This window comes from Thermobia domestica, chromosome 2, assembly GCF_964235325.1.
Source record: "Thermobia domestica chromosome 2, izTheDome1.hap1.1, whole genome shotgun sequence".
NCBI classification, from domain to species: Eukaryota; Metazoa; Arthropoda; class Insecta; order Zygentoma; family Lepismatidae; genus Thermobia; species Thermobia domestica.
The window spans coordinates 312,101,324-312,389,681 of record NC_137455.1 but is presented as its reverse complement, the minus strand read 5'-3'; the positions used below and the strand labels follow the sequence as shown (position 1 = coordinate 312,389,681).

Below are 288,358 nucleotides of genomic sequence, written 5' to 3'. Positions count from 1 at the left end.
TAGGATTTTTATGTATTTCAGAATATTTTTGTGAACTTTGAAATTTCTGATTAAGGTTCGGATTTTTATGTAATGTTCAATTTGTACTTAGAATTCATGATGCAATGTCAATCACAAAGTTTCTCTTAGGATGGAGATCTGCTGCAACTAAGTTGCATCATCTGCTCCATCTTAGGAGGGGGATAACTGTGACAGTTGCATCATTAACATTTTTATTTAATTTTTAAATAAATCTTTTAAAACCAATTTTGCGTTTAATTATGAACATTAGTGCATATAATTTTCATTTTCATTTTTGTTTGTTTAAAGAGCCAAAGAACATTTTCTATTTTTCCCTACTATCCGAGAAGTAACATGTTTTATTTTTTTTGTATACCTGTCCGTGCGGCGAGGACAGTTGAAAGACCCTTCTATTGTCTCTCAATACCACTGCCTAAGCCACATACGTAGACCACACACAGCAGATTGCCCGGCGTGAAACCAAGAAAGAAGAATAAAACAGCTTTTAGCATCTTTTTGTGAAATTGAGAAAAATAATAAACTCTGAACACGTTGAATAGAATCCAAGTGGAAATATAATCTCTGCAAATTTGTCAAAATCACAGCACAGACCATACGTCGCCACGCAGAAGCAAGATAAAATTTTAACATAGAACTGTGAAATGGTCCAAAACCACGCACGAGACAACTAGGTGCCAAATCAACTCTCATAAAAAATTTTTCGATATAACATGTGAAATTTGAAGAAAGCACGTATGTTGAAGAAGGGACGCCCGAACACCGTAAATAGGCGGAGACCAAGAGAATCAAAATTTAGGACACCAAATTAACATAACGAATAAGAGAAGAGAGACGAAATCCAAGACACCGTTAGAGGCGTATCCAAAAGATCGGAGGTTAAAAATTCAAAACTCCAAGTCAGTCGTAGAATAATTCTTCACCGGGAAACATCGTAACACCGCAACACAAAAACATACCCGGAACTTACACACACACTACATTCATAATCAAAAGTTAAGTTCACAAGAACAATCCTTATCGAGTCACAAACCATGTTAGTTCGGGGAACGGAGACTTTAACGGTGGTGCACAGGGAATAAATAGTGACAAACGGAATATGAACCCAAAACCCGCCATCTCATTTTTTTCTTTTTATATATTACAAAACCTGGCGCTACAAGCGACCACCACCGGGATCCTTCTCTTTTCATTTTTCAAATTTTACAAGCTTCTACTTGCGCTCGTATCTCTCTAGTTAAACCGGAAGTGGTAGAAACCCACTGTAACCTCCAGTTTCCATATTTATTTTTATACAGCAGAAACGGTAAGAGAGAACGAAAAATAGCTTCCTAATACGGATTTAGCGTTACTAGAACAGCTTCCATCTCCAACTTTACTCCTACTTACTACTATTGGATGTACTACTTACAGTTGTTTGGAAGTTATTAAAAATGTCCTGTCCTTATCTGGTTACAAGGAAAAAATAGTATTATGAATAATTAAATTCATTATTTGCTAAATAAATACAAAAATTGATAATGAAAGTTCCAACTGTTCCACATTACGTGCGAATTAAATGCAAACAAGACATTTCAAAAAGTGATATTTTCTGATTTTAACAATGTTTACTAAATAGGATGATACGTAGCAGCGACTTAATGGCTAATCATTCGTCTTTCATAAAGATTACCTTCCCTAAATTTAAAAACAAATTGTGCACAAATGTTGATTTCTCTTTGATAAGCTTCTTCTATCTAAGGTAACAAGATGAGTTTTCCAACTCGTTAGCTGGGCTCATATACACTGGCGCAAATTCCAGGGGGGATGAGGGGGACATGTCCCCCCAATCCTGGAACTGGGGTTCTGTCCCCACCCCCCAATAATCCGGTTTGAAATGTGCTTTTTGCGGAGAAATGTGATGTGTGTGCGACTGCCACTTCATCTACATCGCCTGATATATAATATACAACAGGTTCAACTCAGAAATGAGATACACCTACTGTAATACGATTCTTATCCCCCTCTTCCCCAGAATAAGCCTCAAATCTGCCCACCTCCCAATGTTGAAGACAACTTTACTCGCCAGATTCTCCATAACATTACTCTTTCAACTTCACAAATATTTTGAACAGCGCTTTAAAATAAAAAGTTATAAGAACGGTCTTACCCGTCCCCCCCCCTAATGTTCAAGACAGATTTGCACCGCTGCTCATATACCAGCACATGACCAATTATGTTTCAAAAACACATGATCATTTCCACCATACAAAAAAAAAGGAAAATATACTTTCGGAGCATAGGAAGAAACAGCAAAAAGAAAGTATTCTTGTTGATAACATAGCTATTCAACTTATTTCTCATTGGAAGTTTTGGACACCATGCTAAGAAATATTCAACTTATTAAGAATCAAACTTCTATTTAAACTACAGGTCTGCACGGGCTCAGGCCGAGCCCGCGGGCCGGACGTGGGGCTACAAAGCATATATCACTAAGTTTTTAAATGTATACACGACTCCAAAAGTGCATTACCACCTGCAATTCTCCTTTTCCTGCAATAGCAGGCAACCCAAAAAGCTCGGCGGTTCTGTTGGTTACGAATTCGAAAGGCGTTGGACTAAACCTCAATTTTGTCACAAATATATCAGTGCGGCAAACTGCAATTAAGGGAATAAAACAAATTGTTAAGAATGACAATTTTATTATTGTGACGGGGTTGGATGACATCAAAAGTTACAAAATGACTTACTTAAGCAGTTCAACAAGATGAATGGTAAGAAACACATATCAGAAGGAAGCATTTCTCTCTTTCCCCCCACCCCACCCCAAAAAAAGAAACTCATAAAAAGAAAAAGTTACATAATATAAAAGTTTCATATAAAAGCCTAACAGCACAAAAACAAACATCTACGCGAAACGAAAAAGAGACAAACACAGAACAGGGGACACCAGTGGCGTAGCAGACTTGCGGCCCTCCCATGCAAGATAAAGAGACGGGACCCTAGTTGTAAACCCCATTGTTATAATAATAATAATAATAATAATAATTTATTATTATTATTATTATTATTATTATTATTATTATTATTATTATTATTATTATTATTAAAAAGCCGTTTCCTTTTCTAAATCTCTGACTCTGCCTCAGAGCATGAATGCATATAGCGATCATATGTGCTCCTTTTGTCAATTAGCAGTCCCAAAGGCCAAAAGGGATGGAAATCTCCAAGAGAGAGAAACAAAAATCTTTCTTATGGTAAATTCTAGTTCAAAGTTCGAAGTACTTGCTTTCGCACGTGATTTTTTGTTTCTTTTTTCAGGGAACAAAAAAGTTCTGGCGCCTAAGAAATTACATCATATAATATTGCAAATTTGCAAGTGGATGTATTTACATTGCAATGTTTGTTAATAAAGATATTATGATTAGTAAACAATCTTGGAAAAATTAAGTTTAATTTCTTCATCCATCGCAAGTCTTAGGGGACCTCGCCTCCCCACTCCTCGAATATCGGTATCGAAAATTTAGAATGATATATTCATGTCCATATATCTGCGATATCGAATGTTGATATATGATAATATAGATATCGATGATAGCGATATATCGACATATCACAGGCCCAGATTCCGAGAAGTGATGCTAGAAATATACTGGAATCAACAATCAAATTCTAAATAAGTTTTCCATTTCCGTATCCAATGTTGAGGGGGAAGGGTTGGAGTCTACTTAGCTCCACAGGCCATATCAATTGTGTTCTTAAATCAGCCATTACACCCGCTATTATCAAAGTGTTAAGTCAGTCACTGTCTGCGAGTTACCCCAGTTTCATTTGAAGTTTGAATTGAAGACATGAATTGCAAAACATCCAAAGTGCACTCTTTTTCTTCTTATTTTTCGTTTTCTGTTTTTTATGTTAGCATCTATGTTTCAGGGCTTTTCACTTGCATAATACGTAAGTCCAAATCAAAACTTTTAAAAAAAATTCAAAAAAATTTCAGCTAAACAGAATGGCATTCCAAGTATAATCTTCTTGTTTTTCTTGTAAAAACAAAAAAAAAGTACTCCGGTGGACTTCGCATGTTCTGCAATTCAGATCTTCAATTTTATTTACGGTCTTTAACCATCTTTAACTCGCAGGCTCCTTGCTTTCATAAAAAGCATTTGTTATGTAGATTAAAATAAAAAATGAATTAATCTATATCCTTGGGAACTTACTGTTGCACCACACACATATATACAGAGTGTAACAAATAGGTACGGCGAAATTTCAGGGGTGGATTCCTTATGGGTAGACAAGCAAAATCTTTCATATGACCATATGTCGGGAAATGCATCATTACAGAGTTACGGCCATTGAGCCGCCTAATGGTGGAAATAGTCATATTCTTGTCGCTCCTTAATGTGACTCAATTTAAACCTCTATAACTCAGACCCTAATTAACCTAGGAAGATATTTTTGGTATCTGTGTATTTCTAAAGAACGATGCTTTCCGCCTATATATATAGGGTGAGTCAAAATTTTTCCACACCTGCATAAGTTTTAAAATCGACGGAAAAAGTAAAAAGTGATGATGGGAAAAGAGGTTTGATGAGATGCTGCAACTTTTGGAGTGTATGTCATTCATGACCGCCATCTCGAAATCCGCCATTTTGGATCCAAGTCACTTTTTTAAATGGGAAGAGGGTGAATGTCACATCAAATAACACTAGATTAAGCTCAGAAATTTAGTGGTGTAATTTGTTTTTTTCTATCTTGTACACTTTAGAAGTTATTAATGTTCAAAGGTGGGAAATTTCATTGATACTGACTCAGTTCTCTCTGTTCCAGGTGATCTAAAATAGATCTGACACGTGAACAGAAGATCGAAATCATCCTTATATCAGTGGAACGCAGCTACCGAACAATAGCAGCTGACTACAACAGACGGCACCAAACAGAGAACCGGTATCGCACAGCACGGTGGCTCACGTGATCACCAAATTCCAAGAGATGGGCTCTGTTCGAGATAGGGCACGTAGTGGGCGACTAAAGACTGCCACCAATGAGGAAACTGCAACGGCGGTTGTTGCGTCGTTTGTGAAAAGTCCTAAACGAAGTACCCATCGTGTTTCCCTAGCATGTGCAATAAACCAATCCTCCGTTGTCCGGATATTGCACGCCAATCAGTGGCATCCTTACAAGCTGCACATGCAACATAAACTGAACGAGGATGACCCTGATCGCCGGTTGGAGTTCTGCATGTGGGATACTGAACAACATGAACTGGATCCTGTGTTTGCCAAGGGCATACTGTTGAGCGACGAGTCGTATATCACTTTGAACGGGGAGGTTAATCGACATAATTGTCGATACTGGTGTGACGCAAATCCGAACTGGGTTGATCCGAGTCGAGAACATAGTCCAGCGAAGGTGATGGTGTGGTGTGGCACATGGGACACCCGCATCATTGGGCCATTTTTCATTTACAACACCTTAACTGCACCACAGTATCTGATGCTGTTGCAGGACTTTGTGTTCCCTGCCACACTGAAAGGTGACGGCATTTTCCCATCTTATTTTCAGCACGATGGAACACCTCCACACTATAGACTTGGTGTCCGTCAATGGTTCGATGAACAACTTCCATGGAAATGAATTGGTCGCCGTGGTCCCGTGGAGTGGCCGCCCAGATCCCCTGACTTAACGCCCCTTGATTTTTATCTATGGGGACATCTTAAGCAGATAGTGTATGCCGAGACAATCCATGATTTGAGACACCTGGAGGAACGCATCCAACAAGCCTGTGACCAAATTTCAGGATACATCTCCTCCGTGTGCAGTCAGAGTGGTTGCGGCGACTACAGTTGTGCATTGCACATGATGGACAACACGTAGAACATGTGTTGTAGCATTCAGTATCAACGTAATTTCCCACATTTGAACATTAATAACTTCTAAACTGTATTAGATAGGAAAAACAAATTACACCACTAAATTTCTGAGCTCAAGCTAGTGTTATTTGATGTGTGATACACCTCTTTCCCATTTAAAAAAATGACTTGAATCCAAAATGGTGGATTTCAAGATGGCAGCCATAAATGACATACACTTCAAAAGTTGCGGCCTCTCATCAAACCTCTGTTCCCATCATCACTTTTTACTTTTCCCGTCGATTTTCAAACCTATGCAGGTGTCCAAGGACTTTTGACTCACCCTGTATATTTTATGTATGTGTGTTTGAGTACCACGGTGGACATGGGAGAGTAATTACTTGTTTTTTGTTTGTTTTTTGCATCAGCATTTTTGAGATGGCACTCCTTAGGGATACACTCATAAAATGCATATCAGCGGAAAGTTCAATTTTTGCAGAACAAATTGCTACTAAAATTATCTTCTTATCTTAATAAGAGTTTGATATATTGAGGTTTGAATTGAGACACATTAAGGAGCGTCCAGAATGTGACTATTTCACACCATTTGTCGGCTCAAAGGTCGTAACTCTGGAACGATGCATTTCCCGACATATGGTCATCTGAACTTTTTTGCTTGTTTACCCATAAGGAATCCACCCATGAAGTTTTGCCGTACCTTTTAGTTATATCCTCTATATACAAGATCCGTTTTGTAGATTTACGAAACCACTCTTTTTTCCTCAATCAATTTACAAAACGGGTCTTGAATGAGGTGGTCGCACTAGTAATGACATCCCGTAGCGTCGTTACGTAACACACACAGTATAAATAAAGCTTCGAAACCACAAATTGCAAGTTCTGCCGCAGATAATTCGGTAAGGTGTCTGCTTGTTGAGTGGGCAACCCAGATTCATATCACGACTGGTACGGTTGTTTTTTTTTTCTTTCAAAATACATTTCTATATGTTTATATTTCTTCTTAATAATTACTTTCTTGTAATCTTAAATTAGTCGGGGTTAAGTAGTCAGAAGATTGAAACACATGTATGACTACTTTATCAGTGTATGTGTACTCATATATGTATCTTTACATATTTGTTTCTTTCTTGGGGCTGCGGTGGCTCAGTGGTAGAGCGTTCAACTGTGGTTCTTGGGGTTTCGGGTTCAATCCCAGTCCCCGACAAGTGAACTTTGTGGTGGACAATCACCGTGTGCGTGGGTTTTCTCGGAGTTCTCCCACTTTGTTCATTCCACCATTTCATTCATTACTCATCATCACCGTCTCCTTTAGCGTAACCGGCATAATCGTGGGACGTAAAACTCAAAGATTTCATTTGTTTCTTTCTTTCAACTAGTTTCTTTCTTTCAACAACCAGAGGTTTCGAAAAAATGATTTCAGAATAAGTGGGGAACGCTTGCATTTCGACTGTACCGACGATATTGACAAATATTCCTGTCGTAATAATTCATTACTGGAAACCATTGGCGCCCAAAGAAATTTTTCAGGGGGTCATCTCCTTGATTGCTATATTACGCCTAGTATTTAATATACGTGGTTTGCTATATTACGCATACATTTTCGTGAGCAAGGGGGGCCGGGACCCTTCCCCCTCCCTTCGGGCGCCCGTGGTCGAAACTAAGTAGTCGTTGTTTTAAGCAGTGTTTCTTCCAGACATGTTTTTGGGGTGCTGCCCCCTGGAACTCTGAGAGTGCCCCCCACGTGGAGACAAAAATAATACATCTATAAGAGAATAATACCATCAGTACCCCCGGAATTCTAAATATACCCCGCATGAACATTTTTTCTGAAAGAAACACTGATTGGAAGATTGTAGTCGTGTTGTGTGTGCTGTGCTGATAACCAAACGAAAGTGGTTAAAACTGTAATTTTAACCACTTTGTATAACAGCTCCTTTTTGTGGGCCTCATCCGCTCTAGTGTTGCTACGAGACGAGACATTTCTCGTGTCTTGTCTCACGAGAACAGATATGTGACGAGACGAGACAGCTTGAAGTCTTCTCTCGTCTCATCTCGTGGCAACACTACTTTCGACCATGTGGGTTACTGCCCCGATCTTGGAAATGTCCTCGAAGGGATTGTGCTACGAATAACAGATTTTATTCGAACTAATTGACTGACTCCGATGCAACATTGTTCCAACTTCGCCTATTCGCAATGTAATGAAACAGACAAACATACGTTTATATGGTTACGTGAAGGCGGTCCCGTGTTCGATTCCTGGTGGGGGCACTCGGTCGAAAAATTTAAGTTTTTCAGGCTAGTTACCCTGAATGAGATTTTCCTTGGTTTTCCATATTCACACCAGGGGGATGCCAGGGTGATACCTTAGGTTTCAGATCACTTCCTTTCTTCCCCAATCCTTTCTTCCTTCCTTTTCCCCGGAAAGTGTGTTCGCCTAGAGACGTCATCCCTCGGACGTGATGGGATAAATGGTCTCAGATGCCGAAAGCCCAGAAATCTAAATCCTAAATTTACAAGGTTACCTCTGGGGAACACTGTTCTTTCAAAATATATTTCTATATGTTTATATTTATTTTTATTAATTGCTTTCTTGCATCATTCCTACATTATTCTAGATTAGTTACCATCCGTTAGTTTAGTCAGGTTATGTATAGTTAAATATGGTTATGTATGTTTACCGTTTCTTTTCTTTTTTTCAAAATACATTCCTGTCTGATCACATGTATTGTTAATAATTTATTTGTTGTATTTTTTAATAATTTATTTCATACACACAACAGATAAAACAACTCATACATTTTAATCACACAGCACATAGTTCTTTGACATAGAGGGAAATCTCCTTTGGTTATAGGAAAATATAGTATTACCATTGGGGATTTCCCTTATCCCACTTGTAATTCGCACACCGTCAACAGATATAGAACATTGTTGAACATTTCTCGAACCACTTCATCACACTCCTGGCCTTGTGACATGGTGCATTATTTTGTCGAAAAATGCCACTACCGTTGGGAAACATGGTCGTCATCAAGGGGTGTACGTAGTCTGCAAGCAGTGTGCGATACGCGTCGGCCGTTATTGTGCCTTGCTCGAGATATACTAGATACATGCTCACGTGTATGTACCCCAGAGAATTATTATTATTATTATTATTATTATTATTATTATTATTATTATTATTATTATTATTAGACTATTATTATTATTATATTTGAAGTACAATCAAATATCACGACATTAATTATTAGTTTTAATTAACTGAATTGACCTGAAAATTAAATCTTGATTTCGAAAGATTAACCATTAAGTTTAAGCGTTCGGTACCTTTCTAAAGTAATAAATGCTGGAAGTGGTTTCAAGGCTGTTTCTGACTGAATACTTTATTCAAAATAATATTAAAAATTATAGAAAGATTTTCGAGACATTCGAGTCGAGTCGGGATTTTTACGAAAAGTCTCGACTCAATTCGTGTCTCGGCTCGAAAATTAGAGTCGAGAAATAAGTTACTCCTCTCGAATTTTACAAAGTGTGTCTGAACTCGAATTCCAGTCCAGATTCGAGACATGTCTCGACTCGTGCGCATCCCTAAATATTCATATTTTAAATGTGCAATACTACCTCGCGAAAAATGACCCCGAAGTTAATTTACCAAAGTCTAGTTTTTTCTTGTTAGATTAGTGATCGTGATTTACGATAGATTATGTAAAGTCAGACATGGTTATGTATGTTTACACTTTCGTTTCTTTCTTTCAAAATGCATTCCTATCTTTTCCCATTTATTATTAATAATTTATTTCTTGCATTTATTAATAATTATCAGAAAAACTCATTATTCGCATGGTGGCTGTATTTGTAAGTCAACGTCTGTATTAGTAGTATCAACGTTGATATCAGCGAGTGCGAAAACTATGGATTTGACATTAATATCGGCCATTTTGGATTTTTTATATGTTACGTATCTCCTCCGGTACCCCGACCCGCAACTAAGTGGGGTTAATTTGGAAGTTAATGCAATCAGAGTTTCACCATTGATCTCAGCGACCGCCAAAACTTTGAATTCGACACTAATATCGGTTATCTTCTACTACTTTTACATGTCCCTGTAAACGTCTGCTGAGACACCCCTGGTTCGATTAAAAAAACGCTTCGTCTTGATCTGGAACCTGGGCCAAGATACCCAAGATCAAAATTTGGTAACTCTCGGTTCTGTCGTCTGGTCTCCAGGCAGCACACAGATACATACGTACATACAGACAGACACACAAACAAACTTTTTATTTTATTTATATTAGATTAGGTGTATTTCAAACAGTGTTTCTTCCAGAAGTGTTTTTAGGGGGTACTGCCCGCCCGGAGCTCTGAGAGTGCCCCCGAAAGAGACCAAAATAATACATCTATAATATAATAAAAAATAGAAAGTTATCAATAGTGCCCCCGGAATACGAAGTGTGCCCCTCCGGAACATAGTTTCTGAAACAAACACTGATTTCAAACTCAACAGATAGAACCAACGGCGCCGACTTTCCAAAATGTATGTGGGTGCATATAAATGGCGGGACGTGTTATATGTTTTCAAGGGAGTCTCGATTTTTTTTAAAGTTTCTTTTTAGTTAAAATCTTTTATGAACACTGTCATAAAGGGCTGTGCTGTGATAAAGTAAAATATACAGGTAATATAAGGATAAGTTGGGACTGTCCTAGCTTAGTCGGTAACACGGCTGACTTAAACGTAAAGAAACAGGTTTAAACGCGGGTTCAAGTTTAATTACTGTAATGCATATTCTCAACATATATAATCGTGGTATTTAGTGTATATTTTCAACAACTTACATGATTCACAATGAGTGCAAGAGGCAGTGATATCAAACGTTAATAAAAGAAAATACTACATTCATACAAATTAAAATGAAAACATCATAAAAGAAAATAATTTTAATGGTATTGCATAAAGGACTTGCAAGGATTTTGTTGTGGACATAAAGTATAAAGTGACTAACTTAGTGTGTTCCTTGGTTGCCTTTGCACAAACACATTTGAAACAAACAATTATGTTCTAGAGGTGTTTGTTATGTTTTGAAACTAAAAATCTTGCCTGCAGCGCCCTGACAAGATTATTTGTGTGAGTGCTGGAACCAGGGAACACCAAGGAGGCGGCGCGCATGGACAGAACAACCCCTAGCATTTCTTACACAGTACAACGTTGTTTGGCATATAACGTTGCTGCTGTACTAGCGAGTTCCAGATAGTTAAGCCTTTTATTAACAGCCGGAGGCAGCATTCTGTTATATCGTTGTAGTGAGTGGCGTGTTAAAATACTCCTAGTATCAGTTTTTTCATTGTTCGATTGACCTTGAAGGACAACAAATGCCTTTCGAGGAATACAAGTTCCCTTTAATACATGAAGTTAATATAGAAATGACCTTCAAACCTATGCTGTGCATAAATGCTGGAAGTCTTATAGAACGGTTTTATCCGTGTGTCTGTAGACCAGAGCCCTGTAAAGCTAGGCCCGAAGACAGCCCGGATGGATCTGTATTCTGTGTCCGGCTCGACCCGATCCGGCCCGAATCTCGAGCCGGGCAGAGAATGAGCCGGGCTCTAACCGGGCCGGGCACAAACGGGCCGGACCCTAAACTGGCCAGGCACAAATGAGCCGGGCTCTAAACGGGCCGGGCGTAACCGGCGCGAGAACAACCAAGTTGATAAGTCAAGTCAATCCTTCAATATGCAATAGAAAATGAGAAATGTGTCGTCACAATATTGCAATGTCTATTTGTCCTTCTCAAATGGAAAATCGTTTAAAAGTTACCCAAGAAGTATTTTCTATATACCTATACTGTCTGTCTATTTGTTATTTGTGCTTGCTCTGTCCAGCCATGTTTATTATACAATAATACAGCTCATGGACGTAAAAGTCTTATAGTACACTCATTAATGCATTACGAGTAACAGAGAAGATATGTAAAACTTCTACACCGTATGTGATACTAATACTACAACAACTATTACTAATACTATTATTACGATTAGGAATGCTAGTGCTAATTCCACTATTGCTGCCACTGCTACTACTGTTACTATTACCACTACTGCTACTACTTATTACTGTACTAATATGACAGCGAATACCACTTCTGCTATTACTAGTAATACGGAAACAAAACAATGCAAATGAAATCTTTGAGTTTTACTTCCCACAGTTATGCCGGCTAGGCTAAAGGAGACGGTGATGATGAGAAATAAATGAAATGGTGGAATTATAAAGTGGGAGGAAACGGAAGAACCCACACACACGGTGTTTGTTCACCACAAATTTCATTTGGCGAGACCTGGGGTCGAACCAGGGACCCCATCCACCACAGGTGAACGCTCTATCACTGAGCCACCGTTCCGGGAACACCTAATCGACCCTGGCGTCTTGGTGATTTATTTCATCATAATATTTTGTTATATTTGTAGTATCATACTATGATATAAAGAATACAGGAACATGTAACATCATTTGGTATTTGGCTTGCTAGTTGAACATAACTACAAATTGCACTGATCTTATGAGCACGCCAGTTCACGGCTTTGGCCCCCTGGTCTAAAGGTAGCGTACCAAATTCTACTTAGTAGGTCAAGTACTTGACTTTGTCATACGTTCTTGAGGTAACTACGGCTCAGGCCATATGGATGATGATGGGATGAATTGGTGGAATGAAAACAGTGGGGGGAGGAAGCGGGACCACCCCGGAAACCCCCACGCACACGGTATTTGTCCACCACAAAGCTCACATAACATCTGGGTGGTAGTTCTGTACGGATCCAATGAACTACGGAATAACGTAGCAGAAACTCCCTACTCTGTAAATATATACTGCTAATATTCGTAAGTTTCAAGCTTGTAAAAGAACGTAGCTGTTTTGTCTTTCTATTAAGGTTTACAATATTTCTATCGTATCTTGTCTGAGCTGCAAAACGAGAGGTAATACATTTATCGATTTATGGTTAGGGATTGGTCCTTTAAAACATTTAATTAAATCGAGAGGTGATAGAAAGATACTATCCCGCGAAAAACGTGCATTTTCTTTTGTGACAGATGATAACACTACTTCAAGTTTCACTATTGAATTCATATAGTTTGGAAATCTTCGTTTCACACTGTGAAACGATACTCACTTCCTTTATTTTGGTATTGGTTCTGGTAACTCGTCTAATATATGCAACAAGTTGACACTCTTAGTCATAGATTAGAAACTTGTAGCAATACACGTTGAAACCGAACTTGGCTAACTTCAGCTACTTCTGGTTTGAATAGGGATTGGTGGAAAATATTCTTGGTATGCTGAATTCTTGGAGGAACATTTCCTTACGACCCTGAGTTGATTTTAAAAAACGTATCTTGATATCTCCTATTGTTTTGATTCCTGGAAACAAGAATTGAAATAGGAAGTGATAGTTAATTTGAACCACTTCCTGTTGATCGTAAAAAAAGCCGTATCCTGATATCTCCTATTGGTTTGATCTATGGAAAAAAGAATTGCAATAGGAAGTAATAGTTAATTTGAACCACTTTCTGTTCCGGCAGGGTGTTGACAATAATTATGGTATGTTGCCTAGAGACGGTAAATTGTTTGGACAAAAATGTTCTATCTGTTACTGTTTTTGGTCTATGGCGAGGAACGTTCAAACAGAATATGGCTAATTTAACAAATTCTGCTTTGATCAAAGCTGCCACGGAGATGGAGGAGGCTGTTCTTGAGACGATGAATCGATTGCAAAAAGCCACTTTTTAATATCTTTTACCATTTTTGCTCTACGGAAATCAGTATTGGAACAGGAAATACTAGTAAATTTGAACAATTTCCAGTTTTAGTAGAGTTATATGGATAGTAACGAGATGTTTGTTGAAGGTTGAATCGTTTGCTTAAAACTGTTTCTAGCTATCTGCTGCCGTTTTTATTCTATAGCGATAAACGTTGAAACCGTTATTGAAACCAGAAGTTATAATAAATTCTAACTACAGCCGAATTTAGTATTGTAGATATTTGTCTTTAGACTCTAAATCGTTTGTAGAAACCACTTCTCACTATCCGTTATCATTTTCTTTATATGTCGACAAACGTTGAAATCGGAAATGGCTAATTTGAAGCAATTCCGGTTTGAGTAGAAGGTTAACGGAGGAAATAAAATATATTCTTTGGATACTGAATTAATTGCAAAAGACCACATCTTGAAGCATTTACTATTTCTATTAGGCGGAAATTGGAAATTGAAACCGGAAGTAATAGTAAATTTCAACCATTTATAATTTCGGTAGAAAATTTTGTGTACTCATGTTGTTGTCTCTAGATGGTAATTCGTTTTCAAAAATCAGTTCTCGCTATGTTACCGTTTTATGCTATGACGATAAAAGTTGAAACTGTTGTTGAAACCGGAAGTAATAATAAATTTAAACCATTTTCAATTTTATTAGAGATGGTGAATTACCATGATATGTTGCCTATACACGCGCAATCGTTTACAAAAAAAAAGTTTTCATGTATGTTACCGTTTTCATCTATGGGTTAAATGTTAGAACCGGAAATTGCTAATTTGAACCACTTCTGGGTTCAATATAGAGTTAACGGATGAGATGGAACCTATTCTATTCATTGGATGAAGAATCAATAGCAGAAAACCATTTCTCTATATCGCTTTCTGTTTTTGCTCTGGTATCTGTCAACAGACACACGGATGAAACCACTCTATAAGATTTCCGACTTTTATGCACAGCACATTTTGGAAGTTTAAAACCTGTCTTAGGTTCCGTAAATATTATTAACACTAACATATCAATGATACTCTTGTGTATGATTCAAAAAGTTAGCCGTAAATTTAATCTTGATTGGAAAATAGTTGTGGAAAGGCCTCTTGCTATAACAGATTTGTGGGTGTTCAGATAAAACCAACATAAACTTGCTATTTCACAACGGGTGAGTAATGCATAGGTCATTTCTACTGTATGTCAACTTCACGGACCAAAGCGACTTGTGACTTCATGAGAAACCATTTGTTAGTTCTTCAAGGTCAATAACAACAAAATTGCTAATACTAGGACTACACGCGACCCATTACTTCGATAGAAGATTCAACAGACGTGTTTACGTATAAAAGAAGCCCTCCGGCACTTAGGCTGGGTGGAAGCAACAACATTCTATGCGAAAGAACGCTGTTTGTTCTATCTGTTCGAGTTTGATTGTGTGTCTGTCTGTGTGCGGCCTGGGGATCAGACGAGTTGACAAAAAGTTACTAAATTTTAATAACGGATACTTTTGTCCAAGTCCCAGACCAGGACCAAGTGTTTTTTATTTTAAAAAAAAATCGAACCAGGGGTCTCAGGGAAGGGGGACATTTACCGAGACATGTAATAATATTAGAAAATGGCCGATATTTGTGTCGAATTTTTAGTTTTCACGGTCACTGAGATCAATGGTGACACTTCAATTAGCGATGACTTTCAAAATCAGCTATCATTGCGTGCGGGTCGCGGTCACCGGGGGGAGGGGGGAGATGTACAGAAACACGTAAAAATAATCCAAAATGACCTATATTAGTGTCAAATCCTTAGTTTTCACGGTCGCTGAGATGAATGGTGATTCTTCTAGAGGCTTTGACTTCTAAATACAGCTTCCATCGCTTGGGAGGCAGAGGTGTTCTTTTTAAATTTTGAACCAGGGGGTCTCAAGGGGCGTTTCCCGCGATATGTAAAAGTAGTAAAAAATTACCGATATATTTTCGTTTCGTTGTTCAGTTTGTTTACATAGATATTTTATCTGACCCATGCAAAAAGTGGTTATTTTCAGCTAGTTATTATTAAATACAAGAAATAAATTATTAATAATATACAGGGTGGCCCAAAAGTACGTATACAGTACCGTGCTGATCAGCTCATTGCATTTTATATAATTTCTTATTTTTATCTATCAGGTAGACTTAGTTTCTTTATTATTTGTTCTTAATATGTTTTTACTTACCTCTTAAGCTCAGAAGAGCCGAAGCAAATAACCTCATAAACTAGAATGTTATAGTTGATCAATACAGAGGTGTATGCCTACGTTTGGACTACGTGAACGGATAGGAGTGCATTTTGAAAGAAAGAAACGAAAGTGTAAACATACATAACCGTATTTGACTTTACATAATCTATCCTAGACCGCGGTCACTAATCTAAGATAATGTAGGAAAAAATGCAAGAAAGAATTTAATAATAATAATAAATATGAACATATAAAAATATATTTTGAAAGAAAAAAGTTCCCCTGGCAGAACTTGTTTACTCCAGACGCCGAAGCGTTAACCAGAGTTGGAGTGGGTCAGTGGGTCGGTGGGTCAAGTGGGTCGAGTTTTCTGAGTGGGACGTGGGTCAACAGCATGTGACCCACTGCGACCCATCACCCACCATGACCCGCTCTGCTCACTGCATTGTAAACAACATCTTCTGAACAGCGTATTTTTTTTCACCCTCGACTCTAGAAACTGAAAACTAAAAAGAAGAACATTGAAGATGCAGTTGAAGTTAAATTTATATCATGGCAGTCAAGGTGGTTCATATCAAGGACTGAATAATATCAATATTAGGTAGTCGACTAATATCAATCGTTTTCGATTACTTTTAGAAATCAATCCTATATATAGAAAATGCCCCCCCCCAACAAAAGGGAGTTTTTAAAAAAATGATATTGAGATTAGGGCCTAACTATGTATATGCCAAATGTCATTTCAGTTGACTTTGCAATTTGATCATGATGATCACACATACATAGTTATATTCAATTTTTATATAATAATTCATACATTATATGTGATTCAAAAAAAATCCAGTAGTTAGCTCCTCTAAAAGCTCTTAGGCTGTGTCCGAAAAGTCAAGAAATAAGTCCTATTGCTATTATTACAATTGCAAATATGATCAATTTCCTGAAGTTCTGCAAGAGTGCCTGAAGTACTTTCTTCAATAGAAACAAATGAAAAAAGAAGAAAAAAGAAGGCCTTGAAAGTAAAACGTAGACAAATTCACCAGTGCCCAGAAGAAGCTGTCTACAATGTACTGAGCAGAATGGGTTGGTGAGTCAGAATGGTTCGGTGGGTCAGCGTGGGTCAGAATGGATTGTTGGGTCAGAGTGGATCACGGTGGGTTGTGTGTCGCAGTGAGTCATATCCTGTTGACCCACAACCCACTTAAAAATCTTAATCCAATTGACCCACTGACTCACTCCATCATTTCAGTCATTTTTACCGAAATCCAGAACATCAACATTTTCGATTACCTTCCAAAATTGGCCCTGTAGTGCCGAAACGGTCAGTGATTAGTGGTTGTGCCTATTAAATCCTTTTCTCAGAATCACAATATCGACAACATATCACAGTTTCAGTCATTTTTAACGAAATCCAGAATATCACTATCTTTGGTTACTATCAAGTGGCTGGTTGTGGCCAAACGGTCAGTAATTATTGGTTGTACCCATTAGGACATTTTCTCAGAATCACAATATCTACAACATCTCACAGTTTCAGTCATTTTTATCGAAATCCAGAACATCACCATTTTGGCCTACATTCAAAAAAGTGGTCTCCTACTGTCCAAACGGCCAGTCACTATTGGCTGTGCCCATTAAGACTTTCTCTCAGAATCACAATATCTACAACATATCACAGCTTCAGTCATTTTTACCGAAATCCAGGACATCAACATTTTCGGTTACTTTCAAGAAAGTGGCCTGTAATGACCAAACGGAAAGTGATTATTGTGTGTGCCCATTAAGACCTTTTCTCGGAATCACAGGATCTACATATCACAGTTTCAGTCATTTTTACTGAAATCCAAAACATGAACATTTTCGACTACTTTCCAAAAAGTGGCCTGGTTGTGGCCAACGGTCAGTGATTAGTGGGTGTGCCTATTAAATCCTTTTCTCAGAATCACAATTCTATAACTAATCACAGTTTCAGTCATTTTTGCCGAAATCCAGAACAACAGAATTTTCCATTACTTTTCAAAAGTGGCCAGGTAGTGGCAAAACAGTCAGTGATTAGTGGTTGTGCCTATTAAGTCCTTTCTCATAATCACAAGATCTAGAACGTATCACAGTTTCAGTCATTTTTACCGAAATCTAGAATATAACCATCTTTGGTTACTATCAAGTGGCCTGGTTGTGGCCAAAAGTCAGTAATTATTGGTTGTGCCCATTAGGACATTTTCTCAGAATTACAATATCTACAACATCTCACAATTTCAGTCATTTTTACCTAAATCCAGAACATTACTATTGTACTTAATTTCAAAAAAGCAGTCTTGTAGTGTCCAAACGGCCAGTGATTATTGGCTGTGCCCATTAAGACTTTTTATCAGAATCACAATATCTACAACATATCACATTTTGAGTCATTTTTACCGAAATCCAGGCCATCAATATTTTCGGTTTTTTTCAAGAAAGTGGCCTGGTTGTGGCCAATGGTCAGCGATTAGTAGTTGTGCCTATTAAGACCTTCCCTCAGAATCAGCAACCTACAACATATCACAGTTTCAGTCATTTTTACCGAAATCCAGGACATCAACATTTTTGGTTACTTTCAAGAAAGTGGCCTGTAATGACCAAACGGAAAGTGATTATTGTGTGTGCCCATTAAGACCTTTTCTCGGAATCACAGGATCTACAACATATCACAGTTTCAGTCATTTCTATCGAAATCGAGAACATCACCATGTTCCGTTACTTTCAAGAAAGTGGCCCGGTAGTGGCCAAACGGTCAGTAATTATTGGTTGTGCCCATTAGGACATTTTCTCAGAATCACAATATCTACAACATATCACAGTTTCAGTCATTTTTACCGAAATCCGGAACATCAACATTTTCGATTAATTTCCAAAAAGTGGCCCTGTAGTGGCCAAACGGTCAGTAATTAGTTGTTGTGCCTTTTCTCAGAATCACAAGATCTACAACATATCACAGTTTCGTTTTCTCGAAATCCAGAACATCACCATCTTCGGTTACTTTCAAGAAAATGGCCTGGTTGTGGCCTAAGGTCAGTGATTAGTTTGTGTGCCCATGGAGACCTTGCAAGATCTACAACATATCACAGTTTCAGTCATTTTTACCTAAATCCAGAACATCACCATGTACCGTTACTTTAAAAAAAGTGGCCCTGTAATGGCCAAACGGTCAGTGATTAATAGGTGTGCCCATTCAGACCTTTTCTCGGAATGACAAGATCTACAACATACCACAGTTTCAGTCATTTCTATCGAAATCCAGAACATTACTATGTTACGTTATTTTCAAGAAAGTGGCCCGGTAGTGGCCAAAGGGGCAGTAATTATTGGTTGTGCCCATTAGGACATTTTCTCAGAATCACAATATCTACAACATATCACAGTTTCAGTAATTTTTCCGAAATCCAGAACATCAACATTTTTGATTACTTTCCAAATAGTGGCCTGGTTGTGGCCAAACGGTTAGTGGTTAGTGGGTGTGGCTATTAAATCCTTTTCTCAGAATCACAATTCTACAACATATCACAGTTTCAGTCATTTTTGCCGAAATCCAGAACAACAGAATTTTCGATTACTTTTCAAAAGTGGCCAGGTAGTGGCCAAACAGTCAGTGGTTAGTGGTTGTGCCTATTAAGTCCTTTCTCATAATCACAAGATCTAGAACATATCACAGTTTCAGTCATTTTTACCGAAATCTAGAATATAACCATCTTTGGTTACTATCAAGTGGCCTGGTTGTGGCCAAAGGTCAGTAATTAGTGGTTGTGCCTATTAGGACATTTTCTCAGAATCACAATATCTACAACATCTCACAGTTTCAGTTATTTTTACCGAAATCCAGAAAATCAACATTTTCGATTACTTTCTAAAAAGTGGCCCTGTAGTGTCCAAATGGTCATTAATTAGTGGTTGTGCCCTTTTCTCAGAATCACAAGATCTACAACATATCAGTTTCATTTCTTTCGAAATCCAGAACATCACCATCTTCGCTTACTTTCAAGAAAATGACCTGGTTGTGACCAAAGGTCAGTGATTAGTTTGTGTGCCCATTCAGACTTTTTCTCGGAATCACAAGATCTACAACATATCACAGTGTCAGTCATTTCTATCGAAATCCAGAACATCACCATGTTCCGTTACTTTCAAGAAAGTGGCAGGTAGTGGGCAAAAGCTCAGTAATTATTGGTTGTGCCCATTAGGACATTTTCTCAGAATCACAATATCTACAACATATCACAGTTTCAGTCATTTCTACCGAAATCCAGAACATCAACATTTTCGATTACTTTCCAAAAAGTGGCCCTCTGGTGGCCAAACGGTCAGTGTTTAGTAGTTGTGCCCTTTTCTTAGAATCACAAGATCTACAACATATACTTTCAGTCATTTTACCGAAATCCAGAACCTCACCATCTTCGATTACTTTCGAGAAAGTGGCCTGGTTGTTGCCAAACGGTCAGATATTAGTGGGTGTGCCCATTCAGACCTTTTCTCGGAATCACAATATCTACAACATATCACAGTTTCAGTCATTTTTACCGAAATCCAGAACATCACCATTTTCCGTTACTTTCAAAAAAGTGCCCTCGTAGTGTGCAAACGGCCAGTGATTATTGTCTGTGTCCATTAAGACTTTTTCTCAGAATCACAATGGATACAAAATATCGCAGTTTCAGTCAATTTTACCGAAATTCAGGCCATCAATATTTTCGGTTACTTTCAAGAAAGTGGCCTGGCTGTGGCCAAAGCTCAGTGTTTAGTAGTTGTGCCATTTTCTCAGAATCACAAGATCTACAACATATCACAGTTTCACTCATTTTTACCTAAATCCAGATCATCACCATTATTATTATTATTATTATTATTATTATTATTATTATTATTATTATTATAAAAATTTGGTTTACAACTAGGGTCCCATCTCTTTATCTTGTATGAGAGGCCCGCTAGTCAGCTAAGCCATTGGTGTTCCTTATTCTGTGTTTCTTTCTCTTTCTGTATCGTGTGGATGTTTGTTTTGGGGTTATTAGGCTTTTATATTAAACCTTTACATTATATAATCTTTTTCTTTTTTACGAGACTTTCTTTTGGAAAAAGGAAAGAAACTGCTTTCCTCTTATGTCTGTTTCTTACCATTCACCTTGTTTGAACTGCTTAGGTAAGATGATTTTGTAACTTTTATGTCATCCATTGCTATCACGATAATAAAATGGTAAGTCTTAACAATTTATTTTATTCTCTTATTTGCAGTTTGCCACACTGATATATTTGTAACAAAATTGAGGTTTGGTCCAACGCCTTTAGAATTCGCAACCAACCCAACCGCTGAGCTTTTTGGGTTGCCTGCTATTGCAGGAAAGGGAGAATTGCAGGTGGTAATGCACTTTTGGAGTCGTGTATACAACCATATTTCTCGGGCCTTTTCGAGCCTAACTTTGTAAATATATTGTACAACGATATTTATTGGACCGTTCTTTCTGGAGAATTTTTAAAGCATAACTTCAAAATTAAACCTCTAATTGCTGTAAATAAAAAAATTTTGCGTTAATTATTAAGTTTCTGTATTTCGGGCTTATTTCGGGCTCATTTGATTATCACACGAGCTCTTACCGGGCTCGAGTCTAAATTCTAAAGCATATTTCGGACTCTAGTCGAGTCTTACATTCTAAATTCACGGGCTAGGCCGGGCCGGGCCCAGTGTAAGAATTCCGGCCCGTGCAGATCTCTAGTTTAAACCAGCATCTAAATTGAAGCATCGTTATTGTATTTATTTATTTAATATCACAGTACTATACACAGTAAAGCACGAATAAACATGTAGTACTAGTATTTTATTCTAAAAAAAACAAATTCATTTTATTTTCAATTTTAGCGTTGGAATTACTTCATTCATGATATAGCTGACCCACGTATGAAATAAAAATATTGAGCAAAGATTTCCGAGTTATTGATATGTAAATTGGAAGCTGACATTTTTTTCATACTACAGTTTGCCGTCAAACATACGTATATCTTTTTCATAAAGTTTATGATATAAAATTATTGTTCAAAGTCTTTGTATTTTAATAAGCCTTCTCTAAAATCAATACATGTGAATTGTGCTTCCATCTTCCGAGTTCTTTTAAACTATATGTTGCGGACGTTTATGTTTGTGGCCAATCCTTTCGATAATGAAATCTCGGAAACTACAGGCTCTAGAAAGATGACGTTTTCACTGATCGATTGGAAATTTTGCGTAGATTGTCCAGTTCTAATTGAATATTTAAAGAAAAAAAAACATGCCCATTATTTCTCTATTACATTCTTTTAGGGTACACTGGAAGCGTTGAAATTAAAAAAAACAAACAAAACTAAAGCATCATATCCTCTGCGTTATACATTCCAACACCACATTGTTGTATATTGGGGTTGTATATGTCTCAGGCGTTTGTTTCATGGCCAAATAATAATGAAAAAGGAAGGATAACCATTTCTTGAATCTAAGATAAATATTTTTTTTTAGTGTTTTGCTCAATGAACAGGATATATAACTGCCATTATAATTAATTGTATATGTAATGTATTTGCTTATTACATACTGCATGTAAGAAGAAAGAAAACGCTGGTCATACATGAATTAGAAACTCCAAGCGGAAGTAGGCTCAAATCTTGCAAACGGTGCGAGATATTGAGAAAAAAAATAATCGAAAAAATCTCCCCTTTATGATACCCCTTGCCGATTTTTTAAATCAAGACGTCTTTCACTTGTGTCTGTAAAGGGACATGCACATATGTTGTGAGGAATGAGGAGATTTGTGCTCATATGCGAATGATGCGCTGTGTAGGGAGCGCAGGTTCAGTTAGTTTTATATTAAAATTTCTAAAATTGTCCCTAAAATTATGCTAAATTTACACAAAAGTCGAAATTTAGGGAAGTTTCGGACCCCCAGGACCCACCCCCTGTGTACGTCCCTGAAGAAGAAGCTGGAACCAATTTTTGGGGCACTGAATCTATATTTAAAAAAAAAAAACACTTCTTGCTATCTTTTTTGCTGATACATGACGTTAGACGGACATAACCATTCTACATGAAAGACTTCCGATATTTATGTATAGCATAGTCTGTATTGTTGACGTCTAAAATTTACCCATTAGAGCAAAATAGAATATTGTGCAGTTTTGTTCCTGCAACTTTTTTTTTAAAAAAAATTATAGTACGTTGGAAGTGCAATCACGTATGTTTAAAATGTAACGAGATATATATGAGTCAAGTTACTTCACTTCAATGTTTAGTCGTGTAATAAACTTTGTTAAACGTGACTCTGGATATTTTAACACTTTCACACGACTTTCCTTAATGACATATTTTGCTATTCACCATGCTTCCTCCTCCTCCTCCTTTTGTGTGAGGTCACAGCGTATTCACTTTCTTTCTGCGGATTTCGCAAAAGTTCCTCTTCATCTGGCCACTCAATTTTCACCATCTAGTTTGCCGTAAGTGTATGATTTTCTCGGCCTACCATGAATTTTATTAGTGAAATTGTTTAAACAAATAATGCTACCACACACGAAGCTTTCTACTTCTTCTTCTTTTGTATAATTAATTCTCACTACTACCATAAAATGGGTTCAGATGGATTTTTCGAGTGGTCTCATGAATGGCTTGTTACTTTTATTTTTTTCTCTTTTATTTGTTTTTGTCTTCTTTCTTTTTATTTTCTGTGATCTTGTTTCGCACTGTCACGCGAATGCATCTCATTATACTGGGTCAAGAGGGAGTACAAAATCATTGTAGATTCCCTTGTTATGTTTTTTTTTTTTTCTTATTTTTTCTTCTTTATCGGCTCAAGTATGAGAAAGCAATGTGGCTAATGTCTTCATTTAGCATCACCACTTCTTCTGTTCAGTGTTTGCAGACATGCTGTTAGTATACTTGACTTTTTTCGTTTAATCTTAGCTTGTGTTTCCCTTTCTTTTTACTTAATTTTATTTTCAGTTCACAAATGTATGAAACCAAATATCTCACGTTAATTCAGGGCGAGATGCATTTTCTTTTATTTATTTATTTATGTATTTATTTATTTATTCTCATATTTATTTATTTTCCAAATACGAGATAGATGAGACTAATTTTGAGGACCTCATTAGCTAGGCTAAGTAAGCATTCAGCCACATTTTAAAAAATATTGAAAAAAATGTTACACCAATTAAGGTTGTTCTAGCACAGCGTTTCTCCAAACGCACAATGGTTTATAAAAATCTGAGTGTAATTGAAAATATACCGTATTGTATAAAATCGGAGAGCATGCACTACCTCATTATTTAGCTACCAATTTCAACTCCAGGCAACTGTGGGTGCTGCGGTGGTAAAGCGTCCACCTCTGGTGCATGGGGTACTTAGTTTGATCCCAGTTCACACTAAGTGAGCATCGTGGTGGACAAACACCGTGTGCTTGACTTTTCTCGGGGTTCTTCCGTTTCCTCCTATTTTCTTAATTCCATCATTTCATTTATTTCTCATAATCACCGTCTCCTTTAGCCTAGCCAGCATAACCGTGGGACATAAAACAAAGATTTTATTTCATTTTCCAAGTTATTGAAACTACCAGAAATTCTAAGAAAAGAACAGAAAACCGTCACATTCAAGTGAAAACGATTCTTGTTGTGCGAAATTATCATAGAACTTCATTTTAAATCACGGGAGGGGGGGGGGTAAGTGAGTCCTTATGTATGACTAATTTCAATTCCAAGCAGTAGGGATTATTGAAAACCGCACTAAATACATAAACCGTATTGTGTCAGGATTGAACATTTTTTACGAAAGTTATCAGAGAACACACTTGTTTTTTAACCCGGGGGAGAGGGAGAAGAAGATAAAATCACTCTTTCGTTTTCGATTGATTTTAAGTCAAACAGTGGGAATGAGAGGCAAGCCTCAAAAACTATGCGCCATACTGCGTGAAAATTTAATTCTATTAAAAAATATACGGTAGCGTAGATCATATTTTAAATCAAGGGGAGAAGGTGGTAATCCATCCTATATTGGGGGGTACTAAATTCACCACACATTTTAATTATCATAGATTCATTTTAATACTGAGGTCAGGGGATTACGGAAAGAAATCAACTAGAACACACGTAATAAAGTTTCAAACTTGAATGAGTTTTACGATAGTTATCTTAGAACTCTAAAAGAGAACGGGGAAAGGGGGAATACATTCACTATTTTACTTTATACTATTAGTATACATATTAAATCAAAATCGAATATTTTTTTAACCTCCAGCTCCGGGGATAATCATAATCCTCTATGAAGAACTATATACGATATTTTGTCATAATCGAATATTTTTTACATGGTTAATATTGGAAAATTGTCTTGTATGTATACGTTCAAATTTACAACATGAAGGAGATACATTTTATCCCTTATTGTTGATAGATTGAAGCCCTAGGAAGGCACATACCAAGTTTTATTAAAATCGAATAATTTTTACGAAAGGTATCACGGAACAGACGGAAGGACAGATCGACACTATTACAAATGCAGATCGAGTCGAATGGCAGAAGCTTCGCGATAAATGAAACGAAAGAAGAAAACTCGAAGAATTCGTTCTCATCAACTAAAAGATTTTACTTCGTAATGACATTTTGATGGTTTCATAGACCAAACAACTAATAACACTGCGCATTCTGTGCATTCTGTGGGCGGATCTAGAAAGTAAAAACTGGAGGGGCCAGCCAAAAGCCAGACTGTGTGATAGGTATATCGAGTTTACTATAAACTTTCAAAAATACCTTGTATATAATAATAGGTTAAATTAGTTTTGTCACTCAGAAACTGGGGGGCCTTGGCCCCCGGCTAGATCCGTCTGCGTGGTGCATTGTAGAAGCAAACGATCTCCCTGTTTCCCCTTTTACTAATTCAATCATGAAGTGTATGAGTAAGTCTCTAATCTCGAACAAAACGTATATTATGTTTTATATTTTTTTTAAAAATGCGTATTTTTACAAAAAAAAAATCACGATAATATTTTGTTTAAAATCGAGAGTTTTGAGTCATTTCCTCATTATTGACCTATTTCAAATCCAACCGGTAAAGACGATTGGAAATCGTAAGAAATATTTACGCCAATTGCTACCAAAATTGAATGATTTTATTTTACAAAAGCTATTCGAACATATTTTTTATAAATCAGTGTGTCGGAGAGAGAAAGGGAAAGTAATTCCTCATTTTTGAACAACTTCAGCTCCAAGCATTGGAGGTTGCGGTTGTGAGAGAGCCTCAATAAACATATACATCGTATTGTATACAACGATACTTCTATTCTAACATCTTTATTATATCTTTATTTGTATTTGTGGGCAAAATGTACTTTAAAATTATGCACAAGCTGTTCAAGAAAGGAAGAAGAAGAATACGAAAAGATATATAGATATAATTTCTTTTCTGGTTGTTATGCTATTATATTTTTTGTTATAACAGTGATTCGACGATGTGAGTTTAATTGCCATAGCAACGAAAAATAAATAATGCATAACTAAGGATCCATCTCGTTAAACTTACATGTACCTTTTTCAAAGAGTGTACTTGTTTAACATGTTGTATACTACAATAAAAGGTAATATCTTGATGCAGTGTGTAAAATGGATTTTGATATATCAGTAGCCTTAGTCATATAAATATACAAACTGAGGACCTTTGAGTTATATAAATATATATATGAACTGTGATTTTGTCTTATGTGTTGTTCGCCGTATCTTATATTATACGTAATTAATAGTATGTTTTACTCCCGAGGAAAAGGGAATTAACTGTCTCATTCCCAATTGATTTTAAATCCAAGTAGTGGGGGTGATATATAAATCTCATAAAATAAGCGCTATTTTCCATGAAAATCGAATAATTGTTTAAAACTAAAATTATCTTGAAACATTTTTTTTTAATCGGGGAAGAAGGTATTCACCTTATATTATGGGCTAAATTCATCGTTCTTTATTAAAGGTTTTTAAACCCAAGCACTGAGGACAATGGATAAACCTCAGTAAAAATATACAGAAAATTGTATAAAAATAAAACAAAATTTTGTGAAAGTTTTGCTCAATCCAGAGATGATTCGGAAACTGAAAGAAAATATACGCCATTGTGCATCAAAATCAAACATATAAAAGTTATCCTTAAACATATTTTTAAATGGGAGAAAGGAGCAAATTCACCCTTACATCTTATCAGATTTTAACTTCAAGGTTTTTTACAGAATCATCGGAATTCTCTAAAAATTCTATACACTACGTTTAATCAAAATCGAATAATTTTTATGTATTTCATCATGCAAAATTGTTTTTTGTGTATATGTTCAAATAGAATGGGTTTGACTTCCGTTTCAATGCTTATTCTTCATGGATTGTGGCCCCAATTGGGGGGACGTTAAGTTTCAATAAAATTGGATAGGAATAAGTATTACTTGTTATCATGAAACAGAGACAGACATTTACACATACACACACACAAATGCCGATCGAATTGAATGGTGTAAGCTCGTTACGCTCGCTTCAATAAAATAACATCTAATGTCTGTTTTTATGTCCCACGTTTTACGTCCCATGTTTTTATGTCCCACGTGGACTAAATACGACGGATGATTAATGAAAGTGAATGATTGTGAAAGAATTCGTGAAATCAGAATGTGGGAAGAAACGAAAGAACCTCGAGAAAACCCTTGCACACAATGTTGTACACCACAAACTGACATGACCTGGGATCCAAGCACCAGAGGTGACCGCTCTACTATTGAGTCATCCTACGTACCCCTTAGAAATATTGTAATAATAATAATAATAATAATAATAATAATAATAATAATAATAATAATAATAATAATAATAATAATAATAATAATAATCATGTATGAAACCTTAGACTTGTTCAAAAACGAGAACGTCGTGTTCTAACTAGTTCGAAAATGCAGAGAGGGGAAGAGGGATACTGGAAGACCATGTCCTCATAAGTATTTTGCCATTATTGGCAGGCCATTTGCCGCAACTGAGAAGTTTCCATGTTTCACAGACTTCCGTGAAACCCTTGGTCTTCACGTACGATTATTCTGTTTTAATATTGTCCATTAGTTGTAGTCTCCTTCTCCCTCTCTTTCCTGCCACCATACCCTCTAGCACTTTCCTTATGATACAGTTCCTTTTTAGCCAATGTCTCAACCAATTTCTCTCTCTCTTCTTAATAATATCTAAAATTAAGGATGCAATATTTTACCGTTACATATCAAATTATCATTGAAAATTTGAGATTTAGGAAAACATTAGAATCTAAACCCGTCTAAAAAAAAAAAAAAAGCACTTTTCTGACTATCCCTGAAGAATACCGTACCGCGGCTTAAAATCTGTTGAGAAACACTAATTTAGAAGTTATATCTTGGGAAAAAAAATGAAGACTGTGTACATGTGCCTCGAGTTTACCATTAACTGCAAAGTATAACAAAAACTTCGTGTTAGCCAGCCAACTGTAAAAGTCCTATTCTTCCGCTATTAAAGAAACCGCGGAGCTCTCTTTTGGAACAAGGAGTGAATGTCTTCTTTTACTTTTGAATGAAGCGTGACAACCGGTTCAATAACATGACAGTTTTGTTTGAGAAACATCACCTTTTCTGACATTCTCGTTCTGGACGTCAGTCTCAGAAATAGTTCAATAGCTACAGGAAATATATTTAAATCAGAGAACTATCACTTTTCTTTTAATTTAAGGAAGACGATTAAAAAATACATATTGGAGAATAACTGCATTCAGTCAATAGAAAGTTAGTTAAACTTATACTTTTATAACTTTCCAAATGCAGATATTAACTATTTGGTCGCAGCTTATTGCCATATTGATTATTCTTGCATAATATTGATAGAGGTAGATCCTGAAAGAAATTTTGGGAGGAGGAAAGATTATACCCTAATATATTAAACGGGAAAGTGTCAACCAATTTGTGCTCACGCAAATTCTTAATAGTAAACAATCACGCTAATAGATGTCACTACTGTTTACCTGACTGGCGCCAATAGATGTCTTAGCTTGCGCGATTGCTTGCCACTCAATTATTTACATTAACACCAGGTCGTGTATAACCAAGTCCTTGAATAATTGCATAAATACAGCCATATTGATTATTCTTGCATAATATTGATAGAGGTAGATCCTGAAAGAAATTTTGGGAGGAGGAAAGATTATACCCTAATATATTAAACGGGAAAGTGTCAACCAATTTGTGCTCACGCAAATTCTTAATAGTAAACAATCACGCTAATAGATGTCACTACTGTTTACCTGACTGGCGCCAATAGATGTCTTAGCTTGCGCGATTGCTTGCCACTCAATTATTTACATTAACACCAGGTCGTGTATAACCAAGTCCTTGAATAATTGCATAAATACAGTATGAAGGTCATATAGAGGTTTTAATAACGCACGATTTTAACTTATAATGTACAATGAGCTGAAGGTTTGTGGGTATCAACTAGTGTGTATATCATATACACAATGAAACCAACGGACAGCTCTCAGCAGCGATCATCATCATCATCATACGGACAAACTTTTTTGTCCGAGCAAATACGTATAGGGTCTATATATTATGGGACTGGGAGATAACCCTCAGTTTTATTGACATTTTCAGATACGGACACGGATACACTTGTTTTACTCTTAACGTTTTAGCAACCTCTTCGTAACGGACAGGAATTATTTTCAGCTCACACGTAGTCAGCACAGAGAATACTTTCTGCAGTCTGAAAGTGAATCTTCATTTGATCCTTCAATTGATCACGAGTTGAACATAAATTTCCGGTAGAAACTAGTGTACACAGGATTACACAGGATAAAACTATTAGACATTTTTTTTTAACCGATAAACTTATAAACTGCGTGATTGGTTAGTTCTGTCTACATTCTTAATAACTACATTTAATAGTAATGTTGATGTTTTTATTGACTTACTTTTAATATAGCCGGAAGCGAATTAGGGGACTTCTATAGAGGTATGCCTTGTACTTCACATATCATACATGGATTATATATATATTGCAATACACTCCTATATAAATACAGGGTGACCCAAAAATAGGTATACAGCCCTATACTGATCAACTCATTGCTTTTTATATAATTTCTTATTGTTAAACATCAGGTGGACTTAGTTTCTTTATTATTGGTTCTTAATGTCTTTTTACTTATATCTTAAGCTCGGAACAGCCGAAGCAAATAAACCTATAAGCTAAAATGTTATATTTGATCAATGCAGGAGTGTATACCTACTTTTGGGCCACCCTGTGGATCTTCTGTTTCTTTGCAGAGGAGAGTTTCTCCCTCATACCGCCAGTACTTTGATCAACAATTAGTGTTTTTATATTAGCCTATATTAACTTTTATAACTAATATATTTACCATATATTCCATATACCTGGGAACTACCACATGAGTTGTGAGTAATATAAATTTGTGTAACCTCCTGCAAGAGGCATCTCTCATTTACGGACAAATGTCTCATTGGTGTCCGCTATTGAGGGGTTTCACTGTATATAAGCCTTCAGCCAATACTGTCATTTCAGGTTTTACTTGAAGGGGAGGGGATCAAGGTCGTTCATCGATACAAGTTCACTCTTCCATTAGTACTGTACTGTACTTTCGGTATATACTGTACTTCTGCCCCTGGTTCAGATATATTTTAGTTAATAATATGTTTGATTTGATTGTTCACAAATATGATCTTGCTGAAAAGGCTTTCTTCACGTGTTCTCTTAGGTGAAGATGTCAATTACATCACCATAATTATGTTTACTTTTTTTTCTTCAAAATTTCACTTTCATTACAAACGACATAAAAATCCTGATTGAGATATGTCTTGATTCGTCCTAATAATAAAAATAAACACTTTCCTGACTTGTTGGATATATGGGTGGAGAGATCGTTCGTTGCCAATCTGAGGCCATTCATGGCCTTTATTATGTTGAAATTGGAATAGATCATGATGAGAAAACCATGGCCCGTGGGTCACACGCGACCTTCCTGAAAGTTTTATCCGGCCCGAGACATGATTCTTAATCTCACAAATGAAGCCACTCTGGTTGCCGTTGTTTTTAATAAATTATATTGACCCATCTAAAGTATTTTCTTCCCTCTTTGGCTTCCTCTTAAAAATGTGTGCCCATCACTGGAATAAGTTGTTAATTTATTTATGTACTGTATATGAAAAGCAAATTATATATATATATATATATATATATATATATATATATATATATATATATATATATATATATATATATATATATATATACAGTGGCGTAATTAGGGGGGTGGCTTCCGGGCTTAAGCCCCCCCCGAAATCTTACTTAGTATAGTAAAGTAAAGTAAATATCTTGCAGAATTTTCACATTTCCAGGCAAAGCCCCCCCCGAAAGCTAGCAAAGCCCCTCCCGAAAGAAAATCGTAAATACGCCACTGTATATATATATATATACAGTATAACCTCGTTAACACGAACTCGCTTAAGCCGAACACTCGGTTAGGACGAACAAAATTTCGGTCCCGGTATGGCTGTACGTTATCTTATAGGAAGTTTTATCGGTTAACACGAATTTCGGTTAGCACGAATTACGAACTAATTTTTAGTCCCTTGAGTCAATAAAGGTTTTCATTTAGCACGAACTTTCAGTCCTTTGTTGTTGTTTTTTTTTTTTCAGATCATTTTTCTTATTTCAGATTTCACTCCGGATCAGTTTTTTTCATGCACTATTTATACAGACGAAAATTGCCTTGTAAATAAGAGAAAAACCTGAAACAGGTATCTCTCCTCTCTTAAGAGGTGTTGATTCTGTCCTCCGTCAAGCGCTAAACATGGAGGTGCTTGGCAGACGAGCTGGCGACAGCTCCAGATAAAACATCTCTCCCCTTTAACTCCAAATTGGTGACAGCAGTCATAAATACCTTTCGGTTACTAGCGGTCAGTAGCGTAGCCAGGATGTGTGTTTGGGGGGGGCCCAAGTGCTGTTATAGGTACATATAGAAACATTACATACAAAGAAATATATAAACATAAAAATATATAAAAATTTACGAGCGTCAAAGTACCGAAGTACATTGTCGGACCTCTTTGGGGGGGGGGGACGGCCCCTCTGCCCCCCCCCTTCCCTACGCCACTGCTAGCGGTACCCAACCTGCTAGCGGAGTTATCAATTTTATAACTTGACCTGAATTTTCTGCGTGGAAACTTTTTTTTTTTTTAATCTTCGAAGATAGGATAATAAGCTTACTGTAGTGTTTTCACTTTTCAGAGGACGGTATCGAGACCGAAACTAGTCTCGATCTCGATCTTAATTCGAATTTGAGACCGAGCCGTGCTTTTCAAAATCGAGACGAGACGGAAACACTCAGTCTCTTCTCGATACAATTCTGTGGATGGTATCAAGACAGAGAATAGTCTTGGTCTCGTCTCGAATTTGGAACCGAGACGAGACCGAGACTACCCAGTCTCGTCTCGATACCATTTCTAGTGTTTTCTATGACATACATAATATAGTGTAGTGGTATATATAGTCTGTATACTGTAGTGCGTATGTACGAAGAAAATGTATTCGAATAATAAAATGTGGGTCCCCGGTTAACACGAATTTTTTTAACACGAACTCTTGATTTTTCAGTCCCTTGGAATTCGTGTTAACGAAGGTTTACTGTATATATATATATATATATATATATATATATATATATATATATATCGTTGTTTAATTTCTGCTAGTAGTGAAACACATGCTCCTAATAGTGACATACTCCAAACAGTGACAGGCATACTCCTAACAGCGACATATACACCTAACAGTGACGCATATACTCCTAGCAATGACATCTTCGTAACAGTGGCATATATACTCCGAATAGTGACGCATACACTCTTAACAGTGATTCATATACTCTTAACAGTGACACATATACTCCTAACAGTGACAGACTTATTCGTAACAGTAATATATGTACTCCTAACAGTGACATATTCTTATCAGCGGCATATATACTCCGAATAGTGACGCATACATTCTTAAGAGTGACCCATATAGTCTTAACAGTGACACATAAAGTGCTAACAGTGACACATCTACTCCCAACGGAGATACATATACTCCTAAGAGTGATACATATTCTCCTAACAGTGACACAAAACTCCTAACAATGATTCAGATACTCCTAACAGTGACACATATTCCTAATAGTGACATACTTCTAACATTAATGCATACAATTCTAACAGCGATGACATACTACGTGTAAGAGGAATGTAGCTATGGAGATTTACATGTGAGCCTAGTCTTCAATTTCCATTGTGACTGCTTTTGTACTACGATTTTCATTCAGAAGAATTCTTTAAAATGTCGTATTGTTTGCGGATAGTGATATAGTCTAAAAATGTGAAATTTAATGAACATCGGATCAGGTTACTTTCTTAAGATTAGAAACGATCATTATCGAAATGAATAGCAGATGCACAATTAATAAGGTAATCATGTCAGATAGAAGTGAGATATATCCAATATGGTTCCCAGAAGGTGAAAGGTCTTATTCAGAAGTGGAGAACTATTAAAGACAAGCAGAGGATTCCATTAAAAACTGTGATTCAGTAGGAAATATTGGGGTCAAATACATTTTAACTATACGTAGCTATTATACGATAAAAGCAGAATGAATGTGCCATTTTTTTTTTTTTTCGTGTTCTGAAGATTATTCATGAAGTCAATTTGGTATTTTTGTTTCCTCTCATACATACGGAGTTCTAGAGATCTCATTCATCTTTTAAACGAGTCTTAAATAGGCATTTCGCTTGCTAAGTATCCTGAGAACTTTTCTGACAGTGAGTTGTTGTGGAGAAAGGTGTAAACATTTTACAATATACGAAAAAAAATAGTTCTAAAGAAAAAAAAAAAAGAGATATACAAAAAAAAAAAAAAAAACTGAAAGCCGGAAATAGTTATTAAGTGATCAGTTGTCTTGTTTTAACCTTGAAGACTCCCGAACTAGACGCTGTGCTGAGAATACCATTAGCATTTGATTAAATTGTCTTTTATTTTTTATTTCTCAATCTTAGTACGCAAAAGTTTATGTGGAATGCTAAAACAGAGAAAACTATTTTGTTTATCGTTACTGTTGACAATTTACTGTATTTTTTTTTTTTTTTTTTTTGCTAACATTCATGCATGTATGTAAATTTTGCTGTAAATATGTGTAATAGAATTGTCGCGGCCACGAACGGTCTCAAGGGGAACACCAGACCTTCGTGGTGGACTGGTAGGATTCTCAGTGTTAGAAAGTTGTAAAACACCGATTCTATCATTTGCATTTAAAGAACAACGAATAGTTTGTTCACGCTCCCAAGTAAGCTCTGGTAGAAGTCAAAATATAGGTTTTATATACACGAGCGCTTAACTAATTTATGGGCGTACTGACAGGGTGTGAAGACACCGATATAGAGAACGATAGCCAAGAACAACAAGTATTTATATACCGCCAGAGGATAATTATATCACAACAAGATTAATTCACATCGGGGCCACCATTTATGTGGACCAGGGTTCGAATCTCAATGTAGCCACCATTTTATGGTTACAGATCCTTACCGCTTGCCACCATTTTATGTCAGCGGTGACATATCCTTCCGATTCAGTTATCAAATTATGTGCGTGACGCGGGGTGTCGCATGTCACAGGCCGACAACAATTATGTCGCGCGTGCACATTCCACCATTTAATGTCGCCAAAGTATGCCTTGGTGGAGGAGGTTGTTATTAGCACAATAATAATGAATAATAGCAAGAGGTAGCCTTGACAAAGGCTGTTTATATAGGGACTTTAAATTAGTCCTTGTCAAAGAGAAGCTATGCAGCTCAGATGATAGATGGTTAAATGACATACAATTTCAATAACAACCAAGTGAGGGCGCAAAGGCGCAGATGTCCATCTCAAGCAAATAGGCTATCGAATGACCACTCGTCAAGGGAGACAGCTTTAGGGTCCCGTAACAAGACAAATAACAAAAGCAAGGCGGTTTTCGTCGGAATGAGGACGAGTGTGGTCAGTACGCAAGAAAACAATGATTACGAGTATTAAGATATTAGCGAGAAGGCGTCGGCGAGTTGGAATACCACTGCTATCAGCCAGTTCAGAATACTTAGCAAATTAGCATATCAGAACATATTACATCATTATAATAAAACACGAGATCACTGCTCGAATTAAAAGAGATCTAGGAAATCAAAAGTAATTAGCCATTCACACGAACGATATTTAAGCAACAAAAGGTTTCAAAGTAATTTTGAAACTACTTGGGAGGTGATCCCCTTTACAGTAAGCGACTTGATGAAAAGATAATGCAAATGACAGTTACATGAAAATATTAAATAAACAGTGATAACCCACCTGAGGTCCGTGGTCCTACCTCCAGGCACTCCAAGTCGAGATGGGAAGACTCCGGGGTTATCTTCGACGTTGCTGTAGCCGTTTCGTACGCACCAGGTAGCACAATCACTTAACAGCACTAAAAACACTATTACGATAAAACTTACTTGTACTTCGAGCGGCTGAAATACAAGAGCAGGATAGACGGACGACGATCAGGACTTCATGTAAGACGATGTCGTCACTGAGCTTCGTACGAGATTAGAAGTCTTCGGAAATTTGAGACTTCGCACAGGCTGGTCTTCTCCTGGATGGATGATGGAATAGAGGTGAGACGAATGGTGAATGCAGTTCCCAGATTCGAACTACGTCCAACAGGATTTCATTCCAAAGGTCATCTGCTATCTCCAGTAGACTACAACATTGGGCACGTCGATACGAGGCGTTAATATAGATATTGAGAAAGATTATGAAACGTTCACCAAAAGGAAGTATTGAGATTGTTTTGGAATGACGTAAACAACGCAAGTTCGAGTTAGGAAGAATTTTATTAGCTGGCTCGAATAAGTCCGTGGACTTGATACATTACAGGGTGACTTTCCTACATGAGGTCTTCGATAGATACGTAACTCAGCGTTAGCACAGATTAACGAGTATTGTTTTAGGAAGCATTTAGGTACACAAAAGTTGAGTTAACGAGAGATCTTGGAAGAGATCCGTGTAGAGCCAGTGCTCAGATTAGGGAAGCAGAATCTGAGTAGTAGTAACTAAGTTTGTAGGTTGATTGTATACTCACAGTGAGAACAGAGGTACTGTCCAGTTGAGCACTTAGGATTGAATTAGTGATAACACACACTGCTCGTCTCCAATGATGAATCTTTATGAATTGACCGTGGTGAAAGGAATACCGTCCTTACGCCGTATGATGGAAGTTAACAGTCACTGCCGACACAATAGCACAAGTCGGAGAATGATGTAACAAAGTTTCTCCCGACCGAAGAACGGGCTATATCAAGAGTGTCAACGTTCCGGCGTAGTTCCAAGTTAGACTGTGGACGATAAGTCCATGTCGTGGAGTTTGATGGAACTTTAACTGAAGGAAGCAACAAGCGGGAGCTTGTGCCACTCCTAAAGGTGATCGGAATTCCCCCGAAGGGGGCAACGGGCGGAGGCCCGCGCCTCTTCGAAAAGCTATCGAATAATCCCCCAATTAACTGCCTAATGACCCACAAAAGAGAGATGTACTCACTTTTTGTTTGTCCTTATCGTTCTCACACGGCACTAGGTTAGGGACGTGTGAAGGCAGGGGTAAGTCAGGGTTTTACCTGATTGGATTTCTAATTATTTATGAAACGAATTTAAGTTTCTGCGACTGCGTAAGCAGGCGGAGGGCGTATCCTAAAAGCTTCCTTTACATGAGAAAATTTCTTGATACCAAAACCCTGATAACCTGAGAAGGTTAACTTTTGACCTCATGTGTACAAAGAGTCACTTTTAGTTACAGATAGTACAATTTACTAAGACAACTTTAATTACACCATGACTCTCCAAACACATTATATTTCTAATAAAATTTCGAGAGTTCAAAAGTTCAAACTTTGCAAGTGTGCTTAAAAATAATAACTTAGGTCTGTGACAATTTATATTACTAAAACGTCCAAAAACAGAGTGAATAATCAAATTTATAATCGAACACTTGTGGTTGTATTACGGGAAGATGAGACTCTGTGTCAGAGTTATTGAATATATTACTGGCTAGCAAAATAACCTTTTTAACCTTTAAGTTAACTAAATGAAAATCGGATTAATGCTGTCGTATCTATTTATTTAAGAGTTGTGATAACCAAAAGTAGGAATCTATTACTTTCCTGTAGGCGGAAATATTATCTTCTCCAGACGAGAAAGGTTATAGTTTAACTGATTCTTGAGCAGGCAGTCAGCTGGCTGGGAGGGATGAAGCAGACAGAATATTTCATCCAAGAAAAAAAAATAAAGACAGCTGGAAAGAGCCGAATGAGCGCGAAGTGAATGACTAACATTTCCCTGTTCTCTCGTTTTTCCTTGTTTTAAGATTTAAGAAAAAATAAACTTGTCTACGCAATTAGAAAAATAATTGTCGATAATTGTTTGAGTAATTGTGGAGTGTGGCAAAAATTTTGGCGCCAATTGAGATGGCGCGTGTGGCACACTACAGAATATAAAAATCGTATTTTAAGCATTTTGCTTTTAAATCAAGGTATGAAGTGTAGGGCAGCAAAATGTATTTCTAGGTCAAAAAAATGTATTTTTGTAGTTGCATAGTGCAAAAAATCTGGCCTCGAAATATAATCATAAAGGGCTTGGACTTATTTATTTATTGTTCGTCTTATATGGATATAGAATTATAACTAGTTATGCGCACGAGACTAGTCGTGGCAGGATTTTCCTGACAAAATTCGAGTCGAGACATCACTTTTACAGCACATTTTCGAGACGAGACAGCCACAAATCTTGTCTCGTGCACATCTCTAATTATAACTTTAATTCTCAAGAGACGAATGCAATGTAGTGTTGTTTGAAATCAGTGTTTTGATAAAAATACCTGAAGTAGAAAGAAGCACACTGATGAGGAGGAAAAGATTATATAATGAGATGTATTTAATTTCTAACGTAAGATGTTACAAAACTTGAGGAAGGGCTGTGAAGAATATAGGATAAAAGTAAATGTGAGAAAAACAAGAAAACCTTGACGATTGAAACGAAGCGGTCTGTGGCAAATATAGAAATAGGAGGGAAGAAAATAGAACAGGTGACTAGTTTTCGATAGCTACCGGTAGGTAATATTATTAGTGATGATATGAAGTATGAGCGCGAAATAAAAGCAAGGATAGGAATAGCGAAAGAAGCCTTTAAAAGGAAGAAAATACTATTTTCTGGGACCTTGAATAAAGAATTGAGAAAAAGACTCATAAGTTACTTTATGTGAAGTATTGTACTGTATGAATAAGAGACATGGACATTACGCAAAAAATGATGAAAAATGACTGGAAGCTCTCGGTGTGAAGAAAAATGGAGAGAATTAGCTGGGCCGAGCGGAAAACGAATGAGAGGGTGTTAATAATGGTGGGGAAGAAAAGAACAATTTTAGATATTATTAAGAAGAGGAAGAGAAACTGGTTGAGACATTGGCTAAGAAGGAACTGTATGATGATGAGGGACGTGCTAGAGGGTATGTGGCAAAATAGGGAGGGAGGGGCGAATGAGACTGCAATTAATGGATGATATCAAAACAGAAAAATCGTACGTGAAGACGAAAAGGTTAGTGGAAGACCGTGGAGCATGGAAGCTTTTCAGTTGCAGCCAACGAACTGTCAATAATGGCAAAATACCAATGATGATGATGATGATGACATTTTTCCGAATATCATGGAGATACTAAAACTGAGGTGTCTGAAATGGGAAAAATAGCTCTTACAAGAAAAGTACGTTATATATAAGGTGGTCTTGAGATAAATAGAAATGGACAGGGATGCACACGAGAGAAGATGATATAGAATTCTTTCAATAGAAACAGATATATTTTTCGAGATAAGACAGCACTTTCAGGACAAGAGGCAGGGCTAAATCTTGAGTCACGCTCAAGCTTATAGATAAAATGATAATATATAGTCTAAATGTGGAATTTTGTGGGTCGATAATAAAAATCTTTATTTTCAACTTAAAAAGTTCGTTACTGAATTTTCTCTCTCTGTCTGTCTGTCTCTCTCTCTCTCGCTTTCTCTTTCTCTCTCTCTCTCTCCTTGTGTGTGTGTGTGTGTGTGTGTGTGTGTGGTTCTGTGTCTGTGTCTGTCTGTTACTTGCGAATTTTTCAATTTTGAGCTCACCATTCGATAGACCATCAGAAACTATCTGAAAGAAGTGATGGAATTTTTTGCGTCACTCTTGACGTTCCCGAAATATCGGCCAAAAAAGTTCAGATTTTGGGAGATTTAAGGAGCCATATCTCGGTAATCGTAAGTCATAAAGATATATTATTTTGCGAAATTTTCAATTTTAAATCCTCCATTTTGAACATTTGTCTTCGTAAAACAAAACATATCGTAGAATGTTTTAACAGAAGTCTTAAACAAAACACACGGAAAAAATTTGGTACTCAAGGAAATTATAAATGAATAGGTATATTACAAGAATTGTTTAATAAGTATAGTAGTAAAGTACATAGAACAATTGGTATAAAGCCTGTAAAAGTTAATAAGAAAAAATAATTCTTTTAAAGTTCGTTCTGGCAATGCTCTTCGAGCATTCTTAGTTGGTTTATTTATTCTGTCCTTTTCAATTAGTATCCAGTGGATTATACAAAATTATGTATGAATGAAAAAATGAATCTATAATAGACTATCCAGAAATTCTCAAAACATGTTGTTAAGCAAAATTTAATCCTACCTAGCTGAATCTTTTTAATCATCCTCACCTTCGAGATAGTCCCGTTGGGTGAGTATAAACCACTCCCAAGGCTTCTGCCACGTATGGAGTGTCCCAAGATTTTTTTTTTTTTTTTCGACCGTGTTAAGCATCACTTGTGATTCTGGTAAAATATTCTCGATTGAATCAAATCTTTGGCCTTTCATTTTTATCTTTAGGAAACAGAAAGAAGTTGTACGGAGTCAAGTTAACGTTAGAGTGACAGAGTATGGTGGGTCGTTATTGAAGTTGTATGGAGACTTCTGTGAGATGTTATATCTGCTCCACATTTACAGTAGTCTCACAATCCTCCAGATGTCGTGCATGGTTCGTCTATGGTTTTCTTCAATCCCTGCCCATACAGCAATATATTTTGATGTTGTATTGGTTAGTGATTGTCCTGAATGATCATTATTACGAATTTATATATACAGCAATATTTAAAACCTATAAACACTCGTAAGTCTATGTCTGGCTTAATTCGTCACACTTCGACATTCCACCAAAAATATTTTTCAGAAGACAATTTCCAAACGAAAGATGCTCCTAGAACCACCATTCAAACACAAACAAATCTAGCCTGTAACATCGTTATCTTTTTTAAAAAATCACAACAAAATGAACAAATTTTAAGACTTGTTGAATTGCGGTATTTCCATAATGGAGGGCAATCTCAACACAAACTACGTACTACGGCACCCAGACACAACCAACAGAAGAACTGGGAACTGAACATCAGAGAATTTAAACTTGAGTTTGATTTTACCCCCTTATTTTTATATGACTGCAACCCTAAGCAGTTTGCTTCCTTAGAGCACACGCCAAATTTCATTAAAAGTCGGATCAATTTTATTTGAGTTATCGTGAAAGAGACAGGCACACATACAAACACCCTATGTGTCAATAAGTGAGCTGAATCCTCCATATGCTGAGTCGCAAGGCAAAAGCATGCTCACGTTCGCATCAGTACGTCGAGAAAGTCTTTATTTGTCAGTTTAAACAGAATGTGTGTAATGTAGTGTGAGTTATATGACTGAGAAAATTAGTCTAAATACACCAACACATTAGCAGAAGTTCTCTACTCAAAATTAAGTCATTCAAAATGAAAGTCAAACCAATTTCGTTGATCACAAAATAAAATATACAAGTTGAAATTGAAAACTGGAGGACATATTCAGTTAAAAGTAACATGAAAGGGACTTCTGATCGCTCTTAATATGTTATTTATGTGTGAGAGACATGTCATAATATTTTAATGACGTCATGACAATGATGTAGTTTCCCAGCTGTATATATAATAACACATTTAAAATCAACACCAGTCTATTTTGTTATCCTTTCTGACAGATAAGTTGTCCAGTCGTCTGATTTTTATTTTCATCTTCTTGTTAAATTTTGTTTTGTGAAATTGGTTCGATTTTATTTTGAATTACTCTTAACGATAATGATTTTGAAATGAATGGCATTAAGAAAAAGCAGAGAGAGAGAGAGAGAGAGAGAGAGAGAGCTTTGCTGGGAAGTTTTAATTCACTGTACAGCCCAGTCCTGGCACAATCAAACTATCATTTGTTTCGGTCACTGCGAAACTGCTTGAATGGTGTTAAGTTAGTTTCAAAAGAGTTTTGTGAAAACCACGTGTCACAATTTTTTGACCAGAAACCAGAGAATTATGTTTTCTGAACAAATGGGCAGAAAGTCATCGAAGAAAATGGTGCGTAAGTGCTGTCAATGTTATTTTAAAATCACAATTAATTTATCCTCAATTTTGACCTACAAAATCTCAATACTTCTTCGAGACCAGAAATGAAAAAATTAAGGAATGACGAAACAAAAATGAGATGAGAAAAAGAAGGATCAGCGTTAAAAATAAACTACAGAAAACTTTTAGTTACTCTTTCTTATGAGGAGATTTGTATTACTTGCAATACATGGTGGCGAGGTGAGCAAGATATCGTGGAAGAATCAGGGAATTTACAATTTCTAGAAAAGTTACGGAATTGTCAGAATTTCTGCTACTAGTCAGGGAGATTTCAAGCTTCCGAAAGCATAGTGCCGTTGTGTAACAGCGTGGACACTTTTTTTATCATAATTTTTTATCGCATCCTTGCAGTATCAAACATGTTATTTCAAAAACAATTTTCTACTGCTCTTTTGACCTGTCATTTGGAACAGACAGTAGTTGACGAAATAATAAAAACAAAAATTTATGTGGAAAGGAATTCTGTTAACATTTGATTCAACAGAGAAAGGAACGCAGATGTAAAATATTTTACAAGACATTATCGAGTATGTACTGTTTATAATAGTGAATATGTACTTTTTTATAATAGTTGAGGTCATAATGAAAGGGAAAATTGTTATATTTGAATAAACAGAGGAAGGACGTAATTAGTTTATAATCTTTTTCAATACTTTTTTTATTTTTCTCAAGATTTCCTCATAGTTTGTTATTAAAATACTTAGCAACATATCCTCATTTTATTGTCCTAACAAACCAATATATGTTGATAGTAAAGTAGTTTAGATTGATCGAGCTCCTGGGCCTTCAGAATTTCATTTACGCCCCCCCCCCCCCGTTATGAAATCCTTGGTAAACAAACCAATATATATATTCCAGTAAAAAGTTTAGAATGACTGGTGTGATGACCACAATATTCCATGTCACGGACCCCTCCCTTCACGAAATCCTGGCTACGTGCCTGCTTGTATGAAATACATGATCACCATAGATGAAAATGTGTTAGAAGAGCTCTGTCTCGTCTTGTAAGCAACCCTATACTTATGTTCCTCTGAAATATCCTCGTACACTCATGTCCAAAATGATTGTTGTATATCTACAACTGTCTTCTTATAAGAAAAAAAATTGATAATGATTTTGCAGGGTACTTTTAATACTGATACTATGTGTATGATCGGGAAATGTATATTTGTGGTAAATTTCATAGGAAAAGAATTATAAATACGAAAATTAGAGTGAGTAAAACAAAATGTTGCTAAATGGACAAGAAAGTTTTATTTTCGTTTTGTTTTTCTTATTTACTGCTCTTTTGACATGAAATTTGCCACATACATGCCTTTGCCGATTACACACATACTAACATTATAAGAAATACCGGGCGAATTCATTATCAAATTATATTCCTACAACAACATATTTATAGACATGCGATAATAATTTTGGACGTGAGCGTACCTCCATATAGGTAGTTAGAGGCAGGGGCGGATTCAGGGGAGCGATCGAGCCCCCAGAGGAGGAAACTTTCTTATTTTATACATAAATAACCCCCATCCCAGAGTTTGAAGCTCTTAAAAGTAGCTCTAAGTAGTAGTATTACAACCCACAGCCCCCGAAAGTCCGTCCTGGATCCGCCCCTGGCTAGAGCGAAGGTGTAATCTTCAAATTCCGTTCGCCGCCAATGAAGTGTCTTTGACAAACATGTAAATTCTTTCCTGAGGTGCTATGAAGGTGGATAACGCTATGAAGGGTGTAGTTGTTGTCAAAGTTTGTAATGTTCATTTTTCATAAAGTTCCTGGAATGCCTGGAGGGGGAAAAGGAGCGGGAGATATTTTAAGTTTCTATTCGAATTATTTTCCCTTTCTTTATGAGGGTTAAGCTCTAAAGGTTCATAACAAATTTTATGGCTTTTAATGAATACGACAGGGGTTTTCTAGTACGGCATGGCATTCATGTATTTCGACGGGGAAAGAAAGCATGGCATAATCATGGATGAATGGTTTGAAAATGTTAATACATATTAGGTGCAAAACTTGTTTATTGTCAGGGAGTGCCTTTTGCCTCACTGCAGCCCTGTTATAAGGTATTTAATAAACAGTTATAACCATTATACTGTCACTTGTCTTTTATTTTTTAAAAAACAAATTCGATATTGCTTCGTTGGTCTTGAATTCAACGTTCCTTTCAGCACCTAGAATATTACGTGGATCTCCCCCTAGGAATCGATCTGATCTCCCGTCAGGAGACGCATGCACTAAGATTTTTTCTTAGAATTCGCCACAACCGGAACATTTGTCGTCTTGGTCACCTTATTCCGTTTTCTACGTGATCCATTACGACAGGGACACGAACACAGAAACTTCGAGAGCTCCCTCGTGGCTAAGCGGTTAGCGTACGAGCCTTTGGCGCGGGAGATCCGGGTTCGATTCTCGGAGGGAGCTCACGTGGTTCGGATTCCATGTTAATCAGTATGTTCACGTCTCATATAGCCTCTCTGTTGAAAGGGATGCTAAACTAAAATTAACTCAACAGAAACTTCGAGGACCAGAACTTATCTGCTTTTAAGAGCTTTATTATTATTATTTTCTGTTTTATAGCGCTTTTATTTTCTATATGTTAGTGCTTTTATTGAAGACTGCTATGTTATGGTTTTTAGTGCGTTTCTGAAATCGATTACTTTTTCTTTTAAGCATACTTAATATTTCCACTTTTTTTTTTTTTCGTTACTCCAGTAGTCTAGTTTGATACCTACATTAAAGGTAGAGCACCAACTTCTGAAATCAAATCCTGATATATATATATATATATATAAAAAAAAAAAAAAAAAAAAAAAAAAAGTTGTCGGAACCTGCAAGAAAGTATACTCTGAAATTTAAACAAGAATAATCAACGTTAGTACGTCTTTGTTGAAGTTATGCGTGACCATGTACACAATGAAGTCGGTTAATTACGATATTAACACTCAACTGTTGAAGAGTTTCATAGTTTAACTTTGAAATTGTTGTTAACAATCATACACACGAGTTTAACTTTGAAATTGTTGTTAACAATCATACACACGAGTCGATCATTTAACCACGAGAGAGCTGAGCAGTGTGACCACTGTTAGTACTTTCGTACTGGACCTAGTACCTTTTATAATATTTTAATGTTCTAGTACGTTCATCAACAAATCTAGTACTTTTCTCCTCCTCTTCTTTTCTCATAAATATATTTGGGAGAGAAAAAGGAATCTCATGAAAATTTGGCAATGTACGAAACTTTCACTGTTCCTGGTAACCTTTTCTGCCTTTATTTTTTAGACAGTGGTAGCCTATTTACAAGAGCGGAATTGAGACTCAATTTACTCAGTAAACCCATTTTATGATATTTCTTGTTTTCTCCCGGCATCCTCTATATTTGTCATACTTGTGTTTAGAGATGCAAAAAAGCCGGCTTTTTTGAATCGATGGTTTTTTTCACATAAAAAGCCGGCTTCTTTGGAAAAAAACCGAGAATTTTGGAAATTTTGGCTTTTTTCATTTTCATGATTTTTCTATCCAAATAGCTTTCTTATAGTATATTCTATAGTTAGATAAGATTTCCACGACCTGAATGCCATATTTAGCTCTGTAATTCACCATCAAGATGGATGGAGCACATATTTTACGAATTAAAGCTAACATGAAGAATGTAGTATTTGAGGGCAATTTTACAGGTTATTTAACTTTATTTTAACTTTTGAGTTATCGACATTTTTTTCCTTCTCTAGATCATTTTAGTTTGTCATCCGTGTTTCATTTCTAAGAGCTTAGTACTCCAGCTTCTAGCACGAAAGTTAAACTTACGTTTTTCTATATATCCGTCAAAGCATACGTTTTTCAATATGTCCGTCAAACCGTATTTCCACATTTCTGTTATACTGTAGTTGTGCAATGATTTAGCAATAATTTTCCAGATACAACCTTGAATACCAATTTATACAAATAATCAATAGCGGATTTAGAAAAGTACTTTGGGAGGGGTTTCTCTGATTGTTTCGTTTTCTAAAAAGTCCTAATTTTATTTGGGAGGTGCTTGAAGTTTATGAGTACAGGCATAACTAATATTTCGTTTCGTTTATATGTTTAGCAATAATCTTTCGGATACAACCTTGAAGATCATTTTATACTGAGAATCAGTGGCGAATTTAAAAAAGTGTTTTGGGAGGGGTTTTCTTACTACTAATGTTTAGTTTTTCTAAATATTCGTAATTTTTATTTGACGGGAGCTTAAAGTTTATGAGTAAAAGGCATAACTAATAGATATTTCGTTCGTTTTAGACATTCCACAACTTTGGAGAACAGGCTTCAGTCCGAAAGACCGATCCTCTAACCTTCGCAAAACCGTCACTGCTGGTAATTAGTAATAATAATAAAAACGATTTAAAAACAATAAGAAAGGAAGTCGGCCAACTCCTACACTCCTAGTCGGCCAGTACACGCACTATTTCTACATTCTCAGATGGAATGAAGGAAGGCTTTGTCAGAATGGTCGAATGCTGGGTTGAATCCCGGACTTCCCGATAAAAGCGCAAAAGCCAACCACTCAGTCACGTTTGTTGTGCAGTTGTATTTAGCTTAACTTAAATATATTCCGTAGTCTTTTTTTTTTTCGTAATGATATGTTGAATCCCTCTTGTTAAAAATTCAGAAAACTTGAGGACTGGGTAAACCGTGATGGTGGTCAAGGGCGCCCATGTTGTGGTTTCCAAGGAGGGGAAGTATAAGCGACGTTTCAAAAATAGTTTCAAATTTTGCTGTAACTAATGTAAAAATCCTATTGGATTTTCAATATTCTGAAGTACATTTTCCTCTAGGGGGGGGGCAGCGCCCCCTTAACACCCCTGATGGGCGCCCTTGATGGTGGTTATAAAAAACTTGACTGTAGAATTTCAAGAATATACAGAACCATGTGCAGCCTTTAATTGTATCATACAAATCTAAGTATTTCTCTTATGTTTTATTTTAATTTTATTTTGTTTCAAAAAGAGGGTATGGAATATTTTGAAGTAAAAATACTACATACAATTTTGCTAGTTATTTGTGTATTTTTTGAAAGAAGTTTTTACTCTTAGGGTTGGCTCGTTTACACCAGCTGTTTTTTTTTAAATAACTGGTTTAAACTAAAAAAATTAAAAGAACAAAAATGCGAATCGTGTGAACTTCATAGTGACGTTTCACATGTCAAACCATCTGCATTAGTCTTATTTCCTTTTCACCTTTTAATCAAGGTGTCCCATGTTCAATTCTCGGTCGAACCACAACCCTTCTTTCATGTGTAAACCAAGTACTCTTTCGGATATCACTTTAAGCGAAAGTCTTCTCCTTGATAACCTCGGTATTACGTAAGGATGTTAAGCCTAAACATACAAAACGAAACCAAATTATATATTTCTGCATGCCTGTTGTTTTATAAAGAAGCGAAGGTTGCTTAAATATATTGATTAAAATTGGTAAAATTTATCGATTGCCTACTTAGCTTCCAACATTAGCTTGGATTGGACTTTCAATGATACATACATACTAAATTTGTAATTTAATACCTCAGTTTTAGAAAAATAAACATACTGCTGAACAAGACTGCACTTATTTAATATAAAAACACATTTACACGTGACGTTTCGATCTTCTATCCAAGATCCTCATCAGACGTGAGTGTACGTCTGATGAGGATCTTGGATAGAAGATCGAAACGTCAGGTGTAAATGTGTTTTTATATTAAATAAGTGCAGTCTTGTTCAGCAGTGTGTTTATTTTTCTGATTTTATTCGCAAGACGTTGACTATGATTATGTGTCACTCAGTTTTAGCGTACTGATTATAATACGTTGACCTTTAAATTTTACATGCAAATTAAATTTTACACGATTTTCCCGTTATTGTTTTACATTTAAAAGAATGACGGGATTTTCCCGATGGCTAGGGCGGGAGTTTCTCAATTTAAGAAATTTACTCACCGGACTTCTTTAAGCTTATGGGATCTCTTCCAGCATAACCCCGTTGTTGAATAATAGGCACCAAGGCGAAACAAACTTATTTCTGTGAATATGTAATACAAATACATAAAGCGAAATATCTAAATCAAAAAACCTGGTTTAAACCCCAAAAAAGCCTGGTTTGAACTGCCCCCCCAAAACGGGTTTTTGGCCTTTTCAGAAACAACCATGGTTCTTGCCAACTCTGCTTACTTTTGTATATAGGAGGTTAAAATGTGTTTATTATATACATTGGTTAATCCTTTGGAATTCATAATGTAAAAATGTTGAAGTAAAATTGTATAAAATATCTTTTCGAAATTCATGGTTTACTTTCGAGGTTTTATATTATTATCTGCATCAACCACTAATTAAATGACTTTCTGTGTTATAGAGAAACGAAACAAAGTCTGCTTTATCGATTTAAAGCAGAATTTTGAAAAAAGCCCAAAATTTCCCAAGCAAAAAAGCAAAGCAGAAAAAACCGAGTTTTTTTTTCAAAAAAGCCGTTTTTTTTCCGAGCCCTTGCATCTCTACTTGTGTTACTTTAGTGGTTTTAGTTGAGTTCTAATACGGTAATTAAGCAGATGTTTCGTCAGGATTTTTAGTTTTGGGGGTGTAAAGTCAAAATTGGGAGGGTGTAAGTAATTTGCACGGTTTGTATTGAGTTTTGATTGTAAAAAATTTAAAGCGGGGTTCTTTCAAGAATGTGGGGAGTCACTCCCCCACCCACAAGGGATAGGTGCTGATTGCCACGGGTGCTGACTGCCACAACCAATTATTGGTGCTGATTGCCACGACTGTCGCTGCTTGCAAATATGAAGGTGCTGACTGCCACGACGGCGTGCTGACTGCCACGAGCCTGGGAGAAACTGTATTTGGAAAGAGAGGAATTAATCTCTCATACTAAATTTATGATTATTAATTAATTTAGTAGGGATTAATTTAGTAATTATCACAGCAAATCTATGTGGCATCCTATAAGTTACGAAGTTGCTCACTAAGTGGAACGACATACACTTGGATGTTTATAAAGGGATTGTCTTTTCTGTTATATGTACAATTTGCACATTTTATTTTTTATATTAATTGTTTTATTTTATTATTTAAGGGATATGATGGTCTGAAGCTAGCTGACAAGGGAAGTTCGGGAGAAAGCACTCGCCTGCAGAGAAATAAGCATGTCATTTGAACGACCAATTCATGCTGATTACAACAGGTAATAAAACTCCTGTATGTTGAGAACTGTTCAAGATATTCAGCTTGCAAGTTTATATGAGAAAATGAGTGGATGCACGTTTCAACGCCCATGGCGAAGCCTGATGGTTTGAACTTGCTATTGCTTGATCACTGGGGTCCATTCACAGACCAATTGTCCATTACAAGTTGCATGACGGATGGCAAAGACGTAATGGTTGAGAAGATACCAAAGAATTGCACACGATTTGTGCAACCATTTGATGTGTTCTGATTCCGGTCAATCAAAGATGATGGCAGAAGATTTGTACATAGTATGAAACTTCTTCATCCGGGCGTTATAATGTACCAATGAAACAATCAAATAAAGTTCGTGCCCATACGAATCACTTCCGATCACCGCAATACATTGGATTGTTTCAGTGTGCGTTCTACAAGGCAGGTTACGAACAAATTATAGGCCTATAACTTTTGAATCACTTGTCGAATTTGCTTTCTGCTTTGGTTCTGCGAACTGCTCCCTTGACGGATGCAACGGAATTGCACATATAAAATGTTCATGGTGCAAGGGAGTCTTTTGCCTGCGCCATTTCTTCATAAAACAGAAGAACAACAGTGATCAATTTTCATCTCTAACCTATGATTATTGTGAACAATGTAATGACTAATTGTATCTAACAAACACGTTAGTTGTTGCGAAACACTTTTTTTTTTTTTTTTTTTGTTACTTCCGATAGCTTTCAATTCGTATGTCAATATTCGTTACTAATTATGTTGTACTTAACGCGTATAAATGCGCATATCTTCATTTTCTCATACGAAATTCCAAGTTGAATATCTCGAACCATTCTCAACTGTACAGGAATTTTATTAGCTTGTCGTAATCAGCATGAATTGGGGTTTCAAATGGCATGCTTAGTTTCTGTGCAGGCGAGTGCTTTCTCCTGAACTTCCCTTGTGAGGGACAGCCAGCAGTGCTTTTTTGATGGAACTTTCAAGAGCTGCTCGAAAAAATTATGCGCAGTTTTACACAGTTCATGCTGACATAGGGAGTTCAAGTGAGAACACATAAATCGTACCAATTTTGTACGCACCGCTCCCTGACAAAACTGAAAGTACACCCATGTCCAAAATTATTGTCGTATATCTATAACTGTCTTCTTGTAATAATATAATTTGATAATGATTTTGCAGAGTACTTTTAATACTGATACTGTGTGTATAATCAGGAAATGTATATTTGTGATAAAATTTAAAAGGAAAAGAATTATAAATACGAAAATTATAATGAGTAAAATAAAATGTAACTAAATGGACAAGAAAATTTTATTTCCCTTTCATTGTTCTTATTTACTGATCTTTTGACATGAAATTTACCACATACTTGTATTTGCCGATTATACACATACTAACATTATAAGAAATACCGGGCGAATTCGTTATCAAATTATATTACTAGAACAACATATTTATAGTCATGCGACAATAATTTTGGACATAAGTGTACATGCAGAGACCTGTTTACCTTTGTTAGGAGTTGGTCTGAACAACATGACCCTAAGGTTCATCACGTTTCTTTCATGCTTCTTGGTGTCCGGTAATGTTACGTCTAGCAACTTTCTCTCAGGCTCGTGGCAGTCAGTACGCCATCGTGGCAATCAGCACCTTGATATTGGCAATCAGCGCCAGTCGTGGCAATCAGCACCAATAATTGGCTGTGGCAGTCAGCACCCCACCCCCACAAGGGAGAGGAATTGCCGGAAATCTTCTAATAAGATATTAATATCGTAAAATGTCATAAATAGAGGGAAACGGGAGCAGACAATTTTAGTACTTTTTCCCCAGATTTAATACTTTTTTATGTATAGGTTAGTTTTTTTTTTTTTTTTTTTTTTTTTTTTTTTTTTTGCTGGGTGGTCACACTGGAGCTGAGTAATTTATATGATTTAGTATGATGATATGAAAATTAGCTGTTTGAGCTGCTTTGTGTTACCGAAACTCAAAAAAGCGAATCGTCTCACACAGCATGCTAACATAAACGAAGGAAAAATGATCAGAAAGAGTGCAAAAAAATTTGCGAATGATCTTGAGAGAAGAATGCTTCTTAAGGGCGTAAATAAAAGTTCAGTCACTGCACATACGTAAAGGATTAGAAAGTTCTCAGAAATACAAGTCTCAATATTTGTGTTGATCTCACTTTCAATTAGAGGTTTACTGAATTCGTAAATTTTACTTTCTGTTACGAGGAATTAAAAAGCACAACTTCTCATAAATTACTTCAAAAATCAGTAGCGTTCAGTAGTTGCTTCTACAAACATAATGTTGAGTCTGTTGGATTTCTCATGAACTGGAAATGTTAACTGGTTTTAATTATTTACGACTTAAGTCATTGTCATCTGCTTGTCTCACTTTCACTGACAGTAATTACGAGTGTTTTAAAGTGAGAACATTAGGTATAATTTATTATCCTTTACAACAAGCAATAAAAAGTTCACTGTTTCTCAAACTACTCGACATGTTCATTAAAGGAAAAAAGTTTCTAATTGTTTTCTTCCTTTGCGGTGAATCTACAAAAGAGAACAATTTGAAAGGCCCTCTCTTAGCACACACAAAAAATTAAACGTGTGCCAATTGACAACATGCCAGTCCGTATCGTACACATGCATTTTTTTTTTTTCAGAGACTTATCCGAGTATTCATAATAAGCCATTCGAATTCGAGAGATACTGTTGAAAGTAGGCCTATTAAAATTATTCTAATAATTTTTTCGATGTTATTCGATTATCTGAATTTTTCAACAATTGAATAATTGGTCATTCACTGTTATAAAAAAGAAACGTTGTTCTGACTCATTTAGTGATAAATATGTTACACAACAATCATCGTGCTGGCATCACTGACGAACAAGCGCTGCTACTTGTTTGGTGCTATGTCAACATGAAGATTTTGCTTTGTAAATGTAGGTATTCGTAAAGTTTTAACGTTTGTGTTGGGTTTCTGCCAGTGACGTGTGCATAAAAAGACGACTGTGTCCAATGTATCAGAATGTCCCGTCAGTGTAAGAATAACCGTGATTTATATAGGCGGTGAATTGATATTGGAGGTCAAAGATATATAGCCTTACCCCTGTTTAAAAAAGCATAGGATGAACTGCATTTTGGATGTCGAATAGGGGATCAAGATAAACGATGGTCACCACATATATATTGTAATTCTTGTTTCAAGAACTTTCAAAACTGGATGCAAGGAAAGCGAAGTGGGCTAAAATTTACCGTACCAATGATTTGGAGGGAGCCCAGAGACCATTACTTTTGTTTGACAGATGTAAAGGGTTTCTCTTAAAAATCAAAACATCGCTTCCAATAACCTAATTTGGAGTAGCAAGGCGTCCGGTGTTTCATAGTGATGACCTACCTGTGTCAAAACTCCCGAAAATTGTACATTTGATGTGCAGGTAGATTGAAGTTCAGGCAACGAGAACATTGACTTCGAGCTACCATCCCTTTCATGTGCACCACATCTCATCACACAAGACGAATTAAACGATCCTCTACGAGACTTAAATCTATCGAAAATAGCGAAATTTTGTAAGCTCTCGACTTCAGGAATGGAAAGTATTGGAGAAAAATGGGAAAATCAGTACGTTTCGAACACGACAGAGTAACTTTTAATTTTACTTTTCGGAGACTAGAAGAATTGTTTTGTAACAACGTTAGTGGTTGATTTCAGGAGTTTGGCCATGAAACAATTCAGCAGAATGACAATTGTTCATTAATTCGTGTAAGATAAGCTGAAGGCAATTGTGCCGTTGTTTTCTGTGTGAATGAGACAGCCGGGACAGAATTAGGGCCTAACCATTACGTGCGGGAAGCATGGCCATCACGATAAGAACATGTTCCAGGAATCAAGAACCTATCAAGTCAACAACTAGTGGATCCTGAAGATGTTTTTATTCCTTCGTTACACATCAAACTAGATTTAATAAAAATCTTCGTCAAAGCATTAAAACGAGATGGGTCAGCTTTCAAGCATCTGAAGACAAAATTCCCAAGCCTAAGTGACGCAAAGATAAACGAATGCGTGTTCATTGACACAAATAACGACTGTCATGCAGGATAATGAGTTTCAATATACATTGTCAGATACAGAAAAGGCAGCATGCCAAGCATTCAAGTTAGTACGTTCCAATTTCTTTGGTAATACTAAAGCACTAAATTATGAAATTATTGTTAGTGATAAAGTGTCTGTTCTAAACCTGTGTAAGAAAATGTCATGTGGCTGCACAATATAAATGGTGTATATTATGAGAAAACAGACTTCACATATCGATTTTGCTACTCTAATTTAGTTAAAATCATCTGTTTTCAACTAAGGGACCGAACATGACCTCATATTTGTTGTAGTGTTATTCGTTATCAGAATAATTACTCGAATAATGGAAGTTCAAAGATTTTTTTTTCTAATATTCGAAAAATAAACTTTGTATTTTAACAGCATACCCAAGCATAGATTGAAACAGTGTTCAGAAGTGATTCGTTTACTTCATTGATATCGTGCTCTTTTTAACATATATAGAATTTATATTATTAGAAGCGTGTTATGCTAATTTCTGGAATTTGACTGAATTAATGTGGATATTCTAGTGTTCTAGAAAATGCATCGAATACTTCTTTTCATGTTTCCGTTACTGTATTTCAAAAGAAGATTCATCAGATGCAAACACTATTACTTAGCATTCTATACATTTAATAATCAATCTTCTTGAGTTTGGAACAAAACAGCGGTTCTAAAGGTGTCCTCAAAATCTCGAAAAGTTAATTCTTTTTATATTGGAAGATTTCTTTCTCGTCTCATATCTCATCAAGAAAATCTTATCTTGTCTCGTCTCTTGGGACACTATCTGTTAGTCTTTCTTCTTATTATTATTGGATCATCATGCATTTTACAAATCAACAGTTCCTTTTCTTAAAATAATATTGTAGATTCTTCAAAGCTGAGTTTAAGAATTCTTTCTCTTCTGCTTCTTAGACTGGTTTGTCCAAGTCTTACGTTCGGGCATGTATTTTCTACATCAGTGGATTGGATTAAGATGACGGGGGGGGGGGGGGGCTCTCAAGATACAGGTACTAGTATTCACTCAAGTAGACACTAAGCTTGGAAAATATTAGAACAACTGTTTTACCGCATGTTCTCAGGTAGCATTTAAATAATTCATTGTGCATTTAATTGTATTCCGTTTCCACAGTTAAACAACAACAACAACAACAAAAATCGTTGAATTATTAGAAGTAGTCATGAAGCTATTGCTTACAGTATTTGATCTATGTTTAACCGTTAGCCGTCATCGTGGCAAAATTTGACACATTCACACGAGTAGGAGCACATTTCTCTGTTTTCGCTTTAGGCAGTTCAGTAACGCCCCACGTTAATTCGCAATTAAGCAATAAATCTCGAAAATTACAACTATTAGCTCATATTTGCGACTTTTGCTGTTTGCATTAAAAAGATTCGGTATCCAGCAAATGTGACAATAATGCACAGTAATAATAATAATAATAATAATAATAATAATAATAATAATAATAATAATAATAATAATAATAATAATAATGCAGTTTATTACGAAGTTACACTTAAGCAAATTACAAATTTCACTTACATAAAAGTCAAGTAACGTAATGATTTACGGAACGGATTACTTACGTTAAGTCTGGGATTACCATCGTTTTTACTTAAGCAGTATTTAGCATTCTATTAGTTCTAGTGCTCAGTCAGTTTAAAATAAAATATCTTTCAACGTTTAGTTCAAGATAGACATTTGCGTATATTGATACATTGCTCTGGTGTTGCTGCAATTTACTATATGTAAATACACATACGTAATAAGTACTCATATGTAAGCTATGAAGAAGGTAAGGCTCCCGATGGTTCTGTTAAAAGAATTTTCTATACTATACCGTAAATGTTAATTGATGCATTATTATTATTATTATTATTATTATTATTATTATTATTATTATTATTATTATTATTATTATTATTATTGCAATTATACGTAAATAACAAGTAACAGTGTCACATGTATACCACGCGAAGGAGTTTGGTTTGTACAGCATAATATTTTTTCAACCAATCTTGAAACCGGACTACCACTTCCGGCTTTAGTAGAGAGAGAGAGAAAGAAAGAAAGAAGAATGGAGATGGAACATATACTTGGGATACCTTATTGATTACAGGAAACCGCTTATCACTGTCTATTACTGTTTTTACTCAATAGCGATCAAAGTTTAAACCAGAAGTGGTTGATTGCTACAATTTCCGGTTTGAATAGAGGGTTAGCGAGTGAATGTGGTACCTATTCTTAGAACGCTAAATCGATTTTTTAAAAAAAAGGTTCTCGATATCTCTTATCGTTTCGCTCTATGTAATTTAGCATTGAAATCGGAAGTTGTAGTAGATTTCTATAGTATCCGGTTTAGTAGAAAGTTTAAGAATGGAGATGAAGATACTATTAATCAATTGCAAGAAACAGATTTTCGCTATTTATTTTTCATTTTTGCTCTATAGTGACCAACGTAAAATCTGGAAACAGTTGATTTCTACTACTTCCGGTTTGAAAATCACCTCCACCGACGAACTCGGTTCCCAACTTTTGACCTACATTCTAGCCGAAATTGGTGAGCCATCAAATTGTTTTTGGGATTTATTTGTCTCCCGGACGGACGCACGGACAGACTGGATATATAAAAAAGTTTGATAAGTCAGACTCTTTAAAAAATGCATATGTGTTGTTTCTAGAAGGAATGCAATAGTAAACAGAACACATTGTAATAACCAAACACAAATATATCTGAAAAAAGGATGAGAGGAGAACAATTAAATTACATATCTATACGAAAGTGTTTTGTTCGTAAATGTTCTTCCACAATTGTAGTAGGGTAATTTCAAATTACAACTCGGAAACCTTATTGGTAGTTAAGAATTTAAATGCAAACTCGTATACGATTGTTTTCTGGCATTTATTTCACTTATTGTAACATTCCTTTATAGAAAGGAGGTCGTTACTCGACACGGCCCTCCCACTAGTGGAAACCCGTCACATTTAAGAAGAATTTTGAAGTTATATAGTGCATATAGTTGGTAATAATATTTCTAATGGATACACTTTATTTCTATATTAAACATAAACAGAACTAAGAACTCCTGGAAATGATAGCAATACAGAATTTATAAATAGCACTAAAAACAGGTCAAAGGTGGCTATTCTACTTTAGTTCGATAATAAGTTATTTAATTGAAGTAATTATGTCTTTATAACCAATCAATCTGCATGGTCAATATTTAGCAGAAGGGGTCCAGTGGAACTTGCAGCTACTTAAAGACTTAACATTACCTAACCTAATCTAAACTAAACTAACCTGAACTAACCAAATATTAATAGAAATAAGCGAAATTCTATCATTTTTGCGAAAATTATGCTGGGCCTCTACACCAGGAGCGTCATTTCAGATTTTGCTTTGGGGATGGAGGGGGGGGGAAGACCTCTTGATGTAAGTAAAGTTTTTCACTGATTTACTACTAACTGATAAAATCTATATAAATCTCAAACTTAGGGGTGCAATTGGGCAAGGTTCTAGAACACAGGTTCCCCTCCAGGTTCACCACCCAGAGGCCAAATTAGGTGAATTACGACAAAGTAAACTATTTCAAACTATTAACTAACCAAAATACTACTTGTATAAAAAGATTTCTTCCAATAATTTGCATTATAAAATCTCAGTGGAGGGCAGAGCCTCCCATACCCCTTAACTTGTAATATCCTACAATATATATTAGTAGAAGAAATCAATTAATACAAGTGGAATTTACGATCATTAAGAATTTCAAATAATTCATTTTATCGAAATTCACCTAACTTGCCATAAATAACAAAAACACTATATAAATACATTCAAAATAATCACGTCCTCTTATGAAAATCTTCAGCCAATCAATAAATCTCTAACCTCTCAAAGCCCTAATTGTCAAATATAAATACGGGACCAGAGCTGGATTTAGGTTTGGTGGGGCCCTAAGCTACAGAAGATAATGGAGCTCCGTTGCTATATCACACTATTCATGGACCAATAGTGACGCAAAACGGTTGTGATAACTTCCAGTTGAAATTAAGAAAAACAATTAGGGCATGTTTTTTTTTTTTTTTTTTTTTTTTTTTTTTTTACATAAATTAACAAAACGGAAGAAAAAAATTTCGAGACAAGAGCGAAAGAAGCCTTCGAGGATCGAGACAAGACAATACCTATTAAATTTAGTAGACGAGACCAGGAAACCTTATTTCTCGTCCGTTTCATAGAGAACACTATTTGAACGAAATATATATCACTCTTTCTTGTAGCGACTACCTGGCAGATGTTGGTACATTTCTTTGCATGAATAATCAGTGTTATGGTATATCAATCTGCAAGCATATAATCAATCTTTGCGCTATCATTGGGGAATAGAAAACTGTAGAATGCATTAGGTTATTTAGAAATGAACTGAAATCTTTGAGTCTTACGTCCCACAGTTATGTCGGCTAGGCTAAAGGACACGGTAATGATCAGAATGAATAAAATGGAGGAATGAAGAAAGTTTGAGCAGACAGAAAATCCCCGAGAAAATCCATACACATGGTGTTTGTCCATCACAAATCCCACTTGGTGCGATCTGGGATCGAACCGGCCACCCCACACACCAGAGGTGAGCTGTCAGAGATATCAAGTAATTTTCGTGAATTCATACAGCGTCTCAAGAACAGGTTTTCTTTCTTCCATTAACCTTGCATTCAAACCAGAAGAAATCAACCGTTTTCGGTTAACATTGATCGCCATAAAACTAAATTGGTAGTAGATAACGACAGTTATCGAAAATCGACTGAGCATCTGAAGAAAAATCTCTCTACTGAAACAGGAAATGGCAAAACAATTTCACTCTTCCGGTTTCAAGCTCCATAGAGACCCTTGGAGCTATGTGGATAGTGTATGCGTCTTGTTGCGGGCAGAGTTGGCGTGGGTCAATGAAAACTTGACCCACGACCCACTGACCCACGACCCACCGTGACCCACCACCCACCACGACCAATTCTGACCCACCACCCACCATGAACCACTCTCATCCACTTTGACCTACTCTGACTCATCAAAATCCATCGTCATCAACTCTGAACACGATCCACGGCCTCTTCTGAACTGACTAAAGAGTTTACACTTGTAATAAAACAAGACTGTGAAATTGTCACTAATCGGAGTTTGAATTTCTAGCCAATCGCTCAAGCACCACTCTGTTACAATAACGGTGGATCTGACCTTTACGATATAAAATGGTAAAGTGTTTGTCAGTGAGGAAATTGAAACAGTTTGAGGTGGGGGGAAATTAGTATGTGCCTAAAATATACTTGTACTAAGAGAGTATTCTTGCAAGTGTTAATTTCTGAACGCATTCCACAAGAAACTTCTATTCGCAGGAAAATACCCCTGTACAATATGGAAAAGGTTATGGTTTCTCAGTTCACAGTATTTTTCTCACAAAAGACTTAAAAAATCAGTTGTTCATAGGGTATAAAGGTGCTCGGGTACCCTATGTGAGAGCATCTCCATAAAGTATGCTCATAATTGTAATTTGTGTAATCACTAAAACACCACGTTAAATTTAAGTTACAAATATGCATAATTACAATTATTATGAATATTTATTCAAAAGTAGTTTACCTAAAGCAAAGAAGAGAGTTACTAAAAAGTAGGTAGAAAGTTGAATAACACAAATAAGTCCTTAGTAATACAAGTATACATTTTCTGTAATTCGTAATATTCCACCTTAAAACAAATCTGAAATCGGATTTATTTCCTGTTGGTAACTTTTTCGTGGTAAATCATCCGCAGTGGAATGATGTCCATCCTTCAGCCAAGAAATAACTAGCTCGTCTACTTTGAGCTTGTCTAGCGGTGGGCCATTAACATTGATGAACAACAAGTTAGACAATGTTTGAGCACTTAGTCTATTTCTAATATCAGTCATCCATCTGTAAATTCATAAGGGGAAATCCCCGTTCGCACTCTGTCGTGGAAATTGATAATACTTCTACCCGATCTCTGCAACTTCTCATCGACAATCTACTTGTTAGACTTAAGTCTGATAACGATTTTTCTCGGTCAGTTTTGAAATACTCAGCAAGAAGTATCATCTCTCTATCACCATACAACATCTTTTCCATATCGACCATGTCAGTTGGCAATGTCGACCCATGTAGAACAGAAACTTCATCTACCACGCCTTTGATAGGGAATCTTGTGAATAAATTATCAATTAAAGCCTAATAAACTGATTATTTCTTATTTGTTTATAAATTTAATTTTTGTAATTACACATGAAGGTTTGATACGATTGCCAAGTTCCCTCCCCCGTCTAGAAAGCGAAAGGGAACGAGGTTTCTGGAAAGTATTCAGAGGTGAATAGGAATTTCCCTCCTTCTTCAACTTCAATTACCACACTGCTGTTTGCCATGTGCCAAATTACGATGAATTTCAATTAAATTATCATAGTATAATTATTTCCTTGTTGAATTATCAATACTTTTCTGTGGAAAAAAGGATGAAATTTCAAAGTTCCAAATCAAAGTAAGTAGACCAACGTAAAGGGAAAAAAAGTGTAAAATTTTCCATACAATTATGCGTACGGTACAATCCAAACTTCAAATTTCCGTGTAATTAAGCTTACAGTACAAATTTTATGCCTATTTTTCTCACAACTTTATGGGTTGATTGCCCTGTGCTGTGAGCGCTCCATATAGTAAACATAAGCTTCAGCAATTATTATAGTAGAAAGCAATGGATATATGAAGCCAAGCACTGTATTTTTTGTTTCTGATTTTTTTTCTGAAATAACATCGATCGTTTTCGATCATTTTTACAAACCAACTCACTACCAATTTTCCATATATAGAAAGTGCCCCCCCCACATAAAGAATTTTAAAAAATGCTAGGGCACATTCTGTTTATTTTCAATAAAGCGTCAATACACTGAATTTCAGCTCCGTAAGTTTAACGGCTTGCGAGATACTCATTATTTTTTCGCAAAAATTCGGATCCTCACTACCTCCTTAGGATATTATGCATTGTAATAAAAGCAATATAACATCCCAATTTGGATTAAGGCCTAACTATATACCAAAAGTAATTTCATTTGACTTTGCAATTTGACCGTGATGATCAGGCACACATAGTTACATTCATTTTTTTATAAATAATTTATATATTACAGTGATTCAAAAATGTATTTTTTTCAGTAGTTAGCTCTAAAAACTCACAGGTCTCGAAAGCCAAATTGTAGTGTAAGTCCTATTGCTATTATTACTATTAAAAATATCAATATCCAAAAGTGCCCGAAGTTATTTTTTCACTTGGTTAGATATACTCACCTCAGGTAAGTAGACAGAAACAAGTGGAAAAGAAAGGGAAATTAAAGTCTTGAAAGTAAAACGGAGACAAATTTACCAGTCTTCAGAAGATACTGTCTACGTACAATGCAGTGAGCAGAGAGGGTCGGTAGATCATACTGAGTTGGTGGGTCGCAGTGAGTCACGGTGGGTAGTGGGTCGCATTGGGTCATGGTGGGTGATGGGTCACAGTGGGTCATGGTGGGTGGTGGGTCGCAGTGGGTCACGGTGGGTGATGGGTCACAGTGAGTCACATGCTGTTGATCCACGACCCACTGACCCACTAAGAAAACTTGGCCCACTTGACCCACTGACCCACCGACCCACTCCATCTCTGGTTGCGGGAGACCCGAGTTGAATTCCCGGCGAGTTGAAGCGAGTTTGCTATTCAGTTCACTATACAGTTCAAAACTATTTTTATAAGATGAACACTTCCCTTACTTGAAAGCAACACAGAGAGCTTTTCTGAAACTTTCGTACGTCGTTAGTTCCAATATGCCTCTACAGGTAACGATTCGCCGAGATGTTTACGCAGATGAATGAAATCTTTATGATCTTTATGAAATCTTTATCTGCTGTCAATCTGCATTCCATTGGTATCTTCGTGTGCGGGGACAATCCAAAGTTCACGCACGTAACCTAGCGGGGGCAGAGAATGAAAGAAACTACCTGCTTAGCCTCCTATCTGCTGTTCTGCGTTATTGCAACACAAAGACTATAAATTAAACAGCTTTTAAGTGGAAGAAAATTAATTTTTAATTAGCGCGTTTTAATATTACCCTAGCAAGAAAAAGTGAACATGCAATATTAATACTAACAAACATTTGGACGAATTTTGAAATGTATAAAATAAATAGTTTTCGTAATATTTTGGAAAGAAATATGCCATGTTATTATATAGGGAAATCCCATCGCATTCCGAGTGTTGGACACAGCCTTAAGAAGAGTGAAGAAGTATATGCGATCAAAGCAAACGCAAGAACGACTTGTATGTACTGATACTGAGTCGGGTATAACTAACAGGCTAAGTTTTGACGAAATAATTAATGACTTTGCCCACAGCCAAGCTCAGTGCAGGACTAAGGGAGGGGCCTAAGGGGCTCCAGGTAGACAGGGACCTCCCCTCTAATCAAAATCTCAACTGGTTATCTAAAAAGAATCATGAAGATATAATTATCACCATGAAATAAAATATGACCAGAAATAAAACATATCCCCTTAACTTTCCTACTGCACTTTCACAGAAATGTATTAGGTGAAATTAGCAGGGATCACATATTTTTTCTCGCCCCGGGCCTCCAGATGCGTTAATCCAGCCCTGATCAAACTAATATCCTTTTTACATATAAAGTTTTATAAAATGCTTTTTACAAAACTCAGTATAATCTTTAATTATGTGATAAGTTCAAAATAAACAATGTTAAAAACAACGTCTAGGTTTTTCTTAAATTCCATATTTTACTGTTACAATAAGAGTAAATATTTAAGAAATTCAATCATAATTTAAGTGAAATTATGAAATATAAAAATGAGATAACGGTTGATTAAAAATTAATAGAATGGATTTTCTTCGGACAGTAAATTAAAACTTACCTGAATAAATTACATGCCAGTATTAAGAAAATGTGTCCTCGATGGATGAGTGGTTAATCTTGTTGCCTTGCAATCAAAGGGTCGCGGTTCGATTCCCAGTGGAGACACAACTGGTTCGGATCCCAAGTTAAGCTGTAGGTCCCGTCCTTAGTACGTTATCATCATCCCATGGAAGGCAATGGCAAACTACCATGGGTTCACCTTGCCTAGAGACCTTCGGGTAAAAAACCTACCTCTGGACAGAATACCACATCATAATCATCATTGAGAGAATTAGGCAATTTAAAATTACATTGAAACTTGAAATACCTAAACTGCTACTCACAAGAATTGCTATATTTGCAAAATCACATCTTTCTTTTTTGTTTGAGACTTAGGTTTGTGCGGTGGGCGGCAAATTATTTAGAGCATAGAGGTGCACAATATATAAATACGGGCCGGTATGTACTGCCGCGAAACGAAAGGAGGACTATGCTTTAAAACAGGGGTAAAAGTGGATCTGAAAAGGTTGGGGGGACGGTAGGTAGCGGCATGACGTCACGCCGTTCCCCCTGCCTATCTTTGCTCATTGTAATTTTTCTGTAGGAACTGGGGGGACGATGTACATATTTTTTCGAGTTGAGAGACGGCATTCCCGGCGTTCCCCCGCACTTTTACCCCTGCTTTAAAGTCCAAAACAAATCTAAGGAAGTGTTGTGGCCGTATATGAAAAAATACTGTAAACCGGGCTCAACAAGGATGTTATAAATAGAGGATCTGCCCATACGTATCTTCATCCTATTAAACCGATGAAGCCAAAAAAACAACTGAGTCTGATTGGCTACTTTCGTTTCCACCATGATTGTTGGCTCAAAACATTACGATCCTATTGGGCGGAGTGGGCAGAGTAGGGGTCGCGAAATTGTGACGTATGGCTTCAAGATTTTGTTGTAAGGGCAATTCCTCTATTTTATAAGATCCTTGAGGCTCAAGAACAATATCAGGCTCAGCTAAACAATACACTAATCGTGATGAAATGGACTTTTAAGAGTCAGTCATAAAAAATATTTTGTGCATCCACAAATTCAACAGATAGGCCCTACACACAAATAGAATACAATCAAGAAACAGACAACTGAAAGAAACCATAAGATCTTCGCAAAATACAAGAGGAATAGAACAATACATAGCCCTCTATACATATTTTGATAGGTTTCTAAACGGCAAAACAGTATCGGAAAAATTAAAACTACTTCTACAAGACATAAAAAAAAAGTTTACCCTGGACCTAAAAAGGAAGGCTTATATAAAAGAGAAATAGTTACCGAAGAACAACTACAACCATCCATCTCCTCCGATGACAACACATGTCGAATCAGAGTCGAACAGTGACTCTGAAGTCGACGAAGAAACTGACTGGAATTATTAATAGAACAAAACGAATGAAACAAATCGAAAAAACAAAAAAAAAAAAAAAAAAAAATCATTAATATATTACTTTATTAATATTCTTCGTTATATTAGTTTTATGTATATAATTCGTAGTTTATATATTACACAATAAACTTTAAAATGACTAGCGTAGTGAGGTAAACAAATATGGATATCGAACTTAAACAGTGAAGTTTTGTGTTATAAGTGTCAAGTGTTATTATGCATTTCTACAATAAAAGAAGTGGAAAAACGGGAAAGAAGAAGACAAACAAGTATAAGGCGAGAAAAGGAAAAAACAAGGTAACTTAATGACATTACTATATTCTTATAAAGGGGACCTGTGTTCTAGAACCTTCCCGGGCAGTTGCCCCTCCCTGCCCCTCTAAATGATGCCGCTGCTCTATCCTAATTTATTAACAAACAAACCTATACTAACCTAATGTGAACAGAAACTACCGAACTTGTACTTTTTTTTTAATAAGAAAAAATAGCTGGACCTCTTCTGCTAAGGTGGGGTGCTGACTGCCACAGCCAATTATTGGTGCTGATTGCCACGACTGGCGCTGATTGCCAATAGCAAGGTGCTGACTGGCACGATGGCGTGCTGACTGCCACCAGCCTGAGAGAAAGTTGCTAGACGTAACATTACCGGACGCCAAGAAGCATGAAAGAAACTAGATGATCCTTAGGATCGTGTTGTTCAGATCAACACCTAACAAAGGTAAACAGGTCTCTGTATGTACACTCATGTCCAAAATTATTGTCACATGACTATAAATATGTTGTTCTAGTAATATAATTTGATAACGAATTCGCCCGATATTTCTTATAATGTTAGTATGTGTATAATCGGTAAAGACAAGTATGTGGTAAATTTCATGTCAAAAGAGCAGTAAATAAGAACAATAAAACGAAAATAAAATTTTCTTGTCCATTTAGTTACATTTTATTTTACTCATTATGATTTTCGTGTTTATAATTCTTTTCCTATGAAATTTATCACAAATATAAATTTCCTGATATAATATAAGTATTAAAAGTACTCTGCAAAATTATCAAATTATATTCTTACAAGAAGACAGTTATAGATATGCGACAATAATTTTGGACATGAGTGTACTTTCAGTTTTGTCAGGGAGCGGTGCGTACAAAATTGGTACGATTTATGTATTCTCACTTGAACTCCCTACGTCAGCATGAACTGTGTACAGCTGTGCAAATTTTTTCGAGCAGCTCTTGAAAGTTCCATCAAAAAAGCACTGCTGGCTGTACCTCACAAGGGAAGTTCAGGAGAAAGCACTCGCCTGCACAGAAACTAAGCATGCCGGACCAATTCATGCTGATTATAACAAGCTAATAAAATTCCTGTACGGTTGAGAACGGTTCGAGATATTCAACTTGGAAGTTTATATGAGAAAATGAGGATATACGCATTTATACACGTTAAGTACAACATAATTAGTAACGAATATTGACATACGAATTGAAAGCTATCGGAAGTAACAGAAAAAAAGTGCTTCGCAATAACTAACGGGTTTGTTAGATACAATTAGTCATTACATTGTTCACAATAATCATAGGTTAGAGATGAAAATTGATCACTGTTGTTCTTCTGTTTTATGAAGAAATGACGCAGGCAAAATACTCCCTTGCACCATGAACATTTTATATGTGCAATTGTGTTGCATCCGTCAAGAGAACAGTTCGCAGAACCAAAGCAAAAAGCAAATTCGACAAGTGATTCAAAAGTTATAGGCCTATAATTTGTTCGTAACCTGCCTTGCAGAACGCAAACTGAAACAATCCAATGTATCGCGGTAATCGGAAGTGATTCGTATGGACACGAACTTTATTTGATTGTTTCGTTGGTACATTATAACGTCTAGATGAAGAAGATTCATACTATGTACAAATCTCCTGTCATAATCTTTGATTGATCGGAATCAAACACATCAAATGGTTGCACAAATCGTGTGCAATTCTTTGGTATCTTCTCAACCATTAGGTCTTTGCCATCCGTCATGCAACTTGTAATGGACAATTGGTCTGTGAATGGATCCCAGTGATCAAGCAATAGCAAGTTCAAACCATCAGGCTTCGCCATGGGTGAGAATACTTAACGTATTGAAACGTGCATCCACTCATTTTCTCTTATAAATTTCCAAGCTGAATATCTCGAACAGTTCTCAACGTACAGGAGTTTTATTACCTGTTGTAATCAGCATGAATTGGTCCTTCAAATGACATGCTTATTTCTCTGCAGGCGAGTGCTTCTTCCAAACTTCCCTTGTCAGCTGGCTTCAGACCATGATATCCATTAAATAATACAATAAAACAATTAATATAAACAATGAAATGTGCAAATCGTAGATATAACAGAAAAGACAATCCCTTTATAAACATCCAAGTGTATGTCGTTCCACTTAGTGAGCAACTTCGTAACTTATAGGATGCCACATAGATTTGCTGTGATGATTACTAAATTAATCCCTAATAAATTAGTTAATAATCATAAATTTAGTATGAGGGATTAATTCCTCTCTTTCCAAATACAGTTTCTCCCAGGCTCGTGGCAGTCAGCACGCCGTCGTGGCAGTCAGCACCTTCATATTTGCAATCAGCGACAGTCGTGGCAGTCAGCACCAATAATTGGCTGTGGCAGTCAGCACCCATGGCAATCAGCACCTATCCTCTGCTAAACATTGCCCATCTCCGTCTACAAAGAATTACAAACGAATACCTACATTAACCTCACAACCACTGGCGCAAATCCCGGAGGATGACGGGCACATGTTCCCTCCAATCTTGGAACTGGGGGAAATGTCCCTCCAATAATCCAATTTGAAATGTGTTTTTACGTGATGATTTGTGTCAGATTGCCACAAAGGAAAGTGAGATGAAATAGATGTGCCCCAGAATAAGCCTCAAATCTGCGCGCCTCACAATGTTGAAGGCAACTCTGCTCCCTTGATCCTCCACAGCAATCGCCCCGGGCGCCGCGAATAGGGGGCGCCGAGACGACAAATTAACAAAATTCAAGGAATTCAGATTATGTAGATAAATGAAATTAAAAAAAAATAATAATGTTAAATCAGATATTCTAATAAGATCAGGCCACGGCTAACTAAAATTTATTTATTTCATAAGGTCAATACAACAGGCTTAATGCCCAGTTAGTATCGTGTACATAATTATCTAACGTACACTATTATACATACATTATTATACATACACAAATATACTTGAATTATGCAGAAGTTATTACCTGACAATTGTTTTGAACTTGTTTTCAGACATACTAAATACATCTCTGCATGAAATGTAATAATTTTGTTGTATGAAGCGCACACGCTCTACGAAGGAGACTTACGTAACATGTTAGTTCTTGGTTTTCTACAATAGAATGTCCCAGTGCTTGCTGTCCTCGTTTTACTTATTGGGACACGTAATTCTACTTCTGAAATTAATTCTGGTCAATCAATCTTAGTGTTTAATAATTCATGTAAGAACAACAGATCAAACATCCATGTTATTTTTTCTAATGTTTGAAAACTAAAATTCGTTACTGTCTTCATAGGGGACATACTTTGCATAGAAACCAGAATTTATGCAAGCATTTTAAAAATTTAAACTGTATATTTTCTATTGCATCAGGGTATTTAGTGACATTTGGTGTCCAAACAGTACAATAGTATTCTAATTTTGACCTCACATACGAAAAATATAACCTTATAAATGTTGATTCTTTGTATAAATCCTGCCCCATCCTGTAAATTAAAAATAGGTTTCTATATGGACTACTCGTTATTGCGTCAATGTGTTGAGCAAAGATTAATTTGCTATCAAGTATAACTCCTAGATCTTTGATAGTATTTGGGGTAGACAAGGAAGTGCCACTGATTGTATAGGATAATTGGATTTTCTTTCCTCGTGAAAGATACAGATTTACATTTGGACACATTCAAGACTAATTTATTATCACTCCATATTTGAACTCTTTGTAGATCCTATTGAAGCTTCACGCAGTCGTCAATTGAATTTACTTTGGACTATACTTTGAGGTTGTCGCCAAAATGAAAAACTTGAAGTTTTAATGCACAGAGAAATATCATTAATAACAAGAAGAAACAACAGGGGACCTGGATTAGATCCTTGAGGGACTCCCGATCGAGTATTGAACTTGAAAATTACCGGTAATGTAAAACATCGTCTAGGGCTATGATTATTCAACTGGAACACTCTCTAGCTCTCTGTGAGAAGAGTTTATATATATATATATATATATATATATATATAATCTTGGAATTACTATACTTCTATCTTATACTTATACTTGGAATTACTATATATATGTAATTTTGGAATTACTATATATTGGAAAATATACTTCTTTGCTACTACTGTGCTGATCTGTATCAAGTTCAAAACAAACAAGAATAGCACTCGATTTCAATAATTCAATACCTGTTTTCATTAACTTTTATGTTTTAACTACAAAAGCCATTCACTTTTTAAGAAATGACATAATACCAACTTATTTTGTCTTACATTATGATCTTACATTGCATATTCAAATCTAGGAGTACAGAATAATGTCTGGTTGTTTTTCATAACATACTGAAGGGGGGCGCCTTGGAATTCTCGCCCCGGGCGCTTACATTCCACGCGACGGCCCTGATGACAAAACAAAATGTAGCTTACACCCTATATACCCTATCTCATTCAGACTCCATTAGAACATGTAGAGACTTGTTAAAGTAATGAAAGAAAATTTTACAACTCACCAATATAATGACTTTATAACGCATGTACATCTTATAATTTAAACTCATTAGTTATTCTCACAAAATAGAACAATTTTATAATTTATCTCAATTATTATTTCGTAGGTCATATAGAAACACCATATTATGATACAAGTTCGTCGAGTACGATTTCAAGCACACATCTAACAGGTTAGCTGAACTAATATCGCAGAAAGTCGCCATCAGAGGGGCTATAATAACAATAATAATAATAATAATAATAATAATAATAATAATAATAATGACAATCAAAATATTTAATCAAAAACCCTATATAAAATCAATTGCGACGTAATCGAAAGCTATTACATTTTTTTTTTTTTTTTTGAAGTAACTGACATAGTGACATACATTACGTATGATTGATCTCATGCTCTTACTCAGGGTCTTCTTTTGCAAGGGAAGAAAACAATAACATTATTTTTCTTTGGAGAAAAGCCAGGAAATTAGCGAACTTCGGAATGGGGGAAATGTCATGAAAAGCAAAAAATCACAAAGTTTTCAGGTCCACTGGCGGCTCCTGGAGTGAAGTCACTTAGGTAAAAAAAAAAAAAACTTTTTGTCGTTTCGAACTAAGAGAAGAATACTTATCTATTATTTCTTATTTAGGACAATTAATAAATGTTCTTTCTTTAACTTGGAGAATAGAAGTTTAATTTTTACCCTCACGAGTTGCCAATGTTCACGTTAATAGAAAGATTTCTGAAAATTGTCATTATTCTGAGTTTCCAAGGAACATATCGGTTAAAGTTAAATGAAATCAATTCGGTAGTTTAGATTTAAATACATTTAAGACAAAAGCCATGGTGACTGGAACGAAGGAGTCGGTATCAAATATAGGAGAGAAAATAGGACAGATGACTAGTTTCCGAAACCTGGGTAGTATTATTAGTGATAATATGAAGTGTGAAGTGAAATAGAAGCAAGGATAGGAATGGCGAAAGAAGCCTTTATGACGAAGAAAACACTATTTTGTGGGATTTTGAACAAAGAATTGCGAAAAAGACTGATGAAGTGCTATGTGTGGAGTATTGTTCTATATGTGTCAGAAACATGGACATTACTCAAAAATTATCAAAAACGACTGGAAGCTTTTGAAATGTGGGTGTGGAGAAGAATGAAGAGAATCAGCTGGGTCGATCGAGAAACGAATAAGAGGGTGTTAGAAATAGTGTGGGAGAAATGAACCATTTTAGATATTATAGAGAAGAGAAAGAGAAACTGGTTGGGACATTAGCTAAGAAGGAACTGTATCATGAGGGACGTTTTAGAGGGTATGGTGGCAGGAAAGAGAGTAAGGGGAAGAAGGAGACTACAACTAATTCACAATATTAAAAACAGAGAAATAATATGTGAAGACGAAGAGGTTAGCGGAAGACGTGGAGCATGGATGCTTCTCAGTTCCAGCAAATAACTTGCCAATAATGGCAAAATACCTATGATGATGGTGATGATGATGAGATACCAACATACTGTATATAACTTGCTCCCGTAACCATATATCTTAGAGGCGAGGCAGTGTGATGGGAAGTGGCCTGTGCCGTGAGAATTGATCTTGCATGATAGTCTGTGCATCCACCAACTGCACCGAATTCAAGCTCTGGTGGCAATTCGGAGCTCACATTGACACCAGGTCTCGTTTCTTCATAACCTCGGTGTTACATAAGGATTAGGATTGGGAATTAGATTTCTGGGCTTTCGGCATCTATGGCCATGTTAGCCCGTCACATATGAGGGATGGCGTCCCTCGGCGATTACACTATTCAAGGAAGGAAGGAAGCGGCCTGGAAACTGTATGTTAGGTCGATCCCAGCATTTGCCTGGTGTGAATGAGGAAAACCCAAGAAAACCTTGCTCAAGATGGCTGGCCTGAAAGAGCTTTTACCTCTTTCCGACTGAGTATCCCCACCGGGAATAGAACCCAGGACAACTCGTACCAAAGACGAGACCGTTAGCAACTACGCTACTCAGGGCCACTAAATTTAAAAAGCAATTATCCTTTGTTCTGCTTCGGACAGGTCCAGTATTTTCGTCTAATACAAAAAATAAATTATTTTTCATTTCAGTTGTTTTAATCTAATTCACAAACGCGTTAAAATTATAAAGAGAAGTGCAAAGGAGAGAATTATTTAAAATCCCTCAATTGTCTGTAATAGATTGTCATGTTTTATGCATTATTTTCTGAATATAAATTATCACTTTTTTTAAAAAAGCGCATTGATGTCATTGTACTTACAAAACATCTTTTGATTAGAAGTGCAGCTAGCCGGTGCGGTGGAATGAAATTTAATTTCCCTAGTTTTCACCACCACAAGGAGTGGTCCTCCAGCTTGGGGATTTGGGTGAGGCTAACAACCTCTTTTTTTTTTTTTTTTTTTTTTTTTTTTTTTTTTTTTTTTTTTTTTTTTTTTTTAAGCACTTGTTCAGAAACATTCACAGAAGCTTCGGACCAGCACTGATAACTTGGCACAACCTCAGCAAAAGAAAATGGTCATGGGATTTGGAACATGGAGTATTAGAAGTATTTATAGAGCAGGCGCGTTAAAATCTGTAACGAATGAGAGAGAAATACAGTATGGACCTAGGAGGAGTTCAAGAAGTTAGGTGGGAAGGAAATGGGACTGTGAATTCCGGAAATTTTACGTTCTTTTACGGAGAAGGAAATAAAAACCACCAATTAGGAATAGGGTTTTTCGTTCACAAACGAATAATATCAGCAATTAAGCGGGTTGAATTTGTTAATGATAGACCTTTTTATTACTTTTAAGGGTCAGTGGTGTGATATTATTGATTTTAAATGTACATTCCCCAACAGAAGATAAGGATGACGATATAAAAGACAGTTTTTACGAAGAAGTGAAACGGATATTTGACCAAAACCCGCGATACCATATGAAAAGTCTATTAGGGGATTTCAGTGCAAACGTAGGATGAGAGGATATTTTCAAACCGATTATAGGGAACGAAAGTCTGCATAACGAAAGTAATGACAACGGTATTAGACTCGTGAACTTTGGAACATCCAAAAATCTTATCGTGAAGAGTACAAAATTTCCACATCGCGACGTTCATAAATATACTTGGATTTCATCAGATGGAAAAACACATAATCACATTGAACACGTTTTAGTAGATAGAAGAAGACAATCTAGCATAGTTGAAGTCCGATCATTTAGAGGAGCTGATTGTGACACTGATCGCTACCTGGTAGCAGCAATAATAAGAGAGATTACCGTTGAATAAAGGAAATACTGTCTGAAAAAGGGTAAATTAGAAGACAGCCATGTAAGAGAGGAATACCAAATTGAAGTCTCGAATAGATTCTCGGTCCACATTAGTGTTGAGGATACTTGGATTGAAATTAGAGATAGCATTAAAATTTCAGGAAAAGAAAAATTGGGACACGCGGAAAAACGTAGGAACAAACCATGATTCGACCAGGAATGCATTCAACTAGCGGAAAAGAGAAAACACGCAAAATTACGTTGGCTACAAAATCCGAATGAAATAACTACACAAAATTTCGTAGACATCAGGCGGGAAACTTCCAAAACCTTTAGAACAAAGAAACGCGAAAGCTAAAATTAAGGAACTTGAAGATAATAGTAAAAATAAAAACATTCGGGGGATGTATAAGGGGATCAACGAATTTAAGAAAGGCTATCAATCTCGTGCTTATATAGCCTACTAAAGAAAGCTGACGGAACAGTTCTCACTGACACAGATCTCACTGACATCTTAAATAGATGGAAGGATTTCTCTGACAAATTGCTTAACAGGCAGCCAAAAACTAATGTGTGTGGAGAAAGGGAAATACACACCGCAGAACCGTATATCCCAGAAACTAACAGAATAGAAGTAGAAATCGATATAAAGAAACTAAAGAAACACAAGTCTCTCGGTATGGACGAAATTCCAGCTGAGCTAATTCTAGCTGGTGGCAAACAGTTGTGGAACAAGATACACAAACTCATTCTGCTTATCTGGAACAAGGAAGAATTGCCACATAAGTGGAAAGAATCAGTCATTGTTCCCATTTACAAGAAATGCTACAGAACTGTAATAATTATCGAGACATTTCTCTTCTGTCAACGTCCTATAAAATCCTTTCAAACATTCTATTAGCAAGATTGAACCCATACGCAAATGAAATTATTGGAGATAATCAGTGCGGATTTCGACCAAATATTCACCATTCGACAAATACTCGAAAAGAAGTGGTAATACAATACCCCGATACATCAACTATTTATTCGTTTTCGAAAGGCTTGAGACTCGGTTAGGAGGGAAATATCGTACAACATTCTTACAGAATTTGGAATATTAAAAAAGCTAATTACAGCAATTAAGATATCTTTAAATGAATCCCAAAGTAAAGTCCGGGTAGGAAAAATTTTGTCCACGAGCTTTCACGTCGAGAATGGCCTAAAACAAGGAGATGCGTTGTCGCCATTATTATTCAACTTTGTCCTCGAATACTTATAAGAAAAAACAAATATAGTAACCAGGGCCTAGAGTTGAACGGTGATCAACAGGTTATGGCGTATGCTGATTATGTAAATTTAATAAGGGATGCTATGAGAATAATAGAAAGAAATGTAGAGGTCTTATTAAACGCTTGCAGGGACATGGGTTTAGAAGTAAATGCAAATAAAACTAAACACATGAAAGTTCGTCGAAATCATAATACGGCAAATTATGGATGCGTTAAAATATTAAATAATACTTTTGATAAAGTGGATACTTTTAAATATCTAGAATCAATATTAACATACGAAAACTACATTCACGAAGAAATTAAATATCGACTAAAAGCAGGGAATTCGTGTTATTATTCAGTTCAAAATCTCTTGTCACGAATTCTGTCGAGGAATTTGAAGCTTAAAATATATAAAACGATAATCATGCCTGTTGTTCTGTATGGTTGCAAAACATGGTCGCTTACTTTGAGGGAAGAACATAGACTGAAAGTATTTGAGAACAAGATCCTAAGACGAATATTCGGATCCAAGAGAAACTGGAATGGGGAATGGCGTAAACTTCATAACGAGGAACTACATAATTTATACGGTTTACCCAACATTGTTAGGGTCATCAAGTCTAGGAGGCTCAGGTGGGCAGGTCATGTATCCAGGATGTAAGAATAAAGTAGGGTAGAGATGCAAGGGCTCGGAAAAAAACCGGCTTTTTTGGAAAAAAACTCGGTTTTTTCTGCTTCGCTTTTTTGCTTCGGAAATTTTGGGCTTTTTTTCAAAATTCTGCTTTAAATCGATAAAGCAGACTTTGTTTCGCTTCTCTATAACACAGAAAGTCATTTAATTAGTGGTTGATGCCAATAATAATATAAAACCTCGAAAATAAACCATGAATTTCGAAAAGATATTTTAAACAATTTTACTTCAATATTTTTACATTATGAATTCCAAAGGATTAACCAATGTATATAATAAACACATTTTAACCTCCTATATACAAAAGTAAGCAGAGTTGGCAAGAACCATGGTTGTTTCTGAAAATGCCAAAAACCCGTTTTTGGGGGGCAGTTTAAACCAGGCTTTTTTGGGGTTTAAACCAGATTTTTTGATTTAGATATTTTGCTTTACGTATTTATATTACATATTCACAGAAATAAGTTTGTTTCGCCTTGGTGTTATTATTCAACAACGGGGTTATGCTGGAAGAGGTCCCATAAGCTTAAAGAAGTCCGGTGAGTAAATTTCTTAAATTGAGAAACTCCCGCCCTAGCCATCGGGAAAATCCCGTCATTCTTTTAAATGTAAAACAATAACGGGAAAATCCTGTAAAATTTAATTTGCATGTAAAATTTAAAGGTCAACGTATTATAATCAGTACGCTAAAACTGAGGTATTAAATTACAAATTTAGTATGTAGGTATCATTGAAAGTCCAATCCAAGCTAATGTTGGAAGCTAAGTAGGCAATCGATAAATTTTACCAATTTTAATCAATATACTTAAGCAACCTTCGCTTCTTTATAAAACAACAGGCATGCAGAAATATATATAATTTGGTTTCGTTTCGTATGTTTAGGCTTAACATCCTTACGTAATACCGAGGTTATCAAGGAGAAGACTTTCGCTTAAAGTGACATCCGAAAGAGTATTTGGTTTACACATGAAAGAAGGGTTGTGGTTCGACCGAGAATTGAACATGGGACACCTTGATTAAAAGGTGAAAAGGAAATAAGACTAATGCAAATGGTTTGACATGTGAAACGTCACCATGAAGTTCACACGATTCGCATTTTTGTTCTTTTAATTTTTTTAGTTTAAACCAGTTATTAAAAAAAAAACAGCTGGTGTAAACGAGCCAACCCTAAGAGTAAAAACTTCTTCTAAAAAATACACAAATAACTAGCAAAATTCTATGTAGTATTTTTACTTCAAAATATTCCATACCCTCTTATTGAAACAAAATAAAATTAAAATAAATCATAAGAGAAATACTTAGATTTATATGATACAATTAAAGGCTGCATATCTGGAACTTTTGGTTCTGTATATTCTTGAAATTCTACAGTCAAGTTTTTTATAACCACCATCAAGGGCGCCCATCAGGGGGGTTAAGAGGGCGCTTTCCCCCCATAGACGAAAATGTACTTCAGAATATTGAAAATCCAATAGGATTTTTACATTAGTTACAGCAAAATTTGAAACTATTTTTGAAACGTCGCTTATACTTGCCCCTCCTTGGAAACCACAACATGGGCGCCCTTGACCACCATCACGGTTTACCCAGTCCTCGAGTTTTCTGAATTTTTAACAAGAGGTATTCAACATATCATTACGGAACTTCCAAAAAAAAAAAAAAAAAAGACTACGGAATATATTTAAGTTAAGCTAAATACAACTGCACAACAAACGTGACTGAGTGGTTGGCTTTTGCGCTTCTATCGGGAAGTCCGGGATTCAACCCATCATTCGACCATTCTGACAAAGCCTTCCTTCATTCCATCTGAGAATGTAGAAATAGTGCGTGTACTGGCCGACTAGGAGTGTAGGAGTTGGCTGACTTCCTTTCTTATTGTTTTTAAATTGTTATTATTACTAATTACCAGCAGTGACGGTTTTGCGAAGGTTAGAGGATCGGTCTTTCGGACTGAAGCCTGTTCTCCAAAGTTGTGGAATGTCTAAAACGAACGAAATATCTATTATTTATGCCTTTACTCATAAACTTTAAGCTCCCGTCAAATAAAAATTACGAATGTTTAGAAAAACTAAACATTAGTAGTAAGAAAACCCCTCCCAAAACACTTTTTTAAATTCGCCACTGATTCTCAGTATAAAATGATCTTCAAGGTTGTATCCGGAAGATTATTGCTAAACATATAAACGAAACGAAATATTTGTTATGCCTGTACTCATAAACTTCAAGCACCTCCCAAATAAAATCAGGACTTTTTAGAAAACGAAACAATCAGAGAAACGCCTCCCAAAGTACTTTTCTAAATCCGCTATTGATTATTTGTATCAATTGGTATTCAAGTTTGTATCTGGAAAATTATTGCTAAATCATTGCACAACTACAGTATAACAGAAATGTGGAAATACGGTTTGACGGAAATATTGAAAAACGTATGCTTTGACGGATATACCAAAAAACGTAGGTTTAACTTTCGTGCTAGAAGCTGGAGTACTAGGCTCTTAAAAATGAAACACGGATGACAAACTAAAATGATCTAGAGAAGGAAAAAAAATGTCGAAAACTCAAAAGTTAAAATAAAGTTAAATAGCCTGTAAAATTGCCCTCAAATACTACATTCTTCATGTTAGCTTTAATTCGTAAAATATGTGCTCCATCCATCTTGATGGTGAATTACAGAGCTAAATATGGCATTCAGGTCGTGGAAATCTTATCTAACTATAGAATATACTATAAGAAAGCTATTTGGATAGAAAAATCATGAAAATGAAAAAAGCCAAAATTTCCAAAATTCTCGGTTTTTTTTTTTTCAAAAAAGCCGGCTTTTTATGTGAAAAAAACCATCGATTCAAAAAAGCCGGCTTTTTTGCATCTCTAAAGTAGGGTGAATGATTTGTCCAGCCAAGACTTTCAAACTAGTTTATTTCCTCTAGTTGTAACACTGTCTTATCAGACCCACAGCAGCACTGGTGAAGAATGCTGCTATGAGCAGAAGGCAAGGAAAGTCAAAATGCACTCTTGACAAAAAAAAGTCCGTAAGTATTCCTTGCTCTTGCTGCTTGCTCTATCAATGATACTCAGTCATGTTTATCCTTGTTTTAACTGTCAACACATGCAGGAGAATGTTGTCCTTTCTTTTGATCTACATTCTCAAGTCAGTGAACACTTACTCGCTGTAAACATTGACAAATTTCCAGTAGATTTTATGAACAAAACACCTCCTAGAGTATGACGTCATTACTTAGTACTTTGTCCCCCTTCTGCTCAAAAACACAAAATGCGCTTTGTTGTGTGTTATGGTATACTAAAGGACTAACTACTCCCAAAATATCAGATTTTTTTATCCAGGCCCATTGGAGATATTGGACAGTGAAATATGCTAAATTGGCATAATTCCCTAACTTTACGATTTTTTTCAGGCCTTTGGGAGCAGCTACAGGTCTGTAAATTTTTCTGTATTAACTTATGTCCATGTACTACATACACACACAAATTCAGACCTCCATGTCAGTTGTTTCCTCTTCCCAAAGATATTTTCAATTTCCAAAAATGTTGCTACTGCAGACCCTGATTTCATCCCTTTCAAGTGGTTTTAGGTAAAAATGTTAGAGAGATCAAAGTTTTAGCTCTGCACAAGTTGGAGACGTCCAACAATTTTCAATTTGTTAGGACAAATACATGTTGAGATATTCAAAACAACGTGAACGCCTAAAATCGAAAAAACGCAAAATGGCGGCAGCCGTTGCGTCGGAATGGGATGTTGTAAAAAATAATTAATTGTGGTTTTGAAGTTCCCTGAAGTTCCCTGATATAGGATAAACATTCATGAAAAAAATAGATTTTTTTTTTTTTTTTTTTTTTTTTTTTTTTTTTTTTTGAGATGGTCGAGCGGCACATGCTTGATCACTTAGAATGGATTGACTCTTCTGTGAATGCGGCATTGAACCTCCGGGTTCCGTAAGCCATATAGTTAGTGAGTTAGTTTTCACCATTATGTGTTACGAAATAAATACAATAACCTGTTTTCAAAGCATTTGTATTAATTAAATTACGTATATTTAGTTATTCTAATCATATCAAGATAGGAGAAAGATAATAGAAATATAATGTGAGATGCTGATCAATAACATAGAAAAAAAGTTTAGTCATTCAAGTTTCTAATAGTGCATTACGTTAAGGGTGCTCACTACAGCGAAATTAAATTACCGCTAATTTTTGAGTTTTTCTGTAATATCTTCAAAACAAATATAAATATTCGAAAAACAGAAACGTAGTGAACTAGACAATACGATTTTGCATGTGGTACCTTTAGCACAATTCACCTATCTGCTTTTGGTATGCCGCTATTTACAGAACCCACAAAAAATGCTAGATCTATCTACAGTTGCAAATCGAAAGCAGATGGATGACTTGTGATAACCGTATCACGTGCAAAATCGTATTCACTAGTTTACTATGTTTCTGTTTCTCGAATATTTTTATTTGTTTTGAAGATATTACAGAAAAGCTTTAAAATTAGCGGTAGTTTAATTTCGCTGTAGTGAACACCCTTAATGGTATTATGCTACATAAATAATTCTTTATTCTTAGAACGCTACTCAAATTGGGACATTACCGCTACTTTTGGAACGAGGGATTCCCAGTTCGTTCCCAGGCCATGTGAGTTTCCAATTAGACAATGTTGTGTCCGTGAGTTCTATCAAGATTCTTTTGTTTCCTTTTACATTCTCATTCCACCAATTCTGACATAATTGTTCACTTCCATTAATCATTATCCCTTTCCTTTAGTCTACAGCAGTGCAGTTCAACCAGGGGTACGCAAAGATGTTTGTGGGGGTAATGCTGCTTCTGGGAGTCTGCTGGAAGTGTCTGGTGACAGTTCACTGTAAATGAAATTCGATAACTTCTCAACGACTTTCGTATTTATGCCCGAAAAGAATACAATGAAGTTAGTGATCATGCTATTTCACATCTTCTTCCATTTCCATTAACATATTTGTATGGACATGGTTTCTCTTCCGTTATTGTTGAAGTGAATGAACATTTTAATTGTCTGAATTTGTTGCGTCACATAGTTTGCACAATTACTGGAAAATTGCAGTTAGCTGATATCTCCCAATACATCGACTGACGTGGAACAAAAACGTAACCACTATACAACAAAATTCCTAAAAATTGCTTGATGTCATTTCCACATACGGAAAAATCTGTATTATGTTGAGCAGCATATCGGTTTGTCTCAGTGACGGTGTGTGCAATAATATTTTCAATGAAAAGTTCGAATATCTGAATTGGCGTTCGGTTTGTTAATTCTGTTTTCAAATTTTCCGTAAATAAATGGCAAATCCGTTTCAAAGTTATGTGTACATAGAGTTTCGTTTCTATATTACCCGGAAATTGAAATTCCATGAAACCAGTAGGCTAAATGGCCGATGTCCTATATATAGGACACTAAAGAAACAAGGTATTTTTATCACATTATTTTATTTTCTGAGTTTAAAGAACTAATGTATCAAAAAGAATTATATTTGAACAATATAAAACAAATGCTTACATTCGATTTCTCGGCCTTTTGTATTTTCTGTATCGAAGATCAGAGAAACGTTCATCAACAATCCGAATTCCAGATACTTAACGATACCAGATTTCCCTCCAAAATGTACCAATCATCCACACACGACGAACAAAGAAAGCATGTACTTGTCTGAGCATGCGCAGAACCGAACAACATTCGGTTGATTAATCAGTGTTGCAGACCGACATATTTTGTCACTGTCCTATATATAGGACATTGGCGCCAAATGGTTAACATCAACGAAAGCGAAGTACAGAAATTGCTTGAATCCAGAATCAGCTCTGATTCTCGCTCTCGAAGATTCGACCAAGAATCGAGGAATTGGCGTCTCGGAAACAAGCTCAGTCATCTCATTAACAGGTTAGTTCTAAAGTTACTTTTAGTTTTTGAGTTTTTAACATTATCCTCAGTGTACGACTTATCAGGGAGGATGACAGGAAAATCCTCCTCAGTAGAACTGAATGTCTCCCATATGTTTTGAAATTTCCCATGTTAATTTTTTGGATATATACTTTATCCCCTTGTAAATAGTCTTTTGATTGGCAAACTGATTGTCTTTTGTTGGGTCTCTATTTGCCCCCTTTTAAATCAACAGAACATGTGTATTAAGTTTAGTAAGTTCAATTTAATTTCTTTCAAACAGCTTCAGGAATAGCACGATTGGATAGTGAACTGTGTCTAGTGGTACGCGAGGAAAAAAAGGTTGAATAGCACTGGTCTACAGAGAACAATCGTTAAAAGTTTTTTAAAAAGTTACTTAAATTCTCTCAACATGTACTGTACAACAATTAACAACAAAATAGTTGTCTCTGCCAACACCTCAATTTTAACATTTTTCCAGTGGCATCTTTTGAGGGAAATCAAATCGATAAAAATAAAATATTCATTTCAACCGTTGTTATAGGTTGTGTTGGAATTTTGCGTGCCTTTCAGCACCTATGTAAAACATAGAACTACAGCCTAAGGTGGGATCCGAACATGAGCTTTTATTAGGAATGGAGTAGAAGCTGAATTTCCGGTCCCAAAGGGACTTACTCTAACCATATACCTACGAGGGATTTCACGTTACAAACTAAGGTAAGAAGCCTTTCCTAATATAATAATTCTTGTCGATGTTAGAAGTTTTCTTTACTTAAATTGTACAGATGAAATTTTTACTGATGTGACTTCCTTCAAGAACGCCACTGACTTTCACATTACCTGCTAGACAACAATGCCTTCCTGGTTTCACCTCTCATAAACAATAATATGAATTATTTATAAGTAGAGAACAAATACTTCATTATTATTTCTTCCTAAAACTTCGTCGTGGCTAAGCTGTTAGCGTACGCGCCTTTGGCATGGAAGACCCGGATTCGATTCCCGGTGGGAGCTCATGTGGTTCGATTCTACGTTAAGCTGTAGGTCCACGTTTCATATAGCCTCACTGCTGAAAGGGACGCTAAACTCAAATCAAATCAAATGAACTATTTCTTCATTATTCTCATCAACAAACTATCAGTTCTACCGAACTCTGGAACCAAATGTAAAAGTAATTATTAGCAAACTCTACTGATTTTTGCTTCACTAAAATTTTATCCTACATATAGACCCGTAACCATCCCGATTTTCTAGTCGGACCGAAATGTATACCCCGGTCTCCCATATATATAATATAAAGTATTCACAAACACTTAAGCATTGATTATAAATAATTCTTTTGTTTTTAGAGATAAAATAAAGATTTCTTGTGTGTAGAAAGCTTCGAGTTTTTCCTGTTTACTAAAGTGCAGAGAAAAGTAAAAAATTACATTTTTCAACAAATCAGTGAGATATGTTAAAAATATACCTATGTTCGGGATTGCCCCAGTGGTCGGGGTAATCCGGAAAATACTGTTTACTTTAAAGTTTTCTTTACGAAAGAAGCAAAATTCATCAAAATACCTTAAAAATATACCGTAATTTAGTATGCTGTATACCGTAATTAAAATGAAAATATTATTTGGAATTGTAGAAATCACAAATATACGCATTAATGTTTTGCTACCAAGAACAGTATTCTTTATTAGTTCAATGTTCAAATGTGGTTAATAGGCTGAACAAAATTGGCTATCTGCTAATGGACGCTACTAGGCTAAATAAATTTGTAAAACACTTTGAATCAAACACACACAAAATTGCAACCTATGATGAAGGATCAGATATCTAAAATAGGGTTACTGAGTACATAGTAGTGAACTAGGCTACTAATAGCCTAAAATATAAATTAGAAAACTATTCTAAGTAATAAAGCTAACAACGCTTATTACCAAGATATGATCTATATCCCATACAAATTTCATTAACTTATTACTCACTTTTCAATAAAAAAGTATTTAAAAATTTTTGATAAGTTATTTTACAGCATGGTGCAATCCCGAACATTCCGGGATAATAAGAAACATACTGTCTGCCATTTCCCCATGAGACACCATTTTATTGTTAAAGTTGAAGCTAATTGTTGACTGCATACGGGCTAGTAAGATTACAAAGAACTAATGCTCAAATATAGGGGAATATATAGCCTTATCTGTAATAATATAGATAAGAGCCATCTTACCCTGTACAGATTGTTTAATCAATGTTACACTGAGAAAAAATGTAGGTAGCGTACTTAAAAAGATAGGTTACATGCGTAATTCCTGTAGTTTTTTGACTTAACGTACAGCAGACGTACAGATAACTGAAAACGCACGTTTTATAATATTTTTTGTATAAGTGTTTCATCTATACATACTTTCCGTATGAAACTATGTAGGCGGTCAGGATTTCACAGTTAGATGTCAGACATTCTGCAACGTCATGATGTAACATCTAAGGGCAGTGCCTATGTAGCATACGGATAACTTATTCTCCGTAGTGATTTCTATAGTAAGCAAGAGAATACCGTACATTTGTACAATATACCGCTGTCCGGAGAACGAATTTTTCTGTGTATAAGTGAATTGACAAAAACAACAAAACGTCTTCTTCCTGGGAAACCACTCGACTGACTGTCACCAAATTTATTCTACACTTTTCAAGGTCTCTCCACTAGTATGCAGCAAAATTGTCTGTGTTCTAACAAGGTTCCTTGGGCGTAAACTTGGGTGTTCGGCATTGCCCCAGTGTTCGCGAATACCCCGGTTTCCCCTAATATATATATTTAGTTGAACGAACTATACTATACTAAGATATACACTGAGAAAAAATCCGTTCTCCGGACAGCGGTATATTGTAAAGTACAAATATACGGAATTGTTTTTCTTCCTACAGAAATCATGGAGCATACGTTATCCATATGCTACATACGCACTGCCCTTAGATGTTACATCATGCCGTTGCAGAATGTTCGACATCTAACAGTTTTCCGTATATCACATGCATATACTTATGTTACATTCGTCAGCTATATGTTATATAGGCCTACATCCATTTTTATGTGAGATCCTGACCGCCTATATTATTTCCTACGGAAAGTACGTATAGATGGAACACTTATACAGAAGGTATTACAAAACATGCGCTTGCAGTTATACGTCTGGTGTACGTTAAATACAAAAACTATAGGAATTACGCATGTAACCTACCTTTTTAAGTAAGTCATCTACAATTTTTACTCAGCGCATATATATATATATATATATATATATATATATATATATATATATATATATATATATATATATATATATATATATATATAACATGAAATCTGTAACAAAGCTAGTTGCTCATTTGACAAAAGATACTGTATACTATTTTGACAAATATTGCGGTATACAAACCTAATACTACAAAAAAGTTCGTCATTAACAAACAAATACTGTTTTTCAAAACAGAAAAATCTTCAACTTTTTTCGATCTTTTTGTCTCATACTATGTAGGTTTCATCATAATCATAACCATAAATGATAGTAAGAAAAGACTTATGTACGCAAAACACTTGTATTTATCATTAAAAATAAAGAGACGTACATGAAAGTAATACTAAATGTGTATAATCGAAAAAGTTTTATTTTGTTTCATTTTTTTTTTAATAATTAATAAAAGTTGAATTGAAATGTATTTTGTTTCTTATTAATCATTTAAAATTGCAAAATTCTTTCTTTATAAGTTTGGGGCCGCGGTGGCTCAGTGGTAGAGCTTTTACCTTTGGTGCATGAGGGTCCCGTGTTCAAACCCTTCTCCCGCCAAGTGAACCTTGTGGTGAACAAACACCGTGTGCGTGGGTTTCCTCGGGATTCTCCCGTTTCCTCCCACTTTCATTTCACCATTTCATTCATTTCTCATCATCACCGTCGTCTTTAGCCTAGCCGGCATAAATGTGCGACGTAAAACAAAAATAAATCATTTCATTTCATTTCTTGATAAGTTTGAACATTATTATATTATAAAACCTTCAGGTTATATTAGTACGTAATGAAACTCTAAGCCTTTCGTGCTGGTCTAGTGGCTAGCACGTGCGTCTTTGGTGTATGTGGTTTCGGGTTCGTTTGCCTATGGGAGACCACAAAAAATTCAATATCACAATCATTCGGTTGCACTAGTCATTCGCCTCCTTTAGCCTAAAGGGCCTAACTGTGAGGTATTAAATATCATTTCAATAAAAGTATATTTTAGTCATTGCTTGCACTTAACTTACCACCTCCTAAAATAAAGGAGAGTCTACTCTTTATTTTGGTTCACATTTAAAATTGTGCGTCTGAATGCAACTATTCTTTGCCTTCATAGCCTACTATTTATTTTTTAATAAAGCAAACCACGCAATTGCAGTTGGATGCTTTGAACAGTTTTTTTTTTTTTCAAGTGGTGTTAAAGTTCTTGCGAGAAACTGGAGAAAAAAATACCTCATTAGTTATTTGTCCATTAAGAGTCTTATCATAATGGTGACATTATAACATCCTCCAAATCTTGGCAATAAACGTGTTCTTAAAATGTTTGTTCCTTTATCTTGTTCCCTGAAAACTCATTAGGGTTATCACTGCATGGTGTTCCCAAATGGTAACATACTCTGTTCATTGACCTTGTTTCTCAATATTTAACTGTACATTGACATTCAAAGTTACGCAATCGAGTAGACAATAAGTAGCAGCTAAAACTATAGAACACACAAAAAATGGGACTTCCTGACACAAATGTATTTGAACTACTTGGAGCATTTGATAAACAGTGAAATAACTGACATTTCAAATGCCTTTATAGTTTTACTTATTTTTAAGGTGTTTACCCACTAAGACTCCTTTATGTATTTATCATGTTTGTCCGTACGAATCTTCGTCCGGAATATAATGTCTCTGCATATGTCCGGAGTGACTCGGTGATACAGCTCTTACCTCTGGTGCGTGGGGTCCTGGTTCGGTTCCCGGCCGAGTAAATTTGTGGGAGGACAACATCGTGTCCGTGGATTTACTCGGGGTACACCCATTTCCTCCCACATTCTCATTCCACTAATTATTTCATCATCATTCACTTGGCACAATCATCTTTCTCCCTTAGCCTAACAGGCATAATTTTGGAAACTTAAACTGAAATATTTCAGTTGATTTTTTTTAAATGTATCTGTCCATTCAGGACGAAAAAAAAAAAAAAAAATCTCAGGAATTACTTGATGTATTACCATCAATTTTGACTAGTATGTAGGGGTCAAAAATTAGGAATCAATTTCATTGATGGAGATAGGCCATCCACTGGAAGTAGGCAAGGGCGCCGATCCTGGGGGGCAGGTCGCCCCAAAGCTCATGTGGGCCCCCTATTGTATTTATGAATATACAATATTTGGCATAATTTGAATGCAATTTGTCTTAAAATTCTCAATATATATATATATATATATATATATATATATATATATATATATATATATATATATATATATATATATATATCTTCTGCATCTCAATGACGCCCCCCAAATTTACAGAGAAATCGTCGCCCTTGGCAGTAGGTCTAATAGAAATCATTGATCATTATCGAGAAAACACGGTGACAGCGAGAAGCGATTTTCTGCAATGGATTAAGCGTCCTAAGAATGCATTTCATATCTCTGTTTTTTAACTCTCTACTAAAAACCGAAAATCAAAGAAATCCATTGCTGCAATTTCTTGTTTCAATGTTCATCTACATAGAACAACAATTATTTAAAAAAAGAAAATAAAAGCGAGAAACAGTTTCGTTAGAATCGATTTATCGTTCTAAGAATAGCTACCATAAAACCGAGAATGACAGAAATTAACTATTTCCGGTTTTAGTTTTCATCACTATAGAGTGAAAACGGCAATACATACCGAGAAGTGGTTTCCAGCAATCAATTAAGTGTCCCAAGAATATATTCCATCTTCATTTTAATCTCTCAACTAAAGCCGGAAGTGGTAGAACATATTACCACTTCCGGCTTCAGTATTGAGATAATCACTCCACACAAAATAAACGCGTTCGCATGGTAGTGCTATTTGTTTAGTTTTACAGTTGTGCCCTTTAAGCCAAAGGAGATAATAGAGAGAATGGACAATACAAAATATCCATGCCCTAAGTGGGATTTGAACGCACGATAGTCAGGATTTGCAATTCCCAGCCCAAATGTATTAGACTAGCAATGGCCAATTTATATCGCACTGTGGTTCAGGGGAAAATAAAAACTCCACTCATGGAAGCCATTTTCCTTTTCCTCCTTAGGCGAAGGTTCGCCGATTGTGGGAAGACATACATTTTCTAACTCTCTGTTTCGCTATACGTATTCTATTTCTTATTTTATGGTCTTGGCCAATTAGGGTGTAAGCTAACAGATTTTGAAAGTAAAATCTGTATTTTTTTTCCCCTGAAATATTGTCCCGGTGTCAACTTCTTAATTTTGAGAATGAACTTCGTTGGTTAAATTGCAGTTTAGCGTCTCTTCTCAACAACGAGGACATATATGGACCTACACCTTAACGTGGGATCCTAACCACATGAGCTTCTACCGTGGATCGAACCCGAGTCTCCCACATCGAAGGCATGTACGCTAATCATATACTCACGAAGGAGCTCGAATGAGCTTGATAACCAAGAAGTTAAAGAGAATATTTTGACAGTTAAAAGTCAGGTTTCGATTCAGGCATGGCCGGATGAAATATACTCACAGGTTGCCATTTGATCATCACTGTTTTAGACCATTTGATCATTGCAGCACGACTATGCAAAATAAATGAAACAGAAGTCTAGGACAAATATGGTGTTATAGTAGTTAATGAAAGTGAGAATGAATAGGATTCTGAGAGATCCAATGCCTATAATATTTATCCATGCAAAAATATATATGATGCATTAATCAGAATTTGGAACTCGAAAATTCTCTTGCAGGGGGCAATGATTTGACCAACTACTCGGGCTCTATTCAAGGTAAATACCAGACCCGGGTTCGATTCCCGGCGGGAGCTCATGTGGTTCGGATTCCACGTTAATCAGTAGGTCCACGTCTCATATAGCTTCGCTGCTGAAAGGGACGCTAAACTAGAATCAACTCAACTCAAGGTAAATACTGCACCGGACATCGAGCCCAAGACCACGCATGTTAACCATGTTTTGAAGAAGTAGTCACCCCAACCGGGGCATTTATCTCCATAGTCTTCTACAGAATCTTAGACCCTAATTACTTTCGTACTGACATCAATGCGATAGGGGCACGCACGCAGAAACTCCGAGGACAATTTTAAAATGTCTATACTCTTCTTTAGAGGTACTCGAACTCCCCAATTGGCTTCACCTCATGATCATCACACGCACGCTTCAGACGTCTCGATTACACCACATCGGATGGTGTCACGGCGGCTGAGTGGTAGAGCGCTTACCTGTGCTGCGTGGGGTCCTTGGTTCGATCCCTCGCCAAGTAAGTTTGTGGTGGACAACATCGTGTCTGTGGGTTTTCTCGGGGTACTATCCTTTCCTCCCATTTTTTCATACAACCGATTCTTCCATCATCGTTCACTTGACTTAATCATAGTCTCCTTTAGCGTAAAAGGGCATTAAACTAAAATATTTCATTTCATTTTTATACCACATCGGCACCATTTGGCTACACAGGGACACAAGTCACTCTTTAGTTTCAGATGTCTGTATCCACAAAGCTTATTACAGTTCATCGAATGCTCATCAAAAGAACAATTTGATCTTTTGGCGTTTTGCAATTATCTTTGAAACTAAATACGTACATGGAAGAAGAATAGGAGATTGATTAAGCTTATAATAACGTAATTTCCCCTCTTCCCTCCCAAAGTATGTGGGCCAAATTATAATCAGTGTAATATTAAACTAAACGATTTAATTGCCATCGTGATCAAAAGTATATTTCCTTTTGATTCTAACGATTAAATAGATGTTTTCCTTCATCATATTGCATATTTATTGCTACCCTACTTTTCCTGAAGTTAATATTTTTACAGCGCTGTGCAATATAAAATGTAATTACAAACAAGCTTTTCTTCTGAACAGAATTACTTTTCTTTTAATTTTGGAACTCATATTAATGTTTGAGTTGAGCATGAATCTACAGAACATTTTAATAATAAACAATTTCTATTACCTTTAGTTCACAAGATACTCTCGTACGCGAAAGGCATCATTAAGTACGAATGATGATGATATGTAATTAGTTCTCATGACGATTTCCAAACGTATAATCTCTAAGTCCTCATTTTCCATTTGATCAGCGGTTATTATTATTCAGTGCAATTAAATCTCCGAGTTAATTACCAAATGGCCTTCGCACACTGTTCTTCAGTTGTTTGGTGTTCTATTCATAGAAGGCCCACAATAAGGAGGTACATTTCTGATTTCTTTCTGAGAGACGACTTTTACTTTAGTATTATTTAGAAAGTGGAGTTGTTAACTAGTTATGCTCCAAAATTACTGAAAGTTAGCATTTATGTTGCTTTTCTTCTGAAATTGCCTTTCGTTAAAAAAAAAAAAAAAAATGATCTGCTTATACTGGCCTGAAAGTTCTTAATCAGAAATTAGTTACGTACCATTGACTATTAAAAACGATTTTGCTACAAACTACCAGATAATTTTCTCTGTATCCTGTTGTCTTGTTGGAAGAAATTTTCTTTTAAGGTGTTTTGCAGTCCGAAATTAGAGAAAAAATATAAAACTATCCAAAATGTAGGTGTTATAACTTCGTTTGAGGTTCCCCAAAAGTTATGGAGCATTAACCTTCAACCTATGTATGTTTTGAACTAAATAACGAACGCGTGAATCTTTTATTGACAAGGAACGGACATGAACGTGTCATCCAGACATCCGAATCGAACCTAGTCCATTCGATAAGCATAACAAATATATGTTCATACCCAAAAAAATTATGTGCTATGAACAACGGAGCAAGTCCCTGGGGCCCATTAACCCTGTTATTATAAGGAAAATCGTAGACTCACAGTGAAATATCTATTGCATCAACACTGTTGATTAGAAAGGCATGGTTTATATTTCATTGTTTTCAGCAGTAAACAAACTTTTCAGAGATGCTATGTATTGGGGGCGATAACGTACTTGAACAGGGAAAATTGGGAGAATATCGGGAAAATTGCCTCCAGAAATCCCTCCCATCGACTTTGGGCCCCTCTGGAGTGGCCCCAGCACACAATCCAAATGTATCTCGAAAATACTATAGGGCTAAGGAATTAATGTACCAAGTTTTATATTGATAGATGGAATAGGTATGAGGGGAAAGGTTGTATACCTATTCTGTCCATCAATCCAACACATGGTACACTAATTCAATTTTAATGATTTGTTGAAATGCAACCACAAATCCCATTGAATCTTAAAAAAAAAAAAAAATTACATACGTACACTCATTTGTTTTTACTCATTCTATTTTTGTATTTATAATTCTTTTCCTATGAAATTTACCACAAATAGACATTTCCCGATTATGCACATAGTAGGGGAGACCGGGGCTATTTGAGTACAGTAAAGAAAAACTCAAAATTTCCAAAAAACGACGCACTTTAGAGTTTAAATAATTAGGCCATAATCTACGTACATTATTATAGTACAACAAATTAAAGAATAAAGAACCTGTTAAAGCATGGAAATTCAAAAAACGAATTTAAAATAAAAATGGCAGAATTCGAGACTAGTAAAAATCACGGGGCTATTTGGGTATTTCACTGTATCAACATTGTTTACATTAATTACTTTAGTGTTCATATATATTCTTAAATTATACCCTTTTGTATATAATTTGTAAAAAACATAACTTTATAGTAAAAGAAAATACGTGTAGCAATTCATTAGGAAAGGGTGTTCAGGATAAGCTAAAACTCATTCAGCTTTGTAGTAATGCAAGACTTAATTTTCTTATGTGTTAAATAATACCTTACACATACAGATTCATCTTAGAATGATTTGACTTGTTCTCTTTGAAGTAAACACTTGTAAAAGCAAACGAGAAAAAAGGGAACTCCTGACATTACAATAATTAGCTATCAGATTTTAAGAAGTCCAAAATTTGGAGTTTGAGGCAGGGGTCCCCAATCACATTTCATTAAAAATAACTTTCCACCAATGATCTTAGACTATGTATGAATCATGGCTACGAGTCAACGTGTAAAAAACGTCATTGTATATCAGTCGGTTTTATTAATTGCTTATTAGGTGTCATACCTTATATTTTGATTTTCAATTTATTTGACGTTTAGGTGTTCTCGGTGCTATGCTAAATAGTGCGGTGTTGCCAAATAATGTATTTTTTTAATTAATGTCAGATAATAAAGGAAGTAATCATGGATTTCTGTTGGGATACTTAATCGAGAAATTAATTTTCGACCCTTATCTCAATTCACAGCTAGGGGGGCCGCGGTGGCTCAGTGGTAGAGCGTTCACCTCTGGTGCTTGGGGTCCCGGGATCGATCCCAGCCCCCGCCATATGAACTTTGTGGTGGACAAACACCGTGTGTGTGTGTTTTCTCGAGGTTCTCAAGTTTCCTCCCACTTCCTTCATTCCACCATTTCACTCATTATTCGTCATCACCGTCTCCTTTAGCCTAGCATAACCGTGAGACGTAAAACTCAAAGATTTCATTTTTTCATATGGTTTCAGGTGTTTGTATACATCTTAATATGGAAAATGTTTATTATTTTGGCATATCTTATTCAAGCATAAATAGTAATACAAAGTAGAAATTGAATCTAGTTGGCTAAGGATAGAAATCAGTGGAGAGCTCTTGTGAACGTGGCATTGAACCTCCGGCTTCCATAGTCCATGGAGTGAGTTTATATATATATGATCAAAAGTACCCGGACACACCCAAAAACATACGTTTTTCATATTACATGCATTTGCTGCCAGGTACTCATTATCAGCGACCTCAGTACTCATTAGATATCGTGAGAAAGCAGAATGGGGCGCTCCGCGAAACTCACGGACTTCGAACGTGGTCAAGTGATTGGGTGTCCCTTGTGTCAGAAGTCTGTACGCGAGATTTCCACACTCCTAAACATCCCTAGGTCCACTCTGTTTGATGTGATAGTGAAGTGGAAACGTGAAGGGACACGTACAGCACAAAATCGTACAGGCCGACCTCGTATGTTGACTGACAGAGACCGCCGACAGTTGAAGAGGATCGTAAAGTCTAATAGGCAGACATCTATCCAGACCATCACACAGGAATTCCAAACTGCATCGGGATCCACTCCAAGTACGATGACAGGCGTGAGGTGAGAAAACTTGGATTTCATAGTCGAGCGGCTGCTCATAAGCCACACATCACGCAGGTAAATGCCAAACGACGCCCCGTTTGGTGTAAAGAGCGTAAACATTGGATGATTGAACAGTGGAAAAACGTTGTGTGGAATGACGAATCACGGTACACAAAGTGGCGATCCGATGGCAGGGTGTGGGTATGGCGATTGCCCGGTCATCTGTCAGCGTGTGTAGTGCCAACAGTAAAATTCGGAGGTGGTGGTGTGGTCGTGTTTTTCTTGGAGGGGGTTGCACCCCTTGTTGTTTTGCGTGGCATTCTCACAGCGCAGGCCTGCATTGATGTTTTAAGCACCTTCTTGCTTCCCACTGTTGAAGAGCAATTCGGGGATGGCGATTGCATCTTTCAACACGATCAAGCACCTGTTCATACTCCACGGCCTGTGGCGGAGTGGTTACACGACCATAACATCCCTGTAATGGACTGGCCTCCACAGAGTCCTGACTTGAATCCAATAGAACACCTTTGGGATGTTTTGGAACGCCGACTTCGTGTCAGGCCTCACCGACCTACATCGATACCTCTCCTCAGTTCAGCACTCCGTGAAGAATGTTCTTCCATTCCTCAAGAAACCTTCCAGTACCTGATTGAAAGTATGCCTGCGAAAGTGGAAGCTGTCCTCAAAGCTAAGCGTGGGCCAACACCATATTGAATTCCAGCAGTACCAATGGAGGGCGCCACGAACTTGTAAGTCCGGACAGTTCTGAATCCGGACAGTTCTGATGTTTTTCTTTTTCTACTACCCAAAAAGAAAATATCCCATACTTCGTCATATTATTTAATGATATGTTGGTATGCATGTACAACTGAAATAGTTTTCCTGGAATGGAATGTTAAGAAATAAAAATAATTTACTGAAAGTTGACAAAATCTTTGATTTGCAAATTTGGAAGGGTGAATCCGGACTGTAGGTTGGCGATTCCGGACACTGAACTTTGAAGGAAGATATATACATGATAGGTATATTTTAGCTTACTATCTTGCTACAACAACATTCTAACATGATAAGTACAGAATATAAATACAAATACATGATAAATACATATAAATTACTAACATAGCAATTTCTATACTAATTACAGTTGAAACTGTAAGCTAAATGCACAGTAGTGTAACTACCACTATAGTGTTTAATCATTAAACATAGTAATCACATTTGTTTCCATTAGAACTACGTTGTACTACAATTTTTTGCTAGTAACAACTAGACTATTAGTAAAATGTATAATATTTGTGCAGTAAGACTAGCATTTTTTTGGGTTAATGACGTTAGCCAGTTTCATGAAGCACTAGTCATAATTCAGACACATCGTCCACTGATAAAATACATTTCCTTATCACCTCCCACATATCTTTCATGAAACCAGGTCTTACGCAAAATACAGGACACCCAGGAACCGTACCGTGCATAATAATTCTTCCCACAAAATCCACAGTTGTTTTCATCCATACCTTCGATTGTGTCTGAGGAGACAGTTTGAAACAAACTGCAATTCGTGACACTTAATCTTTTGTGATATGGATTTGGAAGAAGCAACAGCAGGAAAAGATATGAACTGTTTAACTGAGAACTCTGAAGCCGATTTAGACGTGTTTGAAAATGAGTGATGACACAGAAGAGGAATTGCTTCCAGCTTACTGGTGGATCATGTTCATTGGACAAAAGAAATTCATGTTCCTGAATTTGTTGCGGATCAAATGGAAATATACCAGATGATGTAGCCATTCAGTCGTGTAGAATTTTTGAGCACCTTATGATTAGCATTTTGTAATTTAGTTGTGTTTGTAGATCCTAAGATAATTTTATAGCTTTTTCTGGTGATTCCTAGGAGTCCATTTATGCCAAAAATGAATAGACGCTAGATATAAGCAATAGGGTGGGCCGAAAAAAACCTTCTTTTGGAATTTCGATTGGCCGGGTTGCGGAAAAGTTGCCTCGTGTTAGTGGTAGTCAACACACAAAATTTGGATCTTTTTGGTCAAACCCTTCCTTTGCCTCATGAGACTTGAATATTTTATAGCTGCAGCTATGCAACTCGCATGACACTACGAAGAAAATTTGCTGTACAGCTATAACCTTTGGTTTTTTTTCACACTGAAGCATTCTGAGGCTGACTATAAAACGCAAGGTGAAAATGAAATACAATATTGCTCCTAGGTGGTTAAAAATTATAATCAATTAGACGATAAATTGTATTTTTATGTTTCAATTCATGTTCTTCCTATATAGCGTGAAAAATATGTTGTCAAGCTTACATTGCAGCTTTTTTCATGTATATCGTGAACAGTTTCTTTTAGACCTGTTTATATTATAAAGAAGATTTTAAACAAGTAATCTGATATCAAGTAATTTGGAAATCGGCTGTGATATAATAGAAAATATACATTTACCTACAACGTTGTGCATGACTATAATAATAAAACGTAAAGCATTATTTTATAACAAGTCGGAAACATTATAATTCTATTCACAGTCCAGCGGCCTGTGTATTTCGGCGCCGGCCTGACCTGCCAAAATGGTGTTAAAAGATTTAAGTAATGATCATCAATACATTTTGTACATTTGACGAGCCGTTTCAGAAGGTTTGTGTCCGCCAGATCTTCTAAAGGAAAAGCCTGGACTATATCGTGTCCCGATTATTGATTACAGCTTCTCGCATTCTCCGATTATATATTTGCACTGAAAATACCGAAGAAGCATTTCGTTGGCTTGCACAGTATGTCAGCAAAGTATTTACACAAGTTTGGTTTGAAATTAGGTGACATTCTTCTCTCTCTCACCAACGGGACGCGACACTTGTGGCTACTCGCTCGATCTGCATCCTTTCTTCCAGAGGAATTAAGAAGAATCCTGTATATTATGATTAGCTGCAGCGCTTACTTTGCCCATCCGGAAAACTTGTTGGCAATGATCACGAACAGGAACCAAAACATCCAAGTTTTAGGATAGAGAAGAATAAAAAAGTATTGACAAAGAAAAATATCAAGTCTACGTGAATTTGTTCCGAAAGTAAACTTAGACGCAAGTAAATATCATAAGATGATCGATTGTTTCTCAACGGAAATCACCAAGCCACCATTAACAAGAGAATTTTCTTCGAGCCAGATAGAAAAAAAAATATTATAACGATGGCTACAGCTTCTGAGGAAATTAGATGTTTTTCGTGCCATACGCGAGCGGTGGAGAGGATGATAAAACTAGTTACAGAAGCGTCAGCATTAGTGTGTGGAGTGGATCGAAGAGAAGGCTTTATTATGGCAAAATTAGAGTCTCGAAGAGAACATGCAAGTATTGAACTCCCAGCAGGACTATCAAAGGTAAATAAGCCAAAAAACGGAAGCAAGTGGGTTGGCGGCTGGAATTCGATTTTGCAGACACCTCCTCGTAGTGGGTTCTGGGGAGTTTCGAAGTGTATGTGTCAAGACAAACTAAGAGATACAAGGGAAGGTTTATCAACAATTTTTCATGACCTATATTCATGTGTTTTGAAAACATCAATACAATTTCTTCATCTAATTGATTATAATTTTTAACCACATATCACTCACTTTTATCTTGCATTTTATATTCAGTCTCAAAATGCTTCAATATGAAAAAGAACCAAAAGTTATAGCTGTGCAGCAAATTTTCTTCGTAGTGTCGTGCGGGTTGCATAGCTGCAGCTATAAAATATTTAAGTTCCATGAGCAAAGGAAGGGGATGACCAAAAAATCCAAATTTACTGTGTAGACTGCCACTAACACGAGGCAACTTTTCAGCAACCTGGCCAATCGAAATACAAAACAAAAATATTTGTACAGCACAATTTCCTTCGCCGTGTTATGCAGGTTGCATAGCCGCAGCTATAAAAATATTCAAGTCCCATGAGGCAAAGGAAGGGGTTGACCAGAAAAATCCAAATTTTGTGTGTTGAATACCACTAACATGAGGCTACTTTTCCGCAACCTGGCCAATCGAAATTCCGAAGAAAAGTTTTTTTTCGGCCCACCCTAATAAGCAAAAAGACCTCACGTACGACCTCGCGTATTTCACTCATAAACGTGAAAAGCGAGAGAGAAGAGAAAGTTCTGAATCCTCTTAGTTCATTAATCACATTGTCCGGATTCAGCTTAATGTAATAAACGTGTCCGAATTCATCCTTCCCTAAACGTCCGGATTCGCCCGTTTTGAGTACTGTAAACTTGTGCACACATTGAGCAGGCACGCGCAAAGTAATAGAATTCTTCCAATATCCAAAGAGTAAAGTAGAGTCTTCGCTTCGATATATGTCTTGCTTGACCATTTGCTGACAACCTCTTCTGTGTAAAACCTTAACATATTCCACTAAAACGTTACATCAGGTCAAAATACGTGCATGAACATTCCTGTTTCTTCTTCTTTCCCCCACCGTCGAAACTATGCAAAACACTCTTTGCACTTCTTACTAACAGTAAGCACTGAACTGTAGGAAGGTACGGTGTTTCAAATAGGCATCACAACAAGTCTCCATATTACACATGTGAAGAACAGTATTATCGTAAGCTTAGGATGTACGGATTCAGCTACTGTCCGGAATCACCCAAACTTAATATATATATATATATATATATATATATATATATATATATATATATATATAATATGGTACCCATTTCTTTGTACGGGGGATCTTCTTGGGGTCTCTTGCTGCGGCAATAGCTGCTCCTCTTCTTCAAGAGCTACACGAGATATTGTTTGTGTTGAGCAGCTCTTTGTAATATTGCAATTTGTAAACAAATACACTGCTGGAATCGGGAAGAATTCTACATATTTTACTTGTCGATGTTTTGACGGGTAATATTCTGTTGTCGACATTTTTACTTCAGAAAATGTATCATGGAGCTGGCCATGGGTTCTGCAGGATCCCTCGCTCTAAGCCACACAAAGACTAAGGCCACTTCTCACAATAACAAAACACAACGGAGTGTTGGAGGTTCAGAGCGAAAACTGGTTCTTTTTCGTAATCTTATGAAGTCGCCATTCAACTTCGATCGCCTTCTATTAATCGAGTGTTACACCACAATTAAACTTATAATATCTTTTTGTTAAAGTAATATCTTTTCCGAACTTCTAGTACCCGTGAGGAGTGGGGGCCTCCGAGTACGGATCCCTAATAATACTTCCTAACTCAACACAATTTGTACACTTTCTCAATGAAACCAGGTTTAAAAGTGAGGGGGAACGCGGGGTACGTCGTTGCGCCACTTCCAAAAATATATCTATGGCATCCCCCACTTTCTAAAAAAAAAAAAAATACTATCTATAAGCAAAGATAGGCACAGGGGACGGCGTAACATCATATGTCCCCTTATCTTTTCAGATCCACTTTTATCCCTAAATAAAACTGCAGTCATGTTTGTTTAGCAGAGAAATGATTGATGTAGCACGAAAATTTGATGTTAAACTTCATCTGGACTCTTTCTCTTTTAAAACCAGTTCTATCATTTTCTAGTTCTATCATTTTTCTGTAGTTTCCGGTTGCAAAATAATATCCGTTCAATACCATAGACGTAGTGGCTTACTATCTCCAAAGCTTGGACACATCCCAACAAAGATTTCTGGGTGCGCGCTTTTTTCTTTTAACCCCTGTCATACACATTAATGTAATTTTCATAATAACATTCTATTTGTGACATGTAGCATAGTTATTTTTTTTTGGGGGGGGGAGGACAGAAACTTTTATTATTTCTAGTTATTACATTTATTAAACATTTATTACAAGTTAAATTTTTGGGCTCATGTTTGACATATCGGTAATTATAAAATCTTAATAAGCATTCTTATTACTTCTAGTCCCCCTAATTGGTGTTCAGCGAAGTAGGACTTAGATTACATTTGGGCCTATGCCTCACTATAGGAAAATACATTTTATTCAGGTAATGGGGCAGTAGCAATACCTTAAATTATTTTCAGTTCTTTTGAAAATGGTTTGGTGGACCCATTCTTTAAAAGTTAAATTGAAAGGGACTATATTTGACATAGGGTCTAACGTAGGAAATGTATATTATTTCTGGGGGCCCTAATAAGACATTTTACTAAAATAGGTCCATACAACATTTCCGTTTCATTTAAGATTTTTTTTAATGTGGTGAATCTATGTCATGCTTCACTTATACATTCCTGTGTTCTGATAGATGACGCTATAATCAGTGTGTGTTGATTTTCTTCACTTGGAAGTTCTTTGATGAGTTATTATCCTTTATTTGAGATCTTTCTTCAGAACATATTATTTGTAACTTTATTTTTATGATTTCGTATCAAAATGTTTTATTTTGAAAGAGAAATACACATTATATAATTTACTTCCGTAACTGACATTTTGTTAACTTTAGTTTTTTATGGATATGAGATTGCAGTTGCAATTGTTTTCCAATACAGGAGAAAAACTTCATACGTGCATATGATACAAAAAAGCTTCAAATATATATTGTATAATTTTACAATGCTAGTAGTAAGTCCAAGTTATTAATAAAGATTATGCATGTAGCAATGGCGTATTGGTTTCAGTTTTTAGACCATTATTTTTATTATTTTTTTAAGTTTAATGTCTCACGACTATGCACAGAGATTAAGTGAGACAGTGGTGAGATGACTGATAATCAAAATGAAATAACTTAAGTTTTACATCCCACGGTTATGCCGGCTACACTAAAGGAGAGGGTGATGAGAAATGGTGTAATGAAGAAAGTGGGAGGAAACAGGAGAACCCCGAGAAAACTCACGACACGGTGTTCGTCCACCACAAAGTCCACTCAACGCCAGCTGGGATCGAACCAGAGAGCCCACGCACCAGAGGTGAACGGTTTACCACTGAGCCACTGTGGACCCCTAGATGATAATGATGACATGACAAAAATGAAGGGAGACTGTCGAACTCCAACAAAACTCACGCACACGGTGCTTACCCACATCAAATCTCACCTACGAAAAGTTGGGATCGAACTAGACTCCATGCACTAGATGTGAGCACTACTATTGAGGTATTGGGATGTTTATCGTTGTAACTGACGCTCCATCGTACCTCTGTGTAATTAACTTGCTGTGGCTTGCAACGATAAAATGTTAAATTTTTACCAAAATGAATTTGCTCGAGAACTATCCGGTACTTCTCTTGCTAACATTGTTTTGTAATATATTTTTACCGTGCTGAAACAAACAGCAGTTTTGTTTCCTGTTATGTGATGTGTAATATATTTTTTTATAAGCCAAGGTATTTACTTCTAATTATCTTTTCAAATCTATAGTCTATTAATGAATATAAGTTCTTTTTTATAGTCAACCTTTAATTGACTTATACCACTACGCCGTTACTTGTCTAACACCAGGTACGTAGCCAAGGGGGGTCTGGGGGGTCCGGATCCCCCCTTCGAGACCAGAAATGAAAAAAATAAGGAAAATGATACAAAATGAAATAAGAAAAAGAAGAATCATCGTTAAAAATAAACAACAGGAAGCTTTTGGTTACTCTTTCTTATAAGGAGATTTGTATTACTTGCAATACATGGTGGCGATGTGATGCGATATCTGGGAAGAGTCAAGGAATTTAAAATTTCTACAAAAGTTTCTGAATTCTCACAATTTCTGCTACTAGTCAGGGAGATTTCAAGCTTCCGAAAGCATTGTGTCGTTGTGTAACAGCATAGACATTTTTTTAAATCGTAATTTTCAGTATCAAACATGTTATTTCAAAAACATTTTTCTACTGCTTCTTTAACCTGTCATTTGGAACAGACAGTAGTTGACGGAATAATAAAAACAAAAATTTATGTGGCAAGAAAGTTCTGTTAACATTTGATTCAACACAGAAAGGAATACAGATACAGTGAAACCTCTACTAACGGACACCTCTATAAAGGGGACACCTCAGTTAACGGACATATTTTGTAATCTCCAATAGCAAAAAACATATTGGCAAACCTCTCTAAAGCGGACACTCTCTAGTGCGGACACGGACAGTCTTTTCTGTCTTTTATAGATATTATTTACCACCTTATTACGGACACTTTCTGTAGAAACAAGTTGAAAAGTGTAGTAAAAATACATTTTTAGTAATTCATACATGTGTCACCAAGGAAGCATTGTGACAACATTTTGCCCCCTCAACTGTCTGCTCAGCAACCCAGACGAAGCGTCTCTGTTTAACAACACTCCCACCCAAGCTGTTTTATTAACAGTTGCCCGCCGTTTGGAGAAGACAAGTTTAGTATTTTTTGCCCTCAGGTATGTATATTGTCTCAAAAAGGACACTTCTGGACTTCAATTACCCTACAAATTAAACCGCCATACTGAAAACGTAGGAAGTACTAATAAGTGCAAAGTGCAGAGAACTATAAGACGTTATTTCCATGTTGTGCCTCGAACATACAGTATTGGATGACAGAGGATAATGCAGGTAATATTCGTTAATAGTCTAAATATGTGATTCATGCAAAAATATTTTTTCATTGTATATTACCTTGTTCACTAATTTACATAAGAAAATATTGAAACCCCTTTAAGGCGGACACCTCTCTATAGCGGACAAATTTTGATTCCCCACGGCTGTCTGCTTTAGAGAGGTTTCACTGTTTTGTAAAATATTTTACAAGACATTATTGAGTATGTACTTTTTATAATAGTGAATATGTACTTTTTAAAATCATAATCGAGGTCATAATGAAAGGAAAATTGTTATATTTGAATAAACAGAGGAAGGATGTAAATATTGTATAATCTTTTTCAATACTTTTTTTTATTATTTTACTCGAGATTTCTTCATAGTTTTGTTAGTAGATACCGTACTTACCAACATATTCTTATTCTATTGTCTTAACAAACCAATATATGTTGATAGTAAAGTAGTTTAGATTGATCGAGCTCCTGGGCTTTCAGAATTTCATGTTACGCCCCCCCCCCGGCTACGAAATCCTGGCTAAACGAACCAATATATGTTCCAGTAAAATAGTTTAGAATGATCGAGCCTCTGGTGTGATGACCACAGTATTTCATGTCACGGACTCCCCCTTCCCCCTTCACGAAATCCTGGCTACGTGCCTGCTAGCACTCTAGACATCCAATAAGTAATATCTGGCATTATCATATACCTAAAATACTAACATCCATACTTGGATCTTCAACCTAAAATATCATTAGGCACTCTTGGTTCATCAACCTAAATATCCACAGTCAATCTTGGCTCATCCACTTAAAATATAAATTGCCACACTTGGCTTTAACTCCTCTTAAACATACAAATAACTTCAACCACTTATGGCTCCATTTCGACATTTATATTAATAGAAACGCCCTTCATCTGTTCTTACTATTTCCCAACACCTTGTCTGGTTATTCTTCTGAAACACCTTGTCCGATACTTTTAAACAATGCGCAAGGATAACTCATTAAACCTTAACATCCTTCCGGAGATTACCAAAAGAAAATAGATTTAAAAAGTTGTCTTACATAATTATAACAAAAGACAATCACTACGCTCACGAATACTTTCTTTTTATTTTTTACTATCCTTATTTAGCCTTTATTCTTCTTTTTCTTTCCAATCATCCACTTTTCCATCTCCATAATCTTGTCATGCATCTTCTGATCTCCAGACATAGACTTAAGAAACATAAACTATAACAGTTCCTGCTTTTGGTTCAAGATCTGCTTCCTGCCCGCTAGATAACATTCAACATCGTTCAGTAAAGTAAATGGAATTTGTATGAGTAATGATAACCCATTCTTCAATTCATCTTCCAGGTATAACCTAAATGCTTGCTATGCCATTACTCAAATAACTTCAATTTACTTTGTCGTTCGCTTCTACTTCCGAACAGAAGGAAGAAAATTACCTTGATCTACACCCATGTATTCTGACTAGTGCTGTCGAAATCGGTTTTTGAAAAAACCGAAAACCGGTTTTTGAAAAAAGTGAAATTTCATAAAACCGAAATGTCGGTTTTGAAAAACGCTTTTGCGGTTTTCGGTTTTCAGAAAATCGGTTTTCTGAAAAACCGAAAACCGCAAATGTCACACTAATATCAAGTAATGACGAGAAAACAGCGAAGAATCTTTCCCCACTCCGGCTCACAGTTGCCAGATTGAGGGAAATTTCCCTCGGCGTAGGGAAAAAATGATCAAAATTTGCAGAAGGAAAAGAAGGTATTTCTTCCTAAAATGTCTTAAAGTGTAGGAAAATTCTTGGTGAATATACTTTTAGAATTGGCAGAATAAAAAATTAAGTTGCAATTTCTCAAAGAGGCACGGCTATCGTTATTGGGAAGTAAAAATATACAGAATAAAATATGATCGGTGTTTCCTTCACGTATAAACTATTGCAGGTGTCTGGGACTTGCGATAAGAAGCCAGTCAACACATGCAAAACCACAACATTCACATTTATCGGAGTGGCAACAAATCAACAATAAAATTTTGTATTGCGATAAAGATTTTCTTTCTTTCTTTTCTCTTTCTCTTTTATTAAGAAAGGGAAGTGGTGCCTTTTTGTTAACAAAAGAAAGAGTGGCAGTACTATTTTTAAAAACAAGGGGAAAGAGTAATAATAATATAAAAGATGTCATCTAAGTGGATGATATTTCAAATTGAATTTCATGAGTTGCATGTGTAGTGATCTTAAATAGGGATATACCTTATTTCTATTGAGCTTAGTGTTGGCTTATTACCCTATTCTAGCGGGTACCACCCGATTTTCAGGTTCTATATTCGTCTCCCGCTTAAACATATCTTAATCACGAAAAATCACCCGCTTTTTGGGATTGGAGAAAAATCTAAGAGGACTTAGTTGATAAAGTGTTGGTATGGTATATTCAACGTAAACCGCTACATCTCGGACAATCTCAATCGCGATTGAGTTAAATTTGGACTCGCGCTCAGGTTCAGGCTCTGGGCTATCTGAGCAGTGCGCGTGTGCAGAATCATTTGCTAATAAGAGATCTGCTCTAATGCACAATGGTTTTCTTTGTGTAGTTCATGTGTTTTTAATGCAATGTATTGGAGGTTCTATACGAATGAATATTCGTTTGTAGATGTAACAAACATAAGAATTATTCATGCCTTCACAAGCTACAAAGAATGCCGAACGACAATTTCAAGTGTACTTTAAAGACTCTTATAGAAGCGAATTTACGTTTCTTAGCCAGGGCAGAACTCAGTTTGAAGTAGGGATGCACACGAGTCGAGTCGAGACAGAATTTTCCTGAGAAAATTCGAGTCAAGACACAGCTCTTCCAATAGAAAAATATAAGTTTTTCAAGTCGAGACATCACTTTTACAGCACATTTTCGAGACGAGACAGCCTCAAATCTTGTCTCGTGCGCATCCCTAGTTTGAAGCAAAATGTACACTCTGGAAAACTGTTTCGTTTGAAACGTAGGATGCAGGGAAGCAAATTGGACCTCCCCTTATTTTTATATATTTTGTAAATTAGACCACGAGGAACAAGAATCTGAAGGAAATTTGACATTCCGAGTTTCGGAACTCGAGATATTCGAACATAAAGTGACCACGGAAGTAAACCGGACTCCACCTGATTTTTATATATTTTGTAAACTAGATCACGAGGAACACGAAGCTGAAGTAGTTTTGACATTCCGACCTCCGGAACTCGAGATATTAAAACTTAAAGTTTAATATAGACGCTATCTATCTATATGAAAAAACACAATATTCTCTATACGAAACATATTACCCCGTATGTCCTGTGAGATATATAAAGGTAACCAAAAAAGTTCTGTCGCTTTTTGTGGAGGTCTGTGTTCAATTGACCCTCATACCGTGAGTTGAGTGCGTATGGAGATAAGGCGAAGGTCAGTTGTTGGTGTGGGTATATCCAACATTCTACCTGGTTGTGGCAGTTCAGTTACAACGTGAACTTGTGTACGGACGGAGTGAATATGGAACCTCCACAGAGCGTCATAAGGGCGTGTATGCTGTACGAGTTCAAACTTGGATCAAACGCCACTGCAGCGGGGCGGAAGATACCTCAGGCCTTTCGTGAGGGTGCCGAACAGTGGACAGACATGTGAGGAATTGGGGCTAACATTCAATGTTAGTGGAGAAACCATCCGGCAGCACTTCCATTAATTTGGGAAGCACTACAAGTTGGGTCTATGTGTCCCAGATGATTTGTCTCCGGGCCAGAAGGCTACGCGTGCAGACACCTGTGATTCTGTGTTCTCTCGTCTGAGGAAGAAGCCATTTCTGGACAGGATGTTGACATGTGTTGAGAAGTGGGTCCTGTACGAAGCTCCACGGCGTCGTCGTCATTGGTTAAAATCCCACGAACCGGTTCCAAAACAGCTGAAATCAGCAATGCAGCAGAAAGTCCTCCTGTGTGTTCGGTGGACTGCTCACGACATCGTCGGGAACTGCTACCGGGTGGTCAGAGAACATCAATGCAACTGTCTACTGTCAACAGTTGAGCCGTTTTCAAGAAAAACTCAAAACCCTGGAGCCAGCACTTCTCAATCGCTAAAGGGTTCCCTCGTTACGGAACAACGCTATGCCCCACATAGCTAGAATGAGCCGGGACACCATCCTACGCTTTGGATGGGAAACACTATTGCATCCGCCATACTGTCCGGACATTGTACCGTCCGATTATCACCTGTTCCTTTCCTTGGACACTCACTTTAAAGGACTCCAGTTCAACTCCGTAGTAGAGGTGCTAAATGCACTTGATACCTTCTTCGCTTCACGGCAAACCAAGTTCTACCGCGAAGGAATCCATGCCCAACCCGAACGTTGGCAGAAGGTCATTGATACTGATGGGTACTATTTTTGATCTTCCAGGTACGTCTTAGGTGACATATCGATGCTCTAAGTGATAGATCAAAAAGCAACAGAACTTTCTTCGTTACTTTTATACATATTACATAAAACTACTGTATAAGTTCCAGTATCTCGAGTTCGGGAAGTCGGAATGTCAAAATTTCTTCAGATTCGTGTTCCTCGTGGTCTAATTTACAAAATTCATAAAAATCAAATGGGGTTCCTTTTGCTTCCGTGTTCACTTTATGTTCGAATATCTCGAGTTTCGAAATTTGGAATGTCAAAATTCCTTCAGATACGTGTTCCTTGTGGTCTACTTTACAAAATATATAAAAATCAGGTGGGGTCCAGTTTGCTTCCATGGTCAATTTATGTTCGAATATCTCGAGTTCCGACATTCGAAATGTCAAAATTCCTTCAGATTCTTGTTCCTTGTGGTCTAATTTACAACATATATGAAAATCACGTGGGGTCCAGTTTGCTTCCCTGCAGCCGAAAAGTACATTGGAAGTGTCATCAAAGAAATAACCAAAAAAAAAAAAAAAAAAAGTACTAAGGATCGCAGGTCAGTATTTGTAACACAGAAGTTCACATCAATACTTACGGTTTAGAACCCCTCACTTTTCTGATTTTAAAATATGGCAACCCTAATTTAGCTGTGACTTGTACAACCATCGAACTATTCCTTTCGCGCTGTGCTGCACATATTACCATACTAGCCTTGGAGCAAATAAAACAAAGTTAAAACACACATATAAATCAATACATTTGTCTCGATGGATAGATGCTTTCACAATTGTTAAAAGGTGTAATTAAAAACAGCAAACATTGTTTCTGCTTTGAAAAGGACAATCCCTTATAAAACCGCAAGCACAGTTTCGGGCGGCTTTCGCTTTCGAAAAGAGCTTTTGCGGTTTCAGTTTCAAAAACCGCATTTGCGGTTTCGGTTTTGAAAACCGCATTTGCGGTTTCGGCTTTAAACCGCTTTTGCGGTTTCGGTTTAGAAAACCGCATTAGCGGTTTCGGTTTTGAAAACCGCATTAGCGGTTTCGGCTTTGAAAACCGCATCAGCGGTTTCGGCTTTGAAAACCGCATCAGCGGTTTCGGTTTTGAAAACCTCATTTGCGGTTTCGGTTATGCGGTTTTCGGTTTTCAGAAAACCGGTTTTTTCAAAAACCGAAAACCGCAAATGTCACATAATTTCAACAGCACTAATTCTGACCAAGGATGTTACAATATAGAGGATCTTCCCATAGGTTCTTTTTCCCCGTGGAGGGGGGCGCGGTGGCTCAGTGGTAGAGCGTTCACCTCCGGTGCTTGGGGTCCCTGGTTCGATCCCAGCTCGCGCCGTGTGGACTTTGTGGTGGACAAACACCGTGCTCGTGGGTTTTCTCGGGGTTCTCCCGTTTCCTCCCACTTTCTTCATTCCACCATTTCACTCATCTCTCATTATCACCGTCTCCTTTAGCCTAACCGGCATAAGCGTGGGACGTAAAACTTAAAGATTTCATTTTTCTTTTTCCCCGTAGCTCGCTGAAGCTGAAAAACAAGCGAGCATCAATTTAATCTGATTGGCTCCTTTCTCTCCCACCATTAATATTGGTCCAAAACATTAGTTTCTCCGTATGTGAACGTGTAGTATTTATTTCGCTTATTATTTAAATCTGTGCTTTAACGTCCAAAAGGGTTATATAGTTCAGAATGGGCGTGTACTTACTTGGGCTTGGGCTCACTAATCTCATTTAGAGTGTGCTCACTTACACTTGGGCTCACCTTTCTCAGCTTATCTCGGGCTCACTACCATCAATGGGTTGAGTTGAGTTGATTTTGAGTAGTCTATATGAGACGGGACCTACTGATTAACGTGGAATCCAAACCACATTATCTTTCGCCGGGCACAGAACCCTGGGCTCTCAAGCCAAAGGCGCTTACGCTAACCACTTAGCCATGAAGGAGCTCTTACCATCAATGGGACTCCAGCTCACTGTCGTTAATGGGGCATCACTCATTTGAGCTCGGTGCATTACAGTTAGTGGGGCTCGTATTCACTGGCCTCTTAGCAGTTCGCGCTTACTATTCTGTTTAGGCTCGCACTTAACCGGACGCACACTCATCAATGAGGATGATACTTACTAGTTTCTTTTTTTCTTTTCTTTGAGCTCGCTTTCTTTCGGGTACGTGCTCCTTTGTTTCCGGGCGTAGTGCTCTCAGGGGATAAGCTCACTCGGACTCAATAATCTGAATTGTATTTGCGCTCGAACTCACTACCCTCAATGAAGCTTGTGCCCACTCGCGATTGCGCTCACTATTTTAGTTTGTTCTTGTGCTCGCTAACATCAAACGAGATTACGCTTTAGCTCACTTCCCTAAACTGAGCTCGAACTTATTACCCTCAACGGATCTCACACTAATTGCACCCAGTAGTACTCTCCTTCACTCGGGTTTGGAGTCATTAACTTCAATGTAGCTCGGGCTCATTATTTTTAGTGGTGCTCGGGTGTACTCGGAATTACTCTCACTAACTTAATTTGTTCTCGTGCTCACTGAGCCTCGAGCTTGCACTTTGGCTCACTTCCCTTGACTGGGTTTGGACTCACTACCTTCAATGTGGATTACGTTCACTACCGTCAATGGACCTTGTACTCATTTGAACTAGCGCTCAATAACTTCGTTCGGGGTTGAGGTCATTACCATTACTGGAGCTCGGGCTCGTTAACTTAAATTGATTCATCACTGTTGGGCTCACTTCCGATTGTTTGATTAATATTCAAGAAATAGCACTAAGGTATACATAAGCTAAGGTATACCTTAGCATATGTCGAACCAACAAAGATGGCGAAGTGGGCGTGGCAAAGCTGGAACGTATGACTTCATGATTTTGCAGTTTGGGCATATCCTCTATTTTTATAACATTCATGGTTCCGATAAACGCAGAGGCTACTAGACCTGCCTGTCAGCCCGTTATAGACGAGCCAGCAAGAGAAAGTTTCTGACAGCTCACAGTGGCGTTGCTACTATACATTATTCGGCGTAAGCTCTAAACTGCAATAAACAAAGCCACGTGAAACTAAATCTCGCTGATTTGCTGTTGTCCTACCGACGCTTGTACTCCTCCGCAAAATAGTTCATGTGATTGCATTATTACTTTTACTATGAAGCTTCATATAAAACTGCTATATTATTATAAATGACAATAATATAATACGGATTATCTAATAATACTGCAATCGAGTGTGGCTAATGAAACAATAGAAATAAACACTAAGCATGCGCAGTAATTATGGCGCCAACTCAACTGTGGACGGGTGTTCTGCTTTTAAAGTCTGAAAGATGACTGGCATGAATCCCGGTTCCGCGAGTGCTGTGGTGAAACACCAACAAGGCAAACCTTTACTCACTAAGCAACAATTGTTAACGAGCGAAATTCAAATACTTTTTCTTTTAATCTTTCGAGTTTCTTTTCTTTCTTTTCTGCTGCTGCTGTAAGTATCTGGACAACACGAGACAGTATTGTCAAAATGCACGTAGGGCCCCGGTGGCTCAGTGGTAGAGCGTTCACCTCTGGTGCTTGGGGTCCCGGGTTCGATCCCAGCCCCCGCCAAGTGAACATTGTGGTGGACAAACACCGTGTGCGTGGGTTTTCTCGGGGTTCTCCCGTTTCCTCCCACTTTCTTCATTCCCCCATATCACTCATCTCTCATAATCACCGTCTCCTTTAGCCTAACCGGCATAATCGTGGGACGTAAAACTCAAAGATTTCATTTCATTTTCATTTCAAAATGCACGTGTATAATTTGCTCGTCCCCGTGGGGAGTGGGAGTGATACATCACTAGCCAATCGTATTTGGGACAAGCGGAAGGATACGAATATTTTGTTTATCGGAGTTTAGAGCTTACGCTGAATAATGTTTAGTCATGTGTCAACTCTTTTTCAGTGCATCCACAGTGGCAATTTAAGAAATGGTATAAGACAGAGTCACCGTGGTTGGTAAAACTAGCACCAAAGTAGGGGCTGTATTTTCCTCCGCACGTGATACATTTCAGAAACCATTTCTTGATGGATTAGCTATATAGTACACAGCTACGACGGAGCAAAGGTGAATACTGTTATATACCGTACAAATGATACGATTCTTGCTGCGGACATTAACCAGAGATTTCTGCTACGTTGCTACGTAGTGAATCTCGTTAGAAAGCGAGACACACAGCACACGACTGATAACTCTGTATCTTAGTATTAATTGTTTTGAAAGAAAAAGAATATTAAAGGAGCTCCCACCATTAAAAGAAGATAATAAACTACAAAATGGTTAATGTAAATTATTTTATAGGTGTTAAATTAACTATATTTTTATAATGTAGGTCTTCCACCGATAGGCTACAAAATACGCCACTGTTTTGTAACATAAAGTGGGACATGCATTAAGTTTTCAAGATAAGATTATTTTTATGTGAACTTTTCCACATAAACATTTTTAAATTGTTCATTATGGGGAACAATTTGATAACCATTGTTCTAGAGCTGTGGATCTCAATTTCTGGTACCCTTACCCTGTATACATATCTGGAGGTTTCGAGAGAAAAGTGATAAATAAAAGACAGCCGTACGTACTAAAACATGCGGAAAATGTTTCAAAATGCATAAGGAAAGCTTTAATCTTTGCGCAACCAGATAAACTTCTTCATAATTGTAGACTGAATATAAAATCGGTGCTAACTGCCAAAACGAAAAACAGCCCAGATGTTACTTCAGAACTGATGGGATATATAGGCACCCGCATTCTTCTGGGGATTCTTTGAACTACTTCCACAGTAAATACTAATAGCCAGTTTTGCACCGAGTAGTGCTACGCACACAGGCCACAATTTTACATTAGGGAAACCGGGGTATTCGCGAACACTGGGGTAATGCCGAACAACCAAGTTTACACCCAAGAAAGCTTGTTCGAAAACAGACGATTTTGCTGCATGCTAGCAGAGAGATCTGGAAAAGTATAGCATAAATTTGGTGAGAGTCAGTTGAGTGGATTGTCAGGAAGAAGACGTTTTGTTGTTTTTGTCGATTCACTTATAACGTTGATTCAACAATCTGGGCAAGGTAAGTTGGTTCTTATCTATATTGTTACGGATAAGACTATATAGTTCACTATATTTGAACATTAGTTCTTTGTAATCTTACTGCCCTGTAGGGCAGTCAGCAATTAATTTCAACTTTAACAATAAAATGGTGTTTCATGGGGAAATGCCAGACAGAATGTTTACCATTACCCCAAAATATTCGGGATTGTCTCATGATGTGTAATAAATTATCAAAAATTTTTGAATAGTTTTTTTAATTGTAAAGTAAGTAATAAGTTAATGAAATTGGTTTGGGAAATAGATCATGTCTTGGTAATAAACGTCATTAGCTTTAATAATTAGGATAGTTTTGCAATATTTATTATTTGCTATATTTATTAGTTATGTTTGTAATTGTAATTCTTATTAAAGATTTAAATACTAAATTACGGTATATTTTTAATGTATTTTAATGCATTTCGTTTGTTTCGTAAAGGAAAGTTTAAAGTACTGGGGCACGACCGCTGGGGCAATCCCGAACATAGGTACATTTTTAAAACGTGTCACTCATTTGTTGAAAAATGCTACTTTTGTTTGACTTTCCTTTGCACTTTAGTAAACAGGAAAAACTCCAAGTTTTCTATACACAAGAAATTTTAATTGTATCTGTAAAAACGGAAAGAGTTATTTATAATCAAAGTTTAACTGTTCGTGAATACTCTGGTCTCCCCTAAACCGAACTTTTCCATTTTTGACACAACACGGATTTTATATTCAGTCTACAATCGTTGCCATACTAGTTACCTGTCGTTAGAAGGTTTCATGTGATCGTGAATTTTCAAAAAAACGAGAAAGAGTTTTGTTTACGTTAAGTGGTATTTTTCTCGATGGAAGATGATAGCTACAAATATTCCTCTAATTAAGAATAAAATGAATCTATTTCTTCTTATATAGATATAAAACAGAACTGTCATAATCATACTTAAGTGTTCTACTATATTGGGATTCATTGGGATACAGATGCAGACTACCACCTATACCTAGCGGAATCGTAAACACAAATACATTCTTGAGTTGTCTTGCGGCCTTTACACTGCAGCATACCCTTTAGAGGCACGACGATCAAAATGCTCTGGACGATGGTATAAGAATTTTGAATTCAGAGTAAATACAAGTTATATGAGTGATGACATAGGAACCATATCGAGGATACCTGGAAATTATTTCGGACATATTGATTGGCTAATTGTCTATTTAAGCATTCCTCATTGGCCTTTCCATTGGAGAATGAATTGTCATTACTTGTACAGTTTTCATTATAACAGTCCCTATAGATAGATTCGTGGTGCGAATTTCGTTTGAATATGATGATGTGTAAGGAATGTTCTTAAGATCATTTCTACTAGCATGTTAGTAATAACCGGTATTACGGTTTCAGTAACTTATTATTGCTTTTATTAGTTAATGTAATTGATGAAAACAATTATCAATTTCCAAGATTGTAGTAAAATACAATGATACCGGTACCGACAATTGTATATAAATACGCTAATGCTTGATAATTTTAAAATATCAAAGAATACGAGAAATTTAGAAACTGAACCACACTACAAAATTATATCCTATTTATAATACAGAAACATGTCACTCTGTATAACACTAATTTCTAATCGTGCACAGTAAACATCAGTAGTATGGTGGTCGGTTGAGGACATTTTTCTTTCCCTAATTTCCTGGCTCAGGAGCTATGGTTAGGTGTGCATAGGACCAAACCCATACCAATGGGTGCATTGGACCATCTCAGGAAGGGCATATAGAACCATGATATATATATACCTCTAGAAGTTTGAAAGTCTATTTCGTTCCTTTTTATGATATAAAATTGCCAAAAATGTAAACTTCGGAGAATTTTGACTATTTTATACTCTTTGAGGTTTTATTACGTTATGAATTAGTATAGAGGTCAGGTCAGGACAGGAACAGATTAACGCCACTCCTGGAGAGGCATGTATAGGATCACCGTTAAATCTGGAAATTGCCAAGATATGGTAATATAGGGTCATGGTATATATCGTTATCCATCTAGTTCCCTTTGCCAAAATGGAAGATCTTTGATCTCAAGGATCCTTCTCTTAAATGATGGTTTATAATAAGTTATGGATGAGTATAGGGATTCACGACAGGTGTACATTAAAGCCCCGGGAGGGAATGTATCGATTCACTCTTAAATTTTAGAAATTAAAAAAAAAAATGTTATGGTAGTATAAAACTGCAGTACGTAAAGCTTAGCTCACGAATCTCTGCCGCGATTGACGCCAACGAAGAACTAAAATCGCTTCAGAGATTCGTGAGCTATGCTATATCTCATGATTAATCTCGTTTCCTTTATGGGTATAAAATTGCCAATATTGAATGTTTTTGACCTCAACGATCCTCCTCTTGAATGATGGTATATCATGTTATGACTGAATATAGGTGTCCAGAACATGGGATACATTAACACTCCTCATCTAAAATTTTGGGAAGTATGAATCGGTTCTACCCTTAATTTTGGGAAATTCCCAAACTTTAAAATTTGGTATGGTAGTATAGAACTATAGTGTGTACCTTGCAGGGGTGCCCACAAGGGGGGGCTATGACGCAAACTGCGTCATTGAAATATTTGGGGGGGTTAAAAATCTATATAAATATGTTTGAGAGGGTGTAAAAATTAATCGAAAAGATTTTTTTCATGGAAGAACACCTACGGATAGACAATTGAGGGGGGGTGCGTCATGGACATGAGGGGGGGCACCACTGGTACCTTGTGATCCATTTCGCTTCCTTTTATGGGTAAAAATTGCCAAAATGGAAGATTATTGACCTCATGGATTCTCATCTTCTTTAATGAGCGCTTATTAGTGTTATGAATGGGTACAGGGTGCACTTATAGAACATGAATACATTATTGCACCCCTCTAAACTTTTGGGAGGGTATAGTCCCATACCACATTAAAATTTGGAAATTGCCATATGATACCATGAAAAATTTAGTCGATTTATCTTGGTTCCTTGTATGGGTACAAAATTGTGTGAAATTAATTTTGGAAGCGATAAGGTACAGGTCATTTTGCAATGTAACATACGTATAGGACCCTAGATTGGTACTAAAATAGCAAGGTCTCTGGATGTAAACAGGATGATAGGACCTTGGGTTCGATTCCTGGCGGTAGCTTTTGAGAAATCCTAGTTCGATTTTCTATTAGAGCAGTTCTCACAATAGAACCATGTCATATGTAGCCACAGTGTTAGAAAGGAACATAAATCTACAAATTAATCATTTTATAAAATCAGAAAGTTTTAGACAGGTTACGTTGAACCGTTGCGATATGTTACAAATTTCCGTTCGTTTGTTTCTCATATAAGTTTGACTTTGTGAAATAGCAGAATGTGTTGTTACAAAGAGTATAATGTGTAAATTATGTTAGTTCATTCATTGAATCTTACTACATTATAATTCTTCTTATCTGATAGTATTAAAATGCAACGGTGTATTTTTAAAGCTCAGCATTACATTTGAAATTTATGTCATGGGAAAGAAATGTAATGAAAATATATTTTCATAATACATATCGATGAATAGTACATTTTTGAATGGTATTATCACGACATTGCTTCAAAAGAGTTTGTCTGTATGTCTGGAAAAATGAAAATTTTACATTATTTTATTATGAATCACTTTCAATGTCTTATATTTTACATATCGTATTAAATCAACGAAACATATTTTGCTAAAAATGTCGAGTTAACTGTATGCCATGGTTCAATAATCATCTCTACGCGCATAGGAATGTGGTAATAACCAATAAATATTTTTTTATATGTAGTAATTCAATGTAATGATGTCTTTCCAAAATATTGGTGTGTCAGTTATGTAAGAACCATATTCATCATATGTGGATGAAACCAGATCACGATCATGTTTTCATGTGTTGTGACGTTACGACAGCTATCAAACAATCAATGAAATGAAATATTTGAGTTTTACGTCGCACGGTTATGCCAGCTACGCTAAAGGAGACAATAATGATGAGAAATGAATGAAATGGTGAAATGAAAAAAAGTGAGAGGAAACGAGAGAAACCACGAGAAAACCAATGCACAGACCAACCAATCAAATTCCTTGTTATATGTCGTTTAAGTTCGTGATTAATGGGTATACGGACAAAATCTCGCGGCCGAAACATCGCCGCCCAAAACCTCGCCGCCCAAAACCTCGCGGGACAAAATCTCGCCGGGCCAAAACCTCGCGGGACAAAATCTCGCCAGGCCAAAACCTCGCCGCCCAAAACCTCGCGGGCCAAAATCTCGCCGGGCCAAAACCTTGCCGTGCCAAAACCTCGCCGCGAATGAAACTTTTCTTTAAAATTAACCCAATGTGTTTCCTAATATTCAATTCCACATTACAAATAATAATAATGTGGTGAATATATTAATAATTGGTAGGTTAGATAGTATAAGTGTATAAAGAGTATATATACACCACAATAATAATAATAATAATAATAATAATAATAATAATAATAATAATAATAATAATAATAATAATAATAATAATAATAAAATTAATAATAATAATAATAATAATAATAATAATAATAATAATAATAATAATAATAATAATAATATACAAAAAAATCGGGCTTTCTCGGGTTATTCCCGTTTCCTCCCACTTTCTTTATTCGATCATTTCCTTCATCCTTGTCATCTACGTCTCCTTTAACCTATAGGACATAATCAAGGGACGTCGTAAAAACTCATATATTGTTTCATATTTTCATAAATATTATTAGATTTTTGTTAAAATTTTAAGTTTTTGGATGTTCCAAAGTTCACGAAACTAACCTCGTTAGTTGTCATTACTTTCCTTATGCAGACTTTCTTTCCCTATAACCAGTTTAAAAACATGCTGTCGCCCTACCTTCACATTGTAATCCTCTAATACAGAAATAGAATTTTCATATGGTATCGCGGGACTTGGTCAAATACCCGTGATACTTCTTCTGAAACAGCGTCTTTTATACCGTCATCCTTATCATCTGTTGGAACATTTACATTTTGGTCAGGCGAGATTTTGGGTATGGCGATATTTTGGGGCGCGAGGTTTTGGCCCGCGAGGTTTTGGGTGGCGAGGTTTTGGCCAGGCGAGGTTTTGGCCCCGCGAGATTTTGGGCAGCGAGGTTTTGGCCAGGCGAGGTTTCGGCCTGGCGAGATTTTGGACCGCGAGGTTTTGGGAGGAGAGGTTTTGGCCAGGCGAGGTTTTGGTCCGCGAGGTTGTCGCCGCGAGGTTCTGGCCGCGAAGTTTTGGCCAGGCGAGGTTTCGGCCTGGCGAGATTTAGGGGCCGCGAGGTTTTGGGAGGAGAGGTTTTGGCCAGGCGAGGTTTTGGTCCGCGAGGTTGTCGCCGCGAGGTTTTGTACCCAAACCGATTAATGATACCATTATACTTTCGCATTGATCATTTCTCAATGTTGTGCAATATTTATAAGCTTTGTTCTGATTGGTTTTCAGTGACATCATTCACTAGCTTACTCCTTCTGATTGGTCGATGACCGATATAAAAATCAAATATTCAATTTCCAAATTTTACACCAGTAAAAGCTGTTGATCTCACTGTGTGTGCATTTTATCAGCGATTGTTCTTTGCTTTAACAGTGACAATGTTAAGTTTCAACTGAACGAGTTATTTTTGAAATTCAACGGAATGAATTTGAGGTAAGTTCAAATATTACTTTCTATGGTCCTTTATTGAAACGTAGTATATGTATCATTGTGTCGTCATATCGAGTTTTGAGATTTTATCCTCAGACAAGTTTACAATTTTTTTTTTGTTTATTCTCAAAAACTAAGCATGAGAATTTCGACTGTTGTTGTTAAATTTAATTCCGTATCAATTTCGCTTTTATCAGTGGTGTGATTCTTGAACAATATTAATTTTGAGTTTACAAATTTTTTTTCTTAAACTACGTATGAGTATTTCCCTTCTTATTTGTTAGTGTTGCAGTTTCATTTTCATCAATGGTGTGATGCATGTACTAAATTAATTTTGAACTTATAAATCTTTGAAGATAAGAAAATCGTTTTTCTTTGAGGATTTATAATTCAGGCGTCTTTGGGTACTGTTAAATAACTCTCTCTCTCTCTCTCTCTCTCTCTCTCTCTCTCTCTCTCTCTCTCTCTCTCTCTTCGCTCTGTCTTCTCTTTGATTAACGCGCACATGAAGAGGCGGTGAACTCTGATATGAGAACTAAAGTTTTAATTCGTGTTTCTGTGTTTTAATCTCGAGGGACGAATACGGGATATACGAATTAATAGTCCTGTTAATGTCATAGATATTCAGTGAGTTCAGTCATTATTTATATTGGATTTTTATTGGAAAATATCGATAAATCATTCATGGTTGAATTATCAATATTATCACATGATAACAAGCAATTCTATTTATTCTTTAGGAGGGCAAGTAATCTGAGTTTGGAATTTTATGGACATCGTTTGACCGCATGAAACAGAGCAATGATACTTTTCTTATGAACGAATTTTTACTATACATTTTCACCATATGAATGTGCGCAGTGTGTACGTACCACGAGTACGTCACGGTGTTTAGTCGAATGAAGAATTATTGAGGAGCAAGAAAGGCATCTTACGAGTGAAAAATACAGACAAGAAATGTTTGGCTTACTCAATGGTGATCGATATTGGTCTGAAGGAGCACAGGGATACAAATAAAGTCTACGATCAATATCGCTAAAAGGGCAAGTATATTGTTAAACCCGACGTACTGTACATGCACGTTTGTCTAAATCCACAATGGATTTGGACCAATGTGATTTAGTAGAAGTTACGACAATTACAAAGCTATTTGACAGTACAAACTTACAGTGTATACCAGCCTTACCAAAGAGGATATTCTTTACGAAGAGCCTAATCTTGAAGACAAAATTCCAGTCAATATGATGTGTCTCAATTCTGATTACGATATTATGTCACTAACATCCGTTTTCTCTTCTATTTATTGTTGTGTAGTATGGTACAAAAATATAACAGGGATAAACATGTCAAGAACTGTTTGGCAATGTGTGAGAAATGTTTACAAAAACTGCCGACTAATGCAGCTAGACTAATGTTGAGAAGAGGTGTCCAGAATGCAGTTCAGAATTTTATGAGGGGACATCCTCTACACGTCACCTTACAGTCCCATATCATAAGAGACAGTCAGTATGCAAGATGGTGAAACAGTGTTCCAAGTGTCTACGCAGTTATTGATTTGTACGTACAAGTCAAGACAGCATAATTGTACAGACTATATTCGTAATGTGCACCACAAGAACGTTTCGTTGTCACATCAGTGCTACATCATGGTTGATACGACACAATTAAAACCTAGAGTTCCATCACTTTTACATGCAAAGAAGACCATGCTTGTGTTCTATGACATCAATGCGACTCAGTGTACCATATTAGATGATGGCGCGCTGTTTCACAAGCCAAAGTTACTGATGACCTAACAAGTGTATTACAACTGCATTGAAAAAGGAGATATACACCAACCCCGTGTAATTTGTGGAAAGCGAGAACGTATTTTTTAGTAAGACTCAATTAATACCTTTCTTGCATATCGAATATCCAACATCAAGATTACATGTTTGAAATATAATGTCAAAAGTTATGATGGCCATTTTATACTTAAATTCTTCGTGGAACAACAGGAATTAAAACTGACCATCATCTTGAATGGGACAAAGAATTTAAGCATGAAAATCAATCATTTATCATTTGTTGATTCGTTAGATTTCATTCCGATGGCACTGAATAAACTATCCAGGACGTTTCATTTACCAGCAATCAAAGGATATTTTTCGAACATTTTAAATACTACGTAATCAAGCGTATATAGGAAAATTACCCAACACACACTATGTGGTGCTGACGAAATGAAAGTAAATGAAAGAAGTTTATGAAATAGTATATCGAACATCAAGAACAACACTTTATGTTCCAAGAAGAATTGGTGAAATACTGTGTACAGGACGTCAATGTACTTCGATTAGCCTGTTGATCCTTTATGACCACCTTCGAAGCACACATACACATGTAAACCCATTCCTGGAGAGAATGATAATAGCAAGTGCTCGCAATCTAGTTTTCCGTCGAAATTTCTTGAAACCCAATACCATCAGCGTCATTCCTGCAAAGGGATACCGTCATAGAAATAATCAATCCCATATTGCACATCAACGGCTTGCATACCTAGAGAAAATGGGACATGGACTTATACGTGCTTTAAGAAGAGAAATTTGTCTTGCAGGTTTTCATATAGATAGTTACTATAAATACCTTGACACACAAGAAGAACATGTTTATTAATTTCAAGGCTGTAGTTTCCACGGTTGTTGGCAATGTTTCTATACAAACTGTAATCAGTCCATTAAAAAAAAAAAAAAAAATAGAGGATATCATGAATGGTCTCTATGAAAGTACATAGCGTAAAACGAAGCTCTTATGGTCTACAGAGTGCAATGTCGGAAATGTGGGAGTCTGAATTCTGTAAATTGTTAAAATCTAATCCAGCATTGGCATCTTATTTAAACACAAATACCTACACCAATAAGGCACCATTAAGTCCACGAAATAGTTTCTATGGTGGTCGTGTCAATGCCATCAAATTGTGTCATGTAGCAGATGAAAACGAAGAAGAAATTCGATATATGAACATTGTTTCTTTGTATGCATTTATTAATAAGTGCGAACGATATCCAGTAGGTCACCTACGAATCTACCTACAGGGAGTCCAGAAATGCCTGCCATTAAGGGTATCAATAAATGAATCAAATTAAACACCTTGCCGTCAACAAATACCTTTCATCCTGTGCTCTAATTTCACATCAATAAGAAGCTGTTGTTCCCAGTTGTGCTGTATGTGCTACCGAATTAAATCAAGATTCTCCATGAAATCATTTAGACAGCGATTGATGCCTGACAGATACGAGGGTATCCTACGAAATCAAAAAGGCATAGAACTTGGATATCAAGTCATTGTAGTGCACAGATTTTGAGACTACGACGTTACAGTGTATAATCTGAAACGAAAACGGGTGGATAATTCAGTGAGTATATAAATACGTTTCTCAAATCCAAGGTTGAAACTTCTGGATGACCAGCCAACTGTGTCACGGAAGAAGAAAAGTAACAACATATTTACAGGGTACAACAATGTGAAGAAATTACTGTAAATGCATCGAATATGGTGACAATTCAATACCGCTTGAATTCGATGTGGGGCGTATTGCCATGCGGGACAGTTTCACCCAGACCACTATTATTAATGATCCAAAAGAACTATATCAAAAAGTAACAGCTCCAAATACACATGTGAATCAAGTTTTATTAGTAAATGATTCATTATGCCTATTATACCTTCATTGGCAATATGAAGATGTTTCAGTTCAGAACTGCGATTCTAATGTCATTCTCGAATATTTCAATGTCTTCCATAACCATTTAGAAAACCTCCAAGAAAGAGTTTTATATTTTGACACCAAGTGATATTTACACAACGATCTTCTAAACCTACAAATCCACTAAGGGGCATATTTTGCTCCATGTCAAATGAACCAGTTAATTTTGGAAAAAAGGCATACATAAAGGAATTCGTGTCTGGAGGACCTAAACAACATACTTTGGAAATCTATGACCGCTACACAGTCAACAGATTATATTTGCAAAATTCGTGGAGTTTCACTCAATTATAGTGAAAGTCAAAAGTTAAATTTCAGTAACTTGGAATAAATGATTGTAAATCAATCCCTTGAAAAAATATTCATTGATACGCCACATAAATTTTCCAGGACTCGAGACCATAATCGTTTTACGAAACCAAAAGAAAAAATAGTTACAATTATTAAAAACGACTAATACCTGACACTTATGAAACACTTCCATAGGATATAAGAAAGATAAAATTATGTACACTAGCCATATTTCTTTTTACCCCACCTCCCCAACTATACATTATTTCTTAACATCAAGTTGAAAAAAAAAAAAAAAAACAGCCAACAATCTCAACTATGCCAAAGTGCAAGCCACAATGAAAACTCTACTACATTTACAAGAGACCAAAGCGAATGCAAGGACACCATATATCTCTTTTCTCCTTCTGATGTCCTGTAGAAACCAACAAGGAAGCGAATTCAAGTCCGAAAAAAATATGATTTATCTTGAACCATTTTATGTGAGAGTTAACATAAAACACTAAATATTGTTTAATATCTACAATACACATTTTACTTACTTAAGATCCATCCGAGCTTCCAGTTCTCACATTGGCAAAACCAAATCATGAGCTTCGACCAGAAACCGAAAGAATACATCAATGAACAATGGATTGCCTCGACACATTAAGAAGGAATCCAACAACAATAGCCTAATTAGGTTGTAACGTTAACTATGGTGTCTAACGTTAAGTCAAATCAAGTTTTTTAAACTTATCGAGTTTTTAATAATTGCCACGTTACTTTTCAGGTAAACAATCTGCTCTGTTTCATTTCTCTTTCTTTCTCTCTCTCTCCCTCACACACATTCTTCTTATAATGGCCATGCTAGTTTACGTATCTGCTAATAATAGTTGATTTTCATTAAACTTGTAATCTCTGATCATTTGTTATAACTTGATTCATGTACTTGCTAGATGTCAATAATGTGTTCTTTTCTCAGGAAAAAAGAAAATAAGAATTATCACATATATTAGCATGTTTTATTTTTCCTTCCAGAATTTGTTTCCTATATCACCAGAGGAGAAATCACGGACACAACTTTACCACTCCACACTTATGAAGAAATAATCTGAAAATGAATGTACACTAGCATAAACAAAAATATTTTGTTAAAATATATGTTGTTTCAAAAAAGTCCTGTAATTTATTCCACATACTGAAATTTAAATTGTGTTTCTGAAACAAATTTTATCAGTAAAAAAGATGCATGTACTGAAATTCGAATTCAATTTACTTTTTTCTGAATCACAGTTTACCGGGAAAAATGTCCATGTGAACTAAAATTTTAGAAACAGAATATTTTGAACTTCGCTGTTTTACGAAATTTTGAAATTGAAAAACAATGGTTCAGATTTTTAATTCAGAAAATTACAAAACTATTTTTTTTCGTTACGAAAAAATCGGCACTAAAATTTCAAAAACTGAATTTTCTGAAAACTAAAATTTTGTTCAAAAAATCTGTTTCAGAATTTTTAAAGTTTTCATTTGAAAATTTTCAAGAAGAAACTTGTGTAAGAAAAAAGTTTGAAACAAAATTCTGTTTTCAGTCTTTTTTTTTTTTTTTAATCAAAACTAACTTTTCGTCACGATAAACATAACTACTCCCACCCACCAAATGAAATGATTCATCCTGATAAAAAAATATATTTGTGTTGGCAACTGAAACATCGCGCAAACACTGTTAACTACTTCTTAGTGATTCATTGCTCTAGTGTCACTAAGGCGTTGACTTATAGCTTAATGTAAAATCCGAACGATGTGAGCACTGCTAAGTTCGAACTTAATTTTCTAACAACAATAAAATATTTTGAACAAACTAATAGCATTCATTAGGTTCTGGTAAGCACTCCACCTTTAAATACAGAAAAGTAAATAATAATGCCATGTTTGTAATTCTTTTCGCGTTTTAAATCACATTGACTAACAAAACGCCTAGCATTGCAATATAAGTCATGCAGTATCAGCAAACTATATGAATGGTTTCCTTCGTCACACGTTAATAACCAAAAAGAAATGATGATTCATATGTTAGTCGTACAAGCAAAACAGAGATAAATAGTGAAAGATGATGTGTAAATACGTTAATTTAGGTACCAATAGAACAAGACAAATTTTAAAAAAAAGTAATCGTAATGTTATTTTAATTAAATGATTACGCTCCTTTCCAACACCATAGTTATACGAGACAAGAACCCAAGGGCGCCAATTTCTCCGTAAATTTGGGAGGTCCATTTAGATGCAGATTATATATAAGTATGAGGATTTTAAGACAAATTGCATTCAAATTATGTCAAATATTGTATATTCATAAATACAATAAAGGGCCCACATGAGCTTTGGGGGGAGGCTCGGGCCCCTCGGCCCCAGGATCGGCGCCCTTGGAAGAACCTATAGCATAACGTGAGAAGTGCTCTGGCAGGAAATCGAACTAGGACTTTTCAAAAGCTATCATCAGCAATCGAACCTAGGGACCTTCCTTTGTGTCCATATCCAGGAACCTTATTATTTAGTACCAATTAAGTGGCCCCTCGTAGCGTAGTCGCTAACGGTTTCGCCTTCGGTCTCGGGTTCGATTCCCGGTGGGGCACTCGGTCGAAAAAGTGTAAAGCTTTCTCAGGCCAGCCATTCGGAATGAGATTTTCTTGGTTTTTCCTCATTCACACCAGGCAAATGCCGAGATGGCACTTAACATATAGGTCTCAGGCCACTTCCTTCCTTCCCTTTCCTCGGATAGTGTGCTCGCCGAGGGACGTCATCCCTCAAAACGTGACGGGCTAACATGGCTATAGATGACGAAAGAACAGGAATCTACAATCCTAATCCTAATTTAGTATCAATTTAGGGTCCTATATAGATGTTACACTGCCAAATTCCTTGACCTCATCATCTCCCAATATTAATTTTCGATAATATTGTACCTATAAAAGGAAACAAGATGAATCGACCAAATTTTCTGATGGTTCTAAACCATGGCAATTTCCAAATTTTAATGTAGGCCTAGGGATAGGTCTACACACTCCTCCCGAAAATTTAGAGGAATGCATAATGTACTCATGTTCTATGGGTACCCTTATACTGATCCTAACACGTAATAAACTCTCATTAAAGAAAAGATTTCATGAGGTCAATAACCTTTCATTTGGGCAATTTTTACGCATGAAGTGAAACGAAATGGATCACGAGGTACATACTATCTTTTTATGCTAGCATAACAAATTTTAAAATTTGAAGATTTCCAAAATTTAAGTTTAGAACTGATTTATACCTCCCAACATTTTAGAGGGAGGGGGTGTAAATGTATCCCATGTCCTGGACTTTTATATTAAGTGGGGGTCACGGTGGGTCAGTGGTAGAGCGTTCACTTCCGGTACTTGGGGTCCCTGGTTCGATCTCAGCTCGCGCCGTGTGGACTTTGTGGTGGACAAACACGTGCTCGTGGGTTTTTTCGGGGTTCTCCCGTTTCCTCCCGTTTTCTTCATTCCACTATTTCACTCATCTCTCATAATCACCATCTCCTTTAGCCTAACCGGCAGTAAGCGTGCGACGTAAAACAAAGATTTCATTTCATTTTTCTTATATTAATTGATAATGTAATATACCATAATTTGAGAGGAAGATCCTTGATGTCAAAAACCTTTCATATTGGTAATTTTCTACCCATAAAGGGAACGAGATGAATCACTGCAGTATTTTACTACCATAACAAATTTAAAAATTTGGTAATTTCCAAAATTTAAGGGTGAATCGATACATTCCCTCCCAGGCCTTTAAGGCATATCTATCGTGAACCCCTATACTCATCCATAACGTAATAAACCATCCTTTAAGATCCTTAAGGTGAAAAACCTTCCATTTTGGCAATTTTATATCCATGAAAAGGAACTAGATGGATTACGAGGTGCATACCATGGTCCTGTACTATACTACCACCCTTAATTTCCAAATTTAAGGGTGGGCTATACACCCCTCCAGGAAGTGCCTTAATGTACCCCTGTCCTGGAACTCTATACTGATTCATAATGTAATAAGACGCCATCATATGGTATAGAATAGGTAAAAATTTCGGAAATGTACATTTTTCGTAACACCATAGAAGGGAACGAGATGGAATTCCAAACTTCTAGAAGTATATGTCATGGTTCTATACGCCTCTCCTGAGGTGATTCAACATATCCATTACTAAAGAGGTGGTCCTATACATTCCTGGATCATAGCCCATGGGTCAGGGACACAAAACTGTCCTGAACCGACTCTCATATTACTCATGTACTACCTGCAATGTCTGATTCTGATATATACCGCTACTGTGTAGGCAAACTACAAGTGACCATTTAATTGCAAGTGCCGCGGTGGCTCAGTGGTAGAGCGTCCACCTCTGCTGCATGGCGTCCCGGTTTCAGACCCTGCTCCCGCCAAGTGAACTTTGTGGTGGACAAACACCTTGTGCGTGGGTTTCTTCGGGGTTCTCCCGTTTCCTCCCACTTTCTTCATTCCACCATTTCGTTCATTTCTCATCTTCACCGTCTCCTTCAGCCTAGCCGGCATAATCGTGGGACGTAAAACTCAAAAAATTCATTTTTTATTTCATTGCAATTTAGCCTTTGATGCGAGCGGTCCCGGGTTCGATTCCCGTTGGGGCACTCGGTCGAAAAAGTGAAAACGCTTTTTCAGGCCAGCCACCCTGAATGAGGTTTTCCTGGTTTTCCTCATTCACACCAGGCAAATGCCGGGGTGGTACCTAACTTCTAAGTCATCCTTCCTTTCCCAATCCTTTCTTCCTTCCCTTTCCTCGGATTGTGTGCTCGCCGAGGGACGTCATCCCTCAAAAACATGAAGGGCTAAATGACCTTAGATGCCGAAAGCCCAGAAATCTAAATCCTAAATCTCTTAATTGCAATTTAAAAACTTCAGTTTAAATTATTTTCAAATAGGACAAGGTAATCATATTTAGATTTTAGTTATAGCATTTGTGTATACACCTGCGGTAATATATTGCGGCGATATAATTGTAACTTTAACTGTTTCAATTTAATTATTATTTTAAAATGTACAAATGATGATATTGAACAGAACATGAACATGTTTTACTGTTTATTATTAGTGCAAGGAAAGAATTAGAGCTTTTAATTAATTTTAAATTATAGTATAGTTAATGCTTGGAGTCAATAAATAATTTTAAAAAATCAAATAATGGTTTCCAGGTCTTCCATGGTTTCTATGTGAGAAACTTGAGAGCGCATAATCGTTGAGCACAGAAATTTCTGGACTACAAGGAATGTTCAGAAAACATTAGTTTAAAAGTAGCGTTTTGTGAACATACAATGGATCATTTTTCGAAATTGTCACATTTATAATTAGTATGTGTGTCATTCTTAGGAGTATGTGTGTGTATCACTGTTTATTTTTTCACATGCTGTAAGTAAATGCTGATAAATAATTCTATCCTGTAAATAAATAAATAAACAATTTCTTCCAGAACAACAAAAAGCTATATATCAATTGTTATTGGCAACGAATGCCATTTTGGCAGGTTTTAACGTCATAAAAATGGGTTTTTATAGATTTTCTTAAACTATTAATGATACTACACCCGTCAAGTATCTCATTCTGTTCAGCGCGATTTGATCTATCGATTGATGTGGATCTTTTCACAATATTATAGGTTAACAAAAGTTAAAGTTTTAGAGTTAAAGATAAGTTCTAGTTATAAGTTTATTATCCACTCAGTGTAGTGCCGTCTCGCTAATATCATAATGGAAAGTCACCATTAGTTTCATCTCGTGGTTATCGTACAACATCAATTTTGAGGTTTATAAATATATGTTTTTCTCTTTCTCAATAACTACGCTTGAGAATTTACGCTCTCGCATATCATTTTTTTTTTCAGCTAATTGTGATCTATTGATTGACATATACACAGCTACTTATTAACCTAATGGAAACCTGGAGTTGGATATACGCGAGATGTCTGGCAACTGTCAGACACCGACCGCAACGCAGGCCAATTAGAATATTAGAGCAAACACTGTACTATAGTGCTGCCAAAATGTCTTGAGCCGTGGCAAAAATGCGAACTGAAGCTCACTCTCGACACACCCATTCGTTGAACCAATAAGGATTCAGCTGTTGCTAAGCGAGAGAGCCTTAGCGAAAGGCAGTGGAATTCCTTCAGCCGATAGCAGCGCTTGGAACCGAAGACTAGGTGTCAAGTCAATGTGGTATATCTTTAGGTGAAGAGCAGTAGAATGGCAGTGCGCATGTGAACTGAGCACACGGTGCTAGTATAAAATGCGCGATCTTTCTGATTTACAAATTACGTATATTGTTGGCGCACGGTTCTGTGGTTCGAGCGTGACTAAAATAGCAATTATTTTGAATGTGTCCCGAGGGACAATGTTCAGGGTGATGAACCACAAAACTCACGGCAAAACACATTTGTGAAGAGGAACAACGGCCAGAAGAAAACTCTCAATGATAGTTCCTACCGAGCATTAAACCGAATAATCATTCAGAACTCTCATGTGATTGTGGCGCAAGTGATGGAGGAACTCAACCTATACCTCCCACGGCTTGTGTCAACAATCATAGCCCACTGTGCATTTCATAACACCAATGGTGCCGCAGACATGTAACATGTACAGTCAGCAGCAAAAAATTTGCAATATGAGCATGTAAGATAATTGTGAAACGACGAAGTCTTTTGCTCCGAAATAAGTGTGCAAGGGAGGACGACAAGGTTTCTCCTGGCCTGATTCGTGTCACTTAGATTTTATGTTGATTCCCTGCACTGTTAGGCGTAGTTTCACAATAAACTTACATGCTCATGTTGCAGGTTTTTTGCTGCGGACTGTACCACTGATGACTGGAAACGTATGATACGGTCGGACTGGTCATCATTCACCTTATTTCAAACCATGGACCGTGTTTATCTGTGGCGGACGCCCAGAAAAGTGTATGATCCGCAGTGTCTCCGTACAACTGTGAAACATGTTGCGGCTCTGTGATGCTCTGGGCTACAATATCCTGGTTTTCAGTGAGTCATGTGCTTACGCTTACTGGTCATGTCACTGCTCGTGATTACAAGGGCGCCGATTTCTCTGTAAATTTGGGGTGGGGCATTCAGATCCAGAAAGCATATATGAGGATTTTAAAACAAATTGCATTCAAATTATGCCAAATATTGTAAATTTACAAATAGAGTAAAGGGGCCCACATGAGCTCTGGGGTCCCCCGGGTCCCCTCGCTCCCCAGTATCGGCGCCCTTGCGTGATTATGCCGCCATATTGGGGGACCATGTTCAATTATATGATCCAGATGTTGTTTCCAGGCTATGGCGTCATATTCTGGGATGATAATGTGTCCATTTACACTCCTAGAGCTGTTGTGACGTTTTTTGAGGAACATCAAGATGAACACCTCTCTTGGTCCATCCAATCCTCGGATTGAACATAATTGAACATCTATTGGAGACACGAATCCAGTCATTAATCTGGTTAAGTTGTAACTTTTCAGGTGATTCCATTAAATTGATAAGTATCTGTATCTTACATGTGTACAATTTTTTCCCCGTTGAATATTAAAATCGTAGAATTATTTAGTTTTTTTTTTTATTTTTGTAAAAACAAAGTAAAAATGATGGGAATTTCGTTAACTTAGTTATTAATATTGAATGGCATATTAAAAAGACAGAGACACAGCGAGGAGCATGAAGTTTTCTTTCTTTAAATAGTCTGATGTGATCAGTGATGTATTGCTAGAATTTTAGCTAAGTATGTGCTCAACGATTTTCAGAAATATATCGTACATCCACCCTTATACCTTCCATTGCACTCTTGATTTAAACTGAATATGCTCAACTATAAAAATACTGTATTGAATAGATATACACCGTATACTCCCCGTGTGCCCTCCACACTAATACATCTCTAAATATAATCATTAATCATATATAATCATGAAAAGAGAAAAAATATTACTGTGTTTGTTTTCCAATTCTCTTCCAGACTGTGGAGTTAGCAGGTTTTTCAATCATCGCCAACCCCGATGGACAATGAGCAATAGCCGAAGGAGCCACATGCTATTACTTGACACAACGCGAATGCCAGGAAGAGGAAGAGTTGTCAATGGAAAAGAGAGCCCGCGAGGAGCTTGGCCATGGCAGGTAAGAGTATGTATTAAAACAGACAATCCACGTTCTCTTTTTAGGTCTTTTTTGGGGATTTTACAATTATAATTTCCCAATTACAATATAACGTCAATTATCCAAATAGACTGAAATAGTGATGATGTCACTTCCTTTCCGTTACCATGGTGATTGCCATATTTTTACTGTAGAATCGAGTGAAACGAAGTGTATTGTGAAGTCTAGCATAAACAAGAATAATGTATGTAACATTACCCACAATTATAGAGTATTTTGTAAACGAAATGCAGATGATTGGAAAAAGTATAGATTAAGAATATGGGAGAGACTATTTGGAAAATTTGAGTAACATTAGTCACAAAGAAACAGTACCGTCTGAAGAACATAATTTCTACAGGCAGTGGAAATCGCATAATTAATGTAAGCGCTATTACAATGTAATCTACGCAAGAATAAGTAATTATACACATTTCAAACTCAAACATGCGGATTGATAGACTGTTGGCACAAAAGAAAAGTACAAGTATCTAATCTTTAAAAGGAAGAATGATTATCTAGTTTTAGAAATTTACAACTTCCACCTATAGTCCAGAGCAATTACGGCAAAAATTGAACGTGCGTAGTCCTGCCCCCCCCCCACCATCACGCAATTCTTCGAAAACCATTTCAATCGTTTGTACTTCGTTTGACCAAACCTAGACTTTGAAATGAAAAGATGAAACCTGTTAGAATATGTTCTATGTACTGGTCTTATTACCCTGCAAAGAATCCCAAAAAATCCAGTTGCGAGTTTTCCGCCATTTTGAATAAATAATCCGGCATCTTGGATTTCTCACATGCACTTAGTTTATGCCACATGACTTCTAAACTAATTAACGTAGAAGAATTATTCTTTCTTTATTATACTTCTAATATTATAGGCAATGTAACAAGTTATTATCACTTTTCTCCAAGTAACCACTTTTGCATAACTTTAGGATAAAATGAAAAATTGTGATTTGTATTAGGGGACATATTCTTTTCATTGCCTTATATAACTTAACAGAATAGAACTACGAAAAAAGTGCTTGAATAAAAGTTCTTGAGAATTTCATAAGCCTTAAAACGATGTATATATTGTCACTATACATATACATATAATGTCACTATACATATAGCGTAATGAAGCTTCAAACTTCATCGGACTGGGCACAATTTTTGTAGAAACATATAGATGAATCATTTAACATGAAGAAAAAGATATTTAGTGATTTCAGACGGCTTTTCATTGCAATTTCCGGAAAGTATAAACAGATTTGAAAGGCCGGCTAGTTTAATAAATACTTCCTAAAACAGTGGTGTCGCCAGGGGTGCGCAAGAACCATGAAAATAGACTTTTGTATTTTTGTATGTAGGCCTTGTGTCCATTGAAATTAGTGTTTGAGATAAACTTTTAAACAGAAGATGAAATCTATTGAAATATATTTTACTGATGTTGTTATCGCGCAAAAAATCCAGTTGCAGGTTTTCCGCCTTTTTGAATAAATAGTCACAGTCGAGTGCAATTACAACAAAAATCGATCAAATTTAGTTTTTTTTTTTAAATAAACCTGTTAAAATATGTTCTATGTATTGATATTATACTAAAATAGTCGAAAAACTCTGGTTGCTGGTTTTCCGCCATTTGTGCGGCCAATTATGTGAACAATATGTGCGGTATATCACAAAATACTATGGTAAATAATGTGTTGTTTTTTATTATTATGATGGTGGACCCAGCGTAAAGGATATAGAACACTGGGCATGAACAAAGAAACTATGAATACGCGTAATCGTTGATAATAACATTCACATTCGTTTATCTCAACATAAATTTCTTTTTAACTCAAAAAACAAATCCGAATTGCTATCACTTCTGACAAAATATTTCGAGAAATCTTGTTGTACCGTACATTAATCGCCTGTCGATGCAGATACATTAGTTGTGTCAATTCCAACAATTCTTGCAAAATCTATCTCGTCAGTAATAGTGGAAGAAGATTAAGATATTTTGGTTCTGATGATAGCACTGGCAACAGCTGAGACTTGCACTTTATTCCTGTCTCGAAGCCATCACATAAGATATACAGCACAGCAGTACCAAACTTTAGAGAGCATCGGGAGATATGCTGAACTGCATTTTATATCTGTATGCATTCACTGGTTGTGATACAACTTCTGCTCAACAAGGTAAAGGGAAGAAAGTTGTGCACAAAATACTGGGTAAAATGAAGAACTGCGTCGAGAAATGGATGTTTTCAATAACCCAATATCTTCTGCTGATGATAACTCAACATAATCTGCTGATGATGTGGCAGCTGCTGTAGAAAAAATGTCCTTAGCGTTGTATAGATATGTAAAGAAATGAAATCTGGATTGTGCAAGATTCTACATGTACCAAAAGATTGTATCCAAACAATTCATTAGTGACACTTACAACTTAGCAGTACTACCTCCAACTGCAATTGCTGCAAATCCGCATAGTCTCTTTGTGTTCTATCAAGGTCAGCAATGGAAAAATCAAGAGATGACTCCAACTGAATGGGACTGGGGAATTTGTGGTGGTTGCCTTTTTCCTGTAACAACACTTGAACAAACTGCTCCAAAAGATTTGTTAGCATGCAACTGCCAGACGAACTGCGGAAACAATTGTGGGTGCAAAAGAAGAGGGCTAGATTGTGCATCATTTTGTGGTCAGTGTAGTGGACATGGATATGGTAGTAGCACTACTTTAATTGAAGATGCAAATGAAGGAAGTGATGATGAAGCTGTCACCAAAACCAACTTGTTTCAGCTGGAAATTAACGAAAACTGTGGACATTCAACTGCAAAACATCAAAAGAATTAAGTCTCAAAGTATACTAGTATATTTAGAACTTTTGTTTTAGTTCATTTATCATTGCAAGGCTTTTTACGGTGCCATATACACTGATCAGCAGTTGAATTAGAAACAGCAGAACAGTTGCAGAAAAAGCCCTGCAGAGGCTCCACTAGTGCATGTGAATGAAACGCGAAAGAACTGTTGCCGTTTATTCCTCTCTCGGTATCCGTGTCAGTGCAGTGTGTGATGAGCAGACGGAGGACCTGAGTGCACTTAACCGTGGTCAAATGTAGGGGTCAGATGACTGGGTGGCTCGATTTCGAAAGTGGCTGCGACACTCGGATATTAAAAAGCAACTTTGTCAAGGGTGTATCGTGAGTACCTGGCTTCCGGTAAAACCGCACCCACATGGGCAAATTGCCGCGGTCAGGGCCATGTCAATGATAAGTGTAGACGCCAAGTGGTCCGCATCGTAACAGCCGATAGACGGACCACAGTGCGTCAAATCGCGGAGTGGTTCAATGCAAGACAACAACGCCGTGTCAGAAGTCACACAATTCCCAACCATCTGCTCGCCATGGAATACAGAAACCATCGGCCCACGCGATTATCTCTTCTAACAGTACAAACAGGAAACAGCATCTAGCATGGGCAAAGAAACACCACCACTGGACCGTGGAAATGTGGAAAAACATTGACTGAACAGATGAGTCACATTTCATACTGTTACTAGCCGATGGACAGGTAAGAGTGCGTCGCCAAGCGCACGAGGCAATGGATCCATCGTGAACTGTGCAGGCCGGTGGTGGTGGTATTTTCGTCTGGGGCATGTTTCCGTGAACTGAAATGGGTCCTCTAACTCATGTAACAGTCAATCACAGGTAAACGCTACTGCGATCATCTGGACGACCATGTCATGCCATTTGCTAGGCTGTCACATCCAGGTGGTGTCCGCATCTTACAGCAGGACAATGCACCGGACCACCGCTCTAGGATGGCAGAAAAAACTGGTTTGATGAGCACTTCTCTGATCTGGCAACACTTCCTTGGCTATCACGGTCACCGAACTTCAATCTGATCTAGCACATCTACGCGCCATGGAACGACACCTTCGGCTGTGGACCCTCTTCTGACTAACCTGCAGGCTCTGTAGGAGACTTTGCAGTAGATATGGATTGAGATGCCACAACAGCACTTCAGGCGTCTCGTGGAGTTTGTGTTGCGGCGGATACCCGCCGTTATCAGAGCGAAATTTGGTGCTACACGGTATTGGGTAGGTGTTTATAATTCAACTGGTGATCAGTGTATATTGTCTTCCTATTTATAACTAATAATTTTAAATTTAACAGATTAGGAGATGCGCAGAAGACTCTAAGCAAAATTATAAATCTGGTGCTTATGGGGGCTACTTACTTAAATAGTGAAAAGCATGAAACAGGACATGATGGTATTTGCTATAAATCGGATACAAAATGCATCTCAAATAATTCCAGTAAGTGTATTTTCCTTCATTTTTAATAATTAATCCCTTGTTTACATCACCATTTTTATGTTTTCCTAAAGTTATATTTTCAAACATTAATAAATCAAAATTTAAAAGTACACTGAACTATTGGCAACGCGGAGAAAAGTGGTAACTTATTATACTATTAGAAGTATAATAACGAAAGTATGAAACTTTAAGTTAATTGGCTTATTAGCTATAAGGCAAAAACTACGTCCTGGGGAAATTTTCAAAATGTCGTACCGCTTATTAAAAATGGCGGAAAACCAGCAACCAGAGTTTTGAGACTGTTTTAGTATAATATCAATACATAGAACATATTCTAACAGGTTTAATCTTTTTTTTAAAAAAAAAAAAACTGTTTGATCGCACTGTTGTAATTGTACTGGACTAGGACTACTTATTCAAAAAGGCGGAAAACTTGCAACTGGATTTTTTGCGGGATAACAACATCAGTAAAATATATTTCAATAGATTTCATCTTCTGTTTAAAAGTTTATCTCAAATACTAATTTCAAGGGACACATAGGCCTACATACAAAAAGTACAAAAGTCTATTTTCATGGTTCTTGCGCACCCCTGGCGACACCACTGTTTAGGAAGTATTTATTAAACTAGCCGGACTTTCAAATCTGTTTATACTTACCAGAAATTGCAATGAAAAGCCGTCTGAAATCACTAAATATCTTTTTCTTCATGTTAAATGATTCATTTATGTGTTTCTACAGAAATTGTGCGCAGTCCGATGAAGTTTGAAGCTTCATTACGCATCTCTGACATTGTATGTAGTGACAATATATACACATCGTTTTAAAGCTTACGAAATTCTCAACAACTTTTATTCAAACACCTTTTTCATAGTTGTACTTTAAGTTGTATGAGGCAATGCAAAGAATATGTCCCCTAATACAAATCACAATTTTTCATTTTATCTTAAAGTTATGCAAAAATGGTTACTCGGAGAAAAGTGATAATAACTTGTTACATTGCCTATAATATTAGAAGTATAATAAAGAAAGAATGATCCTTCTAATTTAATTAGTTTAGAAGTTATGTGGCATAAACTAAGTGCATGTGAGAAATCCAAGATGGCGAACTATTTATTCAAAATGGCGGAAAACCTGCAACTGGCTTTTTTGGGATTTTTATAGGGTAATAAGGCAGGCTCGTGCTGGGATACTAATGAGGGCGGTGGACAAGTCTACTAAAAGGGCGCCCATACAAACGGGAAATATATAATATATATATAATCTTATGTACAGACTTTGAAAGAAAGTATGGGTGTCATTTTATATCAAAATCACCACCAAATTTGTTTAGTATTAACGTAAATAGCTAATTTGTGAAAACCTCGAATGGAAATCCTCTTCAGTAGAGAAAAACTTTATAGTTCCTGTAACAGCGTTTCTGTCAAATAAGAAGATAAATATATCAACAACTTAAAGTAGCTCCATTGCCTATGGACACTGGAGGTTCAGTGCCACGTTTATAAAAGCTCTCCATTGATTTCTGTCCTTAGCCAACTGGACTCAGTTTCTACTTTATGTTCTAATCTCTGCGAGAACCATTTTAATGTTGTCCTCCCATCTGCGCTTCGGTCTTCCTAATAGTCGTTTTCCTATTTGAACTTCCAGGTAGAACTTTGAAAGCGTTTCTAATTTCTTCCATTCTAGCTATATGAGCTGCCCATTTGAGTCTCCTAGACTTGATGACCTTAACAGTGTTTGGTAAACGCATAAATTATTAATTATGCACTTCCTCGTTATGAAGTTTTCGCCATTCCTCATTCCCTTTCCTCTTGGAGTTCGAATCTTGTTTTCAAATATTTTCAGTCTGCGATTTTCCCTCAGAGTCAGTGACCATGTTTCGCAACCTTGCAGCATAACAGGCATGATTATCGTTTTATATTTTAAGCTGCAAAGTCCTCAACAGAATTCGCGACAACAAAAGATTTTTAACTGAACAATAACACGAAAGCCCTGCTTTCAGTTGACATCAAATTTCTTAGTGATTGTGGTTTTGGTCTGTTAATAATCATACTAGATATTTGAAAGTATCCACTTTGTCGAAAGTAAACATTATCTGGTATTTTAACGGATCCATAAAATGCAGTATCACGATCCCGACAAACTTCCATGTATTTAGTTTTCTCTGTATTTACTTCTAAGCCCATATCCCTGCAAGCGTTAATTAAGATTTCTGCATTTCTTTCTATTGTTCTCCTGTCATCCTCTATTAAATTTACATCATCAGCATACGCCATAACCTAGTAAATACAATTCAGCTCTAGGACCTGATTGCTGTCTTTCATTTTTCTTATAGTGTTCTCCAAAACAAAGTTAAATAATAATGGCGACAACGCATCTCCTTGTTTTAGGCCATTCTCAACGTGAGAGCTCGGAAACGAGAATTTCTCTTTTCGAACTTTACTTTGGGATTCATTAAAACATATCTTAATTAATCTAACTTTTTCGGCATTCCAAATTCTGTAAGCATGTTGTTCAATGTTTCCCTCCTACCCGAGTCTAAAGTCAATAACTGATGGGCCAGGATATTATATTCCCATTTATTTTCAAGTATTAGTTGAATGGTAAATATCTGGTCGATATTTGATCGATTTTACCTAAATCCGCTCTCATAATCTCCAATAATTTCATCCGCGTATAGAGTCAATTTTGCTAATAGAATGTTTAAGAGGATTTATTTAATGTTGACGGAAGAGAAATGCCTCAATAATTATTACAATCAGTTTTGTTGCTTTTCTTCTGAACTGGAACAATAATTGATTCTTTTCACTTTTGTGGTAATTCCTCCTTGTTCCAGATAAGAAGAATGAGTTTGTGTATCTTGCTGTACAATTTTTCCCCTCCAGCTAAAGTTGTTAGCCAGAATTTCGTCTACACCCGGAGAGGTGTGTTTCTTTAGTTTTCTAATAGCGATTTCTATTTCTGTCTGGTTATGTTCTGGAATATACGATTATGCTATGTTCATTTCACTTTCTCCACGAACATTAGTTTTTGGCTATATGCTAAGCAAATCGTCAAAGAAATCTTTCTATCTATTTAAGATGCTATCCTTATCAGTGAGAACTAGTCCGTTGGCTTTTTTTAATATATAAGCACGAGGTTGATATGCTTTCTTAAATTCGTTGCTCCTTTTATACATGTCCCGAATGTTTTTGTTTTTGTTTTTTACTATTATCTTCAAGTTAATTAATTTTAGCTTTCAAAACTCACGTTTCTTTGTTCTAAAAATTTTGGAAGCTTTCCGCCAGATGACAATGAAACTTTATGTAGTTATTTCATTCCAATTTTTTAGCCAACGCTGTTTCTTCTATTTTCTCTTTTCTGCTACATTAGTGCATTCCTGGTTGAACCATGGTTTGTTCCTACGTATCTCTGCGTGCCCCAATTTTTCTTTTGCTGAAATTTTAATGTTACCTCTAATTTCAACCAAGTATCCTGAACACTAGTGCATTCCGAACCTTCTGAAATCGAGGATCTATTTGACACTTTAATCTGGCTCAGATCTCACCTGACTCTCCTCAAATTTCTTTAAATTAAACCGCTCCGTTTTCAGATATTGAATATTTCCTTTATTCAACGATAGTCTCTCTCTCTCTTATTATCGCTGCTACCAGGTGGTAATTAGTATCACAATCAGCTCCTCTGAACGACCGAACATTAGTTGTGCTAGATTGTTTTCTTCTGTCTACTAAAACGTGATCAGTTTGGTTATGTGTGTTTCCATCTGATGAAATCAAAGTATATTTATGAATGTCGCGATGTGGGAATTTTGTAATCTTTACGATACGGTTTCTGGATGTTGTAAAGTTCAAGTCTAATGCCGTTGTCACAACCTTTTTTTATGCAGACATTTATTCCCTATAATCGGTTTGAAAATACCCTCTCGTCGTACCTTCGTATTGAAACGACCTAACAGAATTTTCATATGGTATTGCGGGAGATGGTCAAATACTCGTTTTATTCTTTCGTAAATCTGCCCTTTTTATCGTTATCGTTATTTTATGTTGGAGCATGTGCATTTAAAACAAAATATTACACCACCGACCCTTAAGAGAAGTAAAAGAAAATCTATCATTAACAAATTCAATCCATGTAATTGCTAATATTATTCGTTTGTGAGCAGATAGCCCTGTTCCTAGTTGGTAATTTTTAATTCGTTCCCCTTAAAAGAACGTAAAATTTCCCGACTTGACTCCTCCATTTCCTTCTCATCTAACTTCCTGATATCCCACTAGGTCCATCCTCTATTTCTAAACTCATTCCTTACAAATTTTAACGCCGCTACCCTATAGAGACTTCTTATATTCCATGTTCCAAATTTCATGTCGATTTTACTTTGCTGAGTTCGTGCCAAGTTATCAGTTCTAATCCGAGGATTCTGCGAATATATTTGAACAAGCCTTTTTCTTTTTTATAGAATAAGGTTGTTCAACCTACACCAAATCCCCCAAGCTGGAGGATCACCCCTTGTCATCTGTCCGCGACTGCTTATTCAGTATATTCGCAGCTAACCTCTATATCTAGAGGCCTTCTCCTCGATGTACAACCTGAGGACGCGCCCTGCCGTGGTGACAGGAAGACCACATTTCACAGAAATTAATATAGCTATATTTTAGAAATACAATAGGTACTGATTATCCTAAAACTGCTTTAAAACACACAGGAACAATCAATATGCTTTGATATATGGATGCATATTAAGACTGTGCAAGCTTAGATGCCGTAAAAATCGTAAATTAGAGAATAGTGTCAATGTAGTATTTCATGAATTCATCGTACGTTTGACTATCCGAACTATTCTTAATGTATCACGTTGTTTCGCTGTATAGCTACATAACTTTACAGTTATATTTTTGTGTTTATACTCTTTACCTGATCTCCACCAATAACAACTGTATGAATTTATATAATACAAAACTGGTATCCAGAAGAATATATTTTTTTAAAAAAATATGTCTATGGGATAATACGCAGGGCGCCTTGTACCTTTCACAGATTCTTTATTAACAGCCATTATTTTAATTTATTATACAAACCTGGTATACAGAACAACTAAAAAAACTTATCTATAATGTGATGTTTCGTAGGGCGCCTTATGTAAAGGGCGCACTGTTTCTTTCACGGGTTCTATACCAATAGTAACTGTATGTATGTATTGTACAGGACTGTAGTATCCATTTTGATGTGGTCTCGCAAGGGCGTCTAATGTAAAGGGCGCACTGTGCTTTTTACGGGTTCTTTACCAATATAACTGCCAGCACGGGCCTGTAATAAGGCCGTTACGTAGAACATATTTTAACAGGTTTAATCTTTTCATTTTAAAAGTCTACCTCAAACGCTAATTTCCCTGGACTACTAGGGTATTGATTCATGTGCATTTCTTACGCCCACCCTTTAAAATATGAGTACACCATTATAATAGCTAAAGAGTTAAAGGAAGAAGAAGCAGCAGCAGTAAGAATACATTAGGTTTGTAGTCATTGTGCACTGAGAATTTTCAATCTAGACCATGGAAGACGTGCATCGAATCTTTCCTTATTAAATTAAAGTAATATCCCTACATATAATGACAATACAATACAATAAGAAAATATTCAATTATGACTGATTCAGTACAGATTTTAAACAAATGTTAAAACAATAATTCTGTTCCTTTTTGCAATATTATGTACGATACCGATACAACTGAATCAAAATTTTCCAGAATTCTTTAAATTCGATATCCAACGATAAAGACGCTGAGTACACTTGAAGACTTAATGGAACCTTAAAATGTACCAATACACAAAATGTACAGTGTGGTAGGGATTTTTTTCACAAGACACGTAAACACGTTGATTTTACTTTTTTAATACTTCTCGTAAAAATAATAATATTGAACGTATTATTTGCCTAATTATTTTTCTATCTTTTTTAGGTTTCACTCATTGGAAATCACTTTTTTCTTTTAAAAAAAGTACAAGTATACCTTTTACTTCAATATTGGTAATCCGGAACATAACACACTATTTTCGCTTTGCATTTAGCTCCTTAACTTGTGTTGTTTAGAAATGAAAATGGTGATCACCATGGCAACTAGAAGAATGGACGTCACAGTATTTCCATTCTAAATATAAGGAAAGGATTTCCAATCCGTCCATTGATATAAGGAAACAGAATATGCTGTATAATCAATTCAGTATGAATTCATTATAGTAAGAATAGGCTATATCTCCGCCGTTATCTTTCTAGTAAATCCGGTAGCTGTGGAAATATGCTACAACTTCCAAAAAGTCAACCTGTGTAATTACTGTACTTAAGTTGTTTTTTTTCGTTTAATATATGGAGAAAGAATAAAAACACTCTAAATTTGTAGTCATATGACGAGTGAGTTATCTTAAGTCAGTCACTTCCAATTGGATCTCTGAAACTTTACAGTTTGCTGCTTGTGTTCTCAGCAAACTACACAGAGAGAGCAAGGAGAAGGCAATAAACTTAGCATTTTAGAAGACAGGGGTAGCAAGCAAACAAGGCGTAGTTGACAGTTTTGCAGATATGCTACTTGTGGATTCATATATAATCGGACACTGCCAACATTTGTATTATTCCATTCCACCTATCTCACTCCCTCCTTTTCTATACTCAACCTGTTTCCTACCTCTGGCTCTGAACATAAAAGCCTGCTCCTACATCGTACGCATGTATCGGTGACTTGGGAATGACTGTCTTACACCCTCTTGGAGAAAGGTAAGATTCCACTAGCTAAGAAATCTAGTATAAACAGATGCGAGCAGTTTATTGTAAAACTATTAGCTCACATGGCATACAATACAGCCAAAATTCAACTTCAAATATTAAGGAGATTTTACGAACGAATAAATGAGAAAGTTCAAGTACAGTTTTGGTTAGGAATGGCAAGGAGCTCTACAGATGCAATTTGCTCGCATCAAGTAACATGTAAAAAATTATTATTATTATTATTATTATTATTATTATTATTATTATTATTATTATTATTATTATTATTATTATTATTATTATTATTATTCAAAAAAGAAGTGTCTATTGTGTTCTTTGAAAGGAAGAGCTTATAGCTTTATGCACTGAGTAAGTTTGACGAAGCAAGATTGAGATAAAAAAAAAAATAAAAAATAAACTATACTCTGGGAAGAAACTTCATAAGAGTCAACCATCAGAAGTTGGAATAGGAAAAATGACAGAATATAGTCACCGAAAGAAATTTTGCCTTTGTCAAAAATATCCCCTTTTACCGACATCATTCAATAGTTAGGAAAGTAAAATTAATGAATCAGTGTTTATTAAGTAGGGAAGACAATGTTTCGGTAGGAAATGCAAGAACTGCTCTAATTGTTTTGTAGATAGGCTGGCTATCATTATGAAATTTTAAACTGACTATCATTATGAAATTGGAATTGAAAATTCATATGAGGTTACAAAACACAAGAAAAGGCTGTGAAAAATAATGTACGATGAATGTAAATAGGAAAAAGCAATAGTGACTGGAATGATGAAAGGTGCGGTCACGCTAAAAGTTTGAGAATATGAAAGAACAGGTGTCTGGTTTCGGTACCTAAGTAGTTCTATTATAATATTAAAAATATGAAAGCATATCCGCTGTATTAACCGTAAGAAGTACATTAAACTAACAAAATGTTGAGTATTTTATTAGACAGGGCGAGAAACTGAACATTGCGAGAAAAAAAACACGAAAAAGAGTAGAATCCTTTGTATGCTGAGCAGAATGGAGAAACTTAGAAATAAAAACCAGTAAAGGGCATTGGGAATAATAGTCAAAGGAGATAATTAAACAGAAATTGGAACATTGTTGGGCAAAAAATTGAATTCTAGGTGAGAAGTGTACCATAAAATATGTCAGAAGAAAAAGGAAGGAAGGGGAGAAACTACAATTAATGGATATTAAAACCTGTAATTCCTATATCTAGACGAGGAGATTAGCTTAGAACTATTGTGCATGGAAACCAGTAGTCTACCAGTTAAGGTCAGAAAATTATGATCATGATTCGTGTTTGTAAAAATAGCTGCCGGAAGCTGATAATTCAAGTAGCTCTTTAAATGCTTTATTATTTTGGTTTAAATTTCACTAGGCCTATAAGTTCTTATCATTCCGTTCAATTTTAACATGCTAGAAACGCCTATGTTTCAGATAGTTCGAAATTAACTTTTAAAAGTGAGACTACGTACTGTATATCAACTAGTTACTATTAAAATAAGCATACTCAGTTTCACTTTATTTTTTATCCCTCATTTAAAAAAGTTTTCTCTTTGTTCAATAGGTATCTTTAGAACTGATGCATCCGAAATTTGGATTCATTGGACATTGGTGTGGAGGAGTTTTAATTCATCCGCAATGGATACTAACAGCAGCTCATTGCTTCAGAAAGTAAGTACTTTTTGTAACTCTTTCTTTTTACAAATAGATAATTCCATGGTATTTAATTAAAGATTAACAAACGTTAAACTTCCCATACGTGTTCAGGATCTCAATACAAAAAAGACAATTATCTTTGGTTTTGGTCGAAAAGGCTTAACTTAGGCCAGGCGAGATTTAGGACCTCGAGGTTTCTGCCAGACGAGATTTTGGGACACGAGATTTTGGGATGCTAGGTTTTTGGCGGCGGTATTTTAGTCAGGCGAGATTTTGGGCCGCAAGGTTTTAGCCAGGCGAGGTTTTCGCCTAGCGAGATTTTGTTCGGCGAGGTTTTCGCCCAGGCGAGGTTTTCACCCGGCGAGATTTTGTTCCGCGAGGTTTAGAGTGGCGAGATTCTGGTCAGGCGAGATTTTGGTCCGAGAGGTTCTGGCCGCGGGTTTTTGTACCCAAAGCATTAAAACCGAAGGTGGTAAAAATTTACGAGTACTTCCGCTTTCAACGTTGATCTCGATACAACAAAACACTGGCGCTAATTCCGGGGGGATGAGGGGAACATGTCTCCCTCAATTTTGAAACTGGGGGACTGTCCCCCCAATAATCCGATTTGAAATTGTTTTCTTGGGGAGAAATATGATGATTTATGTCCGACTGCCACTTCATCTACATCGCTTGATATTTAATATACAACAGGTTCACCTCAGAAATCAGATTCATCTACCATGAGTCTCATATCCGCTCTCTCCCCAGAATAAGCCTCAAATCTTAATGTTGAAGACAAATCTGCTCCCCTGATCCTCCACAGCATTGGTTTTCAACTTCATAAATATTTTGAACATCGCTTAAAAAAAAAGTCTTACCCCCCCCCCCCCAATGTTGAAGACAGATTTGCGCCGCTGCAACAAAAACGGTAATAGCGACAGAAGGAGGTTTCTTGGAATCGATTCAGCGCCTCAAGAAAATATGCCATCTCCTCTCGTACCAATCTACTGCAACCGGAAGTGGTAAAAGTTTACTAGTTCCCCCGGTTTCAATGTTGATTTCCATAACGAGCAAAAACTGTATGAGAGTCTTTAAGCGTATTCTTGGAATCGATTTAGCATCACAGTAACAGGTTCCTTTTTGTCCATTAACCCTATGTTCAAACTTCAAACCAGAAATGTTACAGATCAACCATCTCCAGTTTCAACGTTTGATCGCCATAGAACCAAAATGCTAATGCGGTTGTTTGAAATCGATTGTGCCCAGTGTTCGAAGTGGGGAAAAACAGAGGTGATATGTTTTATTACGAAATTAACTCGACTTACCGACTGTCTAAATGTTGAAATACGGTGAGGGTATGTTGCGAAAAAAATCCCATTGCTATTTATATAATGACTGAAAACCGCTGGAGAGCTTCTGTTTAGTTACCGGGGAGAGGAGCATGGAGAGATTTTGATCCCTTGCCAATAACTTTCTAAAAATAAAATAAAATAAAATAAAATAAAATAAAATAAAATAAAATAAAATAAAATAAAATAAAATAAAATAAAAAATAAAAAAAGTAACCCCTCATGTTATAGAGAATTAAATCGAGTTTTTATATTAATAATTTCATTCGGGAAAGCTCCCGGATCCCCCCCCCCCACTCGACTGAATCGCTGTCACAGGAGACAACCCCTAAATCCGCTCATGCTCAAGACAAGACATATGAATTAAGAAATCACACACACACACACATACAAAAGGAACAATTCAACATGACACATCAAAATATAAACTAGATGAACTTCTTTGAAGACACCTCATTTTAAAAACAAAAGATAGGAAAAAAGATGTCGGTGCTGTCCGCTTAGAAATTATTTCTACATAAGAAATAAACTGTTTTTACATGCAAAGCTAATTATTCATCAATTACTGTGTATAAAAATGGATTTATTAAAGCTATTTAGCATCTACTCTCCCGTGACAGTGTGCATTCATTACTGAAAAAAAAAAAAAAAAAAAAAACAGAGGCGGTATGGCATACCACCGCATACCGTCACGCATCTTACAGTACCTATGGGCGAACCTCGATATCATAAGGGAAGTCTGTAACTATTCTTGTACTGACTGATAGTAGACTATCAGTCTTGTAAAGTCTGTAACTATTTCGCCAATAACTTTTCTCCGTGATAATTGTTCCGTCAACGAGAAGTCAAAATTCGTTTACTTCGACAACCAAGCTGTTTTTAATTCAACTCATGTACAGACTGTTCTCCATTTGCAATGGTCATCAAAATTTGCAACGTGAAACATTGTGTCGTAAGCAATAGATTTGAGTTGGGCATTTCCAAATGTAAGTAAGTGTGCGTAGCATGGAGCTCATAAATTGTAAGAGGGGAAAGCCTTTTTGCTACATTAAGGATACCAATATCATTTACAAAGAGCATCGTTTTATTCGGTTTTATATTTTACTAAATGAAAGACGTGTAAAGAATTCTAATAGGAGCTGGTTAGGAGTATGAACCAAATGTGATTGATATTATAATCATGACTTTATTTCATGCTTCTGGGCCCATTATTATTATTATTATTATTATTATTATTATTATTATTATTATTATTATTATTATTATTATTATTATTATTATTATTATTATTATTATTATTAGTATTAGTATTATTAGTATTGATATATTATCTCTACAGAAAGTCTGCTGCGGAATATTAAAAACAAGTTAGAATTAAGAGAAAGGCTATATGAGACCAACTTTGAGCTTTGTACGTTAACATGTGTATTTTTGTTACAATTAACATTTTATAACTTTTCCTATTCTTGCGACTCCCCGAATATTGTATACACACATTTCTTAAGTATATAAGAGCCAGGGCGGCTCAGTGGTGTAGCGTTCAACCTTGGCGCGTGGGGTCTCTGGTTTGATCCCAGCTCACTCCAAATGGGCTTTGCGGTAGGCAAACACCATGTGCGTAGTTTTTCTCGGGGTTCTCCATGTTTCCTCCTATTTTCTTAATTTCATCAATTTTCATTCGTTCTCATCATTACCGTCTCCTTTAGTCTACACGTCATAACGTGTGACGTAAAACTGAAATACCTCATTTTTCTTAACCCAGTTCCTTAGTTGCATATCATAACTTAAAAATTGAACATTATATAACAGGAGGTAAATTAAGAACCGCGTTAAAAGAGAAAAAGTATTTATATCAATTTCTGAAGCTATTGTGGTATAATAATGTTTTGTATTCGTTTGTTTGGATCTTAATATTGGTTTTCAGCAGCAAGAGTAATGAGACCTCTTTCATCTCAAAGGTCGGACAGTTTCGGACGGGGCGGACCCATGAGGAGATCCATCAGATTTCGATCTCCCTCCTGAAACTTCCTAACTCAACATACATTTGTTCACTTTCTAATAAAACTACACTAGTTTAACAGTAAAATTATCGATATAGCATGAAAATTTGATCTTAAAACAATCTAGTTCTATCATTTTTCTTGAAAATATAGATGGAAATATTTTACAATTAGTTATCGTCTTTTCGGATGCAGAGTAATATCCGTTCAATATGACATAGACATAGTGGCTTGTAGTATTGGACACCCCCCCCCCTTAAAGCTTCGACCCCTCTCAACAAAAATTTCTGGGTGTGCGCCTGGTGAGTACACTTACCACTTATTCACAGGGTATCAAAAATATGCCTGGCAATCCTTACCTTTTACGTTAGATGTGTGTGAATCTTCACGATAATAAGATCTGATAAAACCACAATGAAAATACCGGTACTGTAGCAAAATCGTCGCAAACAACGCCAAACTCGAGTTCTGGCAAACGACACTGTGGCAAACAACACACCACTTTCAAACCTTTAAAAAAAAAAAATCCTTTTACAGTTTAACCTTTATCGATATAAAACAAAAACAGCAAAAGATAGCTATAAAAGGTCTTTTGCAATTAATTTAATGTCTTAAAAAGAGGATTTGGACTTCTCTATTTCTCTCCTTTAAGGCTAGAATTGGTAGAAATTTACTACTTAACAAGTTTCACTCTTACTATAATTTTTTTTAAACCGAAAGTTATTGAATAGTTTCTGTATTGAATCCGCATAGTTTGAAAGTCTACTGTGAAACGAAACTCACTTGTTTACATTCTTTTAAAAAAAAAATCTTTGTGTAACATGAACTGAGAATGAATCTTTTTAGCGAGAACTTTCGTTAACAATGAGGGCATTTTCATTAAAAGTGAGAGATCGTACTAATTAGAATGGAAAGGTGAAATATTTCGAACAAAAATATCAAGTGCTCTCTATTTATCGCTAGTTTTCCTTTCATTTTGTGTCCAAAACCATGGATTTTTTCATAAGAAATTTATAAGATGTATATAGAGCTTGTGTGTTCCGTTCGAGATTCAGATCGAAACTGGAAACTACTGTGTAAACTACAGTATCAAAATATTCAAACATGATGCACTGGGTGTTTAAGGTAAAACATCCAGCACTTATATGAAATTGCAGGTGGCTGGGAATAAATGAATAAAACAAAAACATTATAGGAAACTGTCCGAGTTCATGAAAAGAGCGTGATGCTTGCCCCACAGGGATTCACATCGCTAAAAAGGTATATGTTTTCTTTGATCTCTTCAATAATGTATTACTGTAAATCATTTCTATTTATATATTTTCGGATGACTTCAGGCCCTCTTGATAGGATGCCCTCTGGGATAAGCAGAACACTCCAGTTGATGTGTCTCTGATAGTTTCCTATTTCACCTCTTGTTTCATTCTTTTATTTCCAGCCGTTTGTGATTTATGCGAATTGAATATTTTATTTGATGTAAGAACTTACGAATAAATGGTGTCCATTTCGTAAATGGAGCACCTCACGAAAAAAAAAAATACTAGAAAAGTTATTTGTTTTTCCATAATTTTTCAGTTTTAAATGATTTATCAGATGGTATATCTTCCCATATAAAATTTTCGAATGATCCACAAGCAGAACGCTCCAATTCAATGTATGCTTTCAGATTTTGCAATCTCGCTTTTGGCTTCATAGTTTTATTTGCAAGCGCTGGACGTTGTATCCTAGACACACGGTATATACAGAACTATTCAAAATGATCTCCCCGATTACAAATTTTAATATACAGGGCGCGGCACGAAAAACCGGCCCGTAAAGTGAACACATAAAATGAAATGTAATGTATTGAATATGATTAACTACAACACATAAATGAAATGTAATGTATTGAATATGACTACTCACCTTCACAGCAGCCTTCACAGCAGGTGCTGAAAGTGCCCACTTCAAAACACGTGTGAGCACGATTGAGGAGATTCATATATACCCTTGTCAGTTCTTGTGTTGTAATGCTATTGGTGACATCCTGGATCCTGGTCTTGAGTTCTTCAATTGTGTGTGGATTTGTTTCGTATACTCTTCCCTTTAACAGTCCCCATAAGTAAAAGTCACACGTGGACAAGTCTGGTGACCGAGGAGGCCACAAGCCTTTGCTGATTGTCCTCTCTGGTGTAAACATCTCATGCACAAGGGACAGTGATGCAGCTGATGTGTGGCATGTTGCACCGTCCTGCTGAAAGTAACATAACTGACGCTCCTCTTCGGTCAAATGTGTATAAAACTCCTCCAGGATTCCCATATACACGTCACTGTTCACTGTCGTCTCAAAGAATATGGGCCCAATAACGCGTGTGGCGGAAATGGCACACCAAACACCAATCTTCTTATCATGCAAGGGTACCTGGTGGATTGCGTGTGGATTTTCTGTCGACCAATACCGGTTGTTTTGGGAATTTACGTACCCAGACAGGTGGAACCACGCCTCGTCACTCATGATGAGCATTAGTGGATCCAAGAAACCACTGGCAACATTGCTCAACAGCCATGAACAGAAATGCACCCTCTTCTGCAGGTCAGGCTCCTTCAGTCCTTGCACAACACTTATCCGGTACGGTTTTAACTTCAGTCCCTTTAAAACACGTCTGCAACTTCTCTCACTCGCATGAACCTGTTGACTCAATCTCCTGGTTGACTTTCGAGGACTTCTTGTCATTATCTCCTCCACCTGCATCTTTAATTCAGGTGTGCAGACAGATGGTCGTCTGTTCCTGGGAGCATTTTGAACCGATCCTGTACGCCGCCATTTTTCAATCAATTCCTGAATGGTGCTTTTTGCTGGCACAGAACGTTCTGGAAATTTCTCCCGAAACAAATTCTTTGTTTTCACAAAAGATCCAGTGAGAATGAACCCTTCAACAATGGCAACACGCTCGGGTATCGAATACAGCATTATCACACACTGACACTCACCCGGCTTAATACAACGAGGCCTTTTTCTCAACTGGTTTCGACAAGTTTCACTGGCTGTGGCTGCACGTGACTGCTGCAGGTCACGTAAGTCGACCCGACCTCGACACGCCATCTCTTGGTAGGAAGGTAGATTATTTAAGTGTTGCCGAAAACACAATATACCAGAATATTACGACGAGCCGGTTTTACGTGTCGCACCCTGTATAACTCAAATTTATAAACACGTACATAAGATTCATGAAAGTGATATCAAATGAAAGAGAAACTCAAAAAGTTTTGTTATATGGCAAAGTTGATGTATTAGTTGCGTAGTTTGCCGCTAGGGCGACAGTAACACAAGATAGCAGCAAATGAAGAGAAAGCTTTTTGTGTGCTAAATTTTCATAGTAATCAGTCTGTTATTAGTGTCCAAAGAAGTTTTAGAACTAAGTTTCGAGAACACCCTAGTGGGCACAGTATTCGTAAATTGTGCTTCGATTTTAAAGCAAGAGGATGCATCTGCAAGAAGAAATCGGCGGCCGCCCATCGTCAACTGCAGAAACAGTGGAGCGTGTTCAGGGGAGTTTTACGGGAAGTCCACAGAAATCCAAGGTGAAAGTAAGCAGAGAATTGCAAATACCGCAGCATACTGTGTGAAGGATTATCCTAAGCGACTGAAATTTTATCCACACCGGTTGACGTTGTTGCAAGCCTTGAAACCTAGCGAGAAAGACAAGAGACTTAAGTTCTGCATTACGATGCATTACCTAATGGAAACTGATGGTTTTCTGAAATCATTAGTGTTTAGTGATGAAGCCACTTTCCACTATTCGGGCATAGTGGACAAACAAAATGTGCGAATCTGTGGTTCGAAAAACCAAATATGTGTTGCGCGATCGGCCAAGGGAAGGTGTACGGCCCGTTTTACTTTGATGAGGATAATGTGGCAGAACTTTTGTACCTACACATGCTGCAGACATAGATATTCCCACAACTAGAAGAGGAATATAAGGATTTCATCTTTCAACAGGATGGGGCACCACCATATTTTCATAGGAATGTCAGAAATGAGCTGAACAGAAGATTACCACATAAAGGGAATGGACAAGGTCGAAGGGATGAAGAGCTGTTTTCTTGACCTCCATGTTCCCCTGACCTTACGCCGTGTTACTTCTTTCTATGGAGTTTTGTGAAAGAAAAAGTCTACAAGTCATCCTTACCAACCACTATAAATGATTTTCGAGTACGCATTACAGACGCCGTGTTATCCGTCGATCGCGAAATGTTACATCATATGGAGTTATTATTGAATCGAGGTTCAATGTGGTTCGGGAAGTCAATCTGGGCCAGCTGACATGCCCATTCTTGCTTAAATGCCATCTGAGCTTTCACCAATCAGTTTAGCGACCCCGAAAATATGGATACAACACTTATATTGGTCGTTTAGGGCAATTTCTACATGTTAACCCCTCCTAACCCTAGAGATATTCGGGTTGTTTTGCACTCACACTACGGCATCGAAAGTGTCACTATACATCTCAGCGACCCCGAAAATTATGAATTCGACATTCATATAGATTGTTTTTGATTAATTTTGTCGTCTCTTTCCATCCCAAAGGATGCTAGGGATGTCTGTATTGCCCCAAATATCACAATACAATTTTAACTTTTTATCATTTTAATTTGCTGTTTCACATCTTTTCATATCTTTTCAGTTATTTATTAATTAAAATGTATGCATTTTCCTGTGTAAAAATAAAATGTCCATGTACAAATCTAAGTTTAAAATTGAATTGAACTACCATTTAATATCTTTTGACCAAAGATTTAGGTAGAACTTTGAAGTTTAAGTAGGTTATTTTTATCTGCAAAAGAAAAGTATTTTTCAGTGATGTTTGCAACTATGCATGTAACTATGAATTGCAAACAGTTTCTCAGCAACGAAAAAAAAAAAAAAATACACCAACATCTACAGAAAAAGATGGTAATAACATAGTTCTTAGTAATAACATAGTTTTTGCTGCTTATAAATCATTTTCTTACTTGAACACTTTTTTTTATTATTTATTTGCATTTGAAAGAACTGAAAATATGGAAGCTTAAATTTAAAACGAGGCAAAGTTTTCAAACCGTACTAATAACCGAAATTATAAAATATCCAAATGATGTTTTGTGTTTTCAGGAATTGCTTAGAAGTTCATGATAGTAAATTTAGAATTAAATTTCAATTCTGAAGCATTCATTGTCTTTTTTTTTTTTTTTTCAATTGAAAAATAATGATATTATTATATACTTGCCATTGCATAAATATATACAGTATAGATTTGAAAAGAATATCGTAACATTTAGAAATATTTCAACACTACATTTGGGTAATTACACATAGGCTATACAAACGAAAAACAGTTACATTAAAAAGAAAAGAAAATCTTATGATAATTGTAAATGCACAAATCAGTCCCATTATTTGATTTAAAAACAATTAAAATGTCTTATAATGAATATATGCTAATATTAAAAATTAATATCTTATTCACATAATCAATATATTTATGTAGAATGTACAAGTCTCCCATCTGAAATACAATATTTTGTTCTCCTACTTGCTTAATGAGCAAAATATGCAATGTAATTTATAAATGTGGAGACATATCAAATGAATGTCGTAATACTTAATATTATTGATATAATTGACATCTGAAAACATTTTCAAGCTGTTTTACTTTCATGGTTCAGGTTCACTTTCTGTCAACAATATTATAATGATTATTAAATAATTATCTTAATACCTTTAAGTTATCTTTCACCTTTAAATCAGATAATTCAGTAATAGTCAGCATTACATTCAACGATATACGGGAATATGCATATTTAGAGATGAAGTCCAGACGTGAGAATCTGAAAGGTTATAAGAAGGAAAGGCGACCGTTTACATAATTCTGTATAAATTTCACTCAGAGAACAATAGTAATATTAAATGAGATTTGAGAATGCTTCATGTCTAACCCTGAAATGTCTGTTTCCAGATTTAAGTCATGTATGTACAAAGTGTACCAACTTTCGGAAATCTCTCAGGCATTCCAGAGTTACGCTGGTGTTAGCTGGGGACTTCACCCTCAGACCCTCGCACTTCTCATTTCTCTAACACATCTCCAATGGTAAATGATTTCGAAATATGGCCATCTTATTACAACAGTAATTGTGACTCTTGCTTCTTGTTTCTTCTTGTAGGGGGAAATATTTAAAAAAAAAAAATATGCTGAAACACGTCTTTAATTATTTCAAATGAAAAGTGTCAATACTAAAATGCATGTCTAAGTTTAAAGGGTTTCCAGATATTATTATCTCGTTATAACAACTGTAACCCCAACCTTTCTTATCCCGCCTTTTTTGCTTCCCTTCTAAGGGAAATATCAAACAACGGTGAAACACATGTCGAATTATTTTAACCCTTAAAAATGAATCAAACAAATGAACTCCCTAAAAGCTAATGGTTGTGTATTGAGTGATTTATTTAAGAAATTAAAGGTGACTAAGGCTTATAAACCACACTTGTCCTATCTATTCAGATATTGTTTATATATCACACCCGTCATTAACGGATCAATCGGTTGTGTTTATATGCCATGCCCTTCTCTAGAGGGTTAAATGAGAAGTCCATATACCAAATTTCATGTTACTACCCTTTAGAGATTCGAAGATATGAATATTTCGGGTTTACTATAATAATTACCATCCCCAAATTCACCCTTTGCCGTCGATTTTTGAAAAATTCTTATATTAGTGATACCTTACCTAATAAATTCTCTGTTTCTCATGCTGTATCTCCAACATGTCTCTGATCTTAAGGGATTTCAATATATGGCCTATTACAACAACTGCAACCAACAACCCTTTCCTTCAGTTTCTAGGGAAACATCAAAATACACTAAAACACGTCTTTAATTAACATGTCCCTACTCTTAAATGATTTCGAGATATGGCCACTTTATTTTAAAAATTACAACTCCCACCCTTTCTTCTTCATGTCTTTTTTCTTCTCTTCTAAAGGAAACACCAGAAAACACTAAAATGCATGTCTAATAATTTTGAATGAGAAGTCCATATACCAAATTACATGTCCTCTAATATTCAGACATTCCGACATATGGACACTTTAACATAATAATTGCCTTCCCTCTTTCCAGGCAGTCTATTACAGTGGATTAAAATTCTTGAAAATACGTTCATTTTACGGCCATACACCGTTCCCTGCGCTTCTACCACGATTAGTATGCCTCCTAAAAGTTCGTTGGTCAAGATCTCCTTTAGGCAATGTGCAGAAGCTGCTTGTATTATTTTCAACACTTAATAATGGTGTTCTTTCAAACTCTGTTTCATCTAGGAGAAGAGAAAAAAGTCAGATGGGGCCAGATCTGGACTGTAGGAGGGTTCAGGCATTGTTGCCACGTTGTGCCTGGAACTTCCTTAAGCGTAGCGACGTGTGATTTGCCGCATTGCCGAGGTGGAGACTGTATCAGTAATGTCCCTTCGGACATGGTGGACACTTAACTGTTCAATCTTACACTAAACTTGATTGGATATTTCCATTTAATCGTGCGTTGCATCTTGATTCCTGACAACAACACAAAACAACTGGTAACTCCGGGTGCGATCCACACTCTGCAAAGACTCAGAGGCAAGTGAACCGAGTCTTGTCGTATACCTAACATCTCCCACAAATGTCCCTGCCCATAGAGACTACCCTCCAGCCCTTTCTCCTCGGCTATAAGCAAACAGTTCCGATAATTTTTGTACAGACATTGTAGGAGGTATAAAGAAAATCATTTCAGTTTCTAAGTTTACCCGACCGCAGTAACAATCATAGCATTTCAATTAAAAGATTACTTTCTCCAGCAGCTCACTTTCCATAGTTATTCAGTTCACATCACCTTAATTGAAAATACATAACGTTTCCCACAACAAACACTGAAAAATGTCGGGTGATCTTAAAGATTATGGGATTAGTACATCCTAGTCAATTCAAGAGTTTGAAGACATATCGTGAGCTTCACGTACAAAATGTGAGGCTAAATATGCCTAAATATAGCGCTTTTACCTTTGGTGCGGGACTGGTGTTGGTTCCCAGTGAAAATGCATGTGGTTTGTGTTTTACGCTAAACAGTAATAGCATCTCGTACAACTTTCGTGCTGAAATGAAATGGTTTATCAAATCAGTCAGCCGATCAGTAAACAAGATGTGTACATTAAGGATAAGGGGTCAGTGCCAATGGAAATATCGTTATGGACCCCTAAGCAAACAAGTGTGTTAGGATTCTGACTACTAAATTTTACACGCAGTTCTTCTCACATGGCCCCAGAACAAGTGACCCTCGGACCTATGCATTAAGACGGCCCTGTAGAGGCATTGTGTTTGTTGAAGTTTAGTCCCTGTTCAGTACCGAGTCTATAAGGGGTGGACCTACAGTTTACGGTGGAATCTGAATTACCGTAATGCATTTAATGCTCTCCCACCGGGAATTGAACCCGGGACCCTGTGAACCAAAGACGTGCACGCTAGCCACTAGTCCAGTGGGGAGGGCTTTCCGTTACTAATGAAACTAGCTATCTATGTTACTGTATAAACTCTCGTATGTGTAGTAATAAAATACAATGAAGTTAATCATTTAGGGCTAAGGACATCTTGCATATACTTGAATGTATCATGTTCTACAACAAAAGTGAGGTGTTGTATCTTGTTCATATAAATCTATTTGATTATATGTCTTGTGCTCATTGTTGTTGTGGCTAATCTCAAACAATTGCTTTTTTACATGCAGTGACCTCTTCAACTTACCATATGGTCCATTATGGACTGTAGTTTTAGGTGAGTGGGACAGAACCAAAGAAGAAACTTCTGAAATTCGACTTCCAGTACATAAAATATTTCTACATGAAAGGTTTCGGAATTTTCAACACGATATAGGTAAGGACATTTACTCTCTGATATTTAAAATTTCATTCATATTTACTACTTCCAAACTTTTAATTATATTCACATATCATGTATAACTTGCAATGGCAATCTTATTTTGTTATGTAACGTATTCATCCATTACTTAAATAAGGATAATTTTAAGTAATGATCACTATACAAATTTGAAAGTAGTTGGAAACGAGACACAGAACTAATCCAGTTTTATTTTACAGTATAGGCCTATGACTACAGAATATCATTTATTATTTTCTAAATTATCGTCTAGTTACCTTTTCACATTTGTATTAATAGAATATCAGCATCAAATCTATTGATTCCGTTGGTGTAAAACTAGTGTAGGCATAAACTAGTGTAGTCCTCATAAAACATCCGGCTCCAGGCTCCATTGCTTAGATACGCTAAGATCTGATGTAAGTGTGGGATACCATTCCCCAGGCAGACATTCACCATCTTCACAACCGACTATCTGTTCAATAAAGCTGGCTCTGGATAGTTACGCATATTAGTAAGGTAAGTACTATTTCTTGAACTCCCTGTATAACATAATTGAGATGTGCCACGGGATTACTAAAACTTGTTGGGGCAGTTGTGGCTCAGTGGTACAGCATTCATCTCTGGCGCGTGGGATCCCTGGTTCGATTCCAACCTACGCCAACTGACAAACATTGTACGCATGGGTATCTTGGGATTCTCTTTTATCCCATTTTCGTCATTCTATCATTATAATTCATCTTATTGCCGTTTCGATTAACTTCGGTGCATGATCGTGGGGCGTCAAAAAAAAAAAAAACTACTGTCATGTTGCTCTTATCAACTTTAGGTGAGATCCATGAGTTCCTATTGGGTGTTATTAAATTCGCTTCCACCAGTGTAGTTGATTGCTCGTACTAGATCTGTACTTGGATTGTTTGTATGGTTTCTGAATATCACAATATGAAAACAGTTATATAGAACGAATATTTGCTCATGTAGGAGCCAAATGATGTATGTGTTACTGAAATTTAATATTGTGTGTCCTCTATAGATACTCAATATGTGAGTAAATTATAGAGCTACCAATAAAATTTTAGGTACAGTTGTCTGATTTTATTGGATATATAAACTAGGTCTAATAGGTTATTATCCGTGATTTCTTAACCTGCGGGTCAGGACCGCTAAGTGGGTCACGAAGAGAGATGAAAAAGATAAACGTAATTAGGATCTACCTAGGTAGTAGCGGAAAAATATTTTTAAAGATTGTTTTAAATTTCTTGTTTTGATAGACATATTTTATTTCCATAGTCATAATTAAAGACAGGAAATAACATTTAAACAAATAAAGAATCGTTTTCAAAAAATGATTATAAAAGAGGAATAGAAACTTTCATATTGAAATGCAAGAAAACTACAACAAAGAATGAATATTGAAATACAATTCAAAATGAATTATATATAATGTGAGACTTGTCTAGTGTGATTTTACTACATCTCACAAGCGATAAGTAATAATAATAATAATAATAATAATAATAATAATAATAATAATAATAATAATAATAATAATAATAATAATAATAACAGAAGAAGAAGAAGAAGAAACATAGAAAACCGGAAACTACTTATGGTAGTCGCTGACAAGAGGATGTTATAAAAGGGTAGTTGTGATATGATAGGTTGAGAAATCCTATTACGTATGATCTATCATTATTAGCAGTACAGTTGTTGAGTAACGTAACGCGTCATTTGGACTAAATATTTACACATGAATTTGAAGTCAGCTAAAATATACTTAACGACATTTTGTTTAATTGTGTTTCTTTAAAGTCAGGAATGGAATTTAAATTTTGGGCAAGCTTAAGATCTGATATTTTTTTCTTTGTACTAATATAATGTAATGTTGCCAGATTTTTTTCTTAATTTCTTTCTTGAATCCAGGAATTGTCACTGTGAGCAAGAACCATATGACTTTCCGGTGTTGACAAAGTTCGTGTGACAGTATACCTTTCTCAAAAGAAGAAAAAAAAGTTTTAAAAATACTGATCTCAATTTAACCTGCGTTGTTTTCTAGCACTTATGTACAGCCTCTAATCTAATTTTAAACATTTGCGTTCCTCTCGTACACACACTGAAAAGCACAGGACAAACGTTCTTAAAATTTTACTTGTTCAACGCAATTCATTGAATTGAGCGTTATTAACGGATAACAACTTCCAACTATAGAAAAACAATGTAGACAGTAACTTCTGGACACGAGGGAACATCAGAAAGGAAACTGATTTCCAACTAAATAAATATCACCAGGCGTGATCATATTTTTTGAGCATAATAACATAATATGTAATCCACGGCATAAAAAGTTATGGAGAGTCGTTTTTTTTTTTTTTTTTCGGACAGTGCTATATTCAACAAGCTTTCTTATCAACCTACCGCAAGCATTTATCACATAAACAAACCTATGACAAGATCTGAGATATAGGTAATAACAGGGGCAAGATGTGCAAGAAAGAAAATCTGAAAACTATACTACATTAGTGTGTGTGGACTTGAGGGCACCAAGCAGGAAAGTGCTCAAGAAGAAACATGCTCCAGTTATTTACTTTATCATATTAGCATTTAAATTAAAATACCTGTAGTTTTGGTGCATTTATGATTGCATCCCTGGCGGGATAGACACTATGTCCAACAGCGTGAGATGGTAAACCAGTCAACTGCCAACGTTGGTCTACGTTGTAGTTGGCCGCTTTATTGAGCATTTGCCAGCCATTTGCCAATGTTCACCTACGTTATAGTTGCCTGCTTTTTCGAGTATTTCCCAACCACCTGCAGACATTGGTCCTACGTTGTAGTTGGCCGGTTTGTCGAGAAGTTGCCAATCAACTGCCAACGTTGGTCCTACGTGGTAGTTGACCACTTTGTTGAGCATTTGGCAACCAAATGCCTAGTTGGCCCTATGTCGTAGTTGGCCGCTTTATCAAGCATTTACCAAGTAAATGCGAACGTTGACTCTACGTCGTAGTTGGCTGTTTTGTCGAGCATTTACCAATCAACTGCCAACATTGGCCTAACGTTGTAGGTGGCTGCTTTGTCGAGCACTTATCAACTGACTCGATTACCAACGTAACCACTCCGAAAGATAAAATTGCATATAGGAATGCGAGGTAGAAAGTGTTTGATAAATGACGGCAAAGTGGCCAATTATATTGGGTCAACGTATTTTTCAACTAGTGTCTTTGCAAGTACTAATTCCCATGCTTCCATTAGTCTACGTAGGATCTCCCAAGTGTGTTGCTGCTAGGATTAGAACTAGAGATACAAAAAAGACGGCTTTTTAGAATTGAGATTTTTCAATGAAAATCATGCTTTTGGGGAGGAAAACGTAAAATTTATTTCTTAACTTATTACTTTTTTAATTCAAGTATCACTTTTATATTCCCATAATGGCTTCTACAATTAAGCAAATGTGTATGTGCGTGCAAGATTCAGTATTTGTGAGTTCTATGTTCAATCCAGAGCTGGCTGTCTTGATTGAGTTTCAAAGCTGCATTACATTGGCTGCCAGCAAGCGTAAGTTACATAACTCACATAGCATGGAACCATTTTATCAAGTTCCTGAATATTTTACATCTTCATATATATGTTTTATTGGTCTCCTAAAATTGAAATTAGTAGACAAGAGAACAGTGCCATATATCAAGAAGTGGATATAAAGCCATTTTTGTCCTGGTATAAAATTTCGCTTACATCTCCTTTTGCTTTCGGAAAATTCTTTATAGCCTGAGCTTCAGATTTTCTGTAGAACTTAATATGAGTTCAATACACAAAATTAAATCTATAAACTATTTTGTGTATCATATTACTCTAACATGGTAATAAAACCTCATTATTCATAGAAATAGTTTTTTCTTTACTGCTAGGCCTGTCAAAATGTTTCAAATAAGAAACTTGTGGATAGCGTTTTAAATTTTCTTTTTCTGGAATTATAACGGCCTTAGTAAGTATTATACGCATATAGTTATAATGAAGTTTTAGTTTATTCATAAATTTTAAATGACATTTTTATCCTACGAAATCCACTACATTGTTATTGCGTAGTTGTATAGTTATCAACAGTTATTACTAACTCTATTAAACTTTCTACTAAAAGACTTTTATCATTGAACGTTAACCTAATAGCTTTACGAGGGAGGTTCAGGAACTAAAATTACAACGCCGATATTTCTGGAGTTTTATCTGTTAGAGATGAATGACGAGTGTGTGGTAATTTTAATACGGTACGTGGAGTTGGCAACTGTGCAGAGTTTCAGTCATTCTCTACCTACGGCTCTAGTTGTAGGTAAACACAAATAGCGACTTGTTTGCAAAACTTGTCTCGCAAAGAAATCCGCTCAGTTATTCGATTTCTATGGGCGAAACATGTAACAGTGGCTGAAATTCACCGCTAGCTGGTAGAGGTTTACGGAGAGACTGTAATATTTCATCAACGTGTAGCAGAATGGTGCGCACCCACATACAGCCTAGAAGACCACCACGGTGTTGAAGCAGTTTCGCTGAGACATGATCAACCACCCTCACTACGGCCTGAACCTCGCTCCAAGCGACTTTCACCTGTTTCCGCACTTGAAGAAGTACTTAGAAGGCTGTCGCTTCGCTTCAAACGGGGAGATGAAACACTTCATGACAACGTGGCTGAATACGCAAGGGCAGGATTTTTACCAGGAGGGAATCTTCAAACTCATCCCACGATGCGACAAGTACACTCACGTCCAAAATTATTGTCGCATGTCTATAAATATGTTGTTGTAGGGATATAATTTGATAACGAATTTGCCCGGATTTCTTATAATGTTAGTATGTGTATAATCGGCAAAGACATGTATATGGCAAATTTCATGTCAAAAGAGCAGTAAATAAAAACAATAAAACGAAAGTGAAACTTCCTTATCCATTTAGTAACATTTTGTTTTACTCATTCTAATTTTTCGTATTTATAATTCTTTTCCTATGGAATTTACTACAAATATACATTTCCCGATTATACACATAATATCAGTATTAAAAGTATCTTGCAAAATCATTATCATATTATATTCTTACAAGAAGACAGTCATAGATATGCGACAATCATTTTGGACATGAGTGTACCTCAACCGATATGGAGACTGTCGAAAAATAACCTAATGCATGTACTATATGTTGACTGTGTTGGTTGTATGAAATAATATATATACACGTTTCACTGCAGGTTTTGTAATATTACTTTTTGATCACTCTTCCTAGAAACAGTTCGTTAATATTTGATAATCCACTGTGTCCATCAATTTGCACTTTTTTCCTATCAAACGTCAGATTTTCTTTGATTCTTGATTTTTTCAGAATTTTTTCTTCAGGTACCATGTTATAATTGAAAAAAAAAAGGTGGAACATACTGTTATCTCTCCACTAAAATTGTAATATTAAAAAACTAAAGAAAATAAAAATTCTCACGCACAGAAAAAAACTCCGTGTTTCGAGCCGTTGCATCTGTAGTTAAAGTTACTAAGTTTGCTTAAAATCTTTTTCTTTAGTGGAAATTGACTAAAACCGTACTGGATTTCATATTTTATGGTAGCAGAGGAAAAATAAATATAATTTGTTACGCTCGCAAATAAAATGAATATTTCAAACAAATTCACCGATCAGAATACGATTTCCCTCTCGTACAATGATTTACGTTCTCTCTTTGTAAAAATAAACAGATTTAAAACTAGTCAGCTTGCTCGCGGGTTTATCAACAGGTCATGAACGTTATGTATGCTCATTTGTGCATTTGTGTGTGTGCATTCTGTTATTTTACGTCCTAAAGAGGTGGCTCAGTAATTGTCCGCAATGACAGACTGCTTCTTTGTGTATTAAAACTGAATAATCGTATAAAGGAGATTGGCTAGGGACTATGGTTTTTCATGAAAAATAAAATACTTCCAAGTAATTCAAGTGCATTTACTATTGTAATTTAATTAGACCTACTGAGAAAGTTTTTAATTATTTTTTTAATGAACTGAGGAGACTATGAGAGTGGCACAGTTCTGGAAACCTTCAAACAGGTAATGACATTTTTATACATAACGTATATTTTCATACTTTTTCAAGAGTTTCCACCTCGTTATTTTCAAAGCAACTAACAATCGTCAAAAAATTTGAGATCCGTTCATTTTCATATTTAATTAGATCTGCAAAATTGTAAATTTGAACTTTGTAGATTCGCCCTTTTGGGCAGCGCGTTGACCCACAGTAAAATTTTAAAAAGCAATATAGTCAGGTGATAGATAGTTTGAAAGGTTTAATCTATTCTCTTACTAAAACTATTTTGATTTCCTTAAAGTTAATAAAACTGTTATAAATTTCATCAAGTGTGAAATCTTTGGAACAAGTCGAGCGGGGAGGGAGTACATACCGAATATGTATCCGCTATAATAACATAAAAATATTTGTTATCTTGTAAATTATACAGTATTTTTTAAAGTAAATTAATCCTTCACTTGAAACACCTTATGCAAGGACGCGATATTTTGAGTTGCGAGAAGATGGGGACAAGAAAATCTATCTCCGGTACTAATAAAAATCTATATTGGAAGTTGAGATACTAGTCATACAAATAAATATATAGCTGTATATAAGCCAATCTTTTTTTGTTAAAACATTTGCGACATGTTTTTTAACCTTACAAACAAGATCTTTTTTCTTCTGTATTGCGTTTAACATTCACCTCATTAATTTACATAAAATGAAAAGAGTTCTATGCAAATTTTGCATGAATTCATCATAGCCACAGACAAGACAAGACATATATAAACATTCGTGATCCGTAATAATTGCATTTCCAAATATTAACCGAGAAAATTGTATGTAAATGTTTACCAAATGCTAAAGCAATATTTAAGATGCTACCTTACATGAATTAAACAAATATAAATTGCACATGCCATTTTTTGTTACATGAAATAAACACTAAGTTCATCAAGCATCACAGTTAACATTTTTTAAACATCATTGCATGATGTGTTATGAAAATCATGACCATTAAAAAAGTAGGTTGTATAACATCACATAACATCAAACATACAGTTGACGCATGCAACTGGAAGTACATAAAAACTTTTTCTTCAGAAGAGCTAATTGAATTTCCCCGTTCGGAAGCAAACTTTCTCCATTCGTAAGCTATTTATGTTGTTACGAGCATTGAGGTTAAAACATAACAACAACAACACAGATTACACTTACAATGCAATCATTTGTTACATTTTATATTTCGTTGCTTTTTAGATAATACGGTTGCTCTTCAACCGCAAATAAGTTTCTTTTACTGTGTACCACGGTGATAACTTTGTAGAACAGAACTCAAAATAATTCTTGTAGGATAGTTTGCACTCCAGTTTAGTGTAGTTTTCGTAGATACTTCTTTCTTGCGCGTTCATATTGTGAGAAATATCGATTTTTAATATATGCGCGGATCCAAGGGGAGGGCTATAGGAGTTATAGTCCCCCTTGAGGCTCAGGTATACACTGGATAAAGCGGCAAACTATAGTTTAGCCCCTCCCTTGATCATATTCTGGATCCGCTGCTGTATATATATATATATATATATATATATATATATATATATATATATATATATATATATAACAATAGCTTCAGCACGAGCTTTAGAACACTTATAAAGTAGCAATATTAAAATATTTATTTATTCTATTCTGAAACTATTTCTCTCTCATTGTTGATAATATTGTTGCACGTATTTCTGCGGGAGGGGAAAACTCTCAGAGCTTCGGCGATACTGCCCGTCCGAAAACATGCCTCAAACACTGGTTGCATACACTAGAAGTTTCAAAATCGTAATTAGAACAGTGTAGAATGAATTTTGTTCTTGTACATGGATCATAATCGTACTAGATTCTCTCGTTTATACGTGAGATTGGAACAGTTTCTAAGGCTTTTATTCTGAGGTGTTACCTGGTATGTTTTATTGTTATTTCTTAGTTATTTTTTTGTTATAGTTCTATTTTCTTTATTATTTTAGTTTTCTCATGACCTGTTTTATTCTTGATAAATCTTTAAATTTTATTGTATTTTTTTTATTATTTTTATCGAAATTTTTATTCTTCTTATTTTTATTTTGAAATTCTTATTGAGGACTTTGGTTTATCTTCTTTCCTTTATATATTTACCCTCTCACTCCATGTGTCCGTACATTCATCATCCGAGAAACAAACAAATTTTAAAACTATTTGATGCATCACCATCCATTGAATGAAGACGGTTAATGTTAGAAATCGATTTTGCAGATGCAGAAGATATTCAAACCGAAAGTGGAATAAATTAACTACTTTCAGTTTTAACGTTCATCACTATAGAGAAAAGAACGGTAATAGATAGCGAGAAGCTGTTTCCAGCAATCGTTAAGCGTCCCAGGAATACTGTTGATACCCATCCTTAACTCTCTGCTAACACCGGAAGTAATAGAAATGCACTACAACTTCCAGTTTCATTATTGATTTGCGTAGTTCAAAAACGGTAAGAGATGGCGGGAAGTGGTTTATGTGGAATCGATTTAGCATTGTAAAAATAGGTACCTTCTTCTCTCTCTCTCTCTTAGCCTCCTACTCAAACCGGAAGTGAAGCTCTCTCGTGTGCCTACATATTTAGCTATTAAGCCTATTAAGCTATTACTGAACATACTATTCTATCTATATATATATAAAAGAGAACGTACAAATCCTTTGTTAGCTCATCACGCTAATACGGCTGAACCAATTTCTTTCATTTTTGGGGGGTTATTAAGATTTGGACCCTAGATGGTTTTTATCATATCACTTTAATTTTCAATTACCAGTGTCTTGAGATAATTGACCATTCAAGTGTCCATAACGTACAAATCCTTTGTTAGCTCATCATAGCTAAATCTAACCGTATTTATATGCAACCCACATGACCGTGTCACTCGGCGGGTTAACATAAATGACAGGCGATATAATGTTAACATTTACTCCAATCTTCTATGGTTTTTATCATATCACTTGAAAGCGAAAAAGTAAAAATTATCTAAGTAACAAAGTTTATTGCGTTCCAGGGTGACCGCAGCGAAGCGGGGTGAACGCTGCTAGTTAAAGCATAAACGATTTTATTGTAGATTTAGATAGTTCAGAATAATTTATAGTATTTATCTTCTACTATGTTAAAAAAAAATGTGCCTTTTGAGTTGCAGTTCTCTCAAGTTTTCTTTTCTTTTCTTTTTTTTTTCTTTTGGCGATATGTATACCAACCTGATGTGTACATGTAAATGAATTTTGATTAACTTCTTTTGATACTGGTGGTTGGTGTTCATTTTAATAAACAGGCGTTGTTTTATAGTCTGTTTTGGAACTCTTTCTATCTATTTCTCATAATGAATTACAAGAATTATAAATCACTCTAAAAAATATGAATTAACAACATTCAAAATTAAAGCTGCAGGGTGGGAGACCTGGGTTCTATGCCCGGCGGAAGCTCATGTGGTTCGGAAGCCCACGTTAAGCTGTAGGTTCACTTTCCATATAATCTCGCTGCTGAAAGAGACGCTAAAATCAAAGTCAAATAAAACTACAGAGTTAACGATAATTTTAGTGATTTCATTAACTATCATCTTGCTTAGTGAATTCACTTTAATAGGTGACATGTAATTCAGCCTGTGTTGTTGACTATGAACGCCATATTTTTAGTACCACAAAAGCAATTTTCTTCGATATTCTCAGAAGCTACGCATAAGGATCCCTCAGGCCGTCATTGTGTTCAGCTTAGTAAGATTTATTGATTAATGTATGTTCCATCTTTGGACGCTTTTTTTCTTTAAGCCTATATGCTAGTATCGTTGATTTTTAAAAAGTTAGTTTCTAAATATTAGATTTTAATTATACATGTGTAATGCTTAAAATAATCGTAATTCGCGTGAAATGAAGTTCATGAATTCGATGAAATCTTAGTCAGAGCTGTAAATGCACGTTCAATCATATCCAAAATGATTGTCGCATATCTATAACTGTCTTCTTGTAAGAATATAATTTGATAATGATTTTGCAGGGTACTTTTATTACTGATACTAAGTGTGTAATCGGGAAATGTATATTTGTGGTAAATTTCATAGGGAAAGAATTATAAATACGAAAATTAGAATGAGCAAAACAAAATATTGCTATAGAGAAAATGGACAAGAAAGTTTTATTTTCGATTTATTGTTCTTATTTATTGCTCTTTTGACATGAAATTCGCCACATACATGTCTTTGCCGATTATACACATACTACCGTTATAAGAAATTCCGGGCGAATTCGTTATCAAATTATATTCCTACAACAACATATTTATAGACATGCGACAATAATTTTAGACGTGAATGTACATTATCAATGTCTTCGAAGGAACAGAAAAATTCTTACTACAGTGTTCTTTACCCATTCATAGTTTATAAACAATGTTACGATTTGTTCGATTCTATCCTAATTTTATTGAACTACAAATCGAAACAAGTGCATGTATAGATATAGCCTAACGGTAATATAATCACATGAGTAAGATATTGCCATGTACTATAGAGGAGCCATCAGGAGATGGTCCCTGAAGTTTCTTACCACCTGCAGAGTGAAAATGCTGTCCCTACTTTTGTACTAGTCTTACAACTACGGCCACTCTACTTAACACCATTTTTAAGGGAAAAGTTTTGACACGTTGAGTAGTGACAACGCCACTGCAAGCTGTCAAGAGACCTTCTCTTGCTGGCTCCTCTATAATAGTAATAACTAGCGACCCACCCCCCTAAAGAAAAATTAAGAGATTTTAAAATTCATTTGTTCTTCATATTAGTCCTACATGGTAATACATAGTTGTTATACCTGCTGAATATTTGAATATCTTACGTTAATGCTTATAATGATTGTATTTTCCAGCGCTAATGAAATTATTTGAAGAAGTGAATACGACAGGGGACTACATAAGGCAAGTTTGTCTGCCTGACACACCCCTAACGGAAACAGAATCATTCAAGAGACGACCCTGTGTAGCTACTGGATGGGGTCATTCTAAGCTAGATGGTCCTCTCTCGGACAAACTACTTGAAATCCAAGTGCCTGTGCAAGAGAACTCTATCTGTGGGCACAAATATGGCGTCAAAGAATACGGAAATGTGAAAATAAAAGCGAGCCATATCTGTGCGGGTCATTTGGATGGAAGTTCGGGAACTTGTGTGGTAAGTTAACAGTTTATTTCTTTTAGAATCAAGTAATGGATAGAGTTTTTCGCACTAAGAATTTGAAAATTTCGCGTTTAGTTCTTTTTATATTTCGTGTTTTGTCGCATTTTTCAAATAAAGTTTCGCATTTTGTGGCTCTTGTTGAAAATATATTCCCTGACATTTTTACAACTGTTCCTTTTATTCATAGATCACTACAGAAATAAACCATTAATTACCTAAAAACAAAATACACTGAATATTTCACTTGTCATTATAAATTTCACTTATAGAAAATTATATTTTTTAAAAAATAATACTGAAGGGAAATCAGTAACTAACGCGCAACATGTTCTCTATAGCAGTGTCGAATCACCCAAAATGCACCGTTCATGCCACGTTCTATCGTACACTCAGAGGGAAACTGGCCTTTTTAAATTAGTGTAAACGTATTTTTAAAATTTCGCGTTATTTCGCATATTGTTAGAAATTTCGCGCAATACTGCCGATTTCGCGTTTTATCACGCAACGGAAACCAATGAAAATACACACAGCATATAACGAAACGTCAAGAAACTGAAAATCACTTAATTCTGACGAATTTTGGTTTATCGCGCATTGCGACAAACTTGTGCCTCTAGTAATGGATTACTATACTCTGAAAAGTAACTTCCGTGTAGTATGAGTATTAATTTCGAAACGCAAATTAATATGACTAAGTTAAAAAAAAAAAAAAAATCTAGTTCTATTCATCCGTGTATGCTTGATGTGCAGGCTGATGGCGCTGTCCTATAAGTCAGCTCTCTTGAAGGTAAGATAGTTTGGTGGGTATTGGTCTACGCATCTACCAACTGCACTGAATTCAAGGGCCGCGGTGGCTCAGTGGTAGAGCGTTCACCTCTGGTGCTTGGGGTCCCGGGTTCGATCCCAGCTCCCGCCAAGTGAACTTTGTGGTAGGCAAGCACCATGTGCGTGGGTTTTCTCGGGGTTCTCCCGTTTCCTCCCAATTTCTTCATTCCACCATTTCATTCATTTCTCATCTTCACTGTCTCCTTTAGCCTAACCGGCATAACCGTTGGACGTAAAACTCAAAGATTTCATTTCATTTTTGCACTGGATTCAAGTGCTGGTCATGGTTAGGAGCTAGGGTTGCCAACTTTTGAGAAATTAAAATATCGGACATCCTCCTGGAGTACGTATACTCTTAAGGTTGCAACATCATCGCTCGTCAAAACAACTAGTTCACACGTGAACAACCTCAAAATGACTACTAGTTCACATAAAATTGAGCTATTCGAGATTCGAATTTAATAACTTTAGTAACTTTTGAAGCATTTATTAAACTTACTTATTCCAGTATTTGATTGAGTCAGCAGATGTAATTTTTGTAGTCTACCATCAATAATGCATCATATCTGAAACAGAAAAGCAAATATAATTCGCAATATAATTATGGCATGAACAAAATATAGTTCAAAAATAAATCTTAACAGTTTCGCTGGGGCTGGCAATGTCTCATAATGCCTACATTCTTTTACTGGATCTGGAAGTATTATTTAATTTTAAGATGTAGCTGAGGATGAAGCCGTGCTAGCTGCGCTCTTGAAAATGTATTTTTGTTGACTTTCAGCAGTTTTAATAAGTTCAGTATTTCCTGCCTTCAACTCTTCAGCATATTCCACGCACAACAGGTTGGTATCAAAGCGAATTATAAGCTTTGCTGCTCTGCTTTAACTGAACTTTCATCGACAAACGATTCCTTTCCTCACTCCAAAGATTCTTCATAACACTAAATACGCTGAATATGCATTCAACACAACAGTTATTTGGAGGTGACTAGTAAGGGGAAAAATTACTGGATATTTAATGTCCGGTTTTGAGGTTGTACCGGACAAAAAGGTTAAAACCGAACTGTCTGGTAAAATCCCGGACTGTTGGCAACCCTATTAGGAGCCCAAGTTCATATCCTATTAGGAGTCCAACTATTATGTATCGTCCTTCATAACTTCAGTGTTGCATAAGGATTCAGAACTCAAAAGCAATATTGGGGCCGCGGTGGCTCAGTGGTAGAGCGTTCATCTCTGGTGCTTGGGGTCCCGGATTTGATCCCAGCCCCCGCCAAGTGAACTTTGTGGTGGACAAACACCGTGTGCGTGGGTTTTCTCGGGGTTCTCCCGTTTCCTCCCACTTTCTTTATTCCACCATTTAATTCATTACTCATCATCACCGTCTCCTTTAGCCTACCCGGCATAACCGTGGGACGTAAAACTCAAAGATTTCATTTCATTTTTCAAAAGCAATATTAAGTCACATCATTTGCGTGTCTCGAATAGGTCTGTTTACGTTTTTTGGTATCACAAACATTATTATGCTGAGCTAAGACAATTCATGATTTGACATCTAAAATTTTGGTTTAGAATTGTTATCAAAAGGATGGGTTAAAACTGAAAAGTGATGACAGATAGCTTCAATTTTATCATTTACCCATTTTAAAATATATTTCCGTTTAACTTTCCTCAGCAATTTTCTTACTTGTTAATGTAGCTTTCCGAATAGCAACTGCATAAGCAACAAATTTTTTTTAATGAAATCTTTCGAATTTATTATAAGTAATTTGTTAAAAATTTCCTTATTTAAAAGGTATAATCATAGAATATAAAACTGAAAAAAGCACAGAAAAAGTCTCTATCAGTTAATAAGATATCGATATTTATCTAAATCGATATTTATGTAGATCGATATCGATATTTATTTATCTACTAGAAAGTCTATTCATTTAAAAGACATATTTGAAACTTTAATTCTCACTATTGATACAGCCAACTTACACTTGATAAAAAATAGCAGATTCTGAAAGTAGTATGGCATAGTTAAGTCTATGTACTATAAAGCCTTTTAATCATTAGTCTAATAAAATGCTTTCTGTCGACATGGTTCATCAAACAACAAATAGTTGAGCGGTATGTTAGTTGGTAAAAAACCAGGTAAACAAATGAAAAAAGTGTATAGGAGTTACTTACAAATACACAGTACAATCTATGTATACAATATGTATCAATTTTGATTAGCTGACTATATGTAAGAAAAAATCATAGAAGTCAAAATATTCTAAAACTGCATCATCAGGGATTCATCACATAAAAACAACTTGTGCATGAAGATAGTTTTCCGTATGATGGTAAACCATCACCAACATTGGGTTTTTACATTCTCAAATTTTGAAAAGTAGAAGAAAGATACATAAGGGACTTGAAAGACATAGGAATTGGGAAGACACATTATTTTCATGTATTTCTTTCAGAATACTGATCATAAAGGTATGAATTTCAGCGCACCTAGATATAAGGAAGTTTTCTTCAAATAATATATGAGGTAGTATTTAAAAAGTTTCGACACTAGCTCTGTTGGCGAGAAATTATTTTATTTATAGGCGTGTACACACTGCTATTCTCAAGGTAGTCCCTTTGCACAGCAATACAGCATTCTCAGCGCTCTTGCCACTCTTGGAGTATATCCTGGATAGCTACTTCTCGAGGCGTGTTGAGCACCTTCCACAGTTAATCAAAACTGACCTTTAAGCTAGCGTTTCAACCTAGAGAGGAGAGCGAAGGCAGCAGCACCCAAATCTGGAGAGTACGGTGCGTGCAGAAATTAGATCATATGTATTGCGAGAAACTTACGTGTGATGACAGAACGGTGAAATTGTGCATCGTCGTCATGGACCATATAGGTTTTCGTGCGTCATAGCTCAGGTTGCTTTCGTCAAATGCTCAGCCGCGTTAAGACCTGGCAATGGAACTCAGTATTGACGGTGTGACCACTAAGGACGAATTCTGAATGCACAAAGCTGCGAATGTCGAAAAAACGATAAACATGTGCTTGGTTGAATTGCAGACCTATGACACCTTTTTTGATCGTGAAGGGGATAGGCTCTTCTACTGAGAAAACTATTGCTTCGTCTCAGGGCCATCCCAACCTCTGTCACCGGTAATCATGCTCGACATGAAATACGGGTCATCCATGACGTGCTGACGGAATTTTTGGCAGACTTCCTTCTGCTCCTAAGTCAGTAGCCTGGGAACAAATTTGGCAGCCACACAGCCCATATTCAAATCAAATGTGAATATTCATTAGACTGTACCGTAGTACACATTAACAATGGAGGCAATGTTGCGGATTGTTTTCCGGCAATTCTTATGCACAAGTTGCCGAATGTTTTCCACGTTTTCCGATGTTAAGCTCATTGAAAACCTTCCTGATCTCACGTCGTCTTCCAGTAATGTTCTTCCATTCTTGAAACGCACGTGCCACTCGAAACACTTTGCACGACTCATGGTAGCATCACCATAAACTTGCTACATCATGTGCAATGTCTCGGCTGCAAATATGACGAGTTCTCTACAAAATTTCATGCTTTAAATTTTTATTCTAGCTCATATTCTTCCACCGTTTACACATAAAATTTGGATTACGAGAGGATTGGAAATATTTTTCCCTCGTAACTATTGAAGATATTGCAATGTTACTTGCACATGACTTACGAAGGAACAGAAGTACACTTAAAGGTAGGTTGTGTTCGGGTACGTGCAGCCCGGGCCGGTTTAGAGGCCACAAAACTTCCAGAAATGGATTTTATAAAATGGAAAATTTATCGAATTATCTCAAATTTCTCTTTTCGTTGTACGTCATACATTCGTGAATTTGATCTCATTTAAGAGCTTGTGCCATTCAAAAAAGAATGACGTATGAACCATGATGGTGGGATTAATAGTGCTAAATCAGCAGATACTGAACTGAAAATCTACATTTTCCCAGGGGCGGATCCAGGACGAACTTCTAGGGAGTGGCGGTGGGTTGTAATACTGCTACTTAGAGCTACTGTTAAGAGCTCCAAACTCTGGGATGGGCTTTATTTATATAATAAGAAAGCTTACTCTTGTGGGGGGACGATTGTCCCCCCTGGATCAACCCCCGAGTTTTCCCTTGAAACCTCCGCTGTTTTAATGTGTTAAGCTGCAATCAAATCGTAACAATAAATTACTGCAGAAATACGTATATATTAATGCTCAAATCTGAGTATGGTTATGACTCTCGTCCTGCTTTGAAGTAATTGAATTGCAACAATACAGTTTCTTTACAACAATGGTTTCTAAGTCGCAATTAAATCGTTACAATTGTTTTAATTCTGCAAATTGCATGTACATCAGCGCTATCTGTTGGCATCAGGCAGGTAGGCAGTGCACGTAGTGAAGCGGTGTCTCTTAACTATTAGGAATTATTCTTACAAATTGAAACATTTTTCTTTTATATATAAGGATGCAGAATAGTACACAGAAAATGGAGAATTGCTTACTGTGGAGTTTTGATTTGACTTATAAATATGTACAACTGCATGTACTTCAGTCATTAATAAAGTACTATACAGCATGGGCAATAAGTTGCTTGACACTAGCAGTTATTCAATTCTCAATGGACCAGCATAGGAGGAGCTGTTTAACCTAAACAATACTGTATAGTTTTATAGGAATCTAGGTAAGGTAATGTTATGATACAGCTTTATAATTTTGTGGTTTCATAGTTTATAAATAATAATTAATTTCGCATACGTTTTGGTCAAAGTAAATTGTGGCTCACCTTGTATATCATACAAATGTGGTACCGGTATGTTATATGTTTTACGTTCTAAGGATTTCATGTGAAGTGAGACACGATATAATGAATTCAGTCGTCGAAAAAAAGTTTTTCATGAATATTGTAATGGATGAAGTATTTTGTATATGGATAAAAAATATATATGTATATCATTATTTATCCTGTTATTACAAGATTTCTTACCAAGAAATTATGGGGCAAAGGAGAACACTACATGATGCGAAGATCCTGAAACAGACAATATTTTTCACAGTTGTGCTTTGGATGTGAGCTTTAAAAAAAATTAAAATTCAGTGTATGTTTAACCTATTTTATTTTTTCTTTTGTTTTGTTTTTCTCGCTGTAGTGAAAGTGTTGTTTTCTTATTCATTATTTGTGACTTTAACAGAAGACTTGCTGTTCAACACATTTATTAACCATAAACTACATTTTGGTGACTGGTTACAAGCTTTTTGTATATATCAGTGTCTTCTTTTTAAACTACTGTACTACGTTTTGAACTTTTGTATGGTGTACAATTTTTGTCAATATAGGTTCGTATTATGTAGAACGTTTTATTTACGTAATTAGAAATGGAACGAAATAAAATTATTTTAAAGCCCTACCACTATGTTTATAGAAATAAATCTCATTAATATACAGGGTGGCCCAAAAGCAGATATACAATGGCACCTAAATTTTAATTTTAATCACAGGAGGCTCAGTAGTAGAGCGTTCACCTCTGGTGCATGGGGTTCCTGGTTCAATCCCAGCTCGCGCCATGTGAACCTTGTGGTGGACAAACACTGTGCGCGTGGGTTTCCTCGGGGTTTTCCCGTTTCCTTCCACTTTCTTCATTCCACCAGTTCATTCATTTCTCATAATTACTGTCTCCTTTAGTCTAGCTGGCATATCCGCGGGGCGTAAAACTCAAATATTTCATTTCATTTCATTTTAATCACAATTTTCAGTCATACAGACGTTCAAAATGTCCTCCATCAATACTGCAACATTCTTTAAGCCTATCCAGAAGGCTGCGAGAAACAAACCTAAAGTTCAATTTACTAATTAAATGTTGTAACGATATTCTTGTTATGAGAAGCTCCACGGACGCTCGCTGTATTCACTGTGTTGGGCTGTTGACAAATGTCAGGTAACTTTTATTTTATAATCCTCTGTCATTATTGTCTTAGGGCTGCCAGATTTTGATGCATTAACCACTAAACTTGTTTTACTAAATTTGTCCCTTATACGACAGATTGTTAACCGTGTTGGTACAGAAGTGTAACATTCGTTTCTCCATAACGTACGAAAATATGCTCTACATTTTCACTTTTCAGTACGTTTTAAGAACCTACTTTCTTTGCTTTTCATTCAAGTTACCAGCCATCATTCAAGGAATCAAGATATCTGAAAAGAAAACGAGAATAAAGATTAAGCTATGGCAGTACTATGACTGTATACCTACTTTTGGACCATCATGTACAGTATGAAATAAAATAAATAGTGATATAACGTATATGTAAATAGTTGTTTACGTTCTAGCCGAGCCTTCGGTCTGCTGTACGCTATAGATAAAAATCGTGTGTAATCAAAAGCTGTGATCACATTTATTTTCTCACCAAACATTCCAAACTCCAAAACCAAAATTAATTCAAGGAAGCAGCATCTATTAGCGCGATTGTGACGCACAGACTGAGATGTCCGCCGTTTATTATTAGGGATATAATAAAAGGTGCAGTCAAATGAAAAGGTCCATTTCCATGTACAGACTTTATTACTGGCTAGTGCTCTCTATATAATAATCATTGCTGTTGAGGCACTTATCTCACCTTGACACGAGATTATGAATACCCTGGAAGAAGAACCCCTTGGATTGAGTATGGAATCACTCTGTCACAGCTTGGTGCATTTCTTCATTGAATTCAAAGTGGTGCCCCCGGAGGTGTTTCTTGAGTGACCCAAATCATGGAAATCACAGGGACTCAAGTCAGAACTATACGCAACGTGGTCTAGCACTTCCCACTTCCACGACGTCAAAATATCCTGTGTTTGTTTGGCAACATGAGGCCGGGCATTGTCCTGCAATAAAATGATGCCCTTTGTGAGGTTTCCCGGAGTTTATTCTTGATTGCTAGCCACAGCCGAGGAGAATGTTGCAGTATTTGTTAGAGTTTTTTTTTTTTTTTTTTTTTTTTTTTGTTTCTCCTTGGGGAGGAACTCTACTAGCAGAGGTCCCTCCTCGTTGAAGAACACAGTCACCATGACCTTAGCAGCTGATGTTGTGGAACGGATTTTCTTTGGTTTAGGCGACCCTGCATGTTTCACTGCACACTCTCACATTTGGATTCCGGTTGAAAAAGTGGGCATATGGACTCATCTCCGGCAATGATCTTTCCAAGGAAATCGTTGGCCTCGTTCCGGTATCGCGTCAAATGGTTCAGTGATATTCCCATTCTGTTCTGTCGCTGTTCCTCGGAGAAACACTTAGGGACCGTTTGAGCACAAATCTTCCGGTAACGAAGTCTATTGCGCACATCATCATGCATACTGCAATGGGACACCTGTACTTAAGTACTAATGGCATCCAAGGAGACCCGTCTATCAGTTTGAATATAATTGTCGATAGCAGCAACTGTCTCATCAGGGATACGTTTCGTCACCTGCCCGGGTCGCGCATAATCAGTCAGTGTCTCCCTGCCACCACAAAAACGCCGACACCACTTTCGCACTGTTTTGTCTGAAACACACTTCGCATTATACACACCCTGCATTCTTCTGTGTACGTAAACTAGATGGACACTTTCCGCACAAAGAAAGCATACCACACTCAGCTGTTCTTCCTTGGTAACGTTGGTCACTGGTACCTTCATCGGTGTATCATACGGCGACACGTCTTACCTGGGGAAGAGAAAGGAACATTTATAAGTATATCAACCTCTGCTAACGTGCCACACTACGCCCATGCGCTAGAAATGTTACATTTATTATTGCCTACACATATGTGGATATAAACAGCAAACAAGACTAACATCTCCCTTAACACGTTGTCCGGATATTTGCAATTGAACCTTTTCATTTGACTGAACCTTATATATTGTATCTTAACTCAGTGCTTCCCAACCTCTTTTTGACGACAAACAACACACTTTACTGAAAATCTACGACATCGCGACACATTTAAGTTAATTATGTTAGAACTGAGTATTGTTGCTTCCGTTCTGGTGTTAAGTGATACAATGTCTTAAACTTCTAAGTTTTTATTAAAGGCCCTGTGAGTAAAAATATAATTATCGCATAAAGTCTAAATTTATGAACTTTATGAACAGCATAAAATTTATTTGTAAGTTTAAAATTTCGCGACACAGCCCAAAGGGCACGACCAGTTAGGAAAACCTGTCTTAACTGAAGATTTTAAAGAGAACATATGTATGGTTCATAGATTTTGAAGAACACTAGTCGGAGATAAATGATTCTGATAGTGTTGTTATTAGAGCAAAAGTGTTTTGTTTCAAATTCTTCGTGCTAAATAAAATGCATGTTACTTAGTGGCACCATACACTTCTTCCTACTTTTGAGCAGAATTTTCTGAGGCGAGACAGTAGTGAGAAAGTCAGATTTGGAATCTCAACAGATTTAATATTTTATGTTAAGAAGGCTTTTCTTAAGGAGGGATGGAAGCTCCACACCTCCGTTTATGCAAACTTAGGTGTCGGCCACACAATCTGACGAATCGAAATCGAGCTTGGAAAATCTAGATTGATTTCTTTCGATTCTTTGACGTTTTCTAATACTGTACAGTAAATTCCCGATTATTCGCGGAATTGGATGGTGCAGTAACCGCGGATAATCCGCAAATAGTGCGGCCAACAAAACATTAGCCTTTAGCCCAATTTCATCTACCCATGAATTTGCTCGAACTTATGTGCAAGCGATAGCATCGATGCATAGAACACGACTCTGAAGGATCCAGAGTGGTCAGATGCACCGTTCCTGCGTTATCGCGTTCCAAAGTGTAGGATGCCACGAGACGGCGCCAGTATCGAGGCGCAGCTGCGAGATCGCCTCTTAACGTCTCGAGGATATTTGTATAAAGTGTGAAGCTAACACGTTATAGTGTTCACAGATATAACTCCGTATCATATTAAACTCGTTGATCAAGCTCGTTGTTGCGAGTCTGGAGGACGTACAGTAGGATGTTGTTCACACATGGCCACCATTATGTGGTACTTCTCTTACGGCCACAACTCGAGTTTGTTGTGCTCGGTCATCGATAGTCCAATGTTTCTCTTCGCATTGAAAATGCTTCCGATGATGAGCATGTTTCTAATTGAGTTTTAAGAACTAAACTGCCACGTCGATCTCAACCTCGATGCTGGCATCATCTCGTGGCATCCCACACTTTTGGAACGCGATATCACAGGAACAGTGCATCTGACCACTCTGGTTCCTTCACAGTTGTGTTCTACGTATTGGAAGCCATCGATTGGAATCATGTTCGGGCAAATTCATCGGGAGACGAAATTGGAGCTGAACCTGGACGCACTCTTTGTACAAAAAAGACATAAATCAATACAAAAATGCTTATGAATATTTTTTATTTATAGTAGGAGACTTCCACATGTAATGATAACTTAATAAACAGTAGTTTTCTGAACTGACAAGTTTCTTGGTTTACTTTTTCACAAATAGATCAGTGAACTGTTTTTGTGTTTTTCGTATTAAAACCCTTCTTGTTTATTTGTGATTAAAGTTTTTTTTTTTTAAAAAAAAGAAAAACAACGTTTTGTCACAAAGCGAAGGGGGCACGGTGGTAGAGTGTTTTGCTCTGGTACGTGGGGGCCCCTGGTTTGATCCCCTGCCAAGTAAGTTGGTGGTGGACAACATAGTGTCCGTGGGTTTTCTCGGGTACTCCCGTTTCCTCCTACTTTAACATTCCACCAATTCTTCCATCATCATTCAATTGTCTTAATCATCGTTTCCCTTAGCTTAAAATGCATAATCGTGAGACGTTAAATTGAAATATTTAATTTCATTCACGTTGTCATAAAGTGATTTATCGTCGAAAGAAAGAAAAGGTGAAAAAAGGACAGGAAGACCGCGGATAATTGGTAGTTTACTGTATTACATTCCTCTTGATCCGTATGCTTCAAGTTCATATCCTAATTCTTTTGCTTCTTTTCCCTTCTGCTACTCTCCCCATATTCTTTAACTCAACATTCTCTCCAAATACATCTTTTACCATAGATCGCGTTACCTTTAGTACAACAATCTGTAAATATACTATTTTAGAACTACCAAAATACTTATTAGTCAGAATGCTTATACTATCAAAATACTAAATGCAAATAACTGTTAAATAAGTGTTAGTGAAGATAGTGGAAAAAATAGAATAATCTGAATAAAATCCACAATACCGTAAACTAAGTATACTTTGGCCAATTTTTTTATTTTTATTTATTTTATTTTATTTTATTTTTTTTTATTTTCAAAATTGCCATTCTAATATCTCCTAAGATTAAGGAGGTAATTTAATGACATTTCTCCTTGTCAAAATGCAATCCTTTGACTTTCTTTTGAAAGCAGTGAACACTCATTGTGACCAAGAATGATGATTATAGTTCCAATTTTTTTGATGCCATGCAAGACTTTTAATGATTGGGGATTAACTTTAGCCCATTTGTCAAAATGACTAATTAATACACGAACATGTTATTGTAGCACTGTATTTAAGAAGCAGAAGAAAAGAACAGGGTATTATAAACACATTGGTGAAATTATCAATGCTTTTACTTAATTTCAATGGAACGAGAAATATCGTCTCATGAAAATATTTGTATTTTACTTGGGTGAACACGAAACATCTATAAAAGAACGCTACAAATTTCTGAATACTTAACTTAAAATACCGACATTACAAAAATAGGGGTGAAATCACTTTGTTCAATTTAGAAGCAAACAAAAATATCGCTCAATGAAAATCTCTCTAAGTGGATGAATACTTAATATCCGAAAATAAGAGCACCATATTCATTGCGGTACAGTACTTTACCGGTACCATAGTGCTCAGTCTTAGGAAGAAAATTTTGCAAGTCAGCCATTGTATAATATCCTCTCTTAGAAGCTAGTAGGGGGTTAATCTTCCTTATTACATCGCACCATTTGCACACCATTTCATCTTCAATATTGGGTCATTACCAACACAGAAAATATGGGCCAATGTTACCCCACGCAATTAAACGCTTAATAGTTTGTCTGTAATTGAACAAACATTTAAGGCGTTAGCTTAACAATATTCGTTAATGAACATATTTTTATATTCTACTTACTTATGCATTCAGGATATGTCACTTTAATGCAATGAACAAAAGTTGAGGAACTTGAAATATGATAAATGTTTACTTCCTATCAATTGCTGGCATTTTGCTTCCTACGTTCTGGAAGCAAAACACTAACGCCAATATCCATGTGTTCTCAATGTTGTAATACTTTGATCCACAACTTTTCTTACTGATAGAAACCATAATAACCATGTAGAAAGAAATCAAATCTTTCTCTTCCATTGGACCAAAGTTGCCTTTAAAGGGCCAAAGTAGGTATACCCAGTTTACGGTACGTTATTGTCCACTACATGGTCTGATACTGAACAAATGATCATTCGGACTACTTAAAAGTAAGCATTTAACACCGAAACACTAAGTTTCCCCTTTTGTGTGCTTAGCTCCTGAAAATCCGGATGCTAGTAATAATATATTTCAAAATTTGCTGCACAAATCATTCATGAACATGTCTTTTTGCAAATAATTCTTAAATAAATATTTTGATTGCTTAACAAACTTTTTTTTGTTTCCTTTGTACGCGTTATTTAAACTAAACAAATCATTACATGGAAGAGTAAACCTAGAATATTGTGCTTACTAGGTAAACCTACTAAATCTGTAAGTATATGCTGCTTTGTAAATTTACAACGCTTAACTGGGAAATATATAGCATTAGATTATAATCAAATGACAATCAAATATGAAACGAGGAATAGATTGTTATTAAAATGTACAACAACTGATTGTTTTTACTACTAATCATCACGCAAATATCAACCACTATTGTTTTAATATCAATCTTATTAACAATATGGTAGCATATTTGCCAGTTATTCTTGTTATTTTACTGAAGACATAACAAGAAACGGGGGTTCGAGACAAGATAGCGTCTGGATTCGATGGATTGTTTCGAACTTCCATTTCGTGCAGTTAGTTTATTTCTCACAAGTGATATTTTAGATTAAATTTTTGTACTCAATTTTATAGCGAGGACAACCTGGGATCAACATATTTATCTTCAACTTGTTTAATTTGTAGTAATATATCACTTACGGCAGGCGAGTTCGGGGTTATGCCCGTACCATTTTGGTTACGATTTGTACCGTGACTTACGAATATTTAGTATAATATAATTTAATATACCTACAAATTCTCAATTATGGGACAATAGTAGTGTAATAGGTGACTTGGCCAAAGTGCTGCGACTTTAATCTTAATACCCATAAATTTGTTTGCTGAATGAATGAATGATTGACCACGGAGCAATTGTGCTACGCAATTTATTATTAACACTGTTAGCACTGGGCTCTGAACATGGGCGGAGTTAGAAATTGTCTGCTGGGGGGAAAGGTAAACAAAAATCAGAATTGAAGGATCTTATAAGTGTCATTTTTATTTTTTGTCAAAAAGTTGGGGGCCAATACCCCCATGCCCCCCATAACACTGCCCATGGCTCTGAAGTTGAAGGCTTTCCCAAGAATGCTGTTTCTTTTTGCAACCTTTTAAAAAGTTATATCTTAAAATCTAGAAAAGCTAAAATAATACAACATGCACTATTTGAAAGTTTAGAGCTTGCTCTTTATTCTTATATATAATACTAACATCAATTACCCGCTTTGCTAGGTTAAATTAAGACAAAATAGTAATAGGTATATGTTTCGTTAGTCAGTCACTTTTTACTATTGCTAAAGCGCTTCTTGATATTCGTCATTTTCGATCATTTTTATATATCCCCTCTCCTCCCCATGTTGCGGGCCGCGGCATCGGAAGTGTCATTGTTCATCTCAGCAACCCCGAAAAGTATGAATTCGACACTGATATTGATCATATATCCCTCCAATACCAGAATTTTTGTGGGACTGAATTTGGATTTAAATGGCATCAGAAGTGTCACTGTTCATCTCAGCGACCTCGAAAACTCTAGATTCGACACTAATATAGGTTACTTTCGTTCCTTTGTAAATGTCTTTCCATTCCTTTAAGTTACATCGTCAAAGTGATATGACAAAAATCATCTCATGTTCGAACTTCATCTGGGTTGAAAATTTGATCGAGATTGGTCCGGTGGTTCAAGAGTTATTAAGTTTTATTTATTTTTATATATCTTTCCCTCCTACCTTTTCCCATAAGTCCTATCGTCAAAGTGAATAAATAAATAAATACCATCCCAGGCCCGAACCTCATTTATGTTGAAAATTTGATCGAAATTGGTCAGATAGTTCAAGAGTGAAGTCACATAGACAGACACTTTCATTTTTACTTTTTTACATATATCTCCGCCTCCCTCTCCCCGTCCCCTACGTTGCATCGTCAAAGTTAAATAATAAAAATTATCCCAAGCCCGAACGTCATCTATATTGAAAATTTAATCGAGATCGGTTGGATGGTTCAAGAGTTAAGTTTTATTTATTTTTATATATCTGTTCCCTCCCCTCCCCCTCCCTTAAGGTCTACCGTCAAAGTGATATGATAAAACCACCCCAGGTCCGAACTTCATCCATATTGCAAATTTGATTAAGATCGGTCCTGTGGTTAAAGCGTGATGAAGTAAAAAAAAAAAAAAAAAAACGGTCACTTTTATTTTTATTCTCCCTCTCCCCCTCCCCTAGATTGCACCGTAAAAGTGAAATAACGAAAACATCCCAGGCCCGAACCTTATCTATGTTGAAAGTTTGATCAAGATAGGTGGCTCAAGAGTTATTAAGTTTCATTTATTTTTATAGATTTCTCCCCTCCCCTAAGTTCTACCGTTAAAGTGATATGACAAAAAGCACCTCAGGTCCCAGCCTCTATGTTGATTTCTTTTAAAGATCGGTAGGGTAGTTTAAGCGTGATAAATTTACAAAGACAGTCACTTTTATTGTTACTTATTTTAGATACATCTCCCCCCTCCCCTTCGTTGCGTTGTAAAAGTGAAGTGAAGAAAACATCTCAGAACTGAACCTTATCTATGTTGAAAATTTGATTGAGATCGATCGGGTGGTTCAAAAGTAATTAATTCACGAGCATAGTCACTTTTATTTTTATATTTATTGATTTTTGGATATCTCCCAATCCACCCCGTCCCCTACATTGCTCGTCAAATAAAATGATAAAAATCATTCCAGTCCCAAACCTCATCTACATTGAAAATTTGATCAAGATCGGTAGGGTGGTTCAAGAGTTATTAAGTTTTATCAATTTTTCCTACGTTCCCCTCCGCCCCGCCTAAGTTGTACCATCAAAGTAAATAGCTAAAAACACTTCCAGGCCAGAACCGCATCTACGTTGAAAATTTGATCGAGATCAATCGGGCGGTTCAAGAGATTAAGAGTCACAAACATAGTCACTTTCAATTTTATAATATAGATTCTGTATTCCAACCACAAAACCATTACAAATCACAAATAATATTTACACGTAGTGCGAGGAAAATGAATGAATGAGAATTATCTCAAGGTTACTTACCTGACATATCTGATATTTTTGTTGCTACATAGTCTGGATCATTCTTACAATCGTCCAATAACTCTTTTTTAAACAAACACCATCACTGTCGATCAATTCCGCTTCTAAACTGAAGTGTATTGAATCATCCGATAGGCTCTTTCTCGCCATTTTGATATTCAAACAATAAGCACATGGTTTTTGAACCCTGGTGGTAACAAGGTATTAATTAGGAACGCCATCTATTGACGAAATTCGGAGGAGCAAAACCATTGAAATACATTTTAAATCAAATAAGATATACATTAGGAATGGCCAAAATTTTCCGGAATCCGGATTCCGGAAATTTTGTTTTCCGGAATCGGAAAATTTACTTTCCGGTATTCGGAAAAATTCCGGAATTCGGAAAAAATCCGGAATTCGGAAAAAATCCGGATTTCGGAAAAATTCCGGAATTCAGAAAAAATCCGGAATTCGGAAAAATTCCGGAATTCAGAAAAATTCCGGAATTCGGAAAAATTCCGGAATTCAGATAAATTCCGACATTCGGAAAAAATCCGGAATTTAGAAAAAATCCGGAATTTTTCCGATTTTACTTTCCGGATTCCGGAAAGTAAAAATTCTGGAATTGGCCATCCCTAGCTAGTAGCTGTTAAAAGAGAAACACAATAATGAATATACAGGGTGGCGCGTATTGTATCTACCAACTTCAAATGAAAATACAAAGGTGTGTTATGCAAGTTTTAATGCAAAACTGTTATGGAATATAAGTATATGGACTGGCAATTTGTACACTGTACAACACTTGTCGAAGGAGCTCACTAAACTTTAAAAATAACGTCCTGTAAATGTCCGCCTTTTTCCTGGATGCACTGCTGCAGGCGACGTGGGAAGGCATTCATCACACGCATTAACGTATCCTGTGGAATGGAACTTATCACATGACGAATGGCAGTCTTCAGTTCGTCAATTGTCTTCACGCGATTGGCAAAGACCCTTTCCTTAACATATCCCCAGAGGAAGTAATCAGGAGCTGTTAAATCTGGGGAACGGGATGGCCATGAGACATCGCCAAATCGGGATATCACGCGGTTTGGAAATGTTTCTCTGAGTATAGACATACTTTGGCGTGCCGTGTGTGCCGTAGCACCGTCTTGCTGGAAATAAACGTTATTGATCACACCCCTTTCCTGCAATTCCGGAATGAGAAACGTCTGTAACATATGGCAGTAGCGGTCGGAATTTACAGTTGTTGCATGTCCGGCGTCATCCTCAAAAAAATAGGGACCAATAATGCCACACATTCCAACTGCACACCATACCACAACTTTTGGCCTACCTTGAGGCTTTTCATGTAATGAACGAGGATTCTCCTGAGACCAATACCGGAAGTTTTGCTTATTAACATACCCAGTCAGGTGGAAGATTGCTTCATCGGACATCAAAAGTTGTTGGAGGAACAGTGGATCTCGGTTAATCAACTCAAGAATGTTCTGGCAGTTATTGAGTCTGTTTTCCTTATCAATGGCTCTCAACTCTTGTACCACCTGCAGTTTATACGGATGGAACTTCAAATCACCCAGCAAACGACCCAATGAACGTCGTGTCAAATGTAATGTTCGTGCATGTTGCCGTGCTGAACGTTTGGGACTGCGTTCCATCGCTACGCGCACTCGTTCCAAGTTTACATTTGTTCGAACACTTCGTCCACGACCTGGTGATTTCCGGTTCACAACACTACCTGTGGCCCGCCACTGTCTCACCCATCTCAGAATACTGTGTCTCTCGGGTATAGCAACATGGCGATCATCACTGTTTCGTCGCAGTGCCCGCTGAGCCTCACTGACAGAACCGGTTCGGATAAAGGCTTCCACCGCCGCAATTCGCGTCTGCACAGACCACCGCTCCATGGTAAACTAATTGCCAGAGGCCCTGCTATTCAGTGCCGTAAGCATGCGCAGCATTCGTACGCGCATTTGATCAGGGTTGCCAACTGCAACTGGTAGATACAATACGCGCCACCCTGTATATATACTGTATTAGTTTCTTGTAGTTGGATATGTCTTTATCACTCACGTAGACTATTGCTACTGCAGTTATTTACTGCTTTATGAGGAAGGTCTTATTTTCACACACAAAAAAGTCGCCGGTATGTCTCAAACATTATCGCGTTCCCACCTGCAGCTGCTCCAAAGCATTGCAAACTACTCTTTAACCAGGCGAAAGGCAGTGAAGGAAAAGAAATCTCAACAAATATTCTAATAACATTCGCTTATTGTCAACATACCTACAGTGAGCGCAGAAAGTGCTCGTACACCATGCATACTTTATATTGAAAACAGCTAGCATGAGAACGGGAGGTGGAAAAAATATATATAACCAGAATTAAGACTACACATCATACATTTTATTTCTATATACAAGAGAAAGGCCAAATAAAGACAATCACTGTTTTGTTCAGAAGAAAAGACAGAATTCCTTTTTTGTAAACGCAAAAAGTCACCGTACACTTATGATTGAATTAATGCTTATAAACTATATTACGTTATTTAATATTTTGTGGGATTACCCTGTGCGTTAATGATTGTCTGTAGTCTTCGTGGCATTGATTTCACCTGTAGTAGTTCGTAGTTCTGTAGCTTCGGGACTATAGAAGTCAGTGGAGAGCTTTTGTGAACGCGGCATTCAACCTCCGGGTTTCATAGGCCATAGAGTTAGTTAGTTAGTAGCTTCGGGACTGATTATGTCCCATTCTTCTTGAATAGCTTTTCTCAGGCCTTCTTTAGTAGAGAAGCGGTGCCTTCTGATTCTTGTCTCCAGAACAGACCATAGATGTTCTATGGGGTTCATGTCTAGGGATTGGGGAGGTGTGCGAAGCTGTTTCAAGGTATTATAGAGTAGCCACAATCGAGTATTTTCCGCTGTATGTTTGGAGTTGTTGCCTTGCTGAACAATAAATTGTTTTCTGCGCACTAGTATGGAGATTTTCCTTTAATATGTTAATATACACTTTGTGGATCATCACTCCATCGTTAAAGTGGAGACGACCCACTCTTGAGGCACTCATACAACCCCAGACGAGCACGGACCCTCCTCCGTGTCTTACTTTAGGGACGAGATTTTGAGGATTCATCTCTGTATTCACCTTGCGTCATACCATACGCCTCCCATTGGATTCGATAAGATTAAATTTACTTTCGTCCGAAAATATGACCCTATTCCAGAAAGAAGCCTGATCCCTTATCTTTATACTCTTTTTCAAACTTTAGTCTCTTTATACGATTTGTCTTGTTCACCCATAACATTTTCCTGGCTATCCGACCATGATACCCTGCAAATATTCCGCACTGTACTGGCTGATACTTTAACACCGCGTGTTTCCAGATCCGTTGCCAATTGCACAGCACTACTTTTCGGAACCTTTTTTCTTTCCCTAATAATTTAACGTTTATCTTGTTCACTCAACACTCTTGGTCTTCCAGGTTTTTTTTTTTTTCGCACAGTAATAGAAACATTATACATCGCAATTATTGTTTGTACTGTTGAACGAGGTCTGTCTGCAAGGTTTGCTATCTTTCTCAAAGATTTACTTTTCTTATGCAATTTAATAATTACTTTTCTTGTCTCCTCATTTGTTTCGGTTCGGTTGCTTCCCATTTTGACAGCCCACCGTGCAGTTTTTTCACTCCTATTCACAACTAAACTCATTCTGTTATTCGTCATGCTATACAGAGGTGTATAATCAAGTGGATACTAGTGAACCCCAGTTGTGGTATCTTTGTTTCGTATTCGTACGTCAGGTGTACGATCTCTTTTTGCGTCTACTCTATACACTTTCTACGGAATTTATTTACTTTCTGACCATTAAACTTGTCTTCGTGGTTCTTTATTGATATATTCATAAAGCTTAGTTTTCATTATTCATATTGTGTGTTATTACACTTCCTAAATTTTCTGTTTCTTTTTCGCAGGCATTCTCGTTTTAATAGCATAGGTGTACAAACACTTTCTGCGCTCACTGTATGTACAGCAAATACAAATTTATTGAGCTAAGCGAGCGAAGCGAGCGAAGCTCTTATACTTGGGTTAGCCGTTTGGTTGTCCGCGAACTCCTCCTAGACCGTTTAGCCGATCTCAACCAAACTTAGCACGCTGATAGAGTATGTCGTGCTGAGTGACAACATAGGCCGAAATCAAAAATCCGATGTACCATCGAGGAATAATCACCGAAAAACGCTTCCATAGACTTAACATGGGGAAAAAGTTTTCACGTGATTTTTTGTCAACAATTAAAATCTGCGCGTGATTTTCAAAAATTCCGGCGAAGCCCTTTTATTTTTTAGCGTAAAAATTTACAATTTTAATCACAATTTAAAAACAAATTAACGATTTTTAAACTTTTTTTTAGCCGGAACAAAAGGTCAAGACGAAGAATTGTGCGATTGTTATGAAAAATACTGATTGTTTTAAAAACTCACAATAAACTGATTACGTTGCTTAAGCTCGCTCAGCTCATTTCATTGCAATCGAGTATATCCATTGCATTCCTAGTAATTTTTGACTTTACGAAGTATACAATGTAATTGTTCAATAATTAACATAAGCAGGCATTCATTAATTTATATTAATATAATAATTAATAAAACTAATAAGCGGGTGATTGATGACTCAGTGGTAGAGTTTTCATCTATGGTATTCTAACCCAGGACATGTGGGTTTTCGATGGCTAATTTTGTGTTCGAAAATTTTTCCGGTGGTAGGCCTACTCTTGGTTCCCTTTCTTATATTTGTTCCATCATCACTCATTAACGAATTTGGTTTATCAAAACTCTATAGCCACATATTCATTCTGTCCGTCAGTGAAACAAACAGTCTCAAGAACTATCTGATGGATTACCATCAATTTTGGCCACGATGTGCAGAGTCAATAGTTAAGAATCGAGTTCCCTGATGAATGTAATATTCAAACCGGAAGCGGTACAAATCAACCATTTCCGGTTTTAACGGTAATCATTATAGTCTATAGTAAATATGGTAATAGATAGCGAGAAACGGTTTCCAGTAATCGACATATATAACATTCATGTAGATAGAATGTTACCCAATTTGTGCATCTGCTGAAAATAATGAGCTTAGGTATTTAGAGAGCATTTTTCGCTTTAGAAAATGTGTGCTTGGTAAAGAATGTAGAGAATTAGCTGAGTCAGGCACGTAGCTAGAATAGGAAGGGGGGCTTCCAGAGATGGTAATAGGAAGGGGGGTCTGTCACGAAATACTGTGGTTATTTACCAGGGGCTCAATCATTCTAAACTATTTTATTGGCAACATATATTGGTTCGTTTAGCCAAGATTTCTAATGGAGGGATGATATAAAATACTGTGGTTACACACCAGAGGCTCGACCAATCTAAATATTTTACTGACAACATACCCATATTGATTGGTTAGGACAATAAAATGAGGATATATTAGTAAGTATTTTAATAAGAAGCTATGAAGAAATCTCGAGTAAAAAAATATAAAAAAGTATTGAAAAAGATATAGTCTTCCGAGGTCATTCGAACGGTGTCGAGAATTTTGCGTCTGGGAAATTTGCGCCCTACCTCAAGAACAGGGAAAATTGCGCCTGCAATATACCTCCACCGGGAAGTTTGAGCCCTGCGAAATAAAAGAACCTATTGGAGCTTACGCATTTGCTCGGAGGGGCTGACATTACAGCATAAACAATTCTCCCCCCACAACCATGCCATTTGTGATTTATTTTCATTGTGGCTATATAAGGGGACAATAAACTTCAATATAAGCCAAAAGAACACAACGGATCAACGCAATCACTGCTTCTTCCAGAGATGATTTTGGGGGAACACTGGCCTCCCCAGAGCTCTCAAAGTGCCCCCTCGGAGGAGACCAAAATAATAAGTCTATAATATAATAATAAATAGAATAGTACCAGCAGTGACCCTCTCCGGAATACTAAGTGTGCCCCCCCGGAACATTTTTTCTGAAAGAACGACTGAACGCAATTGTGTGTTTGAAGTGTAATTCCAGCAAGTAAACACACTGTACATAGTTTTCTTGATAATATTACTGAACTGATTTTACATTCACTTTACATTTTCTTTTCTATATTTTGTGTCCTAAAAAGCCAAACAACTCGCAAGGATTGTGAACAGAGAAATCTGGGTAGAGCCAAACAGCCTTTTGTAGATTAAATTATACTCTTTGATTATATTAATAAATAATTATAAATCAGTCATTTATAATTTTATTGTAAATTTTGTAGTATAATGAAAAATTGTATTTGTATGGATTGCCCTTTAGTGAACTAAAATTGTATTTTTTTTTTTTTCATTCATTTGTTCGGAATATTATAACGGATGGAGTAACTCACTGAGACGATGAGAGGCAAGCCTAGTTCAAGTGTGAGTGGAAGTTACTTTACACAATACAAAAATAAGTTGAATTGTAGGGCGCTAACATTCCAGTGCAAATATATAGCCGGCGCATTTTCCCCTCTTTTTGCGGTAGGGCGCAAACATCCCAGTGCAAATATATTGCGAGCGCATTTTTTCCTATTTTTGTGGTAGGGCGCAAATTTCCCGGGCGCAAAATTCTCGCATTCAAGGAAAATATAATATCCATGAAGTTGACAAGCCACTTATGTCAGACTCCAATTTCGACTTTAAACGTCGCTAGTGCTATGTTAGTGTTCGATAGTGACGCAAATCGTTAGTACTCCACAGATAACGTGTGCTTTTTAAATAATGAATATGTCTTCTAACTGCATGCCAACACGCCCACTTCTAAGAATCATCTCAAAAATGAGGTTAACCGTTAGAGCAAGTAAGTGCTCATTAGTGCCATTAACATTAGCGTTAATGCCTCCATCGTACGGCCCTTTGAGTAATAATAACACAACGCTCTTTGCTACAGTCTCAATGCGTCCCTATATTCTCGCGAACATTCTGACATGCCCAAGTTAGTTACTTTTCTTTTTGCAACTATTGTTTATCTGTTATTGTTTATTGCTAGTCTGCAGAGTAGTCCTTACATTAATATGCCATTGGCCTTGATAATCATTGCGTATTGGGGGCGCGGTGGCTCAGCGGTAGAGCGTTCACCTCTGGTGCTTGGGGTCCCGGGTTCGATCCCAGCCCCTGCCAAGTGAACTTTGTGGTGGACAAACACCGTGCTCGTGGGTTTTCTCGGGGTTCTCCCGTTTCCTCCCACTTTCTTCATTCCACCATTTCACTCATCTCTCATCATCACCGTCTCCTTTAGCCTAACCGGCATAACCGTGGGACGTAAAACTTAAAGATTTCATTTCATTTCATTGCGTATTTACAAGCAGTTTGTTATTACTGTTAGAAGATATCAAAAAACAACAGATAAAATCTACTACTTAACGGTTCATATTTTTCTTTTACAGTACATAAACGATTAATAATAATAATAATAATAATAATAATAATAATAATAATAATAATAATAATAATAATAATAATAATAATAATAATAAGACTATTCCAGCATAAAAGTTATCAATTGCATCACACTGGCAACAAGCGACGCATATTTTAACTTCATAAAAATTCGTTTCTCACGATTTTCTGGAAAACTACGTATGATATCTTCATTCTGTCAAGTTGTTTATCTCAGTGTGATATATGTATTACCTCTGGACAATATCACAGTAAAACAAAAATCAAATATTAGGAGTGCATCGTACTTTTGGACTACATCTCATTAACCATGGGAAGATTGGGTAGTGTATACTTTAGGATGTAAGTTTCAGCTTAACTTGCATCATACATTCTTAGGATTACAAAAAGGAAAATTGTTCGTTTGCATTTGAACAAAATTCTTAGGATTACAAAAAGAAAAAAATAATTTTTCCGAATTCCGGAATTTTTCCGAAATCCGGATTTTTTTCCGAATTCCGGAATTTTTCTGAAATCCGGAATTTTTCTGAATTCCGGAATTTTCCGAAATCCGGAATTTTTCCGAAAACCGGAATTTTTCCGAAATCCGGAATTTTTCTGAATTCCGGAATTTTCCGATTTTACTTTCCGGATTCCGGAAAGTAAAAATTCCGGAATTGGCCATCCCTAATATAAATACGGAATTCTATTCTATTCTATTCATCTCCCTTGCGGGGGATTTTATATAAAAAAAAAGTCACAACACTAGGGCCCAGTTGACTGTTTCACTATAATTGTTTTAAATCTTTTTGATGATATTATAATTGTAGAAGGTGGCCCGTTCCAAAATGGACGAATTGGCCTGTTTCAAGTAATTCTGTTTCCACACTATTTTGTTAAATAAGAAGGAAAGCAGAAACGTAGAACATACAAAAAATTATGTAAAATACTACAAAAATTGCAATACACTAAATTGTGTCTAAAATTGAAATTATGTTTTAAATTTAAATTGAAATAATTAAAGAGCATGACGCTGTATTGTGTAAAACTTTCCACGCCATCTTGCCAACCTTCTCAAATACGGAATCAGCTACTCTGTAAAAAAACGGTATTTACACTCAAAGTGTTAACAATGTAGCGTTGATATTTGAAAATTACTTAGCAACAACGAAATCAGTTTTTCTATAGTGTCTACAGGATTTTTAGCTATAATCCTCAAAATTTCGAATTTTCATGCGACAGAAATATAGATAACATTCTGATTGCAATTAGTAAGTAATTGAGATTTTTAATATTTCTTCCAGGGAGATTCAGGAGGACCGTTGCAATGTAATTTAAAAGACGGCCGCTGGTACTTGGCAGGAATAACATCATTTGGCTCAGGATGTGCTCGTCCAGGTTTTCCTGATGTGTATACTCGACTTACATATTACATCCCATGGATACGAGGAAAGTTGCGAAAATACCAGTGAGTGAAAAGTGTGGAAATAAGTGGCCAGTGAATAATTATATATGTGTGGATATTGTTTTTGTGATGAGAAAGAGCAGTGCAGATTATACAAAGTTACCGTTTATTTACTACAATGTAGTTAATATTTCAGACCATAAAACTCAAGAAACACGTAATAAGACTACAATCATTGAAAGTAATGCAATTCATAATATAGACAATAGTACTATATTGCACTTGACCAATTAATTGTGAAATAGTGTTCTAGAACAAGACTGAGTGAGAAACCTAATTTGCTAATATGTAATTTAATGAACTTTTTTTTTCATTGAATTTTGAAGAGACGTGAAAGTAGTTTTGTACTTTTCCTAAACACATATAAGTGGATTTAATTTATGAACTGAGAAATAATAGTTATTATTTCAATAAATAAATAGTTACCTAAATATTCAAGAAAATGCAATTATTATTATTATTATTTCATTAGAAGTAAATTAACAATTCGCAACTTGACAATATGAAAAATTTATTAGTAAGGCATATGTAAATTTGTTTGAGGTATTGAACCGAGTATCTGGTCTTAAACAGTAGCGCCATTTCAAGTTTTGCTTCGCGGGAGAAGAGGGGGAGCGGTAAGACTTATGTATAACTAACCTTGAGTACATAATACTAATAGTCGGGTCAATTTAGCGAACAAGAAACGTTAACCTAAAACAAATTGCAACAAAAGGTCTGTAAACGGTTTCTGTCTCTACCAGGTGCACTGATTGACAGAAAAAAAAAAAAAGTTTCCAAAACCTGGCAACCAGAAGTTGCTTTTTTTTTTCAAGACAGCCATCGATAATATCAAAAATCGCATATATATATATATATATATATATATATATATATATATATATATATATATATATATATATATATATATATATATATATATATATATATAAACTTTCGTCTCTACCAAATGCACTGCAAAGACTCGTCCAAAGTTGGGCGTCCGATACTTTTCGAGCAAAATCTTCATAAAAGCTATTAAAATTCATAATTTTTCAATTCCTACGTTCTTAACTGACTTTAGGATTCCTTTCGTTACATCGAGAGGTAGGGGAGAGGCTGGTTTGGTTTCCATATACAACAGAGGTGCCTTGGACGTCAGAACAAAGTTTACTATTTAATTCACACAGTATTGCCGAGCGAGTGTTAACAAGTGAAGGCGGGTTAGAGCCCCGCAGGGCACGTTGTTTTCAGTCTTCATTAAACTCTAATTAATATAGTTTTTTAGTACTTTGGTTTGTACTGAAAACAATAACTTTGTCCAGGTTCTTCGCTGTCACCTCCTTTCCACACTTCCCACAATTTGTTCTTTGGTTCATTAATTCATGCTCTTCACATAGTTTTAGAAGATTTTGCTCGTTATGAACGTATTGCTTCACAAAATTTATCACAGTCAGTTCACATCCTGTGCATCGTTTCGGTATATTTGCCGCCATGTTGATAATATAAATGCTCGTTTGTTTCCCACAATGCAACTATTCTGTTACCTTGCACTTTAAGTAGTTCCCTCCGCTTGTCGAATAGTTCCATGTTTGTAATCTTTTTTTTATATATAACAACTAAAGATATTTTTCGAGATCCTTATCTATCAAGCACACAAACGATCAAATTATCAATATCTTCCCTCTAAATTTTAAAAATTTTATTGGAAACGGACGCCCAACTTTGGAACTTAACCCAAATGCACTAATGGATAGAAAAAAGTCAACCATGATTTGGAAATCGGACGTGTTTTTTTTTTTTTTTTCCAAGATGGTAGCTGCTAATCTAAAAACTCGGAAAAGTTCCTATAACTTTCTTATTTTTAATTGAAAAACATTTATTTGTCCGACAAACTTGCAGTTTTAATAGTCAATAATTTTATTTCCACTAATTTAGTTAATCTCATGTCCGTTTTTTGAATTATATATTTTATAATTTGCTGTTTCAGACCAAGCATTTGATGGTATTTACAATGTTTTTCTTTCATGCATAATGGATGCTAATTCTAGTAGGAACTGTCCTATCTGGGAAACTATTTTGACAAATTATGCCGTAATTCAAGTGCTTGAGAAAGATGATGCTTTAAATGCAGCACATGTTCTGAGACGTTATTGTCACTGCTGGCTGTAAACTACACGTGCGATATCGGGAACGTTATATAAATAAAAGACACATTGAATCGAAGAAACGTTAATCCAGGAAATCCGAATCGAGGAAAAGTCAAAGTATATCTGATGGGTCTTTTGCGAGTACGAGTGATTGTCTTTTCTGTGGAACACGTGTATTCCTGGGAGATTCTGATTATAGCTATGGAAGGACAGATCGTTTGCAGAACCTCAAGGAGTGATGTGAAAGTCGTACAGATGAATGAATGGTCATTGAAAGTAACAGCGAGGATTGAATACTATGGTGGAGACTTACATGCAGCTACATCATCATGGGTGTAGTGTGAATTTTCACACCGAGTATTATCTGCCACATCAATTTCAGGATGTTCGTCTCCTTGTGCGGAAAAGTTTAGGAAATGTCTGAGCCTATATTTAAAATATATAGTTATTTTGAAGAAAATGACGAGGAGCAATTGACCATATTAGATCTTTCGGGGGAAAAATGAAGGAGTACTTGAATAGCGACAATTTATCTCCATATAGCAGAATATATCTTTAAAAAGAGCTGATAGGACATTACGGGGTGCTATGGGTGACGGCTTGAACAGCATTATCACGTTTAAAGAGAATACTTCTCACATACTGCGTCCTTTCTATCAAGATTCACAAGCATAAAGTGATATAGATGTAAAAAAGAGAGCCATAATTGATAGGGCAGCAAGGCTGACCAAGGCCGTTATCAAGAGAAATGTAACGTCTCCTACTGATGATTACTCAAAAGTTGAGGATCTGACACTCGACTCTGCTCTGCTCTCGAATTAATTTCAGAAAACTCACGAAACATAAACAAAACATTTCTGGGGAAACAAATTCAGCAGAAAGTTGCTAGTATAGAAAAAGCCATTGTACAAGCAACAAAATCCAGAGCTGGCATTGCTTATTGTAGATTGGTTTAGCAATACAGATGCACCACCAATACAGATTTAAATTAAAGAAATTAGAAGAGAGCCAGGTAAGAGAGGAATATCAGATTGACGCTTCGAATAGATTCTCGGCTTTAGAAGATTCGGAGTGCACTAGTGTTGAAGATACTTGGATTGAAATTAGAGATAGCATTAAAATTTCAGCAAAAGAAAAACTGGGACACGGTAATATGTAGGAGCAAAGCATGGTTCGACCAGGAATGCTTAAACAAGCAGACAAGAGAAAACAGGCAAAATTACCTTGGCTACAAGATCCGAATGAAATAACTTCATAAAATTTCGTAAACATTAGGCGGGAAACTTCCAAAACTTTTAAAACTAAAAACGTGATTTATTGAAAACAAAAATTAAGGAACTTGAAGATAATAGTAAAAATAAAAGCATTCGGGACATGTATAAGGAAATCACCGAATTTAAGAAAGGCTATCAATCTCGTGTTTATATATTAAAGAAAGCTGATGGAACAGTTCTCACTGATACAAATAGCATCTTAAATAGATGGAAAGATTTCTTTGACGATTTGCTTAACACGCAGCCAAAAACTAATGTGCGTGGAGAAAAGGAGATATACACCTCAGAACTGTATATTCCAGAACCTAACCGAACAGAAGTAGAAATCGCTGTAAAGAAATTAAAGAAACACAAATGTCCGGGTGTAGACGGAATTCCGGCTGAGTTAATTTTAGCTGCAGACGAAAAACTGTGGAACAAGATAGCCTATTTTACACAAACTCATTCTCCTAATTTCGAACAAGTAAGAATTGCCACAAGAGTGGAAAAAATCACTCATTGTTCCAATCCACAAGAAAAGTGACAAAACTGATTGTAATAATTATCAAGGCATTTCTCTTCTGTCAACATCCTATAAAATCCTTTCAAATATTCTATTAGCAAAATTGACCCCATGCGCAGATGAAATTATTGGAGATTATCAGTGCGGATTTAGACGAATTCGGTCAACTATCGACCAAATATTTACCATTCGACAAATACTCGAAAAGAAGTGGGAATATAATACCCCGGTACATCAATTATTTATTGATTTTAGAAAGGCTTACGACTCGGTTAGAACAGAAACATTGTATAACATTCTTACAGAATTTGGAATACCGAAAAAGCTAATTAGATTAATTAAGATAATTTATGTTTAAATGAATCCCAAAGTAAAGTCCGGGTAGGAAAATTTTTGTCCACGAGCTTTCACGTCGAGAATGGCCTGAAACAAGTTGTGTTGTCGCCATTATTATTCAACTTTGTCCTGGAATACGCTATAAGGAAAATCAGACAGCAACCAGAGCCTAGAGTTGAACGGTTTCACCAGGTTATGGCGTATGCTGATGATGTAAATTTAATATGGGATGATAGGAGATTAATAGAAGGAAATACAGAGGTCTTATTAATCGCTTGCAGGGACATGGGTTTAGAACTAAATGCAAAGAAAATTAAATACATGGAAGTGCGTCGGGACCATAATACGGAAAATTATGGATGCGTTAAAATATTAGGTACTTTTGTCGACTAAAAACAGGGAATTCGTGTTATTATCCAGTTGAAAATCTCTTGTCATCGCGAATTCTGTCGAGGAATTTGAAGCTTAAAATACCTAAAACGATAATCATGCCTGTTGTTCTGTATGCTTGCGAAACATGGTCGCTTACTCTGAGGGAAGAACATAGACTAAAAGTATTTGAGAACAAGATCCTGAGACGAATATTCGGACCCAAGAGGAACGGGAATGGGGAATGGCGGAAACTTCATAACGAGGAACTACATAATTTATACAGTTTACCAAACATTGTTAGGGTCATCAAGTCTAGGAGGCTTAGGTGGGCAGGTCATGTAGCTAGGATGGAAGAAAGTAGAAACGCTTTCAGTCTTGACTGGAAGACCAATCGGAAAACGATCATTAGGAAGACCTAGGCGCAGATGGGAGGACAATATTAAGATGGATCTCGCAGAAATAGGAATACAAAGTAGAAACTGGATCCAGTTGGCTAAGGATAGAATTCAGTGGAGAGCTTTTGTGAACGCGGCATTGAACCTTCGGATTCTATAGGCCATAGAGTTAATCAGTTAGTTTAGTTAGATGCACCACCACTATCGATTTAAATTCCTCTTGGATACCCTTAGTAAGATGAAGTACAGTTCATCGTATAGTGATCTACTCAGATTTCAGAAAAATGACGCTGTGTGTGTTACACTGGACTCTCTTTTTGAAGATAATGAGTTATTTCATTCTTCCTGTTTATTGTTTGTGACAATGTAGATTACAATGATATTACAATAGACGGTAAAGAAACATTTCATGTGGTGAGCCCGATGGCTACATTGACACCCGAGTAAAACGAACATATATATTGTGAATAGGAGAAATGTTGAAAATCAATATAAGAGAGATGTCTATACTAGGAAGTGAGTGAATTAAAGAGCAATAACCCCGAGGTCTACAAGATATTTCAAAATTAGTTGTTTGTCATCCGTCGAACAAATCATTTTTGGTCTGGTCTAGGTTCCGATCTCGTCATTGAACAAATGCTTATGAGGTCACTTAAAACCTCTGGCGGTTTAACTCGTGGAAACAAGATGAGGAGATCAGCGAGGGCTGTGGACTATGTCACCTCCTATAAAGGTTTGTTCTCTATAGAGAATAAAGTACGCACGATGTTTAGAAGGATTGAATATACCTAAGTATCTACCTAATGATGATTCAATTTCTAAAACGATACTCGAACCAACCTTTAAGATATAAAAGAACGAATTTCTAAGTTCACGTTGTTTAAATTCTTCCATCTTGCAATCACGCTTTATCAATTTCGAAAATGAAGAATCTACACAGAATCTACACAGTAGAAAATGACTATTGATTTAACACAATGGATCTGCATTACTCGACTTGAGTTAAATTTTGGCACACATCTGGTGCTACTTCAATTCCATCGTATTTTGAATAAGTTGTTAAAGTGGTAGTCGTTTAGCAACTGCTTGACATAAGAAGTCATTTTAGTAAGACCATTGGTGTTGTTTTATTTACAATTGCCAAACGACTACTTTTACAGAAAAGAATCTTTCTAATTAAACGGATACGACTGTTATGAGAGACAATAAAGCGTGGTATAAGTTAGTTATGAGTGGTTACGAGAAACGAAATATAATGAACAACAAACAGGAATAATGAATATAGGAACAACAGATGGCACCACTTCCACTTATGTAAATGTCAGAAAATTTATACGCTCACAATACTTATTTTTATGAAAGATTACAGGAGATATAGTTAGTTATTCATTACTTGTTTTGACATTTATGTTATAACAAGTAACGAATAACTTATTACCGCGTAATGTCAAATATACCGATAAGGTTTTGTTAATATCAAAATATAAACTAAAAACTAATGCAAATTACTAGTTATTTAATTCTTGTAAGGCAATATGCAGCCTTAAAATTACAATATAGGGGTATCTATCTGATACACAGAATTTTGAGACGACTAGATATCTTTGCTAAGCCATTTTTCTTAGCAAATAGCGTAGGTATCCTGATCACCGATGAATAACGCAGTTATAAACGTTAGTATCTCAAACGCCAGTTTCCACAATGCCAGTTGAGGTGTAGCTAACAACACGTGGTGTTTATATAGCCTATATATATATGATCACCTTGGCTTTGTTCCTAGTTCCGCGTTCATTCACCTACTTCTGTAACACCGCTGCGGTTTTATTTCCACACCGCTCAACCATCTCTGTCAAATCGGTAACACTAAACCCGTGTTAACCGTAGTACCGGGCGCTTGGTGTTGAAATAACACTCTAAAGTGGTAGTCGAGCTGGGACCACTGACCTGTGTTAAAATTCAGTTGTTTTACACCACCATGTTTTGCTGTACAATAACGCCTGGTGGTGAGTAGAAAATTGCAATTGTTGAATATTTTAAAATGATGTACTGGATATATACACAATTGGCCTTATGCAGAGACGTTCTGACGCGTGATTAGAACCATTCTAAGGAGTTCGACTAACATATGTTTCCTGCAGTAGTCAGGCCTTTAGTCTGACGCTAATCACACTTCAAAACAACTCTGCATAGGGCCCAATAACTTCAGTTTCCAAGTCTGTCCCTTCATGTTTTTATGCAACATTTACATCAATGTTCACCAGTTCTTTCCTCTGGTCTATTGGCTAACGAGCGCGCCTTGGGTGCACTGATTAAAGCTTCAATTCCCGGTGGGGAATGATTGAACACATTACAATCCAGAACTTAGTATCCACTTCTCATATAGCCTAAACCCAAAAAAAAAAAAAAAAAAAAAAAAAAAAAAAATCTAGCCCGGGGAGCCTAGCCCCCCTCCCTAGTTTTTCAGTGACAAAACTAATTTAAGCTATTATTTATATATTTTTGAAAGTTTATATTAAACTCATGATGGTCTGGCTTCTGGTAGCCCCCCCCCAAGCTTTTACCTTCTAGATCCACCACTGCTGGCGTTGAACCCAGACCACAAGTCTCAGCGATACTTCGAAATTTCCAGAAATCGTTTGGAACAAATACGTCTTTCTTTGCGGATAATTATTATCAACCTTATTTGACTTCAATCATTTTATGGTACCTCATGACCCCTTAATATCAAAATGTTTCTGGCTTCTTAACCTACCAGCAACTCAATCTAGATCTAACAACGTATTGGTAATAAAAGTGAGATTGGACTTAACTCTCGTAAAGATTGTACTCTGTACACGTGTAACTGATATTTCTATTTACCGTATTCGAAGACATCTTAAATTGGTGTTTATAACGTTATTCACAGAAGTAAACACGCACACGGTATTTGGAAGAAGATTCGTGAATTGAAAGTAACAAATGAATCTGTCTATCTGGACATTTTTATTACAGCTATTTAACATGTCTCTCTAGTATCCACTTTCTTCATGGCTGTCAGGTCACGGTCGGTAGAAGTTTGTTGAGGAGCTATAAGGAAGAACAGATTGCTCTTATGTAGCTCAGTGACTTCAACGAGAATCCAAATATTAAAAAAATAAATAAATAAAATAAAAAATTAAAAGTTCAGTATATGTTTAACCTATTTAATTCTTTTGTTTTGCTTTTATTAGTCTACGACAGTGAAAGTGACGAATTTTCACTGTCTGTGACGTTAACATCAGTCTCGCTGTTTTTAACATGTTTATATCTGTAAACTAAACCAAATTTAACGATTTCTACTACTACACGCTTTATATTTAACTAGTTTCTCATTACATTTGCTTTTAGTATGAGAAACGGAATTGATATAGGCTTCGGATCTGACGTTAAACTGTAAATCGACATCTCTTATACCCAGGGGTAGATTTAATGTTTTGTAGCCCCTAGGTCGAAAGGTGTTTGCCGACTCTCACCGAAAATTTTATTATTCTACTTTTGCCCTTTTTTTCTCTCTCCGTTTTGCTTGTTAAATTTTCGTCCAACGTGCGCCCCCTAGTCCTGGGCTTAATGGTAAATCCAGCCCTGCATATAGTCTATACATTCGTACTGGAAGTAAACATAATCTGGGTACAAATAAGGAAGATCTTCTACGTATGCCAAATAGTTGGCTTCTTTACACTGTGAGAAAATAGTTTGATATTAGAAGAATCTTAAGTTGACGATGGAAGTATTTTGTTGGTAATTCGTGCTTCTCTGAAGCAAATGACTGGCACGTGAGCGTTTCGGTGTACTAGTTTGTTGTCCGGATTTTTCTTCTGTACAATTTTCCACTTTGTGGTTTTCCTTCTACTTTTGACTACTCGTTGCTTTTCTACAAATTAGGTGCCAGATTCAAAAAGTGAAGAATTATTGAGCTATATCTAAATTGAAGACAAAACAGAAACATCGAAAAAAAGTTTTTTTTTTTTTTTAAATTGTAATTCTTTCTGTATTCTGTAGGTAACAACTCGTACGGATGAAGTGCGCGTGCATGCTTCACAATCAGATGGTCGAGACCGTGTGTTCAAACCTCACTGATCGCTATCCTGATTGATATTTTGCTTCAGTTTTATCAAGCGAATGGTGGCATACTGCCTTTAAATATAGGCCCAAGCTGTCTTTCTTCTAATTCCTTCCTCGTTTTTGTTTTCATTCTGATTGTTTGCTAATGATTCCAGTGTGAATTTGCGTTATATACTGTTTCTTGGAAATTTCAAAATAAACAAAACCATAATCAACTTCATATTATCTAAATACATATAAGGCCACAAGTAAAATAAAATACATTAAAATCAAGATTCTAAATTTAAAATATATGGCAAATTGACCATTTCTTCCTCTGCAATTGCGAAACAACTACAGTTAAATTTGCATATAATAAATAAATAAAAAGCTAATTAGATACATTTTGTATTTTCCTCATGAAGAGTCATAGTCTATGTTCTAAATCTAAAGAAGAATCACAATTCTTAAACTTTCACCGAATAAACCAGAAAAAAAAAGTGGTAGGAAAAGCAGTATGTGTATTCATTTCGCTGTAACTAGTCACTGTGAACAGAATATTAGAACATGGCTTACATGATAAATATTAGAACATGATAAATATATTCGTTATGAATCTTAACACGTGAAGCAGTTTTGCGGCTTGAACATTTTCCTAGATGCTGTGAGCTGAATTTGTGAAAAGGATGTATTACAATAGTAGGTTGTGTATGCTTGACTATATTATCACGGTAAGTATGCAAGCTGAATATTTATCAAAAATTCTTACTTGGAACTGTTTTCTTGAAGATGGATTTGATTTATTAGTGTTTTCTTTTTATGTAGAAGGAATTTAAGACAGTAAAACACCAGGTAGGTTTCTTGGTTACAGTATGAATAATAAGGTTATTTTGAGGTTAGAACAAGTACAAATTAACTTCTGTATACAAGAAGTAAAGGGTCTTTCCTAGTAAGATAATGAAATCGGCCCTTGATCGAAATTGGGTCGCTATTGTCCCCAAAGGTTAGCCTTGACCCAAAACTACGTCAAAAAATTTTTTGATCCCCTACCCCCTCCCCTTACCAAATTACCGTATCATACATGCTCCGAGTTGAATATTTTTTTAAAATTTTGGTGGGGGTAGTCGAAATATTTTGAAAAGTTTCACAGATTGTAGATACTATCTAGGTGTAAATGTGCTTTTTTTCAAAACCATCGATGCACATTTTCTTTGTTTTTTTGTGTGTTGAAAATTTTTAAAAAAATTGTAGAAAAAATTTGGGGGAGAGACGTCGTTGATTTTTGGGTTAAAAAATTTGTTATACCTTTAGGTACAACATATATTTTTTCGGGGCCTGAAAGTGATGGCAACATTATCAAAAAGAAATAAAACAAAAAAAAAACGTGTTTTTCGCAGTTTTTCCACCAGGAATCGAAGTAACTCCACGTACCTTGTTATTGCAGCGGGACCAACAATTATTTGGATAACTATCGGATAACAAAAGACGCGTTTTGTTGAAATTGTCTGTATACCATATTTACCAATTTACTTTCTTTGTTTTGATTTTTCTTTAGTGATGTAAACTGTATTTCGGTACTGTTTCGTTTCTTCATTTACGAGTATGTATACCTTATTCCAGAAAGGTTAAGCGTATTGATTATGGCTGTTTTGAGGCAAAACTGTTCTAAGTCCAACTTCGGGTATCTTCGTAAACAGTTAACCAAAGATCCGAAGTTCGAGGCCATCCAACTTTCGTAATCGGGAAAAGTGAGCAGATGTTTCTTCTCCTTCTTTTAGGCTTAATACATGTCGAAATGTTATTAAGTGTAGAAAAAGTAACATTGGTTGAAATACTTAATGATATAATATTTCGAAAATATGTATACATGTAAGCATATGCTGGCTTTGTTATTTCTGTTTCTTTTACGAATTTCGGAATGCCATCCAGTGCGATATACCTTTCAATTTGAAAATTTTCCGTTGACCCTTGCTTCCTGGGATCACTCATTTATCACAAGTACCTCCATGGCAGTGTTGGAATGGAGCTATGAGAGCTAGGTGGAGATGGAAACTTAGAGGGGTGCCTCATGATCAAATTTATGTAAACATTCTGGCTTTTAAAATGACTTTTTAATTTGTTCACAGCATTAAGCATACACGATTACACACAAAACGATTAGGACGAACTACCATAAATGTTGCATAGCACAGAATAATATAATTACAGCTAACAAAAGAGTGAACGTAGGATGGATAAATGAGCAGTAGTCTATCTATTCCAATACAAACAGAAGAAAATATACAATTAAATATACAATTGTATGACTATATGAAGCTTCACACCATGAGTAATCGTTTAAAGTCTCTTGAGTTTTTTGCTATTTCGCTTCCAATAACATCGTAATCTACAGGAAAATTCTGGACATATTCAGTATTAAAGAGCATTAAATTTTTCAGTAAACTTTATCCCAAAAGTGATCTCAGTTTTGATTTGGTGATCTTTAGCTTAGAAAATAAGCGTTCACGAGTTTACCTGGTTAGTTGGAAGAGCCATATCATATCTGTACACACAATATAAATTGCTATAAGTGCTTTCATTTAAAGTCAGCTCATACAAGAGCCTAAACACACAGTGTATGCAACCATGTTTACAACGGTCAGGATTCAGCTGATCCTGATCTTCCGTTTTGTTTTCACTCAATTCATCTTCATTTCCAAAATCAGCTGGGCACTGAACCACATCAAAGTCACTAGTAGAAGTATCCTTCAGATTCTTGAAGTAATCTTCGTAATGAATCTGAAGTTGTTTGAGTTTGCTTGACAAGGTTTCTTTATACACGCCTGTATTTTCTGCTAATGTTTTCAGGGCTCCATCTGGTAATTCATTTTCCTTTATTTTTTCAAATCTCTTTGGGTCCAAACAGGCACAATCTTTTATTAAATGTTCACTTGGAATAAACCTCTCCTCAACACTTGTAAAAGCGGTGTCAAATTCTGTAGAAGGTTCTGCTTGGAACTTCTTCCACTTGGCTTCTTCTTTCAAAGACGAATCTTCATCAAAGCAGTTTTCATCAAAAAGCGCTTTTTACATAGAACACTTTTCGATGCAAAGTCAGCATCTACCATAAGATGAAATTGGTTTGCATCCCATTCTCTGTTAAGATTTTCCGAAAACATTTTAATGTTTTCATACAGGTGAGAAAATGTCTCTCTGAGCGACTTTAAAGTGCTAATGTTTGGACCATTTCCCATGCCATTAAGTAACGCATCTTTGAAGACAGTGGGTAATTCGAAGTTAGTGTTGTAATTTCAAATAGCCCTTTTTAAAGAGCTTCTGTCATTAGAGTTTTGGTTTTCAACCATTTGTGTCATCAGCTTCTTGCTCTGGCTGTTCTGCTCTCTTTGCACCACATATGCACTGCATATAATATTTTAAATTAGAACATAAATAAATATTGGGCTTTTGAGCGTTACCTTCAATAAAAAATCCAAATATCCTGTCGCTCTAGTAAGCAAAATTTTAAACGTTAAATTTAGATACTGTTTCCGTTCTTACAGTGCAGACAATACACTGATCTAGTCAGAAGAACGACTGTTAACTTTTAACCAAAATAAACTTAAAATTTCATAACTACTGAAAATTCTGCCAAACAGAATGTGAAGATGTCTTTTATATGTTAAGCACAACTTACGCATAATTTGAATATTAAAATTCTTTAAAAAAAATTATCAAAAAATATTTCCATTTTTACCTACACATCTATGACTACTAAAGTCAGTTACATTAATAAACAACATTAGAAACAATAGCATACAATATTCTTGCCTTAATTAATATCTACTTTCCTACCTGAGAATACACAGGCGCCCTTACAAAAAAATGAAAATGAAATCTTTGAGTTTTACGTCCCACGTTATGCCGGTTAGGCTAAAGGAGACGGTAATGATAAGAAATGAATGAAATGATGGAATGACCAATTTTTTGATACATATTGGGTCGTATCTTTGAAGGGTTGTCATTTTAAGGCTTGTCCGTATTATGGATCAAAAAATTATGGCAACCCTATACATATCACCTAGGATATCTGGCACTGCTGGTACCCGCGAAGAGGAGAGCAGGGCGCCTTGACACCTTATGGCCTTTAAATAATCTATGCAAACCTGGAATAACTCTGCTATATGATATAGATTATAAAGACAATAGTGGAAATTGTAACTAAAATTGCCTATTTTATTATGACAAAGGGGCACCATAAGGTGGGCGCAGGCGGATATCTCCGCCTCGCCACCCTGTCCAGTCCGATACTGCTCCATGGTGCACGTACTACGTGATAGAAATCTTTAACTCCGAACTCTTTCTGAAAAAAATACCTAGAATTAGACTTTACTTCGTCGTAACGAAAGAAATTGAAGTTGTAATTTGACATGTCATCATTCGTGACTCCTTTGGTGTAGCAGTAGAGGATAACCGTTATCATTCATTATTTCTTAGAAGCTTTTGAATGCTTCCCAATTTGTCATGCTTTTTCATTTGAAAGTTTTCGCTCTCTTTTCTTTGGTGGGAATGTTGAAAATGAAGTTGGAAATGTTCTTTTACGTACGGAAACATACATGACAAAGCCAGCACATGTTCACATGTATACATACTTTCGAAATATTGTATCTTTAAGTTTTTCAATCAGTTTTACTTATTTCTACACTTAATAACATTTCAACACGTCTTATTATACTTAAAAGATAAATACATCTGCACAATTTCTCTCGATTGCAATAGCTGACTTCGGAGCTCGAACTTGTCACCTTTTGGTTTACCGTTTCCGAAGATACCCAAAGTTGAACTTACGAGGAACCCTAGGCATCTATCAGAGCCCAATGTTCATGAAACTTTGTATATAGAGAGAGTGCCTCGGGAAACTCGCACTGCCAAAATTGTAGCTGCAGTATCCAAGACGTTGGGACACTAGACCTCGAGAATGGAACGTCAGTACTACATTAAGAAAATGGTGAGAAAATGAACGTTTTTTTTTAAACTGTTCATTGTAACAACACCAAATGAGCATACATGGATACAAGATGGTAGATATGATCTGTTAAAAGTGATAAAAAGAATATCTGCCATCTTGAAAGAGGCCATGTTGAAGCTGGTAAGATTGGTGTAACTGAGAAAAGGGTCATGTTGTGGGATTACATTTTTCCTGCGCTTCTTGCAGAGTGGTTTAGGCACGACGTGAGCAAAGTGTATCTCATGACACTCGAGCAGATGAAGGGTATGGAGCGCTATAAGTGGGATCAGTGTGACTAGAAAAACAGAGCGAAATATAATTGTAGCGTTGTAGCACTACTTGATTTGTGTCAGAGATAACATGTAATTGGTGTGGATGGACTGATATGATGTGTTCAATCTTCATAATAATGCCATGGTTGATATAATGGATGATAGTATGTATTTACAAAATCTGGTATTACCAAACTACATTGTAACTACAGGTGGTTGTGCTTTGCCAACGTGAGATTCTTGCTTTGCTACCCCACCCATTTCATTATATTTCGCTCAGTTTTTCTAGTTACACTGATTTCACTCATAGCACTCCATATCCTCCATCTGCTCGAGTGTCATGAGTAGAGACAGGATCTTTAGGCATTAAAAACCTGGAAAATAGGCAGGCAAATATGTACTTAAACTTTAATAAATAGACACTAAAGTGTAACTCGAAATAATGAAGATAAATACTCAATACAATTAAGGATAAAGTCAAGTCATAGATACTGTTTAAAGGATATAGAAACTTGCCTGTTTGTTAATATTTTGTTAAAAATGAAATTTGAATGTATTCCATGTATATTTGGAAAATACATTCTCTACAGCACTTTATCACTACACATAGCAGTCCAAATTTTGTACACTTTATCAATACAGACAGCAGTCCAAAGTTTTAGCACTTCATCAGTACACATAGTCCAAAGTTGCACTCTTTATATATACAAAGTTTCATGAACATCAGGCTCTGATAGATACTTAGGGTTCCTTGTTAGAAAAGTTTTGCCTCAAAACAACCATAATCAATCGCTTTGGTTGTTTTTCTCGATTTTTGTGATACTGTAGCGTTGGCTTAATAAGTGGGCATTGTGAGTTTTCGTTCAACATGTAGATTTGAAATATATACGAACTTGACGTAGTGACATTTGACAAAATACTATGTTGTGTTGGCAACGCTATTGATCTGGTTGAATTGCGAAGTATGCCAAACAATATCTCTTCTGTTGATATTCGCATGGTACGTTTTGTAACTTTTAATTTAAAAATTACAGCGAAGTATTGAGATAAATGGTCCACCCTGCATTAGTAATATTATGTATTTTTGAAACGAGCGAATCTCCCTGAACTACTTTCAACACCAAAGTAGAAGTAAGTTTCTACGGTTTTTACGTGATTAAAAAAATGCTCAAGCGAAAATAATAAAAGTTTTGTATTCATGAAGCCAGACTTAAACATGAGCTTCAATCTTCCGGAAGGGGTGTCTCCCTACAATTGCTTTCATTCTTTTGCGTGGAAAAATCATTGCTGGAGAAACATGCATCCTTATTGGACCACAGCAATAAACCACGGTTATAAGTTCACCTCTTTCTTCAGAAGAAAGGGCCTATTCAGATGCAATGATGTGAACAGAGTTTGAGGGAGATGGGTGAAATTCAGCTTAAATGTAGAAGAGACTATACAGATTCTATATTCCAACAGCAAATTGTTCTAAAATTGATGGAACATAGTGAAAAGCATTAAACATCAATATTCATGTCAATAGAAAATCAGTGAAAAACAATTGCACCATTTATCTCAGAAACCAAAAGAAGATGGTTGAAATTCAACTTAAATGTAGAAGAGAATATGCAGATTCTATATTCCAACAGCAAATTGTCCTAAAATGGAGAAGCTCCTTGCAGAGCTTCTCCATCTCTTCAGAAAATGGATTCTTGAATGTCATTTAAAGATGTTACAACTTTACCCTGAAACGAAAGAAAAAGCAAACGCAGGTTTTAGTGGTTTTAAAATCATGAAATTAAGACTCTTGAAACATTTGTCACGCACGTAAGTTAATATGCAGAAGTTGTCGCGCGACAAAAAAAAAAAAAAAAAAAAAAAAAAAAAGAAAGAAAGAAAGAAAGAAAGAAATACTCAGCCAGAAGTGTACAATGCAATAGTATCGCACAGTTCAATCGGTAATCAAAATGAAGGGGACAATAGGATTTTTCATTTTTCAGAACACCTCAGAGGCGGACTAAGAAACGGGCAACTGCCCGGGGCGCCAAAACGAACCTCAAAAAGTAAATTTTATAAGGTGTTTTCTACTGACTTTTTTGTTTATATTTTTGTGAAGCAGCGTCAATTACATCATCTTTCTCCATTTCCCCATGGAATAAGAGAGTTTCATAGTTCTAGGGGAGCTGTATCGACGAATGGAGACATAGCATATAGAAGAAAGAGTGGCTACTGTGACTGGAAACATATGTCCGAACTTTTATCTGAACACGAGCAATCTCCAGGATATATGAATTCTTTTCAAGATTGGGTAGAATTTAGATCAAATCTTCGGCTGTGTAAAACCATAGACTGTGCTAAGTTCAACGTTGGAGAGAAGTTTTTCGGCGAATAGTTATATTGAGTTTCTTGCTTCACAAAACTTATCACTTCGTGGGAAGACTGCCAAACTCTACTCTAGAGACAATGGAAATTTCTCGAAATTGACTGAGTTTGTAGCAAAATTTGATTCAATGATGTTAGAACACTTGCGCAGGATCATTTCAAGAGAAACATACGTTACTTATCTAGGAAAAGGAACCCAGAATGAAATCATCGAGCTGCTGGGGTCAAAGACAAAAGAGCAGATTTTGAAAGGAGTGCAACAATGAACACATTACTCAATTATCTTAGATTTCACTCCTGATGTAAGCCACAAAGAGCAGTTGTCATTGGTAATTCGTTACATGAGTTGCGAATCTGAAAAAGAACCCCGTATACATGAACATTTTTTGGGATTCATCCCTATTGACTTCGACAGGAGAAGTATTAACAGACACACTTCTCACAGACTTGAAGAACTGAAGATACCACTAAAAAATATGAGTGGACAATGCCACCAACATGGAGGGAAAACACACTCGAGTCCAAAAAGGATATTGGACATGAATCTCGTGCATTCTTCGTACCATGTACTTCACATTCTCTTAATCTTGTCATAAATGATGCTGCCTTATCTTGCACTGGTGCTGTTCACTTCTTCAGCACTATACAGGAAATTTGTAAATTTTTCTGTACTTCGACACATAAAAGTGATATATACTGACAGAACATGTTAGTTCTCTAACGGTGAAACCTTCCAGTGAAACTCATTGGGAAAGTCATATTGATGCAGTGACTGTTATTTGGTATCAGGCGGGAAAAATATAAGATGTATTTTATGCATTGTCTATTGATTCCAGAAAAGATGCGTTTGGGAAAAGATAAGCTAACAGTCTAGCCTACAAGATTAAGAGTTTCAAGTTCATTTGCTGTTTCGTACTTTGATATACAGTTCTATTGAGAGTCAATCTTGTAAGCAAAATACTTCAAACAGAAGAAATTGACATTTCCAAAAACGTTAAAATGATCACAAAAGTGTAAAAGTAATTTTGAAGCAATGTGAACCGATAGAGGGATTGACGAGCTATTAGTGGACGCAAGAGAAATTGCAGAGACTCTCGAAATCGATCCCCTATTTCCAAGTGAGTTATAATTACGACCACGGAAAACTAAACGTCAGTTTGAATATGAGGCCCCTGATCAGCGCATTGCGGATCCCAAAATTTCCTTCAAAAGTAGTTTTATTTTTATGTTTTGGATCAAGCTATAAACTCACTAGAAGAACGATCTTCTCAACTAAACCACCATCATGACCTATTTGGGATTATACAAGATCAAAAATGAAGAAATGTGCTGACCTTCAGGTGGTTTTGACCGATGAAGAACATTGTGATATTCCAACTTCAACAGGAACTAGGTATATTGGTTTTACTCTCCGTACTACCAGATGAAAATGCTGAGAGCCCCTGTGAAGTATTAAAATACCTGACGAGCAAACAGCTGACTGAAAATTCCCCTAATGTGTCAATTGCACTCAGAATTACCCTCACTTTTTCCCGTCAGCGTGACTTCTGGCAAAAGGAGCCTCTCAAAATTAAAATCAATTAAAAATTATTAGAGATCTTCCATGTGCCAGGAGCGCCTCATGGGACTCGCCATGATGACATACTGATATCATTGTCAGAGATTTTGGGGACAAAAAAAAACTCGAAAGTTTATATTGTAATGGTTGTGAGGTACTAAAACAAATATATTTAAAATTGTTTAATTTGTTGCTAAATTTCAGTAATAGCGGGATTTAACTTTTTATTTGGTCTTCCTTAAGTATTTTATACTATTAAATATCACACCTGAGGCCAAAGGTTGCAAAATTAGGAAAACGATTTGTGTAAATTATTCTAGATTTTAAGGTGCTATTTTTATGGAAGAGAAAAATATGCACGCTTTCTCATAAAGTTCCCTAAATTGACTTTAATATGGTTTAATTACTTACGAAACTTAGAATATTTCTAATACTTGATAAAACCTGTCATAGAGTGTTCAGCTTTAGTACAAATTCATGAGACACATTTTATGAATGCTACAGACTTCAACTATTACGTAAGACTTACATAAAAAGGGTTGTTTATATTGCTGTGCGTAAAACACGTTCAACATATGTGAAATGTATTTATTGGTATTTCATGTTATTAGAATAAATTGTTACATAATCGGATATATGGTAGAATGACTCCTGATGTTATTGATATAACAAAACAATTTAAAATATAGCAGTAATCATATCACCGTTAGTACTATTTAATAAATGTTATTCGATGTTGTTTTTGTTTATACATAACTGTACATAAATAATAATAATAATAATAATAATAATAATAATAATAATAATAATAATAATAATAATAATAATAATAATAATAATAATAATAATAATAATAAACACAATGTAATTGATCCCATATGAAGGGTCTATATTTTTAAGTATTAAATATGCTTATATCATGTATTTGAGTATTCATTTTTCTTTTTGAAAATTTGGTTTAAAATATTAAAATCACTGTAATAAAATGTAAAATATAGGCTAGGATTAGTGGGGAGCCAAAAAGTTAATTTTTCCCGGTAAAAATTTTGCCTTGGTCCGCCCCTGGAACACCTATACTATCCTCTAACTCTTTCCTTGAACATTTAATGCTTCTTCCTCGGAAGTATGCCATATTTTAAAACTTTTTTTTTTTTTGAGTCTACTGTAGAATTCCAGATACGTATCATATACAATTGATCCACGGAATGAAACGTCAATGACTTTTGGGTTAAAGAGTATGAAAATAGAATAAAACCATTTTTGGATTAGATATTTCCTAGTTTACTATCTACAACAGTTTGCAGATTCATGTACTGTAGTTGAGAACAAAATTATGTATGAAGAAAGAATGATTTTCCTTAATATTTTATAGGGCTGATTGTTCAATGTTGGCTTAGGGTTCGACTTGTGAACAATTTTCCGTTGCTCAGTCAGGACGTTGAGTTGTACTTTAAGTCATGAGATAAGCCGACATTGAGTAATTAGCCCATAGATATTTCAAGATCTCATACTGTTTGTTTCATATTAAATCACATCTATAAGAAGATATAATACATTATGAACTTGGACATTAAGGAAGTTAGAGAAGAAATATTTAGAGAAGCTTCGAAATGTGATATTGGAGGAAGGTGGAGAAAATAAAATGGACAGAGAGAGAGTTAGACCTGAGGATGTTTTGAAACGGATAGGAGAGAAGAGGACGCTTCTAGCCAGCATCCTTCGTAGGAAGGCCAATTGGATTGGACACATCTTGCGAGGAAATTGTCTTCTTCCTACCGTCATAGAACGAAAGATGGATGGAAAGTAAGGAATAGGAAGAAGAAGAACACAACTGATTGATGACTTGAAAAATAGAAGAAAAGATTGGAAGTTAAAAAAGGGAGCTGAAGATCGAGAAACGTGGAAGAAATACTTCCAGACCTAAACCTAAAATAAAATAAATAAATAAACCCCGTTAGACCCAGGACCTACCTACCGAAGGGCAGAATACTTAATAATAATAATAATAATAATAATAATAATAATAATAATAATAATAATAATAATAATAATAATAATAATAATTTAAACTTAATTTTCTTCCACAAAAAAGAGAAATGGCAAACCCAATTCAAAACGTGGTATGTCGGCTTGCCATTTCTGCAGAAATGATGAAAGATATTTTGCAGGCCTTTTACCTTTGAACGAATTTTCTTGTTAAAATTTAAAAGTTACTATGTTTTGGTGGTATATGTTAGTACTGAAGTATAACATAAGGATAACCCAACGATGGCAATATCTCGATTTGTAAATATTTGATCATTCTAGGTCTAACTGCATTTGGTCCACTCACATAGAAATGAACATTAATTGTCAGAAAATTTCATTCAGTTATTTAAACTATTCTATGAAACAATAAAACGTACAAACATGAAAGCATTCTATCAACCATGAGCAATTTTCATTTACTACTTATAGCTTTTAATCGTTTCTTCAGAGTGGCTTCATTCATTTTAATAATAACAGGTCTAATAATAATAATAACAATAATACAGTTTATTGCAGAAACATCTGAGAACATCAGATGTATTACAATCGTCAGAAATAGATAGGCCTAGACATGGTGGAAAGACAAGGTGGTTGCATGCGCATGTCGCCTGGAGCGCTGTCGTGGCTGTGACGTCATCTGGTTTGCAAGAGACAACGGGAAAAGGCGCGGCTTTAAGTGATAGGTGGAAATTCTTTGTTACTTTGTTCTTTTAAATGATATCGAAAATGCCTAACTGTGCAGTGTACGGCTGTAGTAATTATTACAGAAAAACCAAGAGAACTAATATAAAAAATTTTAGATTTCCTCAAAAAGAGGGGGAATGTCTCCAGAAATGGATTTTGCTTGCAGGCGACAGGACAAAATAAATCTAAAATATGTTAAGTTATACATAAAAGTAATAAATAAATGCAATGTTAAATGAAATTATAAAAAAGCGATTTCCTTATGTAGTTTCTTTTTAGTATTAATAGTATGTAATAATAGTATATAGGGCTACAGTAGCTTGTGTTAATTCTGCATACAAAAATCCAATAGTACGATTTAAAAAGACGAACTTTGAGGCAAGACCCGGATTCGAAATTATAAGGGAGGGGAACCGACAGAGGTTATCATTTCTATCATCATTTCCTTCTACATAAGATATTGAGACAAAATTTGCCCCACAGAGGCAGGCATGTAACTCGAGAAGGGAGGCACGATGATCTAGGAGGCTTACCTCCCTCGAGTTACGCAAATGGAGAGCATTGAACGCGTTAAAGTAGTTCAGGTCCCATTTCATTCTGGAGGTCTGCATTCCCTGTAGTCTCGGTGCTAAAACGGGACGTTGCACTTCAAATTAACTAACGAATGGAACGTTCGTAATAACGATTAACGGTTACAAAGATATATAACAATTATTAGATGAAGAGAATAAAGTATTCACCTACCATGTCAGGGCGACATTGTCGGGACATTTTTACACTCAGATTTTAAAATTTTTGTTCATTTTAATCATAACTTTGGATAATTACATATATTTAGAGGCCCCCTCCAGAATTACAAAATTAAGAATGCCTGCAGTAAATTTTAAAATATGGTAGATTCTCAACCAATCAAGAAAGCACGGTGGCTCTGTGGCAGAAGGCTCACCTCTGGTGCAAGGGATACTGGTCCGCTTCTCGGTCAAGTGAGTTTGTGGTGGACAACATTGTGTCCGTGAGTTTCTTGGGGTACTCCTGCATTCTCATTCCACCAAATTCCACATAATCATTCACTTCCATTTATCTTTTGTCTTCTTTAGTCCACGGGACAGAAAAGAGAAAACTTATGAAGAAAATCAAGAAAATTATGTAATTTTATGGTTTACATGTTTTCTAGTCTAGCTGTAACACCCCTACATCGTCTTCACCTACGCCTAGTACTTTGTTTCTTGCTTGAAATAGTCAAGTTGCAATTTCTTTGAGGTGCTTTGTATATACATATTTATTTCTATATATTTTTATAACACAATAGTATATGTGACGTTTTATTTCGTACAAATGTTTAATAATACAGTTTGTTATGGCGTAAATTTTGACACTAATATTCAGAGAACTGTCAGTTTCACCAAACCTTTTGTTTAAATACAAATAAATAAGCGATCAGCGACTTCAAATAAGATGATTTTTTTATAAATCAAAAATAAAAACGATGTTTAAAATATTAAATACGTGCGTCCATGCTCAATAAAATTTTTAACCTCCCCTGAGATTCTGACGAAACTTATGTGGGAGCAACCTCTTAAAAAAAAAAAAAAAAAAAAAAAAACTGTCCAAGCATAACGAAAATATACGTACGTGCATTTCTGTTTACGAAAACCATGAATTCTTCCTTGAGATATTCTCAAAATTTATATGGGATCATCAGTAAAGAATTCTCTTTCAAGCAAAATAATAATAATAGTAAATCAAAACCGACCAATGTGTTACGAAAATATACTTGAGCATACAAAAATATATAATAATGAATTTATTATAGATTATTCAGGCCTATACATACTCGAGTGTATTACTTCAGATGTTTAAAAAGGAAAAGAAAGAAAGAAATAAAAGAAAAGAAAGAAAAAGCAGAAAATGTAGTGAGTAATATTGGCTTGTCCAAGCTTCAAAGTTGTTTAATATGAACTGATATTGCTGTTTCTTTTGCTATTGTAAATATCTCCCTTTGAATTAGCTTATCTTAATCATTGATTGCATTACGTTTATATAATTATTGTTTGTACTAAAATTTAAAAGATCACTATAAATAGAAGAGAACTTTGCGTGTAAGATACCAGCAAGCAAGCACTTGTTAAAAGTTCATCTGACTCGCTGGCCACGTCTGCGACCAAAATGACGTCATGCTCCAGAGCGACAAGAATGTAGCACTGCATTGCATCCACCTTGTAGTCTTTCCACCATGGGCCTAGATAGAAGTTGAAAATTTTAGGGTTACATATATAATATACCATAATATAAACAGATCACTGTATAAGAGACGAAAATTTGTTAACTATGAATTTTGAGTTCAAATAATTCTTCAACACTATACAATTATTAATAAGTCAATTCTGTACTTGCTTTTTAAAAGCCAGAAATGAAAGTTCTCTTAAAAATATAGGAAGAAAAATGTAAGATTTAACTGACATATAGTAAAAGATCTTTTGTGTCTTAGTATATTCACATCTAAATAATCCTAAACGGTTCCTGTTTCTATGTTGATAAGTAAAAGAGTACCCTAATTCATTGTAAATATGATTGTTTTCCTTGATGTAAAGTAAACATTGATATATGAAAATTGCAGGTACTGTCATAATTCCTAATTTAACGAAGCTTGACCTACAATGTGCACGACTAGGGAGACCGAGCATTAATCTTACACATATCTTTTGTATTTTCAATAGGCTTTTGATGGAGGATTGATGACCCCAAAGTATTGTGTCATAACTTAAATGCCTGTGAATTTGCGCATAATAAACAGTTTTAAGCGTCTTTAAACTTACGCACAATCTTAATCTACGTATTAGATAAACTCATTTACTAGCTCTAGATTCCGCCTTAAGGATATGGTCGTCCCAGTTCAAATGATTATTAATTAAAACCTCCCAAAAAAGAAGCGGAACATTTTTAAAGTTCTGCATTCGAATTTTTGTTATTGTAGGTAAGTACCAACTCTTTGATCTTATCAGAATTAATACAAAGCAAGTTGGAAGTACACCAGTCTTTAATAATATCTGAGGTGATGTTTAGTATAGACTGAACTGAGTCTTTTTGTCGTGAGTTAACACAAATATTGAGATCATCAGCAAATAAATAACTATTAACGAAGGGTAAAGCGACATTTTATAGGAGGTCATTAATATAAATAATAAAAAGAATCGGACCAAGAATAGATCCCTGAGGCACTCCGTGTCGAACAGGCAACAGGTTAGACTCTTTCCATTCATAAACAACTCTCTGATATCGCCCATTTAAATACGAATGAAGAAGTCAGAGCTGCATTATCAAAACCATAGAATTTAGTTTTTGTAACAAAATATCATGAGACACAGTGTTAAATGCTTTTGAAAGATCACATAGTTTTACGTGAACAAAGTTTTTACTGCCCAACCCAGCAATACAATTTACCGAAAATGGCACAGCAGCCTTAACAGTACCTAGTCCGGATCTATAGCCAAATTGAGAATTACTAAATTATGCAAAATAGTCAACAATCTGTTCATTCAAAACAATCTCAAAAACTTTAGATATAATTGGAACCAGTGAAACTGTCTATAGTTATCAAGAGAAGACTTATTTCCTTTTTTCATTATAGGTACTACTTTTACTAATTTAAAGCATCCAGGAAAATAACAGTTTAATATACAAAAGTTTATAATATGAGTTAAAGGTTCCTTTATGAAATTTTCCCCATATTTTAACACAATAGGACTCAGATTATAAATGTCCTCACATCTACTGCTACTTAATTTAATATTCGGAAACTCCCTTGCAATAGATCTCCTACTTTTACAATTTACAATCCTCCTCTTTGCTTCCTCTAATTTTCCTTCGTCATCAAAGGCACATTTTCTCTCGTTTTTTCTTTTGTATATACCCATATTATCCGATCTGGAAAAAGGGAAAATATGAGACAGCTAAAGTAAGTTATAACGATTATTTTCAACATTTCCGATAAAGAAAAATTAGCCTTACTATAGAAAAGTAAAATTAAAAAGAGTGAATATACAAATAAATGTAATGTAATTTAATTATATGTTTACAGCAATAACAAATGGATAGCAAAAATAAAGAATGATAAAAAGAAGATAACTAATACAGTTTACAGTCAGAGAGGACAATAGTACGTACTGTAGGTCTTACAACATTCGTTCCTATTAACTCCACTAGCTGTCAGCACTGAGCAGACAAGATTCCACCTATCATGCCACCATTTGACCTACGTAACATGCCTCGTTCTCTAGTAAACACAACTAGCATAAGTGAAACTTCAGAAGTGTTATTGCTTATGACCAGTGGCGTATTTAAGGGGGCTTCCGGGCTTAAGTCCCCCCAGAAATTGTGTTTACTATAATAAAGTAAATGAAATATTTGGCAGAATTTTCACATTTCGAGGAATAAAGTTACCCCCGAAACAAAATCGTAAATACGCCACTGCTTGTGGCATGACTCTGAAATCAGGGACGTACGGAAGGGGGGGGACACGGGGGTCCGGACCCCCCCCCCCGAAATTTCGACTTTTTAAAAATTTAGCCTAATTTTAGGGGCAATTTTAGCAATTTTAATATAAAATAGCTTCATATTTAGTTTGAACCCCCCCCCGAAATAAATTCCTGGGTACGCTACTGTCTGAAATATTAATGACATGTTACCTAATTATAAAAATTTACCTCTCTCCTGTAAAATTTCAGTAACAACCTCTCAACTTCAGCAAATGCAGCCGTATAACGTACGAATGAATACACAACTGGTTTCTTTTCTCTCAATGCTGTCAATTGTCAGAAACAGCCACAGTGTACAGTTGCCCGACCGCGTCTCCTTACAGTCCTTTCCCATAACATTAATTTCTTCTGCATATTTCTTTAGTACGCATAAAGTTTTAGCATTGATGCATTTAATCTTCTACACAAGATGAGGAACGCGTCCTTATTCTCAGAGACACCCGTGCCTGAAACCTAAAAATGTTGGCCAACTCTGCCGTAAATTGACATACGGCTTCAATAAACCAACAATCCATTATTAACATTAGTTTGTCTTCAAATGCAAAAAAATAATGTTTACGTTAGCTTTCTTGTGCTCAGTAGATGACAGAAGAATTGCAATATTAAAATTACATCAAATATTTTGAATCAAGATAAGGGTAATAATACTTTTCTCATGAAAACTCAATCAAAATATTTATATTTTCGACAGATGAAAGGTGCATTAATGGTAATGTAAAATACTTTAAATATTTTGTATTATTTACTTCTGTGTTCACGATAAATAACTGAACAAATATGTACATCAGTAAGTTGTAGGAATGTGTAGGGTTAATTCTGAATTATTCTTTATTTTTTTTATTCTTTTTGCAAGGAATTGTTAGTAGTAGTCGCTTCGGTGATTCCTAACTTTTCTTGAGACTCTTCGTTGCCGACAAGAATGATGATTGTCTTTTATATGTTATACACTTCTCCAAAATGTATTTGAATTGTTTTGTCCTTTAAAATAGGAAGTTTGACAACAATGTTTTCAAAAGAGTGACAGTGTGAATAGTGAGGGTAATGCTTCCAACATGCCTCGCTGTAGCTGTTGAAATTATTCACCTCCTATGTTGTTATTCTATGCAATGCTAGTTTCAGAAGAAAGTAGTACCTTAACAAGTTCAGAAAACTTTATTGTACTCATAGAAAACACCGTAAGTTTTTCGATTAAAAACAAAAGGTCGAAAAAGACATGGAGGGTTGCTAAAAAGTTCTTAGCTATCAATGCAAGTGAAAGGTAATGTTAGGCTAGTTTTAGACGGAAAAAATTATAGTATCATATCTCGCAGTAAAAATCGTATCATAGATATTCTACCGTGTAAAGTAGCAAATGCTATAGCATTTCCTATGTCATGACATCTCCTATGGCATTTCTTGTGAATAGAACCTGCTCTATTTCGTAGCATTTTCCCCAGCATTTCTGGTCCGATTGCAGTGCGGTGGTGTGTTAAAAGGAAGCGAAACATTTTTATGCCAAATATTCATGATCTTTGTTTCGTGCGTGCGGGAAATTGAATTGTAGTAAAGAAAAATCAGTTGGCGTAAGGATGCTATTATTATGCTGATTGAAAAATATGAGGAGCATCCTTGTATGTACAAAGTTAAAAGTCCTTTGTATCATAATAAGCATATGCGACAAAGGGCTTTAGAAGAAATAGCTTCTGAAATCTCTGTTTTTAGTTTCGGAGCCATCATTCCGCACTTCTCCAGTGATTTGTTTGCTACGTCACGAGAAGATGCTTATCAAAGTGCTACCGTATAAGAGCACCATATATATTTGATGCATAGAATATTATACGAGATTTTTGGCAGACATCTGCTACGATAAATGCTTCCGTCTAAAACTAGCCTTATAGTTGTTTCGATAGCCGTGCGTGTAGCTAAAGTTCCTTCTTTTTGTTACAATTTTAAAATATTGAACCTGGTTCGAATCCCACTACGTGCTTTTATTTTTTGTTAATTTTCCGCTGTTTTTGACTTGGTGCCACGTCAGAAGGACCCGGACAAAAGGACGAGGACAGAAAGGCCCGACTCAAAAGGTCCCTGCGACAAAAGGGCCTAAGTCAAAAGGGCCTCGCGTCAAAAGGGCTCCGCGACGAAAAGGTTCCACTTCAAAAATCCTGAGAAATAGCCTGAAAAACCTCAGAAAAAATACTTATTAGACGAAAAATATTCTGTGGGCTACCTGATTTATTTGTGTTGAAAAAACATACATGTGGAAAAAAATATAGGGTTAGTAAAAATATTACGACAGACCAGCAATAACGATATGCGTGGACGGAGGAAAAGTAAATGTTGCAGAAGGGTATTGATGCAAAAACTGCATTGAATGGGGTATGGACGTCATGGCAAATACTTTGGATTCCACAATATTTGATATTACACAATATTTTTGAATGGAAACGGATAGATTTGACACATCAATTTAGGTTAGAATCTTCCCACAGATGAGATAAAGAACTCTTTTTTTAAAAATCTATCTTCATTCGTTTGCGTATAGGGTGCTACGTTTGACATTTGTATCTAGTAGACCAAAATATCTGGACAGTCAACGAGACACGTAGACGCAGAAAAGTAAAAGGTTGCAAGTGTGTGTTGATGCGAAATCTGCACTGAGTGAGGGTGTGGACATAATGGCAGCCATCTTGGATTCCGCTATATTGGATATCACACAATATTTTTAACTGGAAAAGAGAATGTTTGACACATCAATTTAGACTTGAATTTTTCCACAAACGAAAATACATGATTCATTTTTTACCAATCCTCATTCTTTTACGATAGGTGTGCTATTTTTGACATTTGTGTGTAGTAGACAAAAGTACCAGAACAAACCAGTACTAATGTGGCAAAGGGAAAGCAAATGTTGCAAGTGTGTGTTGTTGCAAAAACTGCATTGAATGGGAATGTGGACATTGTTGATCACATAACATTTAGATATTATTAAAGAAACAACTGTAAAATGTCCTCTAAAGCTATTTTATCCCTCCAAGTTAATACAGTTAGTATTTAATAGCAAACACACAACGATTTATAACTTCCTTTAAGCATTTCGGCACCGTTGTTACAATTTTCCTTGGTATAGTGTGCGGAAATATTGTTTCATGCTTTACTAATGCTTTTCCCAAACCTTCTTTCACCGTAACTCGTACATATTGACCTTACGTTACAATTCGTTCCAAAGATTTTTAATGGGGTTAAAGCCGGTACTATGGGGTGGGGATTTGCGCACTTTTAGTCAGTTTGAAAACAATTATTTCTTTAAAACATATACTTTGTTTGGGATCAGTATCTTGAAAAAATTAGAAGTCCTCCTAAGAACGTTAAGATATATTTCTTTTATCAGCATCTCATCAATACACACTAATTCTCCAACGTCTGATGAACATATATAACCCAAACCATTACACTTCCTCCTCCGAATTTTACAGTAGACTGGAAGTTCTTGACATTTATCTCTGTATTAACTTGTCGAAAAAATATTATTCTACCATCATATTCATGCAGGTTTAACTTATATCCGTCGATAAACAACACACACACACCATTTTTTGGGTTTATCTTCGAAAGCTCTAGAAAATTTAAGTATCTTATATTTCTTAATTTGGATAATACATGTTTTCTTTCTAGCAATTCTACCATTATATCCTTTCTGCCATTACATGGTACAATACACTGACCAGACAAAACATTGTTACAACCCACTACTATTTGAACAAAGTCGTTGAGTTTTACCGAATATTCGAAATTGCATATTAAAAGCATTCTATCACTTTATAGTCGTAAAGTAACAATTAATCACAAATATACCTAATATTAAAATATGTTATACTTACTATTAACATATGTGGCAACTTCACAATATTTTACAAACGCAAGCAAACGAACAGAAACGTTAAGAACACAATGAAGCTCTCTTTATTAGTTGCCTGTCAAAATACTTTCTTCTACTAGAAACAAATGTCAAACGTAGCACCAGTATCTCGTAAATGAATAGCGGTCGGTCAAAAGTCGATTCAGATTATTGCTTGTAGGAAGATTCTAGTCTAAATTTATGTGAGACAAATACCCGTTTCTACTTGAAAATATTGCATGGTATATAATATGCGGAATTCAAGTTGGCTGACATGATGATTTAGCGCAGTTTTAACAAGAATACCAACCTGTAACATTTCCTTTGTCTACGTGTATCTTTGTTACTGCCCTGTCATGATATTTTTTTCTATTCGATACATATGTCAAACACCATGTCTAAATAACCAGATGACTATGTGTCAAAAATGAGTTCACATTCTCATTTGTGGGAATATAAAGTCTAAATTGAAGTGTAAAGTCACAGCCTTAAAAAATGTACGATTTGCAATATAGCGGAGTCCAAGATGGCTTCCACGATGACCACATTTCAAATCAATGCAGTTTTTTCAATAATACCAATTGCAACATTTGATTTTCCTCCGTCCACGCTTGTCGTTATTATTGTTCTGTCCCAATATTTTTGTCTAACTCTGTATGGAGATCCACATGTATGTTCTTACAGCAAAATTAAAGAAACGTTTTCAAGAGAATATTATTCATATAGTAAGTGTTTTTATATTTTGATTCAGGGACAGAAATGGAATTTTAGCACTAAGGAAACAGTCATTAATAGATAAAGTCTGATTGGACTATGTCTCGAGAATTCAAACTCAGAGAGACGTGAGCGAAAGCAAACTTTCATCGAGAACCGACTTAAGCGATAGCGATTGTTACAGAACGAACAGCAACCAAACAAAATTAAGATCACCATTCAAGTTTCCTTTTTGTTTCTAATAACCACTGATATTCTTCCTTCTGTTGGACAAACACTTCTACTTACAAAGGGGACACTATCCCCTTTTGCATCTTCCATTTCCACTCCTTTTTTGATTTCATTCTTTCTGGCCGTGGGACCATTTCTATCCGGGCCCTTTTCACTCGGCCCCTTTCGTCGTGGAGCCCTTTGGACCCGGCCATTTTGACGCGGACCCTTTTGACTCGGGCCCCTTATGACGGGCCCTTTTGACGTGAGGACGTTTTGACTCGGGCCTTTCTGTCCTCGCCCTTTTGTCCGGGCCCTTCTGACATGCAATCTTTTGGCGTAAATTTTCTGATTTTATGATTAATTTCCTTTTTTTCATTATGCAGAAGTCACAGTTTAGAAGGTCGACAATTAATCGCCGTTTGTATCTGACGATTTCCTGAATACCAAGGAAACGAAAAAAACTAAGTATTTCTCTTTTTCTTTCTTTTTCTTCTTTTAAAGAGAGTATTAAGTTATACTACAATGGTGAAAGTGTCTATTCTTCCCAGTGTGTGAATTGACGGGGGATGCCAGGGTCTCCCCCCGACAAAAATATGTTCTCTTTAACATGAAAATTTTCGTCTTTGGCAGATATAATTTCCCCTTCTAGAATGTTTTGAATGTTCATGAGGACAGATAGGCATTGGCCTGAGAGGAGCCAGCATTTTTTTTTAGCAAAACGTTTTCTTTTTTTTAAATAAATATTGCCTAATTTTGGTTAGGTAGGGTTAGTTTAGGTGAAGTCAAGTCAGGAAGTAGTCCAAGAGCCCAGACACATTTATTTAACCCAACGAGGCCAAAAGGTTTGAAAGTCGATTCTAATGTAAAAAAAGTCTCAGGAATTCGAAAATGTAACTCTTACAACTGTAAACCAGTCATGATACGCGCTACAGGGTGTTTAAGAAGTAAAAGTGTTACAATTGTAAGATTTCACCTCATATAATTAAAAAAAAAAAATTCATTATTGTTCAAGATAGAAACTTCTTTCTTGCTTTATTTCCGAGAATATACTCCAGATCTCAATTTCAATAGTAAAAACTTTTTTATATGGCCGCCATTTGAAAATATGGCGCCTGAAAACGGAAAAAAAGTCATTTCTGAACTACAATTCTTGTGTTTCAGGATTAATAACTAGGAAACAACTATGTTTTCGAAAAAACTTGAAGTAAATGTGATTAAGCATTTTAAGAGCTTGCAAATGACACCTATATCATTGCTATATCTTTAAAAACAATTGAGCTAATTAATTTTATGCAGTGTTATGTGTATTTGTTTTTAACTTAAATGTGAAAAGTTTTAGGAGATTTATAGCAAGAGTCCATACGCATTTATTTAACCTAAGGAGGCCAAAAGGTTTGAAAATCGAATATAATGTGAAAACGTCTTAGGAATTCAAAAATGTTACTCTTACTACTGTAAACCAGCCATAATTCGCGCTACAGGGTGTTTAAAAAGTTAAAATATTTTTTTAAAAATGACGCTCTAAGAACATTTATTTAGCGCAAACTGTTACTTGAAACTGTAAAAGTAATTCCTAATAGAGTCATGTTTCAAAATGCTAATAATATTATTTTTACACAATATTTAATTTTTTGTGTTATACAGGGTGGTCCGAAACTGGCCATTTTAATACAAATTCTGATAAATACCGAAATTAACTGTAGAATCATACAAGAGTATACATATTGAAACTGTTGACAGACATGTGTTAAAGCAATTGACAGACTTGTAATTTTTTCTTAATTTTCATCACTTTCACTTTTAATATCTTCCTCACTGGAAGATCCACTCTGAACTTCTTCGTCTGTATCATAGTCACAATCATCATGTTCTGCTGAAAACTGGTATAGTATGTTTTAAGGAATTTGTTCGCCCTCAAACCACACAAATTCATAATTTCCTTCAATTATACACCAACCATTGTCTTCAGGCCTAAAGAGAACAGGGTTCTGGATGTTGGCATTTTTCCATAAACTTGCAACATAATTTGCTCTTTTTATTTTTTGCATTAAGACTGGTAATGATGGTGGAATAGAACTCTGATCAACTCCTTTTATGTTACCAAGAGGGTTTTTACCTTTGTCAGGACCATACTTTCTTACAAATAAATCGAATCATGCTTTGTTAACAGAAGTACACTCAGGTAATGAATACATGGAGCATACAAAATGTTCTAAATTTCTGATAACGTCATCACAGATGTCCTGCGAATTTCCTAGAGTGGCGAAAGTTTGCTTAAAACAATTTGAAGCTTCCAGTATGCGCATGGGCAGAATTTTACCTTTTCTCATAAAAGATGCAGTATAGTCGCATCCTGTAAAAGCATGGAACGATGGAAGAGCATTACAAAGATCAGGTCCAAGTATGTTGGCAATGGCACTGAAATCTATGTACCTTCTTGTGTTGTTACTGCTGTTTCCCACATCTAACCAAATGTAACCTTCAAGATGTTTTTGATGAAAGAACAGCAGGATACAAACATCTACGTCTGACGAGCGCACAATTATATTGGGTTTCTGTAATTCTTTACATACATACACTGAATGCCAAATAAGCCCTGTATCAGCCTCTTCATGTTGGCACAACAGTGTTGGCTTAATGATGTTAGTTACTACTCCATTGTTGGAAGAAAACTCGTAACTTGTGTCTTGTATTGCTAGATAGAGAATATGGTTTTCAAGGATTGTAGCATACTGATTTTTACTCCACTCCATACATAGAAATGTAAACAGTGATTCCTTAAAATGTGGTGATCTTAAAGCTCGCTGAAAATCTTTTGGTCGTGTTTGCTGTCCACCCGTTACAGAAAATAATGAAGAGCATGAGCCTCTATTTATTCTTTCTACACCCTTAAGGGAAGGACTTTGATGTGTGTCACAAATGAAGTGTACACAAGGTGCTAATTGACACAGACGAATCAACAATACCTTGGCAATCTCAGAATACGTTAATGGTAAAATAATCTGAGAATGAATAAAAAACATTCCATGTACAAGACACACATCAATATTTATGGGAGGCTGGCTTTCGTACTTTTTCTCAAGATAATTAACCAACTTTGATTTGTCTGTTTTGTTCAATGATCCATCACATTGGGCTAATGTAAGAGGCACTGGTGTCAGAGGATATGTAAACATATATTCCAGATCAATATTTGCAGTTGAGGCAAGGAAAAGTAATCTTCCAAGAAGGTCACGAGTGCATTTGAGTTCTAAGATTTTTTTTTTTATCTTTCACTGATAATCTACATTTCACTGAATCAGTTGTAAAATTCTTAATTTTCCTTCTTTTCAGGGATTTTTCAAATCTGGAAGGATCTTCAAAACATTCCGTTGTAAAGCCATCGAACCAGTTTTGTCCTGTTTCCATACATCCAAGAAGGTCTCTCGAGACTTCAGAAGATACAAATTTTCCAGTTGATATATTGCATAAAGTTTTTACATTATCCTCTGAAAAAGGATTCATACTATTGTTTATCACATCAGATAGCTTATCAACATCTTGGTGGTCTCTCTGTATTCTATTCTTTTTGCACTCTTGAGAAACATCTTCCTTGCATTGCAGTCCAATCATATCCATCAACACTGAAACAATAGATGTTCTCATTGCTCTTGTAACCATCCATCTTTTACGTGCAGATATTGACTGTTAAAAGGCTGAGATTCCTGTGAAGCGAGAAGCGGCATCTGTGTTCACTATTTGTTCTAATGCCATATCAACTGGGACACGGGAAACCCCTTTGCTGTTCTCTTAACTGACAAGCCACTATCTTCTAGCATTTTACGGACACCAGGGTATGTTGTGTCCATATTAACCAGATTTAGAAAGTATCTTGTAATCCATCGTGCATAGTTTGGACGGTTAACTGCAAAGAATACATAGCACACCTTGCCTAAACAACAAGTGAACAAGTCCACATCACAAGTTCGATATGCCCTACTGAAATTGAAGTATAGCTGAACTAGAGCAATATACATAAACCAGAACTATGCTGTTTCACCATGTTCACCAGATCTTGTTTTAGCAGTGTGTTCCTCGCACTTGTCAAGGAAACTACTCATTGTCTCAGACTCAAAAATATTGGTAATGGATTCCTCACTTAGATCTGAGGATATCTGGATCAGTTGGTGTCTAACTGAGCTGGCAGGAGCCTCATTGCTTTGTACAAACTGTTTGAAGTGCAGTTTCCACATCGTAAGCATTATGATGGCATGCAAACGTTTACAACGGTTAAAGTGCTTTCCGTTTATGAAACCTTTCAGGGAACCTTGGGCAAGAATATCAACGGAAGTCATCAAAACCGGTAATCCAGATTCATCAATTATATATCCAAGGCATGCAAAGAAAGTCATTGAAATATGGAATGCACCGAAGCATATGAATATGTTGTCGTACAAAGGTTTTTCTTGAGCCTCAATTTGCATTGCTGGTTTAGCAATAGCGAGGTCGTATGTGACAGCAGCATATTCTTGACCACATTCATTGACAACTTTCTGGGCTATCTTCAAAGTTTCTGCAACCACATCTAATCTGGTTGGAGGTTCCGTTATATTTTCCATACATCCAATTATACCCAAGTTGAAACGTAATTGAATCAATCATGCTTTTTGTTGTATAATTGAATGCAGTTATTTTAGGCCTCTTCCTGTAAGGCTCGAGATCTTTTTCTTCTGCTGTATATGTTCTCCTGAGTCGGGTTATCTTTTGTCGGTGCTCTCTACTAGTATGTTCCGATTCTTCAGGTTTGACTGAAATATTTTGATAGCAAATCCCTGTTGTATCATGTAATGTTCCTTTTCCAGAGAGTGTCTCAGAATTCTCATCAAAATTATCCCATGCTAAACAGTTGGATAGATTGTTTTCTGCTTGAAGGCCATCTGGCAGTAGAGAATTTTTTTCAGATATGGCGAACCCCATTTCAGTTTCCAAGGACTCGACGATGTGATAGCTAACACAATGACCAAATCTGTTTAACATATCAATGATCTTTCTACTTCCAGTCATACTTTTAAGACCCAACCCTAGACACAGATGCTTAGATGGCTTAATATGACCTCTGGTAGCTGCAAATAGGGCATTTGCAGAAGATGATTGTACAAATATCTCTACATGTTCATTAGGGCGGAGCGAACTTCAAGAAATGTAAACAGAAGCTTTTGTCTCTAGTTCCAAAAGTTGATACGGGTAAAGATAATTTCGTATGTAAAATTTCAGATTTTTATCTTTTGCTTTAAGGGTCCTAACTTTGAGTTAACAATGAAGCTATTATTGGCATATGATAAAAAGTAGTTTTTTTCTGTTCAGTAGGTTTATTGTTCTAAAACATCATTAAATTTTTAAAGAAGTATTACTTAATTATCTGCTTTCAGAAACGCAGTATCCAAATTTCCAAATTTCCCTCTTGATTCCTCGGATGAAGCAATCATTCCATGTCTGGCTTTATGACCAAAAACTTTTATGGAAACTTCTTTTACGACTCGTTCAACTGCTTGTGAATGACATTGAATCCCTGTAAATTCCAGTGGTCCTATTTCAATCTTTGCCAGCAATTCTTCATCTGACATTGAGTTTACAAGTGGAAGTGGCGTTGTGACGGAAGCATCCCAATCAATCATCTTGTAGTAGTTTTCTGCTTCGCGATGAATCATAATATTTGATTTACAAAATTTTCTCACTCCAGCTTGATTGGTCGTTCTTGCAACAACAATCTTGTTTACTGCATCTTTTCTTACTTCAATGTCTGGATCTGCAAGAGCTGCAAGAAGAATACTTTCACTGTGGGCAAAATAACAATTTAACTTTAGAGACCTTATTGCAACTTCCTTCATCTCAATATCGGGTAAATTTCTAACTTTCTCCAAAATAAAATAGAAGTTACGTGATCCATCAGTGCAGTTGGATTTTTTTTTTTTTTTTTTTTTTTTTTTTTATCTCAGACCAACTTGGAGCATACACTCTAACGATGTAGGTTACAAGCTGCAATAGGTTTTTGGATGGATTTCTTGTGCTCATGAACAAACGAAGGGTTCGATTGGCGAGCGTCAACCACCTGGCGTGATTAAGGGCACCTGGAGAAGCAGTTTGTAAAAATTTTATAACAGCAGCATCAGCGTTGTCCTTTCCCTTTTGTACTGTGATGCAAGCCTTCAGCAAATACTTTTGATCAGCGCTAAAATCTTTTGTGATATTCACACAAAATTCCTTGACATTTCCAATGACGGGCTGGAAATCAACTATTGGAACATCCCGTGGATCAAAACTTAGCATCTTTCCGATATGCCCCGATAATCCCTTTGGACCAGTTGTTTTGCCATCAATATTTTTAAAAATTTCTCTTAGTGGAAGTTCATTCACATGCAATATACAAATGAGCCACTGTAAAGGTCGATTTAAAGCTGTTTCCAGTCGACGTATAATTCCAGAATGTTCGCCGGTGTTTGTATTTGTTCCATCACATACTACAGCACGCAAAGTAGCTGTCGAATCCGTGTCACGTATAACAGAGAGTATTTCATTTGAAATATCTTCTGCTTTGCCACTTTGTGGAGCAATGTGATCCACGTATTGCTCACTAGGATATGCAATAATAACGTAGTGATCCTCCTTCTTTGTTAGTTGTCCTCCATCTAGTTGTGGTCCAAATAGTCTGGTTTCATCTATGCGCCCATCAAAATCAACACAAATTAGCCTGCGCAAGTCAAACGAACGAGATTCTGCTCCCTTGTCTCTCCAATAAATTCGCTGTCTCCGCAACTTTGTTGGTTCTAGTATATTTTCCGGTTTATTCAGTTTCAGGTCTTTCAGGCATGCATTAATTAATTTGGAAGCATCTCTGTTACTAACACCAGTTCTTTCCATCATTTGGCTTAAGTTTGGGTACTGATGCCTATTTTATGCTGGCCGTTTTTCGGAATCTGTGTCTTCAGAGTCAGATGTGTTTGCTTCATAAGGTGATTCATCTTCTAAGGCCACACCACTTGCTTCATTTTCTTCCATAAAGTTCAACTGACAGGCAGTAGTTTTAGTCGTAGTTAGGCTTTGAAAATGTTTTTTTCCTAAACCACTCTTCCTGGTCCTTCCTCTCTACTTTTTTCTGAAGTGAACTCGAAACAATTTTGTCAATCGAACCGATTACCATTTTCCGACCCGAAGTCTAATCTACCCAGAAATTCCACTCAATTTGTGGTACTTTCATGGCGCATTTACACAACTGTCTGTCCATTATTTTGCTTCTAACACACTTGCAAGTACATATATCAAATACTTGTTTGAAATTACTGAAGTCCGCTTTGAATGTAAGTGATGTGCGCTTTGCTGGTGGATATTTTTGGAGCTGTTGGGCAAGTCATATGAGCTTTGAAAGTTTGCCCAAAACGTTGGAATATCCAATGACTGGAATGCTAGCTTTGTTCCAGATACTGACAAGATCATTCGCCACACATTTTAAAATATATCTCGTAGAAAGTGTTTCTTTTCCCTCTTCAGGTAGCATTTTTCTGTAGAATAGGTAGCATTTAACTACTTCTTCCTTCGTCGGGAGTTGTCTTCCAGAAAATACTTCAGACTGACTAAATAAAGAATGGTGAGACTCTGATCGAGTCAGTGGTCCTCTCGAAGATGAAGCCTTTCTCACTGTTAGTTTGCTATACTGAAATACATACAATTTCACAAAATCGTTGTACTCGGTATGGAAAATTTAAAACTAAATTGAATATAATATATTAAGAGATATACTTCACAACCACTAGGGATGAGAAGTCCGTTTTTTCTGAGGCGGTTCACCCTCTTAGATATTTGATGATAGCGTGCTGTATTCCCACTCACAGTGAGAACCCGTTTTTTAATGAGGCGGGTTTCCTCAAATCGAAAGTATATATGATTATTAAATTGTTCTGCTCCCACTAAAAGTGAGAACCCATTTATTAATGAGGCGGGTGTCCTCAAGTCGAATGTATAAAGCTAGCTGTGACTCCCCTGTGCTCTCAATAAGAGAAAAGCAAAGCAAATAACATCAATTACATTTTTTTAACAAGTTGTTAGAGAATCCATAGGAATCCTCAGTTTGAAGGTTTCAGTTTACTAACGACTGATAAAACTGTTTTGGTATTAATTGCAGTCCATGAAAAATTGATTCAATGTTACTTATATTTTGCTGTGCTAATAAACTTCTAAAGTCAAAATTTTGATTTTCGGAGAAACAGTTTCATCTTTTGATTTATCATTTAATTGTTTAGACTATTCCCAAAATATTCATTAAATTCGTTTACGGATCAGTAGGTAATCCTGTAGTGTTTGTAATATTATTAAACATGATTAGTCTATCCCGTTGTGATTAAAGATGTGCCGTATACCTATTAAAAACTGTTTCAGTATAATTACTTCCTTATGGTAGTTTTCTTAACCTTTTTCGGATAGCATACATTTAAATATGTAACCAAGAAATGCATAAAAGCTCAGAAATTTCCTTGGCCCGTGCCGCACAGCTTTTAAAATTATAGATAGAATTGTCTTCTGAGTGTTTTGTGACAATATTTTTATAACAAGTGTCTTTAACCTCACAGATACGTCGAACTTTGTTAACACTAAGTGTGGGAGCAAATTATTTGAATATAAAGATTATTTATATCGGATTAACAAGCGTAATAGTGAGAAAACTTACATGATAGAGTACAGGGGTCAAGAGTACGTGAGGGGTAAGAATACGATTCCCTAAAATCAGGGGAATATATTCACGTATGGCAATAATGCGCCACGTGGAGTTTGATGTTAATAGCGACTAGAATCTAAACAAGTTTGAGTGTGCTGCGGAAAACTACATCCTATCTAGGCAAATATTTATGTTTTTCTAGTAGTTTGATATAATATTGGGAAATAAGTTGTTAAGGAATAACTTACACATTTTTTAACGATTTCAAAGTACTATAGAGCGTTAGTTTCTAACATATCCATTGTTTGACAGGTTGGAGTAAATTGACATTCTTCCAACAGTTGTCTGTGCAACATCACGGGAAAGTCCATTCTGTAGTGAGTGGGCAAGAGTACGCAGATACCGACGGGGCAAGGGTACACGTGCGTACTCTTGCCCCTTCTTTTCTATGGAAAAAGAATTCAATAGATCTAACAATCAAAAACGAATGTAGATACCTTGTAATAGACAGTGACGGCAAACTTTACGAATACTTGTTCCCATATATAGCCTCTAACGTTAAGAATTCTGAAGAATCCTGGTATTTTCTTATGTACGAGGGATAAATCGATCCTAAATACCACTCCTTACAGAACAGTAGTTAAGGTGGTGTTTGAGTTGCCGAAACAGATAATCGTCTGAGTAGTTAAATCTACACTTATTGAATAACAGATTTTGCATTTTATTCAGGTTTCAGAAATGCTACACATTGTCCTCTTTTATCTTAAATGTCAGTGATCTTTAGTAATAAAATTCAATGCGCCTTATGCAGAGTCGTTCTGACGCGTGATTAGTGCCATACTATAAAGTTCGACTAGTATATGTTTCCTGTAGCAGTCAGGCCTTTAGTATGACGCTAATCGTACGTCAAAACGACTCTGCATAAGGCGGTATTAGTCCAAGGTTTGATATGGGATCCTATAAAGATATATGAAGCTGCTCTAACCTAAATTTGATAATATGTAGCTTTATCAAGGGTAGGCCGAGAAGTTTCTAAGTTACCCTAGTAGGTGACAAGCATTCTGTAACTGATGGAATAAGCTGAAGTTGGAAATATATTTTTATAAATTGACTAAATATTATCTGATTTTTAGTATCCTATGTATTCCCATTACTGATATGAGGAGAATTAAGGATTTCTTTTCCTTTTTTTTCCGAGAGAACCTGCAACGTCTTTAAGTGCAATAAAGCCAATAGGCCTATTTACCGCAGAAATGGAGAAAGAATTAGTGGAATATATCACATTGCTGGATCAATCCTTCTATGGTTTAACTTTAAAAGATCTAAGAAGAATGGTATGCAATTTTGCTGAACGTAACCAGTTACCCCACCCCGTTAGCTATGTGAATCGAATAGCAGGAAGAGATTGGACAGAGTCTTTTCCGTTGTAGACATATTACTATTGCTTTGCGACAGCCTTCAAAGACTGGTCTGGGGAAAGCTCGTGGTTTTAGCAAGCAACAAGTTGAATGTTTTTTGTTTTTTTTAATTGTCTACATGATCTTGTAAGAGAAAATAGTTTTCCTCCACGGGATATCTATAACATGTACGAAACTGGTATAAATACGGTTCCTCACAAAGTTCCAAAAGTCGACACTAAAAATCAATTGTAAATAAAACTGTATCTAGTGATTTTGGAGTTAATATCGCAGCTGTTTCCTACGGGAGTGCATATGGTTACTTTAATCCACTTGCGTTGATGTTTCCCAGAAAACGAATGAAACAAGAGTTACTCGATGGATCGCCGTCGGGTACAGGGAGAATGATACAGCTGATTCTGGTTCATCAACTCACCACTTTTCATACGATGTCTGCATTATTTACACCAAAATGTGCGATCAAATCCGGTCACGAAAAAGGTCTTGTTACTTGTTGACAATCAGAACTCTCACATTTCAATCGAGGCGATTGATTTCTGCAGGTAAAATGGGATAGTGATGTTGAGTTTACCACCCCATACCAGCCATAATTTGAAACCTTTAGATTGCTCCTTTTTTAACCCGCTGAAATCCTGATATTCAGCAGTGTGTGATAAACGGATAAGAAATCATCCATCCCGCCCAATTACACAATTCCAAGTTGCGAGTTTGTTTACTGAGGCTTACTACAAAGCTGCAACCATTGGTAGTGCAGTATCCAGCCTTCAAGAATCTGGAACTGTCCCACTGAATCCAGATGTGTTCATTGAAGATTTTCTTCCTTCTACTGTGGATGTCGTAGACTTAAATGTAGAAGCCAGCTCTGAAGATGAAAGCATTTCTGAAGCAACGAATCAAACAGCAGACATAAATAGAGCCCAAAATCTTTCATTGGATGATTCACTTGAAGTAAAAGTGAGCTCATGCGGAGCATCTAGATCAAACATTTCTTTGCCAGTTGCTCGTCCTCCTACATGTGTTACCAAACCTTCAACATGTAACGCTAGATCCTCACTAGAAGCAAGCAAGAGCTCACGCGAACTGTCCACTTCGAACACTCATTTGCCGATTGCTCGTTCTCATTCATCTATTACCAAACCTTCAACCAGTAATGCTAGATCCTCACTAGAAGCAAGCAAGAGCTCATGCGAACTGTCCATTTCAAACACTCATCTGCCAGTTGCTCGTTCTCATTCAATTATTACCAAACCTTCAACCAGTAACGCTAGATCCTTACTAGAAGCAAGCAGGAGCTTATGCGGACTGTCCACTTCAAATGCTCCTTTGCCAGTTGCACGTTCTCCTCTATCTGTTACCAAATCTTCAACCAGTAACGCTGGATTCTTACTAGAAGCAAGCAGGAGTTCATGCGGATTGTCCACATCAAACACTCCCCTGCCGGTTGCTCGCTCATCGGTTACCAAAGATTCAACCAGTAAGCTGGATATTCACTGGAGGTAAGCAGGAGCCCATGCAGACCGTCCACATATCGAACTCCTTTGGTGGTTGTCAGTCCTCCTCCGACTGCCACCAATCCTTCAACCAGTAAATCTTGATCTTCTCGAGGTTAATGAGAGATTCTAATATCCTCTCCTTTCAAGCAGAACTTACTTCTAAAACGGCGCTCTCCAAAGAGCAAAGGCAAACATCAACTTGCACCAAGAAAGCTACAACCAAAGGCAACTCCTCAGGTCAGTGAGAAAGTAGTGTACGAGTGTCCATTATGCAATATCATCTACAGTGATCCCCCAATAGAAGACTGGATCAAATGCGCAAGATGCAATGAATGTGGCATGAACAATGTACATCATATGAAGGAGTAGGCACCTTCATCTGTGATAATTGTTAATCCACGTTTGGGTGCGTACTCTTGCCCCTTTGATTTCGTACTCTTGCCCCACATACAGGGGAAAGAGTACGAATTTGAATGTTTTCATTTTATGAATTATAGTTCCTCCAAGGACAGAGGTATATAAAAGTCGAGTTCACATTTCGTAAAGCAGAGTTCAAGTTTTGTGTTCCATGTAAAAGTTTTCTGTTGTAACTATTTTTTTTTACCAAAATATATAATTTTAATTGAAATTTACATACTCTTGCCCCCCCCCCTTTCCTCTATGTACGCTCGGATGCAAAGCCACTGTTGTTCTTCTTGGAGATGAGCCCATAAAATCGTCAGCTAGGCCTATAGATTCGCACAAGCCGCAAGGAAAGTCAGAACTTTTGTGGATAAAATGACGAACAGGGTAATCGAGGATCCAATTCAACCACTTCCAAAGATTTACAGGTACGTTCATTTCTTTGTTCTAAGGCTCAGCACAGTGACATTTAGTTATTATTATTATTATTATTTCGGGGGGGGGGGTATTGCTATCATAGTGCAAGTCAAAGACTTTCGTAGTATAGTGAGCACAGAGTTGGTTTGTCAAATTTCACCAATGAACAATAGAATAGCCAAGTGGAAGAGTGAAGAAAATTTAATCGTCACCCTAGTTCTCATTTACTTTTATTGGATTATATGAAATATTAAAAAAGGTAACAAATGGACAAGAAGAACTAACAGTGTTGAGGAATGGCAGTCAAAACTGAAGAGAAAATTGTCTCATGAGCATTCCAATATATTTATATACATTGTTGGAGTTATTGAAGCAAGAACAGGAGGAGAATGAAAATCTAATGTTGTTACTGGAGGTAGAGAACCGGTCAAAAGAGCAAAAATTGAAGCACAAACGCTTAGATCAGCGAATTAATACTTTGAAGGAGAGATTAAAATCTAAAAGTATAGATTTAATGGATTACATTGATACTGTATCCTATTGCGTATGTTTGTAAAACTGGGTATGAGTGTACTTCAGAAAAAAAGAAGTACAGATAAATGAACAAGTACAATAACATAGCTCTTCTCTATTTTTCTTTTCTTTTCAACTTCATCACTTACTTTTATTTCCTGCTAAAACGTTTTTCCTTCCTTTTGATGACTAGCATTAAAGCAATATCCCGGATTCATATAAAGCTGAAATCTCCAACTCAAAAATTTTCCTTTGTCTTTACAGTAGGCGGAACAGGAATAGGCAAAACAGGAATTCCTGTTTCGCCTACAAACTTGATAACTTAGAAATGTTGATAAATATTGCTGGGAGGCTAGTAGGCGAAACAGGAATAGGCAAAACAGGAATGAATCGCTCGGAAGGCAGTAGCAAGAGTCTCTTGGCGGAAACAAAAGGAAATCGTTTAACTACAGTATAATGATAAGGGTTGAGGAAACGGGAGAACATCTGTGATTTTTTCCAACTCTTCAACTTTCATTCCAAAATAGGTTCTTATGATTCCGGGACCCGCGCCACTTTGATTTTTCTTTCTCGGTAATTAAAACGTATTTTACAGTATATATAGTTGCAAGTAAGAAGATACATAATATGAATTTTGTAATTTAAAATTTAAAAATACAGTATGATAATTAATTATAAAGTACTAATTTTATTTCATCACTTTCAGCCAAACAAATGAAATTCAAACAATTCGCACCCTGGGTCTTGGTCATCAATACTGTGCCTTATTCTTTGTTTTGCACAGTCAAGTCTTCGTCCTGCATTTCATAGTCTTGATGGTCTTTCATACTACACAAGAGCCAAGAATGCTAGCCTCATCGGTACAAATGAAGACCAAGTGTGATTTTGATTATGGTCTTTCATACTATACGGAAACCAAGAAAATATGCTCATCGCTACTTGGTGATCACCAAAACAAGGCCAAGAGCAAGATTACTATGCACTTCGTCTTGAATATCCAATCTTTTATCAATCAATCAATGTTGTTCTTGTATCGATGTTCTTGGGCTTGGTGAAATGAAATGATATATTCAGTTTAAGGTCCCTCGATTCTGCACCGAGGCTAAGGGATACAGTGACCATGAGAAATGAATGAAATGGTGGAATGAAGTAAGTGGGAGGAAACAGGAGAACCCCGGGAAAACCCACTACACGGCGTTTCTCCATCACAAAGCCCACTTAGCACAAGCTGGGATCGAACCATGGACACCATGCACCAGAGATGAATTCTCTACCACTGAGCCACCCGGCTCCGCTTGAGCTTGGTCGTCTATATCCAATCTTTCTTTTGGCCTTGCTTAAACAACTTCTAGTTTTGTTCTAAATCCAGATTCCATATTGGCGTAGATATTAATATTACAGTCGATTGGTAGAATCAATCTTCCACATTTAAAAATTAAAGTACACACAAGTACAAAAGTAAACATTTACCATAAAAACACTAGCTGCAAGTGTTCAAAATAGATTTATGCTTTCTATAAATTCAATTGAAAATTGCTATTTTTAATTAGGCAGCTGGTGAAAAACAGCAGCTTTCGACTCCAGCCGAGTTTAAGCTCAACCTAAACTCAGTTGACCAAAGTGAACTGACCCGAGTCACTCGACCCGAGGTGACCCGACAACCCGACCAGAGCTGACCCGATTGTCCCGACCCGACAACCCGACCCGAGCTGACCCGACAACCCCGACCCGTTTGAGAGCACTACTAAGCATTGATCTTACGTGATGGACTGGATTCAATCCCAAGTCGTAGTTCTGAGTTCATGGTAATAGTGGATCCTGTCCTTCATAATCCCGGTGTTGCATAACGATGTTTACACAGAAACTCGAACGAGATGAATAATCATTCCAGTTTTGCATTCCACGTTTATGCTCTTTAGGCTAAAGGAGATAGGTGAATGAGGGGAGTGAATGAAGGTATAATTGTTGAAATGGTAATGTAGAAGGAAACGGGAGAACCCAGAGTACTCATGTCTCCAAGGATTGAACCAGGGACCCCTTGCATTAGAGGTGAACCCTCTACCACTGTGCCAACATGCCTCCCTCTCTCCACAAGTAAGAATTTAAAAGAAAAAATCATTGTTTCTCAGTTTCTAAATACATGGTATCCCTGATTCTAATTTCTAAGCTATCCCTTGATTACTAACTTCTACTTTCTCACAGAATGAAATTACTGAGAAACAAACAGGCCATATTTAGCCATTCTGAAAAAAAAATGAAATCTTTGTGTTTTACGTTCCACAGTTATGCCATATGGGCTAGAGGAGACGGTGATGATGAGAGATGAATGAAATGATGGAATGATAAAAGTGGGAGGAAACGGGAGAACCCGAGAAAACCCAAGTACGTGGTGTTTGTCCACCACAAAGCCCAATTAGCGCGAGGTGGAATCGAACCTGCGACCCCACGCACCACAGGTGAACGTTCTACCACTAAGCCACCGTGGCCCTAACAATTCTGTAATGGCTAGCCAGATCTCGCTCGGCAAATGTTATAAAATTTTCCCTCGAGCAGAACACTCATACACAAACACAGGATGCGAATTACCGGGGGGATGAGGGGGATTTCCCCCCTCAATCACATTTTGTTTCCCCCCAAAGTAATCAACTGAAGTATCCCCACCGGGATGCTCGCTTTCCCCCCCAAACCATGCTTAGTACAACGCCAAATTTCACAGATTTTTGTCGTTTCTTGTAAGTTTAATCTGATAGGCGTATTTCGAAATGAGCGTTGTAAACCATTCAGTTTCGGTCATTTCTAATTTCCCCATTATTTTCGTCGTTGCTTAGTTGAATTACATTATTATGACTACAGTTGTTAGACCCCCTACTTGCAACCGTATCCTCGTATCGTTCAATTCGTCGTTGTTCGTGAATCTGAATGTACTAATTGAGCATAATGAAATCACATATGGATCATAAATGCTTTTAGCGGTTGGCCAAGAAGAATTAAACAAATAGCCTCTTGCACCATACTTTGCGAAAGTCGGACGTGCCATATTCATCCTGTACATTTGTATCGATTATAATCTTGTTTTAATTTTTGTTATATTTCATTTTAGTTTGCAAGTTTGCATAATATTCATAATATTCAATAAATACAACAAGCAGACTTAATAGAAGCCTTTTAAAGTTTACAGAAATGAACTTTGGAAACTGTACTCAAAATCTGAGTTACGGTATATATTCTCTCTTGGCTAATGTGAACGTATATGCTGGGAATGCGTCCATAGTGAGCAGATACGTTTGTGAAGGTAAGCGCATAATTGAAGATTTGTTTCAGCATTTACTAGTACGACTTATTCTCCGTATCACTGTCCGTGTCTGTATAAACACGTCAAGTAGAGCGGGCTTTTTAAAGTTAACCCTTCAGTTTTCCATCTTTCTTTTCGCTGTACAGTTTGCTGTCCACGCCAATAATGCTATCTGGAGAACTTCAATGTAATGTTTATACTCTGTTTGATAACGTAGCACATAGTGAATCAACACAGCTATAACCTAACAGTAAAGTAATTGTAAGTGTTGACTTCCTTAGCTCTGTCACAGAATCGATATTTGAAAACAAAAATCCACTGTCATCTGCCACTATTGGTTAATAAGTTATTGCGTCACAAAGGGTGAAAATTTGGCACTACAGCTTGTTTTCTTTGTTCCAGGTAATGTAAGATGTCACTAACAATCCCAGAACTAATCGAGATCGTGGAGAAGAATGGTGGGCGATCTACCAGGGTGATTGCGGCTGAGTTTAATGCATTCCACCCAGAGAGAGAGAACATCTCACACGTTAAATGTTCGAGTTGTTGAAGAAGTTCCATGAGAAAGGGCTCGGCGCAGGACGATTGATCTGGATGCCCACGGACCGCTAATGCCGACGACAAGGTGACAGAAGTGATGTCTGCTGTTGTGAAAAGTCCAAAATGAAGTTCTCGTCTTGTGGCATCCATAACAGGAATCAGTCAGCTATCAGTGGTACGGGTGCTGCATGTGAATAAATGGTACAAATACAAGCTGCAACTCCGTCAGCGGATAACAGAGGATGATCCAGACAGGAGAGTGCCGTTTGATGAATGGGCCACAGAAAAGTGTGACAAGCACTCCATGTTCCCACAACGTGTTCTTTTCAGTAATAAGGCATTATTTTTCCACGGAGAGGTCAATAAACAAAATCACATATACTGGAGTGACACAAACCCAAGTTGGCGCCAAAACAGCAAAGAGGTGGGTTGGGAGAAGGTGATAGTGTGGTGTCTGATCTGGGGGACGTGCATTATTGGAACGTACTTCATGCACGGCACCCTGACTGGTGAGAAATATCTGATCTGCTCGAGGATGATGTGTTCCCTACTCTTTTGAATGAGGACGGTGATTCCCCATCCTTTTTCCAGCAAGACGGGGCTCCACCTCATATGCGTTATGCTCACGCCAATAGCTCGATAGACAATTTCCGGGACATTGGGAAGGGCGATGGGGACCGACAGAGTGGCCACCACAATCCCCAGATCTTTCGCCGCTCGACTTCTTCCTCTGGGGCCATTTGAAGAACCTGTTTTATCAAGTACCCATCTGTGGTATCCACCATCTGACGCAACGAATTCTGCAACATTGAGAAACCATGGACCCTGCCATGCTGTTGCGAGTCCATGCGGATTGGTAGAGGTGCCGTGCAGTGTGTCTTCCTCAAGAAGGACAGAACATAGCTACGTGAGATCGAGCTCGTGTTAAATGATACCCCACATGCCCCCTTCAAATTTAAAAATCTAAAGTTGGATCCAAGATGGCGGCTTCCAAGATGGCCGCCATGGTAACCATGTCGTGCAATATGTTCCAAATACCCACCAGGGCAACATATACCATGAACCAAGGTGAACGCCAAGCCGTTGGTGTGCTGCAGGGGTGTTAACCGACTTATGCCTCAGTCTATAGGTTTTCTTCCGCAAGGCTGTGTGTAATAACGCAAAGTGGAAGATTTCAATATGAGCGGAAAAATTAACATATGCTTGTGACCATGGCTATCACTTGGGCCGAATTATTAACTAAATAAACCTTAGAGAGTTACGAGCACACATTCAGAAAGTGAGTACACATTCAGAAAAGTTAGGTGTGGTGTGTGCACGTCAAAAAATATGCGTAGGCTATACATAGTTACTGTCGGTAGATTTATTGAATTAATAAATACCTTATTTAGTACCGATGTCATATCATATTTATGTGTTTGGGGTAAGGCATTATAGTCTCATTTTGAATTATTGTACCTTCAGACTCTACGTCCTTTTGGCCTAATTTTATTTCACCCACCCCACCACCCCACCAATATAAATTATCTAATTCGCACACTGCACAAACATATACATTCACAATGTTCTATTGATCTGTCTTCAATATGTAAATATTGTTAGTTTATTCTTTATGTTATGTCTAATATAGAATATTGTAAATCATTGTTGATAGAATTAGAGTTTCTATTCTTGTGCTCATTGTTAGCGTTACTAAGAGCCTGAAAATTTAGTGCAGCGCCCGTTGATCTTTGAATAACACGTATACAGACACAGTTCTAAAAAGAAAATATGACAGACTGGAAGAAAACTTCTTTCCTTGCAAAATTTGAGCAATCATTTCCTTATATTGACGACGCACCCTTGACAATTAGCTGCGAGCGAAGATGTAGAGAATACCAAAGCTATGACAGCAACGGCAACTTAATATATACATATCGTTTCGATGAGGAAGTTGTAAGACCATCCTTCATATATACTGTAACAGGTTTTGCTGTTTTCTGGTTCTCACTTGAAGACATGAAGTTTAAGGGAATCCTTCCGTACGTTAGTGTGAGAACCGATCTTCGCACATTTCGTGAGCTACACAAGGACCCTTCAATGCAGAGGATAGAATCTGATATGTCTTCCACCTCCTTGAGCGACACACTGAGTGGCTCCAGTTGGAATTTGAAGATAGAAAATAATGAAGGAGAAGAACAGAGATTTGACATTTTCGAGTTTTGTAAGCTTGTCTTTGCAGGGATTCATACACACAATTCCCTTACTACTATTGGTTCAGATGATCATATTAACGAACTGTCAGAAGACGAATTGTTGAGCGACATTCCAGAATCTGAATTTGATGGAATAATCTTCAACTCCAGTACAGAGAGTTTAAGTTCACGCCAGAAAAGAAGACCATGGTGGAAAAGACTGTTTTGTTGCTGTCGTGGCGGTTGTCGTTAAGGAAACGCTTGCTATGCGATGAGAGCCGTCCAGGAGAACTAGAGACGCCTCCAATAGGGGAGACTTTTGGCAAATTTTAACTACGCTGACAACAATAATAATAGAAACCCCTACATCAAAGATCAGATTGCACTGTTAATAGTTTTGGAAGATGAAAAAACAAGAAAATTATGAATATAGCTGCCGTGCCTTGGCTCATACAAAGGACTTTAGGTGAAATGGAAAATATTTGCAAAACTTTTCGACTCCTTGTACAATACTAATAACAGCTCAGTATGCACATGAACTTGACTAGGAAGTTAACTTGATGAGACAGGATTCAACAGTTCTCTTTGAAATTATTGAATCAACAGAATATCCGATGCTGAATGAAATACAACTTTCTTTACGAATGAGGCTACCACATGTGGAACATATGTATTTTGTTAAGTTTTAATTGTATATCAGCTTTTCTGTGTAATATTGTTGTGTGAAGAAGTATTACGACTTCTATCATTGTTCGATGTATTTAAGGGAGACTTTGTAAATCCGTAAACAGATGGTTCAGATGAGATGTAAACACATGTGGATGCCCTTGCAATGAAGGAAGTTATTAATTTTGGAAAAGAAACCGGAATTTCGAAGAAGTATCTGAAAGAGAGCGAATACGACGAGAACTGGTTGAAAATACGGGAATCATTACAGGGTTGACAAGAATGAAGATGGAAAAGCATACTAAGAAATAATTTAAAAGATTTATTGAAGTACCATGTATTATTTTCTTTCGTACGTTCAGATAAATATTCAAACGAAAAACGAAAGCAATAAATTAATAATTGTTTTCCGTAACTGCAATCATGTTAGATGGGATAATCTGCGATAAATTTGTAATTTTTATTTTGGATTTTAAAAAGTATTAAAAAACCATACGTTGCGTTAACCTGACTTATTATTCATAATGCTTTTGAAATTATAAAAATAAGGAGCAAATAATTTATCAATCCATTGTATAACAGTTGTTCCCAACCTAGGGTTCTCAACGTTTTTAGGGGCCGCGGTGGCTCAGTGATACAAAGTTCACTTCTGGTGAATGTTGTCGTTGGTTCGATCTCAGCTCACGCCAAGTGGACTTTGTGGTGGATAAAAATCGTGTGGGTGGGTTTCTCGAGGTTCTCCCGTTTCCTCCAATTTTCTTCAAACTGCCATTTCATTCATCTCTAGTCATCACTGTCTCCTTTAGCCTAGCGGGCATACGCGTGGGACGTAACACTTAAAGAATACATTTCAATTTTTGTTTACAATGTTAACAAGATGTCAGTAGAATTTGATTAAATGTTTTAGTGGTGAATAACGGACAAATGTTTTGATATACAGCCAGCCCTCATTTAATGTAAATAGATCGTTCAAGGGCTTTGCGCACTTCGAAATTTACGTAAATCTTTTTTTCTTCTTTTTTTACCATAACCATTTTCGTAAACAAGTATTTAAAAAATCAACAAATTACGCCAAATTAGCAGTAGTTCCTCTCTCACTCACTAGATGGCTCACAAAATAGAATTTAGTAATTTAATATTATTTTTTATTTCAGATGTAAGCGTCATTCGTAAGCTTTACTTACATTGGAAACTTCTCACTAGTGGTGGGCACAAAAACCGGTTTTTTGGTTTTCGGTTTCTAGAAAAACCGAAACCGGTTTTGAAAATTTCAAAACCGATTCCTTTTTTTTTTCAAAATTTGTTCTATTTCTGACCAGAATAGTGTTTCGTTATTCTTCGGAAACCGAATCCGTTTCGACAGAAGTAGTTTTGTGTTTTCCAAAAGTTTTTACCGAAACCAGTTTCGGTGAAAACCTAACCGGTTTTGGAGAAAACCGAAATCGGTTTCGGTGGAAAACGAACCGGTTTTTGGAGAAAACCGAAATGTCGGTTTTTCTAGAAACCGGTTTCCGGTTTTTATTTAAAAAACGGTTTTGCCCATCCCTACTTCTTACGTAACTATGAGTTTGCATATGTTGAGTTGACGTAAGTTATGCTGCTGAAGGAAATGCTTCTGCTGCTTGCACAAGGGAGCGTTTCAGGGACGAAATATGTTACCTCGAGCACATCTTGGCCTCCAATTTGGATCACAGATCATAGTCCAAGAGGTTGAGACGAGGGCTCCCATCCGGCACTTCGACCACCGTGATAAAGTTGCTAACATGGGTCGACTTATGAATTCTGATGGAAAACTCAGTGAATATCTATTGGCAAAGGAGATGTGACTGAGAGGTTGAACGATATCACAACATCAGACTGATGATTCAGAGCATGCGTTTTCACTCAGCTTCACAGAAGTGGAGCTTTATGACTCCATGATATTATACCTCCAGGAACACTATCTCCATGCCAGGATGAACTCTGAGAACTACCATAGCTGCTTTTTTTTTATAGATGACATTAGATTGATATTATGATGATAGTACACTGGCTAATTTTGGACGTTCATCAACTCCTCAATGGTAAATGTATTTTTGTCCATAGTGTGAATCACCTGTGAACTAAAATGTGCTTTCATGACCTTATTCCGGCGTAGCCACAGAGTTGTGAAATGTCCTTTATGCGTTTGTAGATCCAGACTTGTAGATTTTCACGCAGCGTCTTTGACATGCACCATTAATACAATCTCGTTTTTTTCGCCATGACACTTTTGATTCCGTACCGGAAATTATTGCATTCGAGTGTGCATATACGTTGGCCAGTGGAGTCCTTACAGCACGTGTACTGTCTTAATTTGGATGATCTTTGACTGTGGATGTTGGCCGTTTGATCTCTATAGTAAAGGTGACAAACACATTGATAAACTTGATTCGCTGCAGGAGGATGAATATCTTAAATGTAGTCTTAAGTGCCTTATGCAACCCCACAACAGTTAACCTATTCTCATTTTTACCCCACTGCATCTAAAACAAAGGGAGTTTAAATATTGTAATTACAAATCTTCATACTCTATAGTCTCTATACTACCCCCACCTAACACGAGTCCTGACAGCTTTTAGTTGGCTATTTATGTTCGCGTTAAAGGGCATGGATGGATAAATAGTGAAATGGCCCCAGATGAATCTTGGAACGACAAGTGACTGGTAAGTAGGTACACCCAGATACATTAATCCCTTACGTTTCAAACTTCAACTCTCATTGGTTCATGAGAAATGGCGCAAAATCGGAAAAGTGGGATTAATTTATTTCTCAAGAGTGGCTCGATCGATTTTGTTCAAACTTGGAAAAAATTAACAGCTCCCCCCGACCATTTTCCTCCCGCAACAAATTCTATTCAATATTTTGAGCCCCTTTTGATTTATAATGGTGTGCGAGCACAATTATGAAAAAATAAATTTTAGATGTCACTTTAACCTTACAATCACATATATATATTTCCAAAATTGTATCACGGGTACAACATGTCAAAATTAGCCAAAACCAACCATACTGCTTCTATAAGGGAAAAAATGCAAAAAGAACAGCTATTGATGTAGCTTAGCGTATTTGCTTCGTGAATGAATGATAAATCACACCTGAAGTGACAAATTCACTGAGGCCTGTGGGGCCCCCATCCCTAATTTGATATGTAGTGAATCAGTTGATATTTAACAATTTATTTGAGAATGAACACCCTTGTCACTTTAAAGCAAACATGAAACAATGAATCTTTGTCATTGTGTAAATTTGTCGCGAAAAAAAGAATTCTGACGCGATTTTTTTCGGGGGGAGGGGGGTAAGATACATCTACATAAGAATTGTACGTTTTATATTATTGAATTAATGATGAGCGTTGTGAGTAATATCTAGCGGGAAAATGAAATGCTACGAAGAAAACTATCATTTTTTAAAGTTTTTTGTTCCAAAGTAAATTGATTATAGAACCTTCGTTTGTAAGACTAAAATCAATACAATAATGAATTTAAGGTCACATAGCAAAATCAATTTACATATTTCGTGATGCAAACTGTTCAGTGTTTCTTTCAGAAAAAAATGTTCCAGAAGGGCACACTTAGTACTCGGAGGGTCACATATTTTCACACGATACTATTCTATTTATTATTATAAATTATAGACGTATTATTTTGGTCTCCTCCGGGAGGTCACTCTCAGAGCTCCTGGGGAACAGTGCCCTCGCAAAAAAAAAAAAAAAAAAAAAAAAAAAGCATGTCTGGAAGAAACACTGAAACTGATCAACGAAAAATATATAAAGGTAACCAAGAAAATTCTGTCCTTTTTCATCCATCACCTTCGAACATCGATGTCACCTAAGACGTACCTAGAAGATCAAAAATAGTCCCCATCAGTATCGATGACCTTCTGCCACCATTCTGGAACGCCATGAATCCCATCATGTTAGAGCTTGGTGGGCCGTGAAGCTAAGGAAGTATCAAGTGCATTATGAACCTCTACTAGAGACTTGAATTGGTGTCCTTTCAAATGATTATCCAAGTCATGGAACAGGTGATAATCGGATGGTTCAATGTCCGGTGAGTATGATGGATGCGACAGTGTTTCCTATCCAAGGCGTAGAATAGTGTCCCGGATCATCCTAGCGACGTGGGACTTAGCTTTGTCCTGGATTCCTAGGGCTCCTTTGCGATTCAGAAGTGTTGGCTCCAGGGTTTTGAGTTTTTCTTGAAACCGAAACTGTTTTTCGGAGAGAACCGAAATGTCGGTTTTTCTAGAAACCGGTTTCCGGTTTTTATTTAAAAAACCGGTTTTGCCCATCCCTACTTCTTACGTAACTATGAATTTGCATATGTTGAGTTGACGTAAGTTATGCTGCTGAAGGAAATGCTTCTGCTGCTTGCATAAGGGAGCGTTTCAGGGACGAAATATGTGTTACCTCGAGCACATCTTGGCCTCCAATTTGGATCACAGATCATAGTCCAAGAGGTTGAGACGAGGGCTCCCATCCGGCCCTTCGACCACCGTGATAAACTTGCTAACATGGGTCGACTTATGAATTCTGTTGGAAAACTCAGTGAATATCTATTGGCAAAGGAGATGTGACTGAAGGGTTGAACGATATCACAACATAAGACTGATGTTTCACAGCATGCGTTTTCACTCAGCTTTCCAGAATGACTCCATGATATTATACCTCCATCTCCATGCCAGAATGAACTCTGACAACTACCATAACTGCTTTTTTTTTTTTTTTTTTTTTTTTTAGATGATATTAGATTGATATTATGATGATAGTACACTGGCTCATTTTGGACGTTCATCAACTCCTCAATGGTAAATGTACTTTTGTCCGTAGTGTGAATCACCTGTGAACTAAGATGTGCTTCATCACCCTATTCCGGCGTAGCTACAGAGTTGTGAAATGTCCTTTATGCGTTTGTAGATCCAGACTCGTAGATTCTCACGCAGCGTCTGAGACATGCACCATGAATGCAATCTCGTTCCTTTCGCCATGACACTTTTGATTCCGTACCCGAAATAATTGCAGTCGAGTGTGTATATACCAGTGGTGCCCACCCCCCTTATGTCTATGACGCACCTCCCCCCCTTAATTGTCTATCCGTAGGTGTTCTTCCATGAAAAAAATCTTCTTTTCGATTAATTTTACCCCCCTCATCAAACATATTTATATAGATTTTAACCCCCCCCCAAATATTTCAACGACGCAGTCTGCGTCATAGCCCCCCCTTGTGAGCACCCCTGCATATACGTTGACCAGTGGAGTCCTTACAGCACGTGTACTACCCCAATTTGGATGATCTATAACTGTGGATGTTGGCAGTTTCATCTCTATAGTAAAGGTGACAAACACATTGATAAACTTGATTCGCTGCAGTAGGATGAATATCTTAAATGTAGTCTTAAGTGCCTTATGCAACCCCACAACAGTTAACCTATTCTCAATTTTACCCCACTGTATCTAAAAAAACAAAGGGAGTTTAAATATTGTAATTACAAACCTTCATACTCTATAGTCTATACTACCCCCACCTAACACGAATCCTGACAGCTTTTAGTTGGCTATTTATGTTCGCGTTAAAGGGCATGGATGGATAAATAGTGAAATGGCCCCAGATGAATCTTGGAACGACAAGTGACTGGTAAGTAGGTACACCCAGATACATTAATCCCTTACGTTTCAAACTTCAACTCTCATTGGTTCATGAGAAATGGCGCAAAATCGGAAAAGTGGGATTAATTTATTTCTCAAGAGTGGCTCGATCGATTTTGTTCAAACTTGGATATAGGTGTCCAAGGGCTTTGTCTGAAAAAATTAACAGCTCCTCCCGACCATTTTCCTCCCTCAAAAATTCTATTCAATATTTTGAGCCTCTTTTGATCTATAATGGTGTGCGAGCACAATTATGAAAAAATAAATTTTAGATGTCGCTTTAACCTTACAATCACATATATTTTTCCAAAATTGTATCGCGGGTACAACATGGTCAAAATTAGCCAAAACCAACCATACTGCACCTATAAGGGAACAAATGTATAAAGAACAGCCATTGATGTAGTTTTTCTTGAACACGGGTCAACTGCTGACAGTGCACAGTTGCATTGATGCTCTGACCAGCTGGTAGCAGTTCCCGATGCACGATGCCGCGAGCAGTCCACCAAACACACATAAGGACTTCCTTCTCATGCAGCGCTGGTTTGCGCTGTTTTGAAACCGGTTCATGGAATGCTTACCAATGATGACGGCGCTGTGAAGCTTCGTACATCCTGTCTAGAAATGGCTCCTTCCTCAGACGAGACAGCAAAGGATCACAGGTGTCTGCTGGCGTTGCCTTGTAGCCAGGGGTCAAATCATGTGGAACTCATCGAACCAACTTGTAGTGCTTCCCAAGTTGATGGAGGTGCTGCCGAATGGTTTCTCCACTCACACTGAATTGTAGTCCCAGTTCCTCACATGTCGGACCACTGTTCGCCTCAATTGCTGCCTGAAGACCATTTTGTATATGTATTGGTCTTCCGGCACGTAGTGTGTTTTCGAGTGCTTCGTCAATGTTTTAAACTTGTTAAGCTACCGCTGCAGTGTCCGCGTACTCACGACACCCTCACCAAAGGCCTGGCATATTTTCCGCCCCGCTGCAGCGTCGTGTCACCCAGTTTGAACTCGTACAGCTTGCACGCCCTTATGACGCTCTGTAGAGGTCCCATGTTCACTCTGTCCATATGCAAGTTCACGGTGTAACTGAACTGCCACAACCAGGTAGTATGTAGGATATACCCACACCAACAACTGACCTTCGTCTTATCTCCATTCGCAATCAACCCATGGTGTAGTAGCCAAATCAAAACAGACCTCTACAGAATTGCGACAGAACTTTCTTGGTTGCCTTTATAACTAAGCACATTCCGTAACCGTAACACAAGGCAAAATTTTCGATTTAGGTAGCGATAATCGACACTGTTATACGGTAAACCAAAAGAAGCAAAAATCAAAGGTGAAAGTTTAATGTTTGTAGCAAGAATACAAGCACGTGAGTATATGGCGTAGTGTGTAATGTTCTAACCTCGCAATCAGCTGATCCATGTTCGAATCTTCATAAATATGCTTTTTTTTCTTTTTGTCAAAGGAACCCATTTATTGTAGTATTAATTTCATATATGTTTTCATTCTGTTATATTTAAAGAAAAATCTTTTCTAAGGTAATAATATAAGGCTGCAAGTATGATTCTAGATCAAAAGTAAGGGTGTTGTATAGCGCATATTGGATGTTTCAAAGACATGCGTCTCACTAACAACATCCAGTATGTCATAACCAATGGCGAAGGAAGGGGGCTCAGAGAAGCCGGGCCCCTCAAAGGGTTTCCACAATGTACTTTAGTATTTTGATGTTAGTATATTTTTTCTCGGAACTCACAACAATTGCCTTTCATGTACTTTATTTCAAAGCAAAATATATCACTAAACAGTTCCTAGACAAGCTGTGTTCGTCAATTTCATCTTTATTCTTTAAAAATGTTTGTGTTTGGGGCATTGGCGTCTCTGGCATGTAAAATTTGGGGGGGACATCAAAGGAAATGATCTAACTGCTAGTATCTTAGCGGAATGTTAGATTATGTCACTTCAAAATATTGGGGGGGACGCGTCCCCCCCGTCCCCCCCGCCAGAGACGCCCATGGTTTGGGGGTATGGAATTCTTTTCAAAGAATCTCTGCTGTTCAAATGAAAGAAAGAGAGTGAGGAGGGCCTATATGCATAATGGTGACCTTGCAGTTATGGTTCTGTTGTTTGACACAGCAATGGCTACAGTTTCCATATGTCTTCTTTGACACAAAGCCAAAGTTTGAAGACTCAGCAAGGCAATATTAAAAAGAATCAATTCCTTTTTAAATCATAAAAGGAGATTCCGGAAAAAATCTTTACCTTAGTTCAGGGGTTAAGAGGGAATGGACGTATTTGAGCCAACGAAATCGTTGACCTCGACAAAAAATAACAAGACATGTGACCTGTCATCGTCTATTTTGAATCATTCACCGTCGTTTCCAATATGATTCACTACAACAGCAAACCTGTTTAATACCATTCACTTCTAGCCGCAATTGGCATCAAAGAAAGAGGCGATTGACTGATTTCGATAAATGTTCAGCAGCTAGTTTCAGTAATCTACAAGGGAAAAAAATAGAAAGGTGGGGTAAAAATAAACATTATCCGTTGTTTTGGTTTCAAGACGTATTTAGGGTGTCGAAATAAGACACAATTGCAATTGCAAAATATCGGAAAATGTTTAACAAAAGTGGTTAAAGCGAAAAAAAGACAATTGTGTTAATTTCAGTTAGGAAAATTGACCCCAGTAATTTGACCCCCTTCTGCTCAAAAGCACAAAACGCGCTTTGATGTGTGTTATGGTATACTAAAGGACTAACTATTCCCAAAATTTCAGATTTTTCTATAAAGGCCCAATGGAGATATTGGAGAGTGAAATATGCTAAATTGGCATAATTCCCCAACTTTACGATTTTTATTCAGACCTTTGGGAGCAGTCACAGATCTGTAAATTTTTGTGTATTAACTTATGACCCTGGACTATATGCACTCACAAATTCAGACCTCTACATCAGTTGTTTCCTCTGCCCAAACATGTTTTCAATGTCCAAAAATGTTGCTACTGCAGACCCTGATTTCACCCCCTTCAAATGGTTTTAAGCAAAAATGTTAAGAGATCAAAGTTTTAGCTCTGCACCAGTTGCAAACGTCCAGCAATTTTCAATTTGGTAGGACAAATGCATACTGAGATATTCAAAACAACGTAAACGCCTAAAATCGAAAAAACGCAAAATGGCACCAGCCCCCCTGTCGCCATGGGATGTTGTAAAAAATAATTAATTGTAGTTTTGAAGTACCCTGATATAAAACAAACATTCATGAAAAAATTAGATATTTCGGAGATGGTGGAGCGGCACATGCTTGATCACTTAGAATGGATTGAACCTGTGTTCTTTTGAAAATACTTGTTGGTTTGATGTTCTATTACACAACCAGCGAACGAGTGCGGGCGGCCGGTTTTGGAACTAAAATGCAAGCAGCAGTGTTTCTAACCGGACTACTTGTAATCGATCTATCACAGTTCTGTAATCAATCTATCATAGTTCCGTAATCAATCTATACAGTTCTTTCTGTCTTGTTCGTAATAAACCACTTCACGCATATGCCGAAGTCAGGGGCGGAACGATCGGTGCGATTGACCCCTTAGAATAGGATTTTTTTTTTTATTTTAAAAATAAAACCTAAGAATTTTCACCTTTGTATTATAAATGTAAAATAAAACCTAAAATATGCAGGCCTTACGTTTTTTTTTTTTTTTTTTTTTTTTTTTTTTTTTTTTTTTTACGTTGCAGAAGTCAAATAAAACAATAAATAGCAAGAAATTATTACACAACCAGCGAACGAGTGCGGGCAGCCGGTTTTGGAACTAAAATGCAAGCAGCAGTGTTTCTAACCGGACTACTTGTAATCGATCTATCACAGTTCTGTAATCAATCTATCATAGTTCCGTAATCAATCTATACAGTTCTTTCTGTCTTGTTCGTAATAAACCACTTCACGCATATGCCGAAGTCAGGGGCGGAACGATCGGTGCGATTGACCCCTTAGAATAGGATTTTTTTTTTATTTTAAAAATAAAACCTAAGAATTTTCACCTTTGTATTATAAATGTAAAATAAAACCTAAAATATGCAGGCCTTACGTTTTTTTTTTTTTTTTTTTTTTACGTTGCAGAAGTCAAATAAAACAATAAATAGCAAGAAATTACTTACCTTGGCGTTCTTGCTATAAAAAAAAAAAAAAGGCCATCTTCGAAATCGCAGGTGGCCATTTCTGTTCTAGAAATTGCAGACAATAGGTACTTCTCCTTTCCTACTTGATTTGACTTCGAACGACCGCCCCCTCCCCAAACTTTCAGCCTGGATCCGCCCCTGGCTCAAGTTGAGACAAACAGTTTAAAAGTTATTGTAGATATTTACAGAACATTTTAAGTAACAAACAAACAAACAAAAAAAAAAAAAACACCCTCCATACAAACTTGCGAACAAACTAACCTCAGTATTGTACAAATGATCAGATGCTCTCTGTGGCAAAGAAAACAAATTAAAATTGGTCGATTCGACTCGTTCTGAAGTTTTTGACGAGAGGATATGTAGGATGTGTACTCATTATTTTCTGGTGACTATCTGTAGTATTTTTAAGTCTATAAAATATGCATAGGGAGAAATTCAAGAGAAGCTCGGAGCAAAAAGTTATCGGAAGAAACAAATTATAGAGCACTCACAATGAACACTAGAACTTTTGATAGATCTCCCGTTTTCAAAAATATAGGGTATGTTTATCCTCGTATACGCTCCTTCTTTCGTAAATATGAAGTGAGACGAGAATCGAAAAGAGGCGAGAAAATTCTTGAGTTTTGTAGGCAAGACTAGTTCACCCAAATGTTACATCTTAATTTCAAAGACTGTTTAGTGTTACATGATTAATAATTAGCATATATATGTACTTCGATAAGGTGATTGTATGAACACAATAAAGAACATTTATCAAGTTTAAAGATCTACAAGTCATTAGGGACAATTTACTTCAATAATAAATATATTTAAATGTTGTTACATGAATCCTTCGTCGACTCGTCGTAATGTGGAAGAATTCTGATAAATTCTACATGAAACTAAGACGAAAATAAGAAAACATATTTTGTACATAAATTTACAAAACGAGACAAGAAAATTTTGATTCGAGACGAGACTTCCAGAAACATTTACCACACGAGACGAGTAGATCTGAATTCTCATCTCGTCTTGTGAGCAACTCTATGAGCAAGCGAGTTAGACCTCAAAGAAACACGATCATGGTTCCTTTAAGGTGCATCATCTAAGTAGATAATTGTACTAATTTGATACAAGTTAGTAAGAAATGATACACACTTCCGAAGAAAGAAAGAAGTAACAACATGGTAACCAAATATACATACCTAATCCGAAAAACACTGCACACCTGATAGTCCTTTTTCTGCCGTATCTGTTGAACTATCACTTCGCTCTTCACTGGCCGTCTCCGTTTCGCTGTTGCTGCTTTCTGAAGAATGACATTCCATATCACTCTCTTCGTCACTACTAACAAGCTCAATATTAACTACAATCCTTTCGGTTTCTTCCTCCATTAGTCCATCTCTGTTCTAATATTCATCTTCTCGATTTTTTACAAATTTACAAGCCTTCGACCAATCATCCGCAGTTATTTCATTGATTGCTTTTCGGCTTACTTATGGGAATGTTAGACATGTTCGCAGCTGCAATCTTCTGTTTTACCGAATTCCAGATTAATTCTATTGGGTTAAGATCACAATGATAAGGGGGAAGTCTGAGAACAGTAAATCCGTTTTCTTTCAAAATTTTGTCGGCTGAGTATACAGGTTGTGGTCTGTTTTGTCGTACAATTTCTAAGAGTTCTCTTCTAATCATTTGGTCATCAAATGTAATGCCATTGTTTCAGAGCCACTGCTGAATTTCTTCTTTCCGCGAACTGGACGATGGAAATTTATTTTCCTGAATGGTATGATACGATGCATTATCGAAAACCACAATGGTACCAGGCGGGAGATTAGGAATCAATCGTTCTTGTAGCCACTTATTATAATTATGACTATTCATCTCCTGGTGATAATCTTCACTTTTTGACTTTGAGTCGTAGATTAGTTCTGCCCCGTCTATAAGTCCCATTTCAGATCCCGCATGAACTACTATTAATCTTTGTCCAGCACTTTCATTTTTCATTACACCAAATACATCACTGTTTTGCCAACATTTATTCACTGTATACTGGGTGTGAATCCATGTTTCGTCTGTGTAGACAACTGGTAGCTTGGGTCCTTTGTCATTATTTCGAAGAGCTCTTAAGTACGCCGCACGCCGGGCAACGATATCTTGACGTTCTATTAAAATTGACCTTCTATTTTTGCATCTTTTGAAGCTAAATCCTATTTCCTTTAGGAGCTTTCGTAAGGTTTCCTTCTCACCTGGAAAGCTAATATTCTCTTTGAGTGCAGCAAGCAACTTTTTCAATGTGGGAATTTCTTTCTGGACTTCATAATATTCCAAAAATTTTCGACGCTTAACACACTTTTCAAAATCATCCCAAAATATCCTTCTTCTTCGCAGTCGGGGTTTCCGTGGAGTTCCTACTTTCTCTCCGCACATTTCCGCTCTTTCGCAGTCTCGACGTATGTTTAATACTGTTCTTTCATTTCGACCAACAGCTCGAGCTGCTCTTGCAGTTGCTTGAGTCAAAGGAATTAACACACCACTCTTTTTTCTTCTTAACAAAATTTTAATACTTTATAAATAATACTTTTACTCTGAGACCGAACAACACTTCTCGGTGATTTGTTAGATGTCGATGACATGATGCTAAGAAGTTCAATCAAGTAGCCAAACTTTTGTACAGGAAACGCAAACCACACACCAATCACTGCACCCTAGTTACGTTGCACTACTCACGCAATAATAACCTTCGACGTTCATTTAGTATTAGTTTCTAATACTACGAACTTCTTAGCAGTCGAGTGTAAGAAAATTCTGATTCTCCCATTAACAAAACCGCGAAGTTCACCATTGTGAATCAAAGTTAAACATTTGGCAACTGCGCTTTCATTGTTCAAACCAAGTTCTATTGTGTAGTTTTGAAATAAAGCATCTCCGAATCTACGACCATGTCAGATCATGTGATCTCCGATCCATTGTCGAAACGGTGTCTTGAGTAAGAAAATTCTTTTGCATTGACATCATATTCGGATGTACTTCAAAAGTTTGGTGAGAGAGAGAACTGATAATCTTTCACCACCACAGTCCTAACCGTCTCCCCAGGGGTCCTGGGTCCATCCCCTGATTGAGATGGTACATAAAGATAATTTTGTCTAATCTCTGTCATTATTTAGCATGGTTTAGTAATTTAAAAAAAATATATTTCTACCACATTTTGAAAACTTTCAAATAAAGTTTTCAAAATGTGGCAGCAATATCGTTTTTTTTAAAAAAAAAATACTAAACCATGCTAGATAATGACAGAGATTAGACGAAGTTATCTTTATGTACCATCTCAATCAGGGGTGGACACAGGACCCCTGAGGAGACGGTTAGAAGTGTTGCATTGACGGCGGAGGGGGAGCGATTAAAATGGGGTGCCTGATAATTGAAGGTTCCTTATAACTCCAGTAAAATTCAGACAAAATCTCTGAATTACGTAAAAAACAAAACATACAAAATACATTTTCAGGGTAACTCTTACAGCCATTACGTTATTCTAAGATTAATGCTACTTCTGAAGTTGATTAGAGCGAATATGTATTTGAATAACAAAACCACTTTCATAAGTTTTTCAAAGAATCAAGTTTGAAAAGAACGAAGTGTGTCTTCCATTGTTATCTCATTGCTCAAAGATACCGGTGATGAAGTAATTGGCTGGAAATCAATCGGCCGTTTCTTACATCAATTTATAAAGAAGATGAGTGCCAATGTTAGATATGTCAGTTCAGTATAGCTATTTAAAAAAGCCACCCAAACTCTTGCAACCATGCGTAGCGCATTTTAATACTTACACTTGAAATAAAAATACAACTGAATAAAGACGATTTACTTTGCCTTTGAATTTCGTATGTGAATAACAATATAGGACTTTCAGATAGAGGACAGGGAGGAGCAGATTTTATTAAACAAGACTGTACATCTGATATGTTTGAACTATAGGCAACTTGTGTTTACGAGCTAAACTCAGTCCTCTGAAGTCAATCGACAAATACCTTTAAGATGTTCAAGAGAATAACGTATCAGCATTATTATATACTACAGACACAAATATAACACTAGGCTCCCAAGCTTCAAAATTATATTGTGTGTGAAAACAGTTAGTGGATTTAATTCTTTGTCACCTTATAGCTAAAACCTGAGAGAAATTCAGAGTTAGTCCAGAGGTAATTTCTTTCCTCATAAATAAAATTTATTGTGTGCTGAAGCAATGATACTTACTCTTACAATACCCATACTCTGATGTTTTATCAATACTTTTATTCGAACTCTACCAAAGGGCTGGATTTTTATAATGATCCTAAAAGAAGGGTACACTGACCCAAATTGTACAAATCAATCCCTAAAGGCAAGCTATCCAATCCCATAAATCTTTAAAAAATGAAGGAAAAAATTTCTTCACCTCCTTTCCCTCAAAGGGTTCACATTTCTCGAACAAAAAAATGAAATTTCTTCATTTTAACGTCCCATGATTATGTTGTTTATGCTAGAGGAGACAGATGATTAATGAAAGTGAAGGATTGTAAAATTAAATTTTGGTCTCTCAATGAGAATCAAACCCAGAACCACATGCAATAAAAGCACATGCGCTGGCCAATAGGGATGGCCAAAAATTTTCGGATCCGGATATCCCGGATCCAGTGAGATCCGGATCCGGATCTTGCCGGATCCGGACCTAGATCCGGATCTCGGATCAGAATCTCAGATCCGGATCTCGGATCCGAACCTCAGATCCGGATCTCGGATCTGGGTCCGGATCTCGGATCTGGATCCGAAATTCGGATCTCGGATCTGGATCCGAAATTCGGATCTCGGATCTGGATCCGAAACTCGGATCTCGGATCTGGATCCGAATCTCAGATATTGATTCGTATCCAAACCTACATCTGAAATTGTGATGATAAAATTGAATATCTAAAATTCGTCAAAATTTTTCAGATTCACTAATATAGTAGGATGCTGTTTCTTTAAATGTTTCCATAACACGTTTGTGCTACCTTTGTTCTTTATGTTATTTTAACCTTGCAATATTTACTTTCTTATATAAACTTTCTTATTTTCTCATATACAAATGAAATATCTTTTAGATAAGACACTTCTAATCGCAGGAATACTGGACAAAACAAACTCTTTATTAATAGTAGTTTCTGACTCACTAGATTCCAACCATCAACAAATCTTTCACTTCGAAGGTACAACAAAAAATATAGACTGATTGGCGTGGAACAACAGTAGATCTTTAAACATACACACGAGAATTTCAGGAGAGCGATATGGTTGTGTAGTATTATTAGTATTAATAAAAGTGTTCGTTGTATGACTTTATTACCTAACTTATGGCTTGCCCTTCTGAGGTCAGGAGTTTGTTGAAGGAGTAAATATAAAAGAGATTTCTGTTATTTCTTCTTCACCCTCCAGGTTTCTTTAATCATACATTGCAGGACGTAACCAAAACATATCCATGCATCGTATCATTGAAGCGTTTTGTGTTTTGTATATTAAAGTGTTCAAAAATATTTAACATATTCGCATTTTTTCATGTGATCTCAGGTTCAATTCTCGGTGGAACATACATGAGAAAATTGAAAGCTGAAACAATATGAAAATAGTATTTAAAAGTCAGGAAATTAATATTAAAACTTTAGCTATCTATTGGGACTGTAAGGCTATAGTTAAATTAACCCACACGTTTCGTGAAGATATATTAAGTCGTTATTGTTTATTTACTATAAGCTACCAGATACATCCTCAGAGGCCACTTTACACTGTAATAATCAACAGATGAAAACATTGGGAAAGGAATGGAAGGAAGGTCTCCAGAGCCTTAGATCAAGGTACTAACCTAGCATTTGCCCAGTATAACTGAGGAACAACCCTGGAAAACCCTCAGTCAGGATAGCTGGTCTCCGAATTCGAACCCGGTATAATCCAATTGCGAAGCAAGAATCCTAACAAGTAGCCTGAGCTCACTCCGTATTATTATTATTATTTAATTAACGTAATGTTCTAAAATTAGTGCAAATTAAACCCTACTTTCTTTATTGCTGATGATATAGTTAATAAGCCTACATGAGACATCAGTCTCCCATTAAATAGGCCTTGCTTAAGAAAGAATACCAGAACTGGAATTCAGGAAGCGGGGGTGAAGAGATTAATGAGGATGAGGAAACTATGTGCTATGCAAAAACTGAGAAATTATGACTTCATCACAGATATATTCACTTACATACGTCAATTAATATTTATCTGATACAGGGCACTCTACTTTCTATAGTGGCAGAAAAATGGCCCGCTTTTGTAAACGAACACATTAAGCACGTGCATATGAGTTCTAGCTCTTAGTTTCGCAAACTGGTTGAAAAGAAAATATTGGATAAAATTTAATAATAAAGAAGGCATTTATGATAATTAAAACAAATTAAATTCTTGGCACGACAGTCCTTTGGTTCCTACCATCGGGCTTACGTTCATTTGAAGCGGGATTTGAATCCAAGACATTTACAGTAAAAGGATCCACAGCCTAATGCCGCAGACCACTCGACTATGGCTGTCGGGTTTTCTCGGCTAATCTGTAGCACATTTACAGTAACTGATTATTTTAAAAGGTGCTCCTAAATACTGACAATCTAAGTTTTATGTATACTATCAAATATTTCCTGCGATAATACCATACACTCTCCGACTTCTATAGACGAAAAGCTATAGTTACCCACATTATCTAATACAGAAATAAGTTGTGATTCTCTAATAGCTGCTGATGGTGATAGTCAAGGTTCACCGAAGCATGATCTCAAACCCAAACTGAGATATTGATGTCACTGGAACGCCTGAAAAGTCATTGTGGGTAAGTGAATTGCCCACTTGTCAGGATAAAGGGCGATGGTGATGTGAAATGCAGGGCTGTCAGAGGTACTACTTATAATAATTGGATTTGTAATATTCTATGTTGCCGTAAACCCTCTTCAAGAAGATAACTGTTAATTTTAGCTTTGAAGAGTTTTATTGCTATCATTAGGTTGCATATAAATCTCTTTATTCCGGAATTATCGGATTTATTTTACCACTTAACTTTCAAATCTCTTCTGATTTAGGAATATTTAAATCACGATTATCCCCTTAAGGTCAATTAGTGATATTTTAACTTATTTCGAACCAACTATGTATATGGCTAGTCTTGTTATATGGGAATAATTGAGACTAGAAGCAGTCTACAGGCTACGTTCAAAAGAATCTTGTCCGACCTCCTGATAAACCACGTCTTTCAGCAAGGTGAATTGTGGCAATCCGATACTAACATGAGGAAATCTTCCGGTTCAAATGAAAGCTTCCATAAGAATCAGCACCCTAATCAGTGGTATGTGCCTTGCTAATTTTTCTCCAATGTGAAAGTACCTAATTTTATTGTTAAAAATGAAAAGGTTTTTATTTCAAACAAGTTGTCATTACAGTTTTCATATTTGAACACAACACTCATGAAAAGTCATGTTAAAGCGCGACTTACTCCTGAAAAAGAATATTTATCTGTTTTTAATTTCTCGTGTTCCTCAAACTACATGCGGAATTAGTGCAAGTGCCTTCCGCTCGCATTACCTAGGTACAAACGCAATGGCGTATTTAGGGGAGAGGCTTCCGGGCTTAAGCCCCCCCGAAATCTTACTTACTATAGTAAACTATATGAAATATCTTGCAGAATTTTCACATTTTCAGGCAAAGCCTCCCCCCGAAAGTTAGCAAAGCCTCCCCCGAAACAAAATCGTGAATACGCCACTGTACAAACGGCTACGATCTTGGTACTAGCACATGTTTCGGTTTCCAGATCTCAAATATTTATATTTCAGCCTGATTCTATGTATGAATCCGAAATTTCAAATCTAGATAAGAGGCACCAAAATTCATAGTTTATTCTCGGTGCTCATATTGTGATTTACTAAATAATTATTAAATCTAATTGTAGGGTATACATTTGATATTTTGAGCAGACTGAGCAAGATAATTATACGTAAAAAGTAGTCAATACTTGTCTTAACTGTTTATGTTTTCTTAACTGTCAATGAAATAGGTGCATTGAGGAATTTTAAATATTCATCTCGGTCCTGCAACCGAGTGGACCTAGATTCGACATTCGAACTCTCATCTGGATCTTTTTTTTCTTAAAAAAAAAGTAAGCCAAGCATTTGACCTTTAGAGTAGAATGAAGGAAACAAATAGACTTGTCAATATTCGTCTTAATTTTCTGTTCTCTTCTTCACTGTCAGGACTTCGTGAAATTACTTTCGGCGAATTTTAGATATTCAAGTTTATCAAAATTTGGATGGGATGTGGGTTTGGATAAGAATCAAGATCCGAGATCCGGATTTCGGATCCAGATTCGAATTTCGAACCCAGATCCGAGATCCGAATCCAGATCCGAGATTCGAGATCCGGATCCAGATCCGAAATCCGAGATCCGGACCCAGATCCGAGATCCGGATCCAGATCCGAAATCCGAGATCCGGATCCAAAGGATCCGGACCCAATCAGATCCGGATCTTCGGATCCGGCCAGATCCGGATCCGGCCATCCCTACTGGCCAATAGACCAGCGGAAAGGACTTTCACAGTTCTCGAGAGAAAACGTTTCGAGATTCCTCCCTGGCTAAAACTCGAAAAATAATTTATTTGTCAATCGATAAACATACACTTGAACAGCAGCATCATGAGCCTTAACCTTAACTTGATTTAAACTTACAGTTACAAGATATTGCGCAAAACTCTAAGCTATCAACCCAAAATTAATCTTTTAGTCACTGACATTGTCATTCCTGCGTTTTACAGGCTGCTACTGTTTTATAATGAAATCGAATAAAACGTAATCCATTTTTATACAATCTGCTTAATACACGGTAGAAGCTCACTGAATTGTCAACTGTGCTATGTTGTTCTTAAATTGGTAATTTCCATTCATAAATCACTATTCACAATACATCTGCATTACTGCAGGAATGGTTCACTACAATACATACATAAGTTACGGCGTTTTTATTAAGCGTAAAGAAATTAGACTATGCATAAAATCTAAACTGCAACTTTAAAAAACCGTTGGATACACTGCAAAGTGAAACTCTCCGCTTCCCTGTCCCACCGCGCTTGCCAAGAAACTGATGTAAACACAGCATCAGCGCCATCCTCCCAAAACCGCACAGCTATCCTGGTCAGGTTAAATACAATGAATACAACTTCCAAACATGTCTGCTGGCATATGAAGTTATCAAAGAACTCTGAAAGTTATTGCATAGTGCATGTATTCTTATTGTACATGCACACAGACAATCACATTTAATATATTATGTAATGTAGTTTTATAATTGCCGTAATATTAACCAATCTGTTATATTCTTTGTGTTCTTGTCTGTTTGTAAGTTGATAATAGTAGCACATTCGTCCCGAAATCCACATTTTCTCAGTTATTCTGAAGAAGAATGGCAAACAAATAGAAGCCAGTTAGACAGGCGACAACTGCAACAAGATAATGAATTGCTGTTGTGAAAAATCGAAACATCTGTGTAATACACTGCGCATAAAAGGAAACGAACATGAGGACGAGGAATTTCATTGAAAAAAGCTTCCAGAAAACCTTTCAGGTCAAAGAACTGCTCCCAGAGAGTGATACTGCAAAACTGCACCGCTTAACATCAATTTGCAAATTCCTACAAAATACGACAGACAAACACTTGTCTATCGCTGGGATTACCTAAGTTTCACAATATTACCAGTCGGTCTGCTGAATCATGTGTGGCGGAAAATTATGCATTCTTAGTGGCTAATTCACCATATTTGTATCGTACTGCTGCACGACAATGTGGCAGACATCCTGTTTAACTAGGAGCAGTGCGTATTTTGCCAGAAATAGATCTAAATGGGAATCACGAAAAAAAGAAAAGGATGTTTCATGGGAAACTTTAGTGAGATGTGTCACTAGAATTGCTAAACGTGACATTAATGGAACAGTTATTCGAAAGGAAGATGAATCACTACAGTTACAGGTTCAAGAAGTGGGTCTCATAGCAACCGAAATGAGGTACAACAAATTATGCTGTAAAGACTATACAAGAAACGACTAGACACTAACCGAAGGAAAATAAATCATCCAAAAAATGCTTACATGGCACATGAGAAAGCTTTATTTCTAATTTGTGTGTATGTCCAGCGCACATAATTAAGGAGTACAATGTAGAAATGTTAAGTTCTATTCTGGAAAAATATCTTATGTACGTTCAAGAAGAAGACTGAGGCAGTGTTAATCAGTAATACAAAATGTGTGGAAGTTGTTGAAGCATTCAAGGAAAAGTTGAGAAGGAGCATTCTTCAAGGAGAAGTTGCTGAAGCCTTTTACACGTGCACTACAGTTTATTATTTTACTAGATTGTCGATGTGAAATTGTTTATGCAAGAAACATATCTAGATATAAATTCATTGAAGACGGACCTTGTGCAGATGTGTCAGTAAGTGTTTCGATTACTGAAGCAGCTTTATTGTTAGTGCGAGCTGTTATTAATCACCATCAAGAAGTGTCAGTTCTTTCGTGACTACCCACGTCAACATTGCTACATTTCTAGAGCTTTGACTTACCTCCTCTCCTTATTTAGTTAGTTGCAAGTAATACAGGTCTAAGTCTTTGGAAAACCCGTGTCGTCAAATTTTTAGCGCAAGATATTTGTTCAGCTTCTTCAGGTGCATCATGATTGATTATGTCAAAATAGATGCTCCTAGGTATAACAGTCAGATATCTCACAAGCAGTAGAGAATTAATAACTCAGCTCAACCGTACAGGCCACTCATCTTCGTATTCACAAATATTTGAATTAGAAACAACAATGTATGATTGTGTTGTCGAAAGCGGTCATGACCTCCAGCCATCAGTCTTAAAAGATTCATCTGTATCCTCCCCATTTTGATGGGATAATTTCCGAGGATTTGCGTATCATTTCCAGTTAAAAGGGTAAATATAAACTGCATGAGGACATGAGGTAAATCTGAGCTCTTGGAATGTAGCATTCCCGCCGTGGGCGGCCACGAAGGAACTCAAGCCTGTCCATAGTGATTAAGAACAGCTCGCAGTAACTGTAAAGCTGCTTCAATAACCAAACCACTTACTGACATGCCTGCACAGAGTGCACTTTCAACGAATTTATCTTTAGGTATGTTTCTTCCATGAACAATTTCAGCTCGACGATCTGGTACAAGTTGTGGTACCTCATTTTGATTACTTTGAGACCCAGGGGCGTCGGAACCGGGGGGCAAAGAGGCAGCTGCCCCCCCTGCTATTTTCATGGAGGGCAAAATACTCGTTTTGCCCCTCCACTTTGAGACTGTAATAACATCAGATAAAAGTGATTATATGAACTAAATTTTGGTTCTTGATGGTAATGTGAGAGCATTCTCTATTCCAGATTCATTTTTCTCTTTGAGACATGAAAACGGACGCTTTTTCTTACCCCACATTAGACAGAAAGGTTTAGAAAAAAGAATTGAAAATTCTCTTTCTTTCCATTGGTGTACATTCTCAAAACACTGTAAATTCTTTAACAATTCTTAGTTTAAGTAATCGTAAGTCTACAATATGAAACTAGTCGTTGAGCGAGATTTTAAAGTTTAAAAAAGATAATAGTTTAAATGCGTAACAGTGTAATGCGCCACTAAAATATACCTGTACCTGTACCTAGCGCATTACTAGATGTTCGTGAACTACAATTTGGATTTTAATCCGTATCCCAGAATTTTAAATGATCTGCATCTCAAGATGTTAAAATTGAAATGACAGAAAATTAATAATTTTTTTCGAAACGAAAAAAAAAAGATATATACGAACCTTGGATATATATGTGTATTAACATAGTGATTTAGAAGTTGGTGCATATTTTTGGAAAATATCGTATTAACCTTCGAAAGCCGAGTTTGAAAGATTAAAATAACATAGCAGGTAAAACAGTAAATAATTATAAAATTTTATTGAGAAGGAAGGAATAATTAATAAAATGAATTGCTAAAGTTTAAACTATTCGGGAGAGATTCTTCTCTCTCCCCTATCATCTTTTGCTACCATATTATCTTCCAAATGATTTATTCCGGAATATAAAAATAACCAAGTAATTCCAAATTTCATGTGTACTGTTAAATTCTACGACCATTTGAAATGTCAATTTAGAAGTTCTCTAAATTATGCAATATCATTTATTTACTAGTATATAACTGTCTATCGAAGCATGCAGAAACAGAATTGAAAAATCTTTAAACTTAATGATTACTGTACAATTTACGGACCAATTGACTCAAAGTAGATGATGTTTGTTTAAAGTAGTAGATATGAAAGCTTCGTAGTATATGTACGTCGGTATATATTATTTTAAAAAAAAATATGATTTGGTATTTACTAACGTATAAAGGAAAACGAATTATTTGCTGAATGAGTTATTATGAATGTATTAATAAAATGGTAATTGTGTTATTAAGTAAAGAAGAATAAGAAGTTACTAATAAAAAAATAAAGAAAATATATATGAGGATCGGTCGAATGAAGAATAGTGAATAATAGTAATAACCGCGTACTTCCTTTGCTTCCGAAACATACATGTGTTTAAAGCATTAATGGTTTTCTTGCAAATCGAAGAAAATATAAGAGTATTTAATCTGTATCTAACTGAGTCTGTGAAAGTCCGTTCTCCTTACTGTTCAGAAGAAGAATACATGATAATAAATACGGAGACAAATCCAATTAAATTCTTAAATTTTGTCGATAGAATTTGTATCTGTATCATTGATGATAAACAGATTTAAACAAAATTACGTTACTTGAGTTTTAATTATAACTATTATAATTACAGATTGTATATTAATGTAACTCATTAATACATTTTTATATACTTTGGTACTACACTATTCATACTTTCACAAACGTTAACTCTCATGTCTCCTAGAATCTGTTCATCTTCTAAGTTTCAATTTCCCTAAGCCATTTTGAGCGAGGGTGGCGACTCCGTTGCATCGGGCCAAAGCTTAGCACAGTTCTCACGAAGGAATCTCGGAAGTTTCATCGTAGAACTGCGATAATTAAAAAGAAAGCTGTTTCAATCGAAAAGAACCTAGAACTGTTTCGAAGTCATTGAATTGCAAGGAAGTTGGGACCCAAACTAACATCTTATAGACGTCTACTTGCAGAACACGACAGCGTTTAACAGTTAATACAGAGGTTCGTATCCAGCTTAAATCAATATTTAACATCTTGTAAAAACAGTACATTATAGTATTACCGTGTAACTTGGCAACTTCCAACCAGGGATTGGAAGTTGATGTGGTGCATTACAACAGGACGTTTAAATATATTTTCTATAAATTTAAATTATTCTTACAAACAATATGCAGGGTGAAGTAAGTTTTAGAGTGAGAAGAAATGTTCCTCTTTCATGAATTTTTTTCTCCATGTTTCTGTGCCTTTTTTTATGCAAATACAGTGTAATGTTTTGAAGCACAGAGTGTCCTATATCAAATGAACAGCATTAAAAAATTAGACAGCTCTTCTAATTTTTAAAACAGGGTAAAACGTTTTCTTTATGTTTAATTTCTTGGATTTAAAAACAAAATATAGGTATTTCTCTAAATAGTTTTCTGTTTGCTGTGAACCCAATGATTTGTGATTATAGAATATTGTAAGCATTCTTATTATTAGTTTATCAGTCCCACAAAGTCAATAACGAGCAGCCGTGCCGCAGTGGTAGCGTTACGGCTCCGCATTCGGGAAGTCCAAGGTTCGATCCCCAAGGCCTGCCATCGTGACACGTTATTTCACGGTTTCCCTCAGACAAATGCTAGGATGGTACGTTCTTTACGGGCCGCGATTTCCTCTTGTAATTACTTCTTCCTTTCCTTCCTCTGTTCCTTTTCCGTGTTGTGTGCTTGCCGAGGGACGTCATCCCTTAGTCACGTGAAGGGCTAACTTGCTGAAGGGCCCATAAAAATTCAAATCCCATTCCATCCACAAAGTCAATGGTCTAATTACTATAAATATACCACATTGACTTGACACCTAGTCTTCCTTGTCCGGCGCTGCAATCGGCTGAAGAATTCCACTCTCTTTCGCTAAGGCTCTCTCGCTTAGCAGCTGGTGAACCCTTATTGGCTCAACGAGTGGGTGTGTCGGAGTGTGAGCTTTAGTTCGCATTTTTGCCACGGCTCAAGACATATTGGCAGCATAATAGTAGGCGAAACATAGCAACAATTTTTCAGCGCACAATTATTATTTAGTTTTTTTTTTTTTTTAACGTGATATTTTGCGTTTGGATTCGTTTATCTTTGTCTTTGGATTTATATTGCTTTACCAGCACAATAGAGAACAAAATTAACACTGCTTAAGTTCTCGGAAGGAGCACTCAGTTTACGCATTAACGATCGCTTGAATCCCCTAACTACCCTAATCACGTAACATTCACTTAGGCCATGTAGGAGAGAGTACTGAAACCTGTAAATCAGTCTGACATTGAAATAAAAGTTAACTTTGCGTTACTAAATCGTTTGCTGTTTATATAGGGATGCAAGGAAATATATATGTTACGCATGTGTTCCTTACTTTATTTCTTACTTTATTCCTTACTTTATGTCTAACTGAAAAAGAACCCTTCTTGACACATGGTTAACTTCATCAACAAAGAAAGTATCGAAAAATACAAGTCTTCGTGGTGTTTCATCAACAATCAGCGGCAGCATTGGTACAGAAGATTCACAACAAAATACATCTCAGAATTCTCTGCAATGTACCTGACTTGAAGTACAGGATTCCACGAGCACTTGCAAGCAGTAAATTGAGCAGAGTCAGGCAAATTGGCAATAACTTTCCCGAACACTCCCACACAGGACTTGCCTAAAGAACTTGACGGAAGATCTTGTGTAACCGATCAAGGGAGAAAGTTCGAAATTCCTGTTTGGAAAATAAAACTCAGCCGACTAAGAGCTTTAATTTTTCACGAACTGCACGCCGATCTTGCCGCGAGGAGTCAGAAATTATGTTTTGTGTTTTGATTGTATAAGGCATATCATTTGACAGGTAAAATGCTGATGCAAGGAGCTGAATTTGCTTTTCTCGCCATAGGGTTCAAGAACTGGAAAAAGGCCGCAGACAAATTCAGAGCAGATTAGAAAAATGGACTCCATTGTCCGAACAATGTCCGTATGGGCATTTCCAACACAGTTAAATATCTAAATATTAATATGCTACAATAGCAATTAAAAGCGATTTTTTTTTAAGGAGGAAGATACAGTATGGGTTCACTAGAGTCTATGATATGAGTTGAAGTCTATGATATGATACAAGGATTTTCATCCTCCTACCTCTCAGAGAGTTACGCCCTCTCTTTGGCATGCGATTCTTATACACAAAATAGGCGCAAGGAAAGGTAGGTGATGGGCTAGGAGATATTCTTTATTAACTGCTGAAGTGGAGCATCTATTAAAAGGATTGTGACACATCGTTATTTAGTTTTATATTATCGTACAGTTATTTTAATTTATGCTGAAATATATAATACATAATGCAATAATAACTGTAAGATTGAATAATTATATAGTGCAAAAGGAGAAAAGATGAAATAAATGCAAAAGAAGAAAAGAAAACAAACATGTTTAATCATCAGTGCAACAAAATCAAAAATATAGAATAGGTGCAATATGTGGCCAATTAAATTATGAGGAGTGAAAATGATAAATGAGATGAAGTGCTAGCACGTCACAAACATAAATGTGTTAATCAGACAGATGAAGGGCTATATCTTCTGTCCCGGGGCGACTCGGGACTAATGAACACAAGGGGAAGCCCTTGTTAATGTGAGGATCTTCGTGCAATAATGGAAAAAGATGAGGAATGTGATCGGCAATGAAATAAATGTCGTAGATTTCTCGTTCGTCCGGAGTCAAGTGTGTGCTGTTGATATATAGAGATATAAATATGTTTAATGGTGAAAGTATGTACCGATAGGCGGAGTCTGTGAGAGCATCGGAGTGAAGAGTGTCTAAAAAGAGCGGTTGGCCTGTGTGTATGCGAGAGTTGATGTATCTAATACGGAGTTCTGCAAGATGTTCTGTAATTTTCGGAAACGAGATATATTCATAGGTGAGCCATGTGGGATATGGAAGCTTAAGGCGATAAGCTAGACGAATAACATGTCTCTCCAGTATGCAGAGCTTTTCGTAATAAGAAGGAGAAGCATTACACCAGGCAGTATGTCCATAAGTGAGGATAGGACGGAGGAAAGCCTTATAGGTGTGAAGTAAGACATCCGCTTTTAAGCCCCAAGTTGTTCCAGTAAGTCGGCGTAAGAGATTCAATCGATTTTTGGCCTTAGCTGTTAGCCTCTTAAGGTGGGCGTTCCAGGTGAGCTTAGAATCAAAGACCACGCCTAAGTAGGGACAGTGGGTGTAGGATGTATAAGATATCCATCGATAGTGACTCGGAGAAGAGTTGGGTTCCTGTGAACTCTGGAACGTCTTTTAGGTGGTAAGAACACTACTGCTTGTGTTTTTTCTTCGTTGATAGTTAGATGCCACTTCTTGCACCAGGTGATGAAATTATTGAGTGTAGTTTGAAGAGCAGTATTAAGTTGATGTACAGTTTTGCCAAGAGCGAGGAAAGCCGTATCGTCTGCATATTGAAAAGTGAATACATTGTGCGGAGTGGTAGGTATGTCGGAAGCATAAAGTATATATAGTAAGGGGCTAAGTGCTGATCCCTGAGGAACTCCAGTAAACGGAAATACAGGCCAAGAGAGCACATTACCAACAGTAACATAAGCAATACGATTTGTAAGAAAAGAGTGAATGAGCCTCAAATAGCACATGGGAAGGTTGAACGACTGAAGTTTTTAAATTAGTCCATAATGCCAAACCTTATCAAAAGCCTTTTCTAAATCCATGAGTATAAGACATGAGGGGAATGCTTTGTTATACTGGTTGGTGATGATAGTGCTAAGGCGAAGCAATTGGTCATTTATTGAGAAACGTGGTCTGAAGCCTGCTTGATGAATAGGTAGTCCGTTACGTGCTTCCAGGTATGAATGAAGCCGGCACACGAGAATTTTCTCTAGTAGCTTACTGAACACTGATGTAAGTTGGATTGATCTATAAGAGCTGACAGAATGTATAGGCTTATTTGGTTTATGAAACATACAAACTTTTGATACTTTCCATTCCAATGGATAGATACCAGTTTGTAGGATGAAATTGTAGATTGCAATAAGGAGGACCAGCATCGATTGTGGAGCTTCTTGAATATGACGGTAAGAGACGTTATCAATTCCTGGTGCTGTATTCTTTTTCCTCTTTAGTGCGGTTTGAAGTTCAGCAGTGGTGATAGGTGCTGTAAGAGGATGTTCCGGGTCTATGACATGCTCTGTGGAAGGCTGTAGAGCAGAGATGCTAGATAGGTTTATCCGTTCCAAACGTGTGGAAGCGGCAGAAGGGGTAAATACAGTTTGTAACTGAGTAGCAAAGGCGTTCACTTTATCTTGATCCGAAAAGAGAGGTGTGCCATGATCAATGAGAGGATAGGTAGTTCTGGTGTTCTTTCCAGCAAGTTGATTGAAACGCTTCCAATATCTAGAAGGATGTGCGTCCTCAGATAAGTTGTTACATGTTTTAATCCAATTCCTACGTTTATATGCATCCAGATAGTTTTTAACTGTGCGTTGCCACTGGCGGTGGCGCTGAAGAGACTCACGGTTGCCTGTTCGATAATAGTCGCGAAGATGTTGTCGCGCTTTCTGTGCAAGTGCAAGGTAGGTAGGAGGCAATTTCGGCTTATAAGGATATACTTGATCTTCCAGAATGTGATGTTGAGAGCTGCGTTGTATTGCAGTAGTGATAGTATTGAGACAAGAAGCGAGGTCAGTGTCATTAGTAGGTGGTGTTACACTATGAAGTGTATCCTCAATTTCTTGTCGGAATTCAGGCCAATGAGCCTTATCATATCTCAGGACAGAGCGAGGCGCAAGTACAGGTCGAGTTGGAAGCCCATGTGTTAATGTTAGTTTTACTGGATGATGGTCACTACCAATAGAGTCGAGCACCTCAAGCTGGCATTTATTGATGAGATTGAGAGAAGTAATAACAACATCTGGTGCAGTTTGGCTTATAGGTCTAGTGTGCTTAGAAAGAACATGAATATAGAGCTGAAGATGGTCAGTTATATACTCTTGAAATTCATCTTTTTCTCTAGCACTCCTATTATTGATGTTAGTATCTGCCATGATAACGATATTGGAAAAGGTATTCGCTATATATCGGAAATATTCTAACGGTAAAGGTTGGCATGATCTAATATAGATTGTACTGAAATTTATAGTTATTGATGGGAAGTATATGGAACAAAGTAGGTACTCCGGGATATTATCGAAAGCTTGTGGGGTATATGTCCTAATTGGATATTTTGGAGAATGTCCTATTGCGACTCCACCTTGGCCACGAGCCATGTGGTCGTGATAATCGTGACGTAGTAATAGATATCCAGGAATGCGAGCTAATATATTTGGTTTTAATGCGGTTTCGTTGAGAGCAAATACAGTGATGTGTTCCTCGAGTAACAGAGCTTCTAACAAACGTCGGTGTTGTAAAAATGATCGTATATTAACAAAGAGGAAACTAATCTCCATAATGAAAAATATATATATGAGTTTATATTGCAGTTTCCAGTGACCCAACATGGAAATGAACATAATTGTTGGAATAGGTGGCATGAAGATTTATATGAAAAATTGATTTTGCGGCAAAAATGATATGTTGGGTAATATGGGCTCTCTGAAATGGAAAGATGTTTTGAAGTACTAAACTGGTAAAACGGAGAAAATCTTCTACTGTGAGTGGAGGTAATATGGATTGATTAGGTTGAACTGTAGTGTCTGTCGTTTTCAATGGTACAGTTAATTCCGGACGTTCAGGTGTTGGTGCTAATTTAGCTTTGCAACGGTAGCTGTACGTAGGATAAAGCCCAATACCACATGTGTTGCATTTAGGTGGTCCTTGTAGATTAGGACAAGTTTTGGTGTCATTGAGCCCGGAGCAATAGCCGCATTTCGGTTGATTAGGACAGTTTGCTGTAGTGTGGTCATTGTATATCTGACACTTTTCGCAGCGAATCGGTAATGGTCCATTAGTCTTAGACGGTTCAACGCGATGTATTCGCTTATATATAGGTGCACCAAATCGAAGGAGGTAATCAATAGTGTCCTGTCGCTGAGATAGAACGCGTACTAGATAGGTCGGGCCAATATTATTTCTAATGCGAATACATTTATCAACTGAAATTCCTTCTTGTTTAAGTTCCTCCTGAATTTCCGCATCTGTTAGATCGGGTGAAACACCTTTAATTACAACAGATAGAAAAGGTGGCTTTCTAGGTGGCGGTGATTGTTTCTGTTTTTTATCTGTTAGCTTAGTAAGTTTAGCGTTCTTACCAAAGATTTCGTAAGAAGCTTTATTGCGTACAGTGATTCCAAAGTTTGGATCTTTCGATTTTAGTATGTAGCCATTTTTGGTTTTAACTATTTGATCGAGAGTATCCCGGACCCGAGGAACATACTTCATTATTTGGAGAAAGATCATTTTTGGATTGGTGTATTTAGCGTCGTAATCAGTGAGAAGGAAGTGTTAAAGTTCGATATGTCCTTGTGATGAAAGATTTGGAGACACCGTAGTAGAATTTTGTTGTGGATCGACCTCGATATCCATGGAAGACAGTGGTGAACGGGACCGTATACGTTTCGCAGACTGAGTAGATTCGTTAGATGGATGACGATCTTTAGATGTACTTGACAAAGGCTCGTTTCCCCATGAGAAATGCCGGGTGCGAGTGGATGGCCCGCGGTGTGCCGGTTGTGTTAGAGAAGTACTTGGATTAGAATGAATAGTTTGTGGTAAACCAGTATGTCGTCCAGGTTTCGATTGTCCAAGTGAGTTGCCAGAGTCCGCCATAGTGATGAAATATCCTAGGGCCGAAGCCCAAATGAGGATGAAGGTGAACGAAAGTATGATAAGATGAGGTTCAAAAAGCAAGCTGCCCTCCGAAAGTGAAAATTTTCGTCAATCCTCTGAGTGCAGTACGTGTGCATTACTCACAAATGCGTTTTGCAACACTTGATCCTCGCTCGCACATTAACTCACATAACAGAGGTTAGGCCTCTTGATTCAGTATGATTAAAAACGACTGAGCTCCAACCTATAACTTTGGCTTTCAAATTTTTCATTTACAGTTCTGTGTGATTTCACGTTTAACAGAGACAAACGTAACATTTTGAGTATGTGTACTTTAAATAAATTAGTTAAATACATCATTTTCATAAAGTTTACGTTTTAAAATTATTGTTCAAAGCTAGTGCTCTCAACGGGTCGGGTCGGGTTGAAGACCGACCCGACCCGACCCGTGACCCGAATTGACTGACCCGACCCGATGACCCGACCCGACCCGACTGACCCGAACCGTGATCCGATCTGATTGACCTGGCCCGATAACCCGACCCGAGCTGACCCGGTTGACCCGACCCGACAACCCGACCCGAATAACCCGACTCAACAACCCGACCCGAGCTGACCCGATTGACCCGACCTGAATAACCCGACCCGAGCTGACCCGATTGACCACACCCGACAACCCGACCCGAGTAGCCTGACCCGACAACCCGACCCGAAGTGACCCGACTGACCCGACCCGACAACCCGACCCGGGTTGACCCGATCCGAACTGACCCGATCCGAGTCGGGTCGGGTCGGGTCAACCCGACCCGTTTGAGAGCACTATGGTCACGACACTGGGTGAACGCCAAAATGCACTCACATTGGGAAACTAGTTTTAAAAGTATAATTTTAGAAAATAAAGCATAAAGCATAATTTAAAATATATAGCACAATTCTTGGAAAATTCTCTTTAACTGAAAGTTTAACATACTGTTTTAATATTTTTTAAAGCCAATATTTACAATGCAAAATCATTGAGAACATAACAATGCAACAATGAAAAGCTTATTTTCATTTCTGTAAACTTTTCGGTGTAATCCTTTGATGTGGAGAAAAGAAAGTAAAAGAAGAAATTTTTCCGCCAACAATGAATAGTATGCAAGAACTCCATACTATATTGTTACAGTGACGACGCCAGCTTTAAGTTCTTAGGGGGGCAAAGGAGGGGCAGATACATTTTCGGGGGCGGCTATTTGCCATACCAAAAATGACATATTTATTACGTTTGACTTATTTTACATTACATTGTGTATTTCGTTGCTGTTTTTATGTTAGATCTATATGATTATAAATTAAACTTATTTCAAATAAAATTTGTAACTAACAAATAAGTAACGTCTGCACATGAAATATTTTTCAATGAAACTTTTGAAGCCTAAACATAAATTGAATTACTTTCGCGTATGCTACAAGTAATACATTCGTCTATATGCTACGTATCTCTCTCTCTCTCTCTCTCTCTCTCTCTCTATATATATATATATATATATATATATATATATATATGTAGAGAGAGAGAGCCAGAGAGAGAATTTACGAGGAGCTGCTGAAAATGTCGTAGTCCAAAAGGAGTGTAGGTACTAGGTAGAAAAATGAAACCGTAGTTTAGAAAAACATATCTCTGTATGTACAAATATAAATTTTCATATTAATAATGAAATTCTTATTGTTTCTCAGGCCTCTGAAGTGATTATGTGTGCCCAAACAGATAATTTCACGAACATCCAGATCCTTACTGTTATAACATTTTTGTTCCACCAAGGAAAGTCACCGAAGTAAATTAATTAGGAAATCAGTGAAACGTAGCAATTTTTCAACAAATTATGCTTTACATCCAGGATGATTAAAAGCAACGACTCTTCCTGAAATTATGGATGAAATTTGTGACATTATTCTTGAAAATTGCAGCATTTCAGCCAGTGGTGGATATAGCCCGGGGCCGGAGGGCCTAGGTCACCCCAGTTTTTGTGTGACAAAAATAATTTAAGCTATTTATATTTTATTATAGTCTGAGGTCTGCACCCCGCTTTCTCAGTTTTTACCTTCTCAGCAAAACTTGTGTCAGGGATTCTGGGCATTTCTTTGGAACTCGTCGGTAGCATAATTCAGAATGGCTTGGGTATGCGCAAGTTCTCGGCATAATGGGTTCCCAAAATATATGTCAGGAGAATAAAAGGGTAACGGCATTAAGAGAAGTATTCTTCCAATTTGACCGTAATGCTGATCAATTTCGCTGACGAATAGTAACCATAGATGAAATATGGTTGTACCACTATGATCCTGAATCGGAACAACAGTCAATGGAGTAGTAGCACTCATTTCTCCATCCCCCCAAGAAGTTCAAGACACAGAAGTAGGTTGAGAAACTGTTTGGAACATTCTTCTGGTATAAGTATGGAGTGGTAGACTACCTCCTCAATGGTCAGATATTTAATCCAGAATCTCTACATTACTTACAAAACTGAAAGAAAAATTCAAAGTACAACGCTGCGGAAAATGAAAAGAAAGGAATTCTGTTCCTTCAGGAGAATACACCTGTCCATCAAGCCCCTGCGAACATAACTGACATTGCATAATCTAGGATTTCAATGTCTAGATCATCATTCTTATTCTGCAGATTTAGCTCCGTCTAACTATTACGTGTACTTATTTCCCAAACTTAAATAACACTTGAAAGACGCCATTTTAGATCTGATAGGGGTAGTGCTACGAACAGTGGTGCGAGGAAAGCTAGATTTTTTTAACTTTTCTGCAAAAGCTGGAGCACTGTACAAGGTAGTATATTGACTCTCGGGGGAAGAGAAGAAGAAGTAAAACTTCACCAATCCACGTGCACTCCTTCTGGGTTGGGCTACGAATTTTTCAGCAGTTCCTAGTCAATATGGTAGACGTCACGTCAGTACTTTGAAACAAAATAAGTAAAGGAGCACTAGTATAAACCAATTACTAACTAAAGATCAGCACTCTGACAATACATTTTATTGGGAATCAATTTCATTCCATAATTTTATTATTATCATTTGCAGGAAGGGAAAATACAACTCTTTTTATTTCCTTCAAAAAATTAAGCTCTGGTAGTTGCAAACTAAGCTGTTATAAGCACATCCTCTGAATATTGGAAGCCAAGAATAATGTTTCAGAAAAAAGAAGTTTTAAATAAAACAAAATATGAAACTGAAAACTTCAAACCTGGACAAATACAAACAAGTTACGTAACTGGTTTTACCTTTCTTTTGTTTCAAATCGAAGTTGATCCAATGAGAAGAAAACAAGTCGACCAAATCTACTATTGTTCGCTAGGCACAATTATTAAAAATCATAAGAAAGAAGTATAACTAAAATTTACCTCAAAAGGGGCTAAATTAGAAAACAGAAATATGCGTGCATACCCAGACGCTCAAAGAAGAAAACTTGAGGATTAATCTGCCACATAGTAAATTCATTGAAAGTAGACTACAATTTGTCAATGAGATTGGTTATGATACTGATATATAATACTACATGAAGAATGTTTAAAGATTGTACGAGTCTGGGGGGGCAGTCTAGGTGGCAGTCAGGGGGGCAGAAGTAGCTACTAGGGGGGCGCTCGCCCCCTTGCCCCCCTCTGGCGTCATCACTGTATTGTTATGTTTACTTTTTGAACTTAAGCACTTTCTGTACTTTTTGGTGGCATCTTTTACTTTCCCTTTCTGTATATATGTACCTGTAAGGCGCACACAAATGATAGAAAAAATTTATTCGAGCACAGCACATCTCTTTACAATGAATTAAGTAGAAAGTTCATTAAATATGAGAGAAACTAGTTGCAAAAAAATATCAATAAATAGATCAAGATATTTAGAATATTTGATGTATAATAAATATACATTATACACGATTAATGTAAAATAATCATTGAAATTAACAATAAAGCATAATTTAAAAAAAGCATAATTAAACAAGAAATAAAGCATAATGTGGGTTGCTCTAACAATTAAGTTGTATGAAGACGAGAAGAAAACGAAAGCTGATTCCTTAACGAATTTCGTTGAACTTCTTTGTGTCTACAAAAACGCATTCCTAGAAACCTACAAGCTAGGTATCATCTCTGTGATTATATCAGTTTCTAGTGCTACATGTGAAAGGTCATTCTCTTTTTTGAAAAGATTAAAGACTTGTATACGCAAGTCAATGACTCATAATAGGTTGAAAAACTTAGTGTTACTTTATATTGAGAAGAAAATTGCTAAATCGTTAGATCTTTAACAAGTTGTGGATATGTTTGCTGCTGCCCACACGAATAGAAAGATCCTCTTCAAGTAGAGGCATGAACCTATAAGTTATTTTCTTTACCTGTAAAAGTGTATTTGCTTCCACTTAAGTCAACCAGCTACACATATTTTAAACGCCATGATTAAATAACTATTTACTTATATTAGAAATCAATTGCATTAATGAATCCTAGTTGTTTGAGGTGCTAAATTCTTATATTTTCACTGTTTTCCAAAGAATAAAATCATGAACAATAAAGATGGAAACATTCACCTTGAATACACACACACACACACACACATATATATATATATATATATATATATATATATATATATATATATATATATATATATATATATATATATATATATATTGGAGATGTCCCCCTCAAAATCCTCTTGGGCCCTTCATTGCCCCCCTGAAAAAACTCTAGCTACGCTACTGGACACCATGCACCAGAGATGAATTCTCTACCACTGAGCCACCGCGGCTCTGCTTGGGCTTGGTCGTCCATATCCAATCTCTCTTTTGGCGTTACTTAAACAACTTCTAGTTTTGTTCTAAATCCAGACTCCATATTGGCGTAGATCAGGCCTGTCCATGAATTGGCTCCCGGAGCCGAAGCGTGAGCGAGCACGAGCGGAGACAGAACAGGTGAGCACTACCTTCGTCCCTTCCACTGCATCCGATTAGTGTTGCCAACCACACATGATGGCAAAAAACCTACGGCCAAGCCTGGTCAGAAATTCGCACGATGTTGAAGCATTGAGCAGACGCAAGCGTGAAATGTACAGGTGTGCTCTCCCCCTCCCCATTTCGAAAGCAGTGACGCGAAAACACTGCAGGAAATAAAATTGGTACGTTTTTTGGTCGAGGAAGACGCATGATAGAGGTTACAGTTAGCGTTGAAGTAACTAACAAATGAACAAGAAAGAAAGAAAAAAAGAAACTAATATTAAACATGTCATCTTACAGACGTAAAAACGACTGCAAAAATCGGAAACGAATTGTTTCAGACCTCTTTAGCTTGCTTACACAATTCGTGATGTTGTATTACATTAGCACTCGGTCTGTAACTTGTCATTCGCTTCACGTTTGCTAAGTTGTAAACGCCTTTTGTTGCTAGATTGATAGCAGAACGACGGGAGGTTGAAAATAATAATAATAATAATAATAATAATAATAATAATAATAATAATAATAATAATAATAATAATAATAATAATAATAATAATAATAATAATGGTATTATTATTATCATTATTAGTAGTAGTAGTATTAGCATTAGTATTATTCGGACCAAAGAGGGATGAAAATGGGGATTGGAGGAAATTCATAACGAGGAATTGCATAGTTTATAATGCTCACCTAACATTGTTAGGGTCATTAAGTGTAGAAGGCTCAGTGGGCAGGCCATGTAACCAGAATGGAAGAAATTAGAAACGCTTTCATAATTTTAACTGAAAACCCAATTGGAAGAAGACCACTAGAAAGACCTAGGCGTAGATGGGAAGACAATATTAAGATGGATCTTGCAGAAATAAGAGTACAGAGTAGAAACTGCATCCAGTTGACTAAGGACAGAAGTTAGTGGAAATATTTTGTAAACGCGGCATTGAACCTTCGGGTTCCATAGGCCATAGAGTTAGTTAGTTGTTATTATTATCTAAAAGAAATGTTCAAATGTTGTTAAGAGAGAATTACACAGAAGAACTGAGTTCCGACCAAACACTAATTAGCCGTAAGGAAATTCCAGTGCAGTCCAGCCCACTTTAAGCGTTATCCGTGTAACCCACGTTTCATGTTCAAGACATTGGGAATAATTGTTCGTATCATTCAGTTGGAACGTTTCTTTCCGAGTTTACGCTGTTACAGTAGGCCTACAACATTGTGACTTTCAAAATCAGTCAGTAACTATCGAAGAAAGACAAGCGTGTAGCTTCAGTCGTTGATATGATTTAACATTCTTTTTCACTTTTAACAAGCCACCGGCAAGCAACCAGCCAGGGACAATATATTTTTCATTATTAAAAAGACACTCCTTGTTAAAAAAAAAAAAAAAGAACACTAATGGTAGTCACTAATGGTCACTCTTAGAAATGGAAAATCTCTTTGGCTCTCTTAATATTTTGTTTGATTCTTTGCGATCAAAGTAACTTTAAAAGTGGAGTAAGAAATACTATTCTTCCTATTGATAGTGTAATAGTGGCTTCTAATCTCCACAACCAACCCCTTGCTAAGCCTATTCGTACACACATACATGCATAAGCTAATTTTCTGGAGATAATACTTAGATAATTGCAAACAAGTGCTACAGTATTTTTTTTTTTCGTATCAACAGATTATCTCTTTTCCTAAAAAGCGAAACAACATAATATAACAAACCCACACTCGAATTAAGAACTTGATTATATATATATATTAGTGTTGTAAATAGAAAAAAAAACGTTCGTTTTTTTTTCAGAAATGTACGTTTTTTTAAGAAAAAAACATTGCCTCTCGTTTTTTTTTTCTAAATTTCGTTTTATTTTCAAATAGTCATGTGTAATGTATCTTACGTCATTTAAGTCTGAAGTATTTTTATGTAGATGTAATTACCATAAAATGCAACATAAATTAAACACTAGATACTGATACGGTATAAATATTTTACAATTTATATGAGTAGCGTACCCACTAATAATCCGTGTTTCTGTACTGTTTCACCAATATCAACGAAGAAAAAAAGTATAAATGAACATTTTTTTTTTCGTGAAAGTAGGCCTTTAATAAGTACGAAAATAATATCACGAACAGTATAAAATGCAAATAACTTGTCTAAAGGTAAAAACTAATACTAATTTGCCTACTAATATTTTCTGAATATCATATAAATAATTTGTCGACTAGATATATGATATGCATTGCTGGCTCTACCATATGTGCAACACGTGCGTTTGCACTGGGCTGCAATATCTGTCATAAGTGTTTTATTTAAAATAAATATTTCTTGTTGGAGATAGACTTCATGATTATGGTAGCTAAATTTACTAAGCCAGGGGTGCCCACAAGGGGGACTATGACGCAAATTGCGTCATTGAAATATTTGGGGGGGGGTTAAAAATCTATATAAATATGCTTGAGGGTGTGTAAAAATTAATCGAAAAGATTTTTTTTTCATGGAAGAACACCTACGGATAGACAATTGAGGGGGTGCGTCATGGACAAGAGGGGGGTGGGCACCACTGACTAAGCTGACCTATTTGAATACTACATTCATAAATTATGTTTAGGTCGCATTAATTTAAGTCACATGATCAGTGCTAAAGCAAATGGTAAAATAAATCCCAGAATAAATTGCTTGATTGTTGTCAAATACAGGAACTCAATTCTCGAATGCCTGTCCCCTTTGGTTAGTTATCAAAGTTCTGATGCGAAAGCTTCTCTTGTCTTTGTCGCAAATAAGAAAGTTATCATGGAAAGTGGAAACACTTTAAAAAAAATAACAGATGTAGAAGGAAAATCAAGAAATAAAGGTAAAAGAGCTAGTTGCACTTTAATTGCAAACTGATATGTTGAGATTGAAACTCGATATTGAATTCTATAAAAAGGATTACCATCTTTCAGATGTATTTGCTTTATCTTTCACTAACATAATAGATTAATATTTAAAGAAAAAAACAGACACAACAATATTGTATTTGTAGTAAGTATTTAAGCCTTTCTGAGTGCGAGTGTAGTTTCCCTCCCTTTCGTTGTTCATGCTGGAGTAGCATACTTAAAATCGTGACTTTTAAGATTTGTTCTTTCTGGAGAAAGATTTAGGCGGCAAATTACGTCATTGCGCGGGCGAGAAATTGCCTAGGGCCGGCCCGATGATATATACATTCATGTCCACAATGATTGTCGCATATCTATAACTGTCTTCTTGTAGGAATATAATTTGATAATGATTTTGCAGGGTACTTTTAATACTACGTGTATAATCGGAAAATGTATATTTGTGGTAAATTTCAAAGGAAAAGAATTATAAATACGAAAATGAGAAAGAGTAAAAGAAACTGTTGCTAAATGGAAAAAAAGTTTTATTTTCGTTTTATTGTTCTTATTTACTGCTGTTTTGACATGAAATTTGCCACATATATGACTTTGCCGATTATACACATACTAACATCATAAGAAATACCAGGCGGATTCGTTATCAAATTATATTCCTACAACAACATATTTATAGACATGCAACAATCTTGGACATGAGTGTACATAGAAGACATGAATATAGGATGGCATAATTTGAAGTAATGCAGTGTGTTTCAAAATGAATATTAGGGTTTTGAAACTTTGTAGTATCTATTACAATTAACTTACAATTATAAGTATTATCAAATGAAAGAACAACTCAAACAGTTTTGAAGACACGCATGCCATACATTGTTTCCTGTCTGCCGTTAGAAAGAGCAAGTAGCAAAGATGGAGAATAGAGACCAGAAAGCTTTGTGTGTTTTAACTTTGCAAAGACTGAATCTGTAGTTACAGTGCAACCGTCTGTGTGAATTGAATGTTTTGTGCCATATGGCGGAAAGTTTATGGGCCTTTCTCACCTATTGACTCAATGTGTGCCATGTGACGAATGAAGCTCACATCGAACACTTGAAGCAAAAACTGTTTGAGGTGTTCTTTTATTTGATGTATTGTTTATAATTGTGCGTAAAATGTAATAAGTACTGCGAAGACTTAATTCATCGATATTCATTTTGAAACACCCTGCATTTCTCAGCATCAGTATTGGAACTAAGATGTAAAAAGGAGAGATTGTGATTGTTTACTACAACGATATTATTATTAGTCAAGACTATAATTAATACAACAACACAAGTTAGTAGTCAAAAATGTAATTAAATGTACACTCGTAACCCTTTCGGACCCAGGTGGCCAAAGTGGCACATACGGATATGTCAATTTTTTAATCCGCTCCTGTATGGTCACTAATTAAGATATCGGTATATATATATTTCTTGTTAAATATGGTTGGTCCATAGTTTATCATTTTAGTTTCTTTTTCTTCTGTGTGTCGAATTTCCCTCTCAGATTTCACCCCAGTCAAAAATTCGAGAATTTTCGAATTTTCTTTATTACTTTTCCCCTGTAGCTTCATTCGTTGTAGAGAGACCTCCTTAAGACTTATCAGGTAGATACGTCCGATGGATACCTAATTGTTGACATCAATTGGACGGGCTTGCGCGCAGTGTTGCCAACTACGGAAATTAAAATCTCCTTAAATTTGGGCAAAAAATTCGAAATTTTTTTTATAAACCGTACCTATACGTCCGAATGCAAGTCAACTTACGTCAGTCGAACATTTGTTCTTACTGAACAAACTCGGGTACATATCGTTACAGTGGGATAATTAGGGGACGCACGAAAAATTCGGATTAAGGTTCTAACTCTTGATGTTCCCCTACTTTTCTCTTTATCGAAATATATTTTTGGTAATTAAAAGCATTGTTTCTTAAATATCGCCATGATACTTGTAGGATATATTAGTAATGTACCAGTGTTTATTTTAAGATAGTTTTCGTCTGTCTGGTAGCAGTATTGCCACCTACGGAAAATTTTAATTCAATATGTTAGGGGAAAGTTACGTGTTTTGTCTATTATATCCCTCTTGTTGGCTACATAGAAACAAAAGTGCCAGTATCTGAAAGTCTTGTCTTTACCCTTCACAACGCACTATAGAAAGTTTCAATAGGATAGTTAGGGGAAGTACAGTTAAGGTTTACAGTAGATCTTGTTCTCTAAGTGGAAAGATAACTGTGATTTTTTTTTTAGGTAGACTGAAATATTTTTTAATGACCTGCTTACTTTATTAGATATTGTCACAATACTTGTAGGGTATATTATAGGGATACCAAAGCTTCTTTGAAGATAGTTTGTGTGTGTCTGCTAGCACTGTTGCCAGCTACAGAAAATTTTAATTTCCGATTTTAGGGAGAAATTTTGTGAAAAAAATCACTTTTTGTCTCTATTATTTCCCTCTTGTTGGCTACTTTCGAACAAACGTACCACTGCCTGGAAGCCTCGTCTTTGGCCTACACAGCACATCATAAAAAGTTTCGGTAGAATAATTAGGAGAAGTACAGTTAAGGGTTATAATAAACTATGTTCTGTAAATGTTAAGGAAATTGTGAATTTCTGAGGTAGAATGAGATTTTTTTAAAAAAAATCATGCTTACTTTGTTAGATATCGCCATGATACTTGTAGGAAATATTCTTGGGGTACGAAGGTTTACTTTCAGATACTTTACGTCTGTTTTATGACAGTGTTTCCAGCCAAAACAATTAATTCCTGATTTTAAGTAAAAAATTTGGCAAATTTCCCTTTCCCCTCTATTATTTCCCTCTTGCTCGCTACGTTGCAACAAATGTACCACTACCTGAAAGCCTTCTCTTTAGCCTACAGAACGCACCATAAAAAGTTTCAATAGGATAATTAGAGAAGCAATAGCCCCGGCATATCTGTTGGTTTTTGCTTCTGAGGCGTAAAAAGTGTCAACATTTCATGTGTATGGAAACAGAGAATTTTTTCTTTCTCTCTTTGAATGGAAGCCAGCGACTTTAGGTTTTCACTGTACCTTGTCAACGCACCAAAGAATTTTTTTTAGGTGACTTAGACCCATATGGCATCAGTGGTGCTAGATACAAAAATCTTGAAATTCGGTTAGGGATTTTTTGTAAATTTTCACCCCTACATTTCCCTCAGTAATTTCCCACACGCTCGCAACACTGCAATGTAATGTACACCAAAAAATAGCCATATTCCTTTTCTAAAAAACAAGGTCTTAACCATATCAATAGGGTAAATGGTTTTTGAGCAATAAGTCACTAATTGACAAAGTAGGAAAACGCCAAAAATGATCTGGGTCCGAATGGAATAATCACACGATTTTGCTCGTATAGGTACAAGGAAACAAACAATTTGTAAGTTACGAGGGCTTCGATTCAAGTTCTATTGATTATTTCAATAATCTTCAAGATAAATCAATAAATAATAGCTGCCAGAAAAAAAAACAGACATTTGAAAAAAAACATGAAAAAGAACTATGTTTTTTATTGAAAAAAAAACTTCACAGAAAAAAAACCGTTTTTTTACAACACTAATATATATTGAAAACTGGTTTTCCATTGGGCAAACTAGCAAATTTTTATAAATGTAAGCGATGGTTTGGTTCCACCACATCCTTCTTTAACAAAAGAAAAGAAAAAAGAAGAAAAGGAACTTACATAGTTTATCATTTGATTGCTGTTACAAGTTTGTGTTGTCTATAGTTAACGGTTACCACATTGTAAAAAACACTATACACTAAATGGCAATCAGTTACCATACATACTTTTTTTTTAATTTGGTAAGCTAATGATTACCGCCAAAGTTGACAACACTTCCGCTCCTCTAAGGACGAAACCCGAAGATTCACGAAGCACGAACAACGATATTTGCACGTAGAATGCTCGTGAGTGCTCACGAGGAGACTTTCCACTATCTGCTCGCCGTGGCCAGGGCTGGCGTAGATATTAATATTACAGTCGATTGGTAAAATCAATCTTCCACATTTAAAAATTAAAGTACACACAAGTAGAAAAATAAGCATTTATCATAAAAACACTAGCTGCAAGTGTTCAAAATAGATTTATGGTTTCTATAAAATCAATTGAAAATTGCTATTTTTAACTAGGCAGCTAGTGAAAAACAGCAGCTTTCGACTCCAGCCGAGTGTAAACTCAACCTAAACTCAGTTGACCAAAGTGAACTGACCCGACTGACCCGACCCGACAGCCCGACCCGAGTGACCCGACCCGAGCTGACCCGATTGACCCGACCCGACAACCCGACCCGAGCTGACCCGATTGACCCGACCCGAGCTGACCCGACTGACCCGACCCGATTAGCCTGACCCGACAACCCGACCCGAGCTGACCCGACTGACCCGACCCGAGTTGACCTGACCCGTTTGAGAGCATTATTCAAAGCCTTTGTATTTTAATAAGCCTTCTCTAAAATCAACGCACGTGAATTGTGCTGCCATCTTCCGAGTTCTTTTAAACTATATGTTGTGGACGTTTATATGTTTATGGTCAATCCTTTCGACAATGAGATCTCGGAAACTACAGGCTCTAGAAAGGTGACGTTTTCACTGATCGACTGCAAATTTCATGTAGATTGTCCAGTTCTAATTGAATATTTAAAAACATGGTCACTATTTCTTTATTATATTTTTACGGGTACATTGGAAGCGTTGAAATTAAAGAAAAAAGTAAAACATCACATCCTACGCATTATACATTCCAACACCACATTGTTGTATATAGGAGTTATATATGTCTCAGGCGTTTGTTTCATGGCCAAATAATAATAGAAAAAGAAGGATAACCATTTCTCCAGTCTAAGATGAACCTTTATTTTTTGAGTGTTTTGCCCAATGAACACCATATATAACTGAAATTATAATTAATTGTGTATGTAATGTATTTGCTTATTACATACTGCATGCAACAAGAAAGAAAACACTGGCCATACATGAATTAGAAACTCCAACCGGAAGTAGGCTCAAATCTTGCAAATGGTGCGAGATACTGAGAAAAAATAATCGAAAAAAGTCTCCCCTTTATGATACTCCTTGGCTTTTTTTTAATCAATACGTCCTTCCCTTGTGTTTGTAAAGGGACATGTACAGATGTTGTGAGGCATGAGAAGGAGATTTATGCTCATATGCGAATGATGCGCTTGTAGAGAGCGCAGGTTCAGCTAGTATGTATATAAAATGATATTTAAAAAATTGTAGTTACAAACAGGCATTTTTTGTAAGTAGTACAATTTTTACTATTCTATATGTTTTTAACTGTGATTTAAATGGTTGAAAATATTTGCACCATACCAATATCCAGATAAATTTATTCATCTTAAAAATGTAAACCAAGATGCTTCTCGTAGGTGGAAATTTTACCCTCACGAAACTGTTTATAGCTGCATTATATTATTATTATTATTATTATTATTATTATTATTATTATTAATTATCCAACCATGTTACATTACGAACATATATCCGTATTATCTTATCTATATCACATTCCCGTGTCTATTTTGAAGACAGTAGTTCAGAATCAGTTTGCCCCTCCCAGCTGAAAACTTCCGACGCCGCTGATGAGACCCACTTCTTGAATCTGTAACTAGTGATTCATCTTCCTTTCCAATAGATGTTCCTTTAATGATGTTTTCTTTTTTCGTGATTCCCATTTAGCTCTATTTCTGGCAAAATACGTACTGCTCCTAGTTAAACAGGATGTCTGCCACATCGTCATGCAGCAGTGCGATACAAATATGGTGAATTAGCCACTAAGAATGCATAATTTTCCGCCACACATGATTCAGCAGACCGACTGGTAATATTGTGAAACTTTGATAGTCCCAGCGATAGACAAGTGTTTGTCTATCGTATTTTGTTGGAATTTGGTTGCAAATTGATGTTAAGCGGAGCAGTTTTGTAGTATCACTCTCTGGCAGCAGTTCTTTGACCTGAAAGGTTTTCTGGAAGCTTTTTTCAATGAAATTTCTCGTCCTCATGTCCGTTTCTTTTTATGCGTAGTGTATTACACAGATTTTTAGATTTTTCACAACAGGAATTCCTTTTCTTGTTGCAGTTGTCGCCTGTCTAACTAGCTTCTATTTGTTTGCCATTCTTCTTCAGAATAACTGAGAAAATGTGGATTTCGGGACGAATGTGCTACTATTATCAACTTACAAACAGACAAGAACACAAAGAATATAACAGATTGGTTAATATTACTGCAATTAAAAAACTACATTATATACTATATTAAGTGTGATTGTCTGTGTGCATATACAATAAGAATACATGCACTATACAATAACTTCCAGAGTTTTTTGATAACTTCATATGCCAGCAGACATGTTTGGAAGTTGTATTCATTGTAGAACATCAGAACAGTATTTTCAAAAGAACATAATATAAGCCCATAACAGTAAAATTATTGCTTTGAAATATTTTCTATTATACCATGGACCAACAAACCATAAAACCTTCCTGGGGGATTTCTCGGTACTGGGAGTCTGTCATAACGATAATATGACGAATTATAAAATTAGCTAGAATAATCTGTATAACATGTTTTCGATAGGAAAAAAATGAACATTGACACAATGTCATACTCGTACTTCAATGAAAGTCAATTATTATGAACCCTGTGAAGACTATAAAATACATTTTTCCTCTGCTCCTATTTATGGATCAAGACGAAATTTTCAGTTTAAGTTGAACATAAATTAGGACACATAAGTATTCACCTATTTTGCAGTGTTGCCACATAATAACTAAAAGAATCGCGAGAAGGGGCTTTTGGGGGGAAATTTTCTTAAATATCCCTCAATTATTTTTCCATTGTACGCAAAAATGTCCCGTTCATTACGTAAAATGAAAGCCTACACTCTTACTAATCGGAGGTTTAACTTGTTCCAGTGCTGCACTCATGGTCTGATCTATGGTCATTTAATGAGATCCCATCCATGTCTGTAAAAATTCACGGGTGCTAAAGTGTTAAGGGCCCCAGAACCAAAGTATTGCACTTATATATTGACCAACAACTATTTTTTGATTCAAAGGACCCTATAGTCCAGTTGCTGGCTACGAAGCTATATGCATTTCGATGTGTACGGCAACGCTCACTGTAAACTGATTCTAGTAGGTCCCCTGATGATGAAAAAAACAAAAAAAAAAAAACAGGCTGTTCACTTGGCACAATGGCAGTTTTTTTGTAATAGGCCTCATTTCAAAATGGCGGCCAATATAGCGTTTATGTTTTGACATAGTCACGTCTATTTTTACTCCTGCAGCACCCTAACAGGCCAAATATTGTCAACAATAATAAGTGATAGTATCGACTTGTCACTGTGGATATTTTTTTTTCCCTACATTGATAATTTTTGTTTCTACTACTAGAACCATTTTTAAGCGAATGTTGCTGTACACATCGAAATACATTCAGCAACTGGACTATTTGTCGAAATGCAAACAACTATTTAGCTTTTAAGTACTGTTTCTCTGTAAGCAAAATATACATAATAGCTATATTTGTAAATTAGCTCTGAACGTATGTTTAACATGATTTTCATTTCATGTAGTGGACTCATCCTTTTGCCATTCCATGTTCAGGGACGGGACAGGCATCTGCATCTGCATTATGGATTACAACCTGAATGAAGTGAGGTAGTGTGGAAAATAAACTGATAGTGCTGTGGAAGACAAAGAAAATGGAAGGGATTGTTTTAACAAGGAATATTGATGAAATTGATGTTTTAGATATTCAGAAATGCATAATTTGTCAAAGAAAAATGTAACCAGTGCAACAACAAGCAGTGAAAATGGACGTAAGCGAGTTTCAGAAGCCGCTGAGGTTCAATATGACCATGTATCAAAACGACTGACAGAAATTGGACCAAACGTATCATTTGTCTATCACGTGAGCAACGAATGTTACAAAGCTCACGCACATCGGAGAACTTTAGAGAAACTGAAGCTTCGAGATGCAAGTGCAACAGATGATCTACAAGAAACAGAAAGAAGTGGACGTGTTGAAGAAGGTCCAATTTGTACCAGAAGAAGATTATCAGCAGTAAGAGATGAGCCAAATACAACAGCAGATAAGTTCACCGCTAACTGTGTCATCTGCCTACAAGTTAAAAGAAGTGGAGAGTACGAAAAATACCGTATCTGTGAAATTAATCGTGCGATCATGTTCTTAAAAACAATACGATATTTTCAGGATGAAGTATACATGTGCACAAGTGATCTTAACGATGAACATAGTGTATTTGCTGCTGACTTGTATTACTACAAATGTTGTATGAGTGCATATTTGATTAAATACCAGCGCTGCAGTGCACGAAACACATCTCACTGTGAGGAATCGTTATCTACATCGTTAAGTGCAGTTTTCTTTCATGTTCTGAAAGAAATCCAACCGAATCTCTATAAAGGAATTGGGTACAGCCTATCCGATATTCGAAATCGCATAAATGCGAAAAGTGATTCACAGAGAGCCACCAATAGAGACGTAAAACAGTTTCTCATAGACTTCTTTGAAGACGAAATGACGTTCTCAACTTCCAAAGAAACCAAAAAGTCGGCGCTGTTTTTCCTTTCACAAATTTCCGCACAAGATATAGCCGACCGTGTTCGCTCCACAGATGTTATTAGAGACTGTGCCAAACAGCTGAGAGATGTTCTCTTGAAGGTTGACTTCAAGTTGCTGATGATCTTTAAAGAGCATGAAGTGAGATACAAATGCCAACAACTATTCATATGTTTCTGTCTACGTTGTTGAATTGTAACACTACGGATATAGATACTAATGACCTTGAGACATCGGTGGAAAGTGAGTATGAAGACACTTCAAGTGGATGGAACAAATTAGTTAAAGAAACTTCACATTCTTGCCATCTTCCAAATGATGTGTTACGCTGTAAATAATGGGAGGAAGAAAACTCCACTCCATTTGATGAATGGGCTAGCTGTTCATGAAACTGGCAAGAGTAGCGTTCTTATTAAAAGTTTGAACCATCTCGGTATGTCAATTAGCTATGATGAGGTTTTGAGACACCATAAGGATTTAGCTAACTTCATTGTCAACACCAGCAATGATAAAGTTCCTTTGCCTAGTCAGTTCGATGCAAAAAAAAGTACACTGTTGGTGCCGTCGATAACTTTGACCATAATGAAGCGACTCTGTCTGGTATGGGAGGGAGTCACGACACAGTGTCCATATTATATCAAGATAAACTAGAACATCACTATGCAAAACCAAATTTGTCTGAAACAAATGTAAAGCATGGAACTAACCTCTTGAAAACAGACTTGCCATGTCAGTAACTGCAAGATTTTGTGAAACCTGCCAAGGAACCAAGTTTACCCGAAGGTTATACAGTATCAGAAGGGTTGGAAAAAATGAACATCTTAGAGTATGAGAAGATCAGGAAGAAAGATCTGGCATTTTTTTTGCCAGCAAGTTGGATTTGTCTAAGTTGCAAACACTGCAAGTTAGTTGTCTACCAGCTAATCAAACCATGCCATCCTGGTCTTCGTTCAACTCTGTCATAGCAGAAGATCGTCTTAGCGAGCAGATCGTTGGATACATCCCTTTAATTCCACACCCTATAACGGAATATTCCACGACATACACAGCTCTGAGAAATTTTGTGAACATCCTCAGTGAGTTAGAACAGAAACAACTTGTTGTCGCGTGTGACGAAGGAGTATACCGTATTGCAAGAGAAATTCAACTAATCAAAGCAGATGAATTTAAGGACATTGTTTTAATCATGGGATCTTTCCATCTGACAAAGATAGTTCTTGACTGCCTTGGTAAATACCTGAGAGGAAGTGGGCCAGAAAACATTTTCATACAAAATTCGGTATTTGAAGTGTCTGTAACAGAGTCGGTATTGAATGGATCAAATTATATGCTATCATTGAAAGGTATGCTTATCTTAGCTGAAGCATTGATTAGAATACAGCTCACTGAGTGTTTCAAAGCATATGGAGTTGAAAAGTACGTTGATGCACTAGAAACACTGCAACAACTGAAGCAAACTGTATCATCCAATGAGATTATGAACAGCAAATCCATAATGACTCATTTCTCTACAGTTAGCAGCGTCTTGGATCATGACTTACAAAACTTCATTGCGGAAGACAGTGCTAAGTCAGAAACATTTGCATATTAGGAAAATTTCTTACAACTTGTTACAATATTGATAAATTTGGTACGGGCAGACCGGGAAGGTAATTGGAGTCTTCTCCTTGCTACGGTGCAGAAATTATTGCCTCTCTTTGCAGTATTTGACTGCACAAATTACTTCCGATGGAGCTCGTTGTATGTGGAGGACATGAGAAGACTACCGGAAGTTGCTCCAGAAGTCCACAATAAATTTATGGAAGGAAAATTTGTCATAAAGAGGTCTACACGACTATTCACAGCAGTTGGTGCAGACATGTGCTTGGAACAAACTATAAACCGTTCGCAAAAGAGTACATCAGGAATTATCGGTTCATCGAAACGAAAGAATGATGTAACTGAGTGGGAACTCACCTATCACGAAATCTTAGCAATTAGAAATTTGTACAGAGAACTGACTGGAGTGCAGACAACAGGATACGAACTGAAGTTGCATCATGAAAATCATGAGTCTTACACAAGCTACATTGAAGAAAGAGTACAAGAAAGAGTACAAACATAAAAAGCAGTCAATGATAGGAAAGCAACAATGGAGGAAGAATTCTGGGGAAGTTCGGAGATTAATTGATGTAGCACACATTAGAAACTACGTCACAGAGGAATTACTGAAGTATGAACTAACCCAATCTTCACATTTGTTTGACATAGGTGGTTTCATGACAAAGCCAAAGAAAAGTGAACTGACTCTGGAGTTAGAGAAGAGTTTGCAGCAAGATAATCTTACAAACCCAAAGGACTGATTTGAAGAACATACCTGCTATGTGGTGGATGAAATGGCATGCATTCGAAAGCTCCGTACTACTAACTGTAAAACTTTCGGACAATTCGGTACCAGATTCATGGAATACATACAAGCTTCATGTTGCTTACAAAGCTTCCCGAATCGACTTTGTATTTGATTCTCACACAGAAAACTCAGCTAATAATTTCGAGCGCATGAAAAGAACAACCTATGCAATGGGGGTAATTGAGCTAACAGAAGTGAAAGAAGATATTGCAATGCCAGTACAAATGGAAATCTTTTGGTCTTCTACCTGCAACAAGAATAATCAACAGAAGTTTCTAAGACAATGGATTATGAAGCTAGCTAGTTCTACTTGTCCAAATATTGAAGTAGGGACGTAAGCTCCATGGATGATTTAAAATGCTAATCAACCATTTTCAATAACTTCAACAAACATTCAGAGCTGAACTTTTCCATGATAGATGAAGCTGACTTCAAGTTGATTCCTCATGTTGTGCATGCTGCTGATCAAGGTTGCAAGAGAGTTGTGATTCTATCCGGTGACATTGATGTATTGGTCCTTAGGCTCTACCAATGGAAAATATTCAGCAATCATGGATTACAGGTACTAGTAATATTAAAAATTATTGGATTCGAGGAACAGCTTTTATTTTAAAATAACATAAAATAAAAAACAGAAAACAGTTTTCGGAAATAGAAATTTTGAAATACTAATTGAGATATACCATAAGGACCAGCACAATACTAAGGCCTGTAATTTTCCTCGATTACTTAATTTTAAATTTAATTCTGAAATTAAGAAAATTTTATTTTCTTAACTAATCTAAGTAACCTTCCTAGTAGCACATATCATTGGCATTCTAGTAGGCCAATATTACGTTCATATTGTTTATTAATATTGGGCCATGCAAGAAAAATGTTCATTTCTTTTCTTCTTTAAAGTGTACCTCTTACGTTCAGAATTAACTGTTTAAAAGTACCAGATTATGTTCAAAATTGAAGACCAAAAGACTTAATACAACACATTCAAGTTTTAAGAAACAAAAGTTAAAACACAACGCTTAAACTATTACTGATATTTAGTGTTTGTTTTATTTATACTGATATCTGAAATTTTATGTTTCAGCAAGTATGGTTGCGAGCAGGTGTAGGTGACATAACACGTCATATTCTTTTGCACGCATTAGTAGCAATCTTAGGTCCTGACTTTTATAACGTGCTGCCAGCTCTTCATGCTCTCACAGGGACAGACTACACCAGTAAGATTAGAACGAAGGCTTCTGCTATTAAGTGTAATCCAGTGGTTTTCTTGTCAACATTCGGGTGCAATACATACAACCTTGAGAAGCAATTTTCACTTGCAGAATCATATTTAGTCCAGGTATTGAAGAAAGGCAGTTCGTGCAAGACCATGGATGGATTGCGATGTTGCATTTATCATCATGGAAAAGAGAAAGCCATTGATGAACTACCACCAACCAGCAGGGCATTACGGGAACATTTGTTGAGATCATTTTATTACATTGTGCTTCAAATTACTTGCCTTGACAATATAAGGCCAAAACCGGATCCCACAGAGTTCGGATTCAAATACGACACTCTTCGCGGCTGCATTGTGATTTGGTGCTACCATGTAACCGTCTGAATTGTGCTACAAGATACTGTATCTGTAAAGAAGCGAGAATCACATGTTGTGTATACTGCAAGCGCAACAGTGTACAACCGCAGGAGTGCAAGAACCCTTTTTAGGAATCTTCCTTTGTTAATATATGTGTTTCATGATGCTTCTGTAGCATAAAAAAAAAATTGTTTATGAAAAATCTATGCTAAGAACTTTGGGAAATAACATGCTTACTTTTTAAAAAAATATTTTACTTTAATTTATTGTATATATATTTTGCTAATGTTCATAACGATCTGTTGCCGTTTTGAAAATACTAGATTTTTCATTTTAGATATTATTTTTTATTTCTCTTTATTTAATTTTTTCTTTAAAAGCAAATACTTCGATGCCGTACAAGATTACATTAATCTCAAATATGTCAAAACAATTATCTAAACGTAGGGCAAGTAAATTTGTGTAGGACAACATCGCATCTGTGAGTTTTCAGTGGATATTGACGTTTCCTCCCATATTTTCATTCCACCAATTATTCCTCATCATTTACTCGCTTTGACCATCTCTCTACCTTAGTCGGAAAGGCTTAATCGTGGGACATTAAGCTGAAAGATTTTTCATTTCTTTTTTTACCATCAGGGGACCTACTAGAATCATTTCGCAGTGAGTTTTGTCGTACACATCGAAATGCATACAGTTTCATAGCCAGCTAAACAACTACTAAGGTACATTACTGATATAGTGGCGAAAATTCCCCAGTGGGGGCAGTTATAACCCCATTGGCCCACTGTTTAGAATTTATTATGTGAAACCTAAAACATAAACGTTCTCCTTAAAGCTCGTTATTTGAACGACTATCTGAAGCAGCAGTGGATCTGATTCAACTCAACCGTATCGCTTATGTCCTAACAGTACACCGTGCAAGGGATGGTTTAATTTTTGGGTCATTTATGTAGTGTAAATTATTTCTATCATTTATAAAAAAGTGAATTTTGCTTAAATAATGGTTTCTCTACGGACTATATTGTAAATTATTTTACAGAAACTTCCGCGTAATGCCCCATTCTTCTCAAATATACTATATTTTTTATATACTGTATTAATTGTAGTTATGGAATGTTGACATATTTTGTTTAATTTGTTTACTTATATAAAGATTATATGTACAAAAAAATGAAATCTGAAGAATAAGTTTAAAAGAAACACAGGTTCAAGGATAAGCGATCCAAGGCTACTCTAAGTTCATATCTGCCTGATCTACAGAGATGAATTATATATCAAACGAAGTTTTATTTACAAAATTTCCTTTATATTATTTTATTTTGTTAAGTTCCAAGACCGTAGAATTGAACATAAGATAAGAAATCAAGGAAAACATGATCGTTCTATAGACGATGGCGGCCGAATTGGAAATGGCAACTATATATATTGGATGAAGCTCAAGAGGGCTGTTCGGAGACTTTTAGGACTTTGCTATA

General features: G+C 36.4%; 2 protein-coding genes across 2 annotated transcripts; one reads left to right on the top strand and one right to left on the bottom strand.

The window, feature by feature from the left end:
• Positions 1–78,903: 78,903 nt before the first annotated feature.
• Positions 78,904–187,147, top strand: LOC145678625 (tryptase alpha/beta-1-like). The gene is made up of 6 exons (XM_081748981.1): positions 78,904–79,047; positions 126,078–126,235; positions 138,881–138,987; positions 151,072–151,217; positions 162,162–162,460; positions 186,545–187,147. Exons 2-6 carry the CDS (start codon positions 126,125–126,127, stop codon positions 186,710–186,712), a joined length of 831 nt encoding a protein of 276 aa, XP_081605107.1. The 5' UTR covers positions 78,904–79,047; positions 126,078–126,124; the 3' UTR covers positions 186,713–187,147.
• Positions 187,148–248,143: 60,996 nt separating this feature from the next.
• On the bottom strand, positions 248,144–248,851 carry LOC145679483 (uncharacterized). The gene has a single exon (XM_081750062.1). It carries the CDS (start codon positions 248,849–248,851, stop codon positions 248,144–248,146), a length of 708 nt encoding a protein of 235 aa, XP_081606188.1.
• Positions 248,852–288,358: the final 39,507 nt, after the last annotated feature.

What these genes read in the sequence shown, in the direction of transcription:
- LOC145678625 (XM_081748981.1), top strand. Translation starts at nt 126,125, where the DNA reads ATGAGCAATAGCCGAAGGAGCCACATGCTATTACTTGACACAACGCGA. An exon ending in GAGGAGCTTGGCCATGGCAG is followed by an intron (nt 126,236 to 138,880) that starts GTAAGAGTATGT and finishes TTTGTTCAATAG; the next exon opens with GTATCTTTAGAACTGATGCA. An exon ending in GAATTTTCAACACGATATAG is followed by an intron (nt 151,218 to 162,161) that starts GTAAGGACATTT and finishes TGTATTTTCCAG; the next exon opens with CGCTAATGAAATTATTTGAA.
- LOC145679483 (XM_081750062.1), bottom strand. Translation starts at nt 248,851, where the DNA reads ATGTGCGGAGAGAAAGTAGGAACTCCACGGAAACCCCGACTGCGAAGA.